The 285,425-nt window shown below is 38.7% G+C and overlaps 24 protein-coding genes, 4 non-coding genes and 1 pseudogene across 39 annotated transcripts; 16 read left to right on the plus strand and 13 right to left on the minus strand.

Moving 5' to 3' along the window:
- The first annotated feature begins 7,148 nt into the window (after positions 1-7,148).
- On the plus strand, positions 7,149-10,306 carry LOC121770829 (ankyrin repeat-containing protein At2g01680-like). The gene is made up of 3 exons (XM_042167605.1): positions 7,149-7,748; positions 8,494-8,903; positions 9,264-10,306. The coding sequence occupies exons 1-3, from the start codon at positions 7,457-7,459 to the stop codon at positions 10,137-10,139; spliced, it is 1,578 nt and encodes a 525-aa protein (XP_042023539.1). The 5' UTR covers positions 7,149-7,456; the 3' UTR covers positions 10,140-10,306.
- A 107-nt stretch (positions 10,307-10,413) lies between these two features.
- Positions 10,414-19,417, minus strand: LOC121770828 (protein VAC14 homolog). The gene is made up of 20 exons (XM_042167604.1): positions 19,148-19,417; positions 18,924-19,037; positions 18,712-18,777; positions 17,856-17,945; positions 17,664-17,783; positions 17,539-17,567; positions 17,280-17,422; positions 17,089-17,183; positions 16,241-16,327; positions 16,015-16,122; positions 15,796-15,887; positions 15,517-15,598; positions 15,022-15,087; positions 14,169-14,284; positions 13,881-14,001; positions 13,577-13,738; positions 13,324-13,452; positions 11,774-11,842; positions 11,075-11,353; positions 10,414-10,896 (listed from the first exon to the last, which is right to left on the minus strand). Exons 1-20 carry the CDS (start codon positions 19,235-19,237, stop codon positions 10,789-10,791), a joined length of 2,166 nt encoding a protein of 721 aa, XP_042023538.1. The 5' UTR covers positions 19,238-19,417; the 3' UTR covers positions 10,414-10,788.
- Positions 19,418-21,645: 2,228 nt separating this feature from the next.
- LOC121771474 (nuclear pore complex protein NUP155-like) lies at positions 21,646-38,016 on the minus strand. Of its 3 annotated transcripts, XM_042168259.1 has the most exons (13): positions 37,561-38,016; positions 35,123-35,292; positions 32,944-33,070; positions 31,673-31,935; positions 29,893-31,537; positions 29,600-29,812; positions 29,191-29,438; positions 28,696-29,107; positions 28,325-28,521; positions 27,724-28,081; positions 22,430-22,648; positions 21,996-22,324; positions 21,646-21,903 (listed from the first exon to the last, which is right to left on the minus strand). In XM_042168259.1, exons 1-13 carry the CDS (start codon positions 37,720-37,722, stop codon positions 21,795-21,797), a joined length of 4,452 nt encoding a protein of 1,483 aa, XP_042024193.1. In that variant the 5' UTR covers positions 37,723-38,016; the 3' UTR covers positions 21,646-21,794. The 3 variants fall into 3 exon arrangements, with proteins under 3 accessions (XP_042024193.1, XP_042024194.1, XP_042024195.1); XM_042168260.1 differs by lacking the exon at positions 35,123-35,292 and having other exon boundaries at positions 37,561-37,693; XM_042168261.1 differs by lacking the exons at positions 35,123-35,292; positions 37,561-38,016 and having other exon boundaries at positions 31,673-31,798; positions 31,876-31,935.
- Positions 38,017-43,394: 5,378 nt separating this feature from the next.
- Positions 43,395-48,823, minus strand: LOC121770732 (general transcription factor 3C polypeptide 2-like). Its single transcript, XM_042167498.1, is given in 13 exon segments — positions 43,395-43,821; positions 43,941-43,987; positions 44,496-44,668; positions 44,758-44,789; positions 44,791-44,833; positions 45,442-45,507; positions 45,949-46,021; positions 46,159-46,198; positions 46,361-46,433; positions 46,666-46,794; positions 46,873-47,597; positions 47,897-47,958; positions 48,065-48,823. Coding segments are annotated over 13 exon segments (1,839 nt in total). The 5' UTR covers positions 48,078-48,823; the 3' UTR covers positions 43,395-43,458.
- A 6,286-nt stretch (positions 48,824-55,109) lies between these two features.
- LOC121770182 lies at positions 55,110-56,461 on the plus strand. The gene is made up of 2 exons (XM_042166964.1): positions 55,110-55,773; positions 55,827-56,461. Exons 1-2 carry the CDS (start codon positions 55,110-55,112, stop codon positions 56,459-56,461), a joined length of 1,299 nt encoding a protein of 432 aa, XP_042022898.1.
- Positions 56,462-63,615: 7,154 nt separating this feature from the next.
- On the plus strand, positions 63,616-68,645 carry LOC121772165 (microtubule-associated protein 70-2-like). Its single transcript, XM_042169162.1, has 11 exons — positions 63,616-64,190; positions 64,428-64,513; positions 65,289-65,354; positions 65,443-65,613; positions 65,704-65,874; positions 65,956-66,111; positions 66,215-66,361; positions 66,486-66,557; positions 66,645-67,175; positions 67,253-67,440; positions 68,150-68,645. The coding sequence occupies exons 1-11, from the start codon at positions 63,941-63,943 to the stop codon at positions 68,187-68,189; spliced, it is 1,878 nt and encodes a 625-aa protein (XP_042025096.1). The 5' UTR covers positions 63,616-63,940; the 3' UTR covers positions 68,190-68,645.
- A 2,864-nt stretch (positions 68,646-71,509) lies between these two features.
- LOC121769737 (phragmoplastin DRP1C-like) lies at positions 71,510-78,624 on the plus strand. Of its 3 annotated transcripts, XM_042166482.1 has the most exons (16): positions 71,532-71,963; positions 72,047-72,110; positions 72,911-73,015; positions 73,709-73,810; positions 74,350-74,400; positions 74,527-74,588; positions 74,895-74,985; positions 75,069-75,133; positions 75,265-75,459; positions 75,551-75,670; positions 75,761-75,831; positions 76,791-77,016; positions 77,611-77,661; positions 77,733-77,964; positions 78,050-78,189; positions 78,295-78,624. In XM_042166482.1, exons 1-16 carry the CDS (start codon positions 71,832-71,834, stop codon positions 78,418-78,420), a joined length of 1,833 nt encoding a protein of 610 aa, XP_042022416.1. In that variant the 5' UTR covers positions 71,532-71,831; the 3' UTR covers positions 78,421-78,624. The 3 variants fall into 3 exon arrangements, 2 of the variants coding, with proteins under 2 accessions (XP_042022417.1, XP_042022416.1); XR_006043681.1 differs by lacking the exon at positions 78,295-78,624 and having other exon boundaries at positions 71,512-71,963; positions 77,773-77,964; XM_042166483.1 differs by lacking the exons at positions 78,050-78,189; positions 78,295-78,624 and having other exon boundaries at positions 71,510-71,963; positions 77,773-77,965.
- Positions 78,625-78,768: 144 nt separating this feature from the next.
- LOC121769736 (adagio protein 3-like) lies at positions 78,769-81,526 on the minus strand. The gene is made up of 2 exons (XM_042166481.1): positions 81,204-81,526; positions 78,769-80,564 (listed from the first exon to the last, which is right to left on the minus strand). Exons 1-2 carry the CDS (start codon positions 81,476-81,478, stop codon positions 78,959-78,961), a joined length of 1,881 nt encoding a protein of 626 aa, XP_042022415.1. The 5' UTR covers positions 81,479-81,526; the 3' UTR covers positions 78,769-78,958.
- Positions 81,527-90,616: 9,090 nt separating this feature from the next.
- LOC121772064 (two-component response regulator ORR21-like) lies at positions 90,617-96,995 on the plus strand. Of its 2 annotated transcripts, XR_006044265.1 has the most exons (7): positions 90,617-91,095; positions 92,166-92,318; positions 92,391-92,792; positions 92,953-93,029; positions 94,453-95,574; positions 96,103-96,224; positions 96,821-96,995. XR_006044265.1 is itself a non-coding variant. In XM_042169009.1 (6 exons), the coding sequence occupies exons 1-5, from the start codon at positions 90,972-90,974 to the stop codon at positions 95,572-95,574; spliced, it is 1,878 nt and encodes a 625-aa protein (XP_042024943.1). In that variant the 5' UTR covers positions 90,617-90,971; the 3' UTR covers positions 96,103-96,522. The 2 variants fall into 2 exon arrangements, 1 of the variants encoding a protein (XP_042024943.1); XM_042169009.1 differs by lacking the exon at positions 96,821-96,995 and having other exon boundaries at positions 96,103-96,522.
- Positions 96,996-99,530: 2,535 nt separating this feature from the next.
- LOC121771084 (sec14 cytosolic factor-like) lies at positions 99,531-101,243 on the plus strand. The gene is made up of 6 exons (XM_042167877.1): positions 99,531-99,694; positions 99,771-100,026; positions 100,281-100,317; positions 100,437-100,554; positions 100,664-100,774; positions 100,877-101,243. The coding sequence occupies exons 1-6, from the start codon at positions 99,623-99,625 to the stop codon at positions 101,033-101,035; spliced, it is 753 nt and encodes a 250-aa protein (XP_042023811.1). The 5' UTR covers positions 99,531-99,622; the 3' UTR covers positions 101,036-101,243.
- Positions 101,244-112,616: 11,373 nt separating this feature from the next.
- On the plus strand, positions 112,617-115,172 carry LOC121772379 (phosphatidylinositol transfer protein 3-like). Of its 2 annotated transcripts, none has more exons than XM_042169460.1 (6): positions 112,617-112,914; positions 112,993-113,248; positions 114,027-114,063; positions 114,385-114,502; positions 114,607-114,717; positions 114,811-115,015. In XM_042169460.1, the coding sequence occupies exons 1-6, from the start codon at positions 112,843-112,845 to the stop codon at positions 114,826-114,828; spliced, it is 612 nt and encodes a 203-aa protein (XP_042025394.1). In that variant the 5' UTR covers positions 112,617-112,842; the 3' UTR covers positions 114,829-115,015. The 2 variants fall into 2 exon arrangements, with proteins under 2 accessions (XP_042025394.1, XP_042025393.1); XM_042169459.1 differs by having other exon boundaries at positions 112,625-112,914; positions 114,822-115,172.
- A 531-nt stretch (positions 115,173-115,703) lies between these two features.
- On the plus strand, positions 115,704-118,630 carry LOC121772422 (aspartate-semialdehyde dehydrogenase-like). The gene is made up of 7 exons (XM_042169526.1): positions 115,704-116,413; positions 117,424-117,510; positions 117,591-117,635; positions 117,740-117,835; positions 117,925-118,026; positions 118,159-118,313; positions 118,400-118,630. Exons 1-7 carry the CDS (start codon positions 115,826-115,828, stop codon positions 118,479-118,481), a joined length of 1,155 nt encoding a protein of 384 aa, XP_042025460.1. The 5' UTR covers positions 115,704-115,825; the 3' UTR covers positions 118,482-118,630.
- Positions 118,631-118,756: 126 nt separating this feature from the next.
- Positions 118,757-123,788, minus strand: LOC121772420 (MACPF domain-containing protein At1g14780-like). Of its 4 annotated transcripts, none has more exons than XM_042169525.1 (9): positions 123,418-123,788; positions 123,269-123,278; positions 123,037-123,223; positions 120,727-120,934; positions 120,569-120,646; positions 119,994-120,177; positions 119,721-119,890; positions 119,558-119,622; positions 118,757-119,419 (listed from the first exon to the last, which is right to left on the minus strand). In XM_042169525.1, the coding sequence occupies exons 1-9, from the start codon at positions 123,439-123,441 to the stop codon at positions 118,804-118,806; spliced, it is 1,542 nt and encodes a 513-aa protein (XP_042025459.1). In that variant the 5' UTR covers positions 123,442-123,788; the 3' UTR covers positions 118,757-118,803. The 4 variants fall into 4 exon arrangements, with proteins under 4 accessions (XP_042025459.1, XP_042025457.1, XP_042025458.1 ...); XM_042169523.1 differs by having other exon boundaries at positions 123,387-123,788; XM_042169524.1 differs by having other exon boundaries at positions 123,037-123,278.
- Positions 123,789-128,296: 4,508 nt separating this feature from the next.
- Positions 128,297-132,717, minus strand: LOC121771597 (alpha,alpha-trehalose-phosphate synthase [UDP-forming] 6-like). Its single transcript, XM_042168423.1, has 4 exons — positions 132,375-132,717; positions 129,961-132,266; positions 129,605-129,878; positions 128,297-128,817 (listed from the first exon to the last, which is right to left on the minus strand). Exons 2-4 carry the CDS (start codon positions 131,967-131,969, stop codon positions 128,527-128,529), a joined length of 2,574 nt encoding a protein of 857 aa, XP_042024357.1. The 5' UTR covers positions 131,970-132,266; positions 132,375-132,717; the 3' UTR covers positions 128,297-128,526.
- Positions 132,718-141,290: 8,573 nt separating this feature from the next.
- LOC121771202 (cyclin-SDS-like) lies at positions 141,291-144,865 on the minus strand. The gene is made up of 7 exons (XM_042167981.1): positions 143,836-144,865; positions 143,300-143,467; positions 142,861-143,027; positions 142,049-142,177; positions 141,727-141,907; positions 141,566-141,610; positions 141,291-141,445 (listed from the first exon to the last, which is right to left on the minus strand). The coding sequence occupies exons 1-7, from the start codon at positions 144,805-144,807 to the stop codon at positions 141,416-141,418; spliced, it is 1,692 nt and encodes a 563-aa protein (XP_042023915.1). The 5' UTR covers positions 144,808-144,865; the 3' UTR covers positions 141,291-141,415.
- Positions 144,866-151,634: 6,769 nt separating this feature from the next.
- Positions 151,635-151,719, plus strand: LOC121773112. Its single transcript, XR_006044685.1, has one exon. It is a non-coding gene; the product is annotated as a small nucleolar RNA Z159/U59 (small nucleolar RNA).
- Positions 151,720-151,810: 91 nt separating this feature from the next.
- On the plus strand, positions 151,811-151,896 carry LOC121773143. Its single transcript, XR_006044714.1, has one exon. It is a non-coding gene; the product is annotated as a small nucleolar RNA SNOR75 (small nucleolar RNA).
- Positions 151,897-157,649: 5,753 nt separating this feature from the next.
- Positions 157,650-158,878, plus strand: LOC121771386 (annotated as a pseudogene).
- Positions 158,879-161,031: 2,153 nt separating this feature from the next.
- On the minus strand, positions 161,032-163,855 carry LOC121772097 (heat stress transcription factor A-8-like). Of its 3 annotated transcripts, none has more exons than XM_042169068.1 (3): positions 163,655-163,855; positions 163,333-163,561; positions 161,032-162,291 (listed from the first exon to the last, which is right to left on the minus strand). In XM_042169068.1, the coding sequence occupies exons 2-3, from the start codon at positions 163,546-163,548 to the stop codon at positions 161,323-161,325; spliced, it is 1,185 nt and encodes a 394-aa protein (XP_042025002.1). In that variant the 5' UTR covers positions 163,549-163,561; positions 163,655-163,855; the 3' UTR covers positions 161,032-161,322. The 3 variants fall into 3 exon arrangements, with proteins under 3 accessions (XP_042025002.1, XP_042025001.1, XP_042025000.1); XM_042169067.1 differs by having other exon boundaries at positions 163,643-163,855; XM_042169066.1 differs by having other exon boundaries at positions 163,333-163,855.
- A 1,553-nt stretch (positions 163,856-165,408) lies between these two features.
- On the plus strand, positions 165,409-167,387 carry LOC121771464 (PHD finger protein At2g01810-like). The gene is made up of 3 exons (XM_042168250.1): positions 165,409-165,751; positions 165,923-166,166; positions 166,250-167,387. The coding sequence occupies exons 1-3, from the start codon at positions 165,445-165,447 to the stop codon at positions 167,385-167,387; spliced, it is 1,689 nt and encodes a 562-aa protein (XP_042024184.1). The 5' UTR covers positions 165,409-165,444.
- A 1,138-nt stretch (positions 167,388-168,525) lies between these two features.
- LOC121770949 (protein RGF1 INDUCIBLE TRANSCRIPTION FACTOR 1-like) lies at positions 168,526-170,391 on the plus strand. The gene is made up of 4 exons (XM_042167724.1): positions 168,526-168,773; positions 168,980-169,273; positions 169,789-169,947; positions 170,021-170,391. Exons 1-4 carry the CDS (start codon positions 168,771-168,773, stop codon positions 170,246-170,248), a joined length of 684 nt encoding a protein of 227 aa, XP_042023658.1. The 5' UTR covers positions 168,526-168,770; the 3' UTR covers positions 170,249-170,391.
- A 3,043-nt stretch (positions 170,392-173,434) lies between these two features.
- On the minus strand, positions 173,435-178,736 carry LOC121772312 (protein POLLEN DEFECTIVE IN GUIDANCE 1-like). Its single transcript, XM_042169353.1, has 11 exons — positions 178,098-178,736; positions 177,284-177,435; positions 176,645-176,748; positions 176,387-176,475; positions 176,131-176,204; positions 175,263-175,413; positions 174,996-175,163; positions 174,472-174,569; positions 174,227-174,349; positions 174,088-174,156; positions 173,435-173,923 (listed from the first exon to the last, which is right to left on the minus strand). Exons 1-11 carry the CDS (start codon positions 178,684-178,686, stop codon positions 173,723-173,725), a joined length of 1,818 nt encoding a protein of 605 aa, XP_042025287.1. The 5' UTR covers positions 178,687-178,736; the 3' UTR covers positions 173,435-173,722.
- Positions 178,737-194,501: 15,765 nt separating this feature from the next.
- Positions 194,502-194,608, plus strand: LOC121773102. Its single transcript, XR_006044675.1, has one exon. It is a non-coding gene; the product is annotated as a small nucleolar RNA R71 (small nucleolar RNA).
- Positions 194,609-199,401: 4,793 nt separating this feature from the next.
- On the minus strand, positions 199,402-217,190 carry LOC121771835 (THO complex subunit 2-like). Its single transcript, XM_042168725.1, has 34 exons — positions 216,826-217,190; positions 216,414-216,539; positions 215,426-215,467; positions 214,562-214,621; positions 214,394-214,456; positions 214,208-214,288; positions 213,390-213,461; positions 213,215-213,262; positions 213,063-213,131; positions 212,801-212,934; positions 211,757-211,832; positions 211,236-211,429; positions 210,256-210,336; positions 209,945-210,146; positions 209,613-209,855; positions 209,445-209,525; positions 209,252-209,371; positions 209,101-209,160; positions 208,162-208,289; positions 205,355-205,451; positions 205,113-205,241; positions 204,766-204,869; positions 204,441-204,621; positions 204,135-204,316; positions 203,405-204,011; positions 203,203-203,307; positions 202,696-202,851; positions 202,535-202,615; positions 202,054-202,264; positions 201,859-201,932; positions 201,628-201,739; positions 200,329-201,317; positions 199,864-200,153; positions 199,402-199,757 (listed from the first exon to the last, which is right to left on the minus strand). Exons 1-34 carry the CDS (start codon positions 216,958-216,960, stop codon positions 199,688-199,690), a joined length of 5,403 nt encoding a protein of 1,800 aa, XP_042024659.1. The 5' UTR covers positions 216,961-217,190; the 3' UTR covers positions 199,402-199,687.
- A 4,354-nt stretch (positions 217,191-221,544) lies between these two features.
- Positions 221,545-222,637, minus strand: LOC121770183 (L10-interacting MYB domain-containing protein-like). The gene is made up of 2 exons (XM_042166965.1): positions 222,302-222,637; positions 221,545-222,216 (listed from the first exon to the last, which is right to left on the minus strand). Exons 1-2 carry the CDS (start codon positions 222,635-222,637, stop codon positions 221,806-221,808), a joined length of 747 nt encoding a protein of 248 aa, XP_042022899.1. The 3' UTR covers positions 221,545-221,805.
- A 12,443-nt stretch (positions 222,638-235,080) lies between these two features.
- Positions 235,081-238,754, plus strand: LOC121771838 (receptor protein kinase TMK1-like). The gene is made up of 2 exons (XM_042168727.1): positions 235,081-237,643; positions 237,970-238,754. Exons 1-2 carry the CDS (start codon positions 235,381-235,383, stop codon positions 238,506-238,508), a joined length of 2,802 nt encoding a protein of 933 aa, XP_042024661.1. The 5' UTR covers positions 235,081-235,380; the 3' UTR covers positions 238,509-238,754.
- A 13,952-nt stretch (positions 238,755-252,706) lies between these two features.
- LOC121772175 lies at positions 252,707-259,664 on the plus strand. Its single transcript, XM_042169175.1, has one exon. It carries the CDS (start codon positions 253,936-253,938, stop codon positions 259,570-259,572), a length of 5,637 nt encoding a protein of 1,878 aa, XP_042025109.1. The 5' UTR covers positions 252,707-253,935; the 3' UTR covers positions 259,573-259,664.
- Positions 254,488-254,594, minus strand: LOC121773100. The gene has a single exon (XR_006044673.1). It is a non-coding gene; the product is annotated as a small nucleolar RNA R71 (small nucleolar RNA).
- Positions 259,665-272,917: 13,253 nt separating the features above from the next.
- LOC121772342 (RNA demethylase ALKBH10B-like) lies at positions 272,918-279,548 on the minus strand. The gene is made up of 8 exons (XM_042169404.1): positions 278,499-279,548; positions 277,437-277,538; positions 276,992-277,089; positions 276,775-276,892; positions 274,611-274,730; positions 274,354-274,466; positions 274,113-274,267; positions 272,918-273,798 (listed from the first exon to the last, which is right to left on the minus strand). Exons 1-8 carry the CDS (start codon positions 279,058-279,060, stop codon positions 273,153-273,155), a joined length of 1,914 nt encoding a protein of 637 aa, XP_042025338.1. The 5' UTR covers positions 279,061-279,548; the 3' UTR covers positions 272,918-273,152.
- Positions 279,549-285,425: the final 5,877 nt, after the last annotated feature.

Below are 285,425 nucleotides of genomic sequence, written 5' to 3' on the forward strand. Positions count from 1 at the left end.
ATTAAAATTAATTAATTAATGTTTTTGCTTTAGCGAAGAGGGGTTTAAAAAGGCTAAAGCAAAGGAAAAGCAGGCACCATATGTTCACACTGCGATTTGGGTATATGTTATCTTTAATTTGTACCTTTCGGCATATTATCTTTTTTTATTTTAGTAATTAGTTTAATTTTCAATTCAATTATGATATGTTGATATAATTTCTAATAATCGTGAATTTCTGAAAAACTAAATACTCGTATTAAATAAAGTATATATATATCTAGTAACTTATACATTTCCAAAATGAAGACGCAATAAATTTACAACAATAGTAGGTGAACCTTTAAAAAAAGGTTAGATAAACTAGATTCATACACATTTCTTGGCAAACAGGCCTGAGAAATTTCTATCATAATCAAACCACCGTCACATTTCCTTTGTCTACATCTACTTTTATTACTATTTCTTCATCCGTGTAAAAGAAAAGTTTACAAAGCTATGTTTTGAAGTTGATATAATGATATATACATACATATATGGTTAATGGCAAAAAAAAAAAGTACGGAAAGGAATTTGATCAATGTTTTCTCAAACGCTACAATATTCTTAGTTCCATATATATACATATTCTTAGCAAGAATTTCACTTCTGATTATTAATCCGGGTACGTTGATTTTTTCTTATAGCACCATACCACCATTTATACATTTTCTTTTTTCATTTTTGCAATATTTTTCATTCTTTGCAATTAAACTACCTATCTTTAATTATATTGATTTTATCCACTGTAAATTGTAGTAGTAGACATAGTACTTAATTAGTAATACAAACGCTGATAGTTTATCGAGAAAATGATTCAATCATTTACCCCTGATCAAATTAATTAGTAAAAAATAGTACTCCATATCACGACCCATACAATTCGGCTAATAAAAATAATTATAAAGAAGGCCCATACTCCACATTCATATTAGAATTGCTGGGGGGCCAAGCGACAGTAATGGGCCGGCAAAAGCTGTTAGATACAACTTGGTCAGTTTTTAAATTTAATTTTTTTTAATATTTTAAGGGAACTTGGTTTAAGTTTTTATTCTGCTTAAACTTCTTTATATATCTAAATTCTAATAAAATAAAAACATGCAACCATATTATTCATGCTACTGACTTCGAATTTAACAGTATTAAAAAGACAAATCCCTCAAATGGCAACAAAAGTACCGTTGCTAAAATAATCCATCAAAAAAACAAATTCAGCCAAAATACTACACTTCATTAACCCTTACACAACCTGACTGGGAAATATATTTCCCTGATTTTATATCGAATCACAACATAAATGTTTTCTACTGTTATGTCTAGTTCATTATATTATTTTCTAATAATATAATTTCAATTTTATGATTGCAGATTCCTTCTGACAATAATATTGACGTGGTTCTGCTAATTCACTCAAAAAATAACACTAGTAATATTAGTATTGCACTTGCACATAATGACTCTACACGTGGTCCTTTCTAGAGATTTGCTTTTAAAAAGATAAAAGGTATATTCTCCAACAATAGAATAATACTACTCCTAAGTAAAAATATAAATTACAAAAAAAATGTTATAGATTAAATCATGTAAATTAGGAGGATATATCTGTGAAATAATAAGCAATTAAGCATAGACACAATAAGCATCGTGGACAGGTAGGTGTGTGCCTTAAAATATCTGTTTACATCCGCGTTAGACATTATAAAGTCGAATGATAAATTAGTTAAAAAGTCAACGAATTAGTCGTCAGCTCGAAATTGTGTTGTTCGGACTAAGTTGATTTCAATCATTTTCTTTAAGAGCATCCGCAATGGGGCGGACGATGGCGCGTCTGAGGTAATCATTTTCATTAAGAGCATCGGCAATGGGGCGGACGATGGCGCGTCTGAGACAATCATTTTCTTTAAGAGCATTCGCAATGGGCGGACGATGCCTGATGCATCATCCGCGCCCTATAGATCGTCCGCGGACGATAGGACATCGTCTGCCCCATCGTCCACCCATTTTGGGGGACGCGAACGATGCAACGCGTTTTCGTTTTTTTTTTTCAATTTTTTGTCTATTTAAACCTCGTTTATCATTCTATTTTTCATACGAACATTTCTCTCATCTCTCACATTCCATACGAATATTTTGATAATCTCTCACAAACAAAAATGAATCACGACGACGACTGGAGTACCTCAGAGGGAGTTAGTCGGACCTTGACGCGAGCCTTATTCAATGCCGTCAATGACGCAATGGCGGATTGCTTAGCCGAAATGCAGCGCGAAGAGGAGGAGGCGGCGCCGTCGTTGAGAATGCGTATTTTTTTTAATTCGTATTGTAATGTATTAATTTTAAATGAAATGAAGGTTTTTTTTTTCTAATTTTTGTAGTTATTTAAATATTCAATTAAAGAAAATGCTTATGGCGGCATTTAGGGCGCCCCACTGGAGGTGGAAAGGTAGGAGGATAAAATGCTGACATGGCGGTGCATAGGGCGGGCTTTAGGGCGTCCCTTATGGCGCCCCATTGCTAATGCTCTAATAATTGGCGGGCTTCAGGGCGTCCATTGTTAATGCTCTAATAATTTACTCCTTATCCATCACCTAATTATTACTCCCTCCGTCCCTCAAAATTCGTCCCGGTTTGACCGAGCACGGGTTTTAAGGAGTAGTTTGACTTTGTATTAAATGAAGGAGTGTAGTGAAGTTTGGGTCCCACTTGATGCTATTCTTTTATTGTTGTTTAAATGAGGTGTGATTAAAAAATTAATGTGATTACAAAAATCTGTGATTAAAAAAGTAATGCGACATTAATGTGATTACATAATTAATGTGATTAACTAATTAATGGGAGAGAGAGAGAAATCGAGAAGCAGCAATCATGGCGGCTACGGTGAAGACAGCGTGGGCGAAGCCAGACGCGTGGGCTCTGGACGCGGAGGAGAACGAGTCGGAGCTCCTCCAGCAGCAGGAGGAAACGGTGGCGGCGCCAAACGGCCACTCCGAGACGGCGGATTTCCCTTCCCTGACTCTGACGAAGACTAAGAAGAAAAAGAAGCAGGTCCCCACGCTCCAGGAATTCTCGACCTACAGCGCTGCGAAGCCGGCGGCCTTCCAAGCGAAGGGTTGACGACGGACGAGCTGATGGCTCTCCCGACAGGTCCGCGAGAGCGGACGACAGAAGAGCTCGATCGGAACAAGCTAGGAGGGGGATTCAGATCCTATGGCGGCGGGATGAGGGATGAGCAGCCGCGACGCCAGGGGAGTTTCAATCGGGAGTCGAATCGCGAATTGGCGCCGTCTAGGGCTGATGTGACTGATAATTGGGCGGCGGGTAAGAGGTCTTCTGCTGGTAGTGGGTTTGAGAGGAGAGAGGGGGGTCAGAGTGTAAATATCGTGAATATGGAGGAGTATAAAGATATGTCAATTTTTAGTAAGTTTGAAGTGGGACAAATTTTCAGGGACGGATCGAAATGGTAAACTGGGACGAATTTTCAGGGATGGAGGGAGTATTTTTTTTGTATTTCATTATAAATTTCCATTCAATATTTTCTACACCTATATAATTGAAAAGGACGGCTGCAGTTGTCGGATTATCTTCAAAATTAATGTGAATTATTATGGACTATAGTCAAAAGGAGTGTTCCAATTTCTAATATTATCATTAACGATTTCTCACTCTCTAATCAAATTGATTTTTATTATAATCCTCTACATATTCCATATAAGTGAAATGGGACTGAAATTTTCGAAAAACAAAATAAATCAATCAGTTGAGCTCATTAATGGCTAGAGTGCCGGTGCTCAAAATCTCAGCAAAAATTGTCTTAAATTAATTTTACCAAACAAATTTACTTAAATGCGAAAATTATTTCTAAATATGTATGTCACTCTCATCGTCTCACGGACTCTTCCACAATTCGAAAGCTTATTTCACAAAAACACTATACTTCCTCCAATTCCACTAACTCCACATCAATAGGTTGTTTCTCATTTGTGGTTTCTCACCGTGACACATACACAAATAATAATTATAGTAGATGATTTTTTCATTGACTTGCATGATAGTGATTGAAAATAAATATATTATTCTTTTATTTTATATAAACCGATAATAATAGGGAGTATAATTTTCTAATACAAATTTATAAGGATCAACCATGTTCATGGAAAATACTTAAATTTTTGGTCAATGAAATTGTAGCACATATTAAGCCACCAAATTAAAGGGTTCTGGATTTAGTTCATTTTTGTCTTATAACGAGTACACATATTAATATTGCATGAATTATCAAATGAGTTAAATCTTATTCTCTGACCCCTTGATTTTTTTTTCTGTGTTCTTAATTGAGCTTTCATTTCTGCTTTTAATGAACTTTTCAACTGTTTTTTTAGGTAATGAACCTTTTAACTGTTCTTTATTAATCACATTGTTTTTGTGAAATCAAATAAAAAGGACTTGATCTATTACAAGTCTACTAAAACTATTATCTGTGAATTGCAATTAGCATGCAAAAAATATCTTCTATAACGCTAATAATTCAGGGTGGCAAGGTCCATTTTTTGCCTTTAATATACATTTTGACCCTAAAATATATGTTCACACTTTCGTTTCAAGGAAGTAACAACTACTAGAATTTTATTACACACTAACTTATTAGTTATTACTGATCCTTAATTATTTAGAAGTGAGAAATACGATAATTATTTAATTGGAAAAAGTGATCAACGTCAGTAGTGGAGATCACGAGAGATACTTATAATAGGTACAAAGTTTACTCTAGACTTAGCTGAAAAGCAAATAAAGAGATTCTTTTTTATAGTTATAATGCTAACAAGAATGCATAAAATGAATTATACTACTGTACTAGTAAGAGCATCCGCAGCGGTGGCGAAAGACGCCACCGCCGTCCGCGCCGTTGGCAAGGCGCAGGACCGCCGCCGCTGCAGCCGCGCCGCTGGCACGGCGCTGCTCGATGTATCGAGCACGTCCGTGCCAGCGGACGCACACGTGGCGCGCTCCCATTCGTCAACGGCATAGCCGTTGTGTTTAAACTTTTTTTTATTTTTTTTTTAAAAAATCGGTATTTAATTATAAATAATGCTAAAAAATAAAAAAAAAATATTTTCCAAATCCCAAAAATATGGCCGTTTTTTTCCCGTTTTTTCTGAATTTTTTTGATTTTTTTTTACCCCAAAATCATCTATAAATACACACATTCATCATCCATTTATCACATCAAATCATCTCTCATTCATCTCTCATTCATAATTCTCATACAAACTATCAACACATTCATCCCCCACTCAAAATCTCAAATGGATTTCACCCATATTATGGCGGAAGCGGAACGCGAAGAACAAGAATACTACGAACAACATCGTGCCGCTTACGAAGCATATGTCGCGGCGAATACCCCTGCTCCTCCTCCTCAACGAACCAGATCAAATCGACGGTACATCCATCGTGACCGGGAGGGAGCCCACGAAAGGCTCGTTGCCGACTACTTTGCCGACCAGCCGCGGTTTCCGGCAGATTACTTCAGGCGCCGTTTTCGCATGTCAAAGCGCTTGTTCATGCGAATTGTCAACACATTGTCCGCACGTGTTGAATACTTTCAAACAGGTGTAGATGCAGCCGGCCGGCAAAGTATCACGGCGTTGCAGAAGTGTACGTGTGCCATCCGACAACTCGCTACTGGGCAAACGGCCGACATGTTCGACGAGTATTTGCATATCGGTGAGTCCACTGGAATCCTATGTTTAAAGAATTTTTGCGAGGGCGTTCGTTCTGCTTTTGGGGATGAATTCCTTCGAGCACCCACCACTGATGATTGCCAACGGTTGCTTCGTCTTCACGAATCAGTCCATGGCTTTCCCGGAATGCTTGGCAGCATTGACTGCATGCATTGGAGGTGGAAGAATTGTCCGACTGCTTGGAGGGGGCAACACTTGAGCGGTCACAAAGGCGGCGGCCCAACGCTTATCCTTGAGGCGGTCGCCGACTACCGCCTATGGATTTGGCATGCATATTTCGGCGTTGCTGGATCCAACAACGACTTGAATGTGCTATATTCGTCACCACTCTTCAATGATGTGATGAATGGTGTAGCACCGGCGATCGACTTCACCATCAACGGAAATATATACCGCATGGGTTACTATCTCGCCGATGGTATCTACCCAAGGTGGTCGACGTTCGTGAAGACGCTCCACAACCCGCACGACCCGAGACGGGTTCTTTTTGCGCAGCGTCAAGAGTCAGCGCGGAAAGATGTCGAAAGAGCCTTCGGGGTCCTTCAAGCTCGATTCAACATTGTGAAGGCCCCGGCTCGGCTGTGGTACGTGAATAATATCGCCGACATCATGTTCACGTGTATTATATTACACAACATGATTATAGCCGACGAAGGGCCGAGGGCGGCTAGCTTCTACGACGAGGACGAAGCCGGAAGCTCAACAGCGAGGTCTCCCCTACGCCGAGGCGAGCATACGACGGTTGGCGAGAGGATCGAGACAAGACACACAATGCGCGATACTCGAATCCACAATCAACTACAAGAAGACCTAATCAACCACATGTGGGCGAAATTCGGCAACGAGTAGTGTCATTTTTAATTTTTAGGATTTTAATTATGTAATTTTTAATTTTTAGGATTTTAATTATGTAATTTTTAATTTTTAGGATTTTAATTATGCAATGTTTAATTTTATTTGTCATTTGTAATATTTATTGTGGTTTTTTTAATGAATTTTAGTATTATGAAAATGTTGTTGTGTAATTGAATTTTATATTAATTGTGCTCGTCCTTGCGGAAGAGCACAGTTGTGGGTGTTGTGCTCTTGCCAGAGAGCAGGCATGAATAGTACCGCCCGGGCCCACAACCGTGCCGCTGGCAAGAGCACGGTTGTGGATGCTCTAAAAAGCAAATACATCTGGTATTCGATCTACTTATCTCAAGTTTCTAAAATTAATAAATAAAAATTACCACTCTCATAAACAAAGACATGTTTATTCGATTATGATTTTTAGTGAAATTTCCGTACTGTGACTTTTTTTTCCCGCAAAGGCAAAAATCAATTTTTGTTGGTGTTTTTTTTTGTTTGTCCATTTGTTATTAAGAAAATATTTTTAGAAAGAGAAAAACGAAAAGAAACAGAGACGCACTACTAAGATTACAGTTTAGTCACCACATGATCGATTCCTTGTCACCGGAGGCTATCACCCTTTCTACTTTCTCTCACTTCCACTAAATCCCTCTACCATCTCTCTCTACCATCTCTCTCAGCCCCAGTGGGAAGAGCATTTTCAACGCGACTTCTTCATCATCTCCGATGTTTTTACCGGTTTGTTTCCAAAACCGCCGAGAAATATAAAAAACTTGAAAAGAAAAGAAAAAAGATTGAATTTTTACAACTTTTCTTGCTCTTGCTGAACTGACTCAGCCTCAATCATGGACTCCTCCAAGTCCCTGAGATTCATAGCCCACCAATCATTCTTCTCCGCCGTCCGATGCGATGATCGGGAATCGCTCAAGAACCTCATCGAGAGTGAAGGGTCTGATCCATCTTCGTTGATGGCCCTTCAAAACGATGAGAAGGAAACTGCCCTTTATATAGCCGCAGAGAATAATTTTTTCGAGACTTTCATCTACTTGCTCAGTTTCTGCGATTTGGAGACTGTGAAGATAAGGGCGAAGTCGGATATGAATGCCTTCCATGTCGCTGCAGCTAAGGGCCACTTGGGTATTTTCTTTGCCTTTTTTTCACTTCTTATTGTTGAAATTTTTGGTTTATTGATTGTGTTTGATTTAGCTTGTGTTAGAGTGGTTTCTTGGTGTATGAATTTAGGCCTATTGATTCAATTTCAACTTCTTTGTCGGTGTGATTTCTTGCTGTTATTGTTTCTTGTGATTGGGAAGCTATGAACTGTGATGAAATTGGGCTATGAGTGAATTTTAGCAAAATTGCTTAGTTTGTGTAGTGTGTGTGTGTATCAAGGGTTCTGCTTGTTTAGGAAAAGGGGAGTAGCATGTAAACAGATGGCTCTGTGTTTAAGAACTTGGAACTAATTTCATGGGAATTGAGTTTAACCGGGAAGAGGACTTAGGAGATCTTTGCTTGTTGGTCCTTGTTGCATTGGGGGAAGCTTTCTTGATGTGTAATTACATCAGTGAATTATCAATAACATGTCTAATTATCTCATTAGCATTGTACTTGGAGTATAGATCTAGGCAATAGGTGATCATGATCTTCCAGTGATATTTATAGTTGAAGTGCTGATTTCATTTTGTGGGATGGAAATCCACACTAATGAATTAGATTTGAGTAGCAAACAGGGTATAAAGATTGGTTTCTTAGCAGATAGTTTTACATTAATGCTGAGATCATATACTCTTGTACTTGCTTATCCAATTCTTGAGGGTGTATTTATGCATTTATATTTTTTCATCTTGCCAGTGAGCTAATGAACCTGTGTTTCTATGTTCAGGAATCGTGGAGGAACTTGTTAGCAAGTGGCCTGAGCTTTGTAGAGTTTGCAACTCTTCAAACACGAGCCCTCTCTACACAGCTGCTGCCCAGGATCATCTAGATGTAGTTAATGCCATATTAGATGCAGACCCGGACACAATAAGGATTGTAAGGAAAAATGGTAAAACAGCGTTGCATACGACAGCAAGATATGGCCAATTGAGTATTGTAAAAGCACTTATTCAAAGGGATCCCGGAATTATATCCATCAAGGACAAGAAGTGCCAAACTGCTCTGCATATGGCTGCCAAAGGTCAGAATACTGCCGTCATTGAAGAACTACTAGAAGGTGACATTTCAATCTTAAACGAGAGTGACAAGAAGGGGAATACTGCTGTCCATATAGCTACACGGAAAAGCCGCTCTCAGGTATATATATATATATATATATATATATATATATATATATATATATATATATATATATATATATATATATATATATAATTATCTTTCTAGCACCTTTGACTCAGATTCTGTATCCGCACTTATCCAAAACAAGCATTGCTTCACAGCGAACATAGGCATTTTGAACAAGTTTTATGCAGCCATTAGAATGAATTATTAAGTAGGAAGAAATATTTAGCTTTAATATTTCAATGGCACGATCATGATTCCTTGAATGTATCTTGGTTTGTCTCTAGCTTAAAACTGTTAATATATATGTAGGTACAGCTATATTGCTACCGATCCTCACCTCTTTTTCTGTGTTTTTTGCCTCCTTTTCAGATAGTTACACTTTTACTGGTATATAGATCCATTGATGTGAATGCCATCAACAATGATCGTGAAACTGCAATGGACATAGTGGACAAACTCCAGTACGGAGTGCCTGCTCTTGAAATTACAGAAGCCCTAACCGAGGCCGGTGGCAAGCATGCTAGGCATGTTGGGAAAGTTGACGAAGCAATGGAGCTCAAGAGGACAGTGAGCGACATCAGACACGAAGTCCAGTCCCAGCTCATCCAAAACGAGAAGACACAAAGACGAGTCTCTGGCATTGCCAAGGAACTCAAAAAGATCCACAGAGAAGCTGTCCAGAACACCATAAACTCTGTGACCGTCGTAGCTGTTCTAGTTGCCTCCATTGCCTTCCTTGCGTTGTTCAACTTGCCTGGCCTGTACTCGACGGATGGGCCAGAGGCTGGAACTGCCATAATCCATGACACTGTTGCATTCCGTATGTTCTGCCTTCTTGATGCCACAGCTCTCTTCATATCACTGTCTGTGGTTGTCATCCAGATCACATTGGTTGCCTGGGACACAACGGCTCAGAAGCAGGTCGTCTCCGTGGTGAACAAGATGATGTGGGCAGCCTGCATCAGCACTTGTGGGGCCTTCTTGTCAATATCGTTCGTCGTAGTTGGAACAAAGAGCACTTGGATGGCTATAACCATAACTGCGTTAGGAGTCCCCATTCTTGTTGGCACTCTGATCAGTCTTTGCTATTTTGTCTTCCGACAGCATTTTGGGATGTTTGGGAATGATTCTCAGAGACGGATCAGACGGTCAAGTGGAAGCAAGTCGTTTTCGTGGTCTTACTCTGCACATATATCCGATTTGGACGATTATGAATCTGATGAGAAGAAGATTTATGCATTGTGAGGTTCGACCAAGATTTGTATATACTGATTCTATGCAGCAACCACGAGCTTAATATATATGCCACGAGAGTCCTCATTTGTATATTGAGAAAACTCTACATGTGCATTGAGTATCAAATCTAAATGTATCCAATTCATAAATAATACAAGTAGAGAATTTCGTCAAAATCATGGCAATAAACTACCATTAATTAACATATAAAATCAATAGTGGGACAGGCCAAGGTAAATGAGAAACAAGAGTAATACCTTCAAAAAAAGAAACAAGAATAATATGAGATGCAAAAGGTGTGCTTTACTTATTATACAATTTGTGACAGATGAATTATGACCCAAAAGACAGAATATGAAACAAACTCAATAATAACAATAATCCTAGTAATCTATCTGGCCCCACATGGCTTTCATTAAAAACAACAGAACCACATGGGTATATCTGTCACTTCATGAGAAAAATGAAAAGGATAAGAAAGAAAGAATAGCTTGGCAATATCCAAGCGTTGCTCTAAAAACCAATGCCCATCACCCTTATGGTTTCAATTAAAGAAGCTACCGGAATATACAATTTACAAATTTCTGCTGCTGGGACTCTCTGTGCTCCAACACCCGAACCCACTGTATAATTGAATTTTGACAACACGGCGAAATGATTAAAGTTGCAACTGCCCAGGACTTCTACGGGAAGAAGTCCTTGAAGGAGGTCTGTTTGTATCTGGCGCTGCCAATGCACGGTTTGCTTCTTCCGGTCTTTCTATGTCCTGTTAATGTAGTCATCCGATGGTTATAATTTGCACACAACAAGGCTCTAGCATTTTTAGCTTTAAAAAACTAAATTATTGAAGTTCCAAATTTCGACCCAGAAGTGTGCGTATGATGGTGCATCTTAACAACTTAAACCCTAACATAATGCTGTGAATGAAGAAGGGAATGACAAACCTTCGAGGATGAACTGCAACGAATTTGCGACTGCTTCTTAGAATGTGAGCGATGCTGGTCTTGGACTCGGGCAAAGTTCTTCAGCAATGAGGCAAAGTTTATCCCATTATGGACGTTCATTGCATCTGCATCACCATCCTCTGCAATCTGTGATCCACCAACATGATTAACTTCTGTGAAAGCCTTCCCTGGTGACGGTCGCTTGAATTGTTCACCACTGAAGGAATACGGAGGTACAGTTTTTAATCGGGTCCGGAGTATCTTGAATGCTACACTTTGCTGCATCAATGGATAAAGAAAAACTAATGAAAAGCAGTACATGGTGTTCGCAGTGAACAAATGATTTAGTTTACAGAAAGTCAGCAACTATACTAACATCAATAAGCCTTTTGTTTTAAACTGATGCTTGTACCCTCAACATACAAAATTATAAAACGCTCATCTCTTCATCACATGTGGTAGTACATGTAAAACACCATGCTTAGGCTACAAAAGTACAAATTGCAGATAAAACCAGTTATAAAATGCTTTCAGAAACATCTTTATACAACTATATATATACATTTCACTGAAAACTATCAGACATGCCTTTTTTCCTCTCAATTCATCAAAAATACCACACAACTACGGGCAGTTTTCCCGACTAGCAGGACTCAACATCATCTATGCATAATGGTGGTCAATGCTTCAACCAAGTACCTGGGGTAGGAGCATTAGGAGACCATACAATGCTTTCAACAACCATATATATCTTCCTGGTTCAAGAAGCTGCAAAAAGAAAACAAGATCTCAATCTGATGGTAAAGCATAAAATTTCCACTAAAAGAAGATATCTCATCAAACATCCTAAATTAAGCACTTGCATACATTTCTTGGACTAATGTATTCAATTCAACATCAACTATGTATCTGTGATAACTTTACATTTTAAGCATGATAGTAATGCAACTTACGCATAAATTCGATTCTGGCTCGAGCTAAAAAAGTAAGGATCATACAATATTACCTAGAGTAACAGATGATAAATACTCCGTACTACTTATTTCTGGACCCACAGTTTTCTATCTTAATCTCGCTACCATTCTGTAACTGACCATTAGCTCCTATCCTGTAACTGAGCCTTCTGTTTTTTAACTTAGTTGGCAAATAAAGCTTACGGACATTTGGCCCCAAAGTTCAGTTTCATCCCATGCAAACTACAAATATATATGGAGTACAATATTACAAATATATGTATGAACAAATTTGACTGGGTTGGCTATGGTTCATGGTTGAAGGTGGGGTCAATTTCCCCCATTTTCTAAACATTTTCCTATGCACATTTCTTATAGAATAACAGAAGTCATGCAAACTAATTTGCTCACTATTGTCAAACCTTCTTAGTTTGTATTTTTAGACATAATTATCTTCAGATAAATTTGAAATATCTTATTCTCAAAAGGTGCATGAAACTATCTCTTATTATGAATTGCCAAACTGCTCTAGTTTCTGAATCTCTGATCCATGTTTTCTATTTCAATTTGCTATCTTCTTGTGACTGGATCACTGGAGGTCGATCTAAGTATGTGTTCACAAGCCTGTGCCGGGGTATCACTAGAATGTACTCCCTCCGTGCCATTAGTGTTGGCACATTTCTTTTTCGCACTAGTTTTGGAAAAATTCAACTAATAAATAGTTAAAATGGAGAGAGAGTAAAGCAAGAGAGAGAATAATTTAGTGAAGACTCTTCTCTACATTATTCTCTCTTTTACTTTACTCTTTCTCCACTTTAACTATTTATAATAATTTTTTCAAACGAGTGCGAAAAAGAAATGTGCCAACACTAATGGAACAAAGGGAGTACTTGCTAATCACGCCCATCACTTATGCAAGAATCTGAAATAATCACATTCTTTTATTTTCCCACACTAAAGGACTGGACTTTAAATGGTAGACAGCACCTATAGATCATATATGCTGGCTTATAGCATAGAGCACAAAGTTTGTCTAGAGAATTACCAGCCAGTATAAAATTCCATAAATAAAAAAACTGCATACAATGGCACATTTCACACTCTCAAACATGAATGCAGGTTTTAATACACCATGCATAGTAACATAAGTAGGCAGTAAGATTAGATCCACCTAGCTACATAAATACTACTCGTATTATACTAATAGTAACTAAAAATGTGATGCAGAAATCCATCTCAAAGAGAACACCCAATCCATGAGTTTCATCAACCAATAGAACATTCAATCAAACATACCTGAAGCCTTAGATATGCAAAAGTAGGAGTCTCAAGAAGGTGGATCAATTTATCCAATTGGACTAAAAACTTGACATTAATATCTTCCTCAACCAACGCTTGAATGACAGTACTTGCATGATGATAAGTCTGCATAATGATAGAAAAAAAGGAACAGCAAACACAAAGCAACATTAGCAAAGGAAAATGTGTAAGGGAACTTCAGGCAAAGACAAGATGGTAGGACAACCAACCACCAAACATAGGATCTCACCTGAGCTAATAGGCAAAGGCTTATAATAGCCATTGGTGAATGACACCATGAAGCATATAAAGAAAGGAACAAGTCTTTTGCAGCAGCATCAAACAAGGTTTTTTTCAGGAGGTCGCGAAGGTTAGCCAACTCAGACGAAGTCAGCAAAATCAAATTCAAAGCCTGAGACAAAAAATAAACCCACAGACTGAGTATTAACCCCAGTTAGCTACCCATGGATACTTAAAAGAACTGGATCAGACATTAAGACAAATATCCTTAGGTGGACTAGATATATATACTGTACAGCTTAAAGGGATTATACCTGAACCATAACAGATGCAAAATCCAGTTCAGGTTCTCGTTGAAGTATAGTGGAGAGCTTCCTATAAACTCTTTCTGTGTCTAAAAGCACGCATAGTCTACGGACAATCAAAGCACCACGTCTGCATAACAAAAAAATAGATGGACTTATTCCTACAAAATATCAAAAAATTATACTGCAGCCTTTACCAACCCAAGAGAAAAGGAATAATAAGAAAAAGAAGAAGATGATAGGGAGAGCCCAAGGAAAAATTACAGTATTACACACACACAAAGCTTAAGGACTCACTTCTCCAAGAGAGAGTTGTCATCCCGAAAATTTTGAACTAAATAAACATTAAGTTGGTTGAAATGCTTCTCATCTTCAGCAATGCGTGCATGGACCTCAAGCACCAAAAGCACCACCTGAAGAGGAAGCAGTCAAATCATGCAGTCCCAATGTCTCACAACTTCCTTAACATGGAATCAAACCTTTTAACAATTATAAAGTCATATCCGAAAGCCAAACCACAAGAGATTGGAAAGAATGCATATAAAATTTGACTATTCAAGTACCACCAGACAGCAGATGGTTAAAGTTGCAAATTGCAATCATTACACGACATACAAGTGTTTCTGAGTCAGCCTTTCAACAATAGGGCAGTTTAATTGGATTATCGCTACAGACCACCAACTGAAATAATTACTGGATACCAAAACTACTGGAGTTGCAACCTAATTTGTCTCTCATAATAGGATGCATTTTTTCCAAGATTAATTTCAGTCCTTCCATATTTCAGAGGCAGTGGTTATTGCACTAAGGATATCAGATTTGGCTATAGAAGAAGAAACTAGTACTGTGAGTTATGATCCATCCCATACGATTTCTCTTTTAACTTTAGTTACTTTTTTTCCCATATGTCTAGGGTATTCCACATCAAGCAATGAGTTTGACTCACGTCTCATCACATGAGAAGAAAGACAAACAACCAGTTTAGAATAAAAAATTGCAGCTATTAGCATCTTACAATGTTCATCCAAGAAAATTCCCGAACCTAGTGTTATGCTAATTGCTAAGACTAAATTAATAAGCTCCAGATTTTACATGTGAAAGACAGTAAAAAGATCATTTAAGAAATAATTATAGGATTTCGAGAAGATACCTCATCAGAAGGATCTGAAAGTGCCTTAAGAAGAGTTTCAAAAACATCACTCAGGAATGACAAGACCTGCTCAAAAAAATAAGATAAGAACGAAATTCATGAAGCCCAAACTACATAGCAAGCAATTGGGCACAGCCAGAAACTAATCAGGGGTGAACATACAAGAAGTGGTATAAACTAAATAAAAAACATTAGTAGTGTTTGAGTACTTATCAGAGTTGAACCATGCAACAAATGTGAATGGAGCTAAATGTAATCAAATGCTTTTACTACAGGTGATCTGAATGACAACTTGTTCCAAGATCAATACTATGCTAGCTCCAAGATAGTTTTTGCCCCAAAGACCAACCATCTTGATCTACTAGACTTGTAAACAAATGTAAACTGAGTTGTATGCAAGTGTTGACTGTCAATAATCTACAACAATTTCATCCATGGCATAAAACATAATCACATAAGCAAACTAATGAGTACTGAAGCAAGATTACTGATTACCCCTTCGCGGTGTCTATTTAATAGGGTTGATATCCAATGCAATGCTTCAATTCGTGTAGCCTCCCATTCACTAGATAGGTGCCTATAAACATGGCAATAAGTAACATTTAACATTCCATAAATCAAGTGTGAGACATTGCAGACTAACAGAATACTTCAAGGTAAGAGCAAATTGTTAGACCATTATTTTCAATTCAAACAATTTCTGAGGTGAATCAGTCAACCTAGCTACATGAAATAGATGTGACCTAACAATGTTCAAGCCAAGAAGATAATTACCTCCTAGCTACAGATAGGATGGCTCCAACATCAAATCCTACCCCTGGAGCAGCTTGGATTCCTCGAAGTTCTTCATTTGTTTCGATAGCAACCTAAAAGTTAAAAGATATCTATAAGCCTATTGAAGCATAAAAAAGGGATTAGGATGCAAGTAAGAGTGGATTTGAGAAATTCAGGGATAAGACAGCTAAACGAGCATCATTCCAAACAGGGACTTACAACTCTAATCTTGTCTTCCTTATCTGATATGCAAGGTAAGATTGCACCAAGAATATCAGCATAATGAGGAACAAGTTGGTCTCCACCAAGCTTTACAAACTCATTAATCTGCAAAAGAGAATAAGAATTCATTCGCACTAATCCAGAAAAATCATCATAGTATTTAATTTACTCATACATGCGAAAGCTGTGAAAGCTGGAAATTTTGTAAATGAATTCACTTTACCCAGGTAATAGCAGTCAGTCGAGTAAATTCATCAGGTGAAGCTGCCCTCTGCACCAGTATCTCAGCCATGCGGCCATAATCTACAGACTTCAAAATGGGCACTGCTTAAGTCAGAAAATTGATATGGATTTCATCCAAAAAAATAGAAAATGCAATCAATAATGCTTGGAAAAGCAACATTTTAACACAGGAACCATAAGCTTTCTGCTCCAGAAGCCTACTGATAGTTATGATAGAAACCTTAAAATACTAAAGTTCTCATCCCAACCCAATCCCAGTGGTTCTTTTGGAAAAAATCAATAAGTTACTAACAATTATCCTACATCAACTTGACATCATAATCGCATATAAAAAGTTGTCATAATTGCGTATTTAAGCTAGTAGCCTGCTAGTACTGGGTCAAAAAATTTTGGAGTTCAAATATTTTGGTAAAGACTCCAAAAGAAATTCAAATAGAAAAAAATTCTGGTATTATTTGCCTCATTTGGAGATTATGGTCGTATCATTATGCAAGCTAGTTTCAGTTACTAAAGCTGTTGACATGTTGTACAGCAATTAGACATTTTGGTTCAGATAATCCCCATAACAAAGCTACTAAAGTTAACAATAGTACATTACGTCACAGCAGCTGTGTCGCAAGTTCAGAACCGAGAGGTGAGAGCAAAATAAAACCAACTCACAAGTGAATCAAACATATAGGCAAAATAAAGGTTCACTCCAGTGACCTCACTAATGCAGTAGTTTTCAGCACACATTTCGAAAACGCTATTCCTTGTCTTAATAAATCCAGCTTGTATCAACACACACAAGTGCAAATTTAGCAAGGTAAAAAGTAGCATAAGTCTTACTGGAGAGTTCTTGATTTCTTGAAGAAACTCAGAAAGTGCTGAATCAGCTTGTTGCCTTATTTCATGGCTAGAATCACTCAACATGTTAAACAAGCCTACAATTCCATATTCACTATTCAGTCATTAATTATGTGCAATATAACAGCAACAAGAATAATAGATCAAATAAAAACTCAGACTAGGACACGCACCATCAAGAAAATCTGGAAGAAAACCAAGCATGTCTATATCAGGAACACTATCTAGAACCGTAATCCAGCCAACCAAAAATTGACGGACATAAGGGTTCAAGACGTTCATCCGTTCTCTCAACAAAGGTATAAATTCTTCGATACTGTATCATGTCAAAGAAGTATCAGTGACTGTTGAATACATTGTTATATGATTAGAGTTCAACTAGAGAATTGATCACAGAAATCAGATAAGGAAACACGAACAAGTAGAACAGACCTAAATTGATCGCTCTCAGTGACTATGTCCTGCACTCAAACAAAGCCAAATAAAAGGAACAAGAATTACGCCTTGTTCAACTGATATCTTAAGGTCTTTCATTTAAAGATAAATGAAATTTACACCTTCACAAGTCTATCTAAAAGATGAGCAGCACTCTGTACATTGGCATCTGAATCTGCTGAGAGCTTACACAATGCATCAAATATCTGGTTGAAGAACACTATAAAATCGCCTCTGACAACCTGCAAATTGCAGATATTGAAATGCCAAATACATAAAAGGAAAGGAGAATAGCAGAGGTAATTTTTACCCACCTTCGCAATGTTATACAGAGCTTCACAGGCATAGTAACGAACTCTGCTATCTTGGTCGGCGAAGGAGTTCAAGACTGGAGGAACAATTTGCTTCGACCCCAAAGGAGAGAAATGAGTCAGATACAAATTTTACTGGGACAAACCAAGAAATTGTGCCAAAAAAAAATCGATGTAAACTACTGGCAGGAAATGCAGAAACAGCTTTATAGAAATGATTCAGAAAATAAAAGAAATATGCATACCGTTTCCACTTAGAAAATGATCACAAGAAGTTCTAACAAATAACAAACATCCAGATACAGAGTTATAATTTACAAAAGAACGTTTCCCCATAGTACTGTTCCAATTCTTCTTTAGATGCAATCATGCAATGCAGCTTATACCATTGTCAAAGAATCATAAACCCGCAACCGCAACCCAGTAGACAACTATCTTTCTCTTAGGACCAGCAAAAATGCAAAATACATACTTAAGACATAATCCTCAAATAAATACAAGGATGTGTGTGCCTCCTTTTCCCATGGTCAACACCACACCATGTTTTGTAGTAATAATTAATATATCACCATGTCGCCGTAATAGCAAAGATAAAAAGTTCTTCTAGGCAATGGTGAAAGCAGATTCAGCTCCATTGCATCCACACTATGGCAAGTAAAGCATTATGTTTTTAGTGTGTTACTTTTATTTACCCTGAACCCTCTCAGGATATACATCAGACCATAGTATTTACCAATTAATAACTGACCACAACACCAATTTGAAGATGTATCAGCAAACACATGAAGTAATTGATCAACTAATTGACGGCTACACTATAACACATATCCACGAGAAATAACCAAGGTGGTATTCTTACATCAAGATGTTGTGCGGCTTCTGAAGTCAAACCCACTGTTGCAGCTGCCAATCCTATCAAACCTCCCTAAACCCAAAAAGAACATCCAAACAAGACAATGAAGCAAGACACAATTCTCCACCAGCACAACGCATTATATCAATTCGGAACTTTCAGATACTTCAATAAGTAGATATGCAAAAGCTAAATCGATAAAGCCTAGAAGAACATACTTTACGATGATTTGCCTGGGGCGAGTAGGTATATTCATTAGTCAGCAAATTGATCACTGCAGTGATCTTATCATGATCACCTGCCATCGCTAATTGTTTCACTATACCTTCCACCTAGATCGAACAAAACCGCAGAGAAAGAAAACAAAAGAATATAAACACCAAAGCTTATATAAAAAAATATAAAAGAGCAGTAAAATTATATGAAAATGCAATTTGTGCACCTCCAGAGCAGCATTCTTCCGCTTCTCATAGAGCTTATCGGAGAGATTACGGAGAACAGCTGCTGGAACCACAGATAGTGCATCCGCCATCGAAAAAACCCGCTGACGAAAAGCAAAATTATCTAATTCTCATCACAATCAGATGTAAGGTAAGTGGTGGTTATACGTAGAATCGAAATATTTAGAGGCTTGGGCGATCAAGAGCGAGAGCAGATCTAGTCATGGAGTACGCAAAATTAGGGGGGAAATCTGCAAGTGGGGGGGGAGAACGTTGATAGAGTTGAAACTTTGGGGAGACACTCTTTTCCAATTTCTTTACTAATTTCAGTCTTTTTTTAGAGTTAGGGTTCTTTTCTTTTGTTTTTATTTTAGTAGGACTACTATAGGGTTTTTTCTTTTTTTTTTTCTAGACCATAGATAACATTCCTCGAGTGTACTGGACTTTTTTTTTATCTCGCCTTTGGGAGAGACGCATGACCCTCATGCGTCTCCTTTTAATGAAACGCATGACGGAGATGCGTCTTTTATAGAGACGCATGAGGGACATGCGTCGTTAAATTTTTATTTTTTTTTCTTTATTTTTTTTGAGAGACGCATAAGCGTCATGCGTCACAGGCAAAGACGCATAAGCGTCATGCATCTTTCATTTTTTTATTTTATTTATTTTATTTATTTTTAATAGTAAAATAAAATAAAAATAAAAATAAAAAATGAAAGACACATGACGCTTATGCGTCTTTGCCTGTGACGCATGACGCTTATGCGTCTCTAAAAAAAATAAAGAAAAAAAAATAAAAATTTAACGACGCATGTCCCTCATGCGTCTCTATAAAAGACGCATCTCCGTCATGCGTTTCATTAAAAGGAGACGCATGAGGGTCATGCGTCTCTCCCAAAGGCGGAATAAAAAAAAAGTCTAGTACAAACCCGGAATCTAAGTTCTATTCTATAACAAAAAAAGAAAAAGCCCGAGTACTATATTTTGGAGTGCATCGTGTTATTAAAGTGCGTCTTCACTTCATAATACAGCTTATGGGATTGGTGTTGAAATGACCCAATTACCCATATGTTAATCTTATTTCCATTGTCTACAGCTCTACGTACTTTTCTTTTGTTCAATTTCATACCAAGGAACAAAAGAGTTTCGCTTATTTTAATTCTAAATAAGAAATTATTTATATTGTTTTTATTATGATTAGTAAATTAAGTGGGGCATTTCCAACGAAATCAGGTATGGGTACCTGTTTCTATAGTCTTGCATATGTAATGAACTGTACAAGCATCAGTTATGATATTCGAATAAGTTTGTGGTTGTCTTGCACATCTAGGCTAGATTGATCAAAGAAGATTAATAGCAATTTTACTAGAAAAAACTTACAAAATATTTGCAGCTGACTTGCACAAGCATCAACCAGGATATTCGAATAATTAAACTATCTTAAATAGACTCAAAACATTTAACTCAAAATTATTTAAATTATTGTCTTTTTATTGTGAACTTAATTGATCAAAGAAGATTAATAGTTTAGGCCATGCTCAATGCATGCATAGCGTCAACTCTAGTATTGAAATGTCGATCATTGGGTTTTAAATTTTCTTATTCATTGTATTAATATATAAAATTCAGTTTTATTCTTTCGTCTAACGAGAGTATGCCGTGTTTGAAAACTAGGAGTACAAAGCAATATGGTTAATTGGACCATGAAGTTCATCTACTCATAAGCTTGCTAGCCATGATTTATTTCTGCTTATTCCTCTGTCAATATTTTGCATTATAATTTAAATGATTAAAATAGTGATAACGACCTATGCCAAATTTCCAGCCCTAATACATTGTGTAGTAGTATATCATACAAAACACTATCCATTATCTTATCTTAGGAAAAAAAATAATAAATTCCAATTAATTGGTATTATAAGCACCGGCCTTGATATTTGACAAATGCAATTATCAGTTTCCACCCATCTTAATCAATCAACATTATGGAGGGCCAATTAAATTCCATTCCCTTAGCCCAATCAACTACAATACTTTTTGTTTGACAACGTTGTTATCCGCTCGAGAAAGCAACCATATTAGATTATTAGTAGTAAAATCAAATTCGAGTGGGACAAGCAATTAGTTGAAACAACCCATGTAAATCAAACAGATGTTAGCTATAAAGGGCCTCTTCTAAAAGAAAAAAAAGGGTTTGAAAGCTGGACGGATAAAGTTGGTTGGATTATATAGTTAATTAGTCAATATTCGTTTTAGTTTCAGATAAATCCTAATCAACTGTGACTCAGTAGGCTAGATCCATCTCCCCTTTGACTTTCTGGGTAGATGAAGCCACGAATCATTCAACAATATTGACAACTAAAAATAATGGAGATTTGAGATCATATACTACTATCATTGTCGTAGAGCAAACAATCGATTGCAGCCGTAGATGGGTCTTAGGATTATCAACAACATACACAGTAACACAGCTAATGACTTGACTGGCTGCAAGAAAAGGGGCAAGAAAGAGGATAGTGATTTTTGCACTGTGTAATCAATCGAATTTGACTCGATAATCTCAAGCTACTATTTGTGATTGAATAAAGCAGTAGGCACCACGCATAAAATTCATACAACAATAAGCCCAGAAAAGCAGACTTACAACCGCTAAAAAGAAAACGGACTCAAGAGTGACTCTTCGAGCTCCCTAAAACCTCGATAGACGGCCTCGGATTGATGCTGAGGAAGGGGCAACCTCCGCACCTCGGTCATGCACCTGGCGTTTACAGAATCGGGGGTGTTATTGATGGAATGTCAGGATTTAAAAACATACTACTACAATATAAAGAGCTAGAAAAGGTTATTTACCTCTTTGCGGAACTAGTGATCTTGTCGCGTACACCTTGATTTATAGCTGCACTCTGCCCTAGTGAAAATGGTCCACCAAGAATCAGAGAAGCTCCAGCAGCACTAGTGCCCATTCTCTGTGCAATGATGGACATTGACCATTCACGAAGGACTACTAGAACTGAGCGAAGAAGACGCAGCCTCAGACTTGGAGAAGGCAAAACACCACCGTTTGATAACAACTGATCATAAGTATTGAGAACAGGTTCTATTGCACCCCTGCAAGCAGCAAGAAGAGCCCTTGCAATATCTTCTTCTCCAACAGGTTCAACACCCGAAGCCACTCGATCCTACAAAAATCAGCAGGCAACAAACTTATTTAGAAACGGTTATAAAACATAAGCACTCAAGAAAATCATTTGGGTAGCATACAACTGGATAAAACTAAATATTACCTGTGCTGCCTTCTCAAGGTGAAGACATAATGTGTCCAATGGCAAAATAGCTGCATCTCCAGGATAAACATGAGAACCAACCCTCTTAAGTACAGCACAAGCTTCTGCAATACCACCCCGTGAAAGAGCCTGATCAATGAGTCGAGCCCAGGTCTCTCTCACTATGCTGCTGTCAGCATCACCAGAATAGCTAGCAAAGTATAGCATTTCCAGACATATCTGGAAGTGCAATAACATACTCATGAGAAATTGCAGATTTGGACTCAAAGATCCACAAAAACTAACTCTTTCAAGAATGCTAAAGGTAGATACTAGAAAGCAAAACATCGGCTGTGTGCATAGAACATAATCAACAGATACATACTACTCCCTCCGTCCCAACTTAAGAGTCCTATTTCACTTTTACCATAAATGGTAAGTAGGCCCCACATTCCACCAACTTATTCCACTCACATTTTGTTATAAAGGTAATATATATAAGTGGGACCCATATTCCACTAACTTATTTGTAATAATGGAGTGCTCATTTCAGTTGGAAGAAGCTCGGCTAGAAAGGAGTTCGGTAAGCTCGGCTTACCGAGCTGGAACTAGCCTGGAACTAGCCGAGAAGAAGAAGAAGAAGGCAGAAGTCGGTAAGCTCAGCGGTAAGGAAGCTCGGTATGGAAGCTCGGTATGGAAGCTCGGCGTTGAGCTGGAATGAGCCGAGAAGGAAGAGTTCGGTTGTAAGCCGAGAAGGAAGAGTTCGGTTGTAAGCCGAGAATGAGTTCGGTATTGAGCCGAGGAAGGAGCTCGGTCTTGAACCGAGAAGGTAGAAGCAACCTAGCCGAACTAGCCGTTGGAGCAGCAGTTAGTTAGCTGAGATGTAGCGGTTATTCTTCTTGCTTTCTTGATTCTTCTTGTAGTTAGTTAGTAGCAGTTGCTACGTGATTATAGAGCTTTAAATAGCTCACCATGTATGTAGTTTAGAATAGAGTTTTATCAATAAAGAGTTTTCCAGTTTTCTCTCCAAGATTATCATCTTCAATACTCAAAGTGTGAGTGTGTGTGTTTCCTGCATTGTGTGATCTCATACAACAGTGAGTGTGTGTGTGATCTTATTGAGGGTGTGAAAGCCTTGTGTGCGTAAATCCCAACAAGTGGCGCCGTCTGTGGGAAAGGGATATTGAAGCTGATTTGCAGAGGATCAAACGGTTTCAGAGATGGCAGCAAGGCTTGATGCAGAGAAGTTCACAGGCAAGAATGATTATGGCCTGTGGAAGATGAAGATGAAGGCGGTTTTAATTCAACAAGGCTTGGCGGCAGTTCTTGCAAAACCGGATGAGAAAGGAAAGGCTCCAGTGCTTGATGAAAAGGCTCAGGCAAAGATGGAGGAGATGCAGCTCAAGGCACATTCTGCAGTGATTCTGTGCCTTGGAGATAAGGTCTTGAGGGAAGTTCAAGAAGCCAAGACTGCGGTGGAGATCTTGGACAAGTTAGATGAAGTTTACTTGGCCAAATCCTTGGCAAACCGGCTGTATCTCAAGAAGAGGCTGTATGCCTATAGTTTTTCTGGAGATAGGTCCATCATTGAGCAGCTAGAGGAGTTCAACAAGATCATTGATGACCTGGGATCTGTTGATGTCAAGATCTCAGATGAGGATAAGGCCATTCTCACATTGAATGCCTTGCCTAGCTCGTATGACCAGCTAAGTGATGCAATTATCTATGGAAGAGATAAACCTATCACCTATGCAGAAGTCTATTCAGCCTTGATGGCCAAAGAACTCCAGAAGACAGCCAACAGAGGCTCTGCAAGCTCCAATGTTCAAGCTGCAGAGGCCTTGAATGTGAAGAAGTTCAAGAAGCAGAACTTCAAGAAGAAGTTTGAGGGCCCTAAACCCTCAAGTTCAGATGCTCAGAAGGAAACCAGAGCTTGCTATTGGTGCAAGAAACCTGGACATTTGAAGAAAGATTGTCATGCATGGAAGAGAAAGATGGCCTCAGAGGGACACAATCAATCTGATTGTGTGGAGAGTGCTGATCCCCCTGCTCAACTCATGAATATCAGTGACAGTGGGGTCAGTCATAGGTGGATTATGGACTCGGGGTGCAGCTTCCATATGTGCCCCAATAGAAGCTGGTTTCATGATCTTCAAGAAGCATCGGGTACGGTTGTTCTTGGTAATAACCACATTTGTCAGATCAAAGGAATAGGGAAGGTAAAGCCAAGCCTACAAGATGGCTCTATAAAGATCCTAACTGGGGTGAGGTATATTCCAGAAGTAAAGAGGAACCTCATCTCATTGGGAATGCTGGAACAGAAAGGGTTCACCATATTGATGAGTCAAGGAAAATTGTTTGTGAAATCTGGAGATGCAGTGATGATGGAGGCTGACAGAGAGCATATTCTCTATTATCTGAAGGCTAAGGCTGTTGATGGAGAAAGCAATGCAGTGTCAGATGATTCCATAATGCTATGGCACAAGAGATTGGGCCACCCAGCCGAAGGAAGCTTGAAAGAACTCATCAGGAAGGGTCTGATCTCTGGAGATTTCAACAAGATGGACCCCTGTGAGCAATGTATACTTGGAAAGGCTAAGAAGGCACCCTATCCTACAGGTATTCACTCTTCTACAGCCCCTTTAGACTACATACATAGTGATCTTTGGGGGCCTTCACCGGTGTGTTCAATTGGTGGAGGAAAGTACTATCTAGCTATCATTGATGACTATACAAGAAAGTTGTGGGTATATATTCTTAAAGAAAAATCTGAAACACTCACAAAGTTCAAGATATGGTGTAAGGAGGTTGAGCTAGAGAAGGGTAGAAGTGTTAAATGCTTAAGGACAGACAATGGCCTAGAGTTCTTGTCTGCTGAGTTTGATCTGTTCTGTAAAGAGAAGGGTATGAAGAGGCACCGGACTGTTCCTGGTAATCCTCAGCAAAATGGTGTTGTGGAAAGGATGAATAGGACAATCCTAGAGAGGGTGAGGTGCTTACTTCTTGGGTCTGGTTTGAGCAGCAGATTCTGGGGTGAGGCTGTGTATACAGCAGCCTATCTCATCAATAAATGCCCATCTACTGCCCTGAAATCTGAAACTCCTGATTACATGTGGTATGGAGCTCACAGTGACTACTCAAAATACAAGGTGTTTGGGTGTGCAGCCTATGCTCATGCTAGGCAAAGTAAGCTTGAAGCTAGGGCTCTGAAATGTATCTTGCTGGGGTATCAGAGAGGTGTTAAGGGGTATAGGCTCTGGTGCATTGAGCCCGGTAAGCAGAAGGTCTTGGTGAGTAGGGATGTGGTGTTCTTGGAGGATCAGATGCCATTCCTGAAAGATAAGCCGGACTCCAATGAAGATGAGGGTGATTTCTTCAAGGTGGAGCCTGTGGGGGTTGGCCTAGGAGCAGGTGGAGTTATTGACTCAGGGAGTGAGTCTGATTCAGATAAAGAAGCGGCTCCAACTCAGGGCAACCAGGCTGGTGAGCCTATATCAGACTCTATCAGAGACTATCAGCTTGCAAGGGACAGAGTTAGAAGAGAAACAAGGCCACCAACAAAGTTCTCTGATGTTGTGTATTATGCTCTGTGTGCTGCTGAAGGTATTGATGGTGCAGATCCACTCACATATAAAGAAGCTATGCAGAGTAAAGATAGAGAAAGATGGATTGAAGCCATGAATGAGGAAATAGAGTCTTTACTCAAGAACAAAACATGGATTTTGGTGGACAAATCCAAGCTGAATAGAGATGAGATTGAAAAGGGGAGAGTGAAGGTGGTTAAGATTAACACCTTGCACAATCCGGCTGACATGCTAACAAAGTCTCTAGGTAGAGACAAGTTTGATCATTGCAAGAAATGGATCAATGTTTGTGCAAGAACTGAGATGAGCCCTCAGGTGGAGAATTGTAATAATGGAGTGCTCATTTCAGTTGGAAGAAGCTCGGCTAGAAAGGAGTTCGGTAAGCTCGGCTTACCGAGCTGGAACTAGCCTGGAACTAGCCGAGAAGAAGAAGAAGAAGGCAGAAGTCGGTAAGCTCAGCGGTAAGGAAGCTCGGTATGGAAGCTCGGTATGGAAGCTCGGCGTTGAGCTGGAATGAGCCGAGAAGGAAGAGTTCGGTTGTAAGCCGAGAAGGAAGAGTTCGGTTGTAAGCCGAGAATGAGTTCGGTATTGAGCCGAGGAAGGAGCTCGGTCTTGAACCGAGAAGGTAGAAGCAACCTAGCCGAACTAGCCGTTGGAGCAGCAGTTAGTTAGCTGAGATGTAGCGGTTATTCTTCTTGCTTTCTTGATTCTTCTTGTAGTTAGTTAGTAGCAGTTGCTACGTGATTATAGAGCTTTAAATAGCTCACCATGTATGTAGTTTAGAATAGAGTTTTATCAATAAAGAGTTTTCCAGTTTTCTCTCCAAGATTATCATCTTCAATACTCAAAGTGTGAGTGTGTGTGTTTCCTGCATTGTGTGATCTCATACAACAGTGAGTGTGTGTGTGATCTTATTGAGGGTGTGAAAGCCTTGTGTGCGTAAATCCCAACATTATTCAACCCATTTTTCTTTACATTTCTAAAAAAACGTGCCCTAACTAATTAGGACTCTTAAGTAGGGACGGAGGGAGTAACACAATATTATGGTTTCTCAAGCAGCATGTAAGGGCTAGAAAGAACTGCAAAGCTTAAGGTGGGTAACTTTGAATATGCATTATGTGGATCCCAATTCCATTTACGCAATGAATAATCCGATACAGTTCACTTCTTTAATCACATCATTACCAACTTTTCTGTCTTTCTATAAGTTCAATCAACAGAAAGAAAGTATAATTTTATGGAATTTCTTGGCCAGTCTCAGACAAATAGAGGTCACATGCACATAAAATAAGATAAGGCAGCTCCCATCTTTATATGCTGACAAGACCACTTACAATAAGCAATTCACTGAACAGACGTATCTCTCTGATGAAATAACAAATGATCACTCCAAGTCTGGAATATAAGAAGTTAACAAAGAAGAAACTAGACCTTTCTCCATAATAAATCCATAGGTACTCTATAAGGGATAAACATAGGGTTTATCAGTCATTTTGTTTGCTTCATGGGCTACAAACATTTCTTAGCTAACTCACTTATCATAATTTAGTGCTACTTGGATAAAAATCAGTCGAAGTTTTCATCCAACGCATCTAATGTAAGACAGGCATATATTCTTTATTGTAACTTTCATGTAACTTTGACAATTATCAGCAAACACAGGTCTTGAAATAACAATACAGCCTTCACAAAACAATACAGCCTTCACAAAGTTATTCCAGAATGACTAACCTCCCAGAGCTCGAATGGAACAGCATACTCATTGTATAATTGAGTGATGGTTTTTATATCCATTGACAGTTCCTTTGCCTTATCTCGAAGTGAAACAATGAAACTGGCATCACTGGACTGACCACTGGTAGGTGCTGAGCCATTTGTGGTAGATTCAGATCCATCCAGAGAAGTGTCCAATCTTGAGGCCATAGATTCCAACTCCTCCTTAATCCTTATCTGAAATTGAAGAACAGCAAGCTTTCCTTCAAGTAAATCAAGAAGACCATTATCAATAGCACCCCGGACCGAAACATTGAGGCTATCACTCTCACTGGCACTCTTCGCTTGCAGAACAGCATTACTCAAGTACTGACGTCTGTCATCAAAGCAATGAAAGGTCACAAAGAGCTAGCTGAAGACAGATTAGGTTTATATACAGGTTGATGTCTCATCTAAGTCAATTATAAGCATTGCAAATAAACGGTGAACATTCATCCATGTATGCACACAAGTGTGACCTGTCAAATCAAAATGAGTGACAACTACATAGCAAATAATATATCCACAGTCATGTACAAGTCAAATCATGCATGCACTCATATGCAATTAAGTCACAAACCTTTGCTCAAGAGTTGGGGTATCCACAGCTTCAGTTGAATGCCTTTCCGCTAGCCTGAACAATATTTGAGCAGCAAGAACATGCTGACGCTTCAGGACATAATACCGTGCCAGAAGCTCAGAGTACTTTATCTGATTAGAAGCAAGCTGAACTCTGGAATGACCCATGGGAGAAGAAGATGCAACCAAGGAAAAGGGCTGGACCAACAAAGGAGAATAATATAAACAAGTGCAAAATGACTTTGAACTAAAACCAGGGGAAAAACTTACTCCTGAGAACCCAGAGATGTCATTCTAATGATTTTGAAAAATAAATCTCAACAAATATTAATTTAACCTATCTGAATCAAATATAGAGAAAAGGAGTGAGACCTCATGTGTAGGATCACGTCCTGCATTTTGCAAAAACTGCACCAAGTCAGGGCCCCCATATTCCAATAACTCATCATCAAGGCCTAACTCAATTAATGTTCGATATAGATACTCATGGAAGACTCTATCAGATGATTGAATGCCAAGTTGAATGATCTGGCATATATATTTTTTGCGAGAAGCTTGATCAAGGGCAGTTTGGAGGACAGGTTTGATAGGCGACCCAAATTCCTTCCTCAAAGCATCACCTTTGAGAGAACGCAAAGCATTAGTGATAATTTCATAACACTGCATACGTCGAGAAAGAGCATGTTGTCGGATCCCAGCATCGATTTGCTCATTGAAAGCATCTCCAGCTGGATCCCCAGCCTGGGCCTTCTGCAAAGATAATCGAACTACAGCTTCATAGAATCTGCAATTTATCGAATTATGTCAAGCTTAACATGTAAATGCAAATAAATATACAGTTCGGAAATTGCCAGGGACATAACAAACCTCAAATCTTCGAAACGTTTGCACACAGTTGGCAAATCAGCAGACTCTGGAACTTTGCTTAAATTGTTGAAAGCCTCCCGGGCCAGATTTTCCCTTTCTTGTGTATCAGAAGTTGCGGCAGCTCTCTCAAGATATTCAACAGCTACATAAAACTTGTAATCGCTTTCTTTGTAATAGCTTGGACAGCCATCCCGAAGTCTATTACTAATATCATCTACAGTGCCCCTGCCATCAGGACCAGTGTAATACTGGATAAATGAATGGTAGTAAATGTGAGACAGAGATTCATAAAGGGGCATTGATGTGCTGGACCAATGCAAGGTGAGTGCAATGCATAATTTAGTAAGTAAATGACCTAAAAACAAGCAAAAATGTGATGAAATGCCGAACAAGCAATGTTCTTAATCACCTCCATTAAAGCAGATATGAGCCTTGTTGCAAGCTGGTCTGCATCTTCTGAACAAACTAATTGGTGGAATGTCAACTGCACTACAGTTTGCCTAGTACTTGCATCAAAGTTTTGAATCAAGCGTGCCAGAAGGTGTTGAGAAAGAAGTTGGAGTAGGAAAAGGGCTTCCCTGCATCTCAGAAGCAATTGCCTGATACACTCCATAGCCCTTACCTAAAAAAGACCCAATTAGTAATCCAAATATTGAGTTTTTTAAAGACAATTGAATAAGTTTCAAAAAAATAAACATGCACCTCCATGGCAGCCAGCTCAGCAGGACTATACGGGAGTCGTTGTCTCTTATTTGACGACCCACTCTCACTAGAATCCACATTATGGGAGTATGAACCAAATAAATTCCGCGACATACTTCTGTCAGCAACAAGATCTGATCCACTTCCAATCAAAATCGAGCCAGTTATGTCTCCTAAACCAGCCACACAGCCATAGAGTCCACGCCTCTGGTTCTTCCTAGACCTCAAAAACTTCTCCAGGGAGCAAATTTTGTCTTCAAGTACATGCATTGCCTGAACAGAAAGTCTACATGATACGATTCCATCTTCAGATACAGTATCAGGAGATCCTGAGCCACCGTTAATGACAAAAACAGGAAGCTCCCACAATGGCAACAGCAACCTCGAAGTGCACAGGCAGAGGCCTTCGTGAGCACCTGAAAATACAGGTTCAGCTTCTTGAACAACCTGACCCATGCTGAATCCCCCAGCTGTAGTTCTAGTGTTAGACAATGCACCACTTCCCTCTAATTGTGGCATTCCAACAACTCTAGGGTCCTCAAAAGCTTCGGCTGCTTTCTCAGCAACAACATTGCTAATGAAGTTCTCAGTATAAACTATCCGTGCAGCAAGCATCAAACACATTGCAGCTGCCTCTCCAGAACCAAAACGGTTGAAGAAGTCCTCTAGTAGTGATCTTGGCGAATTAGATTCTAAAAATCTCCTCAGAATGTCAATTGGTCGATTAAAAACTACTTCCATCATACCCATGGTACTAAATATAACAATTTTTCTTCTTGGTAATATATGTTGGGTTGAAAGGTCACCTCTAGCCCAAAGTTTAACTGAAGTCTTCTCACAGGATCCCCATGATCCACAGAGTTCTAGTTCAGAATACAGAGACTGCACAATGGATGCTGTATCTGGCAGGGGAAAAACATCTGCCACATAAAGCATTCTGCCTTCAACTGGAATAGATGATACTGATTCTCTAAGTGCACGAGAACCCCTTGCCCCCGTTCCCAAGTTAGCAGATGAAAGAGATTGAGTACTAGGATCCTTATTTACAAGCAAGAGTGATGAGACAGCAGATGGAGAAGAATCAGAAAGGACAAGTGTTCCAGAAGAATAATATGCAGATTCAATCTTCAGGGAAAGATCATCGCTCTGGGATCTTCCCGCAAGAGATAGCGCACCAAAAGAAAGTCCAGCGCTCACCCCAATGGGAGGAGATGGTCTTGTTGTTACAACCTTTAAACAACTTGGTTTACCAAGCCCAGCCAAACCTCCAACAGCACCATTATTTCCACCAGATGGATTAGTCGAGAGATACATCCTCCGTCCATCTGATAAAACAGCAACAAGATGCAACCATTTTGATTCTAAAGGGGATAAAGGTGATATGGAAACTATTGAAGATTTTGTAGGTCGAGCAGGGGCCCTTTGCCCAGCTTGTTGCCTGCCACCATAGTTTGACTCCCTCTGAGTGATCAAATTTCTCTCCTCTGCAACCTTCTTGAATGGGCCATCTCCATTCAACCCAAGAGAGAATACTTGTATTTTCATATCTTCTGTGCGAGCATATAGAACGTGTCTATCGGAATCAACAACCATTTCAACAATGGGGTCCGCAGCTCCAAATTTAAAAACATTAGGCACAACCCACCTAAAGAGTAGATCAAAGAGAGAGGAGAGGAAATAAGTAAATTCAAGCTGTTTTTTAGTAAGACCTAAGAACAATAGAACATCAGGGAATATGAGATCTGCACCAACTACCAAGCAAATGGAGCAGAGAAAGTACCTTGAAATTACACTTGCCAGACCAGCAGTAAGACAAACTTTACGGCACCGCTTTTTCCAACCTGAACCACTTGTATATTGCAACTCATAAACATGACCATCTCGGCCAGCGAGAAAAATATGGCCCCTGTCAGTGCAAGTGATGCAAGTCATAGTCACTCCATCAGAAGGAATTGTATATTCAGGCAGCGGTTGAAGTGAAACCTCAGCATATGGATCGGTTCCATCAGAGCTTCCAGAACAACATACTCCAACAAGAATCAGCTGATTGACAGAAAGTACACTCATAAGATGAAAAGAGGGGGGAGAAATAAAACATAGAGAGAAAAATATCCCGGATGTAATATTGCATGACACATCAAGTCCAGAAATAATGAGAAACAGCATTACAGTGGGCACCGCACTCACATTGAGAAGAAAAATGTGAGGCAAGCAACTCTAGGTTCAATGGGGGGGGGGGGTGGCTACAAAGATATCATTATGCATTTTCATGAAGATTGAAAGTCCATGAAGGATCATGATTTTTCCAAATCAATAGTAGAACAGTAAAAGAGTAGATGAGACTAAATTAAAAATTGAATGATAAAGTTACTTGCCAGAATAAATAACATAGCCTAGCTAAGAAAAGCATGCACAAGAGGCTTGAGTGAATTAGGGCAGCCCTGCAGTCCTAATATCATATATGACACTCCCAGTCATGGTCAGCAATGAGACATATAAAAGGCGATGGTTTGAGTAATAAGGCGATAGCAGTATTCCTGATAGAAGCCGTTAAGAAGGAGCAAAGAAACAAATAAGCAAAAGAAACAGAAACGAAAGGAAATGAAATGTGTGGGGCTAATTTTTAGTTAAACAGAAAATAGTTAGTTAGTTAGTTAGTTAAATGCCACATCATCATTAGTCCGGCAAATGGTTAGGAATAATTGATAAAATAATGCAATTCTGTTAATATTATCATCAAATCCCCATTAAACATCAATTTACTGCAGAATTACAAATTTAGTGTTGGATCCTTGAAATAAAATTATACTCGATATATTTAATCAATTGTTAAATGTGTATTTACAAGTATGAGAAATAATATTAGATGCATTGAAAAACTCAAATAGAGCTTAAACATCTCAGAGTACAATAAATGTGTGTCAAGTATAATTTAAGCTAATTTATAGGCAAAACTCACATTCCAGCCATGTATGACAAAAAAAGAAACATACATCAAAACCTAGAAAAGTGGAAAATGTGAAATATTGCACGCATGAAAGAATGGAATACCTCCACAGGAGTTGCCAAAACTAGAAGATACTGAATAGCTTCAATGAAAACACCAGGCTTGGATTTTGCAAGACCCACAGCACAGATAGCCTGTTCCTCCCCACTATATTCTGGACATTGACCATCCCTACATTACAAAGCATTACATGAATGAAATGTAAGATAGAAGACATTTCTTTTCTACTAACAAAGAGTAGGACAACTGCAAGGTGGATGCCAGTAAATGCATCCATGTCTTTCGGAATGGTCAATGGTGTTCTGAAGAACTAGGGTTCTATATCTGATTTGATATCTCCATTAAAACCAAGTCTGGTTAGGGTAAAACGACATAGTTTGTCATTACCCACACTTTAAAGTGGCCATAAATTTTATAAGGAAATAACTACTCCGTATTTGTTTGGGCCCAGGCCCCATAGACTATAATGTATACAGGAATCTTAGTTAAACTCTTGATGCAGATAATAGGTCAGTAACAATCAAATTTAATGCAGAAAAATAACAAAGTATGTGCTGGGACTACAGAGTCTTGGATGTATGATCATCTGTTATGGTGGGAGTAGCAAACTTTCCACTGATGATAATATGTTCTAATGATAAAAATATCTGATAAGTTGATAGCACAGACATATAACAAATGTAAAAAGATGGTAATGATTCCAATTAAAGTATAAATTGCACGTATGAATATTGAATTTTATAAGTATGAAAAAATAACACACGCTTCCAGGTTGATCTTATTCTCTGAAACTATACTATTGCATGATCAATGCCAAATCTCGCGTGATCTATAATCATGGAAGTCTCTGTCCCCTCTTTAATGCTCTATGGAGGACAGCATACAGCAGACTTCATTCCTAATTGAAATGCTTGAAATTACCTTCCATAATCTGCACTACATCTTACCACTCAGAGTTTGAATCCAAAAGATGCTACATGCATAAGCTTTCCACAGATACTTTACAATGCAACACAAAGAAAACTAACAGAAATTTAATGATTGAAGAATATCACAAGAATCACATATTGATTAATTGATGCTCCTAACTTCCTTAATCAACCCTTTATGGTATGACAAACTATGTGTATTTGTCATTTAAAATCTAGTCAAGATATTCATGTTAATAAGTACTCCCTCCGTCCAGCAATAGCAGTTCCATTCACAAGTGGCGCGGGTTTTAAGAAAGAGTTTGAGTGTGTAATAAATAGAGTGTGATAGTGGAATTTGGGTCCCACTTAAAATGTTTAATTTATAAATTTAGCTTTTATACCAAAATTTTCTGACTTTCATATTTTTATTTTTTGAATTCTTGTTTTTAGTTTCAAATTGTGTATCACCAAATCACACTAATTGCAGTCACAATACTAAGATCTAAACACCCTAAACAGAACCAGATTTCTAGCTAAACACACACTGTGAAATTTTCACTTTAATTTCAAATCCGTTTTGAATTGATTTCAAAAGACAATTAATGAATCGACACCAAATTTGAATCAAAGAGCAAACACTGCAGAGGACACAAGAATTGATTTTTCAAGAACAAATTTTGCAAAATTAACAGCTCTAAAAATCACACTTGATACAACAATTAATTTCACAAATCAGGCACACAACATGACACTAACGCAGATTAATGAATCAAAACTGCATCTCTGATTCTTTCCAACTCCCCATCTCTGTCTAGTGTTTCCTCGATGAGCTTCATAATGGACAAGCCCTCTGTAACACCAGCCAAAGGCACAGGTGGCCAAAGGGTAGGAAGAAGATCAAGGGGATTAGGGCAATGTTTTGGACTGTATTCCATTTCAGAGAGAGGAAAAAAGGCGGGCGATTAGGGTTTTGATAGGAGGTGGTGGAGACGGCGGGCGATGGAGGCAGTGGAGGCGGCAGGCGCGGTGAGCGATTACGTTTCCCGAGAGAGAGAGAGAGAGAGAGAGAGAATGAGAGAGTGAGACATAGAGAGAGAAAGTGAATCACACAAATGAGGGTAGAGATGAGGGGATTGGGGTAGGAAATTAGGGAATTAATTTGGGGCATTTTTTATATTTATGTGAATAAGTAGGGGTTGTTTTTATTGCCAAATATGGTAAGGGAACCGGGACTCTTATTAGCGGACGTCCCGAAATGGAAAAACGGGACTCCTATTGCCGGACGGAGGGAGTAATTAAATAAAAAACTGACCACTTATCAAATCTCCAAAGAAACAAGGAGTTATCAACAGATGCCCAAGCCCGCCGTATTTCTGGAAATATTCCACATAGAGCTGTTCCTTCTCCACCGGCAGTGTTGTACCTTTCAATCAGCACTGGGGGCAACTCCCATGTGTCTACAACTTCAACCAAAGGAGGCCACTGCAACATGCACATGAAGGCATAAAACATAGGTTCTAAAGCAAGGGAGTGACAGGTCAAAACAAGAATAGTATAATCTGAAAATGGGAATTAATTAAAATCTGGAGTGTCATCCAGACGGTTCAAATAATGGACAGAGTTACACCATTAATGAAAATTTATTACATTCCAACCGGTTGTTTTGTCATAGTACCATTTACAAACTATTACAGGCATGCATAGTACTGTCAATAATATCAAATCCCGTGCAAGGATGGCTTTGGAATCTGTGGCATGAAACGCCATGCAACCTATATTTAATCCTCCCCAATACCTCATCAATGTATTCCTCCATAATGTCGGAATTCTTCCTCCAATTGTATTCTAGCCAAATAGACCAACATCAGGACAACTGTTCCCTTAACAGTTAAGGCCTTTTGTCAATAAAGTTCCCAGGTTTTATGGGTTCTAGTGTTACCTAGGACATCTCCAGCTCTTTTGATACACTAGACCACAACTCTTTAGATACACTAGACCACAACTTTTATTCCGGCGGAGACCCGTGCGTGCCGCACCCCAGGTGCTAGTTTAATACGTAATACTGTTAGAGACGAATAGAGTTTCTGCATTGTGTCAAAGGTAGAAAACTTACTCATAATTAACCACAAGTAAAAAATGGAGTTCCTCAAATGTAGGAGCTTTCAAATAACTTTGGAAGATGTGATGAAAACAAGGACAAGAAAATATGTAACAGAAATAAAGGATCATTTGATTTACATTTTCAGATTTGTTTTGAGAATGTGAACAAAAACCTCCATGGTTTGGAAGAAGATCCAGGGTAAAATGTGAAGAAACAAATGAAAAAAAACTTCCATTACGAAGATGAGACTAGGAAAATAAAAGGATACAAATATATGGAGGAACTAACCCCAACCCAAATATACTCCCAAAACCCAACTTCAAGTTCAAACCCAACCCTAACCTGATATTATTTTTATTCAAGAAAGAGATAAACTTCCAAGAGATCCCAAAGCCAAAGCAATTCCAACTACATTGTTACGTTTAGAATTGGACAGTCGAAACCTTTAGAATTTGAAACAACACATAACCAACGAATGTTCAATTTTCAAGATGATATCAATGCCTAGTGGCACAATGCTCCTCTGGGCCGACACCATATTTCCATATCCTCAGTGACTGTGACCGTTTCTAACCATACCATGACATAACAATTCACTAGACCTTTTTCCAACACATTGGTGATTCCTTTCAGTATCTAAAATAAAATAAAATGCTATAACACTGCAAGAATTTTAGAAGTTTTAGCAATATACATAAGGACTATAGTTCAAGTACACAAACAAACATTTCAATAAACAATACCTTGTCACAGAATGCCCTCTATCATATGCATTTCAGAACTCTTCCATGCAGCAGAGGATCTTCATTCCTTTATTATTAGTTATCCCTAAGTTTAGGTTGACCCGTAACTTGATTTAGTGATTTACTATTAAAAAGGCATTACACAAGCACAGTCCCTAGTTCTCGTGCTTCACTTTTCCACAATGACATAATGAAAAATGCAAATTACATGCTTTAAAATGCTGCTATGACATGATATGAAGGGTGATTTACAGGTCACTTTTCAGTGTCACATTAATATTCCTTTTATAATCTTGTTCTCTGTTGTAGTTTTTATTTTAGGTGATAAGATGAAATATACAAAAGTTTGTTACTGGAGATGAATCAAAGGATTTTTTAGCTTTTTGCTAATACAATATCACTGGCACCTTGCATATTTTGAAAGCCTAGCATTAGTGTAGTCACCACTTCCTCAGCCCACTTACAACAGCAGAAACAGCCTGATCATCTATCAGCAATGAGTGAAACTGCTCTACTATCAGCAATGAGTAAAACTACTCTACTAAAAGATACTGTATATCCTATATTTTGGGCAAACACATGAAAGCCATCAGGCAGAGTCCTGATCACAGTGCAGCATGGCAGTTAGAAAAACGTAGATCTACTTCGCTATCATGCAAAACCTCCTAAATTGCACGGCTCCAATAAAAACGCAATGGCTACGCAGGCTATTTTGTGCATAAATCGCATAATTTACCCATTTCAAGTATATATTTTTCAAGTGATGCAGCTATCCAACTACATTGTTACGCATATTTCTATACCTTGAACATTGCAGCCACTACAGTGATAAACAACGGCAAAACATAATGTGCTCAATTAATTCAATCGGCGTCATAAAAATTACAAAATAGCTGCAAAACATACCTCGCGGGGGTGAGTAGAATAAGGATGGCTAGAGTATCTAGATGCTTCTAAAGCATCTTCGAGGTCGAGCTGCGCCACAATTTCCCTGCCAATGCGATCGCTAACGATCACACCCGCATTGGTGACGTCTCGCATCACTACCTCATTCTCCCAAGCAACCATCTTCAACTAGAAACGAAGTAATTCGAACTGTTTAACCGAATCCCTTATCCTACGACCGTGAGAGATTATGAAATCAAGTTGAAAAATAGGGCTTGAAAAGCAACACTGCAAATTCAAGCCCTAGATGGGCTAGTATGGAATATTCTGTGGACTCAGGGGAAATGGAGCAAATTATTGAATTTTCTGGTGTGAAGAGAAATTGGGAAGGGGGGACGGGGTTTAGGAGGTGGGTTTTTGGAGGGATTAGCGAATTAGGGTTTTTGGCTTTGGCGGTCGAATTAAGCTACTTTCAAAACCAACCGAGAAAATTGAATTGAATTGAATCTCATTGAATTTTTCCGATTTATTGGAAAATAGTTGTCGTAATTTTAGAATATACTGTGATTAATTTTTCATAATAAATTTTACATTTGTGTTTGCTTGACGTATGTTACAATTATGAATTAACAAGAAAATTGAACGATGAATAAAATAAACTCTTTGGTCATGGTTGTTTGTCATAAAAATAATGTTTTCAAGAAAAATCATTCTTGGGATTATGATTTCTGGGAATATGATTTTTGAGATTTTTTATTCCAAGGAATGTGAATTCTTAAATATAATCCTAGGGGAATATGATTATTGTGTTTGAAAATATGTCGGAATTATGTTACTATAACTTTTATTTACTTAAAATAATCAAATAAATTGAAAGTTCTACAAAATACATGATAAAAGATTATAAAATAATATTATTTGCATTGAAATTAAAAATAGATAAATATAAAAATAATAGTACTATAAAATAATTTAGAAATACTCAACGTTATACATACAACTTGGTTTGAAATATATGTCAAAGAATAATGAGATAGTTTTTAAATTAAAATAGCTTAATTTCAACAAAATAAATACAATAGCAAGTGAAAAAACATACAGAAGAAAATATTTACTAAATTTAACCAATAAAAATAGAGTTTTTTTTTAAAAAAATAGCAAAATGTTGCTTTTGTCAATATATAGAGAAGAAAAGAGGCGAACATTATGAAATTCAAGCAGCCAAGAATGCTCGCGGCATTATATATGGTCAATATTCAACAAGAAACTTGTAATAAATTATTCATACAATCGACATAAATTTGCATATTATAGTATATAGTAATTGATTGAGAACTTAATTTAGATAAGAGTGAACTACGCAAATGGTCCCTGGACTATGCATTTTACACGCCAATGGTCCCTGAACTTTAAAAATATCGTAGATAGTCCCTGAACTAAGGGATAATCACATTTTTGATATTTTTCACTTTTTAGTCTTATTCTATACCAAAAATACCCCCAATTTTGGCCTACCACAAACTTTACTTTATATACATCATCCATTTCTTAATTTTAACTTTGATTTTATTTTCACCACATTGAATTTTATATATTTTCAAAAAATTGATATTCAGCTTCAACTTTCGATTCAATCTTTGTTTTTATACTTTTTTTATTAATCAAATTAATTTGTTTTGGAAGGTTAAATTCTAACTTGCACATTGATATACTAATTAATAGTTTTGTACTCCTATGTTTCATTAATTTTGTATAATGGTTAATGCATAATATATCAAAAGTTTGATGATATTTTACAAATAGAATTTTTTATGCTTGATAGGAACACATAAGCATTCGTAATTTTGAATGACTGAACATAATACCACAAAATTTTTATTTCGCATTATTTCTATATATGTTATGGCTTGAATTTGATTTATTTTATTTTCCTGTACTTTTTTTATTAATCAAATTAATTTGTTTTGGAAGGTTAAATTCTAACTTGCACATTTAAAATTTTGATATACTAATTAATAGTTTTGTACTCCTACTATATCTTTCATTAATTTTGTATAATGATTAATGCATAATATATCAAAAGTTTGATGATATTTTACAAATAGAATTTTTTATGCTTGATAGGAACATAAGCATTCGCAATTTGAATGACTGAACATAATACCACAAAATTTTTATTTCACATTATTTCTATATATGTTATGGCTTGAATTGATTTATTTTATTTTCCCACTTAATATGCTCAATGTGGTGAAAATAAAATCAAAGTCAAAATTAAGAAATGGATGATGTAGTATATAAAGTAAAGTTTGTGGTAGGCCAAAATTGGGGGTATTTTTGGTATAGAATAAGACTAAAAAGTGAAAAAATATCAAAAATGTGATTATCCCTTAGTTCAGGGACTATCTACGATATTTTTAAAGTTCAGGGACCATTGACGTGCAAAATACATAGTCCAGGGACCATTTGCGTAGTTCACTCTTTAGATAAATCACTCCTAGTAAGTGATTCAAGTGTTGGAGCAATCAAACGACAGACGTCAAAGACAAAAATTGCAAAAAAAAATAAATTGAGAAAAAAAGTTTAGCATGAGTCAGAAAAGGAGAGACTAACATAGACGAATAAGGGATTATAGCGTTCTTTAAGCTACAATCCTAATCAAACAAACAGGGCCTTAATGCTTAACTGTATTAAGGAAACTTGTATCTAAATAAGGACCTCGCCCTACAACGACAAACGCCACAAAGAGTGAAGAAATCAGTGCAAGTTTGCGCAAGATGATGCGAGATAAAAATAATTTGCATAAAAAATTATCCTAGTTCATTCAAAAGATCCAGTTGCTAGCGAAGAAATATCGTAGCTCGACCCCTCCAATATGGTGTCGAATAAGTCCATCTCAGTGTCCAGAGATGGCATTACATTGTAGCTCTCAAGTATACATGTGTCATTGGGAAAGTAGGATGTCAAGTCTGAGAAGAAGCCGGAGTTACGCAGTATCTGTCCAAATTAGCTCGTCTTCTGTTCCAACATAGGATCACCACTAATGAAATCTGAATGAAAAAGACGCTTCTCCAATTACATTGTTCTCTATGCCAAATACAAAGTCATCATCTGACTTAATTCAATCATGACACCATTAACCCCTTGCCTGGTGGAGTTTTGAGTTAATAGCATCTTTTCAGGCACGAACATGTTGACCATAACTTGCATGCCAGGTTGCAGGGCGGACATAGAGAGCTCTCAAGCCCACAAGTGTCGTTGGAAAAGTAAGTTGTCACAGTAGGATCACTAGTAGTAGTGATAGGTGGAACAAACACTCCTCAAATTGTGTTTGGAGCTTCTATGAGTGTCATGCTCTCTTTTTTCATTCCCTTTTATATTCCGAAACGTCATGGAATAAGTGAAACACGTCGTGTAATGTTTTTGCTTAGACGATCTCGTTGATTAAAGTGTTTTTGATTGCCTTGTTGTGTGAACGACTTTGCGTTGAATCGTATGTTGTTGTGAGTTTTGACATCTCAAATGAAGTTTTGTACTTTTATATTCCTAGTCAAATTTAATTTAATTATATATTCAAGTGCATGGAAAACACCAAGACGCTAATTAAGTTTTGTACGAGTTCGATTTATAATATTAAAGTTACAATTTGAATTTAATAATCTTTATTCTTAAGGATTATTTATTCAGCTTAATTCCGTATTGTATGAAATATTTTAAATACTTTTAGAGTTGGGCCTAAACAAGATAATTGTAAAATACTTCCCCAACTCACTCTACCTCATTTTGTATTTCCCTTATTTAAGCATCTTCACCAATTAATAAAAACTAAATTTAGTAATGAGTGAAAGTGATTTTCACTTTTCAATAACGTACGACATCATTAGATACCTAAATCAAATTCAATTGTGATTAGGTGACAACCATATTTTAAAAGCCATAAGGCAAGGACTGCTTTGGAGTGCGTCGCAAAAAATATTTAATTTAACCAAGGAGTGGTCGAGTGGCATGGGACTCGTCAATCCTTAACCAAATAGTCAGGGGATCGATCCCTGCCTTTGGGTATGGAGCAGCTTTAAATTCTTGGGCCAGTTGTTCCACCCTTTGAGGTACCTATAAATCAGCGCAGAGAATAGTCACTGGGGCCGCCGTTGGATATCCTTGATAATTAAAAAAAATATATTTAATTTAAGATAATTGTTTCCATTAAATAATGACGTGTTCAACTACATTTCAAAGGTCCACTTTTGTTCTTGGTCTCAAATATTAAAATATGAAGTAAACATCAATTACTGTACAATATCTTATAAACTGTAGTAGTGTTTTTCATTCCATTTTAAAAGGTTCTTGTCATCAATATAAATCTGTATAAAGTTTTAGCGGTCATGGGATGTTTTAAAGTGTAGCAATGTATCATCAATGCATTTTCCATTAATAGTTTTCATTTTTACCTATTAAAATTTTGATCATTCTTTGTTGTTTTAGACAAAGAAAACTGTGTGTGGTTCTCGATAATTTGGACGAGTTTGGATTATTTCAAATCAAAATCTGGAACCAGACCTCCAATACCATCATTTATGGAATTTTATTAGTTGGTTTCTCTAAAATCAGTTTGTCTTCAATTCTCTAGTTAATGAAAAAGGCTAATTTTTGCCTGATGCATCTACTGATATGTAAGGCTGGCAGTGGCAGACGCAGGATTTCAGTATTGGGGGGTCCAAATTAATGTTAACAATTGTCGCATTTTTTTTAATTACCACGGCAGAAACAATTATAACGTGAACAATCAATAACTGAGATAGTTATAGACAATGTGAGATAAATAATTTGAGATCGAATAATATAAATTAAAGATACATACATATTGATATCGACACATATTGATATGTCGGTGTTCAAAATAACCGAAGAATATATATTTTTTTAAATAAAAATATAGTTTTAATTTAAATTTACTAATATTATATGATATATATGCATAGTTATAAGATTAGCTCTTGAATTAATTTAACTTGATGAAATCTATTAATATGAAAAAATATAAATAAATTACTAATAGCTAATGAATAAAGAATCAATTAAGTGGGACAAAGAAAATACAAATTACTAGTACATTAGTACATAGGTTACTATCTTTGATTACTAAATAGCTATCTTTGAGAAATTAAAGATTCGGAAAAAGGATGGAGTCGAACACGGATCCCCCGGCTGCAAGTAGCGCAACGAACCATCTGCGCTACATACCGGTTTGTTGACTGTTGTATGAATATAATATATACAGCGATATTTCAAATGGCTGGGGTTCCATGGAACCCCCATGCCCCAACGTGGGTCCGCCCCTGAAGGCCAGTAATTTTTGACACAATCACCCACCAAATTAATGAGTTTGGATCAAGCCTTATTGAGTTTATATCCTTAACAGATTGTCCCCTTTTAGGAACTCGATAATTCTGAGTTGGGTTCAAATAACCATTAAAAATACTAGTAACATTTTTTATTTAAAATATTAAATTTTATTTTTTAGGTTCATGTAAATCATATAAATCAAGTTTAAATCTTGTTAATCAGGTTCATTTCGTTATCATTTTATATCAACTTAAATTGTGAGTATTGTACTGTTAACAGGTCTAGGTCAAAGTGAGACATATTAGAGGACGGAGGGAGTAGTATATTAGAGTTGGTCATGCATCTGGAGTAAACGAAGAAAGCAGTCAAATCTGTTGGAAGAGAACGAAAGCTTGAAGATTTATGCTAACATTTCTTGCTTTCCTATTTCTCCGTTGGAGTTTCCCCTACCTCTTTATTGACAAATTCTGCTGATGGTGAAGGATTTCAATTCTTTGAAAGAAAGAAATGAATTAACGAATCACATGTATTATTTTATTGCTATAAATTACTAATAATCAAGGTAGAGAGTAGAAATTAGTAGAAAACAAAAGAGTGAATGTGGTGACAGCGTACTAAACCAGCAGCTCCTCCAGAACAGAGCCACTTCTCCCCACCTTTGTTGATATTCCATCTCACTCTGTGCATTGCCACAATCTGCGGAGGAACAACTTCCCTTTCCTCACCTCCCTGCAATCTCTCACTTTCTTGGCCACCAGTCGGCTGGAAAATGCTCTGCTCCTTGTATCTTCTCTCATGTTGTTTCAGCTGCGTACGTTTCATGTCCGGATTTTTTATCTGGAACGAACTGTCGGACAGTGGGGTGGCTACCACAATGGCGGACCCATCTTCCAAAATTGAGCCACACAGATAGTGGGGTACACGGTTTCGCGAAGGATCCTTCAGTGATTCATTTGTCGGAAACAACACCAAGTAATTGTCACTTGTTAGTACAGAAACTCAAACAAGAGAATATACATTTGAAATGCTATGGATGATCAATATAACCGAATGTTCACCTGGAAGCAGATAGTTGATCCTTCCTCGCCACAATATGCAACCATACCTAACTCAAAAGTAATGAGGGGGAAAAGGACGATAAGTGAGAATATGTTTGATTCCATTCCATGATGAACATTACTGCAGGAAAATAGATGACTAATGTATAACTCAAACAATTATACAGCAGTTCGAGGGACATTCCCCCTTTCTTTATTTCTTGTTCTTTCCAATTTTTGAGTAATTTTCCAACATCCTGAATGAATTAGATCCCATTAATCTTTTAGCAATGCTTTTATGATCTATAGTACTACTTGGATATTTTCTTTTATCAAACTCAGGAAACATGTCAATACCAACAATTTCAGCCTTTTCTGCGTATAACGGAGTTTTAAAAAGAGGGGCTCAACCATCATTAAAACATGTCCCAGTCCCACCAATTGTGTACTACTATATCGCAAGACAAAAACAGAGAAGAGAATAATGCTGAAATTCTTATTTTCACGTGATGTGAACTTGAGTTTCAATCACCTGCAATCTGAAGAAAAAAAGAAATATTTATGTAAAGGAAAAACCTGTGAGCCTTGAAGCTTGCAAACTCCATATTGCATACGCGGAACAGTGAAAACTGTGGTACCCATGCTTCAATGCCACATTGTGATAGTTTCCTGTAAGTGGGATATCATGTGCTGCCCTCTCTAAACTGAGTAACCACATTGTCCCATCCTCCATGGCTCCATAAACACATCTAGAAGCAGAACAAAAAGGTTGACAACTCATATATAATACAAAGAGAGTTAGGACTTAGGATTAGCTCCAGGGATGGTTAAGCTATACCTTGGATCTGGAAGCCAGTCCAAACCATAAGTGGTGCCCAGAAAAAGGATTAACCCACAACGGACAAAAGGGATCACTGGAATAAAAGTAGGAAGAAACAAAATTCATCAATGATGAAAGCAGCCGTATAATGTTTTACATGTTCTTCGAAGAAGACAAATAATACTTTCACTACTTTATTGAAGCTTCCCTCACCAATAGGATCATTTAGGTGATCATATAGAGTAAATTACACTATAAATCCCAACTACCTTGGTTTCCACAATAATGTCACTACAGATAATTACAATTAAATGCTCAAACAAACAAACATGTCCTGAAATTCAAATTCCAGTCACTGAAACATGCAGTCGATCGTTGGTTGTTCAGGTGTAACAAAAATTGTTGTAAAATAAATAAACAAATTTATGGAGGGTCACACATGAACAGGAGAACAACATTGTTTTGTCATTTATATTTTTTTTCTTCAACACAATATCTCAGTCCTCAGCAACTGGCAGCTATCCACGTCATTTTTTTTCAAATTCTGAAATTTGAATTTTAGGAGCCACGTCAATTTGTTTAAAGTTCATGCATTTAAGTGCAATTATCTCATGACACTTTCTTGAAAACGGGAATACTTTAGAAGTTAAAAGGTAGTAAAACATTAATCAAAATGTAGTCGTTTGGCAGAATCATGCTTACCGTATGTCCCAAAACTTAAAGCCTTTACTTCCCGCAGTGATAATTATATTTGCACCCTCGTGATTACTGCAAATTTTATACACAACCATTTAAGAGATAATTGAACAGTTGCTACATGTACAACAAAAAAGCACAAGGACACTAATGCCATTTGCTAATTATTTACATAATGCAAATATCTAAAACGATGTATTCATTTATCGAAGTGATCCTGAGACTGCATACTGTGAGAATGAAGTTCCAGTAGAGTGAATTAAATTAAGCAAGCCAAATACTTGTGACAAAAATGTGTGTGCTTGTTGGAATGAATATGGAAAAAAAATTCAACTTTTGCATATCCTGGGAAGTTATTATAGTCAATTAACTACAGAAAACTGAAACAAAAGAAAATAACTCAATATCAGCAAGGAATCCCAAAAGCAGCCAACTAATAGTGAGGATAAAGATGGGATCTCATCAGCTTAACAGGATATACGAGGGGATATTAACTCATGTACTGTGACTAACCTTTGGATTGGTGCCCAAGCCAGTGCTCTAATAGGACCTGTGTCTGCATTGATGTAAACCAAAGGTCTGCACTCTGAAGAAAAGAAGACAGCCACAACAACTATCCTCAAAAAGTGTTTCACAGACAAGATTTTACCAGAAAACAAAGGCTATGAAAGCCAACATACATGCAAACATGCATCAAAGAAAGAATGGACTGAACTTCACTACCTGTTAATGAATCACGGACAGATAACTTCCATATTGCGACCTACATTTATATATGAAAGAATGTGTTAACAGGCCTAAGAAGCAGGTAAAAGTAGCCACAGGAAAACTATATACTTTGCAGGAAACCTTAGGAAAAAGTAATTACTGTTGTTGGTCTTGCTTTTCATCATTATGAGATTGACAAGGACATAAAGAAATTTACCATTCCTTCATGACACCCTGCTGAAATCATATCGTGGGGAGATGACACAGACCACTCGATCGTTAGAGGAATGCTGTTACCAAAGAAGTGGCAAGTAAAAAGTCAGAATCAGAAAGTAATTACACAGTCCAAATTCAAACATCAAGTAGTAAAAGAAAAGCGAGTGATGGAAATCATCAAATTGCCAGTTCATAATATTTTGAAACAGAACTGTCTATGTTAGTTGTACATGAATTTACTCCTAGAGAAGAATCGGAGTATTAGACCAGGACTGATTCCATCAAGAGTATCTACTGCTAAATTACCTTTGCCTATCACCACACTTCAACACCGAAGATCTAAAAACTGGCTGCAATTTGATGAAGCGAGGATCAATATGCTTCTGGGAAGTAGGATACACATGTTTCACAGCATGAGGCAAAGGGACCTCCCACCTGCATGCCACATTCAGCATTCGAATAAACATTGCAGAAAATACCACATTAGATGATCACTTAAAGGAGAAATCTTACACTTCCAGAACACCACTTCCAAGTAATACAGCAAGATAACCCATTATATTTCTGGATTCAGAGAAACAAGCACTGGCTGGCCGCCACTTTACATCCCATACAACCTTTCCATTGTGAGCTAAACACATGACCATTCTAGGCAATGCAACATAAACTGGAATGGAATCCACAGAAGAACTAATCGAAGTTATATTGTTATCTGGTCTCGTAGAATCTAAACTGAAACTTTCTAATGTTAGTGGATCCACAAGCGGTGGTTCTCCTTGCTGACAATGCCTGATAATGTGCAAGCTGTTACTGTCAATCTTGTTTCCTTGTACTGCCTTCCGTTTATTTCCTCTGCCTTTAGGACCAGTTAACAAAAGATGTCCTTCACAGTCTTCAGGTTTACTGGTATTTCCAGAAGAGTTTATTCCAAATGAGCCCATTGGGTATTCAATGGCAAGAGGTTGAACATGCTGGTTATCAGAATCTATCTTCTCCACAGTGTCACCAAGAGGCTTCTTTCTTGGTCTTCCTCTTGGCCTTTGAACCAGAGTTAGGTCATTCGGTTTGCCTGGTTCTTTTTTCTTGAAAACTGATCTTGGTTTTTTCTTCACTTGAGAAGGTACATCCTTCCCATAGATAGTCAAGAAACACCAAATCTGGATGACTCCTCTTCCAGTTAGAGAAGCACCAATCTTACGATATGAGGAATCAGGAGGATGTGCAGCAACAGCGATAAACTACTGAAACAAAGTTTAGAAGGAAAGAAATCACGAACAATATCAGTAATATGTTTGTTGTAAACAATGTGACGATATGCCATAAACACGATATCCAGAGTAAAGAGCATTGAACCAAGTTCTAAGTCAGATAGTGCTTTTCATCACATTAAAGTACAATAGCCTGTGTCAGTTCTTCCAAGTAAATCTATCCAGTTTTTATCCCTTTTCTGTGGTCACAAGTTGAAAGTTTTCTTAAAGCATGTGAAGGAAATACAAAGAAGAAGAGACGCAAGAAAAAGCATTGTGCATAATAATACCTCAGACTTAATGCAATTCTCAGGATTTCGATCGACTCCAGGGCACCAGTCTAATGCCCAGACTGCACCACCGACATGCATTACAAAATCTTTGCTGAAAGATTATAAGAAATCAATAGTAACTAAGCAGACTATAATATCACACGAGCTAATTCTAAGATAGCTTACATGGATTCCACATCCACTTCCACGGCTTTTTTCCACAAAACTACCTCCTGGGAGCTTGTATCCGCCGTTTGTACGCAGGAAAAAAAAATCCATCCCAGGGAGGGGAAAGACGCGAGAGCAATTCGCGTGTTTTCTTAAAACACGCGTCGCGCTCATGCGTGTCTGCCTTATACACGCATCGCGCTAATGCTTCGGCCTTCATTCACACAGCGACCACAACTCACACTCAGCGCGAGACCTTGCTCCCAACGTCTCCGGCCGGCGAAAATCGAAGTGAATCCAACATTTTGCTGCTCTCATTCCTATTTTAAGTGGTGTTATGTAATTTTTTATCATTAATTTCGATTATTATTGGTATATGTTAGTTGGGTATAGATTTAGGGTTCATGGTTTGAAATTTGGGGTTGAATTATTGAATTTGGTTGATTTGTTGATGAATTTGGTGTTGAATTATTGAATTTGTTGTTGAATTTTTTTAGAATTTGGTTCAATATGTATTCAATTTATGTTAAATTATTGAATTTGGTAGTGAAATTTTGTTGAATTCGGTGTTAAATTATTGAATTTGGAGATTTTCCATGACTTGACTTAACCTAACCATTTCAAAAGTAATAACTTCCCTACAGTCTCTTTCCCAAGCTTCAATTTTCGTTGTGAATCAAGGTAATAACTTCCCATTCCAATCACTATTTCATTCCCTATACCTAAAATGAAGGGCTAAATTTGGGGAATTTCACCATAGGTTGGAGAACGAGAAGGGCCGAGCATACCTTTTTTTTCTAAATTGACGAGTTTGTTATATTTTTCCTAATTTGATTTTGGAATTGGTTCCAATTAGTGAATAATTTTTACAAATATAATTAGTTTATTTAAAAAAATATAGACTTACTTAAAAAAAAGATATACAGTAGTACGTACTAGAATTTGGGAGGCAATCATTTTTATTTATGGCATTTCATAACGTGTGTGATATGAAAATACAAATGAGAAAATTGTATAGAGTTTATGCTTGTGCCATTTGTATAGAGTTTTTATTGCTTTTGATTTATGGTTAGAATATCTAAATTTGTTTGTATTTGTATAGACCATTTGCTTTTATTGCTGGTGCCATTTGTATCAAAATTTTGCTTTATAATTAAACAAGTTGTTAATTGTTGATTTTATTAGGATGTATTGTTATGGACCAGGAGATCCTTCTATATTGCATTATCAGCATAGTCACATATCTCGCAAGGCGTAGACAGGGGAGGAAACAACTCCTTTCAATATTCGGCGCTTTGAGGGGCATTTTTGGGAAATAGATAATCATCACAGACGCGTGATTGGTTATGTCTGCAGATTTGGTTTGGGTGGAGTTTATTACTGTGGGAAGTCTCTAGATGAAGATCATGCTTTGATCACAACATTGGTTGAACGTTGGAGGCCAGAAACACACACCTTCAATCTTCCCGTAGAAGAAGCTACTGTTACCTTACATGACGTTCAAGTGTTATGGGCTCTACGTGTAGATGGATTTCCTTTTACAGGAAATAGTTATTGTGAATCTGGGTGGGAGAGTTTATGTGGTGAACTATTGGGCGTCTATCCACTTCAAAGTGAGATGAAGGAAAACGGTATTTTGTCATCGGCTCTAATAAATAGGATGACGATGGAACCGTTAGATGATGATCTAGAAGATGAAGCCTACATTAAACGGGCACGTATGATTGCGCTTGTGCTATTGGGAGGCTTGATATTACCCGACGGCTCAGGGTGTAAGATACCTTTTATGTGGTTGACTCAACTTCGAGATGTTGAGGCTGCCTCTATGATTAGTTGGGCGAGTGCTGCACTTGCTACGTTATATCATAACCTTTGTGAGGCTTCCATGGGTAAAAGGAAAGACATTGGAGATCCGACAGTACTCCTACAGCTGTGGGTGTGGGAGAGAAGGCCCACTTTGAGACCCGATTTTGTGATGACACGTATGCATACGGACAACACTCCATGTGTATTTATGTAAGTTTGTTGTTTTAAGTCTTTTGTCTATTTAATGACAACATATTAAATTGGAAAATTTTCTCATTGTAGGTGGACTGGCTCATATATGATAAACAAATCGCCCAAACATTCTGTTCGACATTATCGTGAACAGTTATCATTACTCCAAAATAGCCACTGGTGTAGCTATATAATTGACCACTCCACTAAAAGTCACAGGATACCTCCATGTTAAATCAATCGTATGTGCATCCAAATCAATTCCAATTTTTTCACATATCATTGAAACTAGCTGATAATAAGGTATCATTTCATTCAATATAATAAATGATTTTGCACGAGGGGGATCATAAGCAACACCCAAACCTGAATAATTTTCCCATTCCAATATAAACTCACAAACACCATCAATCCTGCAAAATAAGTACGATAAAACATCATATACTCTAAATTCAACAAAATTAAATATTCAACAAAGTTCAATACCAAATTTAACAAAATTCAACAATAAGTTACCCTAATTCTATAACCAATAATTATATGGAGTAGTTTACAATTTCAATACCAAGTTCAATGCTTCGATTATATATTTAGTTTACAATGGCTAAATATAACTAAATGAATGGCTAAATTCAATGCTTATCTTCTCACACAATGTCAAACCATGAACCCTAAATCTATACCCAACTAAAATATATAGCAATAATAATCGAAATTAAGGGTAAAAAATTACCTAACACCACTTAAAATAGAAATAAGAGCAGCTAAATGTCAGCAAACTCCTTGGTTTTTGGAGGAGACCTTGAATTTCGAACTAAGAGGCTGCTTTGGAATTAGTTGAGGATTAAATTTAGGCGGTGGTTGCCTAGAAGTTGGAGGGGTTTTTTATTAGGTGTAGAGTGTTAGGTGCTGGCATTATTTGTGGGCGGTGCACGGGAATTATAATCAGCATTTAATAGCATAGGGGCTGCCGCGGCTCTCACTCTATAAAAGAGAGGAAGCACTCTCATTTCTTCCCTTTCACAACTTTGACGCTACTTAGTTTTTTGGAGATCGAAGGGTCATCCGGCCAAAGGCAGAAGACATCCGCCACTCCATTTGCGTGACAGGCCTTACAAGGTAAACTTCTCCCTTGTTCCATTCCCCTTTCCCTTCACGTCTTCCCTATGGCCTCTCAGGAACAGGGATGGAGCGAGGCTACCTCCAAGAGCAACGCCAAGAAGAATAAGATAAGAGAGATCCAGCAAGCAATGAAGCAACAACATGCTGATTACTTGCACAACCGCGATATCGGACCGGATGACGAGCTCGAGGATCTGGAGTTTGTGGCCGAGACACCGGAGCATCCAGCCGAGACTCCGGAACACCTAGTCGAGGCGCAACGTAGAAATGCGCACGAGGCGGGCACCTCGGGGGTGCACGATAGCATAAGAGTCCTACCGGCTTACAACGCTTGGCTGAGAAGGGGAGCCGAATTTGATCTCGACCCACGTTACCATAAAAGGGAGCTAGCCCTTGTCAAGTTCGACATACTCGAGAAGGATCGGATCGTCCTCGACGAGCAGGACATCATCCCGGTACCTCGGGGTTGGGGGCGTGTCTCCTCAGCAGATTCACGGGTCGCTTCCCAGAGAAGGAGGCTATTCAAGGCCTTATGCGAAGATGGCCGTGTAAGTCAAGAGTCACCTATCAAAGTAAAGGGTGGCTCGTCTTCCAATTCGGGAGTGATGATGACCTAGAGACGGTGAGGCAGAATGGCACATTCGAAATCTTTGGGATCCCGCTAGTGCTGCAACCAATGCCCGAGGATTTCGACCCCAACATGGAGCCAGAAGTGAACATCCCCCTTTGGATTAGGCTGGTTGACTTCCCATTGACGCTGTGGAACCTAACGGCTATAAGCAAGATCGCATCATGCTTCGGGACGCCGCTCTCCACTGACTTTAACACCCTGCGTAGGGAGTCACTTGACGGGCCACGAGTGCAAGTCATCATAAACACAGCAGTAAGGCCAAAGACCAACATCACGGTGCAACTACCGACCGGGCCATATGAGCAAAAAATCGAGTACGAGTTCTTTCCGAGCTTCTGCAATGCATGCAAGATGTATGGCCACTTCGCCGATGAATGCCTCGGGCGAAAGGCAGTGTACGAGCAACATGTACTTTACGGTGCCGGGCAACGTGCAAAGAGTAAAGACAGGGCAAGGAGCAAGTCTCGGCCACACGAACAGTACAATGCAAGGGCTTTAACAACGAATGGCCGAGACTCGGAGGTAACCAAGGGGAGAAGATTACTAAAGGAGTCTTGGGAGCCAGACCAGACCCAGCCGTGCGTTCGAGATTAAGAACAAGGCAAGAATGGGTGGCGACGGGGGGTAATCTTTGACAAACCAATCAATGCAACAAGAATGGGTGGTGACGGGGGGGAATCTTTGACAAACCAATCAATGCAACATGTCCTAGGCTAAGGAAGGAATCAGGCCTTTCCGACCCTAGGGGTCTACCGAGGGGAATGCAAGGGGACTCTAGGCTACAAGGTGAAAAAACGGGTGATGATGTCATCCCGACGTCTCCGAATAGATTTGAGGCGCTCGTGGACGAGGTTGGGGCCGTACCCGAGGTCGCGACCCTGGGCCAAAGTGACCTACCGGAGGATCAGAGTGCGGATCAGATCGAGCGTGTCAAAGACTTACTTAAAGCCGCCATCGCTCCAATCTTGGCCGGACTTAACGGCACGCCGTCGACGCAAAGGAATAACGGCCGCAGCAGGAGCCGAGACCCTAGACCGCCTCGAGCCAACCCTTCGGCTGAGACGCCCCAGCACGCTCGGCCAGCGCAAGGCGCCGATAATAGTTCGGCCGAGGCGCCCCAGCACGCTCGGCCAGCGCCAGGCGCCGAAAACAGTTCGGACGAGGCGCCCCAGCACGCTCGGCCAGCACCTGGAGCAGGCAGCACTTCGGCCGAGATGCCCCAACATGCTCGGCCAGCGCCAGTCGCCGATACTGCACCTGAATTGGTAGCGCCAGCGACGGTGGCGAGCACGGTCGCGGTTGAGCCAATTAGCGGGCACGTTGAACCGATCAAGGGACAAGGGGGGGCGAAATGATCACCACCCGAAAGAAGAAAAAGAAAAACAAAACGATTGAAAAGGAAGTCATTGACACCACCCTAGGAACGGAGCCACATGCTGTCACTATTATCGGGGATGGGACAGTGGACCAGACCGAGGCAACAAAAAGGCCGAGCCGGGCAATCAAGGTCGGCGGTTCATCTAAAAAGAAAATATCAAGGTCCAGCTCTCGGGGCAAGAACAATGAGGATATCCCCTCCGACTGGGAGGACGGTCTTGACGATGACCCCGGTATTCAGAAATGATCATCGCAACGTGGAACATAAGGGGACTGCAGCAATTCCCCACGCAAGCTGCAACGGCCGAGTTCGTTAGGAAGAATAAGGTCGACGTGTTGGGACTTTTGGAGACCAAGCTACTGGAAGATAACTACAAGATCTTCATCAATAATCACTTCAAGGATTGGGACAAAGTTGACAACTTCCCTCTTAACGAGAATAGTAGAATTCTTCTACTATGGAACCCGAAGAAAGTGGAGTTGGTACCGTCACTGATCGAGGAGCAAGCCATCTATGCAAAAATCAGGTGCTTGACTTCCAATAATGCCTTCAATTTTGTTTTAGTTTATGGTTTACATACGATTCCCGATAGGCGTCCACTATGGGACTCCTTGATTGACCATGTTATGCAGGATGAACCCACCCTCCTTAGTGGGGATTTCAATAATGTTATGGCAGAGGATGAGAGAGTAGGAGGGATCGCCCCGAGGGAGTACGAGATCAAAGACTTGGTTGATACGTGTGCATTGCTCGGCTTGGATGACACCATGTCCACAGGCTGCAAATTCACATGGAACAATCGAACCATCTCAAGGAAGATTGGTCGAGTAATGGTGAATGACGGGTGGTACTCGAAGGGCTACTTGGCTAGCACCGAATTCCTACCGGCTGGAGCCTATACCGACCATTCTCCCGCAGTCATAACTCTGTTCGGTAACACCGTATCTTACCCAAAACCCTTCAAATTCTTTAATTTCTGGCTTAAGCATGCAGGGTTCAATAAACTGGTTGAAGATCACTGGGTGGCTGATACACACGGCACAACACAATTCAGGTTGGCGGATAGGATTAGGAAGTTCAAAGGATACCTCAAAGAATTCAACTTCAAAGAATTCAGTGAGCTATCTAAGAGAACTAAGGTAGCCGTGGAGGAACTCGAGACACTCCAGCGAATAGCGGATGCGGACTCGGCGAACTTGGCGCTGAGGGACAGATTGGTCATCCAGAGGCAAAAGACGGTGTACCTTCAGAACTCGGAAAGAGAGTATTACATCCAAAAGGCTAAACTTAAACACTCACTCTTGAGTGATAGATGCACCTCTTTCTTTCACTCCCTCGTTAATCGTAACAACTCACGGAATTACATTGCCTTTCTTCATAGGAAAGATGGATCTACCACGTGGGACCAAGAGGAGATCATTAAGGAGTTCGTGGATTTTTACTCCGAGCTACTCGGCACGAAGAAGCAGCTGGCCCCTATCGAACTCGACATACTCCGCAGGGGACCCCTTGTGAGTCAGGATGACTGCCGAGACATGGTTCGGCCTGTCATGGACGAGGAGATCAAGGCGGCCCTGTTCGACATAGGGAATGACAAGGAGCCCCGGACAGATGGCTTCACATCAGCCTTCTTCAAGAAGCAGTGGGACATTGTGGGCAGGGATGTCACCAGCGCCGTGAAGGAATTCTTTGACACCGTACAGTTGCTCAAGTCCTTCAACACCACGATCGTGTCACTGATCCCGAAGACATCTATCAACCCAACAGTGGGGGACTTCCGACCAATATCATGTTGTAATGTGTTCTACAAGACCATTACGAAGATTTTAGCATCCCGAATGTCTCCACTTCTAGGGAAATTGGTGGACTTGGCGCAATTAGCCTTTATCCCGGGAAGGAATATTATGGATAACATACACCTTGCATAGGAGCTTATGCGCGGATACGAAAATAGGAAGAATGCCCCGAAATGTGCAGTGAAGATCGACCTCCGCAAGGCATTCGACACCGTGGACTGGGACTTCCTAAGGGCAGTCCTACATGGCCTGAATCTTCATCCTAAATTTGTATTTTGGGTGATGCAATGTGTCATGTCCCCAAGGTTCTCGTTGGCAATCAACGGGAGCCCTCACGGTTTCTTCTCCGGTAAAAGGGGTCTTAGACAGGGAGACCCCATGTCGCCTACTCTCTTTATCTTTTGCATGGAATATCTTTCTAGGCTCTTGGCGGCCCGTACTATGAACTCTAACTTTAATTACCATGCAAAATGTGAGAAGGAGAGAATCACGCACCTTGCATTGGCTGATGATTTTATGTTGTTTGGCAGGGGCGATTACATGTCTATGGAGATCCTAGCAAACACAATGGAGGAATTCTCAAACTGCTCGGGACTAGAGATCAATAAGGGCAAATCCAACATCTTTGAGGGAGGAAAGTTAGCTATGAGGGACTTGGACGAGATTAAGGGCATCTTTGGTTTCCCACTTGGGTCACTCCCAGTGAGATACCTAGGGGTGCCCCTACATTCAAAGAAGCTAAACATCATGCATTACTCCCCCCTCATCGAGAAGATCGCCTCACTCACTAAGAAGTGGACGGGTAAGAACCTTTCGTATGCCGGTAAAACTGAACTCGTACGGTCTGTTTTGCAGGGTATCGAGTGCTACTGGCTACAAGTCTTCCCGTTGCCAGCAAATGTGAGAGACCGGGTGATTGCAATCTGCCGAGAATTTCTCTGGGGAACAAAGTACGGAGCGGTGGCGTGGAAGGACCTTTGCGTGCCCAAGGAAGAAGGAGGGCTCGGCCTCCGGGACCTTGGGGCATGGAACAAAGCACTCCTAGCTCGGTACCTCTTTGGAACATCCACGTCAAGAAAGACTCTCTTTGGATCAAGTGGATTCATACCGAGTTCATCAAGGGCAAGTCGATATGGGAGTGGAGTGTGAAGTCCCGAGACTCTCCACTGTTCAAGAGATTGATCGAGATTCGGGACGAGATGCTTGGTGATCGACAACAAAGAGAAGTCGAGATTCAGTGGGAGAAGTGGTATACATCAAAAGGAACCGTCGAGGCCTATGACTGGTTTAGGCCTAAAGGGGAACATAGACTTTGGCACAGGTTCATTTGGAAGGATTTTATCCCTCCAAAGTATTCGTTCACGACCTGGCAGGCGCTTAGGAACCGGCTACCGACGAGGGACAGGCTTGGCTGCAGAGACACTGAGATTGATCAAAGATGTCCACTATGCACCTCAGAAACGGAATCAGTGGACCACATCTTCTTCTAGTGTACCAAGACAAGAGAAGTTTGGCGTGTGATCAAGACTTGGGTTGGCATGAGGAGGCCGATTACAACCATACCGAGCGCGATCAAATGGTTCCTAAAGGAGCGCAGCGGTGTAACGGTGATCCGTAAGGCAAGGAGCCTGGCTCTTATCTCCACGATCAGCTTGATGTGGAGAGCTAGGAACGCCGTAATCTTTGACGGAGCTACCTTTGAGCCGAAGCACCTGATATTCCAGATAAAGAAGATCACTTATGCTACACTCTACTCCATGTTCCCGCATGAGACGGTCCAGGAGCACCTTGGAGTCTAGAACCGGGAGACGATGGGCTTTACCGACAGTTTTCGAAGCACTTAACGATTGCTCGAGCCGCTGCACCTACCAGGGTACTCTTTTTCCTCTTGGGGACTTTTTATCCCCTTTGGGGTTTTTGGCCCCGAGAGGTTTTAATGAGGCCCACTTCCGCTATTGTAGTGTGCGGCGGTTCGGGGACAAAGGGTGAATCACCGGAGGCCGACCGAGGAGTAAGACACTATGGGGTAACGTTGTAACATTGTTGATAATCCTTGTTCTTTGTTGGTCTGAGTACCGAGTCTTTTCTTAACCTTGGGAGCTCACGCCCCAAGAGTTTCTTCCCCCCCCCGGCCAACTAGCCTAGGCTTGTTGGTGTGTATTCCCTCGGGTATGCCTGAGTTTACTTGTACTTCTTTGTTATTTATATTCCATTCTTTGATTCACCCAAAAAAAAGAGCAGCTAAATGTCAGATTCACTTCGATTTTCGCCGGCTAGAGACGTTGGGAGTGAGGAGCATCGCTGAGAGTGAGCGAGGTGGAAGTAGGCTTCTGCATTCTGGACTGGAACGTAACCAAGGCATACACGCGAGCTCCTGATGCGTTTTTCAACTAAACACGCGACCTCGTCTCACGTCTGCATTGAGGCATACACGCATGAGCGTGTTGCGTGTATATGGCAGACACGCATTAGCGTGTTGCCTGTTTTAAGTAAACACGCGAAATCCTCTCGCATCTTTCCCCTCCCTGGAAATTTTTTTCTGGGTACAAATGGCGGATACAAGCTCCCAGGAGGTAGTTTTGTGGAAAAAAGCCCCACTTCCACACTAACTTCACTAACATTCCGAATCTCTTTCTGCAGAATTGAAAACAGACAACTCAACATGAAGAACATACACCAAAAATATGAAAAGAAGAAAAAAATTAGTACACTGAGGTGAACTAGTACTTGAGGAACCACTGCAGCTGAAGATTGAGGTAAGGTTACCTAGCCTATAACATCTTTCTTCTCCGAATTATGCTGCCAAGCAAATCTCACAGTTCGCCGCTTATAATTAAAATCTCTCCAATGTCTACAATGCAATTTTCGTAGTCACCAACCATTAAAGTATAATAAAGGAGAATCCTGCTGATCATTGAACACAAGAGACACTAGAATTACTCTGATACCTCAAGAAATTTATAGAATTGGATAAGCGCCTAGTCTCCGCTTCACTAACGTTGAGTGTTTCGGCATATCCACAGAGTCTGGAGATGGTATCAACGGCCTTGAACTGATTCTCGACGGAATAGTCGAATTCAGAAACCAAAATCTTCGGCGGAGCAGGCTCTTCGTTGTTCCTTATTCCGAACGAGTTTGCTGTTTCGCTTGAAAGTGTTGAATGATTGAGCGATAGGAGCGTCCTCGTCGATCTCCATGGCTCGCCTTCTTCAATGGAGCCAAAATTCTGAAATTTAAGTCTATTAATCTTATTCTTCTTCAGATAAAATTTTATGGTAAGAGCAACTTCTATAGAAAATAAAATAAAATATTAAAAGAAATTTTAGTACGAGTATTTATTTTTTTCATAAAAACACAATATTCAATCAAATGAGATATTGAGATTTTTGGCCCTAATTGAGAACTAAGATGCATTTTCAGCCACTCATTCACAATTTTCGCGCGATGTCAACTACGGAGACATTATGTCAACTAGGGCAATAATTGTCATTTTCGCGCGATGTCAACTACAGAGACATTATGTCAACTACGATGTCAACAACAAACGTTATTTATGTCAACAACAACATTTTACAAATAATTAATGTCAACAACAAATATTTTCATGTCAACGACCTATATTATTTATGTCAACAACGTTTTACATATAATATATGTAGATATACATAGTTGACATTATATGCAAGTAATTGACATGGATTATATATGTAATTGACATGGATTGTACACATAGTTGACATTATATGCGTATAGTTGACATGAATTGTATATGTAGTTGACATTATATGTGTGTAGTTGACATGAATTGTATATGTAGTTGACATGGATTGTACACATAGTTGACATTATATGTGTGTAGTTGACATGCATTGTATATATAGTTGACATAGATTATATATGTAGTTGACATTATATGTGCATAGTTGACATTAAAAAGGGAGATATCTAAATCTTGAATCTAACTGTAGGCAACTAATTCCCAACTGGGGAATATCACCAAACACCTAGAGTGGATTATGATTAAGCTTGATTCCCCAATCCAGCTCACATCCAACACAATTGATAATCCGAACCCTAAAACTTCCAATTCCATAAATGAATCAATAATTAAGCTTGCAAAAAGTTCAAATCCTATAACAAAAGCAAATTTTGAAAAATCAATCTCTCAAATCAGTTCACATCCAACACAATTGATAACGCAAAAGAAAAATTCTAGGGCTTCGATTTTGAAGGGGACGCAGCTAGCGGCGACGACGCAGATGCCGCCGGCGAAGAGGCTGGCGCTCAACTTTAGATGGTGGGTGAATTTCGTGGAGGATCAATTGCCGATTTTGAGAATCAACAAGATCTGAATTCAAAGAATTGACGATGCGGTCAGGGCTGATGAGAAGAGTGAGAAAAATGAGGCGAAATCAGGCGAATTAGAGGTGATGAAGAGCATGCTATTCTGGATGAAGAGGGAGGTGGACGATTTAACAAGAGCTAATCAACAAATGAGGAATTGAGGCGGCGGAGCAGGGGCGGTGAGAATGTCGTCAAGGAGGGGGTTAGGCGAAGCAGCAACGGCGTTGGTAGTGGAAATGAGAGTGTTAAGGAGGGCGTGAGGAAAAAGGCGGTGGCGCCGATGAAGCAGTGGAAAGTAGAAGAGAGGGGCAATGGCGGTGAGAAACGGGAAGAAAAGAAGAATGGGAATGTGGGCATTGATGTGGCAAATTCTGGACCACTCATTTACTAAGTATGAGCAGTTGGTAATGTATCTTTGTTCTAATTAGGCCTAAAAATTTCAATTAATCACAACCAACCGTAAGGAGGTATTACTACATTTTTTGTCCTAAGGAGGTATTACTATATTTTTTGTTAATTGTAAAGATGTCTACTTATTCATTTTCATATAAAATATAAATAAGATAATTATTTATAAATTTATCTTCTTCCATTGTATGCCTACAAAAACAAAATCTCCATAAATTTATTTCTTTAATTCATAGTAGTATGTGTAACGCCCCCATTCTTAGAGAACGGAAAACGCTACTAAATATATACCTTAACTATGTATACTATTTTTATTTTTGTAAAAGGAAGAAAAAACGATTTGATCATACTTAGTATCAAATAAAATAACCATTAATTTAGCTTAGTTCATGTACGAATTTACAAATAACTTTTTTCTTCAAAATCATTTAATGATTTCATCTACAACAAACATACATACTATATTTTAGTACCAAAAGATGGTTATAAAAAGTATAATTCTTCTACTATGTTGGTCAAAAGTAAAGATCTTGCATAATCGGGTCACAACCAGCAAAAGATGACCGTAAACAATTCAAAAATATAATGGCATCAAAGTTTTCCTTCAATACAATTCATTTTTACCCAAATATACCAAGATGGTGTATTAGTGCGGAGACAGTGGACCACGTTAATTGTTGCCTCGTCACGGGCTCCTTGATAATGAATGTGTGAGTATGTAAGCACACTATGTGGGGAATAAGCTGCAAGTAGTTATAACCAAGTGTGTACTGAATCATAACATAATGAACAACTTCAACTTAGTTGATATCTTCGTGAGACTAGTCTCAGTTCCTCATGGGCTTTCAACTCATATGATCCCTTGTGGATCGGACCCCTCGTAGGCCACATAAGCTCATATAAATGATTCACGACACAACAATGATTATAACCATGTAACCACTACACTTATAAATAAAGTAAACCCCACTTTGAAAACGGCAGTCCAAAATAATCTCTCATGCTTGGTTCAATTATCCGTTCTCGAGCCTTGGATGAGCCTAGCACTTAAACATTTTAATTTAGAGCCTTGGATGAGCCACTCCTAGCACTTAAACATTTTAATTTAGTTTATAAACACTACCGAACTTAAACTTTAAGCCTGTCTTTCTAACTTTAAATCATCTGAAGCTTAAAACATTAAAATACTCTCAAACAAAATACACACAAGCTTTAACATCTACATAATTTAACCAATTTCATTAACTCGAAAAAAACTAGTCAAAAAATAGCAAGCAATCCTCAATCAAAGCATATTCGACGTATATACATTTAATTTAACAATCATTTATCGATATAAAAAATAAGAAAATCAAAAGAGAGACCCTCCAATCAGCTTCAAATAGATAATCTCGACGTTTAAAGCATTAAAAATCACCGTATTACGCCATCTTCACGCAATAAAAACAAAGGAATTTGTGGATAACTAGAAGTCGAAACTTATACCAAAAGAATTTTAATTTAATTTAAATTAAATTAAATTAAATCCCCTAGGTGTCTATTTTAATTTAAAAACAAGTGATCCTTAAAACTCCAAAGAATTTGTGAGTTGTGAGAGTTTTTAGTACAGGCTGCCAGTTCAAAAACCTTGAAGCAAAGGAATTAATTATGCGCATATATTCTAATAGAAATACACATTGCAGTGCCGATATATAAATCTTATCCTCGTTTAAAAATAAATAAGTATTTAACTTGCTTTTGGAGTACCTCTGCTGCTATCGATTTAAACTTCGTATTAAAATCACATATTGTTCTCCATATAGAACTAGCATAACATTTTATACAAAAAATAAAATTTCCTTGCGTTTGGAGCATATATAACCTCTTGCCATTATCTGATAAAAAATTGCTTCGGAGGAGACGATTTGGAGGGAATCACTTTGAAAGATTTTTAATGATTAGCATTTGATTTAGAGATACTAAAGATTTCCAAGTAGTGTTAGGCCTATCATAGATAATTGTCATTTCATAATGTAGCTATTGTTCTAATTTTGTATTAAACTAATAGGGAAAATATTACTGTGCTAAATCATGTAAGGATGATTTGCGCATAAATGGGATGAATCTCCAGCTTATGTGAAAGTTTTCTCCATTTAGGTTGTACGGAAATTGTATAGTGTGTTTTTAAATAATATTCCTAGTGTTAGTTGTGTGTTAAACTCTTTTTAGGATCAGGGTTAGGGGATATGGCATGTTTGATTTTATTTTATTCTCACTTGTTTATGTACGTCCATGAGATTGTTATCACTTGGATTTGGTTTATTAATGTCGCATGGTTGCGATAATTTAAATTAAATTGTAGTACAAATCAGTTATGAGAGCTAATTTGTGGACATTGATGCGCTGTTTTTATCACCTTTCCTTTCCTCCTATCTATGGACTTTTCTCCTAATTCCCTTGTGTGATGCTATTGGATTTATAGTAAAATAGAATGTGCTGAATTGGAAAAAACGAGATAGAAGAGAGCACAATAAATGAGATATTTAAATTAATACAATTCGCTAAAAGTTAATTATCGATAGACAATATTAAGACACAAGCTCATGTAATGTAGCGTATGCCGACAATGTACACGGTCATTAATTAGCAATAATTATGTGAATTTGTAAATTGATTATAATGACTAAGTTTTAATTAAGGTAAATAGATAAGTGATAATAAGAATAATTAATTAATTCTTCTTTTTTGGGATGGCTACGCCCTAGAGACTAGAGAGGGCATGAGAGAGGCTCTCAAATATTAATGGTTAATAAATTGTACACCTTAAAAAGGGAATAGTCATTTTCGATATTAATCTAACATGGCAACTAACTAAAAACTTGTACGAAAAAGTTAACCTTCAGTAATAATTAGTATTAATTACTACTAAATTGAGAATTTATGTTAACCTTTTCTAGTAGAACATTGATTACACGAATAATTATAATTGGTAAGAGTATTTACTTCAATCAAAATGTTAGGAATTGGAGTCACATTGTGTGCCTGCTGTGTGCAGAGTAATGTCAATTGTAATTAGAAAATAATTTCCATTTTATCTTTCCAAAAATGAATTAAATTCATTTCCTGTTTCTTTGTCAAATGAAGATGACAAGACCAAGAGGTTTAAGACCAATAATATTTGTGAATGTCTCGACAAAATAATGCTTGCACTTGTTTTTGTTTTAATTTACGTTAAGGTTGAAAGAATACAATAGATTCTTTACAAGAACAGCACATGTGCTTTACGGTCTTACAGTTATTAAACAAGCAACACCAACAAAAATAAAAAAATGTCCAAACTATTGCCTTTGAAAAAAATTGCATTAAAATGTATTCTTGTTTTGTAATCGTATAAAATAATTTGCATCAATATTTGTTTCCTGTTGTATTTTAAGCGATGAATTCTGTACTTGGATTATGTAGGATCTAAATGATGCAAAATTAATGAAATTAAACTGAATTAAATGAAACCAGTAAACCACCATAATCATCTGTATTACCTATCCGATTTAAGTTTCACATGCTACGTATTCATTGTACTACATTAAACCAACAATATTATTATTAAAGGTTTTGTTTACAGTAGATGCGATGGATTTATTAGAAAAAGGCATTAATTGAGATTTTTATTTGTATGTTGTAATCGTAAATTTTAATTAACAACTCATCCTCCTCTCCCTACCTTACACGCACACAGAGACAGCAACAGAGAGTGATTTCGTCTAATCAATTATTACTATGACAACTCTACCCAGGCCTTCCTCGGACTTTCTTCTCAATACGTGGCGTTTGCTGAGGATTTATTAGTCATTTTGTGGGCGAGCGTTTTCGTTTTCTTTTCTTGGATTATTTACTCTCTAAATTACACACAAACACACACAAGAAAGAAGTTCAGACCGCCGAGAGAGTTGTAATTTTCTCTTTTTCCCTTTTTCTAGAGAGAGAAGCAAAATCGCGTCAATTTGAACTCAAATCACCACTCTCTGTCTGTCTCTTTCTCTCTAAAAAAAACTCTATCATCTTCACTCAAATTATACCCCCACTGCAGCTTGCACTGTTTTTAAACCCATCTCTCCCAAATCTCTCTCTCTCTCTCTCTAACCCGCTCGAATATTTGTATCTATACACAGGCATTGTGATAATTAAAACGGAAGTCTTTGGAAATTTGATGCGCGGTGCAAAAAGGAAATAGATCAGTGATGGAGGAGGTTTCCGGAGAGGGAAGTGCGGGATTTTCGGTGGAGCGGATACTCGGTGAGGTCAGCGGCAATGCACAGGCGTCGACGCCGCTAACCGTGTCGGCGTCGTTCAAGGAGGGAAGCAGCAAGGGTTCGTCGCGGCGGAGGGCGTCGGTGCGGCCGAGCCTCGACGCGGATGAGTTTATAAATCTGCTCCATGGTTCGGATCCGGTGAAGTTGGAGCTCAATCGACTGGAGAACGAAGTCAGAGGTGGGTCTCTTCAGCTGGATCCACTAGATTCTCGCTCTGATTCGGTGTCGACGCGCCATTTATTTAGGGCATTGTAAATTTGGAAATAATTGTGTTTAATTGCAAGCCCCGAACAAAATCATATCCTAGTTTAGTTATCCATTTTAGGTTTATTTTAAATTTTAATGGACCACTATGCGATGCTTTAATAACTTATGAATGAAAATGGAAACTTTAGCGAGGGTTGCTGTTTTGCAGATAAGGATAGGGAATTGGGGGAAGCTCATTCCCAGATCAAGGCGTTAAAGCTGTCTGAGAGACTTCGTGAAAAAGCTGTTGAAGAGGTTTCTTTTGCTCTCACTTTAAATTTGTTTTCGTGGATATGTCTTCTTCATTGCAGTTGAGTTTCATACCTGGAAAGTGACGCCTAATCTATCTTATTTGCTAACTGCTAAGTGGAAATGGGGTTGATTTCGGGGAGAGTATTGGGATGAGTTTAGAGATATCTATGTACATCAATCCAGTTTTAATATTTTTCATGATGTAATACTTTGATGATATTGTGATTCCCTGATTGTTGTGGGTAATGTGACTTGATTCACCACTCTCGAAATGCTTGCTGTTAGATTTCTTGACTTTCCTTATAAGAATACAAGTGTTGGAAGAGTATTCTTTTCTTGCCTTAAAACGAGGGAGATAGTGTTGTTTATAGAACTAATATTCTCATAAGTCTGTTTCTAAGTTGCCAAGTTTTAAAAACATTGGAAGAAGGATATGGGGTAATTATTATCCTTTTTGGGTTTTACAACATTTGCAAATCCATATCAATTCAATAGATGATGTAAGTCAATCTTCATATGACACCATACAATTTAAGTTGCTAAATATTCTTCCATTTTTCAGAAGAACTCCCTATTGGAATAATTTGGTTTGAGCCGCTCATCTGAACTGAACTAATCCTTTCATGTACTGTATATCATGGAGTAGTAGTTATGTGTAAGAAATACTTAAGCTAGTTCATTGTCTTCCCTTACATTCTCCCTTTTCTTTCCGTCCCTGCAAGTACCTAGACGAGCTTGAATCGTGTCTGAAATCTGACTTTTGTTTGTTTACCTGTAGCTAACTGACGAGTTAGGAAAGGTGGATGAGAAGCTCAAATTAACAGAATCGCTTTTGCAAAGCAAGGTACTCACTCTAGATTTTCTCTATCCCACTTTTCTGCCTGTTTATATTATTTGACAATGTTCTTTCATTTATTAACATTCATGGGCAGAATCTTGAAATCAAAAGAATAAATGATGAAAAGAAGGCTTCGATGGCAGCACAATTTGCTGCAGAAGCCACTCTTCGGAGAGTTCATGCTGCCCAAAAGGATGATGACATGCCTCCTATTGAAGCAATCTTGGCTCCATTGGAGGCTGAGCTCAAGCTTGCACGGCAGGAGGTCTGTGCCTTTTATGCTTCTGCTCTTGTAGTTGAAGAGGTACACTCATTTAAGGGTATTAATGAAATAACATTGCCTTGTTCCTTTTAGATCTCAAAGCTGCAGGATGATAATAAAGCACTGGACCGTCTTACCAAGTCTAAAGAGGCTGCTCTACTAGAAGCAGAGAGAACTGTACAGGTAGCACTGGCAAAAGCTTCCATGGTTGATGACCTCCAAAACAAGAACCAAGAATTGATGAAGCAGATAGAAATTTGCCAGGTTTTAGATATTCTTATTTGTCATTCTGAAGCACCTGATTTATCTTCTTCATATAATAAAAAATCATATATGTTTAACCAGGAAGAAAATAAGATATTGGACAAAATGCATCGGCAGAAGGTTGCTGAGGTTGAAAAACTTACCCAAACTGTACGTGAACTTGAAGAGGCTGTGCTTGCTGGCGGCGCAGCTGCCAATGCTGTACGTGACTACCAACGGAAAGTCCAGGAGATGAATGTAATGTTCTGTACACACCAACCCCATTAAAACCATCACAACTTATACAAAACTATTCCATTATTTGCTTTCCATAAGTGAGTGGAGTACTTTTTTGTTTCAGGAAGAAAGAAAAACGCTTGACCGTGAGCTAGCTCGTGCCAAGGTAACGGCTAATAGGGTAGCGACTGTGGTAGCCAATGAATGGAAAGATGCTAATGACAAAGTAATGCCTGTCAAACAATGGTTAGAAGAAAGAAGGTTTTTGCAGGTATTTTTGCATCCTTATTTGCCTGTCATAGTGTTTTGTATGCTATATTGCTATAGTGAAAGTAGTAGTATTTCACTACTCAAATCTTTGAGAAATTTCTCATATATCTTTCTCTGTCTTCAAGGGGGAGATGCAACAACTTAAGGACAAGTTAGCTATCACTGAGAGGGCAGCAAAATCCGAAGCCCAGCTGAAAGTAAATGGCTTATTTTAGTGTATCATTATTAAAAGCGGAAATTTAACTAAAATAGAATGAATCTAAAATTTATTTATCTCTCACCAGGAAAAGTATCAGCTACGTTTGAAAGTTCTTGAAGAGACTTTGAGATCGCCAAACACTGCAACTCGTGGTTCATCGGATGGAAGAAGCTCAAGCAATGGTCCTTCAAGACGCCAGTCGCTGGGTGGAGCTGATAACATTTCAAAATTGACTTCCAATGGCTTCTTACCCAAGAGATCACCATCCTTCCAGTTAAGATCTTCTGGAAGCAGTTCAGTATTGAAACATGCAAAAGGGACATCAAAGTCCTTTGATGGTGGTTCAAGATCTTTGGACAGGTCCAAAGTTCTCTTAAATGGACTAGGACCAAACTTTAAACAAAGTCAGTCGTGTGATGGAACTAAAGAAACTGAGACACAAAGTAGTGCATGGAAAGCAACTCAAGTGGAAAAACCTAGTGACATACAAGTTACAGAGAAAGAAGATAGTGTGCCGGGGTTGTTATATGACATGTTACAAAAAGAGGTGATTTCATTGAGGAAAGCTTGCCACGAAAAGGATCAAGGCCTTAAAGACAAGGATGATGCAATTGAGGTTCATTTCTTTCCTTTTCTCAGTCATTTGTTGCTATTGTCGTAATGCTAAAGGTTTTCGGTTGCTTCCACAATCAGATGTTAGCTAAGAAGGTAGAAACTTTGACTAAAGCAATGGAAGTGGAGGCCAAAAAGATGAGAAGGGAGGTGGCTGCTATGGAGAAGGAAGTGGCTGCAATGAGGGTGGACAAGGAACATGAAAATAAGTCTAAAAGATTGGGGAATTCTAAGAGTTCAATGAACAGTTCTCAGATGCTTCCTGGGAGGTATTTCTGCTATAGTAGTTCTCGACAAGGGTTAATTAGTTACTTGACTGCAATATTTACACAATCTATTGATGCTAAGGGTGTCTTTCTCACGTTCTCCACTTCTCCTTAGTAAACTGGTATTGTCACATGAGCTATCCTGATTTTCTAATTTTGTCCCAGGGATGAATTTACATGATTTCACCTCTCCAACGTATGCCAATGTTAGATACAGTCTGTTTGTCGACTTCTTGTGTTGAATCATGATACAGGGTAGCTGTTGTTTGTTGTAGCAACTAATGCTTTTCAAGTTCGTCTCAAATTAAGATTTACTTCAGGGAAACGATGCCTTAGATTCTGCTCAATGTGTGGCTTTGGGTATTTACTAATTTTCGCGTTTAATACATTAAAGCTGCTTGTAGTCTTCTTTTGGCTGATGTGGTTTGGATAAATATTGATGGGGATTCATTACTTATTTTTTCTATGGAATCCTTTAGTCATCTTATTTGAAGTGTATGAACTGGTCAAGATTCTGAGAGATCCATATGCTGTTCTTTGCATCATGTTTTGTTTCTCTTCCCTCCAATATCAACAACTCTTTGTTTTTTGTGGTGCTTGCAATTGTTGTTTAACTTATCGGATGAACTGATAACGTACATTCATGAGAGCCCCCTTTCTGTTTCAGTCGTGTGTCGTTATTTGAGATCAATTAACGCATTATCATCTGCAGGACTGTATCAAGAAGTGGGCTGACACGCAGTACACAATAGTGGATAATCCATTCACAGCATTGAGGGATTTGGTTGTTTGGTCCTTCTCATTTTCTAATTATACTCTTTCACTGTTGTTTGTATAATTGTAACAAGCATGCCAATGGCTCTTTGGTCGTGGGAAGAGAAGAAAATGATGCAATGACGATGAGATTTTGTGGGAAAAACTATGGGTGTGCTTCTGACTTAGACTACTACTATGTCCCTCGTCTGCGTAGGGATCAGCAAGGAACACGAAGGCATCAAAGTGGAGCTAACTTTTTGGCTGATGATATATTTGAGTGGCAGTTTAATATGTTGTATAGGTAGCTTGTTGGCTTATGGGTTGCCATATTGTCGTCCTCTTTATTATTTGCAGTCTATTTTGAATCTGCAGTTTAGTGTGATTGGTATTTGTCGAGGTTTGTCGATATTCTTGTTATTATCCGATAAAATATCTTGATGTTCTTTTTTGCATCTGAATTCTAGCTCTAATTTATTTGTTGTGTGTCTGCTGATTTGGTTTGATTTATTTATTGTCTCAAGATTAGTGAGATGTATGAATACAGACTGTATACATATTTATCTTATCCAGGTTGGTGGGTGGGTGGGTGGGTGTGCTGTCCATGGCCTCGTGGTCAAAATATTCTTTACAAGACTCTGGGCTTTGGTGTATGTGTCAGACTCGGAATGATTTACTTACTTTTGTCACGTTCTTGCACATTCGACGAACAGAATAAAGAGATGATCATATTGGAATCTTACTTGAGGTGAAAATCAAGCTTCTCATTCTCATATCTTGGAATTTTCTTCATACATAACTCACTTTGTCCATTCTAATTTAACTTGGCATTGTCTTTTAAGGAAATGTGTAAATAGAAAAAGTTATTGGAATATGAGTTTATTTTAATACTCCCTCCGTCGCGCACTACTTGCACTTATTTCCTTTTTGGGCGTCCCAAGTTATTTGCACTCTTTCCATTTTTAGTAACAATTTATACCTACAGCCGTAATTGTTGACTTTGTCTATCACTCATTCCTTAATCTCCGTGCCCAAAAGGAAAGGTGCGAGTAGTGCGGGACGGAGGGAGTAGTTCTGTACATTAATTTTATAACGGAATAGAAGTAAAATGAGGTAATGGAAAGTGATGTTAATAAATTAGATTAGGAATTTCTAAATTGTGAGGAAGTACAATTTGTTGGATATAAAGAACTTGAAATCATATTAGTTGTTAGAAAACAAATTTCACTTTAGCTCTAATAACTAATGGTATAAATGTCAAATTCACATATTTATTTGTAAAGATCCAGTCTCTTAAAACAAGATACAGCTAATCGTCGGTTGATACGAGTGCCCACAGATGTGAGATGTCATTGTTTGCTGGTGGGCGAGCCTTGCATCATTTATATTTTTCTTATACAAAAAGTGATTATAAATTGTTTTGGTGCAAGATACTTTAAAATAAAGCTAAGATTTTATATAAATTTGGTATGGAGACGTTCACAAATACGGTAAAATGGAGTGGGAAAATAAAAAATGGGATTTGGTGGGATTGGGTTATCAATTGGCACGCGGCCGGCGGTATTTTCATAGTAGAAATAGCAATAGTAATGGTAATAGTAATAGTAATAGTAATAGTAATAGAAATAGAGAAACGGACATCATTATTGCAATCGGCATTACAAATCTAACTCGGAAATATTTCTAAATTCTAACAGAATTGGTAATCATTGTCTATTACTTTGCGATTTATTTTTCTTGCTGCATTTGATTCAGTTGGTTGGGCAGCACCTATCATTTCCATCTTTGTTTCCGAATCAGAGAAATCTAGTAGTCTAGTAGTAGTATAGAGCAAAAGAAAAAGGCTTAAATTGATCAAAATTTGGTGAACATTGAAATACAATTAGATAACGTTTAGTACAAGAAAAACACAAACAAGAACAAAGAAACAATACAGATGCAAACAAAATCAAGCACGCCTAAGCACAATACAATCAGTCAAATAAGAAAAAAACAATTAACGATCTCAAACTTAAATTATTCAATTAACATGAAATAAGTTATTACATTTTTCTTAGAAAAAGTTTCATTGTTCAGTTATTACATTTTTTTAATATAATCAATTACTAACATGCTTTGTAGCTTAGTTTATTAGATGTTCCAAGCCTTCGAAGTTCATGTTCTTTATAGAGTAGTACTACTTTTTTAAAGGTACAATGTTTCACGCCATCATAATCATAAAATGACATAAAAATACAATGTTGAATGTTGAAATTCTGGTAATGCTTCCGTAGCAAATGTACTAGTACAATATATGTCCAAAGTTGCACATGGATTTGAGCATATATCTATCTATATTTGGAGAGAGTCCATGCTCTAATGATTTCCAATGCCTAAATATTAGGTGAGCTTCAAATCAACCAAAATAACAGCTGCCTAAATTCACACAGAACAATCATTACTTTTGCTTAGGCATCTTTCCAACTTATATCTACAATTGGATTTACCAGAACAAAAAGAAAACAGCGCAGGCAAACGTTTGTAAATTGTATATAGTCGAAATTTTTTTATCTTTGTGGGACGACTCATTTCAATTTTGGGCTAGGCTGAATAATTGGACCAGACACACTCTTTAAATTTTGGGTAATTTTTATATTTTATGCAAAACTTCTATTTGAGTTGTTGGAATATGTATTGGTAGACAAGACAACCCAATTACTTGTTTTGATTGAGAGTTACACATACACTATACTCATCTTTACTAAGTGACTCGAACCTCCGATTAATTGATTAGAGAAAAAACTTCTTATCAATTAATTGTGTACATAAAAATATATTGTTCATTCCCAAATTTCATCGTAGTACAGTATTTAAATTTGGGACCCTAGAAAATGTGTTATGAGTGACATTCAAGAATATGAATTTTCACGAAATATATAGCGAAATGCATTCACAAGAAGTGATTGTTCTTCTTTGTAGAGATTGAGGGTTTAAAATAAGTGAGTTTTTCCCTTCCAACTGAAAATATCACCATTCGGATACATAGTTTATGTAGTTCTAAAAGCCGACTACTAAAAATCAGATAAAATTAGATATTTTGTAATGCACCGTTCTTTCTATAAGATTAGATCTTCTTAAACTAGTTATAAAAGGAGAGTTCATATTACTAAGTGGAGTTTAGAACTACAAATAAGATGATGGAATTATTTGAAAGTTTTGGAGCGTAATTTCAAGTTTATATAAACTATTGATAATTAGGAATAATATTTCTTTAAATGTTATAAGCACGCACTCTAATTAATATATTTTCGATTAAAGTTACAAATTAGAAATATAGCTGTTTCATCGAGATTAACTTTGATTCCCTTTTCAATTTTATTTCGCATAGCTCAAAATGAAAAGTTGATGATCTTGACAAACAAACGGGCCTAACAAGCAATATGAAAAACATTACTCACTGTTACTGTTATATGATATTAATGTCATTCATCAAATATTAACTTGTGTAAATAATACTAACAAACAATTCTGAAAAAACTTAATAAACGTATATTTAGTTTTTTTTTTGTGTTTCCCTCTCTATCTCTGTGATCAAGTGCAAACGCAGATCCGATCCCGATTTCTCAACATTCACTTCCAATTTGGCATTTCTCCGATTAAACATGGCGACAATGGAAAGCTTAATCGGCTTAGTGAACAGAATTCAAAGAGCATGCACTGTGTTGGGCGATCACGGCGGCGAAGGCATGTCTCTGTGGGAAGCCCTCCCCTCCGTCGCCGTCGTCGGCGGCCAGGTATTTCATATATCTATATGACTATATCAATTTTGTTTTGAATGTTTTCCTGTTTCATTAGTGTTTAAGTTGATGTAATGTAGAGTTCGGGCAAATCATCGGTCCTTGAGAGCGTCGTAGGGCGAGATTTTCTGCCTCGTGGATCCGGTAAAATCTCTAACGTTCTACTTGTTTATTCGTGTTTCGTTTTCATTCGATAGATATTTTCTTAACGCCGTGCACCGATCAGCATTCTGATTTCTGACATGAAAATGATGAAATAACTGATCATAATGCGTGTTGATTAACGTTTTCATTTGTGGAGCTGAATAAGGAATTGGAAGGGGAAGCATTTAAGATAGTGATTATACTGAACTTAAAAGTACTAGACATTGTCGATTCTACATTATGTAGTGTCCATTTTTGTCTTGCCTCTCTAGGAGAACAGTTTAAAGCTAGACATGTTGTAATTTGATTGGTAAAATTTTCAGCAGGAACTTTTTGCACAATGTTTTAGATGTATAATTTCGTATACTAAAACGCCATGGTCGATCGAGGGGTTGTGCATTACGATATTGGATAATTTGTGTCAATCATCAAATTTGCTAACGATCCTATAGTATTAAAGGAGATTTATGTTATGTCATTATGCAAAATGAGAAAGAACATTAAGAGATAAAATATTACTATAATGCAAATTTAATGTTTATACTATTTCGATTTGAAGTGTCATTATTGTGTAGGTTGTTTTACCCTCCTTTGCTGACTGATACTTTGCATCAAATGACTTATCTTGTCTCATACAGGGAAGAAGTACCGAAAACCCTTGAATTGTATAGAGATTATGCATTGTATTTAACTTTTGTGCTGAACTCAAATGCAGCTTATGCTATCGGAACATATAGAATTGTTGTACAGGTGTATCATTCGGACAACTATTGTTTCATATGTTCATTCTTGTGATTAAGGCATTGTGACGAGGAGGCCGTTGGTGTTACAACTCCATAAAACGGAGGGAGGGACAGAGTATGCAGAGTTCCTACATGCACCAAGGAAGAAATTTACTGACTTTGGTACGTCTGGTTCTGGAAAGAAAAGTTTATTTAGTTTCTTTAGTGTCATTTATGGCTTTTATTGTATAACTCCATTAATTTAGATTCTGTGTCAGAGTAGAGTTCAAGTTATTCGCCATTCACTTTTCTTCTATTTTCTCTTCCTTTTTTGCCCGGGAGGATTCTGTTTTCTGCGTAGTTTGGGGAGCTTAGAAGAGTATAGAACCTCAAATATAGTAACGGCATGGTCACCTTTACAGAAGCATTTAAAGTTTTAAATCTTTTCTTGGCATGCGTGTAGGCATTTGCAATACTATAGGCAACTACTGGGTCCTGATCTTTTATGATGGTCTGCATCTAGTGAGATATTTTCTAGTTGGTAAGCTGGTGAGACATAATCAAATACATTTACCCTTTCACACCATACAGAGTACCAAGATGTAATGTTGAGGTAAAATGGAGAAAGAGGAAGTGGAGAGTTACCAAAGGAATATGTAAAGAATACCATTGTGTTTGATACATCTGCCTTAAGATATAATACTCGGGCAGGTTTCTCAAGAGCAGTTTCCGGATATGATTCTTTTGCATTTTATCAGCTATTACTTGTACCTTTTCACTTCTGTTCAGATTTCTCATTTTTGGACTGCATAAGTATCTGACCAATCTATTGCCTCAAGATCTTAATTCATTAATAGGAATTTTTGGGTGGTGCAGCTGCTGTTCGGAAAGAGATAGCAGATGAGACAGATCGCATAACAGGGCAAACCAAGCAAATTTCCAATGTTCCTATCCAGTTGAGCATTTATTCACCTAATGGTTTGTCGCTTTCCTTTGCTTTCCTACTCTTGGCCTCACCCCTATTTCTCAGTTAATAATTGTTCCCATGTTTTCTCCCCTTTTGGATGAAAATTATTTCTTCTTGAAATCTGTTATATCATGAACCTGGAGGGAGAATTCCTGTGCTACGTTTTTCCTTGATTTAATGCCAACCAACAACTTAAACTTGTACTCTTGAAGAACAGATGCATGTGATTTTTTATGATGCTCTATATAGTAGCCTATTCTTTGCATCCATGTATTAGGGAGACTGGTGTAAGATCTAATTTATTTCTACACTATCATCTTATTATAAGTACCATATTACTTTTAGCATACTCAAATAAACATACTCTTTCCAATCATCCTCTAGTCTAATTTTTGAACTGCTCGAGTTTCGGATACTTCCTGGAATAATTTCATTAATTACTGATTTTCTTTTGATTTGTTATTACTCTGTACATTCTCTGTCATTCACTCCCTAATCATTTTTTTTTGCTTTGACAACACCTTGAGCCTTTGTTCTGTTTCTCTTGCAGTTGTAAATTTAACCCTCATTGATCTTCCAGGACTGACAAAGGTAGCTGTAGGTGAGCCCTAAATCACCTATATATATACATAATATATATGTCTAACGTGTGTATAAAAACTACATCGGGTTCTATACTATTGTGATCATATTAAAAACTGAGTGGGACAAAGTCTTTACTTTCCAGACGGACAGCCAGAGAGTATCGTTCAAGATATAGAAATGATGGTTCGTTCTTATGTTGAGAAGGTAAAACACTAAACTAATATCCGTACTTTGAGCACATAATATCTTGTTTAAGTGCTTTCTATAAACTAGGATGGCCAGATCTGCTAGCCATTCAACTCCCCACTCATAATATTTCTATTAAGGTTTCTGACATATGCTGCATCAAATATTCATGTGTAATATTTATTTGCTCCGAAGAAAGCACCATACTGTTTTAACAGTACTTGATCAAGGTTTCCACCTTTCTAACTAAAGATAATGAGATACTGTGAGAATCTGAATTCTTTCCTTATATCTTTCATATTTTCTTTGAATGTCGTTTTGCAGCCAAATTGCATTATATTGGCTATTTCTCCTGCTAATCAAGATATTGCAACTTCAGATGCTATAAAGCTTGCAAGAGAAGTTGATGCAACAGGTACCATTCAATGGTTTATAAGCTCATTCTCTGTATGCTTGTCCGTGTGTATGTGGTGTTTCTGAACAATCTTTTACTTTCAGGTGAACGGACATTTGGAGTGTTGACTAAACTTGATTTGATGGATAAAGGAACTAATGCACTTGATGTATGGGTTTATCTTTCTTATTGCATAAATAGAACCTTATTTTCATTATTCGAGAGTTGACATTCTCTACCAGTTTCCACCTCTCGCAACTTTTATGACTCTTTAATATACTTAATATTTTCTTTCGTAAGGTAATTGAAGGGAGATCGTATAGGCTTGTATATCCCTGGGTGGGCATAGTGAACCGTTCACAAGCTGATATCAACAAGAATGTTGACATGATAGCAGCCCGTCAAAAGGAAAGGGAATATTTCGAGTCCAGCCCAGAGTATGGACATTTGAGTCACAAAATGGGTGCAGAGTATTTGGCAAAACTTTTGTCTCAGGTATTTAAAACTACAACTATCTTGTCCTCTGGTTTTATGAGTGAATAAACGTTTTGGTAGCTAAAGTTCATTTTCCTTTTGCGTACATCAGCACTTGGAGAAGGTCATCAGGCAGCGCATTCCCAGCATTATTGCTTTAATAAATAAGACAATCGATGAGCTGAATGCTGAATTGGACCGAATAGGCAGGCCTGTTGGGGTGGATGGAGGGGTAATACCAAAAAACAAATACAAATGATTTTAGACAAGATGAGATTGAATGTTCTGTAATATTTAGTTAATATTTTGCATTGTTTCTCAGGCGCAGCTTTACACGATTCTGGAAATGTGCCGTGCTTTTGATCGGATTTTTAAAGAACATCTGGATGGAGGGTAATGTTTGATGTTTTTCTTATGTGCACAGGGTCTCCTACAATTATAGCCATTAGAGTTCATATGATCAAACGCACTTCACTGGGTTTTTTTTAAGTTGATCAAGAGCTCATTACTGGCTTTTTTATTTTTATGTGATGAGAACCGTACAAAAATTGAGTTTCCGGTTGGGGGAATATATCTAGTAAGATACCTGGTGAAAAAGAAGTGAGTGTCACAAAATCTCTCCCATCATTTAGTGATATATGATAAAAGCAATACTTGGCTTCTTCATGGAACAAGGATTCAATTTTTTAATGGGACACCTTGACTTATAAACAATGCTATCTGCATCATAGTAGGACCTGTAAAAGGTTTATTAATGTATGGTTACATGGATAGTAATGGTCAGGCAACAGGATGATATTAACTTAACCTACGTGCGATGCCAAACTGAATTGAATTTCATGAACGAGACTCGAAGGAAAGCATAAAACAATCACATTTCAGTGACACTGGAAATTGTTTAATCATTACTTGCAGGAACCATTTTGAGAAGTTGTATTCTGTTATTAGATGAGTTTGGAATTTGGGGGTCCTATCATGACGTATGTCTGCAGATATAGTTCCTACCTCCTACACCCAACATTGATATAACTGTTTGAGAACCATGTAAAGAGAATAGGGCTGTCACGAATAGGACTCAAATAATGATTCATTGGTATCGATATTATATTCCTAGCAAAACTGACTTCTCAGCATTGATGAACAATGTGTCTTCATTTACAACCTACACCTAATACTTTGTGAATATATAACTAAAAAGTGCAGTATCAGATTATAAGGGATAATATTCAAGATTCCGTAGATCTAGAAATTAATGTTCCTGATCTGCAAGTTTCTGCAGTGGCTTTGTGATTTCTTTCTACATCTTATATGGAAAATATTGAGGTATTAATTCTTTATTTATTTGTTCACAGGAGGCCAGGTGGAGATAAGATATACAGCGTTTTTGATCATCAAATACCAGCTGCTCTTAAGAAACTTCCATTTGATCGACATCTATCTCAAAGTAATGTTAAGAAAGTCATTTCAGAAGCAGATGGGTATCAGCCTCACTTGATTGCTCCCGAGCAAGGATACAGGAGGCTGATTGAGGGATCACTTGGCTATTTCCAAGGGCCAGCTGATGCTTCAGTTGATGCGGTACCTTCCTTGATCTCTTTATTAAAACTAACAAGCAGATGATACAGGAGTATAAGATTTTATGATATATGTGTTGCTTTTCCTTCTTAATTTAGTATAGTGTAAAATTGTTGGCCTGACACTCGTCATTGCCTTATTTGAACCAATAACACTATTTTGGTTTTCTGTATTGATTCATTTTCTCATAGGCGGCCCAATATTCATCTATAACACTTCCACAATATTGATTATTAAGAGCTATTCCAATACTTTAGCTATACTTCATGTACTTGGAGAAAGTATGCCATATAGTACAAATTTCCTTTATGAAACTTGTTCCTAAAAATATGTAAGCTGGATTCATATACTATATTCTATCTTCACTTATTTTTAATTGGTTTACAATACTATCTACTCTTTGATGGATGAGTGTGAAGCTTTACAGTTGATCTTTGGGAAACATGTCTAAACAGAAGTTTCTAAATCTTGATATCATGATGACCATGGATGTTCTAAATCTTGGGAGCATGACTCGCTCTTACTAAGGAATTATGTGTTTTCGTGTGCTGCAGCATATGCAAAGGTGATGTTAACGTCAAATAGTGGTTTTTGTAGGTGCATTTCGTTCTGAAAGAACTAGTGAGAAAGTCGATTGCTGAAACAGAGGTTAGCTTTTCAATTATGAACATTGTTAGCCCAAAGGTTTCTTTCCTAATGTTCAGTAAACGGGCATATAGGAACTGAAACGATTCCCATCATTCCAATCTGATATAGCAGCAGCTGCAAATGATGCACTGGAGAGATTTCGCGACGAAAGTCGTAGGACAGTTTCACGGCTGGTGGAAATGGAGTCATCTTATCTGACAGTAGAGTTTTTCAGGAAGCTAAACACAGAACCAGAGAAAGGAAATAATCCATCACCAGGTCCAAATGCAGACCGCTATACTGACAATCATTTACGGAGAATTGGTAATATTCCACTAAATTCTATGTCTTGGACTAATTATTAGTATCATGTTACATGCGATGTGAGCAATTCAATCATTGACAACAGGAACAAATGTGTCTGCGTATGTTAATATGGTATCCGATACGATGAAGAATACTCTTCCAAAGGCCGTTGTTCATTGTCAAGTTCGAGAGGCTAAAAGATCGCTGCTGAATGAATTCTATGCACAAATTGGAAGGAAAGAGGTAATTTGGTCATAAACTTTAGTTGGTCCATGCAAAAGCTCACTTGTAATGCCTAACTTTCTTTAACAAGAAAGAGTAATGTGTTCTAGTATTTAATATTCACAGAAGGAGCAACTGGGTAAGATGTTGAATGAAGATCCATCGCTTATGGAAAAAAGGGAATCCATAGCCAAGAAGCTAAAACTATACAAGGCAGCACGTGATGAAATTGACTCAGTTGCGTGGAAATGATGAACCATCCCATCTCTCATATATACATCACTCTTTCATGCAGAGTCTTCTTGCGCTTGAGATTAGGGGGGGTGCTGCGTTGAACAGGCTTTGCCACCGGAAAAGCTTTTATCCTGCAATTATGTATGTTCCCTCCGACACTCAGTTTTGTACTGTGACGTTTAAGAAATGAAAAGAGGCAACTAGTAGTAGTATTTAGATTCACACACACTCAAACTCTACTTATTAGTGGAGTACTGTTTTATTACGTGCACAATATTGAATTACGAATGACACATATATAAATCAATAACGGGAGAGATATGAACTTAAATATGGAGAAATCTTAGATGCTTAGATACAAAAGAATTGTAGGAAAAAGCCAAACTATAAATGATAAGAGAAGAGATGGCGAAGAATACACGCCATTCTCACAAAACCACCAAATCCGGGCCTGGCTAAAATATGAATAACAATAGCACACATATAAATACATATATATACACACACTACACGAATTTCAGCTAATACAAAATATGAAGAAGTAATGGAGTCTTGGTCATGGAGAATCCTGCCTTGTAGCTAAGCACAACTCATGCAATTCATTCAGAACCCATTCCTCACCGTTGTGGCCTCCAAGGACCAAAACCCTGGTTCCCCCAACAACGCATGTGCTGTGCCCCCAAGCGAACTTCGGTGGCTTCCCAGGCACGTTTAGCGTCCTCCACGACGGCTTTTCTTCAGATGGATCCAACAAAAACAGCTGCGATGGAGAATGAAGGCCCGCTATCGACCCACCAAATACTATGATCCGTCCACATGGCATCGTTACAGCAACGTGGTCAAGTCTCGGAGGTGGAACCACAGCATTCTGTCCTCCAACATCTGTCCCACATTCAAGCTGCCTCCACTCTGGCTTCTCCTTCTCCAGATCGATGGTGTATGCACTCCCTGACCGCAACTGTAAGTGCCCCGTCTTTGCTAGGCCACCAAACATCAATATTTTTGTCCGCCCATAAACCGATAGCGAGTGGCCTAATCTGGATGATGGGGTCCAGGAAGTTGGGATCTCCTTCCATGTTGGCTTCTCCATGTTTAGATCCAACAGAAACGTGTCGCTCAGAAGTACTCCTGCATCTGTGCATCCACCCGAGACGACCAATTTAGAACCCTCTAGTGTACAAGAACTATGCCAAGATCTAGGCAGTGGAGGAGTTCCGCCAGCGACTTCTTTCCATGTTGGCTGCTTAGCGTCCAAGTCGAGAACAAATACATCATTCAGCAATCCTTGTCTTCCACAACCACCAAAAACTACCAACCACGAACCATTCAGGCTTGAGAGTGTATGGCCCCAACGCCCTGGAGGAGAAGACTTAACACTCACCCTACGCCATTCAGGATGTCTGGCATCAAGGTTAAGAACAAATGTATCATCCATTGGCTGCATATTTACTCCCTCCCCCCCAAACAAAAACAACCTATTTCCGACAGCACATGCACTAAAATTGCAGCGAGAAGGCTCTACTCCACCTCCCACGGTGAACTTCTTCCAAGATATTGCTTCTAGAGTCGTAAGCTCCCTGGCCAAACGTCCCCATCCTAACTTCTTCGTCATCAACTCCAGTGCGCCCGTGACATCTACTCCCCATGCATTTTGACATACCATTTTCCTTACATGTTCATTCTTGGTTAACTGCCGGATCCTTCTGCAGACAGACCCAATTGAAGCAACATCTCTTGGTGTTAAGCGTGACAGAATATTTTGAGCTATAACTTCATCGGACAGCTGCAGAAGCACACATACTTCTTGTTGTTTTTGTTGATGGCTGCGAAGCATACCTGCACCCACTTGATAGGGTTCGACTAACTTGTCGCTTTGTTGCTGATATGTTTCTTTGAACACAGGATACGACACATTATTTAAGTCTAGCTTCGCTTCAGTAAATAGCTGAATTCCTATAACATGAGTGACCACACCATCATCGCTGTGAATTGGCATGAGTCTTAGGCTGTTGATTAAAGGAGTACCATCTTTCCTGAAGTTAAGTAACTCTCCGTGAAATTCGATACCTTCTTCAAGGCATCTTCTCATCTCCGCCACAGCCACTGGATCAACCAAAGGGTGCCGTCTCTTGGCGCGCGGATCTCTAAATTGCAGGAAGCGGCTGGTGAAGACAATGTCAATGTCAGGATAGATTCTTAATTCATCCAAGACAAAGAAAATTAAAAAAATGACATTTATTCATAATCTCTGGATCTGAACAGATGCCAAGGTAGCAAATATAAACTACTCGATGGTAACATATGCAAGTTTGCTCCACACCCACATTTTACGCAAAATTCCAAAGCAACAGATCTTAGATCAGAAAACTGATAAACAAAATGAATCTAACTAATTAACTAAGAGTGATTACCTGTCATTTCAGCAGATATAGAATCCGTAGAAATCGCATAGATGTTTTCACAAACAAACATTGTAAAATATGTAATACTACTAACATTATTAATTTCTGAGGAAAAAAATACATAATTCCATTTAACGAAACCTAAATAACAGAGAAAGTCTATGGAAGATCAAAAGGAGAACACAACAATTCATCCCAACGAAAAATGTACTAGTAACTAAAAGGAGAGAGACGGAAAATAGTTAATCGCAGGATGCTAAATTAAGAGACACGTCTCCAACAAAACTTTCAATTCTCAACAGCATCGTTCCATTTCCAAAAAAACAACGCATGAAAACCTAAAATCAAAAATCTCAACACACATGAACAGTAACACAGACGGAGACAAAATTGATTTACCAGTTGCGACCAAGGACTTCGTCGGCGCGAAATCCAGTGGAGAACTCGAAGACGGTGTTGACATATATGACCGGGAAGTCCGGTTCCATCACATCCGACACAACGATCGACGTCGGCGCCAGCTCCGGTGAGTAGAACAGCCGGTCAGCAGCCGCATACGGAAATAAATCGGGTCCAGCGTCCTGCTCCATATAATCGGGCTCGTCGCCGCACTTGAGCCTCTTCCGACACATGCGGTCGCGTTCCTCCTCTTCTTCGCTATCTTCCATCCTCATCTCTCTCTCTCTCACTCACTAAAATTGTATTCTTCTGTTGCTTCCTACAGAGAAGAGCAATATAGATATATGTTCCGGGTGGGTTTTCAGATTGGGCTTCTTTCCTCGCTTAATTACCAAAATACCCCTCTTCGCCACTATATAAGGTAAATAAATTACTACTACTCCGTAAATTAGCATCAAATCTTATATAAATAAGAATAAATATAATGAATTTGACGTGGCATTATCACGTTATCTAGTAGCATCAGTTTGTTTACTCGTAATTTCACGTTTGCTCCGTAAACGCCGTTGCGTTTGTCGTTGTCCCTCCTTGTGTGGTCCAATCACACTTTAGTATTGAATAAAGAAATAAAATACATTTGATTTGATAAAGTTGAATTAGTGGGGAAACATAGGACTTGGTAGGTGGTTGATTAATTAAATAGGAGTACAACCGCAATAAATGGCTCTTTTATGATCATAGTTGGATATGCATAATTAATTGAAACGTGATCGTGATCGTGATCACACATGTGTGGGACCACCGCGATACTTGAATTGCTCTTTCAATAGAAAGACTTTGGTAAATGTCACACCCCAACTATGAGTCTATGATGCTTTGATTTACTTCTAACTTACTTCTCTATTATTTTCTTTCTACCTAGTTTAATACTTATACAACAACTTTACGGCATAATTATTTAATTTATTTTATATGAACTTTTTCCTATCTCAGGCCTCAAATTATTTTGCCCACTTATTATTCCTAGAGGCTGGAAAGAGCTCATTTTTTCTTCAAAGAGTTTGATTACAGAACACATGTTTGTTGCAAAAAAATATAGGAAATTATAGTGAAACTATGGAGCATAAAGTGCATTAATAATGTCAATAATTACATTTATGGAAAATATGGTTACACCTAATTCCGTTATGATAATAGAATGTGCTGTGATGTTTGGTCAAAATGGTGGATCTCTCAAATGTGAATAATAAATTCATCAATTTTCTTGGATAGATTATATTCTGACATAAAAACAAATGCCGAAATAAAAAATGTTAATATGACACAGAAAAAATGAATTGCTGGCTAATAATAAACTGATTTGCACGCCTTTATTATATATGCTCTTATTAGTCTAATTTCATCATCATTTCCATTGTTAATCAAGGCAATTTGTTTAATATGCAATTGAACTACTGAAATTATTTTAGTTGAAAGACTTATTGTAGCATAAGGTGGCAAGTCTTGTTTAGTGGTCAAATCATCTCATCAAATGTGATCAATTTAGAATTTCTTTTTATTAAATTGATTCAAAAAATATCTTCGCGTCCAAATATTAGTTTGATTGAAATAATAAAACACCCACATATTACATCACCTCGATAATTTTATTTTATCATCATTTGCTGCTAGCAAATTTGAGTCAAGTTGATCGTACAATTACGAATAAAAAAAAGTCATTTTTATAGGAGTAGTATAGGGAAAAATAGTTGCATAACCGAACTGGCGGGGAATTGGTTAATTTGGTGAATAGGTGGAGAGCAGAGGGGTAAAGAAGTAATTTTGTGGGGCCGAAGATGGGAAGTGGGTGGAATGAAGGAGGGACGAAGGTTGGGATATTTGTTGTGTCACTGTCACATGTGTTTGGGTGGAAAATATCAAAAATATCTCATTGAGATCGTCCACGTCACTACCCAAGATATTTTATTGCTTTTAATATGTACATTGTATGAGAGCCTCCATAGTGGCTTTCGTAGCCCAGCCACAAACTCCTCCTGCCACATCATCAGCACTAAAAATTCTTCTGTCACATCATCAGAACAAGCAAATAGCCCAACAATAGCCTAGCCACATCAATCAAAATTATATAATCTGAATAATTGACAATCACACAAAATACGGAATTAAATTGACGACACAGATAAGAGAAAATCCAATAATTTTATTTAAATTAAAAAAAAGTACATTTAAAAAATTACATAATAAAAAAAACTAAAAAAATCACTCGCCGATCGCTCACAGAGCCCACAATGGCGGCGAGCGGACCGGCGAGCGCATCGCCCAGCGCTCGCGGATCGGCGTGCGCTCGCCGATTTTTTCACCGAAATGGCGCTCGCCGGTTACAATGGTTCGGGGAGCGCCAGAGATCGGCTAGCCGGTCCGCTAGCCGCCATTGTGGATGCTCCAACTCCAATTTAATAAATTGCGGATTTTGTTTTTTACTTATCTTAAAATTAATTTTTACTACTATTAATAAACTATAAAAATATAAATAAAACGTAAAAAACTGCTTATTTCTAATCGGGGGGATTGAAACTAATATTTTCCATGCGAAATTAGAACTGCCAACACCCTTGATTATTTAGTTAGGAAGGATTAATAGTTTTCTAACCGTGACAGCCCTAATTGATTCTTTAGGCGGTTACTTTTAAATATATTTGGTAGAAACATATTTTGAAATACTACTAGCTTACAAAAAATATCTTTGTTTGTTTGTTACTACTAATGTTTTTAAAATATTTGAATAGATTCAAGGCAAATATATGCGGTTTTATCATTACAGTCCACATGTTTTGTGTTTGTGTATCAACGCGATTGAATTCATATACCTATACCAAAAAACATACATGCAATTGTTATTTTGCACAATCAATAGGAATTAAATTATATGAATATGGAATAGCTAGTTTCTGGAAAGATATTTTGGGATATTTCTTACAATGGGACTTTTGCATATATGTGGACCTTATATATAGAGAAATTTAGGAATATGGATCTCAATTAGCTGGCCTTTCGAAATTTGGGATTAAATTCCCTTACCTTTTAGAAAATGGGATCGAGGCGCGCAAATTTTTCGTAATAAGGGTTTTTTAAGTTTTTCTCTTTTTTATATTTCTTTTTCATATTATTCATTTCATAAAATATATTAAAGGACCATCTTCTCCTTCTCCTTCTCTATTTCCCGTTCTTCATCTCCTTCCCGTGAACTCCATTAGACCATTACCTTAACTGTTTCTCCTCAATTTTTTTGCATAAAGAGTGATTCATTCCACTACACTACCATTAACTTTCTTTTTGTATTTTCAGAGTGAATAGTTTATGCAAATAGCCATATACTAAAATAAGTTGCAAGAAATTGGAAAAATCAATAATTGAATAATTTTCCTCCCGTAATAGTATAGTTTACTACTGTGGTTGCAGTATGAGAACGACTATTTAATTTTGATCTCTCACATTATGTAGATTCAGTTAAATTCAATCAGATATTTCGTCAAACAATCACAAACTATATCAACTCAAATTACGCATTCTTACATTACTCGTTTCATTAAGGTAAATATGCTTAAAAATTAGTACTTATTTAGGAAAAGTAGGTTGAGTTTTTACCTCAGAATTTCTTATTCTGGCCGATCAAATGAATTTGTGAGAGATAGGGAGGAGAGGATGGTCCATTAATATATTTTATGAGATGAATAATAAGAAAAGAAGTATAAAAAAGAGAAAAACTCAAAAAACTCTTATTACGAAAAATCCACACGCCTCGATCCCATTTTCTGAAAGATCAGCGAATTTAATCCCAAATTTCGAAAGGCCAGCGAATTGAGACTCATATTCCGAAATTTCTCTTATATATAGGGGTATATACATTCTGTTTTATTAAGGTTGCAAATGGTACGTGGGACTATAGTTGATGGAGTTGAAATAGTGCGACTCATAAATAGTTAAGCGAAGAAAAGGTTAAGAGATGAAAGGTTGCATGTGATGTATCTGTATCAAGAGATGAAGTAAAAAGTGTATAGGGCTCATGAATAGTGTACTTAAAAGACGGATTAGAGACGGGGTTGCGATGGCCTTAGTCCTTACCATAACTCATAATTAATATTTCTAACAATTTTTGTGTTAAATCGTAACTCCTATAACCTCATACCTCTATTTCAACAATTCTATTTTTTCACTTTTTAAATCAACAACCACTTTGCGATATCAATTAACACTATAAATAACAAAATTACTCCATTAAATCATAAAAATTAGATTAATTAAATTTCTTAAAATAAAAAATTTCCTGAACTAATTCTTCCTTAATATATCCTCGGTGGGGATATTCCATTCGATACATTAACCTTCCCCGCTTGTAGAGTATTGAACGAAGGTGAGAAGTTTGGTTCTCTTTGCTGTGCCCCTTAAGCCTCAGTACCCCGCAAAATTTGGGGTTGTTTATGGAGAAGGGCCATATTTCCTGGAACTTAAAGATCGTCTTTTCGTATTTGAAAATAAATCTCCTTTGATTGTCAGTTAGGCCACATATTCTGGGTGTTGGCCATGACACCAGAGCAATGCTTCTACATAATATTGCAATCACATTCAGGTTTTCCAGTCGGCTTGACATCGTTGTATTCAGGGCAATCTTATCCTAAAACATATTTATCTTTTGGTTGGTGTCGAGGATCGGGTCTTCCGATACGTTGATAAAAATGCATGTCATTGCCTTCGTTTGATTGTCTCCTACAAGTTGGACTTCTTCGGGCCATCTGTAGTACCCATCTTCGTTCCTCCCTTCTCACGGGTTGTCGATTCCATATCACTACTACGTAGTCGTTGGCATTCACCGCAACAACTGAAAAACACTGTCATTTGATCCATCAACGGATAAGCAAAGACGATATTTCTAGCTACCCAACCTTTGAACAAATAAAATCATCCCGTTATTGTTTATTCACATTGAGAGGTTAGTTGTCATCGCTTAGATTAATTTTTTGTTTGAACACACGCGGGTGAAGAATAAAAATGGATAAAACGAACTTGAAAATTTGATTATGTTTATAGAATTTAAGTAAAAAAAAAAAGTCGCATAGCTCTCCTTCACATACTCAATTGCACGGTCTCTCTCCTCACCCCTATTACCGATATTTTGAGTGGATTCTTAAACTTAAAATACCTCACAGGTCGATTTTTCTATGTTACAAAAATAAAGCAAAATAAATAGTATTTTTTTTGATACATCTAGAAAACACCTAAGAGTTTATGGACCACATATACATTGCCAAAAACATAGTTTAATTGTTGTTATCACAGCATATAGAAGAGTGTAACCGCATATAATATTATTTATATCAATTTAATATACTTGATTGAAAACTATAAACAATAAATTCTACTAATTTATTTTACCATTAAATTATGCTATAATTTGGGTTTAGCGAAATTGATCCTGTATGTAGACCTCCAAAACTTGTTAAATTTGTTTTTATTAATATTGTCTTCACTAACACTGACTATTATCCCATACTGATTACAAGGCATCTTCTAGACAAGTAAACAAAATTATATAACTTCCAATTATTACTTTATGAGGTTTTGGATTCTTAACATTCAACACCAGTGCTATTCACGAGCCATTCATCTACTATCGAATACAAACTGAGATCTTGTCAAATAATTCAACTATTATTTAATTTACTTTCCCACGGAATTCATTCCTTACACCAACAAAATATTTTAGGTTTTAAAACCTCGTATACCAAAAATTAGTCATCACCCACAAATCACAATACATGACCAAATAACTAATGACTGTCCTATGATGAGTTGGTGGTCTAGTAGACAAATGGATATCCATGAATGTCGAATGAATTGCTTATTCCATTTCCACTTGGACTCAAATACAATGTGATGTGTGCGAATCAAATTAATATACTAAAAAATAACTCCATTAAGAAAGTATTAATGACTCTTTTTTTAAACAAAATAAAATAAAATGTTATTCAATTTTTATGCTGACATCCGAATTGGGCCAAGTTGTGTCACTGCTGACGGGCCAGGCTAAATCACTTCGGCCCAATGAACATAAATTACTGGAAATTTTAACTTATTGTCCTTTTTGTAGTGGAGTATATGATAAATTTAATGATATTATAGGGAGTGGTTTCCTTGATAACTTTGTTAAAAGTAGAGCTGCCAATTTTTGATCCGACGCGATAATCCGACACGAATCCGCACGAAAATAATGGGTTTGTATCACACTTTAATGGGTTCATGTTCTTATTGGGTTGACCCATTATGAACCCGAAAATTTCAGGTTGGGTTCGGGTTGGATACGAATAACCCATTAAGAAATATTATTATTATTATTATTATTATTATTATTTATAATATTATTTTTAAAAATAATGTTTTAGTTTAGTTATTTAATTTGTTATAAATCGGGTTTAAATCTTGAAAAATAGATTTTTTTATCATGTAAGTCAAGTTTAAAATTAGATTTAATCGTGTAATATCAGGTTTTAATCGTGTAATATTGGATTCAGGTCGTTATCGTGTCGTGTCAACTCATATTATATCGTGTCGTTAACGGATTTGTGTTGGGTTCGGGTCGTGTTCAGGTTTGAGAGTAGCAAGTCGGGTTCGTGTTTGGATTTGCAGTTTCTTTAATAGGTTGGGTTCGAGTTAGGCCTTATTGAGTTGGGTCGTTATCAGGTTGATCCAATAACGACCCAATCTCAACAATTTGCCACCCCTAGTTAAAAAATGTTTAGAGTTTAAGGTTTGGTAGAAATTCTAGTATTATTAATTTTTGACATAAAATTAAATAACTTAACTATAATAGAAAAAAACAGTTCAACTATCAAGATTAATGGAGTATTATGCTTTCGTGAACTTTCTCAAATAATACTCCCAATGATGTCATTTTAAAATGTGCCGTTACAAGTACTCCATAATACTACCAAGTGTAATATTTTTAAGGGAGGAAGAAGATTTTATTGAAAAAGACAAATAGCGTTGAAAAAGACAAATAGCGTTAAATATGGCTCTCCAAATTAGGGGTGGGTCGGTACGGTATACCGTACCGACCGTGCCATACCGCATACCGTACCGGAAAGTACGGTATGACAAAATTCAATACCGATACCGTACTGAATTTTCGGTATACCGAAATTCCGGTATACCGGAAATTCGGTATGATATTTTTTGATACCGTTACCATACCGTTATTACGGTATACCGTACCGTGTTTCGGTATACCGTTACCGTGTTTCGGTATACCGTTTTTTAACGGTATACCGAAACACGGTACGGTATACCGTAATAACGGTATGGTAACGGTAACGGTATACCGAAAAATAATTGGTTTCTTCATTTGTTCATTTACTAATTGGTTTCTCGATTGTTCATTATTTTTTGCTATCGGTAATTCGTCCATCACTCTATTCAATTTTATACTTTTGGTTAGCATGTTATCAAGTATCATATTATATTTGTTGTTGCCGATGATGTTGATCTTTAAGTATCTTTTAATATATATTTATGGATTATTTTGATTACATATATTCAGAATTTTATCCCATAATCGTGGTTAATGATAAAATGAAGGTACTTATTGATTATTTTTGGCTATTTAGACCAATAGTAGTAATAATTGGTCTTATAAATAAAATCTCCAAATAGATTTACAAGTGTAATGAAATAAAGATTCAATTTTTCCCCCTATACTTTAATTTCAATCTATCATTATAAACATGCATACAAATTCTCAAAAATATTAACAAGGCACGGTCTTCCTTTGATTTGAATAAATTTTTAAAATACTAGCAAATAATATTTTTTTAATGTGAAAATACTAAAATTCAACATATATCAAAATTTGGCTCATTTGTTGGTTATGATGAGTATATTTTAAAGTTAAGGGTTTAAGATTTAGGTTTCAAAGTTTGGGTTTTTAGTGTATAGGGTCGCTATATTGCAATGAAATGAATCTCGACTAGAAAGTGTCTCACCAGTGCAATATTAAATTATTGCAACGTAAACTTGCTCCTACAGTTATAACTCAACGGTTAATTCATATTTTCACAGATTTAAAATGCTTTTTAATTTTAAGTCTGATATTTAAATGTGAAGACAGTTTATTAAAATGTCAACACAAATATGTGTTGAAATTTTAATGTGATCGTATTGACATTTTTAAGAAAATGTAGCATTTAAACACACTCTTGTGTCTATGTGGGGTTAATGTGATTGACAATCCAAAGTAAGAGGATGTCAAATATTCTTTTGTTTATCATTTCACAACTTTCATTTCGCCAAATGAAATAAATATGAAGAAATTAAAATGATCCGTGCATCGCACGGGCGTGACACTAGTTAGTAATTTAAATTGGACATTTATTTCTCTTTAATAATTAAGAATGATTGATCAGTATCCTATTTATTCATCCTTCAATTTAAGTAGTATATAAAATAAGATAACATACAATGAATTAAACACTAATTAAACGATTTGATTCATTTTCAGCTGCACATATTTTTAATTGACATTTTATGAAGTGGGACGAAGAATAAAACAAAATTTTTAATTACTTTGTATATTTGGAATATGACATTACACAAAGAATCATTTACTAAATGGTGTGAGTTAATACAAATTCTTTCAAATGTGCTATGTTGAAACATATTCCCGATATCGTATTTCCAATCTTCTTTCGGTGTTATAGGCTATTGTGTTTATTATATTTAATAGGATGAGTTGATAAAAAAATAATTCAGGTTAATTTTGAATTTGTTTGAATAAATTATCATTTGAATGTTTAATTTTATTGTATTAATTGATGTATTAAATTTTTTTTAATATAATATATATATAAATGTAATATATATATTACAAAATATTTAATATTAATATATATATATATATATAATAATAATCTATCGGTATACCGGTATACCACGGTATACCGAATCTTCGGTATATACCGAATATTCGGTATACCACGGTATACCGGTATACCGTGGATTCGGTATATACCGAAGTTTCGGTATACCGTGGTATACCGGTATACCGTGGATTCGGTATACCGCGGTATAACGCGGTATAGAAAAATTGATACCGTTACCGTACCGAAACACTGCGGTACGGTATCATACCGTACCTGAAACTGCGGTATACCGAAAAATCGGTATTTTCGGTATTTTTCCGGTACGGTAAGTCCGGTATTACGGTATTTCGGTATAATTTCCCACCCCTACTCCAAATACCCTTATTTCAATTACAAGCACAGCGGCTGAGGGTTTTTTGTAGTTTGTTGTGGGCGACATTCCCTTTCTTCCATATTTAAATGCATTTAGTCATAAATTTGATTATTATGAATTGCAATAATGAAGGCAGATACAGATACGTACAAAGCTTGTATAGAATTAGAATCAAAGCTTGCATAATGCAGTTTCCTTCCGCGTTATCCATTTTCATATTCAAATCTTTCCTACTCAATTCCACCATTATTCTCTCTCTCTTTCTCTCTCTTCTTTAGTTTACCCTCCAAATCCATTCCCCTCTCAGCCACTCCTACCGCAATCATTGCGTCTCTCTCCGCCGTTCCCTGTTTTCGCCTCTGATTCTCCTCCAGATCTCTCTCTTGACCAAATATACTTACCACGGCGCTTGGCGGAGCAATTTTTTAGCGGTTTCGGCTATGCGTGTGCGCGCGAAGTGAAGTTAGGGTTTTGGCAGGGGAGATAATGGCGTGCGCGAGCGGAGGCAAATCGGAGCAGTTCCCGGAGGGGCTGAGGGTTTTAGTGGTGGATGACGACGTCATCTGCCTGCGTGTTGTGGAGCAAATGCTACGGAAGTGCTTGTATAACGGTTAGTAATTTTGAGAATTTTCGTCTGCGTGTGCTGTGCTGCTGATTTGTGCTTTTCGATTTTGGTAAACGTTGAGTGAGTGGTGAGCTCTGCTGTGGAAATTTAGCGCGTTTATTCCAGATCATTGACTTGAATTTTTAAAATTTGAAATTATTCTGTTAATTAATTCAGAGCATGTTAGATCATTAGTTTTTTATGCTTATTCAGATTTTAAGCACATGATTTTGTCTGTTTATGCTCCTTTTTATCCTTGATGTGAATAATTATGCTTACAAACTATCTTTGAGCCTGCAAATTGACAACATGGAGAAGTGTGGTGGATTCCTTTCACTCCCAGCTACTTTGTCTTAGCTACTTCATAGTTCACCTTCACCCCTTCCTGACCTGCACACATGCGGTGACACTCCCATCGATAACCCTCCCGCACAGATTTGCAATTCGTTCCGTTCCATTACATAAAACTAGAGCATTAATTGGGGGCCCTGGGCAGCAAAATGCTACACATACACACAAAATTTACCTATCAACCTATATTGGTTAAAATTTAGTTCTATGATCCATATGTTCCGAACTCCAGGTTTTATGTGTAAAACGTGGAAGCTTTCTGCAAACAACAGACGCTATTAAATGGTCTCATATATAGTTAATTTGCTGACATTTATTGGATTCCTTTATTCTGTTTCCCCCATTCCAATTTTAACTTAGTTTTACAGCTATTAGGATAGACACGTGCCCTGATTTTAACTCTCTAAACTCTTTTAATTCATACAAGAAAATTCTTTTTGCCTCCACTAGTCTGGGGCTATTGTTTAAGGAGTAGTTAATTTCCCTTATGATCTTCTGATTAATGAGTCCATTGATTGTTTGAAGGGAATTTTTTGATATTAGCCCCCAAATCATTATTTTGTAGAACTGACAGCAGAATCTATAGCTGACCAAGACGATCTTACCACTCATGTTTATGATTCTTTACTCGTTTTGTAAATATGAACTTTCCACAAATATATTATGTGATTCAGCGTTGCAGTGGGTTCAGTTGAATTTATCTCAAAGTGCTGATATCCTTGCAGTTACCAGTTGTTCGCAAGCTACAGTTGCTTTGAACTTATTGCGGGAAAGGAAAGACTCTTTTGATATAGTTCTGAGTGATGTTCACATGCCTGACATGGATGGCTTCAAACTTCTTGAGCTAGTTGGACTGGAAATGGGCCTTCCTGTAATAAGTGAGTAATGGTTCATGTGGCTAAGGCTTCAAATTTGGTTATCATTACTTGACATCAAATTCTGTTGTGCAGTGATGTCAGCCGATGGAAGAACTAATCTGGTCTTGCGTGGAGTAAGACATGGAGCTTGTGATTACTTAATTAAGCCTATCAGGGATGAAGAATTAAAGAATATTTGGCAGCATGTTGTTAGGAAAAAACAGAATGAAATGAAAGAACATGACCATTCATGTAGCATGGAAGACCATGATCGTCCAAAACGAGCAATTGATGATACTGAATATGCTTCTTCTTTGAATGAAGGGGCAGGGGCTGACGAGGTTTACAAATCACAAAAGAAAATAAGAGACTCTAAAGATGAAGATGATGAAACAGATAATGATGACCCTACCACATCAAAGAAGACTCGTGTAGTCTGGTCAGTAGAGCTCCATCAGCAATTCGTCACTGCTGTAAATCAGCTTGGGATTGACAGTACGGTCTTGCACTTTGCCTTCTTATATTCTTGAAAATGAAACTTACTGGAGCATTAATTGCACATAGAGATCATTATTTTCTCTGAAGAATATTTTCTTATGAATCTATCTATGTAATTAATTGTTGACATTGGTTATCATCTTTGGATCCTTTTCAGAGGCTGTACCAAAGAGAATTCTTGAATTGATGAATGTTCCTGGGTTGACAAGGGAAAATGTTGCTAGTCATTTACAGGTCTCATTACTTCCTCACATCTAGTCTTTGTTTACCTATTTTTGTCTTCTATATTTTTGTCCTGTTACACATTATTGAAATAGAGGAGAAGCCGGAAGGTAATTTTGAAGTGTGAAGTTGGCTGCATCCTATCTCTAACTATTCAATGACTAGTTTCAAAGCTAAATATACGATATTGTCATTGGTAATCATAGCTTATACTATATTTTCCACCATTTACTTCTGATTTTTGGATAATCTTATACTCCCTCTGTCCACAATGCACTGTCTCATTTGCTTTTGGCGCTGGTTGTAATAAATTGTTTGTGTATGTTGGAGTAGAATGAGGTCCCACTATTATGGTAATTTTAAATTGATTAATTTGGTTGGATATGTTTTGAGTGGACTATGAGTTCCACTTTTATTATAGTAGTAGTAATAATAATAATAATAATAATAATAATAATAATAATAATAATAATTGTGGTGGGTCCAATAATGACTATATTCGTAAATAAGAGATAATATTGAGGGTTATAATTACGTGGGTTGTTGGGGTATAGTTACTAAAAATAGAATGAGACATTAAGTTGTGGATGGACCAAAATGGCAGAATGAGACATTGCTTTGTGGACAGAAGAAATAGAGTATAACATTTCACTTTTTCTGGTGTCATCATGGGTTTATTTTCTTATATAACCATGCAATGCAGAAGATGTTACTTTCCAAATGATTATTCTCAAATCACAAATTTATATATATTCATTCATATTTCACTCTTTTTTTTTGTATATTGCATTTTCACTGTGGAGTTTGGAGGTATATCTTACTCCCTCCGTCCCACAAGAATATGCATTTTCCAATTCTGGAAACTTTTTTCTCTCTAATGTGTTGGGACCCATTCCCCATTAACAATACTTTAATTACTTTTTCTCTCTACATCTCTCTTACTTTACCAATTTTGCATTAAAACCCGTGCCGTACTTAAAATGCATATTCTTTGGGGACGGAGGGAGTATTTGGAAAATTACCACCAGAATTAGAACCGAGGGAATCAAAAGTAGGTCATCATCAGCCGTTCTGAAGGATAACATACAATCTCCTAAATTGAGCTTTGAGTAGTAGGATTGCGAAAGAATGTGTTCTGTTTCGTCAGTATCCTTGACTCATGATTCCAATCTCTTGTAGGACCGGGTGCATTTTGTCATTTAAAAGAAATATTTGTACAAATTTTATGTTACTTATGAGAAATCTGTGCCAGTGCAGTATGATATCTCAGACAACGTTTTCTGATGTTGATGGTCATTGCTTTACAATTGTTATATGATCAATTTCATCTTGTCTCATAAGAAATTTCTTGTGTCAAAGATTCATGTCCACAACTCTGCACAATGACTTCCATTATAATGATCTCATTTCTGGTTATTTTTATGTCAATCTACAGAAATTTAGACTGTACTTGAAGAGGTTGAGTGGAGTAGCTCATCAACAGGCTGGCCTTGCTTCTTATTGTGGGCCAGTAGATCAGAACCTGAAACTTGCTTCACTTGGAAGGATAGAGTTTCAAGCATTGGCAGCTTCTGGCCAATTTCCTCAGCAGACATTAGCAGCTCTACATTCTGAGCTTTCTCGACCCACCGGAAACTTAATCTTGCCAGGGATGGATCAGAGAACTCTGCTACATGCATCCCTTCAAGGGTCTAAATGTGTTTCTTTGGATCAGGTTGCTTATGCTCAACCTCTGATAAAATGTTCATCCAACATTGGAAAACAAAGTCCTCAGCCTCCTAGGTCCAATGGCGATGTGCAACCAGAATTTGCTGCCTGCTCGTCGAAGAACCTTGGTGACATGGTACCAGCCTGTAATCTTGGCACTGTAGCAGAAACAAACGGTTTGTTAAGCTTTGTACAGCAACACCAGAAACAATCTATGATGCCAGAACTAAGTCGTTCAATCAATGTGCAACCTTCTTGCCTAGTAGTTCCATCCCAATCTTTACCAAATCGTCAAACAGGAAATAGTCCTGCTTCTGTCAATCAAAATTGTAGCTCTAGAAATTCTGCAGTGGATTACAATAATCCCTTTATTCAATCAAATAATTCGTTAGGTATTGGGCAAGTCTTGGGAGTGGAATGTAAAGCGGTTAGTGTGCCTTCTGAGTTTGGGGCTGTAGCTTCTGTTTCGTCTACATCATCTTGCTCAATAAATATACAAGAAAGCTCTTGTCAAAGAGTTCGGAGCTCACCCTATGCGATTAATGCTGTCATGCAGCCCCCTAACATGACCTTTGTGCAAGGTTCTTACAATGATAAACTGAATTTGGTGCAAGGATCAGCAGGAAATCCTGTATACATGGGTACAGGAACTTCCATACCTAGTCGCTTTGCTGTCAATGAACAAGAATTGCGAATGTGCAACGTAAGTCAAGTGAGATCTTGTGTTGAGAGTGGTAGCAACAAAGTGAAGCAGGAGCCAAATATGGATCTGATGGAAAATGTTAAATTGGGGATCCCAGTAAAGCAGCACTTTTCCCAAAATGATCTGCTGAGTGTTTTCTCTGACTAGGTAAATTTTCTGTTTGCATTAATCATTATATCTTGATCTATAAAAACATTTGATTATCTTGTGAAAATGTTGTAGTTTGTGTTTCTTATCATTTATTACAGCAGCTAAAAAAATGCAAGATCTGTATGCTGTGTCATGGGCTAGGTTTTGGTGGTGTAGCTTGAGTTTGAGCTTGCTACTCGATGCTTGAGCATGATTTGAAGCCTTACTTAGCTGTATTTGACATGTATCTAGTTACCAAGCTCCTCACAACATAATGAACACAAGCTACAATAATCGGATTGACTTAATCCCCGACCCTGACCCCTAAGCAGATCACCTCCTTTTTACCTGAATAACTGCCTAACCACATTAAAAGAGCTAGTTTAGTCGATAAAGACTACTTGCCAAAATGGATTGGCATCTCTAATCCTTCAACCTATTACTGTGTGTTTGTTTATCTATGCTGTTGAACTGCTGAAGCCAGAACATGCCATTTTGTTTGCTTACTGTGTAGTAGACTGACTAGCTGATATTACTTGAAAAAAGGTAATTGGGCTGCGAAGGCAGTTCAGTACGAAATATCAGGTTTCATGACAAAGCGGAGTGCTGTATTGGCAGATTAGAACCTGGTGGGATTTGTGAAGTAACACAATATGTTGGATGCACAAGTAAGTATAATAGCTTTCCCACCTATATAAATTAGGGATAAATTGAAAATCTCAATTAGCTTGTAATGTTTATATATTAATCTTGTAGCAGCCGGCTGTGAAGTGTGTAGTTGCTGGGTTGGATATTTGGTCTTAGAATTTGTGATTTATTCATTTACTTATTCGGTAGCAGTATAGTTTAGCCATAGCTAGGCTTTCAGACTTCCATATATCATGTGTTGAAGGAACCTATCAATTTTCTTTAAGATTGGATAGGATCTATATTGTAGTCAGTGTATGATATTTGCTGTTAAAATTACATATCTACTTAAAAAAGAAAAGAGTGTATACTGGAAGATGATAATTTTTGCATAAGTAAATAATCTCAGTTTGGGTTTAGACTTGAGATTAGGAAGGAAGAGAAACATAACATGTGTGTGGCCTTATGGCACCACTTCTGTTGGCTAAATCACTAAAACAACATGCAATGGTAGTCCTCATTGTATTTATATTTTATATTTGTATTCATATAGTAGTAATTACTAAATGTAGTAAAGTAGTTGGATCTATAATGTGTCCACGTGATATGTAACATTAATTTTGTTACTATCCATCAGAAGGGGATGCAATAATTTTCCATGGTCTAAGTTGGAAAGTCAGGATAAGCAGCTTCCTCACACCCGATCCTCTCAATTTTGGAAAATGGATCTTTTTCATTTAATCTTTTTTCTTTGGTTGTACTCCATATGTAAAGAGAACTCATATATTTATAATATGACTTTTATATTCTAATTTACCGTGAAGTCAATGCTCTCCTATTTAAAAAATAAAAAAAAATAGTTTGAATCTATTAGAAATAAAGAATGTCCAACAAACCCAAGGAAAAAGAAACGAAGGATCATGATCATTATATGTTGTTAGTAGTTTAGTTTGGGAATGCTAATCCTTTTGCAATCGAGAATTGAAAGATTTTCTTCTCGATCTACAAAATAGAAAGAGGGAAGTTCATCAATTTTAAAACGGATAACTATATAACTCGTAAAAAACAAGAAACCACAAAACAAACACTTGACAGACGGACTTCCCTCAGGTCAAATTAATAATTAAACAGGGACCGAAAATCAAAATAGAAGAAAAAAGAATCATTATTTCGAAAAAAGATTAATTAAATATTATGTACGCTAGTTTTTTGTCCAACATGAATAAATTTTTCGGCGTTATGGAATTTTATTTCTCTATGAATGCATTTTCTTGCGTTCTCTTCTTCATTTTCTTCAATTTCTTTTGATATATTCACTCTTTGAAAAGAAGAAACAAGATACGACCATCACATCATGTATCCACAACCATGACTAAAGGTAATGAAATGGATTGGTTGGTGGTTGCTGATTTGGCACTCATCACTTAAGGGGTAATTATTGATTTGTTTTTTGTTTTTTTTAATTTTTTAGCTTACAAAATGCGGCTCTAGAATGATCAAGAAATTTTAAAATTTATATCATTATTAGTATTATTAATATCCATGTTTGGATGATTACAACTTCTTTGACTTTACTTTTAACGGGGTAGTTGTCTAGTTGAAATACAGCACATAATTATTTTTGCATGTTTTTGGTTTGCATACGAATTTTCAGTATCACTCAAAACACATAAACTTTACATTTCTTACAACACGATAAAAGGATTAAATCAAAACTAACATGATTTCGATGTGGTTTGGTATTATAAGTCAATGGTTAAAATTTTAAATTGTGAAAATTATAATAGTAATAAATACGTATATTTTGTGTATTTCTAAAAAAATATCGAAAATCCATATACAAAATCAAAGCGAAGCACGAGCTTACGTATTTTATTTTTTTAGTTAATTTACCCCAGTTTTGTTTGGTTCTTTAGTCGCCATAACCCAGTTTAAATAATCAGAAGGAAACTTGACTTTATTACTTAGTAGTACATTTTTCTTCCATGCTTTAGATGATGCCTATTTCACTATTGACTAAAATTTATGTACAGTATAGTACTTTGTTTCTTTTATTTCAATTCTATTTATGGGACACCAATGAAATCCGTTTATTTTAGAGGGGAAATATTTTTTTTATTTATTAAAATTCATATTTATAATATACTCCAGCATATGGGAAAACTCTCCGTCTGAACATAGTGAAAGCAAAAAAAATTTGAAAGTTGGCGACTCGAGTAGTATTGGAAATTTAGAGCTGTTTCTTTCACTTCTCTTTGACCATGAACATTAACTGGATGTTACTACTAATATCTTAAAAATATAAACTATTTTCATTTTCAATCATTTTTTTAATATAGAAACTTTCCACTACATTTTTGGTTCTTTTCTCTTATTTTATTCATTTTTTTCTTACTCTCTTTTACTTTACTAATTCTTATCTCTTATTTTGCCAATTGTGCATTAAAACTCATTTCTATTTTTCAAAGACGAAGTATTATTTTGTAGTCACTAAGAGAGAACACATATTTCATGACAACGAGTTTATCAACATATATTTATAAGTTAGTTCTATATTTGGAATATGAGATGAAAATCATGAAATATTTTAGATGTGAAATTAAGAACCAATCACGTTTCAGTAAAAGAAACCAAACAAAAATATTTTCTTTTGAAATGAATAGAAATAAACCATCAGTCAATTGATTTGTACTTGGGAGATTTGTTGATTAGATTATAAACTAATTAGCTATTTGCTAATATATGAATCAATCACCCTCTCCACCGTTTCAGTTGAAATCTATCGATTGTTCATCCATTTATACAAATATTTTAATAATATAGAACTGCGTAAAAATTAACAACATTTTGCCCGAGATGTCTCTCTCACGAAATCAAAATTGACTCATCAATTATTTTTTTTTTTGTTGACACCACGATGACGGAGCATTAATTTAAGCTGCCACAATGGACCCTAAAACAAATTCTGTTGAAAAATGTTTTTTTTTTCTATACGAACTAATATCATAGACTCATTAATAAAAAAAATCGTTATTTTAACTTTATTTGATATACAAGCCGTCCTCACAAAAAAGAAAAAAAATAAAAACTTTTTGCAAAACACAAATAACAAAAAAAAAATCCTTTTTTTCTCAACCATTCAGTTATGACAAAAATTATGTTGCAGAAAATATATTGCTAAACAGCGGTCAGTTCTCGTCACCTAAATTGACAATTGAACAACAATATTTTTAATAATTTCCTTTGACTTGAATATTTTTAATAATGGTATCTTAACACTCATTAAACAGACTGATGTCTTTCTTCAGTCAAAACTCACCACCTTCTTTATATAGTATTCAATTTGATCGTTTGAGATGTGAAGATTTTATTTATAACTGCTACATTCATTTCTTGTCAAGCTCCATCACTACCTCTCTCTCTCTCTCTCTCTCTCAAGATGAACCAGAAGGAAGAGCTTGCAGTAGCCCAGCTGAGGAGAGCTGTTCACAAGCTTGGTTCTTCCACAGAGGTAATAGCAATAAAATTAGATGAGGTGGAACAAATATCCGTATCATAAAAAAATGATGAACATGTGGTGATTGCAGGGATTTGGAGACATAACTCTGATCAGATTTTTGGTGGCAAGATCGTTCGACATAGACAAGGCTGCGAAGATGTTTGTGCAGTGGCGGAATTGGAGGGCTTCGTTTGTGCCCCTCGGTCACATTCCCGACTCTGAAGTTGCTGCTGAATTGCAGCAGAATAAAATATTTTTGCAGGGGCTTTCATCAAGAGGCAACCCTGTTGTTGCTGTCAAAGTCCATAGGCATGTGTCTAGCAAGGATCCTCTCCAATTCAAGAGTATGTTTCTTTTGGCCTTGTTCTGTTTTTTGAGTCTCTGTATTTGGCTCTTATCATTCAAGATAATGATCTAAATGTGTTCTTCAACATATATGTTGATGTGTCGTTGTAGAATTAGCCTTAGCCTAAGCCCAATTAATATACTACTACATGATATATTTCTACTGGATTTTTAAGATAATTGATGTACATATATTGTAAGGTTTTGTGGTTAGGCAGGTAGACTTGTGAGGCTAATTTTTTCTGTCTTGCAGAATTTGTGGTTCATCTGCTGGACAAGGTTATTGCAAGGTAATGTGATGAAAATAACGTAGGAAATTCAGCTATGTAGCTTTGGTCTTGCCAAACATAGGCATTGTAATAGCTATAACATGTGTTCTAATTTAGATTTGTGCATCTATTGATTGCAGTGGCTTTAGAGGGAAAGAAGTAGGAAACGAGAAGTTGGTTGCCGTTCTTGATCTGCAAAAGCTTGCATACAAAAACATAGACATTCGTGGATTGATCACTGGTTTTCAGTTCTTGCAAGTAAGCTCACAAACAGACTGATTCAATGCTCAATTAAGATTTATTTTTATATTGATCAATTAACTGTTGCTGATTCTGATAAAGTGAGCACTCTTCTTGTTTGTGTAAGGATTATTACCCAGATCGCTTATCAAAGTGTTACCTGCTAAACATGCCCGGTTTTTTTGTGCGCGTCTGGAGATTGGTTTCGCGCTTTCTTGAGAAGGCTACTTTAGAAAAGGTACTTCATTCCCATGTTTATGAAGAGCAAATGGCCTCATATTTTCACTACAACAAATGATTTTCACATACTAGACCATTAAGTTTGAGGCATCCACTGCAGATTGTGATAGTCTCGAATGAAGAAGAACGACGTGCATTGATCAGGGAAGTTGGCGTGGACGCCTTGCCAGAAGAGTATGGTGGGCGAGCTAAATTCGTCCTTCTACAAGATTTTCAACTCGATAAGCCTTCGGAAGAAAAAACTCTATTGATCACTTGATCATAGTCTGCCTCCATCGCCACTCTAACTTATGCCTATAACCCTTCATTCTACTGCAATGCAATGTATGATGTCAAACAAATTAATGAGGGTGAAGATGATCATATATACATATACAGAGATGTAATGGTGACTCATCGCTAAAATCTGCTTACTAATGAAGTGAATATACAGAGTTAGAAATAAATATACACTTCAAATTCTTAAATTCGGTATCTAAAAAGAAATGCATTAAGTTAGCTGGGTTTTTTTGGTTTGTAAACATAAAGAAATATCGTAGTTATGTGTGATAAACCTTCCGACTTGATGACTTTAGAGAGTGATTCTAATAATTGAGTTGAATTTAACTTTACTATTAAAAAACTCAAAATTAAATGATCACTATTTACTTTAGTCAATAACATTGAGCACAATAAACATACCGGCACTATTCAAAGTTTAAAATCAATATTTAAACACGTGGAGAGGGTGTAGTTATACTTATTAGTAAAGAATAGTCTAAGATATAGTTAAATTTAGTCTAAGATATCATGAACTGTATAAACGATGACCATCCGATTACACAATATAAATTGTTACAACAGTACTTCGATTTTATTTTATTTTTTATTGCATTGGAAATAGAGTTTTATATAGACGCTGATGGGATACGAACTAAACAACTAAACAATAATTGCGAGCCCAATAGCAGTGACGGCCCATCAGCCCAAAACCCAAGAAAGAGTATCAGTTCGGCACAACCAAAGAGTTCGGTCACAGCCTATAGCTCGGTAAAAGCCGACCAATCGAGCTCAACTCTCAGATCGGCAAAAGCTGATCGGCAAAGTTCAGCAGTTCGGTCTCAGTATTCGACCGAACAAGGAGATAGTGGACCCATGCAGGATCTCCACGACCTCCATTACACTCACGATCTATTTAGTGGTATTAAGCAGTTATCAACCCCCCTACCAGGGCTGCAAACCACGATCTTAGTTCGAATGTATAAATAGAACTTAGATCAGATAGACCAGGGTTAAGTTCTCTAGATCCTGAATCTCATATAGCAAATCAGTATTGTAATCTGTAAGCTAGATCAAGCAATACAAATTTGCCCTCTATTCTTCCCGTGGACGTAGATTTACCTCAGTAAATCGAACCACGTAATTTTCAGTGTTGTGATCTTCATTTATTACTTGCATTTATTCCCATCAAAAATTCGCTAAATCATCACTGGCGCCGTCTGTGGGAACACAGAAAACCAAAACTGTGATAAAAGCGAGTTTTTGATCCTCTTCCACCAAAAAATGCGTACCAGATCACATAATACCCATACTTCCGTCCGTGATGAACGTGAGGAAGCTAGTCCAGCCCGTAGGTCTGGAAAACAGCCTCTGGAGAAATCTGCCTCCAGTTCTCACGGTGAAAGAACAAACCACTCAAAAAGTCATCGCACCGAGCCTCCCCAGCAGCTCGATTTGAATGAGGCTGTCAAGTTGTTCTTGGCTGAGAAGCAGGATGAGTTCTTAACATTCCTGCAAAAGAGCCAGAAGCCGGAGAAGAAAACGGCGGATTCTCCCTCCCCCTCCAGACATGAAAGTCACTACCGCAGTAGTGTCGTATCTTCCAGGAGAAAGAATCCTCACCACCGATATGTTCCTTCTCCTCCTTGTTACCGAAATCACAGGAGAACTCCATCTCCACCATACCGTAGAGATGTCGGATTCGCTATGTATGGAGCGCTGAAGACTCCATTTTCGGATGATATCACCAGAACTCCGTTGCCACAGAATTACCGAACTCCGTCAGTGACTTATGACGGGTTAGTGGATCCTCATGATTTCCTGGGACGCTATCAGTATAATATGGCGAACCAAGGTCTCAATGAGGTTCATATGTGTAAGCTGTTTCCCGAGCTGCTCATCGGGAACGCAAGAAGGTGGTTTGATAGCCTCCCTCAAGGCAGCATTAGATCTTACAGAGATCTAATGGATGCTTTTCATAGGAGGTTCTTCCAGAAAGCTGAAACCCGAATCACTTCGGCTCAGCTGCTTTCTATACGTCAAGGTCGCGATGAAAAGATTAGCGACTTCATGACAAGATTCCACAAGGAATGCCTACAAGTAGATGATCTCAATGATCTACTTGTCATTTCGGCATTCCAAAATGGAATTCTGCCAGGAGCTCTCTACAGAAAGCTCGTTGAATGCAGTCCGCAAACAGCTCAAGAGATGTGGGACATTGCGGACCAGTTTTCTCGTGCTGATGAGGCAGACCGTCGAAAACGGTCTTTAGACAGCTCTTCCAGAGGAGACAAGAGGAAGCCCGATCATAGCGATCAGGGACATCCTCGCCGAACTCCTTTTGAAAGAATTCAAAGGGCACCGGTACAAGACAGATTGGGACCACGTCTCAATCCTGAGAAACCACCCGCTCAGTTCGTACCATTGAACAAGTCGAGAGCGGAAATTTTCGAACTGCATTCTGATATGTTCGAAAAACCAAAGCCGATGACGAAATCGGCCACGCGCCGAAGTCAGGATAAATATTGCTCCTTCCATCAAGACCACGGTCACGATACCGAGGAGTGCCGAAATTTGGCAGCAGATATTGATGTTCTTGTGAAAGCAGGGACGTTAAAAAAATACCAAAGCAAGCCGCCGAAAAAGAATAAGAAACAGAGAAGTGCGAACTGCGCTCCTCAGGATCCTAAAAGGCAACAGGATCCCGAAGACGATGACGAGCCGCAATATGATGGAGTGATCCAGACTATTGACGCTCTCCCAGCCGGGAAGACTAAATCGTCTCTAAAATCAGAGCGCAGAGGCTTCAATCGAGAGGAGCCAACACATAAAAGGCTGAAGAAGGAGGAAGTAATTACATTTTCAGATGCAGATCCCGTCCCGGCCATTTCTCCTCATCAAGACGCTATTGTCATTCAAGCTGGAGTGGCAAACAAACTGATCCACAGAGTGTTTGTGGATACAGGAGCGTCGGTTAGCATTCTTTTTAAAGAATGTTTTGATAAACTGGAAGTGGATCCAGCTCGGCTCAGTCCGGCCCCACTTCCTCTGAAAAGTTTCGCCCAGGAGGACACCCGCCCTGAAGGTATTATCAGCCTTCCGATTACGGTAGGAAGAGCGCCTACGAGCTCCAGTACGGTGATCGAGTTTTTTGTGGTAAAAGCTCGATCCCCGTATAACATTATACTGGGAAGAGACTGGCTCAACACAGTTCGGGCCATTTGCTCTACTTATCACCTCACAATCAAGATCCCCACTAAAGGAGGGATAGCAGTCATCCGAGGTGATCAAAAGAGAGCAAAAGAATGTTTGCAGATTGCGCTTAAAAGTGCCGAACAATCAGATCGGCACCATCAAGCATAGCAATCACAGCAGCCGGAGTCAGAGGCAGGCGAAATGAACGAAGTCACACCGGAGCCGAACTCGATGAAAGTTCAGTTATACGAAGATGATCCATCCAGAACGGTCAAGATCGGTTTCGCGGGAACACCTCTACTCCGGGAAAAGACCATCCAGCTCCTCAAAGAGTACAAAGATGTCTTTGCGTGGTCTCCGTTGGACATGACTGGAGTGTCTCCCGAGGTAATTACACATCGGTTAAATATTGATCCTTCAGTCCGGCCTATAAAACAGAAGCAAAGACTCTTTGCGGCAGAAAGAAATCAAGTCATCCATGACGAAGTCCGCCAATTACTGAAAGCGGATGTATTATTTGAAGTAAAATATCCTTCTTGGGTGGCCAATCCTGTGATGATCAAGAAAAAAGAAGGAGGATGGCGGATGTGCATAGATTTTACGAATCTAAATAAGCAGTGTCCTAAAGATTGCTACCCCCTTCCCAACATAGATAAAAAAGTAGAAGCTCTGATAGGCTTCGAAATTTTCTGTTTTCTTGATTTGTATAAAGGATACCACCAAGTTTTAATGGATGAGAATGATGCTTCAAAAACGGCTTTCATTACTGACTTCGGTATTTTTGCTTATAAAAAGATGCCATTTGGTTTAAAGAATGCCGGAGCCACATATCAAAGGATGGTAGATAAGCTATTTCGGCACCTGATCGGAAAAGAGGTTGAAGTATATGTTGACGACATAGTTGTTAAAAGCAGAAGCACTTCGGAGTACGAAAACAATCTCAAATCCACTCTCGACGTGCTCAAAAAAGCCAACCTCAAACTCAATCCCCAAAAATGTACCTTTTTGGTAGATTCGGGAAAATTTCTGGGTTGTTGGGTTTCAAAGGAAGGACTCAAGGCAAATCCCCTAAAGGTTCAAGTTGTTCAGAACATGGCAATGCCGAAGTCCATACATGATGTGCAAAGGCTAACTGGATGTCTAGCCGCATTGAATAGATTCCTTTCCCAAGCAGCCGAAAAGCAAATGCCGTTCTTCAATGTTTTGAAGAAGGCACCAAAGTTTGAGTGGGGAGCCGAACAGAAAAAGGCTTTGGACGAACTCAAAAGTTATTTAACCGAACTTCCTATTCTCTCTGCTCCAACAGATGCCGAAGTGATATTCTTATATTTAGCAGCATCAGATCAAACCATTAGCGCGGTGCTTGTACGAGAAGAAGGCCTAAAACAGCGTCCTATCTACTTTACAAGCCGAGCATTAAGAGGTCCCGAAACAAGGTATCAACCTCTGGAAAAAATTGCTCTGGCATTAGTAAATGCAGCAAGGAGACTGCGGCCATATTTCTATGCTCACAAAGTATGCGTCTTAACCGATCTTCCACTTCGGCAAGTTTTGACTAAGCCAGAAGCATCAGGCAGAATTGCCAAGTGGGCCATAGAGTTGGGAGAACATTCAATAGAATATCTACCTCGGAAAGCCATCAAGGGACAAGCCTTGGCAGATTTTCTTGTAGAGGCAAAGTTCGATCAAGCAATCCCTATTATTGCCGAACAGAAAAATCCTACCAATGATGAACTAACACAGCCCCAGAAACCCGAAGTAGAGCCGCCGGACTGTTGGATTGGATTCGTAGATGGAGCTTCGAATAAGACAGGAAGTGGAGCTGGTATTCTACTTATCGCTCCCGACGGACACGAAGTAACTTATTCACTTCGGTTCTTATTCCCAACCACTAATAACGAAGCCGAATACGAAGCCCTTCTTGCCGGACTTCAGTTAGCGCAACGTCTACTTGTCAAATCTCTCAAAATTCATTGTGATTCACAAGTCATAGTGAATCACATGCTGGGTACAAGTGAAGCCCGTGGTGAAAGGATGAAAAAATACTTGGACAAAGCGCAAAGTATTAGCCGAAATTTCTCTTATTTTCGGATAATCCGCATTCCCAGAGCGGGAAATAGCCGAGCAGATACTTTAAGTAAGTTGGCCTCATATCCGAGCTCAAAGGTGGAGGAATTACCGCACATAAGCATTGATGAAGCTGAAGTACACTCAGTAACCAGTTCACCAAACTGGATGACGCCAATATTAAAGTATCTAGATCAAGGACAACTGCCCGAGGATAAGAGAGAAGCAAGGAAAATCACATGCCGAGCACGTCGGTATGAACTTCATGAAGGAGTCCTATATAGAAAGTCCTACCTTCAACCGTTATTGCGATGTGTAGGACCAGAAGAGACGGATTACATCCTTAGAGAAGTTCATGAAGGATCTTGCGGTAGCCACATCGGAGCTAGAGCATTAGCTAAAAAAGTTCTGAGATGAGGATATTATTGGCCAACTTTGGTACAAGAAGCAGTACAGCTAGTTAAGAAATGTACGAAATGCCAAATCCATGCAAATATCCCAAGGACGCCGCAGACTGATCTATGTGCTATGCAAAGCCCTTGGCCTTTTATGCAATGGGGCATAGACATAGTAGGACCACTACCACAAGCTCCCCGGCAAATGAAATTCTTGATCGTTGCCGTGGATTACTTCACAAAGTGGGTGGAGGCTGAACCATTAGCTACGATAACAAGCTCAAAGGCATTAGATTTTGTCTGGAAGAACATAGTTTACCGATTTGGCATACCCCATATCCTCATTTCAGATAATGGGACTCAGTTTACTGACAAAACATTCAAGAATTGGTGCCAAGAGTTGAATATTCAACAGCGGTTCACTTCAGTCTCTCACCCACAAGCAAACGGACAAACGGAAGTAACAAACCGTACTTTGGTGAAAGGATTAAAAACTCGGTTAGAACAAGCCAAAGGACAATGGGTAGAAAATCTTCCTCAAGTCCTATGGTCTTACCGAACTACGCCAAAAACCTCCAACGGTGAAACTCCGTACAGTCTAGTGTACGGCACTGAAGCCGTAATTCCGGTTGAGATCGGCATACCCAGCCCCCGAACCCTTAATTTCTCAACAGAACTGAATGACGACGGACTGAGAGCCGAACTAGATCTTGCCGAAGAAAGAAGAGAATTGGCCTTCATAAAAGAAGCCAAGTACAAGGAGCAAGTAACCCGGTATTATAACCAAAGGGTGAAAAAGCTGCAGTTTCAAGTGGGAGATCTCGTATTGAGAAACAATGAAGTAAGCCGAGCAGAAAAGCTGGGCAAACTTGAACCCACATGGGAAGGTCCGTATCGGGTGTCAGAAGTCCTGGGAAAAGGGTCTTATAAATTAACTCACATGTCAGGAGAACAAGTACCCCGAACATGGCATATTTCCAACCTCAAGAAGTTCTATTTGTAAGAGACAAGGTCCGGTCAGTCTTGTGTCTAGTTCGGTCCTAGGGTTATGTGCTTTCATATTTTTATTGTTCTTTATACTTGTCGTTTTTTAAAAAGATTAAAATCTTTTTCGTCCTTTTTATTTGTCTCTCTATGTGCGTTTTGTCTCTTATAAATGTTACTGAGGTATATTGTTCCTTAAAGGCTGATCCCCTTTTTTTAGATCATGTATTAAAGACAATTGTGAGTCCAAGCTTCTAAGGAAGATACAAGATTCCACAATTCAGCTTAAGAAACAAGCAATTCGTCTGAAACGAACTGCAATAAGCCGAAAACCACTCCGGTTAACTAGGGAAAGTCCAATCCAAGCGATAAAACTCGCCAAATAAGGACACTAACTAAGTCCGGTCAAAGAAGAGTTTACTTCATAAGACCGAGGACGAGTACAATAAATGAAATAAAAAATCGCTGAACTGTAAATACGCAGTGATAGAAGCGAAATGAAAAAATTTCATTTACTAAGTCTTGTGGGGCATACAATTCCGCTGCCCTACGAGAATGCGTTACACCATTACAAAGGACTATTCTACTGTCTACGATTGCTAAAGTTGAGCCACCTATCCGAAAAATCCTCATGATGCTGAGTTCGGGCGTTCCGAGCAGTTGAAGAATAAGTAGGTGGACGAGATGCTCTGATCGACCTACCGCCTCTTCCCTGAGTCCGGGAAGTTCTAGCACCTCGGCGGCGAAGAGTCTCTTCACGAAGCATTCGCTGATCTTGCTCACTCATATTCACAACTCCTCTACGAACTTCAGGGCGTTCTTGTCTTGACGTTTCCGGTTGCTCCTGAGTCCGTTGCTGATTTGGAGTAGAATTTTGAGTAAGTGGATTAGAGGTTTGAGTTGGAGTGTGAGCATCTGTTAGCGGGAAACGGCTAAGGAATCTCTCGATTGAGGGACGCCGGGAAAGAATGATGTCGTACAGAGAAGCCAAGCGCCGCAATGATTTCACAACTTGTTGGCAAGCCGAGCTCTCCAGCACATTGTTCTTCCGGAGTACATGAAGCTTCTCCCACAGTTCATCAACTTGATTCTGAACTTCAGATATAGTCATTCCCCCGCGCCCGCAGATGAAATCTTCATATGCAGTCCTCTCAGCGATGACAGTATTCAGCTCGGCCTCCAGATCTTTCTTTATGGACTCTAAGTCCTTATTGTTGGACTCCAGCTCCACTAAACGAGCCAAGAGTTCATCATACTTCATCTGGTCATCTATAGCTTTTTTCTCAGCTTCATTTAAAGCCAAAGAGTATAGCCGCTTCCAGTGAAGTACCTCCAGCTCCTTAGAGTTAAGAATACGAAGCAGCTATGTCAGTTCGGCATTTCAGTTTACCGAGCAGGCAGTAAACCACAATAGGAGTAAAAGAGATTAAGAAAAGCTATAAGGAAGACACGAGTGTAGAAAGAAGAATTTTTTTCATTCACAAGAAAAAATTTACACAAGGAGGGCTTCAAGGCCATTTTACAAATAGAAAGAAAGAAACTAAACTAAGAGAAGGGAGACGAAATCATACTCCGCCAGTTTCGTCTCCGGCTTCCCTGTGGGTTTCAGCTTCTTTCTCCTTGTCGACCTCGGTCTCAGCCTCGGCCTCCCTCCTCCCTCCCTCCTGCTCGGCGCCCCCATCGCCGATCTGCTGCACCTCTTGCTCGGCGTGCCCGTCGCCGGTCTGCTGATCCTTCTGCTCGGTCTCCTTGCCGGCCTCATTTTCCTGCTCACCCTCTTCTTTGAAAATTGGAGCGGGTGAAACAGGCCCCAAGGAGGCAAAGATGGCCTCCATGTTCTCGTCACGGTCAGCACGGTAATTACGGACTCGTTCAGCAGAAAGCAGGACCGATGAAGACGCAAGCTCCTCAAGGAGCGGCAGACTCTGGAGACGCGCTGCAATCTCTCGGCCATACAGCGGCAAGACGACTTCGGGTTCCTGCTCAACATTATCGGTCATCAATTTCAGCAGATCACCGATAAGGGCCGAAAATTGATTGCTCAAAAAGAGTTTCTCCGTGTAAACACGGAGAGCCTCCCCCTGAGCAACCACGGCAGCCGCCTCCCTCTGTTTCGACCGCTCTCTCTGGATGATGAGCTGGTCTTTGGCACGCTGGGCTTCATCGTGAGCCGAGATCATAGCGGCCCTTGCCCTCTCAAAGTCTGCCCGAGCCTGTTCGGCCTGGTGACGAGCAGCATTCAAATTCCTCTGCATCTCATCATAATCGCTGGACGCTTTAGAGAGTTCAACTGTGACGAGTTTGCAGAGCATATTGTTCCTCTGAAAATGGAAAAAGGAAAAAGTCAACAGAGGGGCCACAAAAAAAATATAGGAAAGAAGCAAAGCCAGAAAATCAAGAAGAAAATTCACCTCTACAAAGTCCTTTGGCCATAAAAAGGGCTCAGAGATATGTTCCGAAGTGGCCGTAACCACTCCTGATCCATAACCCCCCTGGACAATGTCTCTCTCTGGCGCTTTTGGGGGTTTCTGAGTCTTCGCCTTCCCCCTTGCCGAGGTCGATCCCGGCTTTTTTGGATCCGAAGACTGACTCGAAGAGGTCTTCTGCCTCTTCGAATTCTTCTCGGCATCAGACGCCGAGCTGGTGGTTTTCTGTTTCTCCGGCTCCTTTGATTCGGAGGATTTGCGACCAAGCTTGCTTAGCATGTTCACTGCCAAAAAGCAAGAAAACAAAGTTAGTTTTCGCCGCTAAAGCAGTAAAGCATAAAAAAGAAATCCTCACCCTCAGTCTCTTCGTCCGAAGATGAGGAGTCGAACACGAAGTCACCCTTGACGAGCTCAGATTCCAAATATTGTTTCCTAATCATGGGAATCTTATTGAGCCCGCCCTCGAGCTCGTCCAACGGTTCTACCCGAGGATGAGGAATTACGGACTTCGGCCCTCTCCAGGAAAAGTCCGGAGCCGCTGTCCTATTGTAAAAAAAGAAGCGATTTTTCCACATCGGCCATTTGGTTTTACAGAAGGCTCTAAAGGGCTGTAAAGGGATCAAGTAAAACCAGGATCCCTTTCTCTTAAACTGAAAGAAATTAAGGATTGCCCTCAGAGACAGATCCTTTTCTAGTCTACGCAGCTCGGCAGCAAAGGCCGATAAGTGCCTCCAAGAATTTGGAGTCACCTGACCTAAAGGAAGTTGGAAAAAATCAAGAAGCTCTACAAAGGCGGGGGGAAGAGGGAAACGAAGCCCGCATTCTAAGCAGGCTTCGTAGACGGTGGCATAACCCTCCGGCGGCGAGTTAGCCCTATGAGTGTCGTCGGGAATCACCACTAACCCCCCAGGAAGAAAATATTTTCTGTGTAAGGATATCACAGTATCCTTACTCAAAATGCTGTGAAAATATTCTACCGTCTTCTCCCCGGACTTTTTCCGGCCAGAAGATCCCTTACCCCCCTTCCTACCACTACCTGATTCAGAAACAGTTTCAGAAGAAGAAGACATGATTCTTACTCTTTGATGGTCGAAAGTCTCTGAAGAAATTCTTGAAGAAGCGGAAGAAAATTTTACGAAAAAGAGAGAGAATGCAGAAGAAATAATCGCAAAAGTGTTCCAATGATGAAGAAAGGAAATATTTATCAGATTCGCAGAGGCGTTTCAAATTCGTCGCACCGTTTCAAATCCCACTTTTTCTGGATTCTCTGGCCGGATTTGCTGTCACATTTAATGCAGACACGTGCAGAGCACGTCCCCTGACGTCAGCCTCCCCCTTACACTTATCCAAAATGCCGAAGTGATTCACTTCGCTTTTCGGGAGGGGTGGTGATGGGATACGAACTAAACAACTAAACAATAATTGCGAGCCTAATAGCAGTGACGGCCCATCAGCCCAAAACCCAAGAAAGAGTATCAGTTCGGCACAACCAAAGAGTTCGGTCACAGCCTATAGCTCGGTAAAAGCCGACCAATCGAGCTCAACTCTCAGATCGGCAAAAGCTGATCGGCAAAGTTCAGCAGTTCGGTCTCAGTATTCGACCGAACAAGGAGATAGTGGACCCATGCAGGATCTCCACGACCTCCATTACACCCACGATCTATTTAGTGGTATTAAGCAGTTATCAACCCCCCTACCAGGGCTGCAAACCACGATCTTAGTTCGAATGTATAAATAGAACTTAGATCAGATAGACCAGGGTTAAGTTCTCTAGATCCTGAATCTCATATAGCAAATCAGTATTGTAATCTGTAAGCTAGATCAAGCAATACAAATTTGCCCTCTATTCTTCCCGTGGACGTAGATTTACCTCAGTAAATCGAACCACGTAATTTTCAGTGTTGTGATCTTCATTTATTACTTGCATTTATTCCCATCAAAAATTCGCTAAATCATCAGACGCAAGTCACGCGTGCTGTAGTTCAATGGGGTACTAGTATTTTGTGTGAGTGATCCACCATATCACTGACTAATCAATAGCCTAGCACTAGGACTAATAAAAAATATCTTATGCCATGTCATTAGGATTAATCATAGCACTGTCACATCACTAGGACTAATCACAACACAATAATAGCCTTGCACTAGGACTAGCCGACGCCCTAACTAATAAAACAAATTCACAAATAGCATTAGCCGATCACTCGTCCGTCGCGTCACCACAATAGCGGATGGACGAGCAATCGGCTGACGCCGGCCACCGCAAATGAACGCTCGTCCGTCACCCGTTAGCCGGCTCCAATAGTGGACGAACGAGACGGACGAACTGCTAGCCGGTCGCTCGTTCGTCCACTATTGTGTCAATAGCACGTCCTACAATTAAACAAAGAAAAGAAAATTATAACGAAATAAATACAATTAATTTTGAATAAGACTATTCATCCTTTCAACAGTAGATGTAAATGACACTCCACTCTTTATTCCGCCCCACTAAAAAACATAAAATGAAAGAAAAATCAAAATAATTTTTTAACATTTTGCAGGGACATTAGCTTAACGTACAATACTGGTATATATGTGTATGTGTATGGAGACCATTGGCAAATTTGGCAATAAAACGAAGAGGATTACTCATTCCAACCGCCTCTGGTCTCTCTCCCTCTCCTTTTTTCTCTCTTGCCCTTCACAGACTCGGTGCTTGTAGCATTTTTGCAGCAAACACTCAAGTGTAAGAGCAAGAAATGGACCAAAATCAAGAACTTGCAGTAGCCCAGCTGAGGAGAGCAGTTCACAATCTTGGCTCTTCCACTGAGGTACTCTTTCATCTTTCACAAACTTAAAAATCATTACTTTTTTTATTTGACAAAAAGGGATAATTAATTTTTGTGCAGACATATGGGGATATAACCTTGACGAGATTCTTGATTGCAAGATCATTCGACATAGACAAGACTGCAAAGATGTTTGTGCAGTGGAGGGAGTGGAGGGCTTCCTTTGTGCCCCTAAATTCCATCCCTGAATCTGAAATTCCCGATGAACTCAGCGGAGAAAAGATATTTTTGCAGGGCCTCTCCACAAAAGGGCACCCTTTGCTCATTTGCAAAGCTAACAAGCATTTTCCTTCCAAGGATGCACTTCAATTCAAGAGTTAGTAACTTTTTTTTGCTGTTTAGGTTTTTGAATTTGATTTCTTAGTTTGTATAGATTTGATAATGGAGTTTAGGGTGTTGCATTTTCCTAGCTTTTTTGTCTTGTGATCTGGCCTAATGCATAGTTAAGGTTATCTTTTTGTTGCTTAAGATGGTGATGATAGGTTAAAGAATTTTGGAGAAGTTTACTATGTCCATGATTAGGCAATATCAATTATCAACCACCTACTAACAGTATCTTGATGAACTTTTTGGGCTTGTTTTGTTAACAGATGGTTTGGTATGATAAGGCTATTTGCCGACTAGTTGGTATCGTCTGCATGAATAAGTGGTGGAAGTTGCTGTTTTGGACTAGCTTTCTATACCTTTTATCTATATGTGCTGAACTTTGGAAAAAATGTTGTCCTGATCATTGGTTGAGAGTTTAAGAGAGGGTTGTTGAATTGGTGTCGACTATTGTTGGATAGGTATGTGGGCCTAGTTGAGTGCTTTTACAAGATGAGATTTTGCTAGACATAAGCACATGTTATGAGGCATACATATCATGATCTATTTTGGGAATGTCGTGTCCTCTTGTATTTGTATACTTATAGGCTGTAGTGCCTCCTTTGAACAGAAAGATAAACAAACACCAATAACTGTATTGAATGAGTTTCGAGATATATTCTTAAACGAAACAATGGTTAAGGGATGGTCAATACCTTCCGAACCCAACCCTTTACTGAATAAGGTGACTTAAAAATTTGTTTCTGATGCAAACGTTTCTCGTGGTGCAGAATTTGTGGTTCACCTGCTTGACAAAACCATAGCAAGGTATAGTTTTCAGTAAACTCCTGCCAAGGAAACCATACATTTGTTAACTGAGTTAAAAATGAAAGTTCATTTTGCAATTCTCTTCAAGTCATTCAAGTAGCTGGCCTGGAGAAGGAAAATGGCTCAGAAGAGAGTGGCCATACTAACTATGTCTATGCCTATGATAGTATATTCCTCATTCATTTTTCGCTGGCCTTGAATGTTTTCGTTACTGCTGGCTTTAAGCTGTTTGTGGTTATGAAAAAAATTCATTGTTTCATGAGATACATCCATATAGCTTCAAGTTATGTTTTGAAATATTCGTCATTTCCTTCATTTCAGTGGCTTTAGAGGCAAAGAAATAGGAAATGAGAAGTTGATTGCCATTCTTGATCTACAACAGATTGGCTACAAGAACGTTGATGCTCGTGGCTTAATTACTTGTTTTCAGTTCTTGCAAGTATGTGCTCCCGTTATTGTTTTCAGATTACCTGTTTTCAGTTCTGGTACGATCACTACTATATATATGTATACTGATTGTGTCATTATGATTCGTCTGCATAGGCTTATTATCCCGAGCGCCTAGCCAAATGTTACCTGCTACACATGCCTGGATTTTTTGTGCGCGTTTGGAGACTGGTTTCGCGCTTCATTGAAAAAGCAACTTTGGAAAAGGTATAGAACAGGATATTGAGGAAGGCATAATCTTTTATGATCATAAGGATTCATCTGGTTTTAGATTACACATCGTACTAAATAGGCATTCAGTATACTTCCAGATCGTGATTGTGACAAACGAGGAGGAACGAGAGGAATTCATTAGGGAAGTTGGAGAGGAAGTGCTGCCAGAGGAGTATGGTGGGAAAGCAGAGCTGATACTTGTTCAAGATGTTGAGCTTCAGCCATTAACGGAATCGGAATGACTGACTAACATTAATATTTGAGTTTATCCAATCTCATGCTAATTTTACTATACTACACTTTCCATCTATGAAGATAGGAATGCATGCAAGTATCAAGAGATTAATTATGTAATACTCACACTTCTATTACTATATTTATATGTAGCCAAAGCCATGTCTATGTAAACTCTTATCCAAAATGCTAGTATTTGGGGCGTGTTGATGTAATTGCAAAATGGCTTAAAATCACCCCCCCCCCCCTCTATTATTCATTATTAATTGAGTCACTTTTTTGATATGGAGATTAAAAAACAGAATGTCGTACTATAATGTCTATTAAGTAAGAGAAAAAAATATTAAGTAATGAAGATATAGAGAAAATAAAGAATAAAAAAGTACTATATTTTGCTAAAATATAATGATTCAATTGTTTAGAACTTTTCAGAACAGAAAAATAACTTAGTTAACCAGAGACTGGAGGATATTATTTTTATAAATCCTTTACTTAGTCTATGTGATACATACAGTCTATTAGAAATGTTAGTACATAAGCAACTTATCTATAAACAAGAAATTTTGTATGTATGTATGTATGTATGTATGTATGTATGTATGTATGTATGAGTTGACCAATCGCTACGATAATCCTCTACAAAAACGAGTGGATTTTATAAATCATGAATATGCAATAAAACTTAATCTAAATGGTCAATTAGTAATTTTTGTATAGAATGTGAAAACGACGGCAAAAGGGTCACTTCCACAGTTCCACTGTTCCATCCATTTAAGCTCGTTTATTCAATTCTTAACCCTACTAAAACACCAACCATCAACCAATATCCTCATTCCGCCGCCGCCGCCGCCACTCGCCGCCGTGAGAAATGAAGCTCCCTGCACTCTCCCTCCGCCACAATCACCTCACTACTCCCTTCCTCCACAAAACCACCACGCTCCCCGTTTCCCGCTCTTCTCCCGCCGCCAATGCCCCCTTCGCCGTCCGTATGTCCCTCCGCGAGGACGGCCCCTCCGTCGCCATCGTCGGAGTCACCGGTGCCGTCGGCCAGGAGTTCCTCTCCGTCATTTCAGACAGAGACTTCCCCTACCGCTCCCTCAAGCTGCTCGCCTCCAAGCGCTCCGCCGGAAAATCGGTCAATTACGAAAATCGGGATTACGTCGTCGAGGAATTGACGGAGAACAGCTTCGATGACGTCGACATTGCCCTGTTCAGCGCCGGAGGGAGCATTAGCAAGAAGTTTGGCCCGATTGCGGCGGGGAAGGGCACCATTGTGGTGGATAACAGCTCCGCGTTCAGGATGGACGAAGGGGTTCCGCTCGTGATACCGGAGGTTAATCCGGAGGCTATGGAGGGAATCAAGCTCAGGAGTGGGAAAGGGGCGCTCATTGCCAATCCGAATTGTTCCACAATTATTTGTCTCATGGCCGCCACGCCCCTGCATCGCCGTGCAAATGTATAGTTTCTCTCTCTTTGCCCTGCAATTCCCCCCTTTTTGTGCTGTTTGCTTAGAGAGATATGGCCTAAATGACTGCGTTTTAGCTAACTTCGTGTTTCTAGACATAGGATTAATGCCTGTTATTCGCTAAAATTTGAATCTAGAACTCCTCTTGCAACCAACAACAATACACCTCTACCTTATCTTCATCTACTACCATACAATCTTCGGATCCCACTTCAATAGGCCTCAAACGATAACTTTGGGTGATAAGCGATAGGCCTCAACTTATAACTTTGGGCGATATTCTTGAACAGGTTTTGTGCCGTGATATAGGTACATTGTTCAGTTTAAGTAACGTTACATGTAAAACTCGATAGATGAACAAGACTATGATGAGTGATCATAATAACAAATTTATGTAGATTGTAAGTGCATCAATCTATGAAAACAGTGTGTATTGTCTACATCAGGCTAATTAATCTTGATCAATGTACAAAAGAGAGAAGTGTATATTTTATTGGATTTTTGTTCGGTGGGCTGCCTGTAGTCAGTGATCAATATGATGTTGGCACATTTCTAGGTTCTATTCTAGGCTATTTGTTGACCTTAAATGAAATGTTTTTGAACTGAGAAATTTTCAAATTTTCTTCTTGGAGTACTGAATTTTATCTTTGGTTTTCATTACCTGTATTAAGTACTGTCTCATCTGACATATTTGAGTGTCCGTATGTATCTTATTGCCATCCTGATTTATCGAAGTGAGTTTTATACCATTTGATTAAAAAATGGCACAATTTGGAATACTGCTTCAGTGAAAAACTTGCTTCAAATTTTGCTGCAGAGTCCCTGAATATTGTCCTAAGTTGCACTTGTATAGTATCTTTATCGTTAAAATTTGGTTTTGTGTTTCTTCTCCCTTTATTGGAGTCCCAGAATGCTTTTCAAATTCCTAACTTATATTTTTAGAAGTTTTCTCATGGAAAATGTATGTCATATTCTCGGATAAATCTAATTATGCTCTGCAGGTAATGCGTATGGTTGTCAGTACATACCAGGCAGCTAGTGGTGCAGGCGCCGCAGCAATGGAAGAGCTGGAACTGCAGACTCGTGAGGTATTTTCCTTTTCCATCCATGTCTTTTTCTAGTCTGTGCGCCAATTTGTGGATGAATGAAACGACTTGTTATTTAACAGGTACTGGAAGGAAAAGAGCCCACCTGTAACATCTTTAGGCAGCAGGTTTACAAATATCTCTTCCTTCTCTTGTAACTCTTTTGGGTTCAGAAACCATTTCTCTTCATCTGCTCAATGTTACTATTCTAATAGGTTTCTTAAATCTACAGTATGCCTTCAATTTGTTCTCGCATAATGCACCCATTCTTTCAAATGGATACAATGAAGAAGAGATGAAATTAGTGAAAGAGACAAGGAAGATATGGGTAGCATTTTTGGTTTAGTTCTACAGATTTGATTTGATGTATTGGCATATGATATCAGCTATGTAAGCTATTTTTAATCATCACTGCAGAACAATAAGGATGTCAAAGTTACTGCCACCTGTATTCGAGTGCCTGTCATGCGTGCTCATGCTGAGAGTGTGAATCTTCAATTTGCGACGCCTCTAGATGAGGTAAAACTTTTTACTTCAAACAATTCCCTTGCAAGGTTTTTTTAGTAATTGACTGCTGCATCTCAGTTACCTACCAATAATGTGCAAGAATGTGTACGTTCCTCTTCTGTGCTAACTTGTTATTTCCACTAGGCCGCGGCAAGGGAGATTCTGAGCAATGCCCCTGGTGTAGTGGTGATTGATGATCGTTCAGCGAACAACTTCCCCACCCCACTAGAAGTTTCTAACAAAGATGATGTTGCAGTAGGGAGAATACGGCAAGATGTTTCTCAAGAAGGGAACTACGGGTAAGAATATTTAAAAAATTTATACTAGTTGACTAGTTTATGAAATGAGGTATGAATATCAACATGAACGTCTCTTGTGAAAATAGGTTGGACATTTTTGTTTGTGGAGATCAAATACGCAAGGGTGCTGCACTAAATGCCGTCCAGATAGCTGAATTGTTGCTGTAGAATTGTACTTGTATTTGTTTTACTAAAATTATGTTGAGAAATTTTGTATGCGGATTAACTTCTTCGGCTATGTAGCAGAAACTCCTGTGTTTTGTAGTTTACTGCCGTATTATTTCAATAAAATAAAGTATTTTGGCTTGGGAAATTTAGTTCGATCATGTATTTTTAAGTTTCTGCAACAGCATCGTCTACCTTTAACGAATGAAAAACAAAAAATGTGGCCGTATTCATATTTCTCTTCTACTATAAACAAAGACAGAGACAGTAATAAAGAATGAAGAAATGGTTTCTTTACAGATGCAAATGCAGTGTTTGGTTTCGGTCATTGCGATGAAAGATTCAGCAAAGCGAACTTAACACGCAAACATATCTTCCTCTTCTCGACGTCCAGCTTGGCCCCGGTGACCAGCCAATGCCCAGGGCTATCTGATGGCCCCCGACACAGCTGCGTCGTGTCCACAAACTTTTGCAGCTTCGGCATCTGCGTGGCCGCTGGTGGGCCTGTGGGGTAGACGCCGGAGTCGACTATCACCGGCACTGACTTCTCCTTGTCGGCAGTGCCGGTGATGGTGGTGCTGATGGAGGAGAAAAACCCAGACTTGAGGGAGTGGTTGGCGGAAGCGGTTTGCATCCAGTTGGAGTGGACGATGTAGGCGGCGGAGACCCTGGAGTAGAGGAGGCGGAGGTGGAGGACGTCCTTGGTGACGTGGAGCTGGGCTCCGGTCACGATGAAGGCGGCTTCGTCCCCCGGCTTCACCCACCGGGGGTCGTACTTCACCGGGGCCGTGCACACGTGGGCGAATTTCTTCCACTGGATTGGCTCCAGGTAGCGGTGGTGATCCGGTGTCTCCTCCGTGCTCCGCCACATCCCGGGGAGCTCCATCCTGTCTTCTAGAAGCACCGGCGGGTTCACTAACTGCTGAAGGTGTATGCCTAACCTGAATAGCCATGTCCAAAAATCTTTAACTATAGCTCAAACTTTGGTTTTAACCGAAATAGTAGGTACTTTTAATATGATGCTAATTCATGATTTAGAGTTTGATTAGGAAAATAAATTCATGATAGAAAATAGTAACCTGTTAGATTTGATACCCTCAAGATATAACCGCATGCCAGTGACGGGTGTGTTTCCTGCAGTAACCTATTCATAACGTAATTTTGAGAACTCTGCTAACTATAAATAATTCGACTTAGGAAATAAATTATCTAAATTTTATTGGACAATGCGATTAAATTCACCTGAGTTGTATTGACATATAGCTTCGGGCCCATCAAGTTGAAGTTGAGAGATGGTGTTTGAAAAGCCTTATTCAATTTGGGGCCCAATGGGAGGTCGTTGTGAATCGGGGCCCATATTTTATGGGCTTGAAAGTCCAGAAAGAACTGTAAGTCACCTATTGGAGGCTTATCTGTCGGTCCGTGTCCGTCCATCCAAATAATCACACCAAAATCAGTCTAAGTCTACAATGAGAATTAAATTAAAAAATAAAAATACTAAGAATATGAACATACAACGAAGGTAGAGGTTGATGGCATGGGACAAGAAGCCTCTGCCTGGGACACCTCTAAGAAGAGAAGTAATAGGAATGAAGTTGAAATGAATGGCGTCAGGCTTTGATGCAACTGTCGGCAGCCATTCACAATGTGTGCCCACTGTTGCATCTCCTCCTCTTCGTGAACATATCACACTTATCCCCTACACACATACCAAACCAATCACTACTACTCCTACTACTACATTTTTTATTATTAATATATTTCTAAATGATTAAGATAACTACATTGACTAAATTGGTTGGGGGCATTGTATTGTATTGTGTTGTGTTGGTATAATTAATTACAAGATGCATGCATGTGGATGGTATTTCTTTATATTTACATAAAATGTCAGAGTAGGTATGGTATGTATGCAAAGTCCAAGTTATGGGCGCTGCATTGACATTCATTTATTTTGGCAACTGGGATACTAGAAAAATTCACCAAATCAACATAGGGATTTCAATTAGCAGCATTATTTAACCACCCTATCCCAATTTTGTGTAATAGTATTATCAATTGTTAAAAGTGACAGGAATGAGCAAACCTACATCTTTAGCTGTTGCAGAGGCGTAGTGGCTGAAGAGATTTGGCTGTGGATCAAAGATCTCACTGAAAGCCTGGGGTGCCTGGATTAGATAACAAAAAAACTTGTCTTTAGCTCAATGTCAAAAGGGAAATTAGATAAACTAATTAAATAAAAATAAACCTTGTTCTTATGTTCTTTATTAGTTTTGGTGCAATGATTTGGAGAAAAGGTGCAGGCACCAGTGAATAATTGATCTCCAAGATTATCCAAATGATTCTTGAGCTGTGATGGCTCCATGTTTGAACATTTCTCTTGCTTTACTAACACCACATCCTCTCCACCTATGCTCAGCCCCACAATTATGTGAGTACCATATTTTTCAATAAATCTGTCACATTCCAAAATTATTCAGCAACGTCACCATAATCCCACTAATTAAGATAATCATTTGCTCCCAACAACAATCTACCAATTATTTTCCTATTTGCATTTTTGTCGTTATTTTTTGTGTATATATAGAGAACATGTGAAGTCCGACAATCATAAATCACACTAAAATTAAATTAGATTTTACCAACTTATATACATAAAAAAAAAGTTAAATTTGAGAACTTTGGTCTTAAGATTATCCATTCAATTAAAAGATCATTTCGAACTGACTGATTTTAGTTGTTATTGTCATACACAGTGACTATATAGTATACACCAACCATAATTGATTATATATGTTCTATAAGTTGAATTTTAGGCAGTTGAACCACTTTATTCAAATTTGTGGAATTAGCAAAAGATTAATTGAAAGAGTACTAGTACAACATTCTACATTAATAAAGAAGTGTTCTAATTTTTAATTTTTAAAATAGTGTAAAAGTCTTTGGTTTGAAAGGTTCTCATCGAAAATTTATTTAGATTCAATTCATATGTAGAAAAAATATACTGCAGTCAATGTCAACCACGCTAAAATGACCAAAAAGGCCTAGCTATAGCCTATAGTTATTATCTTTACATAATAATCAATTATGAATTTAATGCTCTATTACGACCATGTTAATCCAGCTTTCTAGAGTAGTGTCAATTTCTTAAATTGATATTGCCGACTTCTAGAGCAATTGAACGAGTAAGAACTTTTCAAGGTAAACTGGAAAAGTATCAAAATTTGGAGAAAATCCAATTTTGGTATCTAATTCTATTTTTTCACACGACTTCAACTTTTTTCTCGTGTTCTACTTTTTATTTTTGTTAAATTCAAAAGCCTAAAATTATGTCCAACATTTCAAATAAATAGAAAAGTGCTCTAGTAAACTTTGAAAAATAAGCATATATGGCTTTTTTTGCCAAAAAGGTTCCTTTATACCAACATATTTTGCCACATTTAGTCTAATAAGCTTCAATCAATCTACAAAATAATTTAATTGCTTTGCTAGTTTCAACTCATACTCGTCCAATTCAATCTCTCTTCAATTTTCTATTTCTAACCCATATTACTCTTATCTTACTTTTATTGTAACCTCAATCAACGAAATATCTTTAACAAATTTTAAACCTTTAACACACATTATATGTTATAAGCCGTTGGAATCAATTATGGCTCTAAAATAAGCTTAGCCCAATACCTTGTATTCATACAATCAGCCAAGCCAACTACTAAAGGAAAACTAGCATTTCTTGTGAATTTTCCTCCGAATATTCCGTCCAATTCAATAACCCTCTTAACACATTTACAATTTTTCATCCTTGTCTCATTAGAGTCATATTTTTAACTGTCCTTTTCACTACCAGCAATTTTTAAAGTACTACTCCCTCCGTCCCGGACTACTTGCACTTATTTCCTTTTTGGGCGTCCCAAGTTATTTGCACTCTTTCCATTTTTAGTAAAAAATTTCACCTACAGCCGTAATATTTGACTTTGCTATACACTCATTCCTTAATCTCCGTGCCGAAAAGGAAACGTGCGAGTAGTGCGGGACGGAGGGAGTACTATATAAGAGCATTAGCAGTGGCGGACATCCCAAAAACACAAACTGCCACGTTATACGGACATCCCACTGCGGATGCCACGTCATACGAATATCCCACTGCACAGTGGCGGACATCCCGAAGGACATCCCGACGGACTTCCCACAATAAAAAAAATTAATGCAATAATCGGGACTTCCGCGCGGACCTCCGTGGGAGTCAACGCAATGGCGGACGTCCGCACGGACGTCGCGACGGATATCCGCGGAACTCTTGTGTCCGCAGCGGATGTCCGTATCCATGCCTCCCTTGCACAATGGCGGACGTCCCGCGGGGACTTCCGGCACGCCGGTCGGAATTCCGCCGGAACGGACGCCATTGCTGATGCTCTAAAGCCAAATAATGCAACTCCATCAATTTTATAGAGTTGAAAACTAATTAATAATGGTAGTGATTTAAACTGTACCATTTTAACGCGGATTGATTGCTTAAAGAAGAAGTATTTAGTTCCCAAAAATCAGGTAAACCAGTTACCTGGCAAGAGCAGCTGGGTCCCACTTTGAAGGAACTGCATTTCTTACTTGATCAGCAAGAATCAACGGATACCGATCAATATGAAGTGTAAACAGCACCATGTAATATCCATCCAACCCTAAATTCTTTGTGTTCGAAGCATCCACAGCCCACGACCCGCTCTGAAACCCGAACATCGAGTTGAAAAGCCCGGACGGGATCTTCCCCGGCACCGAGCTTTTCTGGTTGAAAAATTCCGACATCTGAATGAAAAAAAAACTAATCTTACAATTTGACCTTTTTTTACAGCCAGAAGTCGAGTTTGTTTATTTATCTTTCCTACCAAACACCCACTAAGTATTTAGATTAACCTGCTTGAAGTCGAGGATGTCGGTCTGGTACCTCGTACGGTCGCCCTTGTCGCATTTTATGTCGTTGGACACGTCAGCTAAGGATCCGAAGCCCGGGATGTGAAACTCCCGGGTGTCGGACTCGTTGAGGAGGACGAGGCGCTCGTCGCCCTTGCAGTATTTGAGCCGGAAATCCGACGATAAATCGAAGCCTTTGCCAAGGCTTGAGAGAGCCTTGTGCACAATTCCATCATTCATTCTATTTTTATTAGTAAGTGTATACTCTTTTTCAATCATATATAAATGATGATGATTGATTTTGTGCACAGAGATTTTGTGTTGGGAGTTTGGCTAATACATATAAATATGAATATGATGGTGAGTTAAAAATTGGATGAGATTTGATTGTATGCAAATGCAATACATTCGGTTTCTTGTCTTGTTTGAAGAAATGTGTAGATTTATCATAAAATTATATGGGAAGTTTGACTGATGAAACTGTGTCTCCTTTCCGTGTTGTTGATTCGGTAAACTACTTGCCTTCACACTTCAAAAAATAAATTCTTTGTCTGGGTATTTTAGTCTTTTCCCACGATTTTTTTACGTGCGTGTAATAACTAGCTAGGAAAGCTAATTTGGCCAAAGCTATAATTAATCTGGAAATTTTTGTTTATTTTGGTATGCAATCCTACAGTTTGACGTGAATGGGACAAAATATGATATTTTTGAGAACTACTATTATATTTTTTATATAATGTAGGAGCATCAATTTGACATAGCAAATACATTTATTATTAAATTAAATTTCTCTGTTGTATCTTCCGAAATTGCAATAATATAAGCGCGAAAGTCCGAAACAAATTCTCAGAAGTTAGGCTTCTAAGACTGAAAGTCTAGTTTCAAAATTATTAAATTGCTAATTTTGCTATTATTTGTCAAAATGCAATGGAGATTTTCCTTCTTGACTATTTGATGATATGTACAATACGTGAGGTGGAATAACAAATTAATCACTCCTTTTCGCTTAAAAAGATTCAAAGTCAAAATTCCACGTTAACAGAAGTTCTAATTTGTGAAACATAAGCAATACATCACAATTCATACTACTGTTATTATACTCCCTTCATTCACAATAAGAATTTTATTTTACCATTTTTATACGTCCCATAATAAAAATCTTATTTCATTTTTATCAAAAATAGTAAGTAGTACTCACATTCCACCAACTTATTTCATTCACATTTTATTATAAAACTAATATATATAAATGGGATCCACGTTTCACTAACTTATTCAATCCATTTTTTTTATATTTTTTAAAATTCGTGCTAAAATCAAATAGGACTCTTATGGTGGGATGGAAAAGTATATATACACATTATTGGTCAAATGTTCCTTCTTTTTCCTAGAATAGCAAAAACCGTTCAACTTGAAATAGATGACAAAATATGCCAATAATACCCCTAGGCCATAGCCATATTATAACCGAAACACTTTTTATAATCTATAACTAATTATAAGTGAACATTGCAATTACAATATAGATTGCAATCAAATTTTAAGCATTGCAATTTGAACTTCTTATATATATAGATACAATAATTGATTTGGATTTTTTGATTTCTAAAACTAAGTAAGAAAATGATTCAATGCTAGGATGAATAACTCAAACAAAGGATTTCTAGATTTCATCAACTCATAACTATGGTAATTATCAACTAATTATTCATTACCGTCAAGTTTAACTAAGATGGTCTCTAAATTTGTCTAAACCTCCTTGGGGTGTCTAAGAGCATCTACAATGGCAATAGTCCAGCCATAGTCTAGCCACAAACTCCTCATGTCACATCATCAGCACTAAAAACTCCTCATGCCACATCATCAGGACAAGCAACTGGACAAGCAATAGTCTAGCCATAGGCTAGCCACAATAAACAAAATTATAAAAATAACAATCACACAAAATATAGAATTCAACTTACGACACAGATACGGGAAAATGCAATAATTTTATTTAAATAAAAAAAGGTACATTAAAAAAATTACATAATCCAAAAAAAACTAACGCCGTGCAGTCCTCCGCGCCCACAACTCTTCAATTAAATCCTTTTGGAGTCGAATATGAGCTTCCACTTGGCGCATGTCGGCATGTGCTTGGAGACGGCCGACTTCATCGTGAGGTACCCCACTTCGTACGTTGGGGGCGGCCACGCCGTGGCTTGGACCGGCTTCATTATCGTCGTTGGCCCAACTAGTCAGTTGTACACCTTCGTCTTCGACAATCATGTTGTGCATGATAATACATACGTACATTATATCAGCAATGCAGTCGACATGCCACAAACGCGTTGGACCCCTAATTGCTGCCCATCGAGACTGGAGCACACCAAATGCGCGCTCCACATCCTTCCGCGCTGACTCCTGCCGTTCCGCAAAGTAGGTCTTCCTCTCATCTGATGCGCACTTGATCGTCTTCACAAAGACGAGCCACCTAGGGTATATCCCATCCGCCAAGTAGTAGCCCATATCATGCTGGTTCCCGTTGGCGATAAAACTGATGGCCGGACCGACGCCGTGGCACTGCTCGTTGAAAATGAGCGACGAGTTGAGGACGTTGAGGTTGTTGTTCGACCCGGCTACCCCAAAATATGCATGCCAAATCTACAACCGGTAATCAGCTTCAGCCTCGAGGATCATCGTGGGATTCTTTCCCTTGTAGCCGGTCGTATTGAACCCTTTCCAGGCAGCGGGGCAGTTATTCCACTCCCAATGCATACAATCTATGCTGCCTAACATACCCGGGAACCCATGTTTTTGGGGGTAGGGCTTCGAAGGTACTGACGGTGCATCTAGCTCGTCCAGCACGGCGACCGAGCCCCCCGCTAGAGGATTACCGCCGGGCTTCAATGAGGTTCTAGCTAGACAGGCCTCAATGTGCAACCAACATGACCATGTTCAGCTCATGAGCGACATGATTGAAGAAGTGTGGGCCATTAACCGCCGTCGCTGAGTTTGCGTATTTTTTAAATTCGTATTGTAATGTATTAATTTCTATAAATGAAATAAAGTTTTTTCCCAATTTTTGTAGTTATTTAAATATTCAAATAAAATGAAAATGCATAGGGCGCGCTAGGGCGCGCCTTAGGGCGCCACATTGCAGGTGGGGTAGGAGGATAAAATTAATGACGTGGCTAATGGCCTAAGTGAGAAAAAATTAGAGCATCGACAATGGGGCACCCTATAGGGCAGATAATGGGGCATCCTATAGCCTGCCCTATAAGGCGCTCTTATACTCCGTCACATCAGCATTTTATCATCCGTCCCATTCATCTCCAATGGGGAGACCTATAGCCCGACCTATAATTTTAACTATTATTTTGTATTAATTTTTTTATTTTTTATGTTTGCAAATATGTCAATTATTAGCAAAATAAATATAAAAACACCACAAATTAATTAAAAAAAGTTACACCTATAGGAAGATAGGAAGAGTGGAAATTGAGATAAGGAAGAGAGTGAAGTGAAAGGTGTGAAATGAAGTAAAAATGTGGTTATATAAATAGAAGAAAATAAAAAAAATGAAAATGTGTGCATCGTCCGGACCTATCGCCCTTATCCCCCGCAATGGGACGGACGATAGGCCGAAGGATGCAAAAAATTGGCCATCGTCCGCGGAGGATGCATAGGGTGCGGAGGATGGGGGGAGCATCGTCCGGCGTCGGCCCACCTGCAGTGGCGGACGATAGGGCGGAGGATGCATCGGGCGGGTTATCCTCCGCCCCATTGTGGATGCTCTTAATAAAAACTTTAAGTGAACAACATATTAATATTCAAAATAATATAATCGATTACTTTGAAATTCTAAGATCTAAAATAATTAGTTCCCCGGAGATTAATAACAGAAAATCGTGTTTAAATGATGCTCTTCGGACTTATCAACCGAGTCACACTCATCCAAGTGATTTGGTTACAGTCTCACTCAATCGAGTCACTTCCAATGTGCACCAAATTTGGTCAATTCCAATCTTTATCTTATTTAATATATTTGTTTTTTTTTTTACTACTCCATAAAACTTGACAAACTCAATAGAACAATTTGATTGATTGATATATAGATAAAAACATGAGAAATTAGTCTAAAACCAAGTAAACCATGTTAAATTTAAACTTTAAAACCATTTAAAATACAAGCTTTATAAATACCCATATTCTGACATTTAGTGCTTGAACAATTCCTAAACTATCACTTCCCACTTCCGACAACCACACACGATTCATGCTCTAGCCTAATTCTTTAATTTCACATGTAAATCGTATAAGGATTCGATAAAACTTTAAGAAAGATATGGATAAGGGTTGAGGCCCTGGCCAGATACACTTCAAACGTTTTATCCAAAAAAAAGTGTGAATGTTAGAAAAAAAGAACAAGTACTGAATCGTGATTCTTTAATCAGTGCAATTAATAATTAGAGTTTACGATGACAGCCATTTGCGTGTGGGTAAGGAGAAAGAGACGTTTTACGTGTTGGAATTCAATCATAAAGTGTGAACACACAAATTTTCTTTTCTATTTCTCTCCTGCTCTTCATATCTTAATTTCTAGTCAAGATTACTGAAAATAAAATCATCCAAAACTGCTCAAATTTCAGCTATAATCTATTGATGATGCACCACTGTTGTATATTTAACTTTAATTGAAATTTATTACGGAGTATTTACTAAATCATGAATATATACTCAGTTTTGCCATTTCCACTTCACTTTTTTTTCAAAATTCTCTAACCGGAGCTCCCTAATTTTCCCTGCAATCGGAATGATGACATTGATAAAATTCTGGTCTATATCACAATTTTTTAAAATAGCTGATTATATAGGATAATTATCTCAATATCTCATATTTTCATATTTAAGAATGATGAGACAAACAAAAATATCATAAATATCAGCTACTTATTAGGCAGGCTATGCTGCAATAGATATAAAGAGAGATTAGAATATTTGTAAGGCTTATATATACAGCTGACCCAAAGTTCACCAAACGTGCATATGATGTCAAAATATTAAAACGAGGAAGACCACAATCTTGTTCCTTTTTTTCCAGTCCATAATTTACAATTGACAAACAACCAAAGCCAGGAATGAGAGACGAGCAGACGCATGCTTACAAGATGGGTATCATAAGCTCCGAAACTGAAGCTAGTCCCTTCATCAGCCTCACTATCTCGGCCGTGTCGTCCAGATAGTACTTGGCCTTGCTTGGCTTGCGCCCCACTGTGCACGCAAACACTTCTGCGTTCGGAGCTATGGACGGACCAGTCGTCGAGCTGCTAATTACCTCGAACATATCTTCGTCTGACCTGTCGTCTCCAATGCACAGCACAAAATCAGGCAACATTCCTCTTTCCTGCATCGAGGACAGCAGCCGTTTCGCTACAAGACCTTTGCTAACTCCCTGCATTCAGCAGCCATAAATTGTAAGGGATAATTTCACTATGTTATATATCTCACCTAAATCACTAAATTGGGATAAATAGGTAAACAAAAGTTGTTTTGTAAAACAATTTATGACAATGTTTAGAGGCTGCATTTGAAACATATATAATACGAAATGTTGGAAATCGACACATTCCGACAGGGCATATGCAAATTTGGCCTTAAGGTTGCCATGGCCTTGCACAACATGAACGGAAAGCCTCAGCCGGGGAGGATGGCTATTCTAAGTCATAACAAAAACTATAACATTGATAAATACTGAGAATGTTAATATCATTAAACGATAATCTCTTCCCGAACTGCTAAAGATTTTGTATGAACTGATCACTCAACTACATTAAGCAAGATAAGGTTATTATCCTCGTCTCAGAGCTCAACACCACCAACTTATGTACTAACAGTTTACGTAAAATCATAAATAGTCTCAACACAAAAATCAGTCGCAGGGAAGACCATGTATTTCTCCTCCAGGAGATATAATCAGCAATAGTTTGTAGAATGTCATACCGACTCACTAATTCAAGGAAATATCAGAGTACAGAAATAAATAGTATATGACTTTATTACGTGCATCCAATCATTATCAACGAAGGCGAAAGAAGCAAACTGCTATGTGACATGTAGCCTTAATTCTGGTTTAGCAACTTACAAAACAGTATTGGATGTGTTCCAGTTGATTGTAAGTACTTTTTCTATCATCAACAAGAAAATGTGTAACTGATTTTTTTTTTAAAAAGACAGGATACCTGTGGCTTAACTTCGACGCAATTTGAATCGCTCTTGACAGTAACAGGTTCGTTAGCAAGAACACTCTCCAGATGACCAAGAAGTTCTTTCGCTTGGCAGGATCCAAAATCAGGATCAGCATCCTCATAACACCATCCCATTGATGTTTCTTTAAGTTCAATCATTGATCCATCAGTTGTCTCTGTATACAGTTGCATTACTGGCTCTGCTATTTGCTTCCAGTTGCATTCTACTGCCGGAATACTGGTTTCCCATTCCTCGTCTCGCTTCATCCTGGAAAAACCAGCTATCGTTTTAAGTAACATTGTTGCCATAAACTTTTGAAAGTATAGTCGAAAATACTAAATAGTAGTACCTCATAAAATAGCCATGCTCGGCTGCAATTCCCAGCTTATCACAAGATGAAAACCATGCATCCAGCTTGCTTCGCGGTCTAGAACTTACGATAAAAACCACATTGTTCTTGTCTCTGCACAAACTATTTAATATATCAAGTGTTTTTGAGCTTGGTTTCTTGTCGATTGAATTTTGAGGCATTAAAGTTCCATCATAATCGAGAAGAATAGCTCTAGTTGTAGTCCTTTTGAAAGCCGATACTATGTGCTCCATGGCCAGTTTCCTGAAATTAGGATCGAGTGCAACGACCCTAAAGCTCAAGCCAAATCCAATACCCCAGCATCTGCGTCGCACGTGATCCTTACAAGTCCTTTCCAGATCTTGCAGGAAGCTTTTACCCCAATATGAGACATCATGCGTGCTCACATATTTATAGTGTTTTTCGTGCCTCAGTTGTTTTTCTGGCTCCGGCATTTCAATGGCTGATTCCATCGCCTCTGCCACCACATCGATATTCCATGGATTGACTCGAATGGCTCCACTTAGAGATGGAGAGCATCCAATGAACTCGGATACAACAAGCATACTCTTTTTGGGGGTAGATGCTTCGGGTCCCAATATCTTATTCAATCTCTCATTGCCTTGCCGACTGATAACATACTCATATGGTATGAGATTCATTCCATCCCTAACTGCAGTAACCAAACAACATTCAGCAGCAACGTAATAAGCAACTCTTTCGTAAAATTTAGGAGGCTGATCAATCAGGATGACCGGATCATATCCAGGTTCTCCAAATGTCTCATTTATCCGCTTAACTGTTGCATACATCTCATCCTGCACTTCTTTGACGTCTTTTCCCTTGCCCCGAGCAGGAAGAGCTATCTGAACTAAAACGACCTTTCCTTTCTTCTCGGGGTGCTGCAGTAGAAGCTGCTCCATTGCTAATAACTTTAAGCTGATGCCCTTAAAAATATCCATGTCATCAACCCCGAGTAGCAGTGTCCGCCCCTGTCCTGAAAATTGCTTAACAAGCTCTGCTACCTTCGCCTCCGTCTCTGGAAGGCTCAAAACAGACTGAAGCTGACCCATATGAATGCCAACAGGAAGAATCTTGATACTAACAGTGCGGCCATAATAATCAAGTCCTATATAACCCCTCTTCGACTCATATGAAATCCCCAGCATTCGACTACAGCAGGAGAGGAAATGCCTGGCATAATCAAATGTGTGAAAACCAATCAAATCAGAATTAAGCAGACCTCGCAGAATCTCCTCTCGTATTGGTAACGTCTTATAAATCTCCGACGATGGAAACGGACTGTGCAGGAAAAAACCAAGCTTTACCCGATTAAACCTCTTCCTCAAGAAAGTAGGCAGTACCATCAGATGATAATCATGAACCCAAACAAAGTCATCTTCTGGATTAATCACTTCCATGATCCTATCAGCAAAAATCTTGTTCACCGATACATAAGCCTGCCAGAGCGAGCGGTTAAACCTACCTCCTAGATCGGGCGACAGAGGCAACATATAGTGGAACAAAGGCCATAGCTGTTGTTTGCAGAAGCCATGGTAGTACCTGCTATACAGATCAGGTGGCAAAAAGGTCGGGACACACTTGAATGTCTCGAGGAGTATCTGAGAGACCTCATCTTGATCATTGGGGTGAATTTCTTCCTTGAGACACCCCACATAAATGAACTCAGTGTCTTCATCTCCTAAACAATCTTTTAGTTGGAGATAAAGTGAATTATCATCCCAGCTAAAAGTCCAACCTTTACTATTATCTGTTTTCTTGTGCACCTTTATAGGCAACTGGTTGGCCACAATAATTATCCTATCCTTATGAGAAGATGAAGATGATGGATCCGAGGATACACTGTCCGAACCATCATCATCAATATCGGACATTATCCCAGCTACTGTCATAATACGAGGGATACGGCGGCTCATACGGCTAAAAGATGGTGATGGAGCTTCCCCAGAAGCTAGCTCTAACAAATTTGAGTATGATCTAGACACCATCTCTCCCTCTCTCTCTCTCTCTCTCTCTCTTCTCTCTCTCTCTCTCTTTAAGCACTACCCCCAATAAACTCAAGCCTTATTTTCTCAAAATCAGTTTTCAATAACATAAAAGGGACTCCTTTTCAGATGGAAATTATGCTTGAAACTGAACAAGCAGTTAACCTCAAGCCTTATCTTCTCAAAGGGCCTCATTTGAAGTAGAGCAAGAAATAAGTATTCAATCTTATGCCTACCAAGATAAGATCAAGAAGGGTGCGCTCAAGATTTAACTTTATGAGGATCCAATCAAGTTACAGACTGCAATACACAAGCAAATAAATATGTCAAACAAACAGAGATTTAGAATTCAAGAAATAGATCACAAAACAGATAAGCATGAAAAGAGACAGGTATGAAGATAATTACCTCATCTGTTAGGAGTAAACAGCAAGATCCCACATGAAGATGTGACACTAAGAATAGCAAGAGACAAACAAGTGATGATATTTCAAGAGCCAGTTCATCCAAATTCAGTAGAAACAAAACCAGAAATAAAAGGTGGGGGGAAACCCTAGTATATTGAAAAAGGGAAAATGTGAAAATAGTGGAAGTGGTGAGTGCTCAAAACTGTGTATGTTTTGTTATCTTTATTTCTAGTGGAGTTGCATCAAATCTTCATATATACTCTGGAAATATAGTACAGTGCAACTGATGTAAGAAAACAATCAAAATTTGGTTCTGATTTTATTATGTGCTTGGACTTTGGAAGTGTATGTCTACCTATCTCATGCCATACTACAAAGATAACATAAAATAATTACAGTAAATAGCTGGCTATGTGGTCCACTGTTGCAGCTCAGATTCCTCTTATTATTCAAATGGGGAGAGAAATTCAAGAAAAACTTGATAAAATTTTAAATTGTTCTTGAATCTCCCAATGTTTTTCATTTTCCATATGCTAAGTTTTGCTAGTAGTAGTACTTAGTGACAAGGATTCAATCATTAAAACGTAATTATGTGTAATAAATCAAAATTCATACAATTGAATTAAGTATTGTGTGAGAAGTTCGGCCTTGTTTAAATGTTCATAGGGCTGTTTACTCAATTATTCTACTACTAGTACTACTACTACTAAATAAGCTACCCAAAACAACAATCAAGTGACTGGTCATAAAACATTTATTAAAAAAAATTGCAGTGTAGTAATCCACTTTAGTATAAAAATACATCACGAATGTTGCTATCTGTTGGAGAAAAAATTATGAGAAAAGTATATTTATTGTAGACAGTAGCTAATAGGATTGAGTTTAATATTAATGATTATGGCCCATTGACATTCAACTCCAGACGAAGTCTTAATGTCAATCTAATTGGATTTCTCTCTAGATAAATTCATATTTATGTGGCCATGATGTCATAGAAGCTAATGGTTGAAAGTTGAAATTATTAATTACTAGCAAATTTGATTAGTTCTCCACATTTTATTTATTCAAGAATATTTTCACTCAACTATTTTGATATGGTGGAGTAGCCTTAAACAGAAGTTTGGCAGATTGCAACTTTTTAAGTTGAAAATGTTGTATACGTGGTGGACGAAAAGCATTGCATTTGTGGTTTGGGTTGAGTAAACGGATTTTTTATGCATATCAATTATTCTAATTTCTAAAGCTCAATCAATACTAATTTCACTAACTTATGGAGTATTTATTTTTTCATCTCTTTGGGCCCACATGCGAACTAGTTCGAAATTAAAAACAAATCAATTAAAATTAGGAGTCTATCTGTGAATTCATCCTCCAAGATGAATGTTGAGACATCTTAGAACATATTCACAGTGCGGGACATCCTCACCAGTCACCACAGATTGATTGGCGATTTGGTCACCCCCCAGTGTGGAGAAAGCACCGATCCTCGGTGGCCACCCAAAGCCTGACATTCCATTTGCGTCCATTGTAGGCGTGACTGCTGATCTCACCACTGATCTTGGCATTTTTTATTTTACTTTTCCAATCCTCTGTATATACCCTCATTTTCCATCACATTTTTCACCCCTCTCCATTCCACTATAATTTGTCATGTATTGTAATACATAGAACATATGTATTCTACAAAGCGAATATAGTGCTTTTTGAGTTTACGACGGACTAAATTATTATTGGTCAGCGAAGTGATAGCTGATGAAAGACTTATATTTTAAAAAATAGTGAATTTGTAGACACATTTGAGTTTTTATTAGTACTTATAACTATATAATTGTAGGATAAGACTAGTAATTAAAATTGAAGTGAAAAAATAAAGTCTAATGATGCGGCAGCTTATATGACCGTCTCTACTGTTAGCTAGATTAATTGTCTAAATTTAAATCAAACTTGATCACATTATATTTTGGTATGGGTGTATGCATGCCTTCGGCTTCGGTTAGTATAATACGGTACTTCTTCGGTTAGTATAATACGGTACTTTCTTACAATATACATGTATATATAACTGTAATTGAAATGGATAATGGATATTGGCATATTGCATGTCCCAAATTTTTTTTTATGTCCCATTTGTGTTAGTGTGGAAGCCATTTAGACACGTGTATTTTACTAGTTGAGGATTTGTTTGGATAAAAGGTTGCCACTAATTTGCTCTTGACACCAAAAGCAATCCAATAAAATAAAATCGCACGCTCGGAAATGACATTTTTTATTTTTTTTTTCTTTCTGATTTCTGATATTTTGATTTTTGACTTTGACTACTTTATTAGCTGTAAAAGTGTGTACATAGTTGAGAAGTAAAAAAAAAACTCTTAATATCTTCTTCCTATATATACAAAGATATTCTCGCCTTCTTAATCACTCATATTCAATAATAGAAATTGTTTTAAAGGGAATGATATCTTTTAAATCATAAAATTTAGTTAATCAATTTCATATATTAAATCACAAAATTTCAATTTTTTATTTAAAATGATATTGTTCCATAAGAATAAAAAATTAAAAAAGTACATATTTTTACCGATATGACTTCATTTAATAAGTAAGTTGGAATATTTATTTTGAGACAAGTAAGAATTTGATACTATAATTTGACCTGATTTGAAAAGTAAGTCGTCTTTATGTTAAAAGAAAAAAAGGCGATATACATGGACACGTGATCAAATGAAAACCATATATTTAATACAAACTCAAAACTTTAATCCTAGTAACTAATTATATAAGATATATGGTTAATATGCCGTTCAATTCCTATGGCAACAAGAGCATATATTTTGTCAACAGAGGGCAATTTTGTAACTTAATTTGATCAGCGGTTTATGCGTTCCTAATTAATCTCTCACTTTCCAAACTGCAAATATTCACATCTTCAGCGAGGATCTTCACCATTGTAATTGACGTCTCCTATTCTCAACAATTAAAATTTTCCAATAAAAAATCTGGCTAATTCCGATCATGTGTTGATTCGTCGAAAAAATTGCTTGAATTTTGTGTTGAAATTGCGTTGAATCTTTGTTGATGTTGAATTTCGTGCTGAATCCTTGACACTTTGTTGATGTCGAATTTTGTGTTGAAATGACGTTGAAGTTTTGTTGATGTTGAATTTGGTGTTGAATCGTTGATTCTTTTGTTCTGGTGTTGTTTTTTTGCGATGAAATTGTTTTGACTCTTTTGTTATGCTGCTGTTGAATTTTGTGTTGAAATCGTGTTGATTCTATGTTGATTCTAAAAACGTGAATTGTGGAAGGAGGGAGAACGATGAAATCGGAATTACATAATTATTTGATAATTAAATGATTCACCATATCATCAAAGTGTCTATTATACTCTCTGTTGACAGATTTATAGAAGTTATTGATATTTTCAGATGAAACATTATAATCATTGATTAGTAATATTTAGTGACTAGGATTAGAGTTTTGAGTTTATATTAAATATATGATTTTCATTATATCACTACCCTAATATACATAAGTATATATAATCTACCTTTATACACACTTTCACATAATTAATCTAAAATCGGTCTCCTGTGTGTGCCGCATTTCATGCGGGCCACATGAGAAGCCCGTTTAATATCTAATTATTTAAATTAATACGTAATTAATTAAGTTAATGAACTCACTTGGAGTATTTTGTATGCACGCATATAAAAATTTCTCATCGTTTTACTTTTCTTTTGATGCAAGACTCTTTAATACAGATCGAAAGGGATGACAATGTATCCTTGAAATTATTGAGAATATGAAATTAGGTTTGATCATGTCAAATTTTTTTTATGTTGTTGGATATTTATTATTCAATCCGATTTATAATCATATCCCGATAACTGTCACCGCATAAATAATATCCTATATTCATTATTAACTTGGAGGAAATTGTCGCAAGTTGAGGAAACTTATTCCTTTTTATCTTTTTCTATTTTGTTTTTTCTAATTTATGGGAGGTGAGTTAGACAAGTTGATAAGAGTATAATATATTCGATAATTTATACCTTTTGATATTCTATCGAGACAACCTTACATTAATGTAGGGCGTGCCGCTCTAGAAGTGTCCACTTTAGATATTTATTTACACCACAAAACGAGTATGTCATTGTTTCACTATTTTAAAAATATTTGCTATGCTACTTCAACAAAATACTTCCTCCGTTCTTGAAAAATACTCCTACAAAACACTTCCATCATCATTCATAAAAAATAATACTTCTTTTTTATCTCATTATAAGGGAAATGTTTTCTTTTTTTATTGTCTCATTAAAAAATAAAACATTTCCTCAAATAGAAATAACTCTATTTCTATGTTTTCATCTTTCTTCATTGGCTTACAAGACAACATTACATAAAATCTCATGTAGATTTCCAAATGTTTCATATCAAATATAATTTCACCTTTTTTTTTGTCATGAGATAGTTGTAATCAAATCTAAATTTCATATTTTTTGTTAATTAATTTGTAAAGTTGCTAAATATATCCATAATTGACCAAATTTTATAGTTGTTCTGACAATTTACCATTTTCTAAATAATGCTTGTATATCACGATTTTTTAAATGATTAATCCACATAAATATTTTCTAGTTAAATTTTTTGTATTAAAATATAAAACAATTATAAATCCTAATTGGATTGCTTAGTTCTAATTTATACTACTACTACTACTACTACTACTACAAAATTAAACAAATCATAATTGGATTGCTCAGTTCTAATTAATACTACTACTACTAGTACAAAATTAAACTAAATCATAGCCTACTAAAATTTGGATTGTGTCATGAATTGTTGTTTTGTTTACTTGGGCCTTTGGCTATGCGACTTAGAAAAACAAAAGGCAATCAAATGGTTAGATTTTAAATACTCCTACCAACTTTACTCTGGGCCTTTGACGACTATCGTTTACATGGGATTTTATTGGAAGTATTTATCAGATAGCAAATTAATTAACCAGAAAACATCGGATGGTTATATTTTTACACTTTTTATAGTAGAAAAGAAGAAAATAAGGCTTGGCTCATTTGTGCATTTGGGCTGAGTAATCTCATTAATCAACTATTATAAATTTAAATGTATGGTGTACCAAGCTTTAGATTGCTGAAGACAACTATATTCATCAACAGGCTTCAGCCCATTTTTAATAAAAAAAAGTCTTCTCTCTCTTTTACATACACAATTTATAATTTCACATTTTTTATACTTTGTTACTGATCCAACTAACCTAAATAATATTCCAAGATACACGCTTTATATATCATAGAAATATACGAACAATAGAAAAACCATATCATTAAGATTACAAAATGTTACTAGTATATAGTTGGCCCAAGATACCAAGGGCAAGCCCAATTTCTCCCTGTCTATGGAATTCATAGTGAGAAATTCCTTAGTTAAGTGTGAATGAGATACTTTATAACATTGCATTTGTATAATAGTGGGATATTTTGGCACAATATCAAATACTAGTTTAGATTGATTATTAATATTGATTAAAAACTTAAACTCAATTCAACAATTGGCCTTAAAATCAAATTGACTAACATCAATATGAACTCTACATAAACCCTGTGTGTTTACATGTGGCAATGGCGTGGTCAAACATTTCTTCCAATCCATTCTCGTACTTGAATCCAGTTTCTTCGTCAGACCCGACAATTTCACCGGTGTCAAATCTTTCCACAAATAAATTAATCCCTAATAAATCAATACTGTATGTATTACAAGTAATTAAAAAAGAAATAGTTATAGAATTAATTTACTGTGGAGACGGCATCGGATATTTAGCAGAAAGAAAATCACAAATCTCTTCGATGGTGAAGTGAACTCAACCGCCGCCACGATGTAGATGCGTCAAAGATAAAAAGTTATATGGACTCGACAGCCATTTAATAGCACAGTTTAGTTAGGATCAATGTTTTAAAAATCGGATCACGGTTCAACCGGTCCAACCGGTCGAACCACCGGTCTAACCGTTTTACTGTTACAAATATATACTCCATAAAAATATATTAACTTTAGTAAATGATTTACAATTAATAATATATCACTAAACATTAAACCTTATAGATAGTTAGTGATGTATAAATATAAATAATATTAAAATGTAGTAAATATATTCAGATATATATATTTAATATTAGTTAGTCTAGATAAAAAATTTAATATTTCATGTATTGAAATAGATAATGTTTATATTAATTTAAGAAAATTTATTTTGTAAAATAATATATAATTAAATACGAATTAAGTACTTATTAATTAGTTTAGATAAGATTATTCATTAATGTCAATAGCTAGGGTATATAAATTAAGTATGTAATATAAAAAATTTATTTATAGTAAATAATGAATCTTATATGGTACTAATAATAATATAGGTGGTAAGTAGAGCATCATTAAAATATAAAACATGATAATTATATATATTATAATTAACAATTATATTAAAGAATAATAAAATTAAAATGAATTATTAGTTTTTGTAGATAAAATTAATGGTTAATGTATAAAAATATTTAATGTTCAAATTGTTCAATGAGCCCATGTGGTGGAGTGGTAGAGGTCTTCTTAACTAGAAGATATGTCATGAGTTCAACCTCTACCAACAACAAATTTTAAAAAATTTTGAAAAAAAAAAGAAAATTCAACCGGTCCGACCGGCCGGTTCCACTGGTTCACGGCGGTTCAATGCAGTGGTGGTTTAAAGGGGTGAACCGGACCGGACTACCTACCGGTTCGCGGTCCGACCGGTCGACCGGCCGGTCCGGTTTTTAAAACATTGGTTAGGATGTTCCATTTTTATACTAACAAAATAAATCAAGATATGATACTATTATGAAAATTAAATTAGCACACCTAACTTACTAAACGAGTCTTACTTTAATGGATTTTGATGCGTTAAGTGAAGTAATTTGAGATTGGAACCTGGGGATGTTCCATGATCCAAGAAAACCAGTTCCACCAGTGACACACACTGTTTTTTGGTTTTCATTCATCATTTTTTCTCTCTTTCAAAGGGAGCCATGGATGTATCTGTTTAAATAATTGGGAGGTGAAGGAGCCATGGACATGTACGTGTCTTTTCCACTTGGACAAGCTGAAGATTAACGCCTTGGATAAGAGGATATGTATTGTAGCCAACTAGCCACAGATGAAATAGTACTCCATATAATATGTTTTTTAATAAAAACATACTAATTGGGATTTCATTTTTGAGTGTGACATGTGCAGTCACGAATATGAAATTCGTGATCATGACCCTTTGTTTGGATTGATTTGGGGAAAAATAGTACGAATAATTAAAAATTTGATAATTACTATTGAACACAAGTAAAATACAGGCCAGCCGTGTTTAAAAATAAAATCAACCATTGTCCTGACCAAATTGGCACTGTCCGATCCGGCCTACTATGAATCTCTTTTAATTGCAATTTTTCCTTCTACTAACAAGTAAAATATGCTAAGTGTGGTCAGCTGTGCTTGATGGTGTACTGAAAAACATATTCACAATTTTATGCATTATAATCGCAGTGAACAATTGTTTACATTATTAGCTCAGTTCTAGAATCTAGAATCCGTTTGGTCAATTTTTGTCCATTTTTCCAAATTATTTTTTACTATATATATATACCTGAACATGGGAATGTAGTAACTGAACTACGTAAATGCACAACATTGATGGATCATACCGAGACAATAGAATGAGAATTGCAGCCAACTTTTAGTGGATGGATAATTGACGTTTTAGATGTAAGGTTTATGTATCTCAAACAAACTTGTTTTAGCTATAACTAGTATAAGCTTAGTTTTGATTTAGCTGTTCCAGTAGAGATTAGCTCCTGTACTAAATCAACTACTCATATTATCTGATATTGATAGATTATGACAATTAATGTCAGTAATGTCTCACAACTCACAAGCATACAGTATATTGAGACGGTGTGTTGTTGACATGACAAATTTCTGCACGCGATTAGATGAGGTTTTGTTATTGTTATACTTCTTCAGGGAAAGTGAAGCAACTGAGGTTGCTTATATAACCTTCATGGATTCCCAGGATCTTCCCTTCTAACTGGGAGCATCACTATTTATTTCATGGATCAGTGAAACTGTTAGCTATATGAAGTGTTAATGAGCTTCCCTTCTATACTTGGAAATGCTTGAACCAGAGATATATAGATATCTGCTAGCAACATAGGAGTAGTATATTTTTTAAACAATATAGATTGGTAGTTGATAGAAAACTATTCTAGTGTTGAGATTTGAGATGCATCTCATTCCATTTGTTGTCCGTGTCACGATTTCAAAAGATAAAAAGTTCAAGTGAAGAGTCACAATCCAAGATTTCAAATGTGAAACATATAGTATATGAATGTGGCAACAACATGTAAAAGTGTAAGTGCTGTGGAAAGACTGGGGATGTGGTGAGCATCTACATATTAGCTAGAGGCTTTGTCCTGGGAAAGGATAGCCTCAAAAGGGCATACATAGCCGCCTAAAAGGCAGACAAGGACGTAGGGGCGATGGCAATGGAGAAGGCCGTGAAGGAGAAGAGAGAGATAGCCTAGGAAAAGAGGGGGATGCAATATATTTCCGATTCACCAATGCCAGTTGTTACGACCCATCCGTCTCCAGATCTTCCTGTCAGTTCAGCTTATGTGAGTAGCAAGCATTTTTTATTGGTTTGAGTTTTCCAGAAGAAATTTTGAAGATTGCACAATTTCATACGGACGAAAAAGATCATAACAATGACAACGTGTAACCAATTACATTCTTTGGGTATACTGAAATAACATGAGAAGTAACTAGTTTATGATCAGTTGAAAAGAATAAGATCACCCTACTGTTTATCAGGGGCTGCTTACAGTAAGAATTATATGCGTTGCTTACAAATTCTACTTGATTTATGACAATCGGTGTACAAGAAAGAATGATACTACTGCACAAGAGTGATTGGCCTTCAAAATTTTGTCCATGAATGCTACAGCTACTAGAGGTACTTCACCATCCATTCCATACTCTGTCATAGATAAACAATGTGTGAATAAAGTGCTGACAGATGGAACTTAATGATAAGACCAAAAACAAATTTCCAAACAAGCAAAATATGAGAAATTTTTACATGTAATATAACAAATACCTTAATGCATTCTGGTAAATCTTTATCATTGTGTCTAGCATTAATCTGCATCATCAAGGATGAGATTCATCAACAAAAACTCTAATCATACAACCATTGAATTTCATAACATCAAACAATCAAATACTCAAGGAGTTAGATGCAAGACTGTGAATGCCTACCTTTGTGACCAAATGGCAGGAATCATCTTGGTCTGTTGCAATTGAAGCAATAGTAACAAGTCCAGCTGCCACAGTTGATGGCCAGTAGGAAAGCATCTGGTGGCCCATCTGCGTGAGTACTGCAAGGTATTTGGCTGTCTTCTCCACGCTCTCGTTAGCTTTTGCAGCTTTAAGGTAGAACCTGTGCACATTGAAAGTCAAAACAGCCTGAGAAGATGCTAGTTTGCTTCCAAGATTAGAGTGATACAAGGCCAAGTAAAAATTTCTGGCATCTTAATCTGAAGGTTATTAACTGAAACAATGCAAGAAACAAAATATGTACCAAAGGAAGTTGTACACAGTGGGCAGGAAGCATTTGAAGTTGAGGACTTCCTGAACTAGCCACTCCATAGCCACCACTTCACACCGGGCATAAACAGTGCTACCAACGTAAAATGACTTCTTCCGAACACTGATACAATTTTATTCAAGTTAGAGTTCTATAACAGTGCTCACTCACGGCTTAGCTTTTTCTGTTGATTTTACATTATTAAGAAACAATATTTGTGTGTCATGTACACAAAAGGTATAGATAGTCACATCCAGTACATAGACCTTCATCCAGATATAAAAATATAATTCTACATGAACGTGCGTTAAATCTATTAAGGTTCTGCTTTGAGTTGGGAACAATTCCATCTCCTTGTCACTCTTAAAACAGAGCAACATTGGAGAAGAAGATTGATTAGCCAAATAGCTGATATAGTCTATATGAACTTTAGAAGTCTAGGAAATACGACCTAAATGAGGCATATTACAAAAGCAACATGAGTTAGTAGTGTATCACTTATCATGGTTTTGCTAATAAACATTTTCAGTGTCCATAAAACACTGGCACATTTTCTACACCAGACTCCTGATTCTAGTAAATCTAGATATGCACCGATAAATGTTTTCGGTTGGAGAAAGTTTTACTATAAGATATGAATATTATTCATTACTCAATTGTTGTCATGCTGTCTTTTACATTAGTCCTACAGTAACAACCTTCGGGTCCAGGACATGATCGAATCTAAAGTTTAGAAAGGAATTTTGTTGACTGCCACAAATCTCTACACAAATAGTAACAAAATAACGAACACATTAAATCTTTACCAGTTGTAGGGTTGATTTTCTTCAAGCCTGGTGGCTAGAGTGAGGCACGCAATGCCAGCAATCTGAAGATTTCTCACGCTTTTGAAGTATCCCTTACTAAGAAATCTGTCCAGAAGATTGACTCCTAGAAACATGGTTTCCTGCTGCAGCTCTGCTTTGGTAGCTTGCTGCATGATTAAGTCCAGAATTAAATAATTGACCACCTAATTCACCAAAAAATTCCCCTGATATGAACTTATTCAGGTATATTTTATACAGTGGAATCGCCCCCTCACAATTACTGTATGATTGAAAAACAGAACCTCCTAAAAGTCTAAATCATTTCTCAACCAAGATAGACAGATAATTTATCCAACATACTTATATTATTACTAATTCTAGCAATTTCAGTTATGGAGGATGAATGGAAAAGAAAAGTTCGGAAGTAATCTGCACAAACCTCGACAATCCAGTGGACCATATGCAAGCGTTGCTGAATGACTAGGTCTCCATAGGCAGTATCGTTACTGTATTCCTCTGCATAATCATGCACATATACTTGTCTCCTCTCTCTCATCCTCATCATCCTGAAGCTCTCTTCATCTTCTTTGTCTTCTAGCCCCAATCCCTAATTCACAAACAATTGGCAAATGATTATCATTATTGCAACGGAAAAATAAGTCTGCTAACGTCTAATTTGCTGCTCGTGTTCCTCTCGTTATGGATATGAGTAAATTATTCCCTTAATTAGGCCTATTGCTGAATTAAAATTAAAATCGAAGTATAAAGATATAGCCTCACAAATCGATCCATTTGCTCAGAAGAGTAACGATGTCTGCGCATTCGCATTGGTATCACACAAAATACGAAAAACAACTAAAATCAAATCAATAATAATATGAAATTCATCCAGAAGTAGCAAATCATGACATTCATCTAAAGGTAGGTGGTATAATATCTATGTTATACTAGTAAAAAAAATTATTCGGAACTCACATTGACTTCATCCGAATTCTGATCATCACAATCATTGAAGGAAAAGGTCGATCTGTAGAACTGCTGTTTAAATTGCCCGAATAACTCAAAAGTAGGCGAAGAACTCTCGTCTCCGTACGACCTCTCGGAAAATTGACTTCCGGAAGTGCAACTCCAGATTGACGGCGTATAGTCTGAACTAAATTCAGAATCCGAAACTGCATACAAAAATCCTGACGACGAGGAGTTATGCTCCTCTTCATCATACACTTCGCCACCATTAGTAACGGCGCCGCTGGAGAACTGCTCCGAGCAAGCTAAATCGATGTCGAATGCGACGAGGCTTGGAGGTCGGATTTCTTCAGACGATTTGTCATTTTCAATAGTTTTGGTTGCATTCGCTGCGGAATTGAGTGATACGACATCGTTTTCAGCTGCGGAATTTGTAATTTCTTCACAGGACATCTCGCCAACGCCAGAAATCTCCAAGGCGACAGCATTTCCAACAGAGTTCTGGTTGTCCTTCACTGTCGCGTCGTTCGCGAGAAACGAAAACCGCAAACCGCTAGAAACTTCAGATTTGGTGACCTCGACTTCTTCAACTTCTAGTTCCTCCACATTCGAACTCTTCAAATTCAAGTCTCTGTTCGTTCCAGAACACGATTCCACGCATGAAACATCCGATAACTCCACCGTTTCATCGTGATTTCTTCTCGTGTTCTTAAAAATCTTCCTATAATATGATCTAGTAACAATTCTACTAGACTTGTCCTGAATTTCCTGCGGATTCGGATTGCTCACCGATCCTATGCTAGAATCACCCGAGACCTCACTTACTGCTGCAAAATGTGAATCGTTTCCGGAAAATACAACGATAGGTGAGATGTGAAGCCGCCGCCGGCGACAAAGCTTCGATCGGAGCTGCTTCCGCCCGAAAGAGACCAATTGATCCTCGATTTCTGAAACATGATCAGAACTGAGCTTGCGCTTCATCGATCAAGGAAGAGTTTCGCCTCAACAGGGACGTGATCGAATCAGAATTGCTGGAGATATTTTTTTCGCGTGCGTTTGAGTGTGTCTGTGTGTGTGTGGAATGCTGTGGGAGACGGTTAAGGATCGTTGAGGTATTTATACGAAATGGTTATACGACGGGCCCCACACTCGTCCACCTTCACGTGTTCTACGCTGTACTTGATCACTTGTAATATTGTGAATTTTTTGTTAATGGAGTAGTATAACATTCCTTTGTTGTTAATTTAATTTAATCCTTATTAGTGAAACTAATAATGTTTCCTATACACAATACATGGCTTGATTGTTAAGTGCATTGTACCATATATTTACTATAGTTCAACTTCTGATTATCATCTAATCTAAATTTCGCAATATATTTAATGTTGAATCTTGCTTTTTATTCCATACATACATAAATCAATGAACACCACCGCATTAAAGCGGATAAATTATGCATGATGCTTAAAATTGTTTTAATTTACCTAGTAAAGTCTAGTCAGTAAGATTGGAACTGTAAAAGTAAAACTGATCCACCTCCCCTTGTTCTATACTAGCGTCATAAAAAGAAATAATAGATATTAGTAACATTTTTCTTTCATTTGAATGTAATATATAGAAATAAAACATTTAAAACATTAATCTGATCCATTTCCATCTAATACTTGGTTCTTGACCCACCAATCCATGAACAATTCAATGTTATACTAGTGGAGTAAAGCAAGTGGAGTATCTACTACTTGTAACATTGCCACGTAGGTTTTATGTAAATTAGTATAAGATGAAACATGCTATACACAAAATCATGGAGTACAAATTAGTTAATATTTGAAGTGAAAATATTACATGTAACAACAAAAGGTAATCCATCCCTAAATAAAGATGCAAGTAATTAGTAGTACTCTCACTTATATCTTCGTAGTCATAGCTCAGCGTAGAAAGTACTGTTAGAAAACTGAGATACAAACTTGTCGGGCGAAAATTACAAGGAAAATAAAACAATGAAGATTACACGGAAACAACTAAAAATTACACATAAAACTTGTGGAAAGTGGTAAGCCGAGTCAAGGAGTCCTCTTTTCACAAGACGAGATACGTCCCGGTAGTGCTCACGGTTTGGCGTGTCGTCTCCAAAGATAAAACGGCTTCGTCTCTGAAGTAGCACCATCGCTAGCAGCAGAGCTCCGACGAACAGGAGTAAGGCGGGGGCAGAGCTTCGATGGGAAGATTATGCAGAGAGGGAAAGAGCGTGTATGCAAGAATGCTTGTGTATGTTCTATGTAGAATGCAATGGATGCATGCATGTTTATAGGCCAAGTCCACCCGCAGGGGCATTGATGGAGTCAACAGTCATTATGTGTGCCATGATGGCTCCATTGGGAGCTGAAGAGATCCGTTGGGGATAGCGTGGAGTTTGGGGTGGTCTAAAAAGAATAAGTGGGGCTTGAACCACGCTCAACGAAATGCTTGTGTATGTTCTATGTAGAATGCAATGGATGCATGCATGTTTATAGGCCAAGTCCACCCGCAGGGGCATTGATGGAGTCAACAGTCATTATGTGTGCCATGATGGCTCCATTGGGAGCTGAAGAGATCCGTTGGGGATAGCGTGGAGTTTGGGGTGGTCTAAAAAGAATAAGCGGGACTTAAACCACGCTCAACGACCAGCTTCAAAGACCAATTGCCAAGATTCAAGGCACACGGCACACCGGGTGCATGGTGCGCGGGCGGGCGGCGGCGCGCGCGTGTGGGCTTTATCACCCGTCTTGTTCTATGATAATTATTACACATAATAATTCATCTTATTAAATACTCCATCAAAGAAGTTTATCATCCCCGATGTGGGATAATTAACACTTAGTTAATTAATCCCTTAGTTTTTTTTCATAGCTCATTTTTAGCTTTATTGTGACCAACTTTAATATATTATTTCTCACTTACCGGGAATCGGATTTGAGAAAATGAATATACTACGGTCATCTACTCGGAACGTAGATCGTCGCTATTGCATTTAATTTCACAAATTTAAATATCTTGTAACATTTATTATTAGTCAAAGTCGTTTGACCAAGCACGATTCCAACCAATGCCATGACTACTGAGTGAAAATGACAATTACCCAAACAAAACAATATAAAAAAGGGATGGCCTTGTGGTTCTATATTACGCGTTTTATTGGTCTTTCTTGTAGTAGTAATATTTTGTATAAGCATCATAAATATTCTGTGTTCTTTTAGATAGATGCGTAATTCGTGTGATGCGAGAGGAATTTAGAGTCAAACTTCAAATTCGATTAACAACTTAATTTGAAATTGAAGTTATGATTTTGAAGGAATAAATGGAGTATTGTTTCTTTCAACATGTTTGGCTCCTCTGATAAGAACCCAGCATCATCCCTTCCGTCGACACATGCAGGAGAGCCTATCGATGATTCTATGGAGGAAGCTATCGTCTATCCTTCATTTCATGCTCCACCACCTAAGTAGGGAGGTAGTAATAAAGTTAGTTATGTTTGTTTATCAAATGTAATAAACTAGGAAGTCGAGCGTCTTTATAAGCTCTATCTCGGGTTTTCTTTGTGATTCTTTCCCGGGAGATAGGAGGTTGAACCGCCCTAGGTTGTAGATATAAAAAGGGAACTTGTCTAACACATTTATCATAAATGAAAAAAGCTATTTCCCACGTTATTTTCTTTCATTTCTCTACAAATTTAGCAAACTGCTTGACGGAGAAAACCTCCGCCGCAGACGTCGACCGCAGAGCCTCCCTCGCCGTTGATCATTCTCTCCGATACGATCAACATCGTATCATCTGACGCTTTCATTGACGTTCTCATGGCTACCGATCCACACCCTAGTGATACTCTGCCTGAACAGAGCATTCCAACGGTGGCTGTTCCTGCCCCGAGCGTTGTTTCCACCGGTCAATTAGATTGGATTTTGTCCACCATGGTAAGATTGGAGTCAAGATTGGCTGTGTCTGAGCGACGTTCGATCGATTACCGACCTCCGCAACGTCATCCAGAATTTGATCCGCCGTTCGCCGTGCCGGTGTCTGCCTTGGCTAGTCCGCATATTACATCTGCTCGTGATGTTCATTCAATGCAGCAACCGCTTCCTCCGGCGGTTATTGACACTTACATACCCAATCAACCGTTCATAACTTCTCTACGCAACAACTTCTCACCATATTCAGGCTTCCAACTGCCGCAACCGCCTATACCTCAACAACCGTCATCTTCTTCCATGATTCCACCTTGGTTTACAACTGATCCAGGAGGTCCCTCTCGTTCTAATATGGGGAATTTTCTGCAATCTCAGTATTTACCTCAGCAACACAGTATGTACTTTCCCATGGATTGTCAGATTTATACTCCTTCACCTGGTCCTAGACCGACATCTTGTTGGTACCCATCGAACGATCGCCAATTTCGCGGTCATCCTCCTCATGATCAACATCGAGGTGTTCGTTTGGATCCACCTCGTTTTGATGGGTCAGATGCAGCTAATTGGATTTTCAAAATCCAATACTACTTTGATCACATGATGATGCCAGATGCCAAACGACTTCACTATGTGGTTCCGTTATTTGACCCGCCGACGTCCGGATGGATCAAACACTATTGCTCCAATAATGATTTTGTCACTTGGCAAGAATTTTTGAGCGAAGTTCGATACAGATTCGATCCAGACTGTTATGAAAGCTACATCGACTTGATCGCAAAGTTGTGTCAAACCACCACGGTCTCGGAATATCAACTCGAGTTTGAGCGTTTGCATAATAGACTCTCGGGTGTTCCAGACTACATTCTTCTGCCAATATATGTTGCCGGTCTCAAACAACCGCTTCAACGTGAGGTCAAGCTACATCGACCGACAACCTTGGCGGCAGCATTTGCTTTGGCCAAGGAATTATCGGCATGTCGACCGGAGTACCAACTGTCTCCCTCCACTTATTCGCCTCAGCCATGGGTCTCACAAGAATCAAGAGCCACACACAATCCTTCCACATTGCCTAATCAGACCGTGGCTTCGTCTTCCCAAGGTCCGCGTCCTTCGGGTGGCAGATTCTGAGAGTTCAGCAAACTGCCTGTGGTACGCCTTTCTGCGTCGGAGAAGGCAGATCGCTCTCGTCGGGGATTATGCTGGTATTGTGAGGACAAATGGACCCCAGGTCATGTGTGTAACCATAATTTTTTGGCTTACATGGGCGTCGATGCTGACGAAGATGATGTGGTTGAATTAGAGACGGATGATAATGATATCACAGCGGATCTATCTCACTTTAATGCCGTCGAAGGCCGACAACACGTGAAGTCCTTTAATATTGTGGGAACAATTCACAAATCTGCGGTGAATATTTTGGTTGACAATGGAAGCTCCCATGATTTTATATATCCGCGTATCGCCGAAAAGCTAAGTCTTTCTTTGACTAAGATTAAACCTTTTCGTGTTTATGTCGGTAATGGTGAATCCTTAATTTGTTCTCATGTCAGCAAGGAGACGATGGTCGATCTTCAAGGCCATTTATTCCGGATTGATCTCCATTTATTGGACTTCCACGGTCCGAATATCATTCTAGGCATGGAGTGGTTGGAATCACTTGGTCGTGTCACACATGATTATGTGGAACACACGATGGAATTTTCCCGAGCTGACTCCTTCGTTGTGCTACGGGGTTGTTCATCTATACCGCACAAGAAATGGTCTGGTGCCCCCTGGGAAACAGTCACTTCTCTCTCCAGCCGCAATCCTTCTCTTCTCCTTGAGGACAAGGATGTAGAAATCATGGTATTAAATATGCCCGGTCAATGGATTTTGATCAAATAATAGATATGACGAGACATTTAATTTTGTGAAATTAAATGACATAGCGTCGATCTACATTTTACGTAGATAAATGTAGTATATTCACTTTCTCAAATCCGATTTCCGGTGAGTGAGAAATAGTGGATTAAAGTTGGGCATAATTAGCTTTTAATTAAAGCTTGGAGTTGGAGCTTAGGGAATAATTAACTAGTGTTAATTATCCCATATTGGAGAATTAACACATCTTTTAATGTGCTTAAATTAAGTGACTTTATGTTACTTAATAATTATAGTGGACCAAGATGGGTGAAAGAGCCCACACGCGTGCACACGCGAAGGCCGCCGCCGCCGGCGGCCGAGCCCGAGCCCGTGCACGTGCTCGTGCTCGTACTCGTACTCGCGGTCGTGGTCGCGGTCGTGGGCCTCGGGCCCGATCTCGATCCCGATCTCGATCTTGATCTTGATCTTGGACTTGGATCTTGGCAATTGGTCTTTGGGTGGTCTTTGGGCTTGGTGCTTGGCCCAAACTAATCTTTTTAGACCACCGCCGAGTCAGCAATCCAAGTGGCTTGACACATCGTCAAGCGAGGCACGGCTGCCACATAAGAAATCCACACGCTCCACACGCGAAATGCACTCTCCTGCCACACGCCTGTAAGCGACGACGGTTACGAATCTGCCATGATGAGCCTTCAATGGCTTGGTTGACCCTGCATGGTGGCTTGGCTTATAAATAGGCAAGCCATTCCACTGCATTAGACTACTATTCACAAGCATTACAGCATAAGCTCTCTCCATCTCTGCATTGTCTTTCTGTCGAAGCTCTGCCCTCTCCTCCATCCCGTTCGCCGGAGCTCTGCTGATAGCGGTGCTGCTTCACCAGAGACGTAGCCGTTTTACCTTTGGGGACGACACGCCAAACCGAGAGCACTACCGGGGCGTATCTCGTCTTGCGGGAAGAGGCCTCCTCGACTCGGCTAAGTTTATCTTTATAGTTTCGAATTTTCTTTGTACTTTTCGTTTCTGTTTTCTTTTCTCTTCTCTCGGGTTGTATTACGCTCAGTTAGTATTTTTCTTTTATAGCTATATCTCCAACAAAGGACGATCCTATCGGGGGGGGGGGGGAGTTGATAAGAACCCAACATCATCCCTTCCGTCGACACATGCAGGAGAGCCTATCGATGATTCTATAGAGAAAGCTATCGTCTATCCTTCATTTCATGCTACACCACCTAAGTAGGGAGGTAGTAATAAAGTTAGTTATGTTTGTTTATCAAATGTAATAAACTAGGAAGTCGAGCGTCTTTATAAGCTCTATTTCGGGTTTTCTTTGTGGTTCTTTCCCGGGAGATAGGAGGTTGAACCGCCCTAGGTTGTAGATATATGAAGGGAACTTGTATAACACATTTATCATAAATGAAAAAAGCTATTTCCCACGTTATTTTCTTTCATTTCTCTACAAATTTAGCAAACTGCTTGACGGAGAAAACCTCCGCCGCAGACGTCGACCGCAGAGCCTCCCTCGCCGTCGATCCTTCTCTCTTATACGATCAACATCGTATCATCCTCCTTATTCTAATCGAATCACATTGCCCACCCAAATTACTCATGGGCCCAAACATTTTTGCCCACCCAAATTACTCATGGGCCAAAACATATCGGCCTAATCAATTATCAATTTGAGTTCTAGCCTTCTAGGGTTTGTTATTGTAGTCTATATAACTCCGCAACCCCCCCTTTGTATAGATATAGCATCGCACAATCTATCTTTCACTTCAATTTTCAATTCATCTCTTCTTTGATTCAATCCCTTGATTGCTTCAGCTTCATTCTTCGATCATGCCCCGGTGTTGTATTTGAGTAAAGAACAAATTTATGTGCTAAATCTACATAGCTCAAGAGATTCATTTGCTGTATAAATCCTTGATTTTGAGTTTTTTCTTTTGCATCATACATCATTGTTTTCGAAAAAATTCCAAATATTTTTGCTTTTGTGTGTTGGCCTCTGATGATGATTAAAACATAACTTTCGTTCTTCTGAGAATTTTTCGTGCGGAAGATTTATGGAGACCTGAATTGAAGAGTGCTTTCAATTTTAAATCTTTTATGCTTTCATTTTTAAAAATACATTTATGAATTTCAATGTTTTTTTTATATATCTGAAGGGGTTTTATTGTTCTCAGTGATGATGAACCATAGATGACGAGTCTGATATCCATTCTTAAAAATATTGATGACATTTCGAGGCATTTGTCTGAGAGGTTCAATAATACCCCATTTCATATCCACTGATTATGTATTTTATTTATGTCGCATAGAACCTGAACTATTTTTTCTAAACATTTTTTATTTTTTAAAAATTGGACTCTGATTATAATTAGTGTATTTTAAATGCCGTTACGTTAGTTAGGCCAAAGCCAATTTTCCTCCCAGAAACTAAAGTTATTTGTACCTATCAAAATGGCTTGAGATCATTGATGATATATTTAATTTTTAACTAAGAATAATGTAAATTTAAACCTAGTTCTAATTACTTGTATAATTAATTTACAAACATAAATATTTTACTTGTAACATGTCTTTTTGCCGGTTATTCGGAATCGTGACAGATATTTTATTTTAGTGCTTTGTTGTGAGTCAAGATTATGTTAAAATTGCAACTATGTGAAGCTTATCAAGGCCAAACCTGTGGGCCTAAACTCCTTGTCCACTTTTTTAATGATAACACCCGTGTGGCGTATCATGTTGAATCGACTCCACTAATTAATTGAACACCAATTGGATGGGAATTAGACCAGTGGTTCCAGTTCTTAGAATTGTAACTTGCACTTCATAATTAAACCAGAATCAACTCACCGATTTCGGTTCAAGACAAATTAGATCCGCATCAATGGTTTAGAGGAGGAATAGGATGACTGTCTATTTGCTGGCCAAAAAGCGATATTCTCCAAAAGGCAAAAAACCTTAATTTATATGAATGGGAATTGTTTTTAAAAATCCAATTTAATCTATAAGACTATCCCCAGCCATTTACACTAAATTCAATCTCATTTATAAGTATACGTCACATCAAAAAATAGTTTTACTCCAACCATTTACATGTAATATTTACACTATTTTTGAATATTTATCTCACAAAATTTTTGAAGTAATATCATATTTTATAAACCTAAACTCAAACGCAAACTCATTTTTGTTACAAGTGATTGATTTACATTTAGCAAAAAATAATACAACTACTTTATGTTATTTTATTTTTTCACTTACTATATTCTCTCTTTATCTTACTATTTTATGAGAAATGATATGCTACACATCTTATGTGAGCGCCACTCTTGTTTAACGCATATTTAGCGTTGTTCGTGTCGATTTATATATTTAGTTTGATTCAAATACATTAAAAATTGTTATTGAAATTTTTAATTTAACAAAATTCATAAAAATCAAAGCTCGATTTGGTCGTTTTCTCTATAAATTCAAATAAATAAAATAACAAATAAAGCTTTGATTTCTATGAATTTTTTGAAATAAAAAATTTCAATAACATTTTTAATGTATTAGAATCAAACTAAATATAAATCGAAACAAACAACGCTAAATCTGCGTTAAACGTGGATGGTGCTCACATAAGGAGCTCATATAAGGTATGTAGCATATCATTTCTCTTTACTTTATATCCCTTACTTTATTCTTTTATATTTGTACTTTATTATTTCCTACTTTATTCTCATTTTGTCAAACTGTTTTATCTCATTTTCCACTTTATTCTATCCTTCTAATTTAATAAATATTCCCTCCATCCACAAAATAATGTCCATATTCATCATTTCCATTTTAGGAAAATAACTTTCCACTAAACTCATCATAATCATTTTGTTATGAAATTAATACGTATGTAAAAGTGGAACTTGCATTCCATTAGCTTTTCCGCTCACTTTTCTTTCATATTTCTTAAAACTCGCACTAAATTAATGTAGGACTTTAAATCGTGGACGGATGAATATTATTTTCTTAAACATCATGTTCAAAAGAAATCAATTAATTATAACATGACAAATGAAGTACTCCCCCCGATGCATAGTTTCATACTAAAAATCCTAAATCCTAAACAACGAAATGAAAATGTAGAGTTACCTCATTTGAAAAATGCTACTTCATTTGTCCCGTTATAATCGAGCCACTTCTTTTGGGTACGAGATTTAAGAAATTGATATTAAAGAGTTAAAGTGAAAAGAATAAAGTATAGAGAGATAAAAGTTGAGGAGTGAAAATAATAAAGTAGATGGTAAAATAAAATAAGAACGATGATTTTTCTTTGTTTAAAAGGAAAATGACCCACTTATAGTGGAAAATCCAAAAAAGGAAAGTGATTCGAAGTAGTTTACCCGTGGGAGGTGTATGGGGTCCGATGCCCGGGTACTACAACATGTACCCGTGGCAGCAGATGATGCCCGGGATGGCAGCCGGGTGGAGTATGCCGGGGGGTTACCGGCGATGCCGGGGTGGGCACCCTGGATGCAGACGATGCCGAGGGAGGTACCGGCGATGCAGGGGACGCCGGGGGGTGGTACCGGCGACGCAGGGAACGCCGGGGGGGACAACGTCTATCGCCCCAGTTTTGATTTTTCGACTGGTTCTTCGCACACGTCGACCCCAACGGAAGCTCAGTTCACGCAATATGAGACTTTCTCCTTAGAGGAGTTGTGGTTTGATCTTCTCGGTGTTCCGGAAACTCCCGTTCAAACGGGGGAGTAGGGAGGGGTCGGGGCCCCCCAAAGAAGCAAGAGGGTCGGCGAGTCGTCGCAGCCGGGTGAGGACAACTGCTCGGTACGGAGGAAGTGGATGGATGCGGAGAACGTCTCGTTGTCCAAGGCGTGGGTGAGTGTTTGCGATGATCCCCTCACTTCGAACAATCAAAGGATCGTCAACATGTGGGCCAAAGTAGCAGCAGCCTACAAGGCATTTTGCCCGGAGGGGAGGCCGCGCACCGGGGAGGAGTGCCGGAGGGCGTGGGACCGAATCAGGGCTGGGTCTCCCGATTTTCGGGCTTGTACACCAACGCCCTCCGCATGCAGAGCAGTGGCCAAACGGAGGATGACTGCAGGAGGATAGCGGAGAAAGCCTTCCCCCAGCCCGGATTGTATAAGGAGTTCACCTACTGGAACTGCTATGAGGTGCTGAACGACTCCGAGAAGTTCCGGGCAGGTGTCGATGCTGGCTGGCCGAAGAAGCAACGACTGAACTATACCGGTGATTACAGCGGCAGCAGCGGCGGTTCCCACGACCTCCCCGAGGGTGCTCAGGAGCTCCCGTCCCCTCCATCGTTCGCTCGCCGAACTCGCCCGATTGGTCAAAGGCCGGCGCAACGGGAGGCGAGGGGGGCTTCGGGGGGTCCCAGGAGGTCCAGTCGGCATCCCCCCTTGGCCAGTCGACAGAGGATCTCAAATTCTTCGTGCGTCAACAAACGCGTGCTCAGATGGTTAAGATCTTAGCCGATTGGAAGGCGGCAGAGGACCCCGAGGAGAAGAGTTTTTTCACGCATTGCTTGTGAGCATTCGTGACGATTTGAAGGCCACCGCGGCACGGGGGGGGTACCGGCGGCGACGGTGGCGACGGAGACGAGGAGTGATGCGGAGGTCGGGTTTTTTATAAATAATGTAATTTTTTTAAAATTAATGTATTAATTTTAATGTACTTTTTTTTTAAAATTATGGTATTTTTAATGTACATTTTTTTCATTTAAATAATATTATTAAATTTTTCCGTATATGTGTCGTAAATTTAATTTCGTATTTTGTGTAATTGTCAATTATTATTTGTTTTATATTATTGGAAGTGATGTGACTAGGCTATTGCTGGGCTATTTGCTTGTCCTGATGATGTGGCAGGAAGATTTTTAGTGCTGATGATGTGGCAAGGGGAGTTTGTGGCTGGGATATGGCTGGGTGAAAACCATTGTGGATGCTCTAAGTAGAAAAGATATATAATGAGATTTGAAGGAAGCGCCTAGGGCATCCACGGTGGTGCAGATGTCCCGGTGGACATCCCCGCGGACATCTCAAAAACATCTCCTGCCACGTCATAAGGACTTCCCACTACACTGCCACGTCATAAAGGCTTTCCACTGCACAGTAGCGGACATCCCCAAGGACATCCCGACGGACTTCCCACATTAATAAAAATTCACAAATTCACCAAATTAAATAATTTACGGAATTAAAATTTATGGAACGATTATGGAATAAAAATTTCATTAAATAAAAAAAAGAAAGGTACATTAAAAAAAAACTAAAAAAAGTACATTTCAACAAATAAAAATTTCATCCACGACGACCCCTTCGCTGCCATACTTCTTCAATTATATCGTTCTGGAGACGAATATGAGCTTGTTTTTGGCGCATGTCGGCAAATGCACGGACTCGCTCGACCTTGTCATGGGGTATACCCATACGTACATTGCCGGTGGCAACGCCGTGGCTTGGACCCGCAGCATCATCATCATCATTGGCCCAATCCGTCAGTGCTGGACCTTCATCTTCGACAATCATGTTATGCATGATAATACATGCGTACATGATATCGGCGATGCTCTCAGCATACCACAGCCGTGATAGACCCTTCACTGCCTCTCATCAACTCTGGAGCACACTAAATGCCCACTCCACATCCTTGCGCGCTGCCTCCTGACGACCCGCAAAATATACCTTCTTTTCTTCTGTTGGGCATCTGATCGTCTTCACAAAGACGGGTCACATAGGGTATATCCCATCAGCCAAATAATAGCCCATGTTGTGTTGGTTGCCATTGGCGACGAAATTGACTGCCAGACCGACGCCCATGCACCGGTTGTTGAAAAGGGGCGACGACTGGAAGACGTTGATGTCATTGTTCGACCCGACTACTCCAAAATAGGCATGCCAAATCCATAGCCGGTGGTCAGCTACCGCTTCAAGGATCATCGTGAGATTCTTGCCCTTGAAACCCGTAGTGTACAGCCCTTTCCAGGCAGCGGGGCAGTTCTTCCACTCCCAATGCATACAATCTATGCTGCCTAGCATCCCCGAAAACCCGTGCTGAGTCTCGTGCATATCCAGCACGGCCTGACAATCTTCGGGGGTAGGCTTCCGAAGATACTTATCCCCAAATATCTCCCTAACGCCCTGACAAAAATACTTAAGGCAATCGCGGGCAGTCGTCTCGCCGATGTTGAGGTACTTGTCGAACATGTCAGTCGTGCCTTCGTATGCCACCTGCCTCATTGCGGCAGTGACCTTCTGAATCGGTGTGTGGCCGGGTTTACCAGCCGCATCCTCTCGCACCCTGAAATACCCGTATCGACGCTCTAAAGCGCCCATGATACGCAGAAAGAGCGGAAGATGCATCCTAAAACGTCTCCGGAACACTTTCTCCCCGAATCGTGGCTCCGGAGCGAAGTAATCCTCGTACAACCGACGGTGTGCAGCGAGGTGGTCCCGGGGTACTATAGATCGACGATGGATGGGTCGAGGTGCCGCCGGAGCCAAGGTCGCCTGTATCTCCCTCTCCGCTACCTCCCGCACACGTGCATGAATTCGCCCCATAATGTCATCATACCCCCACCACTACCACCCACACCGCTACCGCCCGCACCAAAACCACTACCACTACCACTACCAGCCATTCTGGATATATAAAAGAAACGTAGAGAGAGATACTCGTTAATACAAGTGGTGCGAATGAAATGAAATTCAACGAGTCGTATTTATAGAATTTTCAAAAAAAATATAATAATTGGCACGTCCCCGAGGACGTCCGTGAGGTCAACGCAATGGCGGACGTCCGCAAGGACGTTGCGACGAACGCCCCGGGAACGCCGCGGAACTCCGGTGTCCGCAGCAGACGTCCGTATCCACGTCACCTTTGCACAGGCGCGGACGTCGGCCGGGATGTGCGCCATTGAGGATGCTATTATATACATATAATGAGAGAGACACACGCACTCACTCACTCACTACATACAGAGAGAGACAGAGAGAGATGGCAAGTGAATCGAACGCCTCTCTGTTGAATGACCACAAAGAGAAGCATTTCACGGCGGGTGAGATCGTGCGAGACATCATAATCGGGGTTTCCGATGGCCTCACCGTCCCCTTCGCCCTCGCCGAGGGCCTCTCCGGCGCCAACGCCACTTCCGCCGTCATTGTCACCGCCGGCGTGAGATCGCCGCCTGCGCCATATCCATGGGCCTCGGAGGGTATATCATCAATTAGTTCCATCTCCAGCTTATCATGTCAATCAATTTGTATTTGTATATGTAGTTGATGCATGGGGTTGTGATTTTGCAGTTACTTGGCTGCGAAAAGCGAAGCAGATCATTATATGAGGGAGTTGAAGAGAGAGCAGGACGAGATCATTGCTGTGCCTGATACAGGTTGCTGTTGCTATCCTCGTTATAAGATTGGGTTTAAATTTTAATTGTTTCAATTTCGTCTTTATATGCATCAACATTATCTAGAACTAGAATTTTATTTTAACAGATTGTATTGGATTGGTGAAAAATGATTGCAGAAGCTGCGGAGATATTGTCGGAGTATGGGATTCAGCCGCATGAATATTCGCCCGTGGTATATGCACTCAGAAAAAATCCACAAGCCTGGCTTGATTTCATGAAGTAAGCTTTCTATGTTTCAACATTTTTTTGGGGGTGCAAATCTCTGTGTGCAAGTGTGTGTGACAGAGAGAGAGAGAGAGTGAGGGTTTCTCCAACAGAATTCATTACAGAACAAAAAATGTCATGCATAGATCTATTTCCACAGAAACCGAAAAAAACTAACTGCAGTATCAGAAAAAGTTAATGATCTCGTGCTACCGTGACCACAAAACGATGACAAATTAGAGCATCACTTGGAAAAGCAAGATGAATATATATGTTGCTTATAAAAATCAAACTTGTTTTCCGTGTGTTAAGGTTTGAACTGGGATTGGAGAAGCCAGATCCAAAGACAGCAATGCAGAGCGCAATGACGATCGCCATAGCTTACATAGTGGGTGGGATGGTCCCACTTTTCCCCTACATGTTGATATCCAATGCAGATAGAGCTGTAATTGCTTCTGTCATTGTTACTCTTATTGCGTTGCTTATCTTTGGCTACGGCAAAGGTCATTTCACTGGAAGCAAACCCTTCTGGAGTGCTCTTCAGACCACCTTCATCGGAGCCATCGCATCTGCTGCTGCTTTTGCCATGGCCAACCTTGTACAAGGATGATTCACTACTTGTCACCCACAAATCATTTATTTTCAATCTTGGACTAATAAGCCAATTTTCTTTGGTTTTCTTGAAAGATTTAGCCTTATTTCAATATGTATCAGCACTAGATGACTGCACAATTTATCACATGAATATTTGTTTTGATCACCTGTTCCCTTTGAACAAGAAACATAAGACCATCAGCAGTGGGGCGCACTAAGGCGCGCCCTATGACGCGCCACGTCAGCATTTTTATCCTCCTCCTTCTCCACCTGCAGTGGGGCGCCCTATGGCGCGCCACATCATCAATTTTGTAATATTTACAAAATACATACGAATTAAAAAAAAACTAAAATACATTTAAAATACGAATTTTAAAAACTTCATTCATTTAATAAAAATTAATACATTACAATGCGAAATAATAAAAAACGCAAACTCAGCGACGACGGTTACGAGCCCACACTTCTTCAATCATGTCGCTCATGAGCTGCGCATGCTCCTGTTGGTTGCGCATTGAGGCCTGCCTAGATAAAACCTCATCGAAACCTAACGGTAACCCTCTATCGGGTGTCTCGGTCGATGTGCCGGCAGAGCTAGATGCACGGTCGTCGTCATTCCAATCGGTGATGCTTCCGCCTTCACTCTCGACTATCATGTTGTGCATGATTATGCACGCATATATGACATCGGCGATGACTTCCTTGTACCAGAAACGAGCCGGCCCTTTCACAATTGCCCACCGTGATTGGAGCACCCCAAATGCCCGCTCTACATCCTTCCGCGCCGCCTCTTGCTTTTGCGCAAATAAAACCCTCTTCTCACCAATCGGGCAGCTGACCGTCTTTAGGAAAACTGGCCACCGTGGGTAGATGCCGTCGGCCAAGTAGTACCCCATATGGTATTGGCGTCTGTTGGCAGTGAACTCTATGGCCGGGCCGTTGCTGTTACAGTTACATTGGTCAGTGAAGAGGGTGGACGAGTTGAGGACGTTGATGTCGTTGTTCGACCCGGCTACGCCGAAGTAAGCATGCCAGATCCAAAGCCGATAGTCAGCGACGGCTTCGAGGATCATCGTCGGGTGGCTGCCCTTGTATCCACTTGTGAATTGGCCTCTCCACGCCGTCGGACAGTTCTTCCACTGCCAGTGCAAACAGTCGATGCTCCCGAGCATCCCAGGAAACCCGTGCGCCCTCTCGTGCATCTGCATCAGACCCTGGCAATCAGTGGCTATCGGCTTGAGCAAATATGTGTCGCCATAGGCCTCTACTATCCCCCGACAAAAGTAATTCAGACACTCGCGGCCTGTAGTCTCCCCACAGTGGAGGTACTCGTCAAAAAGGTCCGCCGTGGTGCCGTATGCCAACTGACGAATAGCAGTCGTGCACTTTTGCAATGGTGTAAGGCCGGGTTTCCCGATGCCGTCCTCCCGAAACGTGAAGTATTCTTCACGTGAAGACAATGTACGAACAATGCTGAGAAAAAGGTACCTCGAAATTCGAAACCGGCGGCGGAACACAGTCGGGCCCCAACGTGGTTGATCGGCAAAATAGTCTTCAACCAGACGCCTGTGAGCTTCCTCATGGTTGCGTCGAACATACGTCCTATGTCGAATAGGACGATGGACTTGCTCAGCCGCCGCTGCAGCCGCCGCCTTCTCGCGCTGCATTTGCGAATAGCATGCCGCCATGGCCTCTTCAACGGCTGCATCTAATGCTTCGTCAATCGAACGACCGGAATCAGACGAACTAGAACTATTGGTGTCTTCGCCGGGATTCATTTTCGTTGGATGTTGAGAGAGAATATGTTGAGAGATAGTCGATATGTTCGTATGCACAACTAAATGAAAAACGAGATTTATATAAAAAAACGAAACCGCGTGCCATCGTCCGCGTGCCATCGTCCGCGGTCTTCACAATGGGGCGGACGATGTCGGGGACGATGGCCATCGTCCGCGGTTTAAGTCGCGCCCGAAGCATAAGCCGCGACTATCGTCCGCGGCCTATGCCACACACCCACAGTGGGGGCGGACGATGAATGGCGCGGACGATGAGCGCCATCGGGCGTGCCATCGTCCGCCCATTGCGGATGGCCTAATTCACCCCTAAATTATCTATGCATTATCTATCCAATGACAAATGTGGCATCAGAATCAATGAATTAAACATGAGTTCAAGTAGGAAACATTGATACTTTGATAGTGAATAAATTATAAAGAATATTGTAACATTCTTGCTATTTGCTATCGGGAACCATCAGAAAAATAAAAGAATAGATGTTTGTTATTCCAAAAAACAACTTATGAATACCTGTCAGACCTCATTGCTATGCAATAGTGCATCATTCAGTTGAGGCAAGAAAAAGGGGGATTCTTAGTTCCCATACTCTTGAGCAAAACCAATTTCCACAAGCCTAAACACTAATGCAATTGCATACAGGAAGAATTTGAAGGTATTTTGATTTCAGCTCATTTCAGAAGTTAGGGACCCCATTTGTCTAGTTAAAACTTCTACTTTTTCAGAGCTTTGCAACTTTGTAGCTTCAGTCATCTCATTCTGGTATTCATTGATATCATCAGCTGAGCCATCTGAGTTCTCAGATTCATCGGGCTGGAATGCCAATCCAAACTGGAGCCCAGAGTTGGTACAACCCTCACCTCCAGACCCAACAGGAACTTTGTTTTCTGTCAATGAATAAGGCAAAAACATCTGGTCCATAACTGTGTCGTTTTCAGGTGCATCTGGAAGAATTAATTGGCTGTGGTTTTCAAGAGGTAGTAGCTTCTCATCCACTGGATCCGGGCCTAACAAAAAGTCGGTATCCATCAGAATATCTCTCATTTCATCGGAAGAGAAATCTATTTCCATAAATTTTTCGTAATCAAAGGCATCTGTCGTGCAGTCAGGCGTTGCAGGTCCATCTTTAGGTGGCTGATACTTGACTATCGTTCCATCGAACGGAGTTGGTTCACAATCATCGTCCATGACTTCACTCAGTTTAGTTTTTCCAGCTTCAGCCATACGCCAACTGTTCTCTTTCGGCTGGAAAAACTGAGCCATGATTTCGGGGCTTTGCATAGCCATGACAATGAAAGAAAGCATCTGCTGCTGGTTTTTCTCCATACCTTTCAATTGTTCGGCCAAAAGTAGCATTTTACTCCGTGAAGTCTGCTGGTGCAGTCTTACGTTTGTCAACTCCTGCGTTAAAGCATTTCTATCACTTTTGAGACTCTGGACTTCTTTCCACAGGGCCAGTCTCTTGTCCTCTTCAGGATGTAGTGCAGGCTCTGGGTCTTTCTGTTGTGAAGATTTGCTCTGCACCAGATTGTGACTAGGCTTTCTTCGAACAATGTTCTTCAGCAAATGCTTCTGCCCTTTTAAGAAGGCCTCATTAGCGAATTGCCAGTTGTCAGTGTCGATTTTCCTGAAACCCTGGTTTGGTTTTAGATCATAAAAAAAGTCAGAGCAGAGAACAGATTCAATCATCCCTGCAACCAATGCAGGGTGGCAAACTATTTCCTCAACTGAAATAAATGACTGAATCAAGACACAACTGAAAAACAATGCACACTCTCCATTTTAAATAACATCTTTGTAATTGGATGGAAACAGAAGATCTATTCGTAGGGGAGCCATGTGAGGGTGTAGCACTACCACAGAAAAAATAAAAGAACAAACAAAACAAAACAAAACAAAACAAAACTTCTCTTAGCACTAATTTTTCAACGAATTGCCCAACAGTTTGACACAAACTTGAGAACAGAAAGAATCCAGTGTATAATGGGACTTGCTATAATGCAGAGCAGAGCATATTTCAACTAGTAATTGAACGAGGGCTTCTGATAACACAGTAACACATTACTCAATTCTCAGGCAGGAACATTCTAAAATGGATGCTCTCTCAAGATGAAGTGCCGAGCAAACAAGAGAGCGACATCTCTTTGCCTCGAGAATAACAAAGAAACGTAATTATACTTTAAGTACTCAGACCTCCTCATATGTAGTGCAGGAATCAGAGGAAAACCCAAACCAGATACACAATAAGTTCAAAACGACATTGTCAAATTCAGGAGGATATGGCAACAATTCTCATCATTAGTTCAGTTCATTATACTTCATTTTGAAGTGTATACCCATCATCTAAACTAACCACTAACAATTCCACAAATGCATCTCAAGTTCATGAGATTTTAAGACAGCTAGGTATCACCATAGTCACCAAACCACAAACATATTTCTACTACTGCCAGGGTTTCCCCTATCCAAGTTTATACATACTTCATAACTAAAAAAAATCAACATAGATCAATCTCACAATCGTAATAGCAATAAAAATTCCAAATTGGCCATGCCTGGTGGTCAGTTCAATAATTTTAGTTATACATATCAAACAAAACATAATCATCACAACTTCAATTAATTTTTTTAAAAAAAACACAATCAAAAGGAGGGTAGGGTAAAAGAGAATCTCACATAGATATTGAGCTGACGGACGAAGCTGGAGAAATTACTGTGCTTGAAATACTTGGGCAGTAGCTGGGAAGAAAATTTGGACTCATCCCATATAATAAAGCTGTCATTGGAGTCGCTCCATGAAATCAACGCGTCCGTTGACTCATCGCTCACCATCTCGTAGCATTTAACCAAGAATGGCGGCAGCGACGTCCCATTCTCCACCGATTTCACCATAATTCAATCAAACCTATCACAAAAAAAAGGAAAAGAAAATTTCTAGTAGATATCTAGCTCCGAATCCGACGATTTCAGCAGAATCGAATCTCACCGAGGAACACACCTTCAGATCAAGTGTTGTTGTGTTTCAATTTCAAAAAATATGTATTGAAATTCAAAAGAATTTGAAGATATGTGCAGATATAAATGAAGAAGAAGAATATGGGTTTTGCGTGGTCAGGAAGGTGAACGAATATGCGGAAGAAGTTGGGTTTTTAAAGGGAACCGACTTCAAGTCACCTCGACGGAAAGCGCAAGGCAATTCGCATCAAAATTTATAGTTTGTGTAAAACCAAAATTTTATTCAAGTTGGTGTATTTAAAAGCAATTATCTTTACATAAATTCAGATAATTTAAATTGTGATGGTTGATCTTTTAAGTCTATAAATTATTATATTATTATTATTATTATTATTATTATTATTATGTAGTACCCCCTTCGTCTGCCATTAGTAGTCTCATTTATGGGTGGCACGGGTTTTAAGAAATGGAAAGAAAAGTGAGTGGGAAAAAGTTAGTGGAATAGAGATCTCACTTGAATATATTAGTTTTAAATGAAATGTGAGTGAAATGAGTTAGTGAAAGGTGAGACCCTATTACGTAAAAGTGAACCGGGACTCCTATTCGCGGACGGACTAAAATAGAAAAACGGGACTCCTATTTACGGACAAAGGGAGTAGTAGTAGTAGTACATATGCTTTAGCATAACAAGCTTTGTGTTATTATGTGTTTCAATTTATTATATATATATATTTACATTAAAATATACCCCTTCTAATCCATATCTTTTCTATAGAAATAAAAGTGGCATAAAAAATTCATTAATTTAAGGAGGAACTTGGGTCTAGCTAGAGGAATTGAAATTTCAAAAAGTTCGAAACTCGATTCTTATAATTGTAAAAATATTAATTGCAGAACAACAACAATTGTAATATTTGTACTCTAGTAGAAGGCTGGGACTGAACATAATTTAATGGACTAGGTCAAGGTCTAAAGCAACGCCGGCTGATCTAACTAATAAAATGACGATTTAAAAAAGAATAAACCCAAAATATTTAGTAACGAGTATATAATTGAAGTGGTTGGAGTATTCCAAAATGGTGGAGAAAACTCAATTTATTATCAGCCAAATCTACATTTCTCGTGTCTTGGGGGGCTGAAACCTGAATACTTTTTTAAATTGAAAATTTAAAGTGGTCACGCAATTTTTTTTAAGTAAAACAACGCCAATTAGTAGATCCGGGTAACAAACACTAAAGAAAGCCTAAATATAAAAATTATTGATTTTGTTAATAAAATATGTTTAAAACTTATATAATCGCAATTTCATATTGACTCTTTTGATAAAATTTTCTAAATTTATAAATTAAACACCAAATGTGACTAGTAATATAATGGCGAGAGGGGTCGTAATTACCATATGGTCCCAAAACTCCTACAGCTAACTTAAAGCTTCGTTAACATATCCTGTAAATACAGCTAACTTAAAGCTTCGTTAACATATCCTGTAAATACGGAGGACATCAAAGTAATTTCGACCGCAGATCCATGTCAATGTAGAGTTACTGCTCAAACCGGAGATAACCAACCGTAGAGAATGAGGTTGGTTCACTCAGCGTGAACCTGAAACAGCGACATCACATTTAGTTACCACACACGTCGAAAATGACCGAATTGTCCCCTGACTAACGCAAAACGGCCCACTTCTTTCCCGCCCTCGAGAGGCCATTCCAGTAAATTCAAACCCTAAGAATTCAAGCGCCACTGCCTTGTTTCCACTAGAATCAAATTTCCCAACACACGAAAATCGCAGTTTTTTTCTTCTCTTGCTCTTCCACTTCACCGCTTTCATCGATGGCGTCGATTGTTTTGAGAAAACCTAGCAATATGAGAAAAAACAGGATCAATCCCGAGAAACTCTTCTTGTACGACAATTTCGCCTTCCCAGATTTCGTGAAGAAGGCGCTGTCGGGAGCCTTCAGAGACAACATTCGACTTTTTCTTCATGATTTCGCAGAGATTCAAAACTACTGCGTCAACGGAATGCCGGTTTGGTGCACTTCCTTGTTCACTGAGAACGACGTCGTCTGCCCGCTCTACACTCTGGAAGAAACCGTTCAGGACTCTCCTACCCCCTTCTGCAATTACTGTGAATTATCAGGTTTTTCGATTTGGTTTCAGTGACTCTAATTCACTTTTTCTCTTCTTCGCATAATTGCGTCTCTATTTCATCTGTTTGCATGATTAACTCAATTTCTTCATCAGCGAGTTCCCTTTGATGATCTATTGCAGTTGAATTATATCTCCTCTGTCATTTGATTTGTTTATGCAGGTTGGGGTCACCATTTTGTTTGCAAGAGAAAGTACCATTTTATAATTCCGGAAAAAGCTGATTGGAATGAGCCGTTGGATGTGGATTTTGCTGAACTTGAGAGCCTTAAATTATACGGATTGGTTCACTGCAACGGATTCGGGCATCTCGTCTGCATCCACGGTTTGAGATACAATTTTAATTTCTTTGGTGCAGAAGATAGTGTGGAATTCTGGGATCGTCTTTGCACCCTTCTTAGAGTCAGGTTCACTTTTCTTCAACATTACTTATTTGCTTACCTAATTCATGTTATTGTCGATCTTCAAATTTGAATCGAAACATCTGCAGGAGCATTTCGGCCGATCATGTATCGAGGAGGGGTTCGGTTGAGCTTAATTTGATCCACGGCATAGCATACGGGAAATCGTGGCTAGCTAAATGGGGCTACAGATTTAATGGCGAAATTACGGAGGACAAACACAACGCAGCTATCCGATATCTGAGCAAATTAAGCCTCGATCTAATTATCAGTATTTCCATGAGCAATAGGAATGCAAATAGGATCAAATCCATTATAGATGTGTACAGAAAATGCAGCACGAATCCACTCTCCACGATCAGTGATCTGCTTAAATTCATGCTGGCTCTCGATTCAAGAATCGACATGGTCGCTAATGGCGTGCCCAAGCTCAATTTGGAAACAGGGGAAACAATTCCAATGGGATTCGAGAAGTTGGTGGATTCGATGAGGAAGAGCTGCAGGTGGCCTGCGAGGAGGCTTGAGCACGTGCTCCTCGTGATCGTTGATCTGTTGAAGGAGCACAAGAATGAGAATCTCGGGAGGGACTGTGGCGTATCGCGCCAACAACTGAGAGATGGGGCTAGGAGGTCCATTGGGGATACTGGGTTGATTGACTTCGTGCTCAAGTCAATCAACTGTTTCACGGTGGAGAATCAGATCATACGTCGTGCCACGAATCCATTCTCCAGGTTGGCGGAGTTCACCATTCAAGAATGCTCACGGGGCTATAATTTATCTGTAGATGTGTGGACTGTTTGTGAGAATGTGGTGGCAATGTGGCCGGAGACTAAGCTTATTCTTGAATGTGATCACTTTGTCAAAGATTGGCCTATTGCGGGCAGGGTTGTGGGGCAGGGGTTGGTACTGGAGTGCAAGGTGCTGCCGAGCTTTGATGAGCTGGAGGGGCAGTTGGGGCGGCGCCTGTCGCCTGGGGAAGTGGTGGTGGTGAAGCCATGGATGACTGTTGCGGATCTTAAGATGGTGGCGCAGGGTGCTTTGAAGGATACTTACTGTGTGATGGATGAGTTTGAGGTGAGCCAGATTGGGGGGTTGAGGAAGATTGAGAATGATAAGGTGGTTGGCAGTGTGTTCGAGCTTGGGGCGCAGGTTTGGGTGAGGGGCCGTGGCTTGGACTTGGGCACACGCCTCAGGCACGAAGATGGTGGCTGGAAAATGAAGGGCTGAAGGGAGGAGGAGGAGGCTGTAGTACCACGGCGTGTTTAGGCTGTGGAATTTGAAGTTGTGGATGTGAGAATGTAGATATGTAGGGAGAGTGAAAATTTTGTAGGAATAATATGCAGATTGTGGTCTGATATGATATGTGTGGTAGTATCAGAGGCAGATAGGTAATGTGTTGTTTAATGTTTGTAGCCTTGGTTTATCAATGTTATTTGGATACAATATAAATATTTGAAAAATTGAACTAAACACATTCTGATGTTTAGAATTATTTTACAACTGTGTGGTGTCTTTGGAAATTTTGTTGTCTCCTACTCTCATTGTATATACGAAGTAAAGTAAATTAGAGCCTGGAGTTTGGGCCGTTTTGGTTTAGGCGGCTTAAAATTTAGCCCAACATATACTCCATATATTGGCCTAATAAGTTTATATTGATTGAAAACAAACAAAACTCAGACATAATTTTTTAAAAAAAAAATTGGCCAAATTTTTTTATTTCCATAAACTTTAAAATTGATCTAAAATATCACAAACTTTACATTTTGTTTGTTATTTATCATGACAGGTCAATCATCATATTCGACCAAATTCCGTGCATTTTTTTTTTCTACGTGGCACTACTAAAATTAGTTGGCATCAGAAAAAAGTCATAAATGAAATCACCATTTCTAACTTGGAACTCAATTTGGTTACAACTCCAAAAAAAACATCCACGCCTATCGTTATTAAATTTTCTAACCTTTTCATCTGCAGTTTACATTAATACGAGAAGAAGTCTTCGATTTATAAATTATGTCATAATTTATTTGTTGAACAAGTTCTACGTCGCAATTTCCCTATATACAACCAACAAAAAGTTTGATAGGAGTAAATTTAGCAATAAAGCTCTTAACGAAAAGCAGACGGCGCCTCCACAGGCAACGGCCGAGATTGGCGGGACGACCATCGGCGGCACGCGGTGTGCCACCTGTCAACCAATGGTGCGTGGAAAAGTCTCGATCAAGTGGGACCCGCTAAGAAATCCAACGGACACCGTGGCCTCTCGTTCCCGCCAATAGCAGGTCGGGAAATCCATAATTGTGTGTGAATAATAATTAATGTGAACATATATTCCGCAAATTATAGCTTTTCTGTGTTGGCCTTTCAATAATCTCTAATCATAGAAAAAATATTTGATCTCTATTTCTCTCTCTAAATATCATTTGATTTATTTCCACACTTTACACCTTTATATACCTCACTGCAATCCTTCCTTCATCTCTTTCGACTCTCCACTTTCTTCTCCAATCTACTGATTCTTCACACTTCCCTCCGCTTTCTGCAAAATAAAACATCAACACGCTTTCTTCAAGTTCCATCCAGAGAAATTCACTTCACAATATTCAGAAAATGGTAAATTGTAATCAAAGTTAGTGTGAATTTGGTATTTTAATTAGCAGCTGTTTCTCGCTCTAAAACGATCGGATCCGGATCTTATAGTGAGATATTGGTAAAGTTGATCGAGAAAATTATGCATAGCTTTTGAAATTCGATCACTTTGTAGTTGGTGAAAAGTGATTGAATTTTGGTAAAATAATCTAACTTGTTTTGATGATTAGGTTGGATGCAAAATCCGGTCGAAGAAGAGAAAATCGGCGGCGGAGGAGTGGATTAGCGGTCTGCTGAGGAGCAATTTTTTCGGTTCGTGCGTCGATCACGAAGAGTTCAGAAAGAATGAGAAGAATTTGTTTTGTATAGATTGCAATCTGTGCTTATGCAAGCATTGCGTGACTTTATCTCCGCCGCCGGACCACCGCTGCTTCCACCGGCTCCTGCAAATCTGTAAATACGTCTACCGCGACGTCGTTCGCCTCCACGATATTCAGCCGTATCTAGATTGCTCTCTCATACAAGTTAGTGTTTTTTCCTTGTTTTAATTAAGTTTTTTTATCGATTCACTGCGAATTATTGGATCTCGATATGAATTCGATTCAACTGAATGGCTATATAATTCGTCAATATGTCAATAGGAACAGTCTCGAATTTGATATACATATTTAATTCTTCTGAATTTGACTTCATTGGTGGTACACATAATTAATAATCTTTTGCCTATTGTAGAGTAATCTTTCTCCTTATTATGAGGGATATATTGATTTTGCACTTGCATTAACATTTTTCCATATATGTCGATTATTGAACAAATCATACTACTTATAAGCTAAGTTTCCTCATAGGTAGTAAAGTTAATTTTCACAAAGATATTCAATTTCATATGAACATGAGATGCATAACATTAATGACATGCAATGCAACCGATGCCACTTTTGTTTAAAGCTGTATTTATATATTTTGAAAATAGGATGAAACTAGAAAAGGGGTGGAAGATTAGGGCGTTGTATTGATTACAATAGGGTATGTTTTGCAGGCATACAAAATAAATGGGGAAAAAGCAGTACATTTGAATCCAAGGCCTCAGCAAAAAGATGCAAAAAGTTCAAAGACAAAAGGTGGTGGCACTTGCTGTGAAGCTTGTGGCAGGCACATTCAAGACTTGCCTAATCGCTTCTGTTCCATTGCTTGCAAGGTCTCTTTCTCTCTCTCATTGATATATTTGCGCGCGCGCACATACGCATATATTGATAGGTTGTGTAATGCAGGTTTCTGTCGACGAAGAAGAAACCACAATAAATGGAAGCAACATTATAGGTGCCACGAGTGGGTGGAGCGATGGGCAAATTCCGAGCTTGGAAATCGAAGAAAATTCATATGAAAACGGATACACTTCAATGACGGAGTCGTGTGAAGTCATTCAAGCATGGTTACTGAGGCCAAAGAGGATGCTGCACAAGAGAAAGAGTTTGCCAAAGAGGTCTCCCTTGTCTTGAATTTTTTGGTTGAGTGTGTTGGGCTATCTTGTTGTGAGACGGATCAAGATTTGAATCTTTATTCATATGGTATAACATGTTTGTAATTACCAAATACTAATAAAATTGCAAATACAATGTTGAAGTATGAGTTTAGATTCGAATCTTCATTCATCTCACGTTAACATTCTCTCTTGCAAAAAATTTTGTTCATTTCTTTTTGTTTTTACATATACTAGTACTATATGCTATGAAAAAGTAAAAAATGATGAATGATAAATAGGGGCCATAGAGTTGATGTAGCGTGAGTCCCACCCATCCTAGTGTTGTACAGCATCAAGAATGGTGGCAATTGGACTTTATTTTACTCGTTCTTGAAGCTTGTGTGATAACTTCTACTATCCTCGAGCTATTTATTTATGCAATAAAAGTAGAGTAATCCTTGATAAATGAAACATAATTATAACTACAAAATGGATTTATCTTTTACTATATTATAGTATGATTTCTTTAATTAGACAATTATACTGAACATCTTGCTTAACATGATTTTAATTCGATGAAACTAATCTAATAATTTTATAAAATTAATTTTATTTTAACAATAACATCATGATTCACAGTAATCTTGATACTACTAGCAATAGATGACGTGGATTCGATCACATTTTCATGCAATTTTTACTTTTATATTTTCATAGTTTGAGGAGTAACTTGTACTCATCTGTAAAAAAAAAAAACAGGGCACATTTATCATTTTTGAATGTCCACAAAAAATAGAGCACGTTCATTTATGAAAAGTTTTCAACAAAATAATAACCATACACATCATTTTATTTAGCACTTATGCCATTAGAATTAATAGCCACACATTCCACTAACACTACTTCTCTCTTATTTTTTCTCCTTCTCTCTTACTTTACAAATTCTACATTAAAACTTGTGTCATTCACCTATTGCCCTATTTTTTATGAACAGAGGGAGTATCATTTATAAAATAAAATGGAATAAATCATTAGATGGAGTAACATCTTCTAAGCATAATCTTAAAAAACTCATAAATTTGAAAACAACTCATCTTCATAAACTATATAAAATAGAATTTAATTAATTAAGGGTAAAGTAATATTTGCGGTAGTTATGATATTAATTACGTAAACGAAATTTTTTGAAAAAAAAGAGCGTTTATTTGGGTTCGAAAGAAAATCAGAGAAAAATGACTTCGGAATTTCTTCAATTGGGAAATTATAATGAAATCGATAATTTGAAAGCTTCACAAGAGAAAACCTATACCGAATAAAAATATCATCGCATATATTACTACTACTTTCCAAAAAGAGAGAAAATCTGAAATAAAACAAAGTATGCGTGTTTTGAGCTTTTACAATGACAAAATGCATCTTCATCAATCCCTAAATTAAGTATATTAGTTTATGTTTTGAAATGGTGATTAACAATATCTTTGTTTGGAAAGGTCCTAAACCTATTAATACAGGCTCATGGTCTCTTTTCTTTAGAAAAAAAAATAGGACCACTATAAGATGCACGTGCATCATATTACTATTGTCTATTGGCAACTAAAATATTACATATTGCAGAAACCAACATCTGAGATAGTATTAATTTCAAAATATCAGTTTGAAGTATTGATGTGGAAATATTTTTTTTATATTGCTTTGAGTAGAAGAGCATAAATAATTTGTTGTAAATATTAGGCGTTTAATACATTTTTATTTATATAGAACGTTAACATTTTTTTGTACTCGATTAAGCCAATTTCCTTTTAGAGGTGGCTGTATGTTAAAAATCTAGAGATATATATATATATAAAAATGAAAAAATCAGAGAGAAGTATCTTAAAATAATATGGTAATATGTCGGTATCGTAGCAAATGGCGGAATTTAGTTAGGATGTGAGAAACCAAGATCTTTGTCGGGGTACAATTATTTGTTCAAATTGTCGCCTAATATTCTCTAAAATCCCATCCTAGATTATGATGCATCACATGTTATGGCAGACAAAAATAGGTGTGTTTCAATAGAAATAGTAGTTAAAAATGGTATGCCCATGCAAATGCAGATGCAATCAACTCAAATATTTCATTCACACTCATGACTAGGATTTCCCATTATTTATACTTTTCCCACTTTTTAAATCTTTTTTTCATTCTACTCACTTTTCTCGTCTTGACTTATTTTCTTTTTCTTTTTCTTTGTATCAATGTATTTTTAGGAACGATCTTATAATAAAGTTGATACAAACTATAAAAATTTAAATAAAATTGAGAAAGTTATTGATGGTTGGAGTAGAAATAATAAATTTTGAAAGTTAGAGATAGAAAAGATGAAATCACTATTGGTTAAGATAAGTTTGATCATTTGAATTGTCCTATTACCGATTAGGTTTTGATGTGTTCTTCAAATACTCGTGGAAAAGAATATACTCCTAGTACTTATTTAAATTTTCGTGTCATATAGTATTAAAAATTTTCATTTATGTTCCATATGTATGACATGGAGAATGACTGATGAGCTTCCATACACATATACTTATAATACTTACAGTAGTATATATATAGAGAGAGATAGAATGTTTGGTTGTTGAAAAATAGTTTTATTGGAGTATTATAGAGAGAGAATTTTTGGTAGTCGAAAAATACTTTGTTAGCCGTAGATGCAATGTTAATTGGCCGCACCATTAGCCTACCCATGGTTTCCGGTGTAGACTCTATACAATGTAAACACATTAATTAGGATATTCACAATTCATTGCAGCAAAAAAGCAGTTCCGTCGCCTTGGCGCCCCCCACACTCCGGTCCGACATCATGTAAGGAGGTTCAATTAGGGTACGCAGTAGCCCGTTAAGGGAAGGCCTTAACCCACTAGCTGTCGAAAAGCCCATCTCCCAAGGCCTCACACTTGTGCCTGAGAGATGGAAGCAACTACACAACAACAGTGAGATTTGAACCCAGGCTCATTGCAGTAAGATCTACCTCTCCGTTGCTAATTCATGTTAAGGGTTTAGGGAGGCAATCGAATGACAATAAATAAAACCAGACAGAAAAGCTAATTCTTACACTCCCTCCATCTTATAGTATTGGGATATATTTTTTTTGGCAAAATACAACACACCAATTTGTGTACGTACGAACGCGCTCGTGTGGACGTATGCAAAATATGTAATGGGGTATTCCACAAGCAGTGTATAGTTCACAAAATGTGATGCAGTTCCAAAAAAAATTATGATATATATAGCAGCTGTGTGTCTTACTTTGAGAGGACAGAAACACAAGTTGATAACTGTACAACCTCTTCATCAACAAACGGCTCATCAGTTTCAGCTATTTACCTCCCTAAAATCATGTTGTTATCAAAATTGGTAGGATATGCTGCTATCCATGTACCGTGAAATGAAGCGTGCGTGCTTCTGCTCGACTGAGGATCACCTCGAGTATCCTCAGTAATGAAGTATTCATCATCTATAGAAGCTTCATTCAGTCGGAGTGAAGCTTCCGGCTCTGGCATCTTTTCACATACCACGTTGCATGTTTCCGGAGCCCCATCCCAATCAACATCTTAAGACTAGCAAGCATCACAAATGTCATGCCAGACAACACCAACACCCAAAATAATCTCCATGGAAGTGGGTTATAGGGGAGATGGGCCGCATATACAGGTCGTAGAACGCGGATCACCTAAACGAACCACAAATGTCAATCAACTCATCTTCAAGAACGTGGAAATAAGAAATTTACCCTTCTTCAAGAGTCAGTAATAGCAACATTAAAGCATTCCTAGAAATAATATTCGGGTTCATAGGTGTAACCAGGAGAAGCACATTGGAACAAGTAATGCTTACCACACAGGCTGGTGCCAGAGGAACGAATGTAAGGTTCTTATTGCTGTTCTCCGTTTGCATATTTAAGGTCTGCAGAAAAGAAGACAAATCACAAAGTCGTTGAAATGCATAAAATGCTCCGATTGATAGAGAAAGTTACCTGCTTGCAGAGATCTTCTAGAAATTCAGAGAATGCTGTGGGCTTTAGGCCATTGAATTTAGAAATAAATGAGTGTTTTATTATATCGATCATGACTTCGCATATGTAAACAACCAGAGCATTCTGCATAATTTACAAATAAAATGTTGAGAATATTGTCAAATATAGTATCCTCATCACCCAAATATTCATTAAATCTACTTCAGTATAGATTCAGAATTCTAAAAAGTGATCCACTAACTTACATAAAGGAAGCTTTCAAACCAAGGACCCTCGGCTTCTAGTATATTTTGAGCTAAAACAAACAGTATAAATGCTGTGATATGGAACCTTTCAACTGAATCTGGTCATAAGAATTGAACAGAAAAGTCATGTGTTAGGCATGAATTTATTCTCTTGTAATTAAATACAGAAGAAAATTTGTCTGTCCACCATGAGTTGGTGAGAAATGCCTCATAATAGTTGCTGCTCAGCCAGACTCACAGAAATGCCTTAAAATAGTTGCAAGAGGAATAGGCACCAAAGGTTCGGGATGGCAATGTTAATAGAATTGAATGCCCTTTTGCAGCCCAAACATGTTAATCTATGTTCTAGTAGTAAACCAGTCAGCCCTGCAGCGAATGATAACACTAGAACAACAAAAAAATGTACATCTGGAAGTATATGATGAACCAGATGGAAATGATATGCATAAGATGTATGGCTGATAAAAATCAGGCAGATACTAGTATAACATTAGCAAATATTTGCATGGATGTAAGTTTCTTACCAAAGTAAACCAAGCTCTGAACATTGTCCTTGCTGTATCGTTTAAACACGTTGCTTTTAATCTCAGCAAAATTATTGGAGACAAGCATAGCAAACAGTGCATTGTTGTGAGCAACAATACAGGTTGACAGAGTGATTGCCTGAGCTAGTAAAATAAATGAATGAATAAGTATGATACAGTTAAGGACCTACATCAAGGCTAAATTAACAAGAGAAAAGGCAAAGCTCTTATATATTATGCATGTATGAATTGTGATGAGAAGGATATCAGAAGCAGCAACTGCGAGGGCTTCATCTGAAACAAATCTCCACACCCAAAATTGCATGTTTTCTGGTGAGCAGTTGGCAAGTCCATCCGCTGAATTAAATAGAGCTTGCATTACATCACCCCCAAAACTTTGACATAGTTTATCAAATACCTGCCATCGAAGAAACAAATATTGTTTTTCTTCCAAATCTCAATCTTAACAAATAATCCAAATCTAATATAGAATAATGGAGAACGAACAGTCAATAATGTCAAGCAAATTGTAGATAAAAGCAGAAAGCGGTTTTTAGATTCTAAATGTAATAGTTTATCAAAGAAGTTACAAAAGGCATATTATGTCAACATTTCTTTCAGTAACTACTCAGCAACAACTAAAGCTTATAGTTAAGATTAGTTCTAGCTGTCATTCTACATTCTTAAATATTTATATCTACTACCATGTGAACTGTACTCAGACGACAATCATACATGTTCTGCTTCATAGTTGTACTAAAGTTAAGCTACAAAAAAGAAACTAATTACAAGCCGTTATGACAAAGCAGAATTGAAAATAGTCTGGTATTTTCAGCACCTATCTGTTTCTTGTTTTTGTTTTATTTAAAGTTCAGAATCTATAGTCAGGGCAGTAAGGGTTTAATTGACTGAGATTTTTCTTCAGTGAGATTTCTACAGATTGTTGGAACAGAATATAGTGGCCACAAATTAAAATACATACTTTTGTGATATTAGCATAATTGTTTATAGGTCAACTACAAAATTACTAACAGACAACACATCGAAACATTTTATCAAAATATAAAGCCTCCAATGAATTCAGTCACCTCAATGTATATATATAATAGCATCAATTTTATTGTAGTAATCTTACCTCCAAAACGTTGTAGACCACGTATAGTTTAATAATGCCTTGGCCACGGATCATGTGATAAATTAAGCTGATATCTAAGCCAGGAAGGAGTATTTAGTACAAGTAGCATAAAGAAAAATTATGGCTATGTTATTTAGGGCGGGCCTTCAGAATAGGTCAACCACCATCGTAAAGAAATAAACTCGGCCTAGATATTGGTAAATAAAAAATACACAGACCAAATAGATGAAGAATTTGGACAAAAAATTTATGAAACCTGCTTGTTGTAATAGAGTGACTCCAATAATCAGAGCAATAAAGCAGCCAAAATCAGACAGCTCCGGTGAGGAAAGCCTCTTGAACTGCCTGCCACAGGCATGGTTAAATTACTCTGTAACATGGAGTAAAATTTATCTGGCTATTCCTTATCAAATAAGACAATTTAACTTGTTATTCCAATAGCTCATGCAAAGATCCCTAATGTGAACAATCTACATTATCAACAAGACACTTTTCAGAGAGATATGAAACAGACCTGGTTCTAAGAAGCTTCCAAAATACCATGACAATCCGTGTTGGCATAATGGTTAAGAGCGATAGGAATGAATCAAAGCAGACAAAGAACCCAATGTTGATAAGCTGCAAACATCAAGTTAGATTTTTAATAGAAAAAGCTAGAGAATTATAACCATTAAAACAAAATGAATTTTTGTTATAAAATGAGTCTTGATTACATCTCATAAACTTAATCTAATGGTAGAAACTGTGAATGAAGCAACATAAATAACCAATTGAAAGAATTAATGAACACATCCAGAGTCCAAACAAACAAGGTCAAAACAATTAGGTAAGGTTTACTTCTGACAATAGAGGTGGATTAAAGAAATTATCCAACATTACCCAATGCCCTTCAATCTTCATTGTTTTAGTTTTGACAAATTAAGTGAGCGATATCAAACCACCTCAAGAGGTGGGACAATGTTTATCCCCGTCTTTCTTCTTAAAGCATCAAAGTAAACATAGGACAGATTCACTAACTTTACCATATTCAAATTTTGATTAATGACAATCTATCCAGCGTCCATCAAACTATAACCCCTCAAACGTGAACAACCGCTTAAAGGATAAGTTGCACTAAGACAGCACACCAACTAGAAAAGAGCATGGCTTTTACCAGTTCACAGCGCCATGGCAGGCGAAATATGGTATCATATACACGTTCCCGTTCTTTATCATTCCCAAGGGTTGTAGTGCTCCTCAAGGAATATCCAGCATGCACTTCTTCCAAGAAATATTTCACTGGCAACTTATCCATTGGTAATATATCTACAGTAAACCATAACACCAAGAATAAGAGAGCAGGAAGACAAAAAAGGATGGGTGCCACACGGTCAAATATTCATTAGAAGCAGAAACCAAATCAACATAAGTTTCAATCATTCTACCCGAGGCAGACAATTGATCAAGTCAGCACAAAGAAAAATACCAGAAACTAATCATCTTTATGGCCTCAAAATATTAACATCACAAAACTTTTTAACCTGCTATCACTGCTGGATAAGATACAATAACATCATGCATTCACAAAATGGCCCTGTCAGTGTCACCTTGGTTGAACCTTCATCTACAAGCATCAATCTACTTTTTCTGAAATTCCTTCAGTTGATTATCTGATCGTCTATCTAAACGCAGACCCTATCGTTCGGTTGCTATGACTCATAATAATATGATTATCTATCTAGGATTAAGTTGTGCGATTATTTTAGTTGGATGATCAAACATAATAGATATTCGATTATGAGATAAAATCTCGCAGACCGAACAAGCCTTCTAGGCAATACTAAAAGGTAAAAGACTGGATCCCGATCCCCAAAATCAACAATATTCAGACTTCCGATCAACATTCTTAGAGTCTGCCTCCCAATTATAAAACAGATAAAAAGGAAAACCCCTAAAATCAGCAAATCTGATTGATTGAATGAACTTACACTTGGCGTCTTCGGCCATCCATTCCTTCCAATCCAAAGTTCCATCTTTCTCCAATTTTCTCCCGTTCATTTGCGACCCCTGCTGACCGATTTCCTTACCCCCGGTATTCCAATTCTCGGCGACTTCTTCCTTGGCAGAATCATCTTTCTTACTGCTTACACTATCATCTTTCTTACTGCTTACACTATCATCACTGTTCGCTTCAGAACATCCCCCATTCCCCACATTCCTCTGCCGCAGTGCCCCGTAAACCGATGAAAGCGTGACCTCGCAATCTAAATCGGGCACCACGGAAGCAACCTCCGTGACTGTGCTCAGCGTACAGCTGTAATTCAAATCTCCGTTGATCAAGGGGGTCTCCTCCGTGGGGCTCTCGGAAATGAGACACGATTTTCCCTTCCTGCTCTTCCTCTTCTTCCTCTTCCGGGGAGGGGAGGACGCAGAGGCGCCATTCTGGAGACGCGCCGGATCGGAATGGGAGCGGGGAATTGCGGCGTCGGGTTCTGCAGAGGCGGATGTGAGGTAATCGTATTCGGAATCGGCTAGGACGTCGAAGGACAGCTTGCGGTCGCCGGATCTCAACGCCATAGACGACGATCACTGGTGGTTTGTGAGTGCCACCTGACGCTATTACGCAGTTAGGCTGTCTGGGCCAATAATATCACGCCACGTTTCTCAAATTTCGTGTCTCTAAAACATTCTGGACTCAATTTTAATATGGGCCCATTTCATCCGGTTTGGGCTAGGCTTCAACACACTATCTACATTTTTATTTTTTATTTGAAAACAATAGTCCAGTAATTAACCCACACCTCTTTTTGTGAGGATTAATATTTTATAGTGTCGTTCGTTGTCATGACTCATTATTATATAATTATTTATGTAAGATAAAATTATAGGATTATTTTATTTGTATGTTGGTGGGTATGACTAAGTATCATAAAATTATATTAAGACGTGGGGTGTTCAATCTTATGAACCAAACATAATACATATTCTCATAAGATATACTTCCTCCGTCCCTGAAAATTTGGCACATTTTTTTTATTTTCGTCCTTCCGGCAAATTTTGTCACAATCACTTTTTACCATTTTTGGTAATGGACCTCACATTCCACTAACTCATTCTCACTCACATTTTATTATAAAACCAATACTTTAATAGTAGGACTCACTGCCTACTAACTTTTTCAACCAATAAAAAATTACATTTTTTAAAACCTGTGTCTGGTTAAACTGTGAAAAAATTTAAGAAACAGGGATAATTTTGTAAATCGAACAACCCCTAATACTTCTGTCATTACAATGCATGCAGATTAATACTCCTCCGTCTGCCATTGCGCACTCATTTTATAAAATGATAATAAATATTTAAAGTAGATAAATTGTAAAATAAGAGATAGAATAATATTGAGAAGAGTCTTCTTAATATTATTCACTCTCTTACTTTACTATTTCTCCACTTTAACTATTTATTATCATATATATAAAACTAGTGCTTAAAAGTGACTGGACTCCTAATGACAAACAGATGAAGTAGTTTTAAATGACCTATTAGACGAAGGTTTCCTATAGTAGTTTGTTAATGGGAGTTTGCATATAATTTAGAGGGAACATCATTTTAGGTCAACGAACTTTACCAAAGTATCATTTTAGGTCCGTGAACTTTAAAAATCTTATTTTAGGTCCGTGAACTTTGAGTTAGTATCATTTTAGGTCCTTTTTACTATTTCCAAGTTTTTTGGGACGAAAATACCCTCAATACCTTAAAAAATATATATTTTTAATAAATTTATCATATACTCATATTTTTTATAAATATCTTTACAATATATTTTTGACAAATTTTCTAAATATAATTTGACCTTAAATATTATCACTTAATTTTGTGACATGCAAGTAAAATTGCTTTTTCAATTTTTTATATTAATTTTTTTTAAAATTGAATAAAGAACTTTTCTTTAATAATAAAAAAATTGAATAAAGATCTTTTTATAAATATCTTTACAATATATTTTTGACAAATTTTCTAAATATAATTTGACCTTCAATATTATAATTTAATTTTGTGACATGCAAGAAAAGATCTTTATTCAATTTTTTTTATTAGAGAAAAGTTATTTATTCAACATTAAAAAAAATAAGATAAAAAATTGAAGAAGCAATTTTACTTGCATGTCACAAAATTAAGTGATAATATTTAAGGTCAAATTATATTTAGAAAATTTGTCAAAAATATATTGTAAAGATATTTATAAAAAAAATATGAGTATATGATAAATTTATTAAAAATATATACATTTAAGGTATTGAGGGTATTTTCGTCCAAAAAAACTTGGAAATAGTAAAAAGGACCTAAAATGATACTAACTCAAAGTTCACGGACCTAAAATAAGATTTTCAAAGTTTACGGACCTAAAATGATACTTTGTCAAAGTTCGTAGACCTAAAATGATGTTCCCTCTATAATTTAATGTACATATACGTGAAATAGTAAAAGACATCTTCGCTAAACATCATACATATTTTTGTTAAATAGAAAGCATGAATTAAAGATGAATAATTCCAAGTGGCATACCGGCTAGTAAGTAGCTAACGTTGCATACAAAGGTCCAATTTTCAACATATCACAAACAAGAAACACAACTCCACTATATCTAGAGCACCCGCAACGCTAAGCCGTTGCGGTGCCTATGCCGTTCCGGAAGAACGGTTCCGCGGCGGCACGCGTTGCAGCTGCCGTTTCGTCGCCATTCCGTGCCGATGCCGTTTCGGGTGGCGTTGCCGCGGCACGCGGCACGACACGTTCCGCCACGCGCCGAGGCGACGTGGCAGGCTCTCATTCGACGCGTGACGCACACTCGCTGCCCCGCGAGTGGGTTTCGCCACGGTGACGCAATAATTCATTTTTAAAAAAAAATCGAATTTAATATAAAAAAAATTGCAACGGTATTGTTACCGTTTTTTTGTATCCGTTTTTTATTTATTATTTATTTATTTTTAATTTATTTACTCTATAAATACTCCTATTTCATACTCATTTCACTCACAAACACACATCTATTCCTCTCAAATCCTCTCTATTTCCACCCCAGTTTTCATCTCAAATCAACTCTGTTTTCTTCTCCCAAATTTAATCAAACTAATGGATCCTTTTGAACAAATGCGTCAAATATTGGAACAATCACTTGAAGAAGATCGACGACGGGAGGCGGAAGAAGCCGCGCCGCCCCAACGATGCTCCCGTACGTAATCTTGCACAACATGATTGTCCAAGACGAATGACCCGAGGCGGGAAATTGGTTCGACCCTGAATCCCCCGGAAGCTCAACCGCAAGTAGTCCGCCTCGAAGTGGAGCGCATCCGTCTATACAAGAACGCTTATCTATTCGTGCAAGGACACGCGACTCTAGCGCCCACACCCAACTCCAACATGATCTAATTGAGCACATTTGGGCAAACTTTGGCGGATGAAATTATTAAAATTGTATACTTTTATTTTTTAGGAAATTATTAAATTATGTTTTTTTTACGAATTTTATGTTGTAAGTTTATTTTATTTAATAAAGTGTGTTTGTTTTAATTGAATTGGGTTGGAAATAAAAATAAGAAATGAAATTGAATGAATAGTAATTTAAGGAACGGTTAAGGAACGGATAAGAAACGGAGGGTTGCAGGTTCTGTTCCTTAGTTAAGGAAAGGAGTAAAAAAGTACAGTGGGGCCCGCAAATAGTAGTTTAAGGAACGGTTTAGGAACGGTATAGGAACAGCGTTGTGGATGGCCTAAGTATCCATGCATATTCTTTAAAATCCACGTAAATAAAAAATGCATAACCGAATCCATAAAGTTTTCACGTGCGTGCAAGAACACGAGCTACGCCAAGATAGCGACCATCGGCGGCCTGTGCAACATGGACCTCATAATCACCAAAGCAACTGCACACGACGACTCCGCCTTGCCGGAGAGGCAATGGCTGATCCAGGATTTGATAACCGCCGGGTCGAATCGGACAAGACAATAAATATAATATTTAAATAAATATTATTTGAATAAAAAATATTAAATTTATACTCCATCCGTCCCATAAAATAAAGACATTTTTTTTATTTTTGAATGTCCAATAAAAATATGCTCTTCTATTTTTGGTAACTTATTTCTCTCTTGTAAGGTGAGACCATTCTCCATTAACAATACTATAATTACTTTTTTTCTATCTTTCTCTTACTTTACTAATTGTGCATTAATTTTCTTATTCTTCCAAATGTCCATATTTTTATATGATGGATGAATCATAACGTTTATGTTATACTCCATTTTTTGCAAGATAGTTGACATTAGTGTTGCCCACGGTTCACGAACCGGCGGTTCCGGTTCGGAACCGCCGGTTCCGGTTCGGTCGAAGGCGGAACCGGAACCGAACCGTGAGGCTATTTCACGGTTCCGGTTCGAAAACCGGCGGTTCCGGTTCCGGTTCGGAACCGCCTGTTTTTCCGGCGGTTTAGGCAGTTCCGGTTCGGAACCGGCGGTTTCGCGGTTCGGTTGTATTTTTTTTTTAATTTGAAATTTGGATTTATACAACAAATTGGAACAAGACAATGTATAATTCAAATAGAAATACGGCGAATAAGGAGAAAATGATATCAATTTTATTGAGTTTGAGTTGTAACGGACAACGATACATTACAAATTACAATATATATACATCTACAACTACAAGTATACAACATACAACAATGTAATATAATTTACATTGAAAAAAACATGAAATGGGGGAAAAAAATAAATTGAAAAGGGCTTGAGCTCAACTTAAACTTTCAAAGTTAAACTTTTCAAATTTAAGTTGAGTTGCCACGTATCCACAATTTTATTGAGGAATCAAAGCCCACGTAGTTCTCTTACCTTGCTTACCTATTTGGTCGGCCATGCTCGCCGTTCATCGCCCCCCGTCATTGCTATTGTTGAGTGCTCTCGCTTCTGACCTCGTCATCGCCATCGGAGGTAAATTCTTCACCATCACTCTCTACATGGAAGTCGAAATCCGGCTCTTGTGCTCTCATGTCCGCCTTTGCCCAATCATCAAGTAGCATAGTGGCTTCCATGTTCTTGGCGGAGAGATTGCTCCTTTTATCGTCTAGGACACAACCGCCGACACTAAAAGCTTGCTCAACGGCGACGGTGGAAGCGGGAACGGCGAAAATCTCCTTAGCCATGATGGATAGTATCGGAAACTCTTTGTCATGTGTTCCCCACCAATTAAGGACGTCAATTTGTTGCGTAGGAGGACTTGCATCTTGAAAAATAGAGCGTGATTCCAAATATATATCTAACTCACTAGTCGCTCTAGTCCTATTGGTTGTAGTACCGTATAGATCTTGCAATTGTGATACTACGTCTGGATCAATCATGACATTGCTAAACTCCCCGCCACCAAAATCAAATGTGGAAGGACTAGGAGGAGCACGTACCTGGTGAGCGGTGTTGTAGCGCATTTCATATTCCGCATAGAGAGCACGAAGTGCACTATCTAACCTTAGTTTGATTTCATCAACATCCGGAATACTTAGTTCGAAGCATGCTCCTCTTGTCAAGCCCATTTCGCGGAGTTGAGAAAAATCCAAATCGTGCAAACAACCATAGTACATGTCTAAAATTTTATAAACACCATGCAACTTCCACTTTGGATCCAAGCATTTTGCAATCAAAAACACATTTGGAATACGTGAAAAATATTTTAACCACTTTTCAACCATATAAAATAAAATTGCCCTCAACTCAATGAATTGAGTATTTTTCACACAAGTTTTAAAACCAATTGCCACATACATGCAATGCTCCAAAACGCGCACAGAAGTAGGATAATAAACACCGGATAACTCAACAGTGGCATTTTTGAAAGTGCGGAATAATCGAAATAAATCCATGCTGTGGTCCCAACAAACGGGTATCAAAATCAAATCAGAAGGAACATGAGGACAACTTCTAAAAAAATCACATAAATACTCAATGTGGTTCAAAGTCGACTCCAACATATCATATGTCGAGTTCCAACGAGTTGAAACATCCAAACGAAAGTTGGTGTACCTGCATTGCTTACTATGACAATATCTCTTCCAAGCTCTACCAATAGGAGCTTTGTTATGAATCAACTTCACAGCAGTTCTAATAGGATCAACATACTTTTGCCACAAATCGATCGCATCTTGAACACACAAATTCAAAATATGGGCAATACATCGCACATGAAAATATTTGCCATCAATAACAGGAGAACATGCACTGATTAGTCCATCTATGCTAGCAGTGTTAGCGCTAGCATTGTCAAAACCAATTGAAAAAATTTTATTGATCAATTGAAATTCATTCAAAACTTGAATGATCAATTGAGCAATTGCTTGTGCAGTGTGTGGTGCTGAAAATTCCCGAAATGCAATCAAACGTTTGTTTAAAGTCCAACTATGATCAACGAAATGCACAGTGATGCCCATATACGAATTTTTACAAAAACAATCAGTCCACACATCAGAACAAATAGAAACTTTATGCCCTAAGTTAATAATAAACGTACCTAATTGCGCCTTCTTTTCCATGCATTGTCGAACAACGGCTCGAGTCATTGAAGTTCGACTCAATTTTCTTGCAGCGGCATTATAAACTTGCCGCATACTCGACTCAAAAGCATTGAATGGAAAATGTTTCATAACGGCAAATCTAGACATCACATTAAGAGCATTTTTGTGATCATATTTCAAAAGAGTATTGCTACACGTACCTGATGTTTGGGATGAACCCGTCCCACTCCCGGTCCCGACTCCATGTTGAAAGTTGAGTTGAGTTTGGGTTGGAGCGATACCAAACTCGACCGGATGCGCTTTCTCCATGTGACGGGTAAATGTACCGTATCCTCCACCCCTTCGGAATGTGTATACGTTTTCGCAATAGTTGCAATACACATTATAAGTGTTAGGATCGTTACTATCTTGTACCTTCTTGAAATGTTTCACCATGATGTTTGAGGTTAAAGACCTTTCAGCTGGTCTAGGAGGTTGAGGAGGTTGTCCACGACCACGACTACGACCACGCCGACTCCTTGGTGGTGGGGGGGTGGCATTTCTTGAACCTCTTCTACCTCCTCCCCCTCCTCCTCGTCGTCGTCATCATCATCGTCTTCATCAACATTCACAGGGGTTGGACTTTGTTGGGAATAGGCACCGCGACCGGGAGCACCACTACCGGTACCAACATAAGCATCGTCTTGGTATTGAGAGCGAGAGAGAGCAATAGCATGTGCCACATCTTGCTCTTCTCGAGCCTACAAAATAATATTTGTATTGTAAATACAAAATAAAATTATGAACAATAATGTAATGTAATTCAAAATTAATTAAATTAGTAGATAATAAATATTAACCTGCCACTCATCCATGTTCATTTGAGAAATTTCATCAATAACGGATCTCCGAGATGGCCTCTTGGCCTCTCCCTTTCCCTTATCAACACGACCTTCTCGGGATGAAGACATATTGCTATGTAGAAATATGGAATAATATTTTTTTTTTGTTTTAGCAATTGAGAAAGGAAGACAACTTATAGAACTACAGGAACAAGTATAAGTGTATAACAATGCGTAATAAGAGTAGCACTTGCGTAATTAAATGGAAGCACAATAGCACAAATGAGAAATTGGAGACAAACGGTGGTGTACCCCGTGATCGCGTGTGCATTCACTTTTTTTTATTTTTTTTTTACCTACACAACAGAAAATACACCAAGCACAAGCACAATATAATTCCTATTACCGAAAGCGAGACCTCTCGACAACTTCGGGGTAAGTACTATAAAAAGTGTGTGCTTAAGTGAAAAACTAAACTACCTAAACTAAGAGTTAGAAAGATGTCACCTTGAAAATATACTCCTTCGTCTTCAAGTCCAGACGTGGTAGATGGCTATCACCTCCGAAGAAAACGAAATGAGTACCTACAAAAATAAAAAGAAAGATCAAATAAAACACAAGTAAACAAACTAGAAGTTAAACAATCTATTGCCTTCCCCGGCAACGGCGCCAAAACTTGATGTGTAATTTTAGGTTTATTACAAAAAGATAATATATCACTCAAGTTCAATTAATTAACCCAAATATTACCACTTCGCTGCAAGATTACAACTTCGTGTGTAGTAATTTAAGGTGTCGATCCACAGGGAAGGAAAGATTATTTAACTCTAAAACAAAGGAAAGACATACTAAAAGGTATTTTGATTTGAAGATTTTGTTTTCAATATTAAGCTAAAACAATTAAAAGGAATAAAACGAGTAAGACGAATTAAGAGAAGAACTTGTTACTCCAAACATTCACGGATAAAACGGTGATTTATTCTAATAGCCAACTCTATCTTATGAAGTACGGGACTTTAATATCAATTCACGATGCTAGCACTAAACATGCTCGACATACAATAGTTTAAGAATAGTTGAACACATATTCAATAAACCAATCTTCATTAATCTAAGAATCCTACGGATGCGCGAGAATCAAAGATCAATTACTATAAGCTCATGAAATCCATTACCAAATTATCATTTGAACAAATCTAATTGATAATTCATTACCACAATGATCCAACTTATTCAAAGTTAAAGAGACATTCAAATAAGCACAAAGATCTACTACGATTGGTGCACCAAAAGTAATAGATTCAAACACTAAACTTGTGGTAAAGACGATCATAAGATAAAGAAGAATATAGCATAAATCACATGAACAAATTATCCAATTACATGTTTGGAGCAACAATGAGGTTTCTAGCCAAGCATAGTCAAACTAGGAGCAATAGAAAATGGAAGAAAAACCCTTTTAACCATGGAACTTTGAAGAAAATAGCAGCTTTGACTTGTACTTTTATTTTTCTGTCAATTTCCTTTCACTATATACTCCAAGTCTTCAAAATTACTCCACGTATTGTCCCTACCAATTACACCAATTCAATCCCTCAATTATTGATGAATGGCCTTGCTATCCAGATACGTCTTCCTCCAAATCTCCACTAAATTCAATTTCTCAATTTTGATCAATGGAAAAAATGCTCTCCAGATCCGTCTCTCCCCCCTTTTGCTCTCTGTCTTTTCTCCCTTTTTAATTCTTCAAACCGCCGAGAAACTGTCAATTGCAGTTGAGAATGAACTACCCGGCCGGGTTGAATTTTACAACTACAAAATCACCCGGCCGGGTGACTGAAATTCGACCCTTCCTGGACTCGCGCTGCTTACAAGATCTCACCCGGCCGGGTGGAATTTTAACTCCACAAAATCACCCGGCCGGGTCTTCACACAGCTCATCGCAACCGGTTGCCAGCTTCGTCGGACTTCTAACTTGGAGGTTCGCTGATGCTGTTCGGGCTTTTGGGCGAGCACTGCCGGTGGTTCGCCAGCTTCGTCGTGCCTCCAACCTTGCGGCGCGCTGCTGCTGTTCTGGAATCACCTTTGCTCACCGGCTGAATGGTGGCTCTGTTTGGGAATCTGCCGTGAGTTTCCAGCTGCTGAAACGGAGAGCTTGGAGAGCGTGGTGGGATGGGTTTCTCCTCTTTGTTCTACACTCTCTGTGGGAAAGGACTTGTAGATCTGCTCAATTTTCTTTATTGGTTCACATCCTACATGGAAAATATTGTACCTTTGCAAGCTTGGAAGAATGCTAAAACCACTCAAAATTAAGACAATAAGTGTCAACATTTGTTTTGCATCAAATACCCCCAAACTTAAGCTCTTGTTCGCCCTCGAACAAGATTTATTTTAAGCACAATAACTCAACAAAGTTTCACTCACAAAAAGTTTTCATCACAAAGAATCAAGTAGGGACATGAATGACAAAATCTAAACCCCCAACAATTCCAATCAAGATTTCCCACTCTCAAGAACCATCACTCATCAACCTAGAACTTCAAGTCAAGGTGCATGTAAAAGTAAGTCCAAGCATAAGATCATACAACTCAAACCGTCGTCATTGACTCGTCAAGCATTACTAATCACATATACTCGCGGATTTCAAATCAAACTTCTTTAACTCTACCAAGCTATTTACAAAACATCCACAAGCATCAACAATAAGGTCCAAGGTCTTAATTCAAGGTTGTAATGGGGCTAGGGATGAGGTAGGATAGATATGGATAGTGAGCTCAAAGGCTACACATTTGAGTGCCAAATTCTTCCCTCCTACAACTTCTTTCCAAAGATCAAACAACAAAATTTTACAACCAAACTCTCACTCCCCCAAACTTGAGATCAATTCTAGACAAGATTACATATTGCAACAAGTAGAAGCTCTAACTTTATTTCACAAACTTTTTTTTTTCTCTTCTTTTTTTTTTCTGTTTTTGAAAAGACCTCGACTTTTGCAAATTTTGAGGTCGTCTTTTTCTTTTTCTTTTTTTTCTTTTTTTTTCTTCTAAGAACTTCATTCTTTTCACCTATGCATTACATCAAGTCTAAAAATGTCTACACTTTTACAATTCACCACCCAACACTCAAAACTCGAACCACAAAGCTCAAACTTGTATTTAGCACTCAAATAGTAGCAAGGTCCATTGATGAGGCTAAAATGAGGCTTATTTAAGTGGCTAAGATATTGGCTAAGTGTTTACACAAATAATAGGGAATTAAGCTCAAAGTGGCTTCTAGGGGATCATGTGTAGGACTAGGCATGTGATCATTTGGCCATATAGTTCATCCTAGTGCCTTATCCTCCCATATCATTGACACAAATAAATGCAAGCATTTCACTCGATAAAGCAAATCAACCCAAGATAATTTCCACAAGACATGTGATTTTCATACTCTCCTCAACTCAAGAAATCGATTGTAATCACAACATGCTCTTTCAAATAAATTCATGCACAAATTCCATTCATCCTAAGCTTCAAAGATCAAGTAAAATCAAGCAAGATTTCCCAACCAGAAAGCCGAAAATAAAGATGCATCCGTCAATTACTTGATTCAAAACACTTTAGCAAATTATACACCCAATAAACATGCATCAAGCATAAAAATTATTGACAACCCCCCCAAACTTGAATGCTTCATTGTCCTCAATGCATGCAAAGAAGAACATAAAAAGTAAAGGGAAAGAAGAACTCCCCCAAACTTGGCATGAAGTCCATAGTGCATTCGGGTGGGAGGGCGGGTGTATATTCCTTTGTGGGTGTGCTTCCTTCTAAGCTCCAATCCTATCTCCATGTTGCTCCTACAAAAAGAAACAAAACAAACAGAAAGAAACACTCAATTCAAAATAAATGTTAGAGGAAAGAATTGAGCAAACAAAACCTCCAACATAAGAAATAAAAAAAAATTAAAAATAAATAAAAATAAAGAAAAATAAAAACTTGGGTTGCCTCCCAATCAGCGCCTTTGTTTATAGTCGTTGGCTCGACCTTCTTCATCCTTGATCTACACTTTTGAGTCCACAAGTGTAGCCACTTCTCTTGCCTTCATGCCACTTTCAACTCCAACATAGGCCTTCAAGCGTTGGCCATTCACCTTCCACAGATTGTCATTTTTCTGATCTCGGATCTCAACAGCACCGTAGGGGTACACCTTGTGCACCACATAAGGACCCCACCATCTTGACTTGAGCTTGCCCGGAAACAGTTTGAGCCGAGAATTGTATAAAAGGACCAGTTGTCCTTCATGGAAATGACGAGGCTTAATGGCTGCATCATGTATCTTCTTAGCACGTTCCTTATAGAGATCAACACTCTCATATGCATGAAGCCTAAACTCATCCATTTCATTCATGTCAAACATTCTCTTCTCGGCTGCCGCATCATAATCCAAATTGAGCTTTTGCAAAGCCCAATAAGCTTTATGCTCAAGCTCTACCGGCAAATGACAAGCTTTTCCAAAAACCAATTTGTATGGTGAAGTTCCAATCGGGGTCTTATATGCCGTTCGATATGCCCACAAAGCATCATCTAACTTTTGAGCCCAATCCTTTCGAGACGGCTTCACCACTTTCTCAAGCACCCGCTTTATCTCTCGATTGGAGACTTCAACTTGACCACTCGTTTGGGGATGATAAGGGGTACCAACCTTGTGTTGGACACCATATTTGCCTAGGAGGTTTTCAAACAACTTGTTGCAAAAATGAGTTCCTCCATCACTGATAATGGCTCGAGGTGTCCCAAAGCGGTTAAAGATGTGATTCTTGATAAACTTCAACACCACTTTGGCATCATTGGTTGACGAGGCCGCTGCCTCTACCCATTTGGACACATAATCAACAGCTACGAGAATGTACTGTTGCCCATTAGACTTGGGAAACGGTCCCATGAAGTCTATTCCCCAAACATCAAAGAGTTCTACCTCGTGAATGTTGTTCATTGGCATTTCATTTCTCCACGAGATATTGCCGGTTCTTTGGCAACTGTCACATCTCTCTACATAGGCTTTTGCGTCCTTGAAGATCGATGGCCAATAGAATCCGGACTGAAGCACCTTAAATGCGGTTCGACGTGCTCCAAAGTGGCCGCCATACACAGAATCATGGCATGCAGACAAAATCTGAAGGTGTTCATTCTCTCCCACGCACCTTCGAATCACTCCATCACTACAAATACGGAAGAGAAACGGATCTTCCCAAACATACGTGCGGGGGTCACTCAAAAATTTCTTCTTTTGATTAGAAGACAACCCTTCTGGTATAATGCCCGTGACAAGGTAGTTCGCCAAATTAGCAAACCACGGCACATATGTTTCCCGAGCTTCCACTTGCAACACTTGCTCGTCGGGAAATTTCTCATTGATCCTCTTCTTTCTCTCCTCTTCCGTCTCTTCCAAGCCCTCTAGCCTAGACAAATGATCAGCTACCAAATTTTCGATCCCCTTTTTGTCTTTAATTTCTACATCAAACTCTTGTAATAAGAGGATCCATCTCACCAACCGAGGCTTTGCATCTTTCTTATTCATCAAATATTTAATAGCTGAATGGTCCGTGAACACTACCACCTTCGTGCCAAGTAAGTATGCACGAAATTTCTCAAAGGCATACACTACTGCTAGCATTTCCTTCTCCGTCGTGGTGTAATTCAATTGAGCTTCATTGAGTACTTTACTAGCATAGTAGACGGCATGTAGGACCTTATCTCTCCTTTGGCCTAAAACGGCCCCCACAGCATAGTCTGAAGCATCACACATCAATTCAAATGGCTTCGACCAATCCGGTATGATAATAATAGGAGCTTCGACTAGCTTTTTCTTGAGCAACTCAAATGCCTCAAGGCATTTATCATCAAAGACGAACTTGGCATCCTTCTCAAGTAAGTTGCAAAGTGGCTTTGCAATCTTTGAAAAATCTCTTATAAATCTTCGGTAGAATCCCGCATGACCAAGGAAACTACGGATGCCCTTCACATTCGTTGGGGGAGGTAACTTCGAAATCACATCAATCTTAGCCTTATCCATCTCCAATCCCAACTCCGACACCTTGTATCCCAACACTATGCCTTCTTTGACCATGAATTGACACTTTTCCCAATTTAGCACGAGATTAGATTCTTCACATCTTTGTAGGACCCGTCTCAAGTTTTCTAAGCAAAGGTCAAATGAGGATCCAAAGACGGAGAAATCATCCATGAAGATCTCCATGATGTCTTCATTCATGTCTGAAAAAATTGCCATCATGCAACGTTGAAATGTAGCCGGTGCATTGCATAACCCAAAAGGCATCCGGCGGAAGGCATACGTACCAATAGGACATGTGAATGTCGTCTTTTCTTGATCTTCGGGGGCAATAGCAATCTGATTATACCCCGAGTATCCATCCAAGAAGCAGTAATGAGAATAACCCGCAATTCTATCAAGCAACTGATCGAGAAATGGCAACGGAAAGTGATCTTTTCTCGTCTCCTTGTTCAATCTTCTGTAATCCATGCAAACTCTCCATGAGTTTACCAATCGAGTTGCTAACACTTCATTCTTTTCATTGACAGTCACGGTTATTCCTCCTTTCTTCGGTACACATTGCACCGGGCTAACCCACTCACTATCGGAAATAGGATAGATCATCCCAAACTTCAACAGTTTCTTCACTTCCTTTTCCACCACTTCTTGCATAAGTGGGTTTAACCTCCTTTGTCTCTCTCTTACCGGCTTAGCTCCATCCTCCATCAGAATTTTATGCATACAGATTGCGGGGCTAATTCCTTTGATGTCGGCAATGGACCATCCTAGAGCTTTCTTGTGTAACTTCAGTAGCTCTATTAATTTTGATTCCTCTTCATCATTCAACATAGCCGATACCACAACCGGTAAAGTTTCATCCTCACCAAGGAAGACGTATTTCAGATTTGTCGGGAGTGGCTTCAATTCTAACTTTGGTGGTACTTCGATTGACGGTTTTACATCCGCCACAAAAGTATCCACAATACACTCATTCTCGAGACTTGGTTCATCAACTTGAGAATCTTCTATTTCATCAAAATCGACTTTAAGTGTCGAACCATAGTCTCTCTCCAAACTCCCTTTGTCATATACACTTCCTTCTATTCTTACCGAGCAACACATCTTGTCAAATATGCACTTATCGAGGACGTCAACTCTAAAGCACGCTTTAGCATCACTAGGATGCTTCATCGCTTTCTCCACATTAATGGTCACTTGCTCACCATTAATTCTGAACGTAACAGAGTTGTCTTTAGCTCCTAGCAACACATCTCCCGTGGCAAGAAATGGTCTACCAAACAGAATTGGTACATCTTTGTCCTCGGGCATATCCAATACTATGAAATCGACGGGGATGACAAATTTATCAACCTTGACCAAGACATCCTCTACTATTCCAGTGGGCTTCACGATGGAATGATCAGCCAATTGTAGAGCAATGTCAATGGGTTCCATCCTCTCCTCTAATCCAATGGCTCTAGCAGTTTTCAAAGCCATAAGTGAGATCCCCGATCCTTGATCTAATAAGCATTTTGTGAAGATTGTGTTACCGATCTCACAAGGAATCACACAACTTCCGGGGTCCCTCTTCTTCATTGGCATCATTCCCGAAATCAGTTGTGAGCAATTCATGCTCAAAGCCACTATCCCCTCGTCTTGAAGTTTCTCCTTATTTGCCATCATGTCCTTGAAAAACTTGGAGAACTTGGGAAAATTAGTGAAGAGGTCCACCAATGATACATCCACATTTACTTTCCGGATCACATTCATCATCCACTCAAAGCTTTTCTCTTTCGGAACCCTCTTCTTCCTCTTGGGTGGATATGGTGGAGAAGGAATATGATCGGGGAAGTTGAACTTACTTTTCGGATCTAATGCTGGACTTGTCATCATCTTTTTCTTTGCCTCCATTTCCACTATCTTCTTACCTTTCTCTTCTACTGAACACTTTCCACTTGCATCGGATTCTTCACCATGTTCTTTGCTGCCGGATGCAGCCTGTTCTTGACCATGTTGGGCCCCCTGCACCAACGCGGGACTTCCCTTACATGCCTCGTCCGCCCCTGCGTGCGAGGAATGCAAGCCTAACATCTCATCCGCCCCTGCGTGTGAGATGCCGGAAGTACCTTGGCCGTCCATTAATGGTGTCGAATCCAACTCTCGACCACTTCTCAAAGTTACCACTTTGCACTGTTCATTACCTCTCGGATTGGGCACTGTATTACTTGGGATGGTATTAGGAATCCTTGTGTGTGATGTTGTAGCAAGCTGCCCGATTTGAGTCTCGAGATTCCTCATTGTGGCATCGATCTGCCCAAACTTTTCCACTGTCTTATCTTTGAAGTTCTCATTCTCCTTTTGACTCTTAGTCATGAAAGAGAGAATCTGTCCCAATTGATCCTCGACTGATGGCTTCTTCTCATAACCCGGAGGTTGAGTGTTGTTCCTCCATTGATTACCCGAGTTGTTGCTAGGACCAGCTTGATTCCAAGTTGCTTGTTGAGGCCTCCAATTCTGCTGATTGTTGTATTGGTTGCCTTGGTTGAACCCTTGTCGATTGTTACCAATGTAGTTCACATCCTCCATTGGTGGTCCTTGAAGACTTGGGCACTGATCAGTATGATGCCCTCCTTGACACAATCCACATCTCATCACAGTCACAGCTTGGGGTTGAGGAGTCAATTGAAGAGACTTAACTGCCTTTGTCATTGACGACATTTGAGTGCTGATGTCTGCCAGTTGAGCCTCAATTGCGGTCACTCTTTCCGCATCCTTTGTAGCACCAAACGTATCTCCTGCTCTATCAGCTCCTCTCCTTGGATTGTGCCAATTCCTTTGATTGTTGGCCAACCTTTGAAACAAGGCCCTCACCTCATCATGAGTTAGATCATCTAGGTTCCCATTCGAACCTGCAGTCACCAATCCCGTGCCTTCACTGTTGAGTCCCTTGTAGAACTTCAAAAGGTCATGCCCCGAAGCTAGTCCGTGACTTGGGCATTTCCTTATCAACTCCGTGAATCTCTTCCATGCCTCCGCGAAGGACTCATCATACTTCTGTCGGAATGAGGTGATCTCCTCTCTCAACTTCTCAATCTTCATTGGAGAGTTGTATTCCACAAGAAACAACGACTTCAACTCTTGGAATGTTGCTATGTTGTAGCCCGGTAATGAGTCATACCACGCTCTTGCCTTCTCCCTCAATGAGAATGGAAATAAGGCCCTCTTAATCCGATGATGCTCCACATTTGGAGGTCTATGAGAATTTGTCAGCTCGTAGAAGGCATTCAAATGGCTCACCGGATCTTCATCATCCCGTCCATGAAAAAGATTTCCCCCATTCACCAAACTGATGTAGTGAGGTGGAATGTTGACGTTGTCATTTGCGTAGGCACACTCCCCTGGGTACTCAATTCCCGATCTCAGAGTGTCGCCAAACCTCACCACGGGTGGTGGAATCTCATTGTTATCTGCCATTGATTCACCGTCTGAATCCTGATCCCTTTCTTCACCAAAGAGTCGGTTACTCCTGAATGGACTCGAATAGTCCGGGAAGATCTCAAACTCTGACCCTCTAACCTTACTTCTTCTTTGATAACAGAGTAGTCCAAACGGTGGTGTACCCCGTGATCGCGTGTGCATTCACTTTTTTTTATTTTTTTTTTACCTACACAACAGAAAATACACCAAGCACAAGCACAATATAATTCCTATTACCGAAAGCGAGACCTCTCGACAACTTCGGGGTAAGTACTATAAAAAGTGTGTGCTTAAGTGAAAAACTAAACTACCTAAACTAAGAGTTAGAAAGATGTCACCTTGAAAATATACTCCTTCGTCTTCAAGTCCAGACGTGGTAGATGGCTATCACCTCCGAAGAAAACGAAATGAGTACCTACAAAAATAAAAAGAAAGATCAAATAAAACACAAGTAAACAAACTAGAAGTTAAACAATCTATTGCCTTCCCCGGCAACGGCGCCAAAACTTGATGTGTAATTTTAGGTTTATTACAAAAAGATAATATAGCACTCAAGTTCAATTAATTAACCCAAATATTACCACTTCGCTGCAAGATTACAACTTCGTGTGTAGTAATTTAAGGTGTCGATCCACAGGGAAGGAAAGATTATTTAACTCTAAAACAAAGGAAAGACATACTAAAAGGTATTTTGATTTGAAGATTTTGTTTTCAATATTAAGCTAAAACAATTAAAAGGAATAAAACGAGTAAGACGAATTAAGAGAAGAACTTGTTACTCCAAACATTCACGGATAAAACGGTGATTTATTCTAATAGCCAACTCTATCTTATGAAGTACGGGACTTTAATATCAATTCACGATGCTAGCACTAAACATGCTCGACATACAATAGTTTAAGAATAGTTGAACACATATTCAATAAACCAATCTTCATTAATCTAAGAATCCTACGGATGCGCGAGAATCAAAGATCAATTACTATAAGCTCATGAAATCCATTACCAAATTATCATTTGAACAAATCTAATTGATAATTCATTACCACAATGATCCAACTTATTCAAAGTTAAAGAGACATTCAAATAAGCACAAAGATCTACTACGATTGGTGCACCAAAAGTAATAGATTCAAACACTAAACTTGTGGTAAAGACGATCATAAGATAAAGAAGAATATAGCATAAATCACATGAACAAATTATCCAATTACATGTTTGGAGCAACAATGAGGTTTCTAGCCAAGCATAGTCAAACTAGGAGCAATAGAAAATTGAAGAAAAACCCTTTTAACCATGGAACTTTGAAGAAAATAGCAGCTTTGACTTGTACTTTTATTTTTCTGTCAATTTCCTTTCACTATATACTCCAAGTCTTCAAAATTACTCCACGTATTGTCCCTACCAATTACACCAATTCAATCCCTCAATTATTGATGAATGGCCTTGCTATCCAGATACGTCTTCCTCCAAATCTCCACTAAATTCAATTTCTCAATTTTGATCAATGGAAAAAATGCTCTCCAGATCCGTCTCTCCCCCCTTTTGCTCTCTGTCTTTTCTCCCTTTTTAATTCTTCAAACCGCCGAGAAACTGTCAATTGCAGTTGAGAATGAACTACCCGGCCGGGTTGAATTTTACAACTACAAAATCACCCGGCCGGGTGACTGAAATTCGACCCTTCCTGGACTCGCGCTGCTTACAAGATCTCACCCGGCCGGGTGGAATTTTAACTCCACAAAATCACCCGGCCGGTCTTCACACAGCTCATCGCAACCGGTTGCCAGCTTCGTCGGACTTCTAACTTGGAGGTTCGCTGATGCTGTTCGGGCTTTTGGGCGAGCACTGCCGGCGGTTCGCCAGCTTCGTCGTGCCTCCAACCTTGCGGCGCGCTGCTGCTGTTCTGGAATCACCTTTGCTCACCGGCTGAATGGTGGCTCTGTTTGGGAATCTGCCGTGAGTTTCCAGCTGCTGAAACGGAGAGCTTGGAGAGCGTGGTGGGATGGGTTTCTCCTCTTTGTTCTACACTCTCTGTGGGAAAGGACTTGTAGATCTGCTCAATTTTCTTTATTGGTTCACATCCTACATGGAAAATATTGTACCTTTGCAAGCTTGGAAGAATGCTAAAACCACTCAAAATTAAGACAATAAGTGTCAACATTTGTTTTGCATCAAGCAACAACGCGAAATGAGTAACGCGGGTGGTAGTAGTGGTGGTAGTGGTGGGATGCTGAGGAGTACGAACAGCAAATGAACGAAGAGTTAGAGGCCTATACGTTCTACGAGATAAACCGGTTGATACAAAGGGTCTTGCAGCCGGCGGTACCACGACCTCCACTCGTTGTCCACCGATGAGCAGTGATTGATAGAGATCACGCATTTGGTGTGCTCCAGTCTCGATGGGCGGCAATTAGGGGTCCAACGCTTTTGTGGCATGTCGACTGCATTGCTGATATAATGTACGTCTGTATTATCCTGCACAACATGATTGTCGAAGATGAAGGTGTACAACTGACTAGTTGAGCCAATGACGATGCTAATGAAGTGGATGCTCATATTCGACTCCAAAAGGATTTAATGTAAGAGTTGTGGGCGCGGAGGACTGCACGTCGTTAGATTTTTTTAATTAATGTAATTTTTTTAATTAATGTACTTTTTTTAAAATTTAAATATTATTATTGAATTTTCCCTTATCTGTGTCGTAAATTTAACTCCGTATTTTGTGTGATTGTTAATTATTTATTTTTTCTAATTTTGTTTATTGTGGCTAGCCTATACAGTTGTTTGTCCTGATGATGTAGTAGGAGGAGTTTTAGTCATGATGATGTCGCATGTGGAGTTTGTGGCTAGCCATACCTATTACTAATGTGGATGCTCTTATCTTTATGAGCAAAATGCGCCACCGGGATCTCGATATAGAGAGGATGGGGCAGAAACGTGAAGGCGGTGGGGTCGCCAGCTCATGGAGGGCGTTTTCTGGCCACTCTCCGGCGCTGTCGGCCGACCCCACCTAGATCCGCCGCTACGGAGAGGTACGTCCACGACCTCCTAAACCTCTTCAACATTTCGCCGCCGACTTACTCCGCCTTCGCCCTCACCTTCGCCCGAAGGTCCGCAAGACACGCTCGTGGCGCGTAGCCCTCAAATGCCTCGTCATCCACCGCCTCCTCCGCTCCCTCCCCGATGACCGCCCCCTCAAGGCAGAGCTCCTCCGGGGCCGCACCACGGGAGGCCTCTCCCTCTACCCTTGCACTTTCCGAAACCGCACCTCCAACGAGTACACCTTAAATCCTACGCTACGCTACTCGACGAAGCGCTAGATCTAGACTCACGCGCATTCATTTCTACCAATGGAGACGATGCGGATAAATTGACGAGCACGATTGAAGTTATGCCTCAGGTTCAGAATCTGATCGATCGCGGTCGGCGATGAAGCACGTGATTCGCGACAGTATCTGGCGGTACGAAGCGTTCGCGGCGGAGATCGTAAAGGTTCTGGAGAATCTGAACCGGATGCCCTACTGGAGCTGTGTGGCGGCGATCGAGATCTGCAGGAAGGCGGCCGTGCTGGCGGAGGAGCTCTCGAGATTCCATGATTGGTGCAAGGGGATGGGATACTGTGGGTCGTATGAGTATCCTTACATTGATCGGATTCCGGCGATCCAGATCCGCGAACTCGAGGATTTTCTCGATGGGATGTGGCAGTTGACGGATCCGTCGTCAGGCGGCGGCGAAGGGGAAGAGGTGGAGCCATTGATGAAGTGGGGAGATGATCAGGAGATTGGCGAAGGGTGGGAGGAGCTTCTCGAAGCTTCCATTGATAGTAGCAACGCGTGTTGGGGGCAGAAGGAAATTTACAATCCATATGGTTTTCAAACTCCGAATCCATTTAATATGATGAATTATGTATCATGCCCCAATACGCCATTGCAGAACCACCACCTTTGGCTTGAGGAAGCTCATCATGCCTACATTACTTGCCCTTGATTTCTTTATTTTTCTATTCTACAAATATAATACTCCATTTGTAGAATTCAAACTCCATTGGATATCTTATACCATTAATGATTCTACTGACGTTTGCATTCATAAACTTTTGATGTTTTATTTATAACACACTAGCGATAATCATTTTAAACTGTCACGCAAAAACTGTAGCATTGTGATGGTCAAATTGTAGTACATTTTCTAAAATGTGATTTAGTAGGGGCAAATTTACAGCCACATTCCATTGTTTACATTATCCTAGCATACAATATACACAGTATTAAGCTTTTGATGAGAATTTCATCTCTATAATAATACTACAATATCCCAACAATCTGATCCATCCATATTTTGATCCATTGAGGTCTGGCTGCTATATGTGTGGGCAACGTTTTTAAACTTAAAGAGACAGGATATATTGTTGTACTCCTCTCCGCCTGAATAATCATTACAAGTGAATAAAGCAAAAATGTTACATCCACAAATTCGACACTATCCATATGGAACTAGCATGGAAATGTACATAGTACATGGTGTTTTGGGGGGACGATTAAATTTAAGCCCATAAAACTAGGAAGTACTTTTCCCAGAAATAATCAACAGAAAAAAACTAGGCAGCCATTGCCAGGATGCAGAAACATACACTAAGGGTCATTTTTCCCCCTTCCAATTGGCAAGCTTCAATTCCTGAATTTGATTGATTTACTTGCGATGCCGCCTCTTTGGTTCAGCTCTCTGTCTCTTGTCATCTTCCCACTCTCTGTCATACATTCTGAAATCCAAAGTTAAGGCTGCAAAAATTAACTTTGAAATGCACGATCTAAAAATATGTAGGAGTATATTTTTCAACATGTGCCGCAGGTTTAAAATAAGGATACGGATCAGCATCACGGCGGGTTTTGTTGGCTGCTTCTTTGCTGTGGACCCGTAAGCCGGGCTCCTCAACATAACTTGGGCGTTGCACTATCGCCCCCTTGCGGTCAACCCTGTCTCTTACATCATGAGTCTGCGGTAAACTTACTGGCACGGGAGCAGGTGAGGGTGCGGATGGTAAATACTCTCCAGGTTCTGATGTCATATGCTCCCTTTTGAGTTTCCGTCTCTTAGTAGCATTTAAATCGACTTCTTCCTTGTTGGCATTTGATTTCTCCCTCTCCCTCTCATCCATCTACATTCATATCACTATTATGAGAAAAAACGTGTAATCTAAAACATATTAGAAACCTAGAGATTACTATGGTTCATATTTAATCTAAAATACTTCTTAAGGTAAGTAGGGGTCAGATCAGAACCAGGATCGGAGACTATGTTGGAGAATAAAGAAGAATGACATTTTCATGTACCTTGATTGATGCTGCATCACGCTCATCGCGCTTTCTATCTCGAAATTCATCATCTCGTCTCCGCTTTGTGTCATCCTGTAATACTGAAGCATTCTCTTCAGATCTTCTCTTTTCCCTCTCATCATGCCGAGGTGAAAGCTTTTGTGTATGTCTGGCATTTCCAAATCGCCTATCAGTATCATCATCTCTCCTGCTACTGGCACTAACAGATTGGGGGATCACATGAGGTGGCAGAGGTGGAGGTGGAGGCAAATTCTGCCCATGAAATTTTTCATCTCCGTGAGATTTCTCAACAGATGCATCATTATACCTTACTTTGCCTCTGTCATCTTTATTCCTATCATCTTTGGCCAGTCTATCAAAGTTCCTGTCCGCACCCCTTTCTTGTACTCTTTCAACTGAACGCTCTCTTCCATGCCTTTCCAGTGACCTGTCTCTTAATTTTTCAGATAAAAAATCATCGCCGCGTGACTTGTCAGGGCGTTCTACTCTTTCCCGATGATCCCTATCATATCTTTCACTGCTCTTTTCTTTTGATTTGTCCACTGCCCTATCTGTAACCCTGCTACTGACCTGTTCATCAGAGCCTGATTTCTCAGATGCTGCCATGTGAATTTTATCTGTAGCTCGCAAATCATTTGACCTCTCCCTTTCAGATAATCGAACCTCACCACTGTCCGTCTCTCTTGAATCAACGTCGCTCTTGCGGCGTTTATTTAGTCGGTCAAGGTCTTCAGCAGGACTGGTTCTTTTTTGAGATTTTTCAGTAGACTTAGAAGTTGCAATAAGATTCTCATGCCTAGGAGAATGTGTAGACCTAGAAGATGATTGTTTCACATCAGAGTATTCCATCCCATCATCTTTCCCCCCATGAATCTTTGAATCAGAAGATTTTGAATTTGTGACCTCCACTTTTGTTTCAGAATGAAAGTCTGAAGATCTAGTGGATGAGTTAGTCACTTTAGCTGAAGCAGTAGTGGAAGCATTTCCTGAAATTCCAGAAGAAAGTTTAGCACTTCAATTAGTCAACTATCTAGGGATAAGTAGATATATGTAGAACTAGAGAACACGAATTTAGTTCACTAAGCGATTTTAGTTGACTATAATTTATTTAGTTCACTATAATGGCGTTTTGGTTCACTTCGTGTTTTCAAATTCGTGTGGTGAACAAAAACGCCTTTATAGTGAACTAACTCTTATAGTGAACTAAATTTGTGTTCTCTAGTTATGCATTTAAGTAGTGGTTGCCCTATATCACTACTCTGTATATATATACACATATATCACTAGAGGATGAACCTGAAGCTCGGCCAATGTTTTTTATTGGTTTATCATCTTCTTTAGCAGGATCTGTCTTCGCCGGCTTAGCAAGGGATCCAGCTGTTGAAGACCTTTTCACCACAGGCCTTGTCTGTAACCATAAGTAATATTTAAACAGCATATAAGTAGTACAAGTAGTATGTAGATATCACAAAATAATGAAAGGGAAAATGTCAAGGCATAGAGCTCTAGAAGTTCTCTGGTCTGTACCTCAGGCTCTTTAGCTTTTGAGTTCTCTTCCGATTGTCTGTTTGCTGATTCATCTACCTGTTTTAGATTGTCAACTGAGAATGCAAATCAGTTGACAGCAGAAAACATTGATCAGACACATTATGATCCCAGACTTTCAGCTTTCAATTAAGCTGGCTTGGATTTCAGCAAGTCAATTTTATCTTTCTACATTACCATCTGTTCTTCTAGAATCTCTGCCGTGATTCCCAGAATCCGAAAGCAAGTTTACCGCAGAAACAGTTCTGCCCCCCATTTGATCGGCCTGTGAAACAGCCCCATTTTGCAGGGTGTTAGCATTAGATGACAATGACCTGGAAGCAGGGGCTGGAGCAGCCTTTATATCTAGATAACCCATGCCAAATTCCTCATCTGTAACCCATGAAGGCTGCCAACAGAGAGAAATATAGAGATTAAGATTACTCATATATTTAATTAGTAAAGAAACAAATTGCTAATAATATCCGCAATGCTGGTACTCTGGAATACTGCTAGGTCACAATGATGTAAAGCAATCTCAAACCAAAATTTAACTAATCAAGCAAGCACATATCCCAGTTTTATAGCAATTACACAAGCAAAACCAACCATAGAATATTCGATCTCTTAGTTGGCTTGGTCAACTTTAATAACAAAATAAAAGTATTTCACAGTTTACCTTTCTAGCAGCCAATGCTGCACCAACACCTGTTGCTAAAACTTTAAGATCCTCTCTTTCATCACTTTTTATTTTGGCCACCTGTGCAAAATAAAAGGAGATTGTTCTTAGCCTGACTCGTGCAAATCTAGTAACATTAGGGAAAAAAAACAATAGTTTACCCGCTTTTCAAGATTGATGCCAGTCTTACGAGTAACAGGAAAAACACTTGATATTTTAGTTAGCATAATGAGGGCATTCCGTATTTCCATATACTCAGTTGATTCCAAGCACTGAATGAGTAGCTTAGTGATCCGTTGGCTCCATTTCCAATGTACCTTCAAGCAAGAATATACTGAATATAGTAGAAGAGGAAAAAGAAACTGAATATTTATGACAACACCAATATAATCTCATTATCCACTGTAAAAGACAAAAGCGATTGTTGGGGTTCAGATCTATAAAAGGCAAGCTGATATGATGGTGGTATATGGCTACATGCACATTCTCAAGCCGTGTAAAAGTAAGTAGTACATGGTACTCAGATATTAGTCAATTGACTGAATATCAGCCAGTTAACACTGAGTGGACAGTGATTGACAACAACATGATTCAGAGGGCAAGGTGGCATGCAAAGTGAGACCAACTTCAAGACTCAATAGAAAATTTTCAGTTATCCACCGATTTACCTTGATAAATTGACCATAGGTGACACGCTGGCTGTTCGGATATCTATAATAGACAGCAAATCCTGGCATATTTCCACACTCCCTCTCATATATTGATTCATCACTCTGCAGATAAAGTTCTAATTAATAAATGGGCATTCAAGCATTCAAAAGACGCAAAATATCAAAACTTTGCTAGTGGGATACAACAATAAACCCTGACCTTCCAATGATAAGCAGTTTTCAGTGTCTCAAATAAGAACCTCCCAAGTCGACCCACTTCATACTCAGTACAGCAGCATATCATCGGTTGTAATGTTTTGCATATCAAAACATCGATGTGATTTACAGTGTTGAAGAACGGGGTTCCTAAGGAATGAAGTGTATTAACAAAATTGGCGCAGTATACAGCATCTGGCATACTGAACGTGCAGCGAGGAAATATACAACGCTGCAGAAATTCCATGTTGATTTTTAAGGTATCTGGGCATGAACTCAGCCATGTATCCTTTTCATGAGCAAGTCGATGTCGTACAGACTCGACATGTTCTTCATGCTTCTGAAGTTCTGTAGTTAATCGATCAAGAGACTCTTGAATTCTTTCCTTATCTTTTTTCCTCTTAGCAATTGCAGAACTAGAATTATCAGAAAGTTCTTCAAGAGCTTTAAGAGATCCATGCAGCTTTGCAATTTCAGATTCATAACGACTTTTCGGTACGTGGAGATCATACAATGTAAGACCCCAGAAAGTAGCATACAAATCGGGAGACAAGCTATTCCATGCATTTGGAGGCAGCATTGTCTTTACAGTGTCAAGAAGATTGAGCCATCTGCAAAAGATAACCTATTAATTTCAGCTGCTGTTATAGTGTTAACTATATTAACATACAAATGACATCAGCAATTGAAGTAAAAGTAAAAATCAGAAGATAAGAGATAGCCAGAATGGTTACGAGATAGGTTTGCGAGCAGATCCAAGATCCAGAGCCAACGTAGAAAATAAATCTGAACCTTCAGACTCCTTGTCAGTACTCGCAGAGTCCTCTGTTTCCTTACTCACTAAAGGCCAGAAGGAACTGGAACTATTCTGACACTTGAAGAGTCTCATCACTGGCCGATAAATCAAAAAGGCGACCTATATTATACAGAAAGGAACAACAATGCTTTAAGAACTAGATTCATACTTGAGCAATTTGGTAAGCATTAAAACTTGCACAACTTAAATAGCTTCACACAAATTAAAAATTAAATAAAGAGACCTCGGGATCAAGATGATATTGATGCACAAGTTCATCAAGAGTGGGAATTAGTAAAGCATAACTTGACGTAGGAGTCACCGCACTACACAGAAATTCCACATACTGCAGAAGTGTCCCATGGGATCTATCAAACTGTTCACAGACCATTTTTATATAAGGCACATCTGCTTTAATAACAACCCTGGAAAACAATTACACAGCATTAGAAATTTATTACATAACTGAGAGTCTGAGACCACTCATTGGCAATCAATGTAAATCTGTAAAAATGCCGGCAATAGTCAGTTCATCTCGTGAATATGGTAACAAGATCTAGAGAGCTTACACAGAACGATGCTGAGCTATCAGCAGCAAAAGGGGAATGGCCAATTTAGGTTCTTCCTTTGCGAATAAAGAATCTCTGAGTCTGTTTGTGGACTTCATTAGCGCCTGTAACCATAGGGGAAGACCTCTTAAAGTCTATAAATTTAAATTTCAATATGCACAATCATTTAGAGGGGTAGACTACTTCACAATTCAAGTACTCAAAACATCATACAAAGCCAATATAGAAAGGAATATAAGTACAAATGTTGTCGTGGATAGGTAGGATAATGATTACTGTCAAGTACCAAATGAGTAAATTCAAAAATGCGCTACAGTACGTTTTGAGTCGGTATGTTGAAAAAGTACCTTGTTATTCCTTGTCATGCCAAATGATGTTGCCTGATAACGGAGTGTGTCACTTCCAGCCATCGCATCTAATTGATCCTCTGTCATGTTTTCTGTGTATTGGACATTAGCCATCTGTTGGATTAGTTCCTGTAAACAATCCATCAAAACACATATGCAGATGTTTAGTAACATGTATGAGATGAGAAACACAATATACTTTAGCAATAAACATGTACTGACAAAAATCAGGAAATTTAAACCTGCAGTAGGACAAGCTCAATCCCATTGCCTCTTTTCAACTGATTGACAAGATATTGGAAAAGGCCCCTGAGCTCCATCGACGGATACTTTTTACACCTAACATAAAATAAGGAACCTTACCATATGCCAGGTCTTACATCTAAAGCGAACAGAAAAACTCAAAAATAATAATCAAGTAACAGTCAACTCAAAATATATGGGCACAGCAATAGGATTTATAAAAGTTGACAAACTACTACAATAACCCATGATTCAAGGAAGTTAGAACCCAGGTTATCCTTTTATTTCATATAAAATATAGTAACTGTTCAAACATTGTCGTTATGATTTACATAGCACCACAGCCAAACCAGCTCTGTATCTAAGAAAAGACTTTGCATAAGATCATTCAGAACTTAAAGCTTAGAGAAACAAAGTTCAAAGTTCCAGTCTCTTCAACAAAATTTTATTCTTAAACAAACAATTAAAGATAATTACAATGGGGACAGTAGCTAAACCAAACGGCAAGGTTTGTGAGCAAAACTAGCAATTTAACATCAATCTTTAATATTAATCTTTTGTGTATAACATTCATTTTTTGAACACTAATATCAGCATGCAAAGTGCAAACAGCCTATAGTCTACGACTCTACAGTAAAGATATAGTTTTCAGGATCACTTATAGTAATTAATTTCATTAGTGCATAACAAAGATTTTCACTTATCCTGGTCCTAGGTAGAATCAACTTTGGATGGGCACATATGATCCATATCACCTCAGAAAAGGCTGATTCAGGTACAGCCTTTACAAGTTTCCAGCATAAATAACACAGGCTAGCAACCAACTCAAGCTAAAAGAAACAGTAACAAAATTGAAAGTGCAAGCAGAAAAGATGAGCAATAGTTTGCAAAGAAATCCCAGTGGTGAACTCCGTCTACAACATGAAAATTTATATTGACCCACACTCGTCAACAATGGATAACATGAAAAATAGTTTTGTAGTGATATCACATCATCGACACCAAAAAATATCATACTTCAACTATGAACAGACTAATTCAATGAGACGCTACACATCTATTACCATACCGCCCTTCCACCAACGTCAAACAAGCAAGAGAACCCCAACGATTGTAAAGATTATTACTAGTATTCTTCAATATGGAGTCATGGACACTAAAAAGAACTGCCTAGTGCTACAATTGTAGGTTACTTGATACTAAAATAATAATTTCAAGCATTTTTCATCTTAGAACCAATAAGACAATAGTCACTCTAATCACAGTGCAAGCACCGTAACAGGAAGATGGAGCATAGAAACACAAACTGGTAATCAAATCAAGAATTTGTTTAATTAATATTATATGGCAATATAATATTGTATGCAATGTGTATCCAACATCAATATGTTCGTAAATCTTACAACTTACTAGCCTTGACTGACATCAAACTCATGTTTCTGTCAAATGCCTCTCAATCATACATTCATTTGGACATTGAAACTTCAGAGCTTTTGTAGATGATGCACGAGAAAAACAAGAGTGCCCCTTCTTCAAAGCATCAATAGCAGAAAGAAAACTTATTTGATCTTCCCAATTAACCCCAATATTAATCGCTAGAAGGATGAAGTGCTAAAAGAGTATGCTTGCCAACAGAACTCCAATACATTCCTCTCATTCACAGGATTGCATACGCTAAAAAATACCAATAATGCCACCTTGAGGGGTTAAACAGAAGAGCAGCAGTTCTTGGTCATTCTTTGTCCAAGTGCATCTCTTAGTAGAGCTCATGGATGATTTACAGAACATAGTAGAGAAGCCAACCTAAAGTAATGCACATTTTTGATGCCATGTCCACGGCAATAAGCAACCAAAACATAAGAGGGGTAGTAAATCACTTGGAATATTGATCGTCTCCAACACATACCAATCTTAACTCCATCTTATAATTGGGTCTTATGATAACCAAAAAAGTAAGAGATGCAATAGAGTATGGCCATCAGTGTTACACCACCCCCAAAAAGTTAGTTACTTCTTCAGTACCCAACATACTCCATTTGTTTTGACTATCACTCATGTTGGCAAAACAGATACGTCTAATGAACTCGAGAATATCTTAGCAAAGACAATAACCACCCCATTTTCAAACTAACAGTCCAGATTATGATCAACTTTGTTCACCTAAGAGGTCAAACAGATCTTACTCTCCACCAGCAATGAGCTAATAGCTAGAGCCCTCTGATGTTAATGAAGTAAAAATACCAATATGACAAAATCTAGCCAACGCCAGCAAATCTGTTCCAAAATAAAATGGCAATCTTCCACTAGCCAAAGTAGCTAGCCCATCCAATCTCCTCAGGACAATAGTTGGGTACCAAGAGAGAATACAGAAACAGGCTTCATTACCCCAAATTAAACAAACATTCCTTGTCTAGAGATCAGATTTATTTTGATCGTTGCGAGTGCAAAACAGGAAGGTAAACTGTTCAGCCAATCAACATTCAATCTGCCAGGTCCACCACATCTCCAGCTCCCACTAACCACCATCTCCAGAAAATAATCAGCAACCCGCAAACTGGGCAGCGCATTAGCTGGGGGAAAATATGAAGTAGAAAACTACAAATTTTTTTAATTTAAAGCAACCACTTCACAGAGAAAACTAGTATATATTCACCAAACAAACCATTTGGATTCATGTAAAGACAATACGCATCAAATAAAGAATTTCAAAGATCACATACTCGATAAGGAAGAAGACAAATCAGCAGTATATCATAAACATATAAGAAGCAAGTCAAAGCTATATAGTGGTGAAAAGGATTCATACAAGTGACCCCAAAATGACGCTAGCGATTGGAGCCAATCCGACAAATTGAGGCCATCATCTTTTAGCTTTTCACGTCCACCTTGAGCCAAGCGTTCAATCACAACATACTCCAATATATCATACTCGAGCTGTTAAGAAAGCAGAAAGCATTAAAAAATCAAACGATGAGGGTGTGCAAACTAAATCAGATTGTACACTGAAAATCTTGATGATATAGCAAATTCTTCCAATACACGAGAAAAGAACTAGAGCAGCTGCTTCATGAAAATGTGCATCTCATGCACTATTTTGTGGGAAAGATACAAACTTTGAAAAGAATGTCCTTCGAGTCATAAAAATATAGCTCTAAGTCTTTAATACTATTACTACAAAGGAAGTTACAAAACCAATTTGATGAACTCCGCACCTCACAGCACAAAAAGTGAGCAAAAGTGAGCAGAAATTATCTGATTTAATAGACTTTGCATGTCATAGCACAAAGATAATAAGCAAACCAAATAAAATATCCTTCGGGAATTATTAGTAACACCCTTCACCCAACCCCCAACCCCATACACCCACACATACAACCCACATGTACATATGTCCTCGTAGGGGGGGAAGGAAGTCAGGATACGGGTGTTCTGATCATCTAATACCAAAATACCAATGGTGTTTGAGTGTTTCTTTGCTACCATTATGAAAACACACACTGAACCCACGAGATTGTGATATCCAATGTTCTCGAATGCATAAGAAATGCTGAATTAAAATTTTCCTAACTTAGAACATACAATTTTGTTTTAGTACTAAAAAACAGCTAGGGAAACTAGAAAGCCAAAAAACTACCTGCATACTCATATTCTTTATTAGAAACGAATACTTTGGTGAATAAGTTGCCAAAAAACAAATAAGAATATAAGATGAAGAGAGAGAAGAATAAAGTCATAGATAATATACCTGAGTCAAGTACTTGAATGCATCGACAACTGGAGTGATCATATCCCTGTAAGCCTCTATCTGCGCATTAGAGGAGTCAAATACTCATACTCATTTACTTAGCTAAATTCTAAGTATTAACTGAACTAATCTACTGAGCTACATATATTACCTGATGAACAATTGTTCGAAGAACTGTCATTGGATTGGCATGAGCCAATTTAGCAACCATTCTTCCAAGCTGCTTAAGATTTTCCTTGGCAAGGCGTTTTAAAATTCTTCGAGTATCCAACTACAGAAGATGACCATTATACTACGCAGCACTAAATGAATGAGACAAAGCAATATAAGCAAATAATTTGTACCCTTGCAGTTTGCCTGGCTGCCAAAATCATGGGAAATCGTTCATCATCCTTTTCCCATTCGCCATATAAACGATAGCGCACCTAATGGAAAAAAAAATAAGACCATAACTCAGCTAAACCGATTCTAAATTGGAAGATCGAAACATAGGATTTGTTTTAAACAGTAACCTCGTAAGGAAGGAGACTTAAAAGTTCCCATATCTCCTGACCAACTGCAGGATTTGCAGGTATCAACTGCAGAGAAGGAAGCAGGCACATTCCAAGTGCTTCATCGATTTTCAATCTTGCATCCTTCAGGTGAAGGCGAGGATTTTGAATTCTCTCGGTAACAGAATGAGAACCAAATGCCCCATCACCATCATTAACAAGATCCAGTGCACACATGTAATAACCTCTGAGCACTCTGGTTATCTGCACAAGGTACAGAGACCAGGAAAGAGAACTTAAGAAAATGAAAAGGCAACAGCAAGTACGAGAATGCCAGGATCAGGCTGACAGACCTTCTGCAGTAACAAAGCATCACGGTAGAGATAGGGTCCAGCAGAAGCAAGCATTTCAAATAGTTCTTTTGGCAAATTGATGAATGATCTATTTGAACTTCCGAGATTCGAATCAGCACTAGAAGCAGAAGAAGTACCAGCGGTTGAAAGTTGTGTTTGACATACTAGTTTGTAAGCTCGTAATATTGTTTTTTCAATGAGTCTGGACAAAAAGACAAAAGAAGTAACATTAGAATTTCATGCTAGAGGAAATGACGTAGCATTTTCATATTTAATGATGAAACCTCACTGCACAAAATATGATCCCTTACCTAAATAATCCACGGCTAATTTGTACATACTCCATGGGATTGAGGAGGGAAAGGCGCTCCAACAGTTGATGAGCATGAAACCTGATACACCAAATGCAAAGAGTAAGTCACACCATATGTTGGTTCTTAATGGAAAAGATCTGCTATCCCTATTGGCTTAAATAGATGCTTAAGGCATAAATAGAGACTATGAGGAAATGAAAGTGGAGGTGGGGGACAGAGATTTTAGCACAAGAGTATTTCAACCTGGAAAATTCTAGACCGAAGGATTAACAACTATATAAAGCAATGTATGAATCTACACCTAATGGGTCAAAATCAATGAGACTATTCTTGAGATTATCCAGGATATTACATGGAATTTCAGCTGATACATCACCATGGCACTGACCATCTTTAGGTGCAACTGATACAACTGTGATATGAACCTCCAACACTGATTACCTTTTGCATTATTTATGTGGTCATTCTTATTATTGCGCCTCCATCTGATTTGGTTTAATTTTATCACTGACGATGACTAATTTACAATCCATAAACGGATTACACAGAAAAGCTTGTCAGTAGACAACCTTTTGCTTATTGGTGCCCAAGGGAATCAATGTTCCAAAAATATGCTTCCCAATTGAACCAAAGATCTACATTCTGGAAAGTTTCCAGGTTTTCAACTGTAAATAGCTAAAGGACTTCAGCAATGTGTACATGCAAGTTGAGGACATACCATTACCAACAATTACACATATTACATGCCTTACCAGTACTCCCAACAAATAGCTCACGTCCAGTAAGGCATAAGACCAACACCAATAAAAACATAGAAATACAGCAAAATCCACCAAAAGGAAACATCATATAACTGAAATTTTTCTGATAAGAACACGATAAAGCAAAAAAGATTGAAAGAGAGGAGGGATTAGAGCAGATGCTGGCTAAGAATCAAGAAAATTTCCAAGTAACTTAAATTAGATAGTTTCAGTTACCAGTCGTCCACAGCAAGGAAGCCCATCAGTAAGCCTAGAGGTTGATTATTAGCAAGATCTGGTGATCTTTCACCAACAGCCATTGTTTCCAAATCAAGAGCAGTAAAAAGATCTACAGTTACATCTCCTTGTTTCTCGTCATCCATGAGATCCTTTCCGGTGGCAGCTAGATTAATTTTCCCAATTTTATTGGCCTATTCACCCCAGAGGAACAACAGACAATTAGGTGCAATATTTAGAAAACGGTTAAGTAGAGAAAGAAAGCAAAAAAGTGTACAGAAGTAAATGGTAAGAGGTCACAACAAATAAACAAAGTGATCATGCTTTCAAAATGAGAAAGTGATGCCAATCAGGATAAAGAGTGATCCGTTGATGTCTGAGTAATGAAACCCAATATAAATGAAAAAGCATCTAACGCGTGACAATCAATAAGGGTGTCACAGAAAAATGGAATGACTTATGAAATTAGAAAGAAGTACATTCTGCAAATAACAAAGTCACCAAGTAAAGGTTTCAACTACCTCATCAAGCCTCTTAGCTGAAAAGGCAGTATACTGCTCAAATGCATCTTCATCTTTTGGAAGTAAATGTGGATATCTGAAGACGTACAAATTAAACGTGAGAGCTGTCTGAAAGTAACAATAAGAATTCTTGACAGATTTGTTAGCGTAACAGGATAAAGGCCCAAGGTGATTCATGAAAGATGAAGTCACAAAAGAAAAATGATTGGATTTTAGCATAAGAGAAAAATGGAATCAAGAGAGAGAAGGTAGTGAACTGATCAAAACAAGATATGGTAGAAAAGTCCTGGCAGCAAGGTCAAAGCATAGAGAAAAGTTTTGAAAGCCTCTTCACATTATTAGACATGTCCATCACAGAATACGAATGCATTAACCTCAGCATCCTGCTAATCTTTCTCATGTGGCATATGTCAACAGACGCAACACTTAATACATAAATGATATATATACATACAAGAAATGTTATGTTACATACCTTATGTGAGCATCATTCGCAAACATTGTCATTTAGTCTACGCTAGCATTAGTTATTTTTTTATATACATTTAGTGTGAGTCTAATACCTTAGATATTTTTATTGACATAATTAATTATAAAAATTGCATAAATTCAAAGTTTGATTTGTTCTTTTATTCATTTATGTAATTTATAGAATTAATTAATGATGTAAATAATAAATTTCGGGGTGTTGGAATCAAACTAAATATATAAACCTAAACAAATAATGTTAGTGTGGACTAAACGAGAACGGTGTTCATTGTTAAAAACATATATTTCAAGACATGACATGTAGCCCACACAAGACATTTAGCAAAACAAATAATGCTAACATAAGAATTTCTCACACGAATAGATATGGATACGATTGACACCAAAATTAAAAACCACCATATCGTTTTATTTATGCAGCTTCTGAGTTTTTAGTGAATAGGGAGTAGGGACAAGGAGATGTGTGTGTTTATGAAACTTGATAGCATACTATCTGATCAAAGTGCATTAGAACCAGATTATAACATAAAGAAGATGTTCAGAGTATTCACTCACATGCTATCAACATCAATGAACTCTTTCTTCACCATCAAAGCTGTTAGCTGATAAAGCCCAGTTGGTACAGGAGTGTTGACTTCATTGCGCTGAAAATACTGGAACTTGAATCCAAGAATTTGTGAAGCATGGGACTGCATAAAATAGAATAAAAACCCCAATCACACCCTCGATATAGTCCCAAAAAGCATAGAGATACACTTAAGGTCTGTGTGAAAACAAAAGAAAGATTGTGAAAAGTGAAAAATCATTGCTAGAATACCTTGGGAAATATCGGAATCAGGTCCAAGAAAACACTGTTATCAAGCTGAAGCTCAAAACATTCCAACACCTTCAAATAAAATGTCCAGCGGTAAGAAATGAACAAATAGAAAAATACATACAAAAAATTAGCATAACAGGCATCCAACTTACAATATCAAAAACGCGGTTAGGGTCCAGATCAAAGTGGCCGATTAAAGACTGCAATAATTCAGAAATCAAATATCAGAAATAAGAAATAAAGATTGCAATAATTCAGAAATCAAATATCAGAAATAAGAAATCAACATTACATAAAAGTACAGATAAAACACAGAATTTCCATAACCTTAATTATGCCAACTGTTGCAGCTGATTGATTTTCAGTCGATACTTCAGGAACTTGACAGAGGAGGGTGACCTGAAAGACACCAGCGATGTAATAATTGACCAAGGGGAAAAAATTAATCATCAACCAATGTTTACGGAGCATAAACCAAGTTCAATCCCCTCACTCAAAGAATTCTGAAACTGGAGAGACTGCAATCATGGATATTTGTAGAAATAAGTGATTTTGTTTAACTCTTTTGGGTTGGAAATAATATGTGATTGTTAATCAAACATCTTTCATATTACTGTTCGACAGAGAGACAAAAGAAAAACAGACAAGGTCCAGTTAAACAATTTATTTCATTTCTTTAGTACAAACCAACTGAAAGTTTACAGCAAAAGATGAGATATCTATTTTAAAACCAGCACAGACCAGTGAAATATATTCCACCTAAATAACCTATCCTGGCCAACAAAATTTGTAAATAAAAACAAAATTATCCCTCCAAGAGAAAATTCCAAGACAAAAAATTGACCTCTGAAGATTGATAGTATACAACGTTCACCAGGGAAAAAAGATCCTCGCTACAACAGCCAATTCAGTCAAATTATTTCTGAGCCCTTATCAAGACATCAAGGCTTCTGTTAAAAGAAACAAATTCCCATACTTTGTTTTAGCACACAAATGAACAAGATCTAGATGAACTTTTTAACACAAGTCACATAGTAGTTATAGATTCACCAAGTTGAGAGCATGAAATTGCTGACAAAAAAAGCCCATGAGTTAATTAACCATAAAAACTCAAATTCTGCGGAAAGCAGTAGCGTAAAAGTTACCAGTTTGGCGTAGCCTTCACTTTCTTCACGAAGCAAGTTAAATTTAGTTTGTTGATAAAGAAGTCGCGTGTTGACGCGGACCTGAAATCAGAAATTGTACTTTTAAGAACAAATAGGACCATATGCTCAGCTGTAGACATGCATTGTTACAAACTTTCTAGTATGTGCAACTGAAGCTCTAAGTACCTCCTTCGACTTCAAATCTGCAGCCTTTATTTTAATCATTTCACACTCCCACAAAAAGTCTTCCTACAATATATGTGCAAAAGAACTGTCAGCTGTTCTGCCTCTATGAATCATTTTTCCTCTCAATATATGAAAAAAAAAACAGCAGCTCAAACTAAATATTCTCACATCACAACGCTCCTGGAAAAATCTCAATGGAACCAGCGCAGAGTCCACCAGCCATTTTGCCTAAATTGAAAGGAAAAAAATTAGAAGGGTCAAAATCATAAGAAAGTGCCAACAGTTAGAAAATAAATGAAGGCATACTTTCGAAGGAATAATTTCTGAAAGCCCTAGCAGTTCATAGAGAAATTAACTACCACCATATCAATTCATAGTTACATTAATATTTCAGTAGAGAGATATTACTCAAAGGTACTAAGGTAATAAAGCATGTGAACTCAAGATAGGGCAAGTTTGCAATTTGTTATACCTTCTCATTCTTAGTAACTCACAGCCTATATTAATTTCTGTTGCACGACATAGATAAAATCCATACATCAGAACCATTTTTTACAACTAGTTGCTATTACAGGTTAGAATTGCAGAATGCAGCCCAACATATTGCAAGTCACTGGATCCTAGTTCCTGATGAGATATTTTTATCCTTAACATTAATTAGATTATTTATCTGTTAAACAAAAATGCTATCCATGGTATTCATCTAAGATGTGCCACATTAAAAACATAGTTGTTAGATTACATTTGTATAAATGTTATTTCTTGTAGAGCAAGTATGCACTTTCCTAGTTAAGACAGGACTCTGTTGTGTGGGTAGGTGCTTTGATTACTAAATGGGTACACATAAAATGTCCCCAATATTATGTTTCTACTCGTATATTCTGATTCAACAATAGTGAATTCCTGTAGTTCTAGAATCGCAGGGAACATGTTTTATTTCTTTTGTGGGGAGGGGTCATTGCTTCATTTTAAGGATAATAATTGGAGAAACATGTATTGTAAATTCAAAATAAGATGATCACGAACTCTTACCAGTTTGATAAGACGGGAGCGATATTCGCCAGGCATGGTGAGCTGGAAGAAATTAGAAATGCATTAGATCGAGTTGAATATAAAAATGTAATTTCGTATGCACACAGATGTTATCAGATTCTATCATACAATCACAATTATAAATACATAGAAGCATATCAGATTCTATCATACAATCACAATTATAAATGCATAGAAGCAGCCAAACTCATAACAGCAAATTCAATTTTAATGCATGTGAATAAATACATGAGAACAGTAACATCTGCTGGAACAGTCAACAAATTCAGTCAGTTATTCGCAATCTCTCCAAGTATTCATTCACTTGATCAGAGGTTTAGCCGAATAGAATTTTGATGATTATGCAGAATCCATCCTCTCTTTTCTAGTGACAATCAAATAAACAGTCAACACATTCAACCAGTTATTCGCTATCCCTCCAAGGACTAATTCACTTGATCAGAGGTTTAACCAAATAGATTTTTGATGATTATGCAGAATTCATCCTCTCTTTCCAGTGACAATCAAATCAACAGTCAATACATTCAATCAGTTATTCGCTATCTCTCCTAGGAAGGATTCATTAACTTGATCAGAGGTTTAGCCGAATAGAATTTTGATGATTATGCAGAATTCATACTATCTTTTCCAGTGACAATCAAACCAACATTGAGAATTAATCACTACACAGGTCTTGTACCTCATATTCTTAATAAATATGGTCAGTTTCAATATGATGGCTTGATCAGGGATAGCTAGGCAGAAGGATGTAGAAGAGTAAATTAAGAGTGACATTCTGTTGACTGTTATAAACTATGCCATACCAAATCCAATAAGACACTTCTTGGGATATATGACTGTGAATTCAGATTCTATTTTGGCATACTAAATTACACAGGTTCTATATCTTGCATCATGTTATCACTGACATGTTATCTGCATCTCAGTTATCCAATAAATGTTCAATGAGTGTGTTAAAAGAACTAACATCTTGAGCCATCTGGGAAACAATATCAGCAAAATATGATCCCACATCCCCTTCCAGATCACTATCTGAAAATTCCACTGCCTCCAACGCCACTTTACATTTCTGATACGGTAGGTCCCCTCGGACCTAGCCAAAAACAAAGCGAACATTCATTAGGGAAAAAAAACAGAATTTACTGAATCCAGCAGGCAGTAGAAACCCAGCAAGAAAACCTTTCCAGGAATTTAATCCCCCAAAAGAAAGGGTTGAGGGTACTCAAATACCCAACCTAGGAAAGCAAAGCACCGATAGTTGCAAAAAATCCACCTCCCCCCACCCCAAGTCTCCCACGAGCAAGCACACTCCTCCCCAAACTACTACCGGGATAAACAACTCGGGTGCAGAAAAACAGGGAGGAAACAACTAATAGTACCATGGTGTAGCATAGTTCGTAGAGAAATCGGAGAATAAGAGCTGGAGAATCAAATTTGAAATCTGAATTCGGATTCTTCAATTCTCTAACGGCGTCCTCCGTCACATGTACACACTCCAGCGGCGGCAGAGACATTGTTTCAGCTTTCAGTATGAGTAATCAAGCTGCTGGGTTTGAAATGAATTGCCGCAAACCGGAATCAGATCGGTAAACCACGGCAGAGTGGCGGAAATGTTGTTTCCGAGCTTCTCATTAGCCGATGATCGAAGAGGACTTCTTATTCTTAGGGTTTCAGGCGAATTTCTTCGCGTAAAAGGGTTTGGGATTTGGGGATTTTGGTGTCTATTATTCTCTTTGTTTTTATTGTTTAACTATACTACTTCGTCTCTGCCTTAAAATGCTTACTAGTTACTCGTGTTATCACCCGTGCATAGGCTAAAATAATTTTCCCGTAAAAATGTGAAACAATATTATTATGTGGGCTTTAAAAATCAGATATGTATATACTCCTTCATAGATGTCACATTTGGATAATGACATAAAATTTTAGAATATGTATTTTATGTATTAAAAATATTTTATGTTAATATAGAGGGAAACTTTTTTCCAAATAAAATGTGACATCATTTGTGATACTACAACTTACTCTCTCCGTCCGCCATTAGGAGTCTCATTTCTTGGCGACACGGGTTTTAAGAATTGTTAAGAAAAGTTGGTGGAAAAAAAGTTAGTGGAAAAGGGATCTCACTTATATATATTAGTTTTAAATGAAATATGCGTGGAATGTGTCAATGGAATGTGGGGGACCCTATTACCATTTATGGTAAAAGTGGAACGGGACTCCTATTCACGGACGGAGGGAGTAGAAAAGAAAGTGAGACATCTATTATGGGACAAAGGGGTCCGAGTCTAAGAAACTGTTAGAGCATCTCCAAGGGAAATGGTAAATGAAAATGTAAAGGGAAATAACTACCATGTTTACTTTTTCTTCAAAAAAATTCATGCTCCAATGGAATGGGTATGTGAGGAGGTATTATACCTTCTTTTATTTTGAGAAGGTATCTTTACCTCTTCTTGGTAGAAAGGGTAAAATGTTAGTTATTTTTATTTGCCTTTTTAATTTACTTTATTTCCTTGGAGTACATTACTTTTTAAGAATGTATAATTACCTTTTTGAGAAGGTAAATGAGAAATATACCTTCTCAATTTATCTTTCTCCCTTGAAGATGTTCTTATTAAAAGATAAAATGTGACGTCTTATCAAACAACTAAAAATATAAATTTATTTAAATTAAAAATTAAAATAACATAACCACATATGTTGATTGAAACATCTAATATACGAATATTATTAATTATTGAAAATTTAACATGAATACACAAATTTTTAATAACATTATCACTATTAATATTAATTACAATAAAACAAATTATTTGCACCCCTGTGCACGGTATGGCTAGAGAGAATAATGTACCTTAACTATTTATTATCACTTTCTCAAAATATCTGTGTTAAAGAAATATGCCACTGTGTGGACGGAGTAGTAGGTAGTTTTAAGAATATAGTATTAAAATTTGACAGTATATGTATAAATAATGATTGTGTTTATGATTTTAATTATAAGAATTTTATATTTTTCTTTTAATTCTTAAGCTTCCAAATTTATAATTCCATATTACCTCCGTATTTTAAAAATAAAAACTATTTCCTTTTTGAACCATCTCTTTAAAATATAAACTTTAGAATCTCGCGAACCCCACAATCCACTAACACTACTTTTCTCTTCCTCTCTCTTATTTTAATCATTTTTTTCATTCTCTCTCTTACTTTACCAATTGTCCATTAAAACCCGTGACATTTCAAATACGGAGGTAGTAATTAAATTCTTAATTTTTTGGAATAAGATTGATGTTATAAAGCTATATAAAAAGTATTTTTCTTTTCCTTGGTAAAGCCATATAAGGAAGCAGTTTAAAATATTCATAATAATTCTCATTCGACCTAGATACATCTTTATAGATATCCTATACATTAGGGGCATGTTTGATAATATGAGTAGGAAAGTCCAAGAAAAGAAACAAAATGAGAAAATAAACCAAAATATTGAGAAAATAAACCAAATTATTGAAAAAGTGGGTTTCTAGGTTTTGCTTTGATACAAAATAAGATGCATTTTTTTAGTGCTTAGAAATGGCCAGAAACACCACATACTCCCTTGTGCAGACATTATTGCCCTCCATCTTTACCACTTTTCTCCAACATACCACTCTAACCCTAGAATATATAATTTCCTCCTCATTTCTTCCTCCCAGCAGCAGCAGCTCGAAGACTCAGGTATGTTTCAATGAAATTCCCTCAAAGTTTGATTTTATCCCAAGTTATTAACAATATCTTGCTTGAAATCATGATATTTGAGTTTTAATGAGGATACCCATCGAGAACCAATGATTTTTTGTTCTAAGAATGTGTCTTTCCTTATTACTTAGCAGATTTGCTCACTATGGGAGAATCTGGCAATTGGAACACGTCTCAAATGGTTGAAGGTGAGTTATTTTGACTTACCAAATCTTGTGTTGTTAGCTATAGAATACCCTACCCACATTCATATGCTTTTGTCGGAATAGATTCCCAAATTGGAGAAAGGGCTGGTCGCAGGCCGAAGACAGATCGGACTCGACGCAGCTGGTCTACTCGTGAGGAAGAGGCCTTGATGTTAGCACTAAAAGACCTTGTTGTAAACAAGTGGAAATCAGATAACGGCTTTCGTGGTGGGTATCTAGCTCGGATTGAGGAAATCATCAAGCGTGAATGCCCGAACAGCGACATTAAGGCAACCCCCCATATCAGCTCCAAGCTCCAACAATGGAAAAAAACTATTCATCTTTGGTTAACATGCTCAATCGAAGCGGCGTTGGCTTCAATTACAAGGGCGATCACAAGATTGATTGTGATAACGACCAATGGGAGCAAATTGTTAGGGTGTGCTTCTTACTATTATTGACTTTTACTCATGTTTACACCTGTTTTTTGTAAGAGCGACTGTGTTTGATTTGTGATGGGTGTTTAATGGTGTTGTAGCTAGATAACAATGCACGCTACATGCGTTTCAAGTTGTGGCCTTTGTTTGATGAATGGAAAGAGATTTTTGGTAAGGATCGTGCAACGGGATCTTCTGGTCGGGATTTGCAGGAGCTTTACCATGGTGTGCGCTCACATCTCAACGTGGGTAATGGGAGTCAGGAGGCTGAGTTTGAAGCTAGTGCTGATGGCCATTCTGGAACTAATACGGATAACACCACGAACTCACAAGGAATGCCAGTTAACACCATGGGCTCAGGAGAAATACCAGATTAGAGTACGGGAGACAGGGACACCGGAACTCAGCTTCCCGCACAGACAAACGGTGACACTGGAAAAAAATGTCCAAAGAAAACAGGTAACAAGCGCAAACTCGTTGATAGGGCTGATGCTTTGCTTGAATTGCTTGCTAAAGGGCAGGATGAAACCAACGCTAGGCTTGATAAGTTGGCTGGTAGGATTGGGTTTGAGTTCGATGCTAGCAAGGCAAGAAAGAAAGTGTTTGGCATGCTAGGTAATATTCAAGGCATTACTCTTGGGCAACAAATCGACGCCGCTGAATTCATCCTCAGCAAAGTCGAACATTTGGACTTGTTCAATAGCCTTCCTGAAGCTTTTCACCACACTTACGTTCTTCGTGCACTGGAGAAGATCCACAATTAATTCGTGTGGTTATTTGCTTCATCTTTTGACTTAGCTATTTTGTAGGAGATGATATCTAATCCTCCTTATGTGCATTGAACTATAATCGCACTTATTATATTTTGTCTAGGTTCTACTGATGCTCAAATGTATGAGCTTAAAACATTGGGCTTCGGCCTTGGTTTGTATTTGACGACTGTTGTGATGACTTTATTTGTGGAATCTATGGAACCTCGTAAATATGTTACGTATTATGACTATAATTTTCTGTCAAATTACTTATAATTCCATGTTTATTGTACTCTCATGGGCTTCTTCCCTTTTAATGGTGCTACTGATTGCTGCATATAAATGAGTTTTTGTTGTTGGCATCTGATTTTCTCGTCCAACTGTATAATCAGACAAACAAATCCATGGGAGCTAATAAAAAATACTTTCTTTGATAGAGAATGAATGACAAAAGGTAATTATTATTGAAGTTTTTAGATGAGGACAATAATTGTTTTATAGAAGGAGTTATTTTTCAAATGGCCTTCAACCAGATGAGATTCATGAAGAATCGACTGAAGCTGTATGATGTGTAATTTTCAGTTGGACCTCGCGGCAATTTCACCCGGTCGGGTGTTTTGGAAAGTGGGAATCACCCGACCGGGTGTTCCTTATGGACTCCGCATGCACAATTGAAAACGCCCGACCGGGCGTTTCGCAACTTCAAATCGCCCAACCGGGCGAAGTTTCTGGACTCCTCAGGCGTAAAGCATTTCACCCGGCCGGGTGTTCTAAGCCTGGAAATTCACCCGGCCGGGTGTTTCTTCTGTCTTCTCAGATGTGCATTTCCGACGAACTTCCAGCTTCTAACACCCAAAACTACACTAAAAGCACGACTTGATGAGTTACAATTAACATAAAAAAATGTTTAGTCTATGGGGGAAAGTATAGGACATATGCTTCGCATCACTGTACCTAGTAATTCTCAAAATCTTTATAAGAATTACTGATTCTCTTGCAATAATGGCATTTCTTATTCATCTTTATCCCTATTTTCTGAAACTCATGTTTATTTCACAAACAAAGTTACATAACATGTCGCATAGAGCAACTTTTGGAATCGAAATAATTCTACGGACTACACATGAGATTACATATTTTTAAAACCACACACTCATAACATGCATAAGACGACAATAACCATGTCGCAAGATAGACTTATTTTCCAAGTGGAAATTCTAAGTTTACAGCATAGTAGATAAGAGTCACGATTATGGTCGGCGCCACCATAAAGTTGGATTTGACGATGCACAAGAGCTACTGTTTGAGGAGTCAACCGTCCTTGTTGGGGCGTTGTCAAAGTCGTGGTAGATGAAATTTTCAGGTCGTTGTCCAAGCTCCCTATCACGAATCTCCATGGAATTTGATGACTCACAGTCACGGGAGTGTGAACTCTCATTGAACAGCTTGCGTGGCAATAGATGGCTATCATGATTATATCCACTTACATAATCTTCACACTGGCCCTCATCAACATCCGGATTTAGATCAATGGTGGTATCCGAGAGCACAATAGTTTCTATATCGTTCTCGCTCACATTGATGTCACCACTAAACAACATCTTGAGCAGCTTGAACTCTGGTTCTCCATTCTTTGTATATGCTCCAGCAAAGTCATTTTTCTAATCACAATAAACTCAAAAAAAATTATTTTTAAAAAGAGCATCATATCAGTACATCATAACAAAAAAATGAGCTCAAAATAACCTTAAGGATGGCCGTCCAAGTTTTTTCAGAAGCAAAAACCTTGTTCGACGAGGGCTCGAATCGTGTATTCAGATGCTCGACCAATGATTTGAAGGTTTGGTAGCGATGCTCTAGGAATTGCAACCGATTATAGATGTCGTCCCTATTCACACGAGTACCTGTCTCCTCCTCGATTGTAGCTTCAGCTTCATACAAGAATTCGTGCGGGATGACCGTACCCTTGAACTTATGCAACTGCTTCTCTCTCAGAATACTAGTAAGAATCAGAGTGTCATGCTCATCTGTCCATATCCCATGATAAAGATACTCATCTTGAGATTTGGGTTGATAAGCCATTTTTTGTTTACGTTGTGAAGCCATGTTACTCATATTTATAAGCTACACAATTGAGTAGAAAATATTTTTCAATCTAGATATGAATGTTACGTTTTTTTGTCTCCAAGCAAGAATGTGATAAAGCTGATTCACCTATCTTTATGGAATAAAGCTGATTCATGAATTAACAATTCATTTCACCAAACTCTTGTAGTATTCAAGTAGGTTCACTTTCATGTGAAGCTGAAGGATGCTATGACAATTCAAAAGATTCACCTATCTTCACGGAATAAAGCTGATTCATGAATTAACAATTCATTTCACCAAACTCTTGGGGCTCGTTTGGTTGCACTGATACTTTTGCATCATAAAATGATAGTTTGAGGGGACAAAATGATAGTTTCAAATGATAAAATGATATTTTTGTTTCATAATGATAGCTTTAGATTTTTGGATGATAAAATGATACTTTTGCATCATAAAATGATAGTTTGAGGGGACAAAATGATAGTTTCAAATGATAAAATGATACTTTTGCATGATAAATTGATTGTTTGAGTTCGTTGGTTGGATAAAATGATACTTTTGCATCATAAAATGATAGTTTGAGGGGACAAAATGATAGTTTCAAATGATAAAATGATATTTTTGTTTCATAATGATAGTTTTAGATTTTTGGATGATAAAATGATACTTTTGCATCATAAAATGATAGTTTGAGGGGACAAAATGATAGTTTCAAATGATAAAATGATACTTTTGCATGATAAATTGATTGTTTGAGTTCTTTGGTTGGATAAAATGATACTTTTGCATCATAAAATGATAGTTTGAGGGGACAAAATGATAGTTTCAAATGATAAAATGATATTTTTGTTTCATAATGATAGCTTTAGATTTTTGGATGATAAAATGATACTTTTGCATCATAAAATGATAGTTTGAGGGGACAAAACGATAGTTTGAGGGGACAAAATGATATTACCTCCTCTCTTGAATTGCTCTCATGGTTTATAATAAAGAAATATTTATTTTTGTTGAAGTTAAAAAAGTTAGATAATTTAAAATTATGATTTTGATGGCTTGAATTAAAAATAAATAAATAAGCCTTTAATTCAAGTATGTTCACTTTCACGTGAAGCTGAAGGAGGCTATGACAATTCAGAAGATTCACCTCACAAGATCATAATAGAGTCAAATCAGTTTTTCTAACCACACATAAAGGCAAATAAAAAGTTAAGACATAAATTACAAACTAATATAACAGATCTATATAGTCAAGAGAGATCCAAATAGAGGTCAATAGTGTATGCCCCAACATCAAAGATGTGAATATTTTGACAGCAACACAGTGGAATGCCTACAAGCCTACAACAATTTACCAATAATTACACCAAGAAGTACAAGAACCATGCTCATAAAAACTACAACAACACAGGTCTCAAATTCTGATAAAGTGAGTGCTCGGGTGGGAACGGCTGATATTGCTTCAGATGTGGGCTTCTCACTCGTTGTTGATGCTTGACGCATAAAAACTTGATCTTCGGAAGTTGAAGAGTAATTTTGGTATTCATCGCACCATATGAAATATTGAAAATGTTTCCCGTTAACTGGACATTTGTAGTAAAATCGACCAGGATTATTGGCAAACTTTCCTCCACAGCGAACAATCATCTTTCCATTCCCACAACGACATTGTGGTGCGGACTCATGGTCGACTATATCATGGCCCTTCATTCTGAGAACAAAGAAGCACAATAAAATGTTAACATCGTTATTTGTACACATAACCAAACTTAGACAAAATGCAGATAGTATGCGAGTACACAGTATGACTTAAAATGTTCAAAAATCAAGACACACGATACTCACACACATCCACATGTCAGCTGCCATTTGATCCCGTTTGTTATTCCAATCGATTGTAGGATCAATAAATTCTACATACTCAGTATCATCTTGCTCAGCAAACATTTCATTGTCAGCCATGTTAGTGTCAACTAACTGTTCAATTGGATCCACTGCCATCTCCCCCCTTATGTAATTATGTAGAAGAAAACAAGCCATTATCAACATAATTTGTGTTTCGATTGGATAGTAAGATGCACTACGTAGAATACTCCAACGCATCTTAAGAACAGCGAAAGCCCGTTCAATAATGTTCCTTGCACTCGTATGTCGCATATTGAACATTTCACGAGAATTCTTGGGCCTCTCAGTGTCCGGACCCCATTCCTGCAGATGATATCGAACTCCTTTGTAGGGTGTGAAAAAACCTTCACTATTTGCGTACCCGTTGTCACACAAATAATAATTACCTACAGGTACATCATAATCCATTGTTGTTATGATTTACGCCGACGGAATTTAGAGCTTAACATTATACAAAAGACTATTAGCCTAGACGACAGATACATAGATTACCTTTGGGGACTTTAATACCAAATGGACGAGAAATTGCATCTCGTAGGATACGTGCATCACCTGCGGACCCCTCCCAACACGGTAAAACATATACAAAACGCATGTCCCTCGTGCACGCTGCCAAGGTATTTGTGGCTATTTGCCCTTTCCTAGTTCGATATCTTGGCTTATCAGCCAATGGAACTCGGACGTTAATATATGTCCCATCTAACGCACCTAAGTAACCCTACAAGTTAACACATATATATTTATCAATAAACACTACATGCCAAGTTTCCACGAAAAATCTATATAATCCGATTCATGTGAGTAAATCTTAGACAATTTACCTTAAACCACTTCCACCTAGGGTCAACACTGTTGTCAGGTACCGAAGTTGGCTTAGCTATAAACATTTTATGCACCAGTATGATGGCTCAGAGGACAACATGGACATAGTATGAAACTGTTTGACCAGACCTTAAAAAATCAAAACTAGCCACTTGTTCCTCTACTTTAACAAATGATCCATCTACCAACCCAGCTCCTTCTCTAAGAAGAATACATAGTCTCCCGAAACAATTTCGGTCCATGCGTAGATTATTTATGCAGTCCCTATCACTAACACCTGTCAATCTAGTAAGATGATTGACCTGGGTAGGTATGCGGGTCAGACGGCGAAATAAACGTCGTGCCTGGTTCTTTTTAATCCACTTAGAACCATTAGTCAGTTTCAAGAATTCACGGATAATGATCACGGTCCGTGTGTTGTGCTTTTGTAGTATGTCTTCAATAAGCAAGACGATTTCTTCGTCGGACAATGAACTTTCACTCATAATTATAAAGAAACACAACACTTGGAAATGCCTGCCAATTAAATTACCCAAACTCAATTCATGCCAAAAAAACCCAAGTACTGCTAAAATAAATCTCTGCCAATTAACAAACGAAAACCAGAAAGAATAAGAAATTACAAAACATAATGGTTTGACCATTTTATAATGAATGTCGTGCCTGGACGGACTGTATTTGGAGAAATCACAAATTGAAGTCATGAAATTAGGGTTTACCTGCAGTGGCTATAATTTCACCAATTGACCGAAATAGAGTTCTTCAACGAAGAAGAAACCTTCGATTGTGTGTAAATCTTCCAAATAGGGTTGCACAAAACAAGAGGCCAATTTTAATGAGATAAATTGGCGTAAAAAAAGAAATTGATTTGTTACAATCGTGTGGTGTTCGAAAATCTGAGAGAAACGGAAAGAGAAGATGGATTGACGGGAAGAGAAAATCGGGAAGAGAAAATCGTGTGGTGCTCGAAAAGAAATCGTGTGATGTTTGCTGTGAATCTGCCCAAATGAGAAAGAGAGAAAGAAGATGGAAGAAAGAGTTTGAGTGTGAACATCAAAGTCAAGGAGGGCTAATTTTGGAAGGCAATTTTATTTCTTGATGGAGTGGAAAATAAACTACGGTTGAAAGGGAGATAAGTTTCCAGAGGTAAGTTGGTATACACTCTTGGGCCCTTGTTGGGCCGACGTATTTTGCGGGCTTTCTTACAAAAGTTGAAAGTGTATCAATGATTCAAAGCATGGAAAAAACAAGTAAATGAGTCAGTTTCTTGGATTTTATGGGCTATCAAACATGCCCTAGATAAGCAAATCTTTATCCAGAATTTCCATTTTGTACGTAGAATTTATATACAGATAACACTTCACTGTATGTTACTCATTTTTAAAGATGAATATTGCCTTTAGCAATTTAAATAAATATATAGTACTCCACTATTTACAAATTACATAGCTTAAATAGTTGATAATAACAAAGTGGGGCCATATTTCTTTCTATCTTTCGATCGGCGCAACACACCTTCGGCCTCTTCACTCAAAGTCCTGATTGCTGATCCGGCCAGCCTCGCCACAATGCTGTCACTGTATCTTGCAGTTCCGTCGCCCACCTGATTCAGAAATGCTCAATCGATTTCTTAAAAACCTGCACCTTTAACTCTGACTTCAAGAGGTTCCCTTAAATCAGAGAGAGAACGAAGAGGAATTAAAAAAAGAGGTCTGGTTTTTTAAATACTCAATTTCAGAGCCTCTCCGCCACGTCGAGCAACTTAACTCCGACTGCTCATTCGGAAACTTCTTATTGTGATAGGCATTTGTATGATTTTTCATATGCTCCACCAGTCCAAGCAGTTTATACTTGGCGCGGTGGCGCTCGAGACAGTCTTTTCTTGCGTGAAGTCGTCAGGAGAATTGTTCCATAGCTTTCTCCAATCAATTTTGCTGTAAACTAATAGAGAATTAACGAAAATAAAAAAAAGGTGGAAGAAATACTACTATCATGATTAGTTAGGCAAATTTTATTTTTACAATAATGTGAAACATCAAAACTAAAAAATTCATAATAATGGTGAGACAACCTATTAATCACCAATTCACAATACCAATCTCGAAAATAAACCATCGTAGGACCTTTCTTGAACTGAAAATGAGAGAAAATCAACTTGGAGAGAGAATTTTTTGTTAATGGAGTTTGGAAAGTTTTGCTCGGTATTTATAGAAAAATATTTCAGTTTTGCTCTTGTAGAAGTTTTTGAGCGAATTGAAAGTTAGCGTGCAAACTCTTTCCCTAAGAGCATCTCCAATGGCGGACGTCCGGTCGGACATCCGCGATGGGCGACCGGGACGTCCGTCATTGTGGCGTGGCAAGTCGGATACGGACGTCCCGTAAGGACGTCGGATGTCCTCGGACGTGCGGGCGACGGGCGGGTGGACGTCCGGGTCGGACGTCTGGTATTTATTTATTTATTTATTTTTAAAACTCTATATATACGGCTCGTTGAACTTCATTTCATTCGCACCACTTGTGTTAACAAGTTTCTCTCTTCTTTTACTACAAATTTCATTTCTACTTAATGGAGAACAACATGAACTCCCCCGCCACGAGCGAGTCGCAGACTCCGACGTTTCCTGCCGAACTGGAGGGAAACTCTAGCGGAAATGCGACAACGGTTCCGGCAATGTCGGTGATGCAGTCACAAATGGCGTGTGGGATGGGTGGAATGGGTGGTATGATGTCCCCGTACTTTAATATGTACAATTGGATGAGTGGTATGGGTGGTATGATGCCCAGGGCAGCAGGGATGGGGGGCATGACCCCAAATATGATGGGGATGGGGATGGGGATGGGGATGGGGGGCATGACCCCAGATATGATGGGGATGGGTGGGATGATGCCGGGGATGATGCAGACCATGCCTGGGGGAAGGGGGTGGCAGGGGCCCTGAACCACTTGCGGAGAATGTCTATCGCCCAGTTATCGATATGCTGTCTACTGATTCCCCATCCAGTTTTGTTCCGGAGACTCAGTTCACCGGCATGGAAACTTTCTCTTTTGAGGAGTTGGGGCTATCTCCAGTCAGGGAGACTCCCGATGATGTGGGGACAGCGGCAAGAGGCAGGGGCAAGGGCTGTGGCAGGGGCAAGGGCAAGGGGAAAGTCGCGGGCTCTTCCTCGCGAACGGTGGCAGAGGAGGAGGATGAAGAGGAGACGGGAAAGAGGACGGCCTGGAGCGTGTGGGAAAACGTCGCGCTTGCGAAGGCTTGGGTTTCAATAGTCGAGGATCCCTATGTCGGTGCTAACCAGCATATTGATAGATTGTGGCATCGCATCGCTGAAGCCTACCTCACACACAAACCGGCTATGGCGAAGCGTCGCATTCCCGAACAATGCAGAAAACAGTGGGAGCGGTTGAGGTCTAAGCTTAGTCGATTTGCCGGCCTCTACCAAAACAATCTCCGCCAGGCAACCAGCGGTATGTCCGAGGAGGATGTGAAGAACCGTGCCTTTGCGCAGTACCCCGACAAAGCCTTGAAGTTCAAAGATTTCGACCAGTGGGAGGCCTATCTCGTGGTGAAGGATTCCCAAAAGTTTTGTGGGGGTGTCGAAGCGGGCTGGCCGAAGCGGACAAAGATCAACGCTTCCGGTGAATACAGCAGCAGTGCTGGTTCGCACGAGCTCCCAGAAGCCGAGGAAGTGTCCCTGATGCCTCAATCAGACTCTCGTCGTCGTCGTCGCCCGATTGGGCAAAAGGCTGCGCAGCGGAATGCTAGGGGAAGCAGTAGCGGGTCGTTCGAGGTCCAATCGCAGGCCCCTGCTCCCCCAGAAGAGTACGATCGTCTCACCCGCGCGCAGATAACGACTAGCTTGGTCCGGACCATGCATAGGTGGCATAGCACGACCGATCCGGTGTACAAAAGGATGTTGAAGGATGTCGGCGCGATTTGGGGATGCCACCCATTGGAGATGATGGCGCCGAGATCAGCAGCGGAGACGACGGGGGCGGCACGGGCGACGAGGACAACGCGGAGTGAGCCGAGAATGTATGACTATGTATTTTTTTATTTTATTACTATGTAATTTTTTTTCGAAGCATGTATGTTTTTTTAATGAAGTTGTTAATTTTTCCCGTTCGTATTCGTGTTGAAATTTTATTTCCGTAAACGTAAATTGCTTTATTTGTGAATTTGTGAATTTTTTTATTGCGGGAAGTCCTAGTGGGAAGGGCGATGGGAAGGGCGGATTGTGCAGGATAAGTCCTAGTGACGTGGCAGTGGGATGGGAAGTCCTAGTGACGTGGCATGAGGTGTTTTTGGGAAGTCCTAGTGGATGTGGGACATCCGGGCATTGGAGATGCTCTAAATCAAGATTGCCAAGTTTTTTTTTGGAATATGTAGCACCACTGCTTTCTTTTCTTTTTGGAATATGTACCATCTCTTGGCTACATACGGTTCTATGTGAAATTTAATTTTGTAATAAGAAATGCAATATCTATTCTGTCAGTTGTTATCTGCATACACATAAATCTAATAACTTTTCCATATACACTCACTTTTCCCGCTTAACTGAACAAAAATGGCATAGCTACTCTCACTGTAGCTATAACATCTGCAACATTACATAGAATGATGGATCATCTCAAAAGTGTGAGGCCTTGGGAGATCTTGCTGCAATGAGCCTGAGTTCGAATCCCACTGTTGTCGTGTAGTTGCTTCCATCTCTCAGGCACAAGTGTGAAGCCTTGGGAGATGGGCTTCTGGCAGCTAGTAGGTTAAGGCCTCCCCCTTAACGGGTTACTGCATACCTGATTGAACCATTTCACATGATATTGGGCCAGAGTGTGAGGACCGCCAAGGCGACGGAATCGCCTTTTTTGCTGCAATGGATCATCTCAAAAGAATACAACCGGCTTCTTTCTTCTTTTCCATTTTCCCGCCAAAATTGCATCTCAAAAACTGTCACTTTATACAATGAAAGATTTTCAAAAAGCATAGCCAACGTAATTACTACTCTATATTAGTACAAATATTACAATAATAGAACATAGTGGAGCCGGAATGTAATCAAATGCAAACTATGATTTGGACTGTTAAAAAATGTCAACATATTACAAAATAATAGCAACATAAAATATCAACACAATGTAACGGTTGAAACCGTGTTGACATTGTGGTGATATTGTGTTGACATCAAAATTTTAAATTTTTATACTATGTTGACATTGTGTTCAAAAGTTTTGAGTTTATACAATATATGAGTTTGCATGTTATCACTATCCTAGTGGAGCATATATAAATAATGTTATACAGTATAGTACTCCCTCTGTCCCTCTGTAGTAGATGCATTTCTTTTCGGCACGAGATTTAAGAAAAGTTGTGTTAAGTGAGTTAAGTAATGAATAATAAAGTAGAAAAGGAAAAAGGTAGATAGATGAAGAGATAATAAAGCAAGAGAGAAGAAAAGTTGTTGTTTTTTGCCAAAAAAAAGAAACGACTCAGTTACAGTGTGACAACCCAAAAAGGAATACGACTCAACTACAGAGGGACGAAGGGAGTATGTTTTAACAAGATCGTATTACAGCATTTGTAAATTTCAAACTAGTTCATATAAACATCTCTAAAGATTTGACTTACTATAGAGTGATCTCAAATAATCATTATAGGATTAGATATAATGTTAATATTACTCCTTTCATTTCATAAAGTTTGTCATATATTTTGCTATTTTCCTTTATTCAATAAAATTTATTACATTTCATTTTTTTTAAACAGTAGACCATATATCTAACACATTTTCACTCATTCTAATATAAAATAGTTAGTATGTAAAAATATAACTCATATTTCATTAATTTTTTAAATTTATTTTACATTCATTTCTTAAAACTTGTAGCGGATCAGAGTGCGACAAACTCACGAGAAGGAAGTACAACATAGTATTGCACAACATAGTATTGCATCATGTGAGCACCATTATCTTATACAATAAATTTTACAATTAGTAATATTATTAATAATATTAAATATATAGAATCAAACTCAGTTTATAAAATTTATAGAATAAAATAAATAACAATAATAAGGACCGGACCAAGACTATTGCTTATGAATCGTTATGTATGGACTATGGTGATCCCATAAAATATAGTACTAGGCATAACACTTTTAGGAAGAGTTTAGAACTTATAACTTTAAAATACAAAAAACAGTCAAAAGTTTTCACTAAAAATAATATAGTACTAGGCATAACACTTTTAGGAAGAGTTTAGAACTTATAACTTTAAAATACATAAAACAGTTAAAAGTTTTCACTAAAAATAGTTACTCTTTTCGTTCCCTATTAATTGTCCACCTTTTCCATTTTCGTCGCCCCCGTTAATTGTCTACTTTCACTTTTACTATAAATGGTAAGTAGGCGACATTCCACTATTCATTTCACTCTCATTTTATTATAAAACTAGTATATAAAAGTTAGAATCATATTTTAATAATTTTTTTAACTCACTTTTTTTAATACTACTATTTCTTAAAACTCACATCGAAATCAAAGTGAATAATTATTAGTCGAGCTCAAAGTGAATAATTATTAGTTGATGGAGTAGCCCTGAATTTGAATATGATGAGAGTGGGCCTAACCTGCCGAAAAATGTGATTGCTTTATGAATTTGGAAAAAAAAATGGAATGCATCACTAGATTCAGTTTTGGAACCAAACATGTGAATATTGGGCGAAAGGTCGTCTATTTCAAATGGGGCAAGACCACGAACATCGTTGGCCCAAATAATTTCCTTTATCCAATTCAATTAGGTTTATGGTTGTTTTGGTAGACTGCCTACTTATATTTCAGTAGACTCACAATGTGACTCTTGATGAATAGTAAATGAAATTATATTTAAATTATATTTAAATTATATTTTTTCCTTTTATGGAAATAAGTTTCTCATTTTTCTCTCTTAGGTAGGGATGGAGAAAAATACCGAAATACCGGTCTTATCGTATCGAAAAAATATTGAAAATATCGATTTTTTGGTATACCATGATTTTCGGTACGGTATGATACCTTACCGAAAGATTCTGGGAAGGTAACAGTATGAATTTTCAAATACCGAGGTATACCGCTCCATACCAAAATTCGATATATACCGTAAATGAAGTTATATACCGTAAAAATCTAAATACAATTATATAAAATATATTTTATATATTTTCTGTATTATAAAATCTATTGTGAAATATAAATATAATTATGAAATAAAATATATTCAATATATTTTAAAAATTATAAAATATAAATAATATTCTAAAAACTCAAATTTTCTATTTTAATTGATGTTGAAAGTCAGGTGTGCCGCAAAAGTAAGGTATACCGAAAATGAGGTACGGTATCGGTGTGAAAATTCACCATATCGAAAATGAGAGATACCGAAGTTCGGTATACCGAAAACTTTGATAAGGTAAATGTATTACTTTTTCGCATACCGTATTTATGGTAAGATATACGGTACCGTACCTACCCACCCCTAGTCTTAGGTCTCAGAGCCCCAGTTTATTAGATAGACAAAAATTCACAAACTCCGTTGCACTTATTATTACCACTAGAATCAATTTCGTACGAATATATATCAAATATTAACCATAATAAATTTTTGTGAGATAATCTATTTTGTGTAAAAAGCGTCGTTTTGAAAATGCATATATAAAAGATATTAAATAATATAATATTCTAACTAACATTTTAATTATTTTTGCGTCTTCATAACCAAATTTTGTTAGTATCATATATTTTATTTATATGTACACCAAACGTTGTTGTTTTCGTAATACAACAAGAGTATAAAGCCGAACTATGGAATATTTTGTCATTTTAGTCCTGATTAACTTATTTATAAGATGAAAGAAATAGAACAATACACTTTAGTTATGAAAATTTGCCATAAGTTAAATTTATTTTTTATTGTTTACATTTGTCAAAATAGAATAAATACACCCATTACAAAACTTTGGTGTACATAAAAATAAAATTATACTAATAAATTGATGTTATTAAAAGACTAAAAATATAATTATAAATAGGAACAACTAAATACCTTAATGTATTATCTTGGATTGATTACTTGAAATATCAAAAAGTAAGAAATGAAATAGAAGTGTGACCGGTCAGTGGTGTTGTGGATCCTCTGCCAAAGCATACAAATATATAAAGCTTATTAAAAGTAACACGACGCAGTTAAGCATTAGCTAATTATACAACTAGTTTAGGTGACTCGAGTTTGATTTGTTATCAAAAACATGATTTTTGGTAAGTAATTTGAAATGTACTTTGTTTAGTTTCTACTTACTTTATTCACGCTCTATGCATATGCTTCATCGTGCAAAAAAAAGTGCGCTTGAATAAAATTCATCATTTCTCATAAATCAAGTGATAAATCATGATCCAAATGCTCAAAGTATTGTTGAATAATAAATTAAATTATAAATGCGCTACTCCTTTTGTGATTCGATCCACAAATATTATAGTATCTCAAGCTTTATAAATATCTTACTACTATTTACTAAAAACACATATTTTGCTACAGTGGTACTAACTTTTTTGTACGTTCATACACTAAATTTAAATATATCAACATTTATTAACTATTTTTCCTAATAACGGTGATAATTAGCGTTATAGGGTATTTAACATTTATTTGAATCTCAAAATATTATTCATTAGATCATCTTTCACACGAAAAATCGCATTATAAGATTTCATTTTCCACCACCCTTTTGGTTCATCAAATGTTTTATTTTTTAAAGCCATTTTTATGTTTACTAGTAATTTACAAACTTGTCTACAAACTCCAGTCATTGATCTAAATTTGCTGCATAATCAAAATTTAGTGAACCACGTGATGTTCAAACTATATGTATCTATTTTAATGACGAGGAAACGTAATTCAGTTAATAAAAGACTTTAGTGTTTCTCCAATCAACCAACAGCTATTATATGTAAATAAAAATATTTATTCCGTTTAAAATGCAGAATGATTTGAAGATTAGGATTAATGAATATATTAGACATCAGGCACACCAGCTCAACAAATGCCATCAAATTTAATTGTGTACTGCAAACATTTATTAATTTCCAATTTTGGCAAAGTTCGTACATATTAGTTCAATATATATTCTAACACGAACCTTTTATTTTGGTTTAACTTTTGTTTTTTGTTCATAATGATTCAATTAATTCTATGGCGTTATAAGTCAAGAAAGGTTAATGTTCAAATTTGACGTGAAATTATATAGAAAATAAATACACAATAAAACGCATTAAATTTGAAATAGCTACTATTGTAAACAATTTTATTTTGTTAGTCAATATATTATCACACTAAAAGTTCAAAAGAAATTGAAAAAATCATTTTTTCCAGACTTTATTTGATTTTTTAATATAAATAGAAAATGAATTGCAAACTATCATACACGTTTTCACAGTATTAATAGAGATAGCCACAGATTTCCATATCAAAGATTTCTGTCAAAATACTAAATCAAAAGTAAAAACAGCAATAGACCATAATAATTCAAGAAGATAAAACACGCTATTACTAAATCTTCAAAAATCTGTATCAATATTTGCAATATTGGTAATAAATTAGTAATCCCGAAAACTTAAAAAAGAAAATAAAAAAGTGGTCCCCACACGCATGTGCCAACTGTAATCCTCCTTCTCTGATTCTCTCTCTCACTATCACACAAAAAACCACTCTCTCCGATTCACCCACACTCTTCGCCACCATTCATTCCATAAACCCTACTCAAAATTTCCAATTTACCAATTATCGCCAGAATTTATTAATGGAAACAACTCATTGCTGTCACAGATTTTGAATTCGGATTCAAAATCACCAGAATTTTAAAACGGAAACAAATAATTCCAATCAAGGAAAACAATCTCTTTGTTTGTAGCAGCAATTTTTCTTCTCATTCAATTTCTCTGCAGCGAGAAAAAAGCGTCCATTGCAATTCAATCTCAAGTCCGATGGCGTCATCAGCATTGATTTTTTTCACCGTCGTTTCGTTTCTAGTCCCCGCCGCCCGCTCCCAATCCGGCGACGCGGCGGTGATGCAGGAACTGAAGAAGAGCATTAACGCGCCGAGTCAACTCGGGTGGACCGACCCAGACCCTTGCAAGTGGAAGTCCATCACCTGCTCCAGAGACAACCGCGTCACCAAGATCCAAATCAGGCAACAAAACCTCCAGGGCTCGCTGCCTCCCTCCCTCGGAAAGCTCACATCTCTCCAAACTTTGGAGGTCCAAAACAACCAGCTCTCCGGTGCCTTACCGAGTCTCGCCGGGTTGAACTCGCTGAAAACGCTCTCCGTCAACAACAACAACTTCACCTCCGTCCCTCCCGACTTCTTCGACGGTATGACCTCTCTGGAAGAGGTCTCCATGGATTACAACCCCTTCACCTCTTGGCAAATTCCGTCCGGCCTCAAGAGCGCCTCCGCTCTTCAAAAATTTTCCGCCACCTCCGCGAATATCTCCGGACCTTTTCCCGATTTTTTCGGGGCCGAGACGTTTTCGAGCTTGACTAATCTGCACTTAGCGTTCAACAATATCGAGGGCCCGTTGCCGGCGTCGTTGGCCGGCTCCTCGATACAGAGCCTGTGGCTGAACGGCCAGATGATCGGAATGAACGGCTCCATTTCTGTTCTGCAAAACATGACTCAATTGACTCAAATCTGGCTGCATAAAAATGATTTCTCCGGTCCCTTGCCTGATTTCACTGGGTTGATTCAATTGCAGGATTTGTCGTTGAGGCAGAATAGCTTTACCGGCCCAGTGCCCGACTCTTTGGTTGGATTGGCAACCCTGGCGACAGTGAATTTGACGACTAATAAGCTGCAAGGGAAAACCCCCAAATTTGGCGGCGCTGTGAAGGTTGATATGTCTCCCGGTAGCAACAGTTTCTGCTTGCCCGATCCCGGCGTAGAATGTGATTCCCGCGTTAATACTTTGCTCAATGTGGCGAAGGATTTTGGGTATCCTGCTACATTTGCTGATAACTGGAAAGGAAATGATCCCTGCGTTTCGTGGAAAGGGATTACCTGCAGTCAAAAGAACATCACCGTGGTGAATTTTAAAGGAATGGCTCTCTCTGGGACTATTTCCCCGAGCTTCGCCCTGCTTACGTCGCTGCAGAGGCTGGTTCTGTCGAATAATAACTTGACAGGAACCATTCCGACTGAGCTCACCACATTGCCCAATCTCGTGGAGCTCGACATTTCGAATAACCAGATTTATGGAAAGGTTCCCCAATTCAAGACTAGTGTGGATGTGAAGACTACTGGGAATGTCAACATTGGCAAGGATGGCCCGCCACCTCCTGGGACTGATGGGAAAAAGAATCCAGACGGCAGTGGATCAGGCAGCGGCAAGAAATCTTCGACTGGAGTTGTTGTAGGTTCGGTAGTTGGGGGACTTTGCATTCTTGCCTTCGCTGGAGCGCTGGTCTTCTGTCTTTATAGAGGCAAGCGCAAGCGCAGTGGGAGAGTTCAGTCTCCACACACGACAGTCATACATCCACGCCTCTCAGGCTCTGACGATGCTGTCAAGATCACCATTGCTGGTTCAAGTGCCAATGGTGGTGGTGGCACGGGTGAGACCCACAGCCATGGGAGCAGTGGCCCGAGTGACATCCACATTGTCGAGGCTGGTAATATGGTGATCTCTATTCAAGTTCTGAGAAACGTGACAGACAATTTCAGTGAGCGGAACATACTGGGGAGGGGTGGATTCGGGACTGTCTACAAGGGGGAGCTGCACGATGGGACTAAGATTGCAGTGAAGCGGATGGAGTCTGGTGTGATAAGTGAGAATGGGTTAGAGGAGTTCAGGTCTGAGATTGCTGTTCTTACAAAAGTGAGGCATAGGCATTTGGTTGCTCTGTTGGGGTATTGCTTGGATGGGAATGAGAGGCTGCTTGTTTTCGAGTACATGCCTCAGGGGACGCTTAGCAGGTTTCTATTCAGCTGGAAAGATGAGGGTTTGCAGCCTCTGGAATGGATGAAGAGGCTGACTATTGCACTCGATGTTGCTAGAGGGGTCGAATACCTCCATGGTTTGGCTCAGCAGAGCTTTATTCACCGGGATCTTAAGCCGTCTAATATCCTACTTGGAGATGATATGAGGGCTAAGGTAGCAGATTTTGGACTTGTTAGGCTTGCTCCTGATGGAAAAGCTTCAATTGCGACCAAACTGGCTGGAACATTCGGTTATCTTGCACCAGAGTATGCAGGTTGATCACTTATTTCCTTTGCTGCTAGTGCTTTTCGTGAGTATATGCTTATATGTATCTACTATTGATTGATTCTGCTTTGTGGGAGTTGCTATAGGTTGATTCAACATGAAATTTACATTTTTTAGCCATGAGATAATAACTGCATTTGTGTGATAAATTTTAATGAAGCCTCTGTTTCAAAGTTTTGCTGACAGGAGTTTAGTTCAATAGACTGTAGTGTGTAGTATGCAGTATTGCCTTATAATGTTATTTTTATCATTATTATATCACCATAGAGTAAAAAGTGGTTGGTTTAAAATGTGTGCTTCAATTTCTGATTGTAGTGACGGGGCGAGTGAGTACTAAGATCGATGTGTTCAGCTTTGGGGTGATCCTAATGGAGATAATCACTGGAAGGAAAGCTTTAGACGAGTCGTTCCCAGATGACAGACAGCATCTGGTCCCGTGGTTCAGGCGCATGCTGATCAACAAGGACACATTCCGCAAAGCCATTGATCAAACGATTGAAGTGACTGAGGAGACTTTCGGTAGCATCTGCACTGTGGGAGAGCTGGCCGGGCACTGTTCTGCTAGGGAGCCCTATCAGAGGCCGGACATGGGGCACGTGGTGAATGTGCTTTCCTCTCTGGCGGAGCTGTGGAAGCCATCCGAGCCTGCTGATCCCGAAGACATGTATGGTATTGATTACGACATGACCTTGCCTCAGGTGCTCAAGAAGTGGCAGGCGCTCGAGGGAATGAGCTTGATCGATGGGGATGCAACGTCCTCGTCTTACCCTGGGAGCAACGACAACACTCAGACGAGTATACCCATCCGCCCCTCTGGCTTTGCGGATTCCTTCACATCGGCAGACGGCAGATGATCACTGCAACAAAACAAGAGAGGGGGAGAGCCATTCTTTGGTTAGGTGAATTAGTTGGGAGTTAGATTAATTAATCTATTTTTTTTCTTGAAAATCTATTTTAAACGCATATAGGTAGCTTTTGTTATTTATTTTATGGGAAAGGAATGATGGATTTGAGGTTTTGTTAATTGCTTTTGAAACTCCAATTGCTTCGTATTATGTTGTATATATATATAGCTTTTAGTGAATTGATTCCCATGTGTATGGTTGGAGGGTAAAAGTTGATAATTTCATCATTTAAGGGTGTTTGTTGTGAGCCAATTGCATTATAATTGAATTTGGCAGGTTTGGTATGAAGTTGTTGGTGATGATGTCGCCATGATTATGTTGTGACTTGATGCGTGACAATTTAAAATTTGTGATGACAAAACAAATAATACTACTTGTATTAATATTGTTATATCTGTCAGAGGGAGGCTTTGGATGTCTGGCTTGTCGCATATTGTCGTCAATTGAAAATGGATAAGATGACTTTTTGTTTGATTTTGATATGTATTGGACATAACATATGATGTGATATTCATATTCTGTGGAAGTGTGGAAGTGGCTGACAGCTTGATTCTCTTATCTATTTAAATATCGTTTTCATGATTCAAATCATTATGTACTGTATAATATTGTACGTGGATCCGAGTTAGTGTTTGAGGCGGATTTGTCGCCGTTAATTAATGCTTATTCTATGCTAATTAAATACTGTGATTTGTTTCCGTCCATTTGACTCTCTATGTACAATGTATATTTCATATTTGTGTTTAAATATTCTAATGTTCTATCTTTTGACTCTTTTAGAATCGCGTGGGTGAGCAGTGCACAGTCGTGCCACCTTTGCTTATTATTGAAACAAACATTATTTTATAATATAAGTGGGTCAAAGTCACGATGATTTGGCATTCTAGGGATTTACTACTTAAATGTTAAATCAATGATTCTTATTATAGTTTGTAGTACTACTATTTTAATTTTTAGTTGTACTTGTACTTATACTTTCTCTATGATTTATTTTAGTGTGTCTTTGTGGGATTCAGCGGTGGATCCAGGTGAGGTCGGGCGGGGTCGACTGACCCCACCGCCGGCCAACTAAGGCAGGGGGAGCTCCATTAGTTCCAGTCTTTGAAGTTGCCGCTGACCCTACGGTGTGCCGAAGCGGGAAAGAGAGCAGTCACGAATCTTTGTGTCATGTGTGTGCGAGACAAGAAATTCATAGACAGAGAGGAGTAATTTGAATATTTGAGAAGAGGAATTTAAAAAATTGAGTTGCAGAGATTGAGAAGTGGGAAGTGGGAAAGAAGACGATTAAGTACAATACTCATTGTGGGATCCAACTTTTTGTTTGTTAACATTGGACTTTTATCTCTTTTGTTAAATGCATATTATAATATTCAAAATTACCAAAATAGTTTGACTAATATTTATAATTCACTCAAATTAACTTTTTTTATAAGTAACGAATTAACTGAGCGGCCTCTAGTATCAAATTAAAACTTAGAAATTTAATTACCATTTTTTCATATAATGGATTGATAATTATTTATACATATCTATATTATTTATTAAAATGAATAAAAATACATGATTTCATAATATTAAAAGGCTGTGTTTGATAATTCCATAAAATTTTAATTAGTCATAAAAGGCAACATATTATTTTGTCTAATTTAAACAAATCTCAAATATCAATTTTAAATGTCGATAGATTTGTCCGTCTTAGTACTCTTTATTCAAAAGATTTCTTATCGAGTTTATAATTTTGCATTAACAATGAAAGAGAAAAAGGATACACTGTTATTTAAGGTGAGTTGCTATTTCTAATCCATGTATCACGACGAAGTATTAGGCATGAAAAGAAAAGTTTAGATGCTGATAATATTTGCGGATCTGATTACTTTAGTAGAATTTATAAAGACGACAACAAAGGAGAGAGCAACGAAAATGATGTCATCATAGTTGAGAAATACTAAAAATGTTATTTACTACATCCGATCCCATGATTTATATTTTCTGGATCCGGCATTGGCGGGACTCATTTGTATAGTTTAATATTTAAGCAAAGTAAGAATATAATAATATGCGAACAGTGTAGACTATGTAGTCGTGGAGAAGCTTTACCCATGTTGTGAGCCACGTGTTGAGAGATACCACTCTGAGAAATCTTATGTGTTTTAGAGCATCCACAATCATGCTCTTGCTAGCGACACGGTTGTGAGCCCGAGCCCACTTTTTCTGCCTGCTCTCTGGCAAGAGCACAACACCCACAGCTGTGCTCTTCCGCAAGGACGAGCACAATTAATTTAAAATTCAATTAAACAAAAATATTTCCATAATACTAAAATTAATTAAAAAAACCTAAATAATATTACAAATTACAAATAAAATAAAAAAGATATAATTAAAATCCTAAAAATTAAAAATTACATAATTAAAATACTAAAAATTAAAAATTACATAATTAAACTCTTAAAAATTAAAAATTACATAATTATTGGCTAATATTGCTCGAGGAAGACTACTAATCCGGCGGGACTAACCCTAATTGTGTTTGGAGACCCAATATCATGGTCTTGTGCGTTTGAAGTTGCGTGGGGGTCATAATTGACCTATCGGCCATATTGAGTTGGCCTAAGAGCATCCACAGCGAGTTGTTCGGGGGTGGAGGTGGCGCATAGGGAGCGGTTTCGGGAGCGGGGGCAGATGGAGTCGCGGCGCGACGGCGGCCGGCCGCCGCCTTCTTCCTTCCTTGCGGTCGGCGTCGGGAACCACTTGGTCCGGAGTCGGGGCTACCCAAGTTAGCTCCGGTGAGTTGGCTAGCCACTTCTTCGAAGCCGGCGTCGGTAGCCACCCGGAACGCCCGAATCTTGGGTTTGAGGAGGGGCCGAATATTCCGTTTCCGGACTAGGAAACAGTTGTAAACCGAACCATTCGGGGTTCCAACCGTGAGAGGGCGGGTGGTCATCGCCTTGGCCGGACATTGTTATGTTGTAGGGTATGAGAGAATGAAGATGAAAATGGATATGGGAGAATGAAGATGAGAATTGTGTAGTTTGATGTGAATTTTTTGGTGTGAAAGTGGGGGTATTTATAGATGAAAGTGTGTATTTTTGGGGGAAAAAAAGTGGTAAAAAACGGTAATAAACGGATATAATTTTTTTGGGAAGTGAAAATATTTTTTTTTATTTTTTATCGGGTTTTTAATTAAAAACCGATTTTTAATTAAAATAAAATAAAATTCAAAGGCAACGGCTATGTCGTTGACCAATCGCCGCACGCCACGTGTCCTGCTCGCTGGCACGGCGTGAGCGCAGCGGCGGCGAGACACGTCCGTGCGAGCGGCGCAGACGGACGCGGGCTGGGCCACCACCGTTGTGGATGCTCTTATGTTCTTATATTATTCCAAAATTATTCCATATTTACTTCTGCCAGAATGAAGTAATGAACCATATTTTTTTCCCAAGTGAGTCGCTTGATATCTTATCAAAATTTAATAACTTAATTTTCAAATTTTATTATATCTTATATTCTATTATATTCTATTCTATTCTCCTTATACTGAAGTCTTAACGCACTATACACGAAGTATTTTCTTAAATCTCATATATTCAACTTCTCACTTATCATGACATAAAAGAGATACTAATAAGGTGAAGAGCAATGGCGGACCAAGGATTTGATAACCGTGGGGTCGGATCGGACAAGACAATAAATATAATATTTAATTAAATATTATTTGAATAAAAAACATTAAATTTATACTCCATCCATCCCATAAAATAAAAGACATTTTTTATTTTCGAATGTCCAATAAAAATATGCTCTTATATCTTTAGTAACTACTTTATTTCTTATAAGGTGAGACCATTTGTCCTTTATAACTATAACATTTTTTAATTTAGTCTCATTAAGGATAAGATAAGTAAAATAATGAATTCAAGAAAAATATTAATAAGAGAAAAAATAGAGAATATAACAATTATTGATTAATATACTATAAATTTAAAAAATAAAATGCTAGTAATGATCTTATTACAGGAAACTGTAAAAGATTCAATTTAAAAGACTTGAATTAATGTTGGAACTTATATTAATGTTGTAACTTAAAATAAAGCTACCGTTAAATTTCAAAATATGGAGTAAGACTTAAAATATTGTTCGAACTAGAATATAAGCTGAAAAAGAAAGGGTTCTAAGTTAATCAACAATTAAAAAAATAAAGGAAGGCCTAGTTGGGGAGTCCATTTCACAGAAAACATATCAGTTCTCTTTCTGAGCAAAATGCGCTAGAGGATGGGGCAGAGACGTGAAGGCGGTGGGGTCGGTGAAGAGTCGATAGTTTCTTTTGCTCGCTCTGTTCCACAGTAGTAGTCATTTTGCCACTTTGATTCGTTCATAATAGTAGAGTCATTTCATTTTTTTAGTAAAAGTCAATATATTTACTTTAGTCTCTCTTATTTTTACTTAACTCACTTAATACAGTCTTCTTAAATTCCATGTCGAAAGATAACACTTTCACTGTCGTAGAAGGTTGCGTGATACCTACGACATCTCCATTTCAATTTTACTTTCTCCTTTTCATAGTATATAACCACAATCGTATTTAAAGATTTAATCTTTATTTGTAATATATTTAAATTATGCATTCTAAAATTATCAATCAGTGTTGAGAGATGGCTAAATCACATCAATGCGGATGCATGGAGGTGCATGGAAGCATAGCATGAGGAACACAACACAAGAACAAGAAGTGTAGTTTAAATAGTAGTTGAACTAACGACTAGTAGCCGTTGGAGCTTGCGGTTGTAACCGCACAAGTTGAGTGAAGCTCTCATTCACTCATTTGAGTTTTTTGCTTGTATAAATAGAGTAGTTAACTCATTGTAAACTTCAATCCACTCTTGTAAAACACTTCTTGATTTCATTGAATAAGATTTCAGTTTCTTCTCTCAATATCTTCTTCATTCTTCATTGTTTCATTCAAGCTTGTTATTGATATTGTTTGATCGATTCACATTGATAGATCTAACAATTGGCGCCGTCTGTGGGAATGGTAATTGATCGATCAAAGCAACTGCAACAATGGCAGCAAGGCTCGAGGCAGATAAGTTTTCTGGAAAGAATGATTATGGCTTATGGAAAATGAAGATGAGGGCGGTTCTAGTGTAGCAAGGCCTCACAGCAGTTCTGACTTCGGCTGAATCAGATGGGAAAGGAAAGGCTCCTACGCTAGATGAGAAAGCTCAAGCCAAGTTCGATGAGATGCAGCTGAAAGCTCATAGTGCTGTCATTCTGTGTTTAGGAGACAAGGTGTTGAGAGAAGTCTAAGGAGAAACCACTGCATCTGGCATCTTGAAGAAGCTTGATGATGTTTACTTGGCCAAGTCTCTGGCTAACCGTTAATATATGAAAAGAAGGCTCTATTCATATAGTTTTTCCGAGGATAGATCGATTGTGGAGCAACTGGAGGACTTCTGCAAGTCAGTTGATGATCTTGAGGCAGTTGATGTCAAGATCAATGATCAAGACCAGACTATTTTGGTGCTCAATGCCTTGCCTAGCTCCTATGATCAATTGAGGGATGCCATCCTTTATGGAAGAGACAAAGCTATCACCTATAATGAGGTTTATTCTGCACTCATGGCTAAGGAATTGCAGAGAGACAGTTCTAGAAATCTTGAACATCAGCTTGAGTCACTCAACATCAAGAAGTGGAACAAAAAGAAATTCAAGAAAAAGGCTGTGGAGACTAAGCTTGATAGCTCTGGGGTGAAAGAAACAAGATCTTGCCACTTGTGCAAGAAGCCAGGGCACTTGAAGAAGGATGGTTTTGGTTGGAAAAAGAAGCTAGCCTCAGAAAGCAAGTCTCACTCCAATATGATCAGTAGTGATGAAGAAGATGCTGCTGAAGTGATGAATGTGATGGATAGAATTGAAAAGGCTTCTTGGATAATGGACTCAAGCTGCTCATTCCACATATGCCCAAATGTGGAATGGTTTACTGATCTAGTTGAGTCTGAAGGATTAGTTCTGCTAGGCAACAACAAAGCTTACAGCATCAATGGAATTGGCAGTATAAAGTTGAAGCTGAATGATGGATCTGTCAAGATTCTCTCTGATGTAAGATATATCCCATAAGTCAAAAGAAATCGTGTGTCTCTTAGTACTCTCGAAAGAAAGGGATACTCTTTTGTTTCAGAGAATGGAGAAATGAAAGTCTGCAAGAATCAACAAGTAAAGATGGTGGCTCACAGAGCAGGCAGTCTATATTATCTGCAGGCTACTGTGATTTCTGGTGAGTCCCATGTTGCTGTGATGAGTAATTTAAGAAGGTGGCACCTCAAGCTGGGGCATCCTGCTGAAGGGACTTTGAAAGCATTAATCAAGAAGGAAATTATTGGAGTCAGCAGCCAAGAGAAGATGGAGAAATGTGAAGATTGCTTGCTTGGAAAAGCGAAGAAAATTTCATTTCCAGCAAGTAATCACTCTTCAACTTCTCCTCTAGATTGTCCAGAGCCTTTGTCCTACCGGCAAGGAGCTTAGACATTATTGCATGAGGTGCCGAGTTCGTGCCCTCTTGACATCAGTTGTAATTTCCTTCTATCTATAGTATAAGAGTTTATTTGTAATTTCCTCCCTTATATAAGAGTTAATTTTTTTTAAAAAAACTTCTCCTCTAGATTACATTCATTCAGATTTATGGGGTCCATCTCCAGTCAAAAGTCTTGGTGGAGGAAAGTATTACATGTCTATCATAGATGACTTCTCAAGAAAAGTAGGGGTCTATATCTTGAAAGAGAAATCAGAGGCTTTCCACACATTTAAGAACTGGTACAAGCAGATGGAGACTGAAAAATGCAGAGTTCCTAAAGTGCTCAGAACTGACAATGGCTTGGAGTATTTGTCAAGAGAATTTGATACATTTTGCAAGGATAAAGGCATAAGAATGCATAAGACCGTTCCTGCAAATCCCCAGCAGAATGGTGTTGCAGAGAGGATGAACCGCACCCTACTAGAAAGAGTGAGGTGTCTTCTGTCATCTTCTGGGGCTGGGAAACAATTTTGGGTAGAAGCTGTGAGCACTGCAACTTACCTGATCAATAAGTGTCCTTCCTCAGGCATAAGAGGCTCTATACCAGATGAGAGGTGGTATGGCACAAAGCCTGATTACTCTGGACTGAAACTTTTTAGATGCAAGGCATTTGCACACTTGAAGCAAGGGAAATTAAATGCAAGAGCCCTGCAGCGTGTTATGATAGGCTATCAGAGAGGAGAGAAGGGGTATAGGATTTGGTGCATAGACCCTGGAAATCAAAAGATGGTTATCAGTAGAGATGTTGTCTTTCTTGAGGACAAAATGCCATTTCTGACCAACAAGAATCATGAAAAAGCAGCTGGGGCAACAACTGAGGCAACAACTGAGGCAACTGCTATTAATTCTCCACTGATTGAAATGCAAGGTGCTTCATCTGATGGTGCAAGTATAGAAGCTGATGAAGCAGATGGAGGATTTGAGGGAAATCAGGAAAGTGAATCAGCAGCAGCCAGACAGTCAACAAGAATATCAATTGGCAAGGGACAGACCAAAAAGAGCAAATGTTAGAGCACCAGCAAGATTCAATGATTATGAGATGCTCTACTATGCTCTACATGTGGCTGAGCAATTGGAGTCCACTGAGCCCAGCTCCTACACTGAAGCTGTGAATGGACCAGAAAGAGATCCGTGGATTCAAGCTATGAGAGAGGAGGTTGAGTCTTTAATCAGCAACAAGACTTGGATTCTGGTTGAAAAGGCTGAATTCAGAAAGATTATTGGATGCAAATGGGTGTTCAAAAAGAAAATAGAGTCAGCAGTTGCACAGAAAGTAAGATTTAAGGCAAGACTTGTTGCAAAGGGCTTCAACCAAGAAGAAGTGATAGATTTCAATGAGGTCTATTCACTAGTTGTGAAACATAACTCTATTAGGATCCTTTTGGCAGTAGCAACTAATAAAGGTTGGGAACTGGAGCAACTTGATGTTAAGACAACCTTTCTAAATGGAGATCTCGAGGAAACCATTTATATGGCTCAGCCACAAGGCTTTGAGGTACCTGGTTCAGAACAAAAGGTGTGGATGCTGAAGAAGAGTATATATGGACTTAAATAAAGCAGTAGGCAGTGGTACTTGAAGTTTGGTGAGAGTTTGTCAAATCTGGGCTTTTCTAGATCGCTCTATGATAGCTGTGTATTTGTGAAGAAGCAAAAAGACAAGACACCCATCTATCTACTTTTATATGTAGATGATATGCTGATATCAGGTTCAGACATGGCAGAGATAAGCAAGGTTAAAGAGTAGCTCAAGTCAGACTTTGAGATGAAGGATTTGGGCAATGCAAGAAGAATCCTTGGAATGGATATAATCAGAGATAAATGCAAGAAGAAGCTATGACTATTCCAGACTGATTATATTCACAAAACCCTGAAGAAATTCAGAGTTGATAACATGAGGAGTACTGCAACTCCAATGGCTGTGCATTTTAAGCTTTCAGCAGATCAGAGAGCCAAAACTGATGAAGAAAAGAAGGAAATGGAGTTAGTGCCTTGCTCCAATATTGTAGGTAGCTTGATGTACTTGATGATATGTACAAGGCCTAACATAACACATGCTATAAGCACAACAAGTAGATACATGACAGACTTTGGCGAACAGCACTGGAGTGCTCTGAAATGGACTCTAAGGTATCTTGCAGGAGCAGATAAGCAGGCCATATTATTCACTGGTGATGGTGGAGTGGAGGAAGAGCCTTTGATAGGCTATTGTGATTCAGATCATGCAGCAAATCTGGACACAAGAAGGTCACAGACTGGCTATATCTTGTTGATGAAAACGTGAGATACAAGTCTTGCCAGGCGAAAATTACAAGGAAAAGAAAACAATGAAAATTACACGTTAAACAACTGAACAATTACACGGAAATATGTTGTGGAAAGCGGTAAGCTGAGTCCTCTTTCCGCAAGACGAGATACGCCCCGGTAGTGCTCTCGGTTTGGCGTGTCGTCTCAAAAGATAAAACGGCTTCGTCTCTGGGGTAGCAGCACCGCTAGCAACAGAGCTCCGGCGAACGGGAGTGAGGGGGGGCAGAGCTTCGACGGGAAGTTATGCAGAGAGGGAGTATGCAATAATGCGTGTGTTGTGTTATGTCTAGAATGCAGAGGATGCCTGCCTATTTATAGGCCAAGTCCACCTGCAGGGCATTGATGGAGTCAACAGCCATTATGTGTGCCATGATGGCTTGACTATAACTGCCGGGGGTTATTGACTGGTGCACTAGCCAGTGGGAGCTGAAGAGACACGACAGGATACACTATGGACCGTCGGGGTCCATCAGGGACCTTTCGTCTCCCGTTATACGTCGGGGTCCAGCGGGGACCTTTTGTCTCCCGTTGTGCGTTGGGGTCCAGCGGGAACGTTTTGTCTCCCGTCATGCGTCGGGGTCCAGTGGGACCATGACGTGGACCAGGACCCGTCGGGGATAGCGTGGAGTTTGGGTTGGTCTAAAAAGAACAAGCGTGGCTCGAACCACGCTCAACGACCAGCTCCAAAGAACAGCCCAAAGACCACCCAAAGACCAAATGCCAAGGCACAAGGCACGGTGCACGGTGCATGAGGCATGGGTCACGGTGCACGGTGCGTGGGTCGCTGGCGGGCGGCTGCGGCACGCGCGTGTGGGCTCTGTCACCCGTCTTATTCCACGATAATTATCACACATGATAATTCATCTGATTAAATACTTCATCAAAGAAGTCTATCATCACCGATGTTGGATAATTAACACTTAGTTAATTAATCCCTTAGTCTTTTCACATAGCCCATTCTAGCTTTATTATGACCAACTTTAATATATTATTTCTCACTCACCGGGAATCGGATTTGAGAAAATGAATATACTATGATCATCTACTCGGAACGTAGATCGACGTTATTGCATTTAATTTCACAAAATTAAATGTCTTGTAACATTTATTATTAGTTAAAAATTATTTGACCAAGCACGATTCCAACAATCCCCCACATGAGTGGAAATTGTCAAATGCATATGTATGCAGACACAAGCTCAACCCTCAAGAGGCATGTAAGCATAAGGATTGGTTGTTTTTGGCTTTGAACCATCCATAGTCAATACCATCGGATACACAGGCGGACTAGTAGCGCTATGCTTTGAACTATTCATCCACGACGTGCACCGAGACAATGATGTTAACACTTAAACACCTCAACCTCATCCGTTCTCACGTTTTGTGTCCATTTCAGGCCTTGGACACCACTTTGGATTCATAAGTGTATTGTTTGAAGCGGCCTCACTTCACACTTACATAGGTGATTCCTCGTTGAGTATTTTGCCATACTCGTTCTCCTTGAGAACTTTATCTCAACAAGATCCTTTAGGAATCATTAAAAGTCATAGACTTAACCTCACCACTAGGCAAGTTTTTTTCAACACTCTATTGCTCTCTAGGGAATAGATATAGATGAGTGTTTCACACGAACTCTCATAGCTTAGTTTTCCCATTGAACCAAGTTCTTGGGATCTCCAATCATCATGGTTGGGTTACCACTATGACAATTCTTTAGTTTGTGGATTTCAAACCCATTCCCTCTAGCAATTTATTCATTTGATCACGATTTAACCATTTGGTTAGCGGATCCCTAGATTATCCAATGACTTCACGTAGTCAATTGTAATCACCCATGTTGTGATCAAATGTCTCACGGTATTATGTCGTCGACGAATGTGTCGAGACTTACCATTGTACAAGCCACTGTTTGCCCTCCCAATAGCGGCTTGGCTATCACAGTGAATTAACATTGGAGGCACGGGCTTTGACCAACACGAAATATCTTCAAGGAAGTTTTTAAGCCATTCGGCTTCTTCCGCGGCTTTATCTAAAGCTATGAATTCATATTCCATAGTGGATCGGGCTATACATGTCTGTTTCATGGATTTCCACGAGACAGCACCACCCCTAATAGTAAAGACATATCCACTTGTTGAAAGTGAGTCTTTGTTATCGGATATCCAATTTGCATCGCAGTACCCTTCAAGTACCGGGGGGTATCTTGAAAAGTGCAGCCCATGATTTTGAGTATACTTGAGATATCTCAAAACTCTTACAAGAGCTTTCCAATGCTCTTTGCTTGGATTCCTCAATAATGGCTCAACTTGTTCACGGCACAAGTAATATCAGGTCGAGTGCAATTAGTAAGATACATAATGCATCCAATGACCCGTGCATAATCTTCTTGTGCAACGGGCTCATCCCTGTTCTTGCTCAAGTGAACATTGAGCTCTATAGGCGTCTTAGCCGGGACGCCATCATAGGCGTTGAACCTCTTTAATACTTTCTCAACATAATGAGATTGTGTTAATGTGATTCCTTCGGATGTTCTTAGAATTTTCATTCCAAGAATTACATCGGCTAGACCCATATCCTTCATGTCAAAGTTTCTCTTTAACATGACTTTCGTGTCGTTAATCACTTGGGTGTTACTACTCATGATTAACATATCATCAACTTAGAGACATGATGTGTATTTTTCGTGTTCAAATATTAATGGTAAAGTTCACACAAGTTTAATAAATTGACTCTAATATTACAACAAATCTGCAAGAATACAGAGCCGATTGTAGTACTTCGAGTGTCGATCCACAGGGAGGCGTAGGCTATTTAATTCGAGATTGATAAGATTAATAAACAAATTGAAAACTATAGAATGAAAATAGAGAAACTCAAGAGATAGAGAACGTTGCTCCTAATATGCTCCAGATGTGAATTAACTTAACGGACCAATTAACTTATGGATTAACGATTAATCTAATGAAAGTTGTAATAATCTCGTTCATTCTACTCACACTGTGCATGTTCATAGATGCTTGAATTTAACCTTGCTGAACACTAAGATCAAATTCATACTCGTCGGATTATCACTCCTACAGACACATAGTAAGCTCTAATCCGACTTCTACGTTCCAACGTACATGATTCATTTACAAAATCAATTAAACATTCCTACAGAAGCATAGTAAATATCCAACAATAATTGTAACGACATGTAAATTAACTTATCCAAGATTCATACGTTGAACACGATACGAATCTTAAACTCTTTATCTACGTTTCCACCTTTTAACCAAGTTAAAGAGACATTGGCTAAAAGATAAGATTGAATCATAAATTAGGCCGGAATTATAATTCAATGTAAAAAGCACCGTAGAAAAGATCATAAATTAATATCAACCCATAGAATCCAAACTTAATTCACATCTTTCGCAAATTAGGAGCAACGTAAAGAGCTTAGCCGAAACACATGGTAATAACAATTAAAACCGTAGGTAGCATGCTCTTATTGAGTGGAATGGAGATATGGAGACGGATTGTCGGAATGTTGGTCGGAATTTCTTCATTCTCTTCTTCCTCTTCTCTTTCTCTCATTCCTACTCACTTTCTCCTCTGCCAAAAATCCCCCTTTTCTATCTGAATTTTCCTCCTTTTTAATCATCAAAACCGCTAAGAAGAAACCGCCAAAATGCAGTTGGAATCACCATGCCCGACCGGGCGAAATTGGAAGTGGAAATCGCCCGACCGGGCGTAAGGATTCTGGATGGCTTGGCGGGAAACGCCCGACTGGGCGTTCCGAAAGATGAAATCGCCCGGCCGGGCGATAAATCTGGACTCCGAGTTCCCTTCAAATATGACCCGGCCGGGTGGATTTTCAACCCCACAAATTCACCCGGCCGGGTGACTCATTTTCCAAGCTTTCTGGATTCACGATGCCATTTGCACAACCTTTTCACCATCCGAGCTTCATTCCTACACCATAGACATACTTTTGCAAGCATCAAACTATATAAATTATGTAAAGTTAGGGGAATAAAAATGAACAATTTGATTCGCATCAAGACACACTATAACATATCCATTATCAGTGTTCTTAATGTAGACACATTTGTCACATTCGTTGATTTTAAATCCATTTGATAACATCACGTTATTAAATTTCAAGTGCCACTGTAACGGCGCTTGTTTCAATCCATAGAGGGATTTAACCAGCTTGCATACCTTTTTCTCTTGTCCAGGTACTACAAAACCTTCAGGTTGTTCCATATAGATTTCATCTTCGAGGTCACCATTTAGAAACACAGTCTTAACATCCATTTGATGAATCTCAAGATCGTGCACAGCAGCAATCGCTAGAAGCACTCGAATTGATGTAATCCTCGTTACAGGTGAGTAGGTATGGAAGAAATCGTACCATTCCTTTTGTTTAAAGCCTTTGACTACCAGTCGAGCTTTATACTTATCCACTATTCCATCGGCCTTAAACTTTCTTTTAAGGACCCATTTGCATCCTAAAGGTTTAACACCTTCAGGTAGATCAACCAACACCCACGTGTGGTTTAGTAAAATTGAATCAATTTCGCTTTGAACAGCTTCTTTCCAATGCAACCCGTCTGGGCCTGCAAAGGCTACTTTTATCGATGTTGATTCTTCATCCAACATAAATGCAATATAGTCAGGACCAAATGTCTTTAGTATTCTGATCCTGCTACCACGTCTTAGTACCGCATTGTTTGGATCATGCCTTGTTCGCTTGCGCGATTCAGGCTCTTCATCCACTGATTTAGAACTAGCAGCTTCATCCTCAATTCTCGTATCAGAATTGGGTGCAATATTTTCCTTGTCTTTGCAAGGAAATATATTTTCAAGAAATACAGCATTTCTTGACTCGATTGTTGTTCCCATGGTCACAGTCGGTATTTCAGACTTGTGGACAACAAATCGATATGCACTACTGATGCGAAGCATTTTTCCTATACTTTTCCCCCGTAGACTAAACATTTCTATGTTAATTATAACTCACCAAGTCGTGCTTTGAGTGTAGTTTCGGGTGTTAGAAGCTGGAAGTTCGTCGGAAATGCATAGCTGAGATTCCAGAGAGTTCGCCCGGTCGGGCGATTATTGACGACACAAAACGCCCGGTCGGGCGTTTCCCCACGATACCTCCAGAAGCCTTTCGCCCGGTCGGGCGATTATCCCTTCTAATTTCGCCCGGTCGGGCGTTTGGTGGTTCAACTGTATTTCAGCAGTTTTCTCGGCAGTTTTGCTGGGGAAATAAAAAGAGAAAGGACGGATTTTACAAGAAAAGGGGGGGAAGACAGAAGGGAGAAGAAGGAAGAAGAGAAGAGAAGGAGGAAAATCTACCCGACACTCCGACGATCCGACTCCGCCATCCAATTCTACTCCGAAAGAGCATGCCTTCTACGGTTTTAATCATTGAATTTATCATGTATCAAGGCTAGGCTCATTTGTTGCTCCAAGTTGTGAATTAGACTCGTTAGAATGCTTCTACACTTTTGAACTCACGTTTGATATCATTGATTGTGTTTAATGCGTAATTCTATTACTTTAGAGGCATCTGTTGTGATAGATATCTAATCCTTGTTTATTGTCTCTTTAACATAGACATGGATGGATTAATCAATTGTTATGCTATCAAATTAAAATTGTTCAGAGGATAATTTGATAGTGGATTAGGTAAGCTCGTATAGTAGTTGATGTTAGATTCCCGCGCTTCCGCAGGAGTTGAATGCCTTCGAAAATTAATTCATGGAACAAGTGTTCAGCTGACTGTGAATTATACGTCGCAAACATGTTCAGTGCAAGCGATTAGGTTGATAAGTTAATCCCAAATTTGTGTGTGATAAATGTGTAGAATGATTCGAGTCTAAGGAGCAACTTGGAGTGACCTGTTTTTCTCGTGTTTAAAATCCTTGCGTAGTTAGTTTGTTAACTTAGTGTCATTAATCATCAAAACCAAAAATCGAACCTTTTTATGCTTTGTTTAGTGTTAAGTTTTAATAATCATTCCCTTCCCTGTGGATCGACACCTAAAATACTACACACGAAGCTGTATTCTCGCAGTTAGTGATAATATTTGGGTAATTAAATTGAACTTGCGTGCGAAATTGATCTGTTTTACAAACCAGTATTATCCACATCAAGTTTTGGCGCCGTTGCCGGGGAAGGCAATCGATTATTTAGCTTATAGTTTGTTTGTTTTTATTTTGTTTGATTTTTCTTTTTGAGTTTTATAGGTACATTGTTCGTGTTCTACGGTGTGATAGCCATCTACCACGTCCGGACTTGAAGACGAAGGAGTGTATTCTTTTAGGTAATTTTTAGCTAACTCTTAGTTTAGTTTTAGGTAGTTTTGTTTGCACACTAGCACACACGTTTTATAGGACTTACCCCGAAGTTGTCGAGAGGTCTCGCTTTCGGTAATTAGGAAATATTTTATGCTTGTGCTTGGTGTATTTTCTGTTGTGTAGGTAAAAATAAAAATAAAAATAAAAAAAGTGAATGCACACGCGATCACAGGGTACACCACCGTTTGGGTTGCTCTGTTATCAAAGAAGAAGAGTTAGAGGATCGCCTACTGAAATCTTCCCGGACTATCCGAGTCCAATTAGAGGCAACTTGTTCAGCGAGCCGAGTACAGAAAGAGATTCAGAATCAGAAAGTGAGATGGCAGATAACAATGAGATACCACCACCTGTTGTGAGGTTTGGCGATACACTGAGATCGGGAATTGAGTACCCCGGAGAGTTTGCTTATGCGAACAACAACATCAACATTCCACCTCACTATATTAGTTTGGTGAATGGGGGGAATCTTTTCCATGGACGGGATGATGAGGACCCGGTGAGCCACCTCAATGCCTTCTACGAGTTGACGAACTCTCACAGACCCCCGAATGTGGAACACAATCTAATCAAGAGGGTCTTATTCCCATTTTCTCTGAGGGAGAAAGCAAGAGCTTGGTATGACTCTATCCCGGGCTACAACATAGCAACGTTCCAAGAGTTGAAGACGTTGTTCCTCTTGGAATACAATTCTCCTATGAAGATTGAGAAGTTGAGAGAGGAGATCACCTCTTTCCGACAAAAGTATGACGAGTCCTTCGCGGAAGCATGGAAGAGATTCACGGAATTGATAAGGAAATGCCCAAGTCACGGACTAGCTCCGGGGCATGACCTTTTGAAATTCTACAAGGGACTCAATAATGAAGGCACGGGACTAGTTACTGCAGGCTCTAATGGAAACCTGGATGACTTAACGCATGAGGAGGTGAGAGCCTTATTCCAAAGGTTGGCTAACAATCAACGGAACTGGCACAACCCAAGGAGAGCAGCGGAGAAAGGAGGAGACACATTCGGTGCTACAAAGGATGCAGAGAGAGTATCTGCAATTGAAGCTCAACTGGCGGACATTAGCACTCAAATGTCGTCGATGACAAAGGCAGTTAAATCTCTTCAACTGACTCCTCAACCCCAAGCTGTGACGGTGATGAGATGTGGGTTGTGCCAAGGCGGGCATCATACTGATCAGTGCCCAAGTCTTCAAGGACCACCTGTGGAAGATGTGAACTATATTGGCAACAATCGCCAAGGGTTCAATCAAGGCAACCAATACAACAATCAGCAAAATTGGAGACCTCAACAAACGGGATGGAATCAGGCTGGTCCTAGCAACAACTCGGGAAATCAATGGAGGAACAACACTCAACCGCCGGGTTATGAGAAGAAGCCAACCGTCGAGGATCAGTTGGGGCAGATTCTCTCTTTCATGACTAAGAGTCAAAAGGAGAACGAAAATTTCAAGGAAAGGACGGTGGAAAAGTTTGGGCAGATGGATGCGACAATGAGGAATCTTGAGACGCAGATAGGGCAGCTTGCCACGGCATCACACACGAGGATTCCTAACACCATCCCGAGCAATACCGTACCTAATCCGAGAGGCAATGAACAGTGTAAGGCAGTGGTCTTGAGAAGTGGTCGTGAGTTGGATTCAACACCATCAATGGACGGCCAAGGTACTTCCGGCATCTCACACGCAGGGGCGGATGAGATGTTAGGCTTGCATTCCTCGCACGCAGGGGCGGACGAGGCATGTAAGGGAAGTCCCGCGTTGGTGCAGGGTGCCCAACATGGTCAAGAACAGGCTGCATCCGGCAGCAAGGAAAATGGTGTAGAAGCCGAGTTAAGTGAGAAGTTTTTGGCAGAAAAGAAGGGAAAGCAGAAAGTAGAGATGGGATCAAATGGACAGCTGATGACAAGTCCGGCATTAGACCCGAAAAGCAAGTTCAACTTCCCTGATCACATTCCTCCTCCACCATATCCACCGAAGAGGAAGAACAGAGCTCCAAAGGAGAAAAGCTTCGAGTGGATGATGAACGTGATTCGAAAAGTGAATGTGGATGTATCGTTGGTGGACCTCTTCACTAATTTCCCCAAGTTCTCCAAGTTCTTTAAGGACATGATGGCAAACAAGGAGAAACTTCAAGACGAGGGAATAGTGGCATTGAGCATGAATTGCTCACAATTGATTTCGGGAATGATGCCCATGAAGAAGAGGGATCCGGGAAGTTGTGTGATTCCTTGTGAGATAGGCAACACAATTTTTACCAAATGTCTATTGGATCAAGGATCGGGGATCTCACTGATGGCATTGAAAACAGCACGTGCCATTGGACTGGAGAACAGAATGGAGCCCATCGACATTGCTCTACAACTGGCTGATCATTCCATTGTGAAGCCCACTGGAATAGTAGAGGATGTCTTGGTCAAGGTAGACAAGTTCGTCATCCCCGTTGATTTCATAGTATTGGATATGCCCGAGGACAAAGAGGTACCTATTCTGTTTGGTAGACCGTTTCTTGCCACGGGAGATGTGTTGTTAGGAGCTAAAGACAACTCTGTCACGTTTAGAATTAATGGTGAGCAAGTGACCATTAATGTGGAGAAAGCGATGAAGCATCCTAGTGATGCAAAAGCGTGCTTTAGAGTTGATGTCCTCGACAAGTGTATCTTTGACAAGATGCGTTGCTCGGCAAGTATAGAAGGAAGCGTTTATGATAAGGGGAGCTTGGAAAGAGACTTTGGTTCGACAATTAAAGTTGATTTTGATTTTGATGAAAGTGAGGATGCTCAAATTGATCGACCAAGTCTAGAGAATGAATGTGTGGTGGATACTTTCGTGGCGGATGTGCAGCCCTCAATTGAAGTACCACCAAAGCTAGAATTGAAGCCACTCCCGACAAATCTGAAATACGCATTCCTTGGTGAGGATGAATCTTTACCGGTTGTGATATCGGCGATGTTGAATGATGAAGAGGAATTGAAGTTGATAGAGCTACTGAAGTCACACAAGAAAGCTCTAGGTTGGTCCATTGCCGACATCAAAGGAATTAGCCCCGCAATATGCATGCATAAAATCTTGATGGAAGATGGAGCTAAGCCGGTAAGAGAGAGACAAAGGAGGTTGAACCCACTTATGCAGGAAGTGGTTGAAAAAGAAGTGAAGAAATTGCTGAAATATGGGATGATCTATCCCATTTCCGATAGTGAGTGGGTTAGCCCGGTACAATGTGTACCAAAGAAAGGGGGAATAACCGTGACCGTCAATGAGAAGAATGAGGTTTTGGCAACTCGATTGGTGAACTCATGGAGAGTTTGCATGGATTATAGAAAGTTGAATACGGCGACGAGAAAAGATCACTTCCCGTTGCCATTTCTGGATCAGTTGCTCGATAGGATTGCGGGTTATTCCCATTATTGCTTTCTTGATGGATATTCGGGGTACAATCAGATTGCAATTGCCCCGGAAGATCAAGAAAAGACGACATTCACATGTCCTATTGGAACTTATGCCTTCCGCCGGATGCCTTTTGGTTTGTGTAATGCACCGGCTACATTCCAACGTTGCATGATGGCAATTTTTTCTGATATGAATGAAGACATCATGGAGATCTTCATGGATGATTTCTCCGTCTTTGGATCCTCATTTGACTTTTGCTTAGAAAACTTGAGACGGGTCCTACAAAGATGTGAAGAATCAAATCTCGTGCTCAATTGGGAAAAGTGTCAGTTCATGGTCAAGGAAGGCATAGTGTTGGGACACAAGGTGTCAGAGTTGGGGTTGGAGATGGATAAGGCGAAGATTGATGTGATCTCAAAGTTACCTCCCCCGACGAATGTGAAGGGCATCCGTAGTTTCCTTGGACACGCGGGATTCTACCGACGTTTTATAAAGGATTTTTCAAAGATTGCAAAGCCACTTTGCAACTTGCTTGAAAAGGATGCCAAGTTCGTCTTTGATGGGAAATGCCTTGAGGCATTTGAATTGCTGAAGAAAAAGCTAGTCGAAGCTCCTATTATTATCACACCCGACTGGTCAAAGCCGTTTGAGCTGATGTGTGATGCTTCGGACTATGCTGTGGGGGCCGTTCTAGGCCAAAGGAGAGACAAGGTTCTACACGCTGTCTACTATGCTAGCAAAGTACTCAACGAAGCTCAACTGAATTACACCACGACAGAGAAGGAAATGCTAGCAGTAGTGTATGCTTTTGAGAAGTTTCGTGCTTACTTACTTGGCACGAAGGTGGTAGTGTTTACGGATCATTCGGCTATCAAGTACTTGATGAACAAGAAAGATGCAAAGCCTCGGTTGGTGAGGTGGATCCTTTTACTACAAGAGTTTGATGTGGAAATCAAAGACAAAAAGGGGACCGAGAATTTGGTAGCCGATCATCTGTCTAGATTAGAGGGATTGGAAGAGACGGAAGATGAAAGAAAGAAAAGGATAAATGAGAAATTTCCCGACGAGCAAGTGTTGCAAGTGGAGGCTCGGGAAACATATGTGCCGTGGTTTGCCAATTTGGCAAACTACCTTGTCACGGGCATTATACCAGAAGGGTTGTCATCTAACCAAAAGAAGAAGTTTTTGAGTGACACCCGCACATATGTTTGGGAAGATCCGTTTCTCTTCCGGATTTGTAGTGATGGAGTGATTCGAAGGTGCGTTGGAGAGCATGAGCACCTTCAGATTTTGTCTGCATGCCATGATTCGTTGTATGGCGGCCACTTTGGAGCACGACGAACTGCTTTTAAAGTGCTTCAGTCCGGATTCTTTTGGCCATCGATCTTCAAGGATGCAAAAGCCTATGTAGAACGATGTGACAGTTGCCAAAGAGCCGGCAATATCTCGTGGAGGAATGAAATGCCGATGAATAATATTCACGAGGTAGAACTTTTCGATGTTTGGGGAATAGACTTCATGGGACCGTTTCCCAAGTCTAATGGGCAGCAATACATTCTCGTTGCTGTCGACTACGTATCTAAGTGGGTAGAGGCAGTGGCCTCGGCAACCAATGATGCCAAAGTGGTGTTGAAATTTATCAAGAATCACATCTTTAACCGCTTTGGGACACCACGAGCCATTATCAGTGATGGAGGAACTCATTTTTGCAACAAATTGTTTGAAAACCTCCTAGGAAAGTATGGTGTCCAACACAAGGTTGCTACCCCTTATCATCCCCAAACAAGTGGTCAAGTTGAAGTCTCCAATCGTGAGATAAAGCGGGTGCTTGAGAAAGTTGTAAGGCCGTCTCGGAAGGATTGGGCTCAAAAGCTAGATGATGCTTTGTGGGCCTATCGAACGGCGTATAAGACCCCGATTGGAACTTCACCATACAAATTGGTATTTGGGAAGGCTTGCCATTTGCCGGTAGAGCTTGAGCATAAAGCTTTTTGGGCTTTGCAAAAGCTTAATTTGGATTATGATGCTGCAGCCGAGAAGAGGATGTGCGATATGAATGAGATGGATGAGTTTAGGCTTCATGCATATGAGAGCGTTGATCTCTACAAAGAGCGTGCTAAGAGGGTACATGATGCAGCCATTAAGCCTCGTCAATTCCATGAGGGACAACTGGTCCTTTTGTACAACTCTCGGCTTAGACTGTTTCCGGGCAAGCTCAAGTCAAGATGGTGGGGTCCCTATGTGGTGCACAAGGTATACCCCTATGGTGCTGTGGATGTTCGGGATCAGAAGAATGGTAGCATTTGGAAGGTGAATGGCCAACGCTTGAAGGCCTATGTTGGAGTTGAAAGTGGCACGGAGACAGAAGAGGTGGTCACACTAGAGAATCCGAAAGTGTAGACCAAAGATGAAGAAGGTCGAGCCAACGACTATAAACAAAGGCGCTGATTGGGAGGCAACCCAAGTTTTTTTCTTTCTTTTATCTTTTGGTTTCATATGTTGGAGGTTTTGTTTGCTCAATTCTTTCCTCCAACATTTATTTTGAATTGAGTGTTCTTTTTGTAGTTTTTGTTTTTTTTTTGTAGGAGCAACTGGGAGTTAGGATTGGAGCTTAGGAGGAAGCACACCTGCAAAGGATTTTTACACCCACCCTCCCACCCGAATGCACTATGGACGTCATGCCAAGTTTGGGGGAGTTTCATTTCCCTTTACTTTATTTGTCTTCTTTGCATGCATTGAGGACAATGATGCATTCAAGTTTGGGGGGGGTTATGAATGATTTGTGTTGTATGTTTTTTGGGTGTTTTGCGTGATAAAGATGTTTTGAATCTATGTAGTTGACGGGTGCATGCTTTATCTTCGGCTTTCTGGTTGGGAAATCTTGCTTAATTTTACTTGAACTTTGAAGCCTAGGATGAATAGAATGGGTGCATGGATCTTTGTGAAAAAGCATGTCGTGATAACATCCGATTTCTTGAGTTGAGGAGAGTATGAAAATCGCATGACTTGTGGAAATTATGTTGGATTGATTTGCTTTATCGAGTGAAGTGCTTGCGTTCGTTTGTGTTAACGATTTGGGAGGATAAGGCACTAGGATGAACTCCATGGCCAAATGATCACATGCCTAGTCCATCAAATGATCCCCTAGAAGCCACCTTGAGCTTAATTTCTTATTCTTTGTGTAAACACTTAGCCAAACACTTAGCCACTGAAATAAGCCTAATTTTAGCCTCATCGATAGACCTTGCTACTATTTGGGTGCTAAATACAAGTTGAGCTTTGTGGTTTGAGTTTGAGTGTGGGTGGTGAGTTGTAAAGAGTAGACATTTCTAGACTTGATAGAAGGTGAAAAGAATGAAGTTCTAAGAAAAAAAAAAAAAAAAAAAAAAAAAAAACAAGAAAAAGAAAAAAAAAAAAACGACCTCCAAATTCACAAAAGTCGAGGTCTTTAAAAAAAAAAAAAAAAAAAAAAAAATAAGTTTGATGAAATAAAGATAGAGCTTCTATAATTGTGCGATGTAATCTTGTCTAGAATAGATCTCAAGTTTGGGGGAGTTTGAGTTGGGTTGTAATTTTTGGTTGTTCGATCTTTGGAAGGATGTTGTAGGAGGGAAGATTTTGGCACTCAAATGTGTAGCCTTTGAGCTCACTATCCATACTTATCCTACCTCGTCCCTAGCCACATTACAACCTTGAAATAAGACCTTGGACCTAATCGTTGATGCTTGTGGATGTGTGTAAATAGCTTGGTAGAGTTAAAGAAGTTCGGTTTGAAATCTGCGAGTCTATGAGATTAGTAGTGCTTGATGAATCAATGATGACGGTTTGAGTTGTTTGATCGTATGCTCGGACTTACTTTGAAGTGCATCTTGACTTGAAAATCTAGGGGGATGAGTGATTGTTCTTGAGAGTGGGAAATCTCGATTGGAAATGTCGGGGGTTTAGATCTTGTCACTCACGTCCCTACTTGATTCTTGTTGATGAAAATCTCTTTGCGGGTTAGACTTGGTTGAGTTTTTGTGCTTAAAATGTATCTTGCTCGGGGCGAGCAAGAGCTTAAGTTTGGGGGTATTTGATGCGAAGCATTTTTCCTATACTTTTCCCCCGTAGACTAAACATTTCTATGTTAATTATAACTCACCAAGTCGTGCTTTGAGTGTAGTTTCGGGTGTTAGAAGCTGGAAGTTCGTCGGAAATGCATAGCTGAGATTCCAGAGAGTTCGCCCGGTCGGGCGATTCTGAGCTTCTAAAACGCCCGGTCGGGCGTTACGCATGAGGATTCCAGAAAGTTCGCCCGGTCGGGCGATTATTGACGACACAAAACGCCCGGTCGGGCGTTTCCCCACGATACCTCCAGAAGCCTTTCGCCCGGTCGGGCGATTATCCCTTCTAATTTCGCCCGGTCGGGCGTTTGGTGGTTCAACTGTATTTCAGCAGTTTTCTCGGCAGTTTTGCTGGGGAAATAAAAAGAGAAAGGACGGATTTTACAAGAAAAGGGGGGGAAGACAGAAGGGAGAAGAAGGAAGAAGAGAAGAGAAGGAGGAAAATCTACCCGACACTCCGACGATCCGACTCCGCCATCCAATTCTACTCCGAAAGAGCATGCCTTCTACGGTTTTAATCATTGAATTTATCATGTATCAAGGCTAGGCTCATTTGTTGCTCCAAGTTGTGAATTAGACTCGTTAGAATGCTTCTACACTTTTGAACTCACGTTTGATATCATTGATTGTGTTTAATGCGTAATTCTATTACTTTAGAGGCATCTGTTGTGATAGATATCTAATCCTTGTTTATTGTCTCTTTAACATAGACATGGATGGATTAATCAATTGTTATGCTATCAAATTAAAATTGTTCAGAGGATAATTTGATAGTGGATTAGGTAAGCTCGTATAGTAGTTGATGTTAGATTCCCGCGCTTCCGCAGGAGTTGAATGCCTTCGAAAATTAATTCATGGAACAAGTGTTCAGCTGACTGTGAATTATACGTCGCAAACATGTTCAGTGCAAGCGATTAGGTTGATAAGTTAATCCCAAATTTGTGTGTGATAAATGTGTAGAATGATTCGAGTCTAAGGAGCAACTTGGAGTGACCTGTTTTTCTCGTGTTTAAAATCCTTGCGTAGTTAGTTTGTTAACTTAGTGTCATTAATCATCAAAACCAAAAATCGAACCTTTTTATGCTTTGTTTAGTGTTAAGTTTTAATAATCATTCCCTTCCCTGTGGATCGACACCTAAAATACTACACACGAAGCTGTATTCTCGCAGTTAGTGATAATATTTGGGTAATTAAATTGAACTTGCGTGCGAAATTGATCTGTTTTACAAACCAGTATTATCCACATCAACTACTATTAAGTGCATACCCAATAAAGATACAATCAACCGTTTTAGGACCGATTGTAACTTCTTTGGGTGGAGGAACCATTACCTTAGCCAAACACCCCCACACTTTGAGGTATTTGTAGGATGGCTTCCTTCCTTTCCACAGCTCATAAGGAGTAACATCCTTACCTTTGCGTGGAATTTTGTTTATGATGTAGTTGGCTGTCAAAACAGCTTCCTCCCCACATGTTCTGGGGCATCCCCGAACTGATCAGTAACACATTCATCATTTCTTTGAGAGTTCGATTCTTGCGTTTTGCAACACCATTAGATTGTGGTGAATATGGTGTAGTCGTTTGGTGAATTATACCACTTGCGTTGCATAATTCCTCAAACGGGGCTACGTATTCACCCCCTCTATCACTTCGAATCATTTTGATTTTACATCCAAGTTGATTCTCGACTTCGTTCTTATAATTTTTGAACACTTCTATTGCTTCGTCTTTACTTCTTAAAAGATAGACATAACAATATCTTGTGCAATCATCTATGAATGTGATAAAGTATTTTTTACCACCTCTCGTTTGCACTAATTTTAAGTCACATACGTACGTGTGAATTAATTCAAGGGGTTTCGTGTTCCGTTCAACCGAATGAAACGGCAACTTAGTTATTTTCGCCTCAAGATAAGTTTCACATTTGTTTTGAGTTTCTACTTCATTTGCCTTTAGTAAATCTAAACTTACTAATCTTTTAATGGCATTTTGATTTACATGTCCTAATCTATTGTGCCACAAGTTAGAACACTCAGTCAAATAAGAAGAAGTAGATGCATTCTTATTATTAGCCAACGGCTTAGGGACATGGCGTACAGCTACACTAAGCTTGAAAAGTCCGTCGGTTACAAAACCTTTTCCAAGTGACTTTCCAAACTTGTACAAAGAAAACCTATCAGATTCAAATACAAGTTTAAACCCTTTATTCACTAGTATTGATCCTGACACTAGGTTATTGCGGATGTCCGGGACGTGCAGCACATCCTTCAAAGTGATGGTGACGCCGGACGTCATCATGAGGATCACGTCTCCAATGCCGAGGACTTGAGACGAGGCTTGATTCCCCATATTCATCTTCCTCCCTTCAACAGCGGTGTAGGAGGCGAACTTGCTTTTATCGGCACAGACGTGGGCAGTAGCTCCAGTGTCGATATACCAACCACCTTTGTTATTGTTGGGATTTACGCACACAAGGCTTTCACACACTCAATAAGATCACACACACACTCACTGTTGTATGAGATCACACAATGCAGGAAACACACACACTCACACTTTGAGTATTGAAGATGATAATCTTGGAGAGAAAACTGGAAAACTCTTTATTGATTAAACTCTACTCTAAACTACATACACGGTGAGCTATTTAAAGCTCCATAATCACGTAGCAACTGCTACTAACTAACTACAAGAAGAATCAAGAAAGCAAGAAGAATAACCGCTACATCTCAGCTAACTAACTGCTGCTCCAACGGCTAGTTCGGCTAGGTTGCTTCTACCTTCTCGGTTCAAGACCGAACTCCTTCTTCGGCTCAATACCGAACTCCTTCTCGGCTTACAACCGAACTCTTCCTTCTCGGCTCATTCCAGCTCAACGCCGAGCTTCCTTACCGAGCTTCCATACCGAGCTTCCATACCGAGCTTCTTTACCGCTGAGCTTACCGACTTCTGCCTTCTTCTTCTTCTCGGCTAGTTCCAGGCTAGTTCCAGCTCGGTAAGCCGAGCTTACCGAACTCCTTTCTAGCCGAGCTTCTTCCAACTGAAATGAGCACTCCATTATTACAATTCTCCACCTGAGGGCTCATCTCAGTTCTTGCACAAACATTGATCCATTTCTTGCAATGATCAAACTTGTCTCTACCTAGAGACTTTGTTAGCATGTCAGCCGGATTGTGCAAGGTGTTAATCTTAACCACCTTCACTCTCCCCTTTTCAATCTCATCTCTAATGAAATGCAACTTTATGTCTATGTGCTTGCTCCTTTCATGAAAACCCGGATGTTTAGCCAAGCACATAGCTGAGCTGCTGTCACAATGAATCACCATTGTCTTTTGGTCAAAATCAAAGTCAGAAATCACTCCCTGAATCCAAAAACTCTCCTGTACAGCTGCAGTGAGAGCTATATACTCTGACTCTGTTGTTGAGAGAGCAACAACACTTTGCAACCCTGACTTCCAGCTGATTACAGTTCCAAACATGGTGAAAAGATAACCTGTTTGGGACTTTCTGTTGTCCAGGTTTGCAGCATAGTCTGCATCACAATAGCCCTGCACAACCTCCTCAGATTCACCTTCCCAGCCATTGAACACAATCCCCCAGTCCAGCTGATTCACCACAGCCAATAGAATCCTAATCGAAGTGTGCTTCACAACAGGTGCAAACACTTCATTGAAATCGATTCCCTCCTGCTGTGTAAAGCCTCTAGCCACCAGCCTTGCCTTGAACCTGATTCTGTCTTTATCAGTGGTTTCTACCTTCCTTTTAAACAACCACTTGCAACTGATCAGCTTCCTCTCCTTTCCATCTGTATTCAGCTTGGATTTGTCCACCAAAATCCATGTTTTGTTCTTGAGTAAAGACTCTATTTCCTCATTCATGGCTTCAATCCATCTTTCTCTATCTTTACTCTGCATAGCTTCTTTATATGTGAGTGGATCTGCACCATCAATACCTTCAGCTGCACACAGAGCATAATACACAACATCAGAGAACTTTGTTGGTGGCCTTGTTTCTCTTCTAACTCTGTCCCTTGCAAGCTGATAGTCCCTGATAGAGTCTGATATAGACTCACCAGCCTGGTTGCCCTGAGTTGGAGCCTCTTCTTTATCCGAATCAGACTCACTCCCTGAGTCAATGACTCCACCTGCTCCTAGGCCAACCCCCACAGGCTCCACCTTGAAGAAATCACCCTCATATTCATTGGAGTCCGGCTTATCTTTCAGGAATGGCATCTGATCCTCCAAGAACACCACATCCCTACTCACCAAGACCTTCTGCTTATCGGGCTCAATACACCAGAGCCTATACCCCTTAACACCTCTCTGATACCCCAGCAAGATACATTTCAGAGCCCTAGCTTCAAGCTTACTTTGCCTAGCATGAGCATAGGCTGCACACCCAAACACCTTGTATTTTGAGTAGTCACTGTGAGCTCCATACCACATGTAATCAGGAGTTTCAGATTTCAGGGCAGTAGATGGGCATTTATTGATGAGATAGGCTGCTGTATACACAGCCTCACCCCAGAATCTGCTGCTCAAACCAGACCCAAGAAGTAGGCACCTCACCCTCTCTAGGATTGTCCTATTCATCCTCTCCACAACACCATTTTGCTGAGGATTACCAGGAACAGTCCGGTGCCTCTTCATACCCTTCTCTTTACAAAACAGATCAAACTCAGCAGACAAGAACTCTAGGCCATTGTCTGTCCTTAAGCATTTAACACTTCTACCCTTCTCTAGCTCAACCTCCTTACACCATATCTTGAACTTTGTGAGTGTTTCAGATTTTTCTTTAAGAATATATACCCACAACTTCCTTGTATAGTCATCAATGATAGCTAGATAATACTTTCCTCCACCAATTGAACACACCGGTGAAGGCCCCCAAAGATCACTATGTATGTAGTCTAAAGGGGCTGTAGAAGAGTGAATACCTGTAGGATAGGGTGCCTTCTTAGCCTTTCCAAGTATACATTGCTCACAGGGGTCCATCTTGTTGAAATCTCCAGAGATCAGACCCTTCTTGATGAGTTCTTTCAAGCTTCCTTCGGCTGGGTGGCCCAATCTCTTGTGCCATAGCATTATGGAATCATCTGACACTGCATTGCTTTCTCCATCAACAGCCTTAGCCTTCAGATAATAGAGAATATGCTCTCTGTCAGCCTCCATCATCACTGCATCTCCAGATTTCACAAACAATTTTCCTTGACTCATCAATATGGTGAACCCTTTCTGTTCCAACATTCCCAATGAGATGAGGTTCCTCTTTACTTCTGGAATATACCTCACCCCAGTTAGGATCTTTATAGAGCCATCTTGTAGGCTTAGCTTTACCTTCCCTATTCCTTTGATCTGACAAATGTGGTTATTACCAAAAACAACCGTACCCGATGCTTCTTGAAGATCATGAAACCAGCTTCTATTGGGGCACATATGGAAGCTGCACCCCGAGTCCATAATCCACCTATGACTGACCCCACTATCACTGATATTCATGAGTTGAGCCGGGGGATCAGCACTCTCCACACAATCAGATTGATTGTGTCCCTCTGAGGCCATCTTTCTCTTCCATGCATGACAATCTTTCTTCAAATGTCCAGGTTTCTTGCACCAATAGCAAGCTCTGGTTTCCTTCTGAGCATCTGAACTTGAGGGTTTAGGGCCCTCAAACTTCTTCTTGAAGTTCTGCTTCTTGAACTTCTTCACATTCAAGGCCTCTGCAGCTTGAACATTGGAGCTTGCAGAGCCTCTGTTGGCTGTCTTCTGGAGTTCTTTGGCCATCAAGGCTGAATAGACTTCTGCATAGGTGATAGGTTTATCTCTTCCATAGATAATTGCATCACTTAGCTGGTCATACGAGCTAGGTAAGGCATTCAATGTGAGAATGGCCTTATCCTCATCTGAGATCTTGACATCAACAGATCCCAGGTCATCAATGATCTTGTTGAACTCCTCTAGCTGCTCAATGATGGACCTATCTCCAGAAAAACTATAGGCATACAGCCTCTTCTTGAGATACAGCCGGTTAGCCAAGGATTTGGCCAAGTAAACTTCATCTAACTTGTCCAAGATCTCCACCGCAGTCTTGGCTTCTTGAACTTCCCTCAAGACCTTATCTCCAAGGCACAGAATCACTGCAGAATGTGCCTTGAGCTGCATCTCCTCCATCTTTGCCTGAGCTTTTTCATCAAGCACTGGAGCCTTTCCTTTCTCATCTGGTTTTGCAAGAACTGCCGCCAAGCCTTGTTGAATTAAAACCGCCTTCATCTTCATCTTCCACAGGCCATAATCATTCTTGCCTGTGAACTTCTCTGCATCAAGCCTTGCTGCCATCTCTGAAGCCGTTTGATCCTCTGCAAATCAGCTTCAATATCCCTTTCCCACAGACGGCGCCACTTGTTGGGATTTACGCACACAAGGCTTTCACACACTCAATAAGATCACACACACACTCACTGTTGTATGAGATCACACAATGCAGGAAACACACACACTCACACTTTGAGTATTGAAGATGATAATCTTGGAGAGAAAACTGGAAAACTCTTTATTGATTAAACTCTACTCTAAACTACATACACGGTGAGCTATTTAAAGCTCCATAATCACGTAGCAACTGCTACTAACTAACTACAAGAAGAATCAAGAAAGCAAGAAGAATAACCGCTACATCTCAGCTAACTAACTGCTGCTCCAACGGCTAGTTCGGCAAGGTTGCTTCTACCTTCTCGGTTCAAGACCGAACTCCTTCTTCGGCTCAATACCGAACTCCTTCTCGGCTTACAACCGAACTCTTCCTTCTCGGCTCATTCCAGCTCAACGCCGAGCTTCCTTACCGAGCTTCCATACCGAGCTTCCATACCGAGCTTCTTTACCGCTGAGCTTACCGACTTCTGCCTTCTTCTTCTTCTCGGCTAGTTCCAGGCTAGTTCCAGCTCGGTAAGCCGAGCTTACCGAACTCCTTTCTAGCCGAGCTTCTTCCAACTGAAATGAGCACTCCATTATTACAGTTATCAACAAGGTTGATTTCTTCTGTGACCAGAGCAACAAGGTCACTTTCATCCCAGTCCTTGAACTCCTTTTCAACAACGTGGGCAGCCGACTTCTTCTTCGGCTTGCGGCAGTCCTTGGAAAAGTGGCCAGGTTTGCCACAGTTGTATCAGTTGCCTTCAACCTTCCTCGCAGGCTGCTTCTTCTTGCCCTTGTCCTTTGCAGTTGGACGGGAGCGTTTGTTGGATGGACCGCCCCGCTCCAACAGATTGGCCTTAGCAACATGTGGGCCATGGCCCTTAGCCAAACCATCGCGTTTGCGCATGTCTGACTCGATGCGCAACTTCACGATCAAGTCTTCAAGATTTATCTCATTTCTCTTGTGCTTAAGGTAGCTCTTGAAGTCCTTCCAGCCGGGTGGAAGTTTTTCAATGACCGTGCCCGCCGTGAAGGCTTCAGGCAGGGCCATTCCCGTGGCGGCGAGGTCGTGGATGATCAGCTGGAATTCTTACACTTGGTCCATGATCGGTCCGGAGTCGACCATTTTGTAGTCCAAGTACTTGGCTATTACAAATTTCTTAGTACCCGCATCATTACTACGGTACTTCTTATCTAGCATTTCCCACACTTGTTTTGACGTGTAAATAGTGCAATACACGTTATAGAGACTATCATCTAAATAACTTAAAATAAAGTTTTTACAAAGATAGTCTCCTTTGCGCCAAGCGTCATACTCGACGTACATCTCAACGCGTGCCTCGTTCTCACTTGGCGGGGTTGGCTCGTTCTCCTTGAGGAAGTTCACGACGCCCAACGTTGTTAGGTAGAACAACATTTTCTGTTGCCATCTCTTGAAGTCCGTTCCAGTGAACTTCGACGACTTCTCAGCGGGTGGCATCATCCTTGGTGCCATTGGTGCCGAGGTTGTCCCATGAAAGAGACCAAGTCCGTTGCCCCCGTAGGAGCTAACAATTGGTTGGGACACAGTAACCCCCATAGTTGCGTGGAGCATGGAGTCCCCCGCATTTGTGCCGACCCCGAAGGATCCAGCACCCGTGCCGACCCCGATGGATCCAGCACCCGTGCCGACCCCGATGGATCCGACACCCGTGCCGACCCCGAAGGATCCGGCACCCATGCTGCCCCCGAAGGAGCTAGCACCCGTGCCGTGCCCGAAGGCCCCGACACTCGACCCACTGAAGGATCTAATGGAACCACTGAAAGTGGAACCGACCGTTCCACTCGAGGTGAATCCGGTAACCGTCCCGAAGGGGTTGTCAAACACCCACGGGGTTGTTGATGAAGAAGTTGAGAAGCCAGGGGTCGGAATCATCGTTATGTACGACGACGTGTTGATGGGAGCTAGGGGACACGGTGGATGGAACGGTGGCAGCGGCGGTAGACTGGTCAGTCGACATCTACAAGCAAAGGTGTTGATTTCAGTTCAGTTGGTGTGTGTAAAGTCGTTTAGTGGCAAGAATATCTCTTCTTGCGATTGTTGATGAAAACGTGAGATACAAGTCTTCCCCTGCGAAAATTATAAGGAAAGGAAAACAATGAAAATTACACGTTAAACAACTGAACAATTACACGGAAATATGTTGTGGAAAACGGTAAGCCGAGTCGAGGAGTCCTCTTTCCGCAAGACGAGATACGCCCCGGTAGTGCTCTCGGTTTGGCTTGTCGTCCCCAAAGATAAAACGGCTTTGTCTCTGGAGTAGCAGCACCGCTAGCAACAGAGCTCCGGCGAACGGGGGTGAGGCGGGGGCAGAGCTTCGACGGGAAGTTATGCAGAGAGGGAGTATGCAAAAAATGCTTGTGTTGTGTTATGTCTAGAATGCAGAGGATGCATGCCTATTTATAGGCCAAGTCCACCTGCAGGGCATTGATGGAGTCAACAGCCATTATGTGTACCATGATGGCTTGACTGTAACCGTCGGGGGTTATTGACTGGTGCAATAGCCAGTGGGAGCTAAAGAGACACGACGCACCTGGACATGCTACACGACGGGATACACCATGGACCGCCGGGGTCCATTGGGGACCTTTCATCTCCCGTTATACGTCGAGGTCCAGCGGGGACCTTTCAACTCCCGTTGTGCGTCGGGGTCCAGCGGGAACGTTTTGTCTCCCGTCATGCGTCGGGGTCCAGCGGGACCATGACATGGACCAGGACCCGTCGGGGATAGCGTGGAGTTTGGGGTGGTCTAAAAAGAACAAGCGGGGCTCGAACCACGCTCAACGACCAGCTCCAAAGAACAGCCCAAAGACCAATTGCCAAGGCACCAGGCACTCGGTGCACGGTGCGCGGGTCACGGGCGGGCGGCGGCGGTGCGCGCTTGTGCGCGCGTGTGGGCTCTGTCACCCGTCTTATTCCACGATAATTATCACACATGATAATTCATCTGATTAAATACTTCATCAAAGAAGTCTATCATCCCCGATGTGGGATAATTAACACTTAGTTAATTAATCCATTAGTCTTTTCACATAGCTCATTTTTAGCTTTATTGTGACCAACTTTAATATATTATTTCTCACTCACCGGGAATCGGATTTGAGAAAATGAATATACTACGGTCATCTACTCGGAACGTAGATCGACGTTATTGCATTTAATTTCACAAAATTAAATGTCTTGTAATATTTATTATTAGTCAAAAATCATTTGACCAAGCACGATTCCAACATATCTTCACTTTGTTTGGATCAGCCATATGTTGAAAGTCAAGTCTGCAAAATGTGGTTGCCTTATATACAACCAAAGCTAAGTATATGTCCTTGACTTCAGCAGTAAAAGAAAGCAAATGGCTATTTGGACTCATAGGTGAATTTGGAGTGCAACAGAAAGGTATAGCAGTGCACTGTGATAACAGTGGGGCATTGTGTCTTGCAAGGCATCAAATGTTCCATGAACGCAGCAAACACATTGATGTAAGGATGCATTTCATAAGAGATGAGGTGGAGAGTGGCAGGGTGAAGGTGATCAAGATTGACACGGCTCACAACCCTACTGATATGCTTACCAAACCTCTGAGTAAAGAAAATTTTCAGTATTGCTGCAGGCTCGTGGGATTACATGCAGTAGTTTTCTGAGCATTTTTTGATTAGCCAAGGTGGAGATTGTTGAGAGATGGCTAAATCACATCAATGCGGATGCATGGAGGTGCATGGAAGCATAGCACGAAGACACAACACAAGAACAAGAAGTGTAGTTCAAATAGTAGTTGAACTAACGGCTAGTAGCCGTTGGAGCTTGCGGTTGTAACCGCACAAGTTGAGTGAAGCTCTCATTCACTCATTTGAGTTCTTTGCTTGTATAAATAGAGCAATTAACTCATTGTAAAGTGTAATCCACTCTTGTAAAACACTTCTTGATTTTATTGAATAAGATTTCGGTTTCTTCTCTCAATATCTTCTTCATTCTTTCATTGTTTCATTCAAGCTTGTTATTGATATTGTTTGGTCGATTCACCTTGATAATCCAATAATCAGTTAACGCACACATTAATCCATGCCAATTTAATTTAGCAGTTTCATGATTGTGATTTGTGAATGATACACTAAAAACGCTTATTAACTAATGAACAAATAATAAGTTTGAACGTTTTTATTTTTTTTGAAGAAATAGTAATACTCCGTATTTAATTTACTATCTCAATTTAGACATTTTAAAGTTCATTCTATTTCGAACATTATTTTTATGCTTTGGACGGCTAACTGTCACGCCTGTATTGAAGTAGTTCTTTACTTAGCTGAGACCACATCTTAATGTCAGTCAATTTGGAGTAGAAATATACGTGTTAAGCTATTAAATCATACTAGTATTATATAAAATTGATTATTAAATTTAAAAACAAACATTAAACTTGTACTACTATCATTCAAGATTTGAATTCATTTTCACAGGGAGGAGAGTACGTAAGAAATAACCAGGAGAAAATTGTGTTTGATTTTCTAATTCTATTGTGAACATTACATGATAAGGGCCTTTAGTGGTAGCACATAGTTGAATTGTAATTATTGTATTCATACCTAGCAGTACTACATAGGTTGTTGATAATGATGGAAATGATAATTAACCACAGACCAAGATAATAATGAGTTGAATTGATTTGAGCTGCCCTACCTGCTTTTTGTTAAGGCGACACCAAAACTAACTATCTTGACTTATTGCGCCAAAACTTCACACCCAAACAGCCCCCCTCAAATGCCCCATGGTGTTTTCTTTATAGCAACCAAAATTTACTTCTTCACCAAATTTATGCCTACATTCTCATGTTTTTGTAAACACAAGGGGACCAAGCCAGTTATTCGAGGAACGTATTTAGATAGATATTGCAAGTAGATGAACCTAGTACATTTATTCTTTTTTCTGAAAAATCAATTTCCAACTAATGGGGAATTAATAGTACTACATTTATTCTTTTTGATGCATTCACAATAACTTAGTATATTTTGATATCTAGACGAAGGGTTTATATGAAATTCCAACTGTGTACATACCAACACCTGGATAAAACTCAACAATTAGAAGAATTTATGCAAATGAGAAACATGCGAAGCCCAGCTTGAGTTTGGAAAATGCAAAAAGTGTAGTATAAGAGATGGGGAACACATAAAAGCAGCAAATACGCAGAAGAACTAGCTAAAAATGTAATGAGACATAAGCCAGAAAATAAAGGCTTAATTCAATGGTCGAGAAATGTTCCATGTAATGTCCAAGTATACATTGCCAAAAATGAAAAATCTCCTTCCACCCATCACTACAAGTCTCATCACCAAAAATATCCTAGTATTTTCCGCTCTTTACATTTTCATTCAACTATCAACTCCTTTGCCACTGCATGAATCAAGCCTCCAACCTTCTCTTTGCTTTTCTAACTAAACTGCCCCACCTGAGCATTCCAGCTCTTCTTCCTTCGATTTGTCACTACCGCCATTGGACTCTTGTTTTGTGGCTTCATCGTCAACTTTTGGGGATGATCCAGAACCATTTGATTTCCCCGCATTGTGCTCCTCTGCCCTGCCTGACGTCTCCATGCTATTGTTTTCAGTTGCTGCAGGCTGATTTGATGAATTACTGGAGCCCTGTGATGGAAGGAAAACTCCTGTGCCGGGGACAGGCAGGCGAGGCTGACGATGCCGAGGAGGAGCTGCAGGCCATCCAGCAGATGTAGGAGGGAGAGCAACTGGTGCCGGATATGCTATGCCTGGTGCTACAGGGGCAGATACAAACATTGGTGGGACTTGGATTCCATTCGGTGGGGGTAGCTGCTGACGAGCAGGTGATACGCCAGGGGGTGGTACAGGGCCAAAATATTTTGCAGCACCAGGGCGAATATGACTTGGTGACCTGCTAGGGGGTGGAGTCCAAGTGGTGGAAGGAGGTACAAAACGGTGAGCATCACCGCCAATGGTTTTCTTAGATTGCGACTTCACCAATGTAACAAGCATTCGCTGTTTCTGCAGGGACGGGATCGCATGCCTGGCAACATCTGCAGATCTCCCTTGCATTACGATAGTTGATCTGTAAGTAGCAAGAAAAAAATTACACAAGAACAGCAGTAGGAGAAAAAATATATCAAACCAAAAAATGACAAATTTTGCTTGTAACTACAAACTGTTAGTACGGAACAGTTCCTACATAGTGAACAAAGTATGAATGTTAATCATAAGAGGCAGAAGAACATCATGTTGTCTAATCAATCATCAACCCCGTAAAGCAAGTTATCAAGGCCGGGTGATTAGAAAGACGTGCATGCCTGAATGTTACATTGTATGCAATAACAGCAAATGAAGTAAAGAAAATTTATTCGAAAAAGAAAAGATATCTGCAATTACCCTGGTGCAAGAGAGAGTTTCAAAGCACAGCGATAGCTTCCTGGACTATCCACTGGCATTGCCTTACCAAACGACATCTCACACAATGTCAAGGATATTACACACACAGGCCTTCCAAACCATTGTGGCCAGATATGAGGCTGTGAGTGATCACCCTATAAGTGCAAAGAAGCAAATTAGATATGTCACCTTCCATGCAGATAATTAATAGTACATAGAATGCACTACTGTAATATGTGACCTCATTAAAGATATCAATGATGGCTGAGTCCGGTCTGGTGCTAACAACATTTTTATTAAGTAACTTTTCAACAACATCTTGCAGCGCCACCGGGATGGGCTCAATTTTTGGATCTGCAAAATTTATCATAACCCTATTGAACATGTTTAACAATAAACATGTAGAGGGGTGGGTACACAAACAAACAAACACACACACACACACACACTACCAGAATGAAAGACTAGCTTAATCTTCATGCTTGCTGTGGAACATACCTCTAGAAGTTCCTGAAGCAACTTCATCTTCAGGAGGTGCATCTGCAATGGGGACACCCAATTGAATCATCTCTCTTCCATGTCCCTTCATGGGTCTCTTTAAAGCAACAAAAGTTTGACCTGCAGTGGAACAAAAAAAAAAATTGCTTTTGAAGAATAATTGGTGCCCAAAACGACTGGATGGGCAAATGTTTACTCGATGTTGAGCATCATTCATACATTTACTGGTGAAAATAATCGTCCAGATTCTGTAGAGTGTTTTATTATTTTCCAAAGCTTTCAACGTGAAACAACAAAACAAAAGATCAATGCATTCTCCTTACGAGTCGGGACCAGAAAAGATTGGTTAAGACAATGTTGAAAGTGCATAGCTTGATGGGACAATTTCTATTCCTCATTTCAGTGAAGACAATCTAAGACTTCTGTCAATTCCAGTTCATCTACAAATGTAGAAGTAAGAGCAAACATGGAAGGAAGCGCATTGGTTTGACAGACAGTTCCTCTTTTCAGTTGGCTTTCAACTGAAGTCAAGGTTTGACCAAAACAAAGTAGGCTGATGGAATGACTGAGAGAGCAAAAGGAATCCCCATAAAAAGCTACCCATTTAAATACAAGGAGACAATCTAATCTGGAATAAAGGAACATGCTCACGTCACCATGCTAATTCCCACATCTCTAGGTACCCAGATTCTACCAGACAAAAATTTGAATCTTAGTAACTAGGATCATTCTTGCTGGTTGTTCTAGTGGCAAAAATTGAATGCACGATTCTTCCTATCACACATCTGATATTTTAGGCTTGCAATCTTAGAATATATGGGAATTTAATGCCAGAGTCCTGACATTTGTGCTAAGGTGTGCATCCAACTACTCTGTTTACAGTTTACAAGCTGGAATATTGTCTTCACAAGCACCTTTCCAAACTCTTAATGACAAAATGTTTCTAGTTAGGCTGCATGACGTACAGCCGCCACAGGCATGATCATTTCGTTTTGACTGCACTTTACATATGAAAGACCAAAATGGATATAATTTCAGACCCCATAAATGTGTAAATCAGTCCAGTTGAACAGAAAAGTGAAAAATCAGAGATCATACATTTCGACCATTATTACATTTTATTAATGTAATCATTAAAGTTCAGTCATTCTGGAAGCAATCTAACCTATATTAATTTATTTGTATGAGTAGAAACACAGTGCAACATATAACCCCTTTATAGTATGATTGGATTACAGTTCGGATTCTACTTCTGAATTCAGCTCATTAATCAAAACATCAAATAGTAATTATTCACCATGAATGTACACATATTTTAATAAGTAGTAATTCCACATTTCCATTTTTACTAAACAATGAAATCACAGAAGTTAAAAAACCACTTAGGATTTCAGTAATAATTTTTTCCATCAGTTTTATACTCCATTGGTTAAAATAGAATTCAGTTAACAATGAAGTTCAATTTCACTTTCAATTTTTGGTGATCTTAGTTGCAAATAAACTAAAATGTAAGCCCAGTTCAATCAAATGTGCAACACTGGCTTTTCAGTTCTCAGGAAAAAAAAATCTATTACATGATCTAATATTATACTTCTATTAGGTGATTATAACTATCCCAACATTCATTTACAAAGAGAATACAACATGACTCAGTCTACTGGGACACCAAAATGCTACTTTGATTCTCAAATCTCTTATTAAAGAACGATCCTAAGGAAACATAATTGTTCCTCTCCTACATGAATTGCATGTAGATTTAACTGGATTGTCAACTTAATCAGCATTTCATAAAGGGAGTGACCTAGCTTCACTATATATTTTCTTTTTGTTAATCTTACTTCAAACTATGTGCAATATAGATGTTGCAGAGAATAAAGTCTAACACCACTTCACTAGCACTGCTACGCCTAACACAGACATTTTTTGAATGGTGATAAAATCAGCCTAAAAACTCCATCAAGACACAGTTAAATGAAACCAAATGCTTAACCATCTCAAAGAACATCATCTATATTTATCACCCAATCCAAGTTATGAAAGGGCCATTCCAAATCAAAGGCTCAAATTTGATAACACTTTGACTGAAAAAAGCAAAAAAAAAAAGAGAGAGAGAAATATGTTTAGTTTTGTAGGTTGTGCCACAAATAGCTACCACCAAACTTACCTTGCAGCTGCCCTCGCTTCCCAGCAGCTCTCAAATCATGTACCAAATTATTTAGCTTTAAAATTTCTGAATCATCAAATAAATCTTCATAGAGCTTCAGTCCTTCAGTTATATTAACCTATAATTCAAATTATCAAACGCAATAATGTCTTGACAACTGAGCTCATCTAAATTAAGAAAATAAATGTATGATAACAAGATGAGTGAAGGAGATTACTGATATTCCATCACATATCTCAGAAGCAACAAAAGATTTTGGAGAAACTTCAAGTTTCGATTTCTCGACTAATCCAGATCCATCCACACTGCAAGACCCTGATAATGGGGAAGTAACAGGAATGGGATTATATTACAAGAAAATAGCTACCTACAAATGCTGAACCTTATTTTTATTTGCTTGCTAACATATTCATGCATGATATTGATTAAACTTAAATGGCATTTCAAACACGCATAAGAGGTACTCTGGTCAGCTACCAAAGTATAGCCTATCCAAAATCTCAGTTAAACATATGGACATATTAGACATTCTAAATAGCTAGCACTTGTATACTGGAAACTAATCCTACAATCAATTCGCCTTTGGTCACAGAAATTATAAAGATATTGGAACGGTAAAAGTATAGCCAAAAGGATATGGAGAGTTGGATTTCAAATAGTACCCCTGTCCTCTGCCTCAGCATCTGCATGAGCAACAGCTTCTTGTGTACTTCTCTGTGTTGTTGCTGTACCAGTTTCTTCAGATTTTTCATCGAGTTCCGTCACTTCATACATAAGCAAAAAGTAACCCATCAGAGGATTTTTTTTTTCCGTTTCCTTTCCTCTTACCATAATAGATAAGTGTTTTTAATATATGGAAGATAGAATAGCAAACCTAATTACGAAGAATGCATACTTAGGACCAAGAAGGGCACTACTTAATTTGGACACACATGTGTGATATATCTAACCATTAACTTCCAAGAAGACACTTCACAGTGAAGAGAGAATTCAAATTGAAACATTAAAGTTTATAGATTCTCCTGAATCATTAGGAAACTAATTAAGCCAATTCAGGAAGTGTGGTACAAATGACATGTTAAAGCAGACGTGTCAGATTTTTCAGCAGGGACAAAATCATAAAGCGCCTCGAGAGAATTAGGCCATTTCAAAATAAGCATATTATGCGATACGTAGAACCCCAGTGGTTTGCCAGACAACAGGAAATGGTGCAACGGACAAATATCCAAGAGATTTCAGAAAAAAAAAATCTACAAATTTGAATGCACATTCATGAACATAAACAAGAAAGATTTCAATGATACGAAAAAGAAAAAACTAGCCAATAAAATGAGGAAGTACTTTCCGGCTCATATAGTTTCCATATAAATCAACAAAATTTGCAATCCATCCCCTTGACTTCCCTGTTGAGTATTTAGTTAGCTGCATACTTGATGTCTTTTTATACATAAAAGATGGATTCATTGCCATTAATCTCATAAGAGAACAAGAAGCCAAATTCAATTTCATATTTCACCAGACTAAAAGTGGATCATTAATAACTGATCAGATCCAATAAATTTCCAATTGCCGATTGGTTTCGAAATAAATAACCTACTAATTAAACCAAAATAACAAGTAAAACAGATTCGTTGGCTTCCCAACGAAAAGCATTCACATTTAAAGGAATCTTGTACACGCAGAAACAAACACTCAAATTCATTGAAAACAATTTGGTTTGTTACCTTCTGTATCCTCCTTCTTCTCCACCTTTGCCTTGTCCCCTTCATCCAGTTTCTCAATCATTTTCAGATTGCTTTTACAGTAGCCATTGTTGAGATCCTTCCCGTTCATCTCTCCACCAAAATTCTGCACCTCAAGTCCCCCTCTCTGTCCCCTGCCTCCTCTCCTAAACTCCTTCCCTCCTCCTCCTCCTCCTCCTCCAGCCATCCTCGCAACCCCCTCAAACCCCACCACTTTCTGCTGCTTCCTCCAACCAACCTGCTGCAGCGCATAAACAACATCCGCCACCGAGTAGTACTGCTGCATATGCAAAATTGGATTCCAATTACACCTCCTCTGCTGAACGGACCCTATCACACCGTCATATTCCCCAGGCTCACCCACCGCCATCAAATGGTGGCACAGCGCGTCGATTATCGCGTTGGCAGCTGCAAATTCACCTCTCAGCCACATCAAACACCCCTCCCTCTCATCCACCTGATAATGCGGCGGCTGTTGCTGGTGGTTGTACCATTGTACCGGGATTTTATCAGGCACCACCATAGCCCCCGATTGCATTGCCATAGCAACAGATATTACACTGCACACTATATACGCCAATGCCGACAACCTATACGCCTATATATATTTGTCAATCACAATATTCGCAGTTTATATACGTAGAATTGCGTATTTGATCAATACGTTAACGCGTTCAGATACGAATTTAGCTCATCGCAAGGTGTTTACCAGATCTGCGATCGGGTTAAATACGTAAAATTGGTTAAAATTTGGGAGACGATTGTGAGAAGGATTGTTGTACCGCAATGTGTGTGCGAGTGCAGTAATAGTAGTAGTAGTAGTAGTACGGATGCGAATTTCAGATCTGAGAGGAACGTGATAAGGAGGAAATCAGTGTGTGAAAAAAACTAAGATCTGCGAGAAAATCGCTTGTGAAACACGCTGATCTTAAATGGTGCTCTTTCTGCTGTTCGTTTTACTGTGTGTTGTGCGTTTTTATGGGGTTTACTTTACGGATTCTGCTGCTTTTTTCTTGCGAGAAAAGGAAATCAAATGTGTATGTGTGTATCTGTGTGTATGCATTCTTACTTCTTAGTATTATTAATAATAATTACTAGTAGTATTAAATTAGATTAAATTCAACCCTAAGAAGATTTGGCAGTTCGTTCGATTACGGTTATTTGACCAAATTCTTAATTGAACTCCAACATTTTATGAACATTACCTTATAGAATTTAGTTATCTCATTTTTTACTTGAATAAACTCGACAGTCTAGATTTGAAGTTTGGTTATAAATTGAGAAATTTTGAAGTATTTGTGGTTATTGATAGAGTTCATTAATTACTTTCCGTTTATTATGTAAATTGAATAATGGATTTAGTAAGAATTTGGGAGAAGGTCAAATTTGTCAATTCGACTGAACCGGAAATATTGGTAGGAGAGGAATAAGTTTGGTAGAAGAAGTGGTGCGAATATTTTTAAAATTTTAATTGCAATTCACATGTGAAATTGAATTTTAGGGTAGTTAGTATAGCCGTATAAGATGTTTCCGCTTTATTCTCATAATTTAGATTTCCAACTATAATAAAATGCATATTTTGTATGTATATATAAGAAAATCATAAAGAGAAGTGATAAATGTACATAGATTATAGCTATAAAATTGAATTTTTCAATATTTTATATTGAAAATGAATTTATAAATATGAATTAATTTAAAATAATCATTTCATAACAATTTACAAAAATATTAAAAATTTAAATTAAATACCAATAAAATGAACTAAAATTTGAACAAATTTCATTTTTTTTTAATAATTTAGACTATAAAAAACATGCATGTGCTATGAAGGTTCCAATAATTGAAATGGACATAACAATGCTATCAAAAGCTCACTCGACAAAAATAATTCAATTCACAGTTATAATGTACTTGCATTGTGTATAAAATTTTGTGGGTGGGGCATAAGTACTCAAGGAAAATTTGGGATATTTCATAGTATAATAGTACGAGTTGTGAAACCAACATATGTTCATTTAAATATTGAGCTAGGAATCACACTTTATAATTGACTCTCCTATTCGTTCTTGTTGGTATTCTTCGCTTGATTGCAAGTTTGTTTGATTTGTATAAAGAAAACAATAAAGAACTATCAAGCTAGTATGAAGTTTATTTTTCCTAAAATTTACTGTACGTTTGTTAGATATATCAAGATTCAAAACCACATTTCCAAGGTATATATTTTGCTTAAATTTAATAACTAGACGAAATAAAAAAGTACTAATAATTATTCTTTATTAATCTAGTAAGTCAACGCAAGTAGTATATCTAAACAAATTGGTGTTGATGATGCGTCAAATCCGCCGATTTAATATTAGTATTCGAATTTTAATATTATCAGTTACGTACACGGTTGTTTTATTCAAAAAAGCAATAGATCAACCCTTGTTCAACACAAAAAAGTTGAAAAGAAAACATTACTATGAAGCAAATGGTACTTTAGAGCAATATGTTTAGAGCAATAGATACATTCCCCTAAACATATACTCCTATTGTATATATTTACTAGTACTATTTACTCAAAAAAATTGTTTTATTTTGTTATTTTAGGATGTTCGTAATTTAAAGTACCATTTGCTTTTTTTCATTTTAGGCAAGATGACCCACCATTCATCTAACTCATTATATTCACATTTTGATTATAAAACCAATAGCTAAAAGTGTAGCCCACTTTCCACTAACTCATTTCTCCATTTTTCTTCACAAATTCAAACAATTTCTTAAAACTCATGTCAAGTCAAAATAGGACTATAAATGGCAGACGGAGGGAATAAATATTATGTTTTGTTATTTCTTAATAATAAGTAGTACTCCCTCCGTCCCATGTTACTTGAGGCCTTTCTTTTCGGCACATGATTTAAGAAAGTTGTGTTTAGTGAGTTAAATAAAGTAGAAGAGAGAATAAAGTAAGAGAGAGATGATAGATGATAAAGTAAAAGAAAGAATAAAGTAAGTGTAATTAGATGTTTTATTTTTAACTAAAAAGATAAATGACTCAAGTAACTTGTGACAACCCAAAATGAAATACGACTCAAGTAACTTGGGACGAAAGAAGTATATATATAACTGACCCGACATACTCTTTTTGATTTTTAGTGATTAATGATAACTCTTTTTTTAGAAAACAGTGACAATAATTTTATACTCCTACATTCCAAATGTTGTTAAATGTATCACGGTCTGTATCATGGAATGAGTTTGGGGCAATTTTGTGTGTTGGGTTGGGTCAGGATTGGATCGACCCGGCCTTCAAGCATGGTGGGTGCGTGCAGGTTTGTAAGTGCGCACAGAAGAGAATTACTAGTATATTGAAATTTATTTAAATATAATTATCATTCAAATCACTATTTTTTTTTATAAAATACTCATTTTGGAGTAATTTTTAGAACATTACAAACATATCAATCTTTTTGCAATTAAAATTAGTCCGAAAATTTTGGTGACCCAAACCTTCAAACTACTACATTTGACCATTTGATTTCATAAATCAAATTTGACACAATCAATTCTATGCATTTTGTGACTTACGAGCTATTTGTTGACGTCAATTATTCTTTTCTCAAAAAATGCATAATATTATCCCACTATACTGGACCTTGGAACTCATCGTTGTTTTAAGGTATCGTTTACTCATTGCAATATTTTCAAATACAAATCGAAATTTCAATCTACTATTTTTAAAACATACAATCTCATTTTTTTATAGATGTCAATGAGAGATATTCAACAATCAAATGGTTTTCATTTATACCCTATATAATTATAGTCTATAGTCAATTTGCAGGTGTTTTATTTTATTAGATCCTATTTAATTGCTGCGACTTCTATAGTCTATCCTAGTAATTGCTAAGACTTCTATAGTCTATATATAGTCTATAATCTATATACCTTACGTTTTGGTTAGGCCATCCACAACGCTGTTCATATACCGTTCCTAAACCGTTCCTTAAACCACTATTTGAGGGCCCCACTGTACTTTTTTACTCCATTCCTTAACTAAGGAACGGAACCTGCAACCCTCGTTCCTTAACCGTTCCTTAACCGTTCCTTAAATTACTATTCATTCAATTTCATTTTTTTTTAATTTCAACTCAATTCAATTAAAAAAACAAACACATTTTATTAAAAAACACACAACATTAAAACAAAGTTACAACTTAAACTTAAAAAAATAAAAAGCACACAATTAAAATCATAAAAAAATAAAAGTACACAATTTTAATAATTTCATCCGCCAAAGTTTGCCCAAATGTGCTCAATTAGATCATGTTGGAGTTGGGTGTGGGCGCTAGAGTCGCGTGTCCTTGCACGAATAGATAACCGTTCTTGTATAGACGGATGCGCTCCACTTCGAGGCGGACTACTTGCGGTTGAGCTTCCGGGGGATTCGGGGTCGAACCAATTTCCCGCCTCGGGTCCTTCGTCTTGGACAATCATGTTGTGCAAGATTATGCACGTATACATGATGTCGACCATGTTCTCCATGAACCACGTACGAGCCGGGGCTTTGATGATGTTGAAGCGCGCTTGGAGAACCCCGAACGCCCTCTCCACATCCTTGCGAGCAGCCTCCTGCTTCTGCGCAAAAAGAGCCTGCTTTGGGTTCGCAGACCCACTGCACGTCTTCACGAAGGTAGGCCACTTCGGGTAGATGCCATCGGCGAGATAGTACCCCATTTTATAAAGCCGATTGTTGGCGACGAAGTTGATGGCCGGCGCTTTACCATCCAAAACTTCGGTCAAGAGGTCGGACTGGTTGAGCACGTTTACGTCGTTGTTCGACCCGGGGACCCCGAAGTACGCGTGCCAGATCCAAAGGCGGTAGTCGGCAACAGCCTCGAGTATAACGGTTGGGTGGGCACCTTTGTGGCCGCTCGTGTAGGACCCCTTCCACGCCACCGGGCAATTCTTCCATTGCCAGTGCATGCAATCGACGCTGCCGAGCATCCCTGGGAATCCGTGCACTGTTTCGTGAAGGTCGAGAAGGAACTGACAATCGGCCGTGCTTGGCCTCCGGAGAAATTCGTCGGTGAAGGCTGCCCGGATGCCTTTGCAGAATTTGAGCAAGCACATTCGCCCAGTGCTATCTCCGATGTGGAGGTATTCGTCGAACATGTCGGCCGTTTGTCCAGTCGCAAGCTGGCGGATTGCTGCAGTACATTTCTGCAGCGTCGTGTGGCTGGGACGTCCGACCGCGTCGAACCCTTCCTGGAAGAACTCTTCCCGGGCTGCCAAAGTATTCGCGATGTGGAGAAATAACGGTTTCCCCATGCGGAAACGGCGACGGAAGTACGTATCTCCCCAAACCGGGTTATCGCAGAAGTAGTCGCGTACTAACCTTGCGGCGGCTTCCTCCCGGTTACGATGGATGTACGTACGGGAGCGACGTTGGGGCGGAGCGGCTTCTTCCGCCTCCCGTCGTCGATCTTCTTCAAGTGATTGTTCCAATATTTGACGCATTTGTTCATAAGGATCCATTAGTTTGATTAAATTTGGGAGAAGGAAAATAGAGTTGATTTGAGATGAAAATTGGGGTGGAAATAGAGAGAAATAGATGTGTGTTTGTGATTGAAATGAGTATGAAATAGGAGTATTTATAGAGTAAATAAATAAATAAAAAAAACGGCTATAAAATTAACGGTCTCATTACCGTTAATAAAAAAAAATTTTATTTTTTTTTTATTAAATTCGAATTTTTTTTAAAAAAAATGAATTATTGCGTCATCGGGACGAAGCCCACTCGCGGGGCAGCGAGTGGGCTTCACGCGTCGAATGGGAGTCCGCCACGTCGCCTCGGCGCGTGGCGGAACGTTTCGTTCCGCGTTCCGGAGGAACGAAACGCGGCACGGCATGGGAACGGTGGCGGCACGGAATGGCGACGGAACGCACGCTGCAACGCGTGCCGCCGCGAAACCGTTCCTCCGGAACGGCATAGGAACGGCGACGGCACCGCGTTGCGGATGCTCTTAATACCGGTGCAATATTTTATAGCGCAACGTACTTTATTGCCTACTTGTGGTCCTTGCATTTATTTTATTTAAATGCAACTGGCCCATATTTTGATTATGCACATTATACATATGCATGATATTTGATTTTTTTATTTTATTTTATTTTATTGTGTTGGAAAGAAACCACATATCGTTACTAATTCCCATGCTCGGAATCAGCAAGTTCTCGAAGTTACTCAATAAATCGGGACCTCTATGTAATTAATGGCGGAACAACACTTTTTACTCAAAGTTCCTCCTAATTATAAGAAATAATACTAATAAATTAAAATTAGAAAGAAATTTTTAATGCAATTGTAACATGGTGATACTTAAATCACGTCACAACGTTAAAAATAACTGTTAAAAATAACTAGATCAAAGATAATAGTAACTAATATCAAAATTTTGCTATTAGATTAAAGATTTAGTAGTTACAATAATATTAATAGGATTATATTCTAAGGAATGAATACAATTACTAAATTCCAGTCGAAAACTAACGCGGCGGCCCATATGAAGAAAACTAATCAGTTCAACAATCTAGAACGAGTGTTTTGTCAGCTATCTATACATAATCGAAAATTAAATACACAAGAGTGCATGAGTTGAGCTAGTAATAGAGTAGATAGTAGAGTGTATAAATTCATATCGATGTAACCAATTAGAAAGAGATTGATTGAGCACTGTATAAATTCACATCAACACAACCTATTAGAAAGAGATTGATTGAAGTGGTGGTAATTGTTAAATGAGGTGACGAAAATGATATTTATAGAATGTGAATAATTTCAGAAAAAAGAAAATTTAAAGAGCTAATTAAAGAGTCGTTGGAATGACAGTATAAAAGTAAAAGAGTTACTATATAATTAAATTC

This window comes from Salvia splendens, chromosome 16 (assembly GCF_004379255.2).
Source record: "Salvia splendens isolate huo1 chromosome 16, SspV2, whole genome shotgun sequence".
NCBI classification, from domain to species: Eukaryota; Viridiplantae; Streptophyta; class Magnoliopsida; order Lamiales; family Lamiaceae; genus Salvia; species Salvia splendens.

Excerpts from the sequence above, each read along its gene's own strand:
- LOC121770829 (XM_042167605.1), top strand. The coding sequence starts at position 7,457 with ATGGACTCCTCCAAGTCCCTGAGATTCATAGCCCACCAATCATTCTTC. Across the intron at positions 7,749-8,493 it reads TGCAGCTAAGGGCCACTTGG|GAATCGTGGAGGAACTTGTT; the intron begins GTATTTTCTTTG and ends TTCTATGTTCAG. Across the intron at positions 8,904-9,263 it reads CACGGAAAAGCCGCTCTCAG|ATAGTTACACTTTTACTGGT; the intron begins GTATATATATAT and ends CCTCCTTTTCAG.
- LOC121770828 (XM_042167604.1), bottom strand. The coding sequence starts at position 19,237 with ATGGCGGATGCACTATCTGTGGTTCCAGCAGCTGTTCTCCGTAATCTC. Across the intron at positions 15,888-16,014 it reads AGGAAGACAAGATTAGAGTT|GTTGCTATCGAAACAAATGA; the intron begins GTAAGTCCCTGT and ends TTTAACTTTTAG. Across the intron at positions 11,843-13,323 it reads TTGCATATCTAAGGCTTCAG|CTTCTTGAACCAGGAAGATA; the intron begins GTATGTTTGATT and ends TTCTTTTTGCAG.
- LOC121771474 (XM_042168259.1), bottom strand. The coding sequence starts at position 37,722 with ATGGTTGCTTGGGAGAATGAGGTAGTGATGCGAGACGTCACCAATGCG. Across the intron at positions 28,522-28,695 it reads GACGTGATCCTACACATGAG|CCCTTTTCCTTGGTTGCATC; the intron begins GTCTCACTCCTT and ends TTGTTGGTCCAG. Across the intron at positions 22,649-27,723 it reads TTCCATTCGAGCTCTGGGAG|ATATGTCTGGAAATGCTATA; the intron begins GTTAGTCATTCT and ends TTGCACTTCCAG.
- LOC121770182 (XM_042166964.1), top strand. The coding sequence starts at position 55,110 with ATGCGCGGATACGAAAATAGGAAGAATGCCCCGAAATGTGCAGTGAAG. Across the intron at positions 55,774-55,826 it reads ACTCACTAAGAAGTGGACGG|GGTATCGAGTGCTACTGGCT; the intron begins GTAAGAACCTTT and ends TCTGTTTTGCAG.
- LOC121772165 (XM_042169162.1), top strand. The coding sequence starts at position 63,941 with ATGGAGGAGGTTTCCGGAGAGGGAAGTGCGGGATTTTCGGTGGAGCGG. Across the intron at positions 64,191-64,427 it reads ACTGGAGAACGAAGTCAGAG|ATAAGGATAGGGAATTGGGG; the intron begins GTGGGTCTCTTC and ends GCTGTTTTGCAG. Across the intron at positions 65,355-65,442 it reads AATCGCTTTTGCAAAGCAAG|AATCTTGAAATCAAAAGAAT; the intron begins GTACTCACTCTA and ends ATTCATGGGCAG.
- LOC121769737 (XM_042166482.1), top strand. The coding sequence starts at position 71,832 with ATGGCGACAATGGAAAGCTTAATCGGCTTAGTGAACAGAATTCAAAGA. Across the intron at positions 74,401-74,526 it reads ACTGACAAAGGTAGCTGTAG|ACGGACAGCCAGAGAGTATC; the intron begins GTGAGCCCTAAA and ends TTTACTTTCCAG. Across the intron at positions 75,832-76,790 it reads AAAGAACATCTGGATGGAGG|GAGGCCAGGTGGAGATAAGA; the intron begins GTAATGTTTGAT and ends ATTTGTTCACAG.
- LOC121769736 (XM_042166481.1), bottom strand. The coding sequence starts at position 81,478 with ATGAGGATGGAAGATAGCGAAGAAGAGGAGGAACGCGACCGCATGTGT. Across the intron at positions 80,565-81,203 it reads GAAGTCCTTGGTCGCAACTG|CCGCTTCCTGCAATTTAGAG; the intron begins GTAAATCAATTT and ends TGTCTTCACCAG.
- LOC121772064 (XM_042169009.1), top strand. The coding sequence starts at position 90,972 with ATGGCGTGCGCGAGCGGAGGCAAATCGGAGCAGTTCCCGGAGGGGCTG. Across the intron at positions 91,096-92,165 it reads ACGGAAGTGCTTGTATAACG|TTACCAGTTGTTCGCAAGCT; the intron begins GTTAGTAATTTT and ends ATATCCTTGCAG. Across the intron at positions 92,793-92,952 it reads AAATCAGCTTGGGATTGACA|AGGCTGTACCAAAGAGAATT; the intron begins GTACGGTCTTGC and ends GATCCTTTTCAG.
- LOC121771084 (XM_042167877.1), top strand. The coding sequence starts at position 99,623 with ATGAACCAGAAGGAAGAGCTTGCAGTAGCCCAGCTGAGGAGAGCTGTT. Across the intron at positions 100,318-100,436 it reads CTGGACAAGGTTATTGCAAG|TGGCTTTAGAGGGAAAGAAG; the intron begins GTAATGTGATGA and ends TATTGATTGCAG. Across the intron at positions 100,555-100,663 it reads CTGGTTTTCAGTTCTTGCAA|GATTATTACCCAGATCGCTT; the intron begins GTAAGCTCACAA and ends TGTTTGTGTAAG.
- LOC121772379 (XM_042169459.1), top strand. The coding sequence starts at position 112,843 with ATGGACCAAAATCAAGAACTTGCAGTAGCCCAGCTGAGGAGAGCAGTT. Across the intron at positions 113,249-114,026 it reads GGATGCACTTCAATTCAAGA|AATTTGTGGTTCACCTGCTT; the intron begins GTTAGTAACTTT and ends CTCGTGGTGCAG. Across the intron at positions 114,503-114,606 it reads CTTGTTTTCAGTTCTTGCAA|GCTTATTATCCCGAGCGCCT; the intron begins GTATGTGCTCCC and ends TCGTCTGCATAG.
- LOC121772422 (XM_042169526.1), top strand. The coding sequence starts at position 115,826 with ATGAAGCTCCCTGCACTCTCCCTCCGCCACAATCACCTCACTACTCCC. Across the intron at positions 117,836-117,924 it reads AAGAGACAAGGAAGATATGG|AACAATAAGGATGTCAAAGT; the intron begins GTAGCATTTTTG and ends TCATCACTGCAG. Across the intron at positions 118,027-118,158 it reads TTGCGACGCCTCTAGATGAG|GCCGCGGCAAGGGAGATTCT; the intron begins GTAAAACTTTTT and ends TATTTCCACTAG.
- LOC121772420 (XM_042169522.1), bottom strand. The coding sequence starts at position 123,662 with ATGATTGAAAAAGAGTATACACTTACTAATAAAAATAGAATGAATGAT. Across the intron at positions 120,935-123,036 it reads GACCCAGCTGCTCTTGCCAG|ATTTATTGAAAAATATGGTA; the intron begins GTAACTGGTTTA and ends GGAATGTGACAG. Across the intron at positions 119,420-119,557 it reads GAGGGTATCAAATCTAACAG|GTTAGGCATACACCTTCAGC; the intron begins GTTACTATTTTC and ends ATGGCTATTCAG.
- LOC121771597 (XM_042168423.1), bottom strand. The coding sequence starts at position 131,969 with ATGGTGTCTAGATCATACTCAAATTTGTTAGAGCTAGCTTCTGGGGAA. Across the intron at positions 129,879-129,960 it reads GAGCATGGCTATTTTATGAG|GATGAAGCGAGACGAGGAAT; the intron begins GTACTACTATTT and ends TGGTTTTTCCAG. Across the intron at positions 128,818-129,604 it reads GCGTCGAAGTTAAGCCACAG|GGAGTTAGCAAAGGTCTTGT; the intron begins GTATCCTGTCTT and ends TGCTGAATGCAG.
- LOC121771202 (XM_042167981.1), bottom strand. The coding sequence starts at position 144,807 with ATGAAGCGCAAGCTCAGTTCTGATCATGTTTCAGAAATCGAGGATCAA. Across the intron at positions 141,908-142,048 it reads ACTGTGTACAACTTCCTTTG|GTTCTACCTTAAAGCTGCAA; the intron begins GTACATATTTTG and ends CAATGTGCACAG. Across the intron at positions 141,446-141,565 it reads ATTTACCAGAATGCATTAAG|AGTATGGAATGGATGGTGAA; the intron begins GTATTTGTTATA and ends TATCTATGACAG.
- LOC121772097 (XM_042169068.1), bottom strand. The coding sequence starts at position 163,548 with ATGGTGAAATCGGTGGAGAATGGGACGTCGCTGCCGCCATTCTTGGTT. Across the intron at positions 162,292-163,332 it reads TCCGTCAGCTCAATATCTAT|GGTTTCAGGAAAATCGACAC; the intron begins GTGAGATTCTCT and ends AAACCAAACCAG.
- LOC121771464 (XM_042168250.1), top strand. The coding sequence starts at position 165,445 with ATGGCGTCGATTGTTTTGAGAAAACCTAGCAATATGAGAAAAAACAGG. Across the intron at positions 165,752-165,922 it reads CAATTACTGTGAATTATCAG|GTTGGGGTCACCATTTTGTT; the intron begins GTTTTTCGATTT and ends TTGTTTATGCAG. Across the intron at positions 166,167-166,249 it reads TGCACCCTTCTTAGAGTCAG|GAGCATTTCGGCCGATCATG; the intron begins GTTCACTTTTCT and ends AAACATCTGCAG.
- LOC121770949 (XM_042167724.1), top strand. Across the intron at positions 169,274-169,788 it reads TAGATTGCTCTCTCATACAA|GCATACAAAATAAATGGGGA; the intron begins GTTAGTGTTTTT and ends TATGTTTTGCAG. Across the intron at positions 169,948-170,020 it reads TCTGTTCCATTGCTTGCAAG|GTTTCTGTCGACGAAGAAGA; the intron begins GTCTCTTTCTCT and ends TGTGTAATGCAG.
- LOC121772312 (XM_042169353.1), bottom strand. The coding sequence starts at position 178,686 with ATGGCGTTGAGATCCGGCGACCGCAAGCTGTCCTTCGACGTCCTAGCC. Across the intron at positions 174,350-174,471 it reads GGTTTGAAAGCTTCCTTTAT|AATGCTCTGGTTGTTTACAT; the intron begins GTAAGTTAGTGG and ends TAAATTATGCAG. Across the intron at positions 174,157-174,226 it reads TAGAAGATCTCTGCAAGCAG|ACCTTAAATATGCAAACGGA; the intron begins GTAACTTTCTCT and ends TCTTTTCTGCAG.
- LOC121771835 (XM_042168725.1), bottom strand. The coding sequence starts at position 216,960 with ATGTCTCTGCCGCCGCTGGAGTGTGTACATGTGACGGAGGACGCCGTT. Across the intron at positions 210,337-211,235 it reads TTCCTTGCTGTGGACGACTG|GTTTCATGCTCATCAACTGT; the intron begins GTAACTGAAACT and ends TTGGTGTATCAG. Across the intron at positions 201,318-201,627 it reads AAACATTGGCCGAGCTTCAG|GAAATGCTTCCACTACTGCT; the intron begins GTTCATCCTCTA and ends CTGGAATTTCAG.
- LOC121770183 (XM_042166965.1), bottom strand. The coding sequence starts at position 222,637 with ATGGCTTATCAACCCAAATCTCAAGATGAGTATCTTTATCATGGGATA. Across the intron at positions 222,217-222,301 it reads CTTGGACGGCCATCCTTAAG|AAAAATGACTTTGCTGGAGC; the intron begins GTTATTTTGAGC and ends TATTGTGATTAG.
- LOC121771838 (XM_042168727.1), top strand. The coding sequence starts at position 235,381 with ATGGCGTCATCAGCATTGATTTTTTTCACCGTCGTTTCGTTTCTAGTC. Across the intron at positions 237,644-237,969 it reads TCTTGCACCAGAGTATGCAG|TGACGGGGCGAGTGAGTACT; the intron begins GTTGATCACTTA and ends TTCTGATTGTAG.
- LOC121772175 (XM_042169175.1), top strand. The coding sequence starts at position 253,936 with ATGCACACGCGATCACAGGGTACACCACCGTTTGGGTTGCTCTGTTAT.
- LOC121772342 (XM_042169404.1), bottom strand. The coding sequence starts at position 279,060 with ATGGCAATGCAATCGGGGGCTATGGTGGTGCCTGATAAAATCCCGGTA. Across the intron at positions 277,539-278,498 it reads GAAGAAGGAGGATACAGAAG|TGACGGAACTCGATGAAAAA; the intron begins GTAACAAACCAA and ends TTATGTATGAAG. Across the intron at positions 277,090-277,436 it reads TGCTGAGGCAGAGGACAGGG|GGTCTTGCAGTGTGGATGGA; the intron begins GTACTATTTGAA and ends CCCCATTATCAG.